Here is a 243793-nt window from a genome sequence, read left to right on the forward strand (position 1 = left end):
TCCTGTGAATTGGATAGTTGAATATCAGTACTTACTGTATTTAAATTTCTTGGGTGTGTATAAGACACACCCAAGAAATTTAATACAATTTTCTGGAAAAAACCTAAACTTTAAAGTATGATTTAAAAAAAAAAAATGGATAAAATAATAGGTAATTTTTAATAGTAAACTGACCTTTCAGAAACCTGCAAAACCCATGTCACTGTCATCTGACTCTTCTCTTTCTTCTTCCTCTTGTTCTTCATCATCTTCATATAAGAAATGATCTTCACTTCCATCAAAGGCATTGCTAATTCCACATTTCAAGAGAGATTTAGCAATAGTTTATTCATTCATTTTCGACCAAGATGTCTTAACTGACTCGCACACTTGAGAGATTGATGGCCATTTCAGGGCACCCTTTGGTGTTAGCTGATGTACACCGGCATTCGTCATCCACTCTTCGCTCATAAAGACTTTAAAGGGTTTGTTTAAAGATACGTCAAGTGGCTGCAGTTGTGATGTAAGTCCTTCTGGTATGACAGCCAATTCGGTATTGCACTCTTGGAATTTTGGTTTGATTGAATCCTTCAGATGAGCCCGGAACTGATCAAATACAAGAAGAGCTTTCTTCTTTAGTAGTGTGCCATTCCTTCTTTTCTATACTTTATCTATCCACACTTTCATCCATCCAACCTTTTTTTCATGCACATATACAATCAGTCCTGTTGGTAATTTTTCTTTAGGCAGTCTTCCGCTTAAAAATTATCATTGGCGGCAGCTCCGTACCATCAGCCCAACATGCAAGAACTACAGTGTAGTGTGATTTTTCATGTCCACTGGTTTTGATTGTAATGCTTTTCTCAGCTACAGTTCTATTTGAGGGAACATCAAAGGTTATGGGTGCTTCATCCGTATTGGCTATCTGTCCCATTTCAAAATTGTAATTTTTTCGATGTTGAATCACATATTTATGAAAAGAAATAATTTTGTCTTCATATTCTTTTGGCATTTTTTGACTGATTTTTGTTTTTGTACACATACAAAGTCCACTGCGTTTCATGAAACGGTAACACCATGATGCACCACCTTTAAAATCTTCAATGTTACGCTCACAGGCTACTTTGACTGCATGTGTATGAATCATTTTTGTTGAAATGGCTATGCCATTTTGCCGATTTTCTTGCACCTATTTCAAAACTTTGGTCTCTAGTTCTGGCCACTTTGCAATTTTTCCATGTTCCCCGCTTTTCATTACACAAATTGTACAAAATCTCCTTCTGACTACGCCAAGTTCTAATAATTTTTTTCTGTAGGCGGAGGTCCAAAATGTCTTTCAGCTTCTCTATTCCCGTGTTCTTCTGCATATTTTACAACCTGCAATTTGTAACTTGAAGTATACGAATGTCGCCTGTTTTTTTTCCATCACTAAAATCTACGGGGAAATATCAAACTAAACACAAAATATCTCAACACGTCAACTCAATACTGATAAACATCGGTAACTGATTACTCGGATAAGATATTATGAAACTTGAATAGGGACTCCCCGTTCTTAGCCAATGATGCGCTAGAAGTCGCGCATCAATTTGATTGCACCATTAACCGCCTACAAAGATCTTGGAACATAAAAGGGAGTGCGTATGACTTTGAAAAGAGGAAACAATCTTTACCTTCATTATATAAGACGCACCCCATTTTTAAGATGAATTTTTAAGGTAAAAAAGTGCGCCTTATACACCGGAAAATACGGGTAAGTATCGTTTCTCTCAGTTTTTGCTCTTGGAACAGAATGCTGATTACATATTCCCTTCAATTGCAAGAATTAACCAAAAGTTAATCTGAACTTAAGTGTGGTGAATATACCAATGAATATGTCTTGTAAAAACTAGAGCTATCTGAGGCTAGATCATAAACAATTTATTGTATATTTTATTAGTATTATTTCTAAGCCAGAATACCAAAAGGTTGGAAAAGTTGAAGCAGTTCAAATACTCTCATATAATGATGTTATTATAGATGTTCAGCATTAAAGCACTTGCCCTACAAAAACTCTTCCAGTTTACATGAGCTTTGAAAGATTTCCAATTGGTGTTCTCACCAGTTAGTGGAACTTTAATCTCTGTATGTTTTTTTTTTTTATAATACATCTCATTCCATCTTGTGGCCAAAATGCATAATTTTACATGTCAGCATTGAAATGATATTCTCACTCTTTAGTCAATTACCTATTCAGATTCTTCTGCAATATTGTCAGAGCTTCATAACATAGCTCTTGCTAATTTAGCCTCAACTCTATCACTGACATATGTATAAATTAAACAGATGTCCTAAACAACCCTGTGGTACTCAGCTTATCACCTTTCTTTGGGACTACACTTATACACAACTTGAGAGCTCCTGTCAGTTGCCCATCCCTGTAAACAAGCTACCGACTATCACTCCTGATCCTGATTCTGCTGCTCAATTTCAACAGTAGCTTGTCAAATGTGGTATTCTATCAAATATTTTACTTGTCATTTTCTTTTAAAAATTTCCTCTACACCTTTATATAACCGAGTTATTCAAGCAAGACTTCCTTTTAAACTCGTGCTGCTCTCAACGTTTCTATTGTTATCTGGGTTTCTATTCTCTCTGACCAGCCTTTCTAACACCTTCACACCTACCTTGATATACAAATTGTCTCATAGTTTGACACCACTGAACTGCAGTCTCCTTTTGTGTAGTAGCATTACCTAAGGTTTTTTCCAGACTTCTTGAACCAGGTCAAGGGTATTGCCAGCTGTTATGCACATTCCCCTAATATGTGGTGATATCACAGTTAGCAACATTCTAAACATTTCACATTTAACTGATTACAGACCAAGTCCCAAGCACTCATTTCTTTCCTTTTGAATTGCTCAAACCACAGCACATGACCAATCTGCTTCCTTAATTTATACTCTTGCTCTAAATCAACACAGCTTTGTTTCATGAAGGTTATTATACCTATATAGCCACTTCTCACATCTGAACTACATGATCCTTCCCCATTTTGTGGTGACATTTATCACTATACGAGATATTAAATCCTAATCCCAAACACTAAAACACACCCCAACTCAATATCACCAGAGTTTAAGATCAATATTATCAACATAAGATGCCTGAATGGCAAAGAAATGGAGTAGGCTGAGGAATTGGATGAGTACCAGATCGATATAATAGGGGTGACTGAAACAAAAAAAGGCAAAAAACTGGTCAGATCTTTCTGAATAATAAATGTTATATTCAGGCAATGACAATCAAGGAAAAGGAGTAAGCATAGCATAGCATTCAACACAAAATATGAGGCTAACCTTGAATGGCAGGCAGTCTCAAGTAGAGTGATGTGTGCAAATATCAGAATAGGAAACTGGACAATGAGACTTATTTGTGCCTATGGTCCCACAGAAGGTTCTGCTGAGGTCAGAAGTGGAGGAATTTTTTGAGGCTTTAGAGAAAGCAACTGAGACAATGAAAAAGGAAAAGTTGAGGATCTAAATAGCAGAGTAGGAAATGATTGCCAGACATACAAAAATATTTTGGGAAAATTTGGAGAAAAGGGCAAAGCAAATAATAATGGCAAATACTTGTTCGATTTCTGCTCAGGATATGGGCTAGTTATAACTACCACCATGTTCCAACATAAAAATTTACACAATGTAAAGGTTGGTCAGTAACTTTAGCAAACCATGTAGATTGTAGTGCAGCTTGTTTCTTTGTATATAGTGTATATGCTCCAGCTGTTTGTCTCTCTCTTCCACAATTTTTCGTAGTCCTTTCTCAAATATGTTTACATAACTTTTCTTGGAACACTAAGTAGGAAAATTCCTCTGTATTTCTTGCATTGTTTTATAGATGGAACCATAGCTTGAGAAATAAAACTTAAATCCTATTACCTTGATATGAAGGTCGAGTGTTGATTTTGGTTTATATTAAGCTAAAGTTTTTACTCAAACACAGGTAGCTGTCTCCATAATTTTCCAAACTGTATTATAAATTTAACTTTATCATAGGCATGTATAGGAAATTTCTTTTTTCTAAGGTATCCAAAAGGGATCTTGGAAAGCATCCCTCATGGATAAGGATGGGGCTACTGTATTCCATGATTTCTCAGCTATTGTGGTGAAGTGAAAATCATCCTGACAACCTCTAATTGGTTTGAAGCCAGCTGTTTGTCTCTCTTTTCCACAATTTTTCTTAGTCCTTTCTCAAATATGTTTACATAACTTTTCTTAGAACACTAAGTAAGAAAATTCCTCTGTATTTCTTGCATTGTTTTATAGATGGAACCATAGCTTGAGAAATAAAACTTAAATCCTATTAGCCACAAAAATAACTTACTTTTCTTGATGCACTAAGTGATGTAATTTGATCTTTAGATAATTATACTTTTTCAATAAGTTATTAAAAAGCATTTTCATAATGTAAAATTTCACTTTCAAGCATTTAATTATACTAAGTTAAATTCATGTTGTGAACTGTGAAAATAAGCTTAGAACAATACTATAATTATGATTACACACCTACCTAAGGGGATAAAGGTGTTGGAAAAATAGATATACTACTGTATTTAAATAGATGGTGCCAGTTTTCATTTTGTTTATAATTTCTGCTTTTAATTATATTGTGAGAAAAATAAAATTTATTTTTTCAAATAACAGATTTTCTATTATTATCATCATTTGAAACCTCCAGGGAGTCAAGGCGAGGGAGGCTGTAAATTACCCAACCCAGCTGTCATACCTACCCTTGAATTCATTCACGCTAGATGCACTCACTACCCGTAAGGGCAAATTATTCCATTCACTCACTGCTCTCTGGGAGAAAAACCTAGCTCTTATCCCCTTTCTTGATTGCAAATAAATTTAACTTCCATGGATGCCCCCCCCCTCTGTTCTCTCCCCACCTTCCATATAACGAAAAATCTCATCAGTTGAAATGCTATAACACCCATTCAAAAGTTTATAGACTTCTATCATATCACCCCTCTTTCTCCTGTTAACCAGAGTCTGTAATCCACATACTCGCAATATGTCCTATGTCTTCAATCTAAATCCCATACTCCAGATATAATCTTTGTAACTCTTCTTTGCATCCTTTCCACAGCTTCTTTATCCCCTTGGAACGCGGGAGAACAAATCTGTGCACAGTAATCCAAGTTTATAAAGAGGCAAAATTACTTCCTTATCCTTACGTGTCAAGGTTTGCCTCAACATAGCAATTATCCTCTGAGATGTATTTACAACTTTTGCTGTGTGACCTTTGAACTTTAAATTCTTATCCACCAATATACCAAGATCCTTTGCCTCTTCAGTTTCTTGTAGCATAACCCCGTTAATATAATATGCTGCTGGAACTCTAATCACGCCAAAGTGCACTTTACACTTACTAACATTAAACTGACAGCCATTATGCCTTGCATACTATATATACAGGGTGTTCGGGATAAATTTGACATATTTATAATTAATTATATTTTTCCGTAAGTTACATGTATTAACACACACTTCTCTTCATTTAAAAGTTTGGACCCTTCTTCATTCATATACAAGATGTCAGAAAGGATGGATAGCTGGAACCCACCTGAATCATGGAAGAGAATAACTTGTATCATGATGATTCGTGCCCGCCATCAAAATAAGGATATTACGACTGCTGCCCAATGCTCCCTGAATACAGTAAAAACAATCAGGCATGAACTAGAGACTTGCAATGGTGACTACGAGGATGTAGCAAGAAGAAAGATCCCTAGCAGACGATCTGATTGCGTTCGTACAGCAGAATTCCTCGCAAATCTGCAGGAACAGGTGTTGAAGAACCCTGGCATTGGAATTCGGGCTTTGTTCGTGGAGTTGCTAACTGTAGTCAAGCCCTGGATAACAAGGGTAGCCAATGGTAGGCCGTATGTATGGCAGCAGGATTCGGCCCCTTGCCACACCTCTGGGAAAAGTCAAAAATGGTTGTCTGAAAATTTCTACGACTTCACCAGTCCAAATGTTTGGCCTCCAAACTCCCCAGACCTTAACCCCATGGATTATTTTGTATGGGGCGCAGTTGAAAAAGACACCAATCGCACTTCCAGTAATACAAAAGCCCAGTTAATGGATAAAATTAAAACAGTTTTTGCGACCCTTCCCAGGGAGACTGTAGCATCAGCTTGTTCGAGGTTCCGAAGCAGAATTGAAGCTGTGATCGATGCTAGTGGTGGTTATTTTGAGTAAATCTTGTTGATAGTATTGTAATTAACTCTGCCTGTAATGTTTTTTTGTCAATTCATTAAATTTAATAGATACAAAGAAGATTTTCTTTTTCCTTACGAAACTGTCAAATTTATCCCGAACACCCTGTATATACAAGTAAGGTATTGGTTTGATTAAAAATTTATTTATTGGAAGAAATTGTAATTTTTAAATATATTCATATGATATGAAAAAACTTCTGTACAAGCTTTACTTTTTCAATTATAGTGCTGTAACTATGACAGATAATGGCAGCACATTTTTCTAGCTTCATGACAAATGGGAAAGACAGAAATATGATGGATAGTGAAGCTGTGGGAGAAATGAGGGGATTTTTAGAACTTGATAGCAGATCTTTAAGTCTGTTGCACTTCTTAAAGATTCTCTAAAAGGGAACACTACTGTTCAAATTAAGGATTTCAGCTCTAGAAGTTTTATTTTCAACTCCGGAAATAGAACTTCTTTAACAAATTCATTGGCAGTCGCCTTTGATTAAATATCTTGACAAAAAAATAATACATTTTGAACACAAATTTAGAAAGAATGAAAATTCACTCGTCCCTTGTCTTGCTAACGGCAAGTGGATTTCTAGAGCCTTACTTTCCCTGAAGGCAAGGAGATTTATTCTATTCTATGTGACTATATTACAAAAAATTCTAATTAGAATGACTCATTTCTTATTCCACTGTCAGGCTCCTGATTTGATTTTTTCACACACAAAAAAAAAAAATCTTAACTTGGGAGACTAAAGACAAAGTTCATATTTGGCTTTGCCATTATGAGCTGCACACTACTAGCTCACAATGATTGCAACTAGTTTCCTTTCCCAGGAAAACAGCTAGGAAAAAAGTGTCAAATTTCACAATAGTTTAATTTCAGTAAAATGAGTATTAACTATTTAACAACTGCAACATATGTTTGTTATATTTATATATTAATAACATTGATTGTAAATTGAGGGCAATGAAACAGCCATACATAATACATTTGTTATTACACTGATTTGTGGTCTTCAGGGTCTTTCCTACTAGTCTAGCTCGATAAGTCAAATGATCATTGCCAAACAACTTCAATACCTAGAGATCCATATGTCCATAACTGACTGTGGATACTCCCATTCTTGATTCCTGACAACATCATTGCCTACCTTCTTGGACAAGTTTCCTAGTCATTCAGTACTACTACATATCATGATGGATGGCTTTCTTTCAGATTTGCAGGGCTCATTATTGGGGTTATTAAAAGTTTTTGGCCATTTGCCTCTTCCTGTACATAAATTACTTCAATGACCACAAATTTTGGTGCATGGCTTTGTTGATGAGTATATCACCATTTTTCTTTGTTTAACAAACCTTGTGCACATTTATGTTTCGAGATCTTACTTTATGATAATGCCTAGATCTTCAGATAGGACCATGTTTGTCTTCTTGGGCTTGCATTCGCCCTCTGACATGGGTACATAACCACTGCCTCTAAGGAATTCTCTGTCTGATCCCTATCCAAATACCTATTCTTAGGATAACTGAAATAATTCTTACCTGAATTGAAGACATTCATCCCCCCCCCCACTCTACACAAACCTCCCCAAACTACCTGAACCTTTTTTTATTCCTAGAGATGTAAAAACTTGCAATTTTTGCCCATCTTTCTAGCTGATACCATCCAACTGTTCAAATGCTATTAAGATCTTTTTTTTCGTTTTATTACAAACACTATGAACAGAGGGGAATGGACTTGCAGCTTAACCTACAATTGGCAAGCGTATGTGGAATACTTTCATATAAGACTAAGAATTCCAGTCTGGCTTTGGCAGGTCTAAGAAACAACTAGAGCAGCGATTTTCAACCAGTGTGCTGTGAGATTTATAAAAACAAATTAATTTAAAGAAATAATGTCATAATTTGCGCATTTATTTATTAGTGTTTGGTCTTCCATCTCCTTGTGTGTAAATCAATCAAAATTATGCCTAATTTTTGCCAGATCATCAAAAAAATATATTTTTAGTGTGTCACAGAATTTTAATAATTAGTCTAGGTGTTTTGTGTTATAAAAAAGGTTGAAAATCACTGAACTAGAGGAATCTATAGCTACTTAATAGTCTACATTATAAAACATTAATATCAGAATCACTTATGTTTTAATATTTTTATTTGTAAAATTTTCGTCTACGTTTCATAATTTTGTTCATAGTAAGTTTTGATGTAATCTCATTCTTTACATATATCCCTCTGACAGATATGATTTGAATTGCTTTATAAAGACTTTCTCCTGATATTGTAAAATTGTTCAACTTTGTCATTAATGCAAGATACTTTAGATGCCAGAACAAACTGTATAAACAGAGGGAACAGCTATGGGGTCTCCCCTTTCTCCGACTCTAGCCAGTTATTTTATGGAACATTTTGAACACCATATTCTGGACGATTTTTTTTTCCCACCGAAATCCTTAGTTGACAGAGCTCATAAAATTTGTTCTACAGATTCTCTTGTAAACAACGAACTGTTTATTATCAGAACTTTCTTTATTGCTAATGGTTTTAATGAAAAAAAAACTATCAAAAAAATAATTAGCTAATGGTTCTAATGAAAAAAAAAACTATCAAAAAAATAATTATGGCTGTCGTGCTAATGCTCAAGAAGAAATTACCAGAATTTGTATTCCACATGTTAAGGGACTTTCAGAAAAAATAGCAAGATTACTTCGACAGATTAACGTACAAATTGCTTTCTGTCCAGTTCACAAACTTAATATATTCCTTATCTCACCAAATCCTGGGGTTTACAGAATCTCCTGCTCGTGTGGCTTATGTTATTATGGACAAACTGGTTGATCTGCATAAATTCGTCTTGAAGAACATCAAGAATACATTTCTCTTAAATAACCCAATAAATCCAGTTTAGTAAGCCATGCTTTATCTATAAAACACAAGATTCAGTGTAACAAACCAAATGTTACACAAAAGTTATGTTCTTCTGGAAAGACTACAAAGAAAGGTGTGAAGCACACATTAACAACCTGACCTTGAACAAAAACGATTGTCTAAAACTATTTTGGGAAGTTATGTTAATTAATACTCTCCATTCATGTGTTAATTGTAATTAAATTTTGTTTATATTTAAAAATTAAATAGGATTTAAATTAAACAAATAGGCAAAATAGTCATAAAAATTAATAACTAAATTAATTTAATTTGAATATGTTAATGAAGATAGAACTGTTCTCCTGCAGCCTATAGTGCACATATCATGTGCTTTCAATTAAATTCCTTTTTAGAGTTTTGTTATAACTGTATTGGCAATGACTATGACACTTAGCCAAAAATTTTACAAATAAAAATATTAAATGTGATTCTAGTATTAATATTTTATAAATTCTTCTGCTTGCATTTCAAATTTTAGACAAAAACTTAGTCTACATCCATGCATCTGCTTGGCTGTAATAGCAGATCTCTTCCCATTTCTGGATAATACTACTTGAAGGTGGTCTCTGACTAAGGCAAGCTCAAATAGTGATGTCCACATGTTACCTTCCATCAGTATCAGAGCACAAAAAAGTGATGATGAGAAGAGGGACCCAATTAATATCCTAATTATGAAACAAATTTCTGTTATAGCAGTTGGTATGTTTTTAATCAGTTTGGATTTTTTTTTTCTTCTCCTGAAAGTGTGTACCATAAAGAATATGAAACTAGACAAATAAAATTTTCTAATTTTTGTGTGGTTTATTCCATAATACCTTTTTAAATGAGTGAAACAACAGTCCATAAAGAATACATCAAATTTCATGTTTTGGAAGAGGCATTTTGTGGGAGGAGAGAGCTGGCTGATTATTTGGTAGCTTCTCTAGGGTTATAGAAATACTATACAAAATTAATGCTACAATGATATATTAAGAGCCATAAATACATAACTATGCCACACTTCAGTAATTACAGAACTTGGAGATTCACCTTTTTACATGGCATGAGTGATTTATGTGGCACAATAAGTTCATGGATTTGTTCAGAACAAATTGATCGTTTCTTTGGCACATGAGTTATTTCTTTCATTGCATGTTCATCTCCAATGAACTTTTTTGAATTGTATTACACAAAAATTCTTAACTTTTTAGATCAGCAATAATTGAATCTTTAAAGGATTAAAAGTTAAAAAAAATTCTTTATGGTTTATGAAAAGCTCTGATGTGTTGCATAAAATGGATTTAAGTTGTTGTGCAAGATAGTTTTAGAAAACTAATTTGATTATGAGATTAGAATTGTATTTCAATGGGGAGAATAATTTTAAGTAAGTGAAATATTAAAAAAAAAACTAATCATAAGATGCTGTTTAATTCAATTTGCTTATTCATATTTTGATAATCTTAAAAGTACTGAAAATTAAAATTTTGTAAAAAAGGAGTTAAATCACTCAAGAATTACTTTTTATAAACTGCTCTAAAATTGTAAACTATTTTTTTATGAATCCCATTAATGAGAAGTTGGTAACTTATAGTATGTTACTACAGTGAATAAGGGATAGCTGGACATATTACCCTGTGACCAAGCATGACTTTATCAAGTCATTAGTGAAATTAATATTTCACCTAAACTTAGCTGAAGACAAAGATGTGATATGTACATCTTGCTGGATAGAAACACTGAGATAAAATGGGGGGGGGGCTAAAGGGTCAAAGCTGTATAACTGAGAGGAGACACTCCACATAGCCTTTAAAGGAATATGGAGAACTTTTGAAATAAAGTCCAATCCTTACCTGTTCATGGTGCACCTACAGGGTGCACCATGAATACTGAACTAGGATACTGGACAAGGATGATCTGGCAATTTGAGATTTAGTGACCAAATTGAATTCTTATTGGGTTAAACCAAAATATAAAATGATGGTACACCAGTATGACAGAATTTCATGCTGGCTGGGGCGTTGTTTAGTTAAACAATGTCCCCATTACTTCCACCAGGCCAAACAGTGAAAATTCAGCTACTGCAATAAATCCTGAATTGGATAAGTACCAGATTGACATAATAGGGGGTGATTGAAACAAAAAAGACAAACTGGTGAGATACTTCTGAGCAATAAATACAAAATGTTATATATTCGAGCAATAACAATCAGGGAAAAGAAGATGTAGCTATAGGGGTGCTTGAAACAAAAAAGACAAACTGGTGCGATACTTCTGAGCAATAAATACAAAATGTTATATATTCGAGCAATAACAGTCAGGGAAAAGAAGATGTAGCTATAATGTTGAACACAAAATATGAGGCTAATCTTGAATGGCAAGCAATATCAAGTAGAGTAATGTGGACAAATATCAGAATGGGGAACTGGACAATGAGACTTATTTGTTCCTTTGGTCCCACAGAAGGTTCTACTAAGGTAGAAATGGGGGAATTTTTTGAGGCTTTAGAGAAAGCAACTGACAATGAAAAAGGAAAAGTTGGTCCTTGTTGGGGATCTAAATAGCATAGGAAGTGATTGTCAGATATACAAAAATACAAAAATATTTTTGGAATATTTGGAGAAAAAAGCAAAACTAACAATGGCAAATACCTGTTGGATTTCTGCTCAGGACACGAACTGGTTATTACTAACACAATGTTCCAACATAAAAATGTGCACAAATTCACATGGAGAGAAGAGGCAAGGAATAAGAAGTCATTGACTGCTATTGTTGATAGTGATGTTTTCTCCCTGGTGCAGGACACCAGAGTGTACAGAGGATTTGAAATTGGAAGTGATCACCGTTTAGTCTTGAGCAGGATAAAATTGAATTTCATATTGAAAAGAAGAACATGTAAGAAACTTTTCAAGTGAATAAAAGTTTAGCACTCTCAAATGTGAAGAGTAGACTAAAATAGACTAAAATACACAAACATCATTGAAGAAAAAAATTAAAAGTTTGAGAACAGGAACCAAACCTTGGAGATTCAGTGGCAAGGTCTGAAGAAAACATTAATTGATTCAGCCAGAGAGGCATATGGTGAGGTCTGCAAGGATATAAAAATCAGAACTCCATGGACACAGGAAGTTAAAGCGGCAGTGAAGGGAAAAGAAGAAAGCATATGGAAAGTAAGTCAGCTTATGCTCTTAGAGAACATAGAGACAAATGTAACAAAGCTTAACACTGTAAAACTAGCTAAACAAAAGTCATGGGAAGACTGGTAAGAACATAAGAAAATATTAAGAAGGTGGCAAAATATTCTGGAGGCTGTTGAAAATGCTCAGAAATGAAGGAAAGAGTGCTGTAAAAGGAATTTGATGATAAAGGTGACATGAAAACTGTTGAAAAGATATCTGATGTATGGAGTAATTACTTTGAAAAATTGCTAAAGAAAACAATCAGTGACAGTAATAATAAAAAAAAAACTCTCAACAGGCATGCAATCAAGAATACATATCCATACTTGAAGTAGAAAAAGCCTGAAATGTGGAAAGGCAGCAGGAATAGATGATATTCAACCAGAATGCTCAAGTGTGGAGGTATAAAAGTCTTACAGTGGCTGCACTGCATAGTTCAGAGGGACAAATTCCAAATGATTGGAGTAGAGCTCTCATAGTACCCATATATAAAAAGAGAAATAAAACTGAATGTGAGAATTAGAGGTATTTCTTTACGAATGTTTGTGGTAGAGATTTATGCCAATATACTTGAGCAACGGTTGAGAAAGATTGCGGAAGAGAAGCTTGGTGAAGAACATGGATTCAGGCCAAATAGAGGCTGTCAGGATCAGATTTTCACTTTACGACAAATAGTTAAGAAATCATGGGAATATAACAAAGATCTGTATTTAAGTTTTGTAGATCTGGACAAGGTACCAAAAGAAAAGATATTCAAAAACATTGCAGTTGTATGGTGTCAATGGAACATTATAACAAACAATACTTAGTCTTTATTTGAGTTGTAGTCAGCAGTTAGAATTGAAGTACAAGAAGGTGGTTTTATGTTAAATCTGGTGTCAGACAAGGATGTACATTATCCCCCCCCCCCTGTTATTATCTATATCGATCACATTATGAAGAAAAGTGGTATTAAACCTGATATCAAAATTGGAGATGTTAACGTCAGCTCTTTACTTTATGCAGATGTTATACTTCTAAATAAGTCCACAAGATTCCCTGACTAAATTGAATAACTGTTGTAATATATATGGTATGAAGGTCAGGAATAACAAGACAAAGGCAATGAAAATAAGCAGAAGCAGTGAAAATATCAACTAGAACAAGTAAAACATTTCAGCTACTTAGGCACGATTTTTAGTGAAGATGGTAAATTAAATATGGAAATAGACAACAGAATCAACAAAGCTGGCATGGTAGGAAGTCAACTGAATAAATGTATATGGAATAAGAGAGAAATTAGTCAAAACATTAAATTAGCTGTATACAAGACAGTGTTCAAACCAATTTTAACTTGCAGATCTGAGAGCTGGGTTGGAAATAAAGCACTTGACCAAATAAATATATGAGAGTCCTGAGAAAGATCAATGGCAATATTATATTAAAAATGAGGATATTACGAAAGAACTTAATGTTGTTAGTATCCAGGAATGTATTAGCAGAGCTAATCGCCTTTGGTATGGTCACTAAACAGAATGGGAAAGGAAGGATTAGCAAAACAAGTGTCTGGCAGGAAAAAGACCAAGATATACATATAAATAAAATATAGCAATGAACCGTATAAAATGATTTGCATTTCTTATCAAATCACACATTTTCCTGCTGGATTAGAATTATTAGCTCATTTAGTAATAATCTCTTCCCTATAGTTTTTACTGAGCTACCAAGGTAATTGCAATTTATCGTTGGTTAGTTATTTATATTTTGCAAACAAATCTGTCCCTGTTATTTTTTCTAATTACTTTTAGATTAGAAATATAAAAATTTCTTTGCATGCCTAGATTTTATAGAATCTCATGTAATTTACTCCAATCCAGCAAGTTACTGGACACAGATATAATAATACAGTTGGAAATGAATAATTCATTTGCCATCCTCATGGATTGTTAACGTTGGTTCACGTATTTACACCTCTTAGTAATTCAAATATAGCATTCTCCTCAACCATTTCCTAATTCCAATATATCCTGAAACAAACACATTCCTTCCCCTCCTCCATGCAGATTTTTTTTGTTACAATCCAAGAACCTTTGTGATATGTCGCATATTCACCAATATGTGACCAGTGGTAGGATAAGTATCCTCTCTCCATGTCCTAGTGTCAATAGTTTAAAGTTAAATTGGAGTTCAAGAGTACATCTTAGATAAGGATCCATTCAGGAGTGCCATTTTATAAACTGTTATGAACTTAAACTAAAGCTGAGGCCTTTGTAATAGGTCTGATAAGTGCATGTTTTTCTGCAGGAGGAAAACATTGCCTTTTCTATATGAGATTAGCTGACCCCCATCTTCAACTGAACTACTATTATAAAGGTTCTTTGCTTTGGAATCTGAACTGAGTCTAAATGGCAAATAATGTGATATTTTCCCACTGTTGCTGTAAAATCATGAAAATTTACTGATCACCAGACCTCTATTTTTAATGCTGTCTCTATTAAGTGTTTCTCAAAACAACTGCTTTCATGTTGCAATTACAATGCCCATTAGTTGTTTAATTATAGCATTCAATAAGGTAAAATATGTGAACGATCATTATTTTTTATTTATAGTTGAAGATTAAATTATGGCAGCTTTTCTATTTATAAACAAAATTTTCATGTAACATTTCTGTTTTCATTATTCAATGTACAGAAATACTAATATAAATAATGCTCTTCTCCCAATTTTAAGCTTTCATTTCCGTTTTCACACAAGATTTGAAAGCATCCCATCCTTCACTCTTGACTAGATGAGACTGAAAAAAAAATTAAACTTGTTATAAAGAATTGGTGCCCTTCAAAATAATAACATTAACTATCTCACTCAAGTTCATTACTGTCAATGCAAACAATTCAGAAAATACATAGTGAAATAAAAGTATTAAAATATAACTTAGATTCTTAATCCAAAACAATAAATTTTTCTACATACTTCCAATTTGTATTAGTTAAATGTTTAGGTTTACTTATGAACTGTAAAAATCAACTAATTCAATGGATCTCTTGCTAGTGTTTTCATTTTCTGATCAAAAACTAGCTGTGTATATTTCCAATTTGTATTAGTTGAATATTGAGGTTTACTTATGAACTGTAAAAATCGATTAATTCAATGGATCTCTTGCTAGTATTTTCATTTTCTGATCAAAAACTAGCTGTGTAATTAAAACTCTTTTTTTTTTTTTTAAATGCTTTCTCACAGTCTGCGGTGATTGTTGTAGAAAGTTTTATTCATTTGGTTACAAAGTAAACTTGCCAAGAAATTATATTGTTTAATTCTATATTCAAGTGTGAGCAAACAGTTTGCATGTTAAGTACCTTCGTGATTAGGCTACCTCTATGTAGAGGCTGATGACCTCGCATCACATTATTTCTGCATTCATTCAACCTTTCCCCCCCCCCAGATGAGACCTCAATAAAAATTGAAATAAGTCAGAGCAGTGCCCTTTCCCATGATGCATAGCATCATCACGTCCCAAAGGAAATCTGCTTTGCATTGAGAAATCATCAGACTATACACAAATAATTTAGTCACAAAGATACTTCATATACTGTTTGAATAAAGGATTAAACAGGAATATAGTTTCTTGGCAGATTTTTAGTGTACAGTAATGAGTTGGAAATTTAGTAAAAGTAGGTTTTTTTATTTATTTTTTTATTAAACTATTTAATAACTCCAACATATGTTGAACAGGTAAAATAACCTACAAGAAGGGAACTTATTGCATTTGAAAGAGACATTGTGATAGGATGCCATGTTGCTGGCCTATCTGATCACCAAATTGGGCCATCCCAGATCAACAATCAGTGATGCCATACTGAGATGGAAGCACAGGGTGTCAAGTGCTGTCTGCAGTGGACGACCCACCACTCTCACTAGACGTAACCGTAGAGTGCTACATGTAAAATTCTCCATTCATTGACCAGCATGCTAAATGCGGAATTCTGGGCATTGACTGGAATATGAATCTTCACAAAAACATTCAGAACTGAGGCACTCGACACGAATTTTTGCAGTATGCAAGTTCCACGTTACCTGAACCAACATGCAGTGTCATCTTCAGTGGTGCAAAGAGGGTATACAGTGGGACGTGGAAGCTTGGAAAGCTGTGTTATGGAGCAAGAAATCACGCTATACCCTCTACTGAGCAGATGGATGGGTGTAGTTGGATATCCAGTGAATGTTTCTTACCACAGTGCATAACCCCAACTATTCAATTTGGAGGTGGTGATGTAATGAGCTGACTGTATAAAGTGAGCATGGTTGTTGAAACACACAATGACCAACCATATATAACATAAGAAAAATATAGTTCCCTATACAGAGGCTGCGACAACGGATCAATGTATACAGTTGACCCTTGAAGAACTGCACGGGTCCACTTATACATACTGTATTTTTATTTTTGGAATAAATATATTGGAAATTTTTTTGGAGATTTGCGACAATTTAAAATAACTTGCTTTATTATGAACTGTGTAGCCTAGATATAGAAATATAGAAAAAAAAATTAAGAAAAAGTTAGGTATGTCATGAATGCATAATATATGTAGGTACTAGTCTATTTTATCATTACTACCATAAAGTATACATACACAAATTATTATAAAAAGTTAAAATTTATCAAAATGTATGCACACAAATACTTACAGACCATACATAGGCATTTGTAGTCCAGAGAAATGTAAATAAACAAAGATGCAGTATTAAATCATAGCTGCATAAAATAAAAATTTTATAGTGATTCATTCATTAGTGTAGTCTAGGCTACTGTGAAGCAATCTTATCAATTACATTAGGCTACCATATTGCTGCTTCTTTATTATCAATGCATGAATCATCATACTTGTAAATAAATATGAATTTCTTTTTCACGTTATCTTTGTTTTTGATGTCTAATATTAGTAATACATATAACATCTACAGTGTTTTGTATCATATAAGACAATACTGATGTAGATTCTGACAGACAGATGATGTAAATTTAAGTATCAATAAGTACAGTACTGTAAATGTATTTTCACTTCCTTATGATTTTCTTTTCTCTAGCTTATTTTATTGTAAGAATATAGTAATGTAAGTGAGGCTATTAGAGCACAGAAGTATAAGGTGAAAGAAATGATAGTAGTGGCCGGAACGAATGATTTAAAAGGTGAAAAATGTGTTATGAGAGAGGACTTGAAAGAATTACTAGCGGTAGCAAAAGAAAAGAGTGAGAGAGTTAAGATAATCTGTTGCCGCGGTATGACAGAGTAGAGTTGAGAAAGAGGGCCATAATTGCGAATAACTATGCATAGGTTATGCAGGAGGAGTGGTGTGGAGTGAGTTTGACGGGCGAAAGGACTTATACAAGAAGGATGGTTTGCATCTGAATGGATTTGGTGTTCAGAGACTGGAAAAACTGTTGCTGAATGAAGTGAAAATGGATGTGCAGAATCAGGGAAACCAGAGCTTTTAGGGAGGGTGGGGATGCTCTTAAGTGGACATGCAGACATCAGTGAGGCAGTTGAGTGTAACAATGTGTATAATATGCCTGAGATAGGACGAAGGATAACAAACCAAAATGGGATAGTTAGTATAAGGTGTCAAAATAGGGGTGGGGCTAGGGGACTTCTGCACTTTATGTACACTATGCCAGGAGTATTAGGAATAAGGAGAAGGAATTTTTGACCTTGGTTAGTTCTTCCTGGCTACAGGTTATTGGCATTAGTGAGACATGGCTAACAGAAGATGATATAGTTAGTGGTATAGAATGCGAGAGGTATATTCAGGAAAGACAGAGAGAAAAGAATTGGGGGGGGGGGGTTAGTGATGATAGCTGATGAACTGCAGCCCAAGAGAATAGAAGTTCAATTTCAGGATAGTGAAAATAGCACATTTGAGGCTATCTGGTGTGAGTTTGAGGTCAGCAGAACAAAATTTACAGTTGATGGAGACAATATGCATAGGCTCTAGACTCAATGAGTGGAGGACAAGTAATTATTATGGGGGATTTCAACTATAGTAACATTGATTGCAGGGACAGGGAGGAGAGGACAAATGGGAGGAAGGAAATGAATTTTATGCAGTTACTAAGGGATAACTACCTGAGACAGCATGTAATGGAATATACTAGGGGTTTGAGAGTGCTTGACCTAGTAATTGCATCTGAGAAATTGACTATTATGAATATGACCATTTTGTCACCAATTGGTGAGAGTGATCACCTTGGAAGTGCTAAATGTGTGAAATTTTCAATTAAGACAAAGTACATGTGGAATTACCGGGCTGTTAAGTATGACGAGCTTAGGAGATTGCTTGGATCAGTGCCGTGGCATGTTAAACTGTAAGGGCTGGATGTTGATAGTGCATGGGAAGTGGTTAAGGAGTGTTTGAGGGAGGTAATAGCTGACTGCATACCTAGAGTCCAGAGAGTAAATCAAGTGGGAGTTAAATGGATGAATAACACCTTAAGCTTGAGCTGCAAAAAAACAAAAAAATAAACAATTGTAGATGAAATTAAAGGAGAAAGGTGACTTGCAGGCACACAAACAGTACAAAGCACAGGCCAGAAGGTTAACTAGTGTGGTTAAGAAAAGCTAAAGCGATTATGAAAGTAAATTAGCAATGCAAGCTAAAGTGAATCCCAAACAGTTATTTTGATATGCTGCAAGTAAAAGAAAAAATGTATACAGCAAAATGATTCTAAGCAATGCCGATGGCAGGGAGGTAACTGAATGAGATGAAATAGTAGAATTACTAAGCGAACACTTTGCAAGAGTATATCATCCAGGCTGTGATACTGCAGGAATGAGAGAACAAATGGCTGATACAGGAATTGAAGTGAATGAAATGGAGGTGAATAGTATATTACAGAACCTTAATAAATACATCTGTGGGATTGGATGGTATACCAGCTCGAGTCCTACATGAAGTGGCAAAGGAATTGTCATTCCCTTGTCCATATTGTTTAATTTAGGTCTCAGTTCTGGGTTAGTCTTGAGGGGGTGGAAAGAGAGGAAAATAATTCCATTGTAATAAAGGAGGTTCCAAGAGTGCTTTTGCAAATTACCGACCGATCAGCATATCAGGAATTGACAAGGTTTTGGAGATATTAGTCAAGAGCAAAATACAGGAATGGATAGATGAAAATGGGATACCGTATGGAGGTCAGCATGGTTTTGTGAAGGGTAAATCATGCTTCAGTAACTTGCTCACGTTTTATAATACAGTGACGGCTGAACTGGATAAGGGTAATGGATTTACAGTGATACTGCTGGACTTTGACAGGATACCACATGGAATTCTTATCAGTAAACTGCAGCACATGGGGTTGGATATAATGTTGGTGAGATGGATAGGAGGGTGGTTGATGGAGAGATATCAGAGAGTAGTTTATTCAGGAGTGGATTCCAAAAGAAGGCCTGTTACTAGTGATGTGCTGCAGGGTTCTGTTCTTGGACCACTGCTATTTAATTTGTTCGTTAATGATATAGGAAAGGATCTGAGAGGAACTGATGACGCAAAGTTGGGTAGAGCAATAGTGAATGCACATAATGTCAAAATTTTGCAGGATGATTTGGACAGATTGGCAGTCTGGGCTAATGAGAATGGATGTCAATTTAAGGTAGCAAAGTGTAAGGTTATGCATTTTGGGGTGAAAAAATTAGCAGCAGTATATCACATTGGTGGAACTGCACTCCAGGAGGTTGATGAAGCCAGAGATTTGGGTGTGTTGGTGGATAGGGAATTGAAGTTTAGGGGGCACATAGCAAAGGTGGCTAAATCAGCTCATCAGATCACTTGGTTACCGAAGAATATTTTGACAAGCAGATATAAGCAAGTTATTGTTCTCTTTATCAAGCCTTGATAAGATCCCATCTTGACTACTGGGCCCTGGGTTTCTTCTTGATGGGGAGGAGGTAGAGAGGATCCAGAGGCAGGTTACCAAGATGATAGCAGGTCTATGGAATGAACCTTATGAGAACAGGTTGAAGATTTGTGGATTACAGAAATTGGTTGATAGGCGGAAAGAGACCAAGTTACTAAAGGGTTTTTACAAGATTAATTCAGATGAAATTTTTCAGAACAGTTCTGGTGATGGGAGAACTACGGGCCATCCATGGAAACTGAGCAAGAGTGTAGTTAGCAAGGTGTTAGAACTAGGTTTTTTACTTGGAGAGTGGTGAATGAGTGGAATAAGCTGCCAGAGTTTGTTGTGGGTGCCATGACTGTAAATGAGTTCACAGCAAAGTATGATAGGCACTGTGCGAATGCCGAATAGTTGTGTAAAATTCGATGCAGTAGAATTTTTTTTTCTTAACTTTGCATCGACTTTTACAGAGGTCACGAATATTGTAATCTAACACTGTGATTGTAATAATTTTGTGATTGAAAAACCATACAAGTCTATGTTGAAACTGTATGAATGTTGAACTTACATTTCAAGAGCAATCAAATGCCAGGCCGCCTTCTAAGGTGGCCTGGCATTTGATGTGGTTCAGATTTAAAAGAAATAGCTTAGAAACTTTGTTTGTACAATGTAAAGTGCTTTCAATTGTGTTCGAGCTTAACCAAATGTAAGTCTCAAGGACAGTGCAACAAAAGGCGGCAAACATCTAAGGATGTCCTGCATTTGGTAAATAAGATTGTTTTTGTGTGTTCTGTGGGAAACAGAAATAATCGACAACTTTGTAGGTCACATCCCCTTTTGCACGGGAATATTAGGGGTTCACAACCCTTAATCCAGGGACCGCAGGAGAAGTATAAGAAATCACTGGGAGCGAATCAAAGGCAGTCTCCTCTCGTAGTGTCTCGATTCAGTATCGTGGACGATGGTCCGGAGAGAAGCAGTAGGCACCGAAGGGAAAGAGAAGTCAGACCAGCATACCTTGCGAGTAAGATAGTCTGCCATGTGCATCGGACGTCGAAAGCTGTCGGCTGACCTAGAAAGCATCAATGTCAGATGCCTCCAGCCCCAGGAGTCCTCCACGATGCGACGGTGCTAAAGGATAGAAGCCCGCACAAATGTTGAGGCCCAGGATGGACAAGCAGTCAGTGGAACCAGTAATGAGATAAGAGAGCCAGTTAAGATATATGTGTCAGAGAAGAACTGTGAATAAAATTTTAAGTGTTTGTTTAACATTATGGAAGATAGACTGATAGTCCTGATAAACAATCACAATTAAACACTTACAAAATTTAATTTGCATAATTTAAATATGAGAAACTTGTTAATTGAAGTATATATTGCATGAACATATTAGTATTGGGATGAGAACATAGATTTTGTATGATAGTATTGATGCATGTTTTTTAATGTGTGTACAATTATTGAGATATTATAATTCTTAGCTTTAGATTTTTAGAAAGCCAATTCGTTTAAGATACTGTATAATTGCATCGTAGTTTAATAAATATGTCTGTTATGTAAAAAAAAAAAAACACGTATATTCACTAATCACTGTTTCTAAATAAATGCGAACCTGTAAGCAAAGGTAAATAAGAGTAGTCATGATTGTCAATAAAGCTTGAGATAGATCTAGAGAGATTCTGCAGGTAATCTTAACTATATTCAAGTCGAATCTTGGTGGTGCAGTCATAACATTAAATAAATTTTCCAAGGTTCTCAAGGTATTAGATAACCTGTAGTAATCTAAGGTAAAGAGTAAAAGCATGACAATAGAGTAAAGAGAACACAAAGTAAATATTAGAGTAATATTACAGAGGCGCCAACAGACAATACGTTTACAATGCCGCAGTAGTCGACAGGATTTCCACAATAATTGAGATAAATAAGAGTGGATTGAAACAGTTTTGGATAAGGATCAAGGATCAATTAAATTATTTTTAAGGCAAATATTTTACTTTAATTAAAGCCAATTGTTTATATATATATATATATATATATATATATATATATTACAGTTAAAGTGATAAATCCGGTTATTATTAATAATTACTGGTTAAAGTGAATAATTTATGAGAATTAATCACTTTAACCGTTAAAGTGAATAATTCCTAGAGGAGTCTGATAAATGTAATAAAAACATGTTTATAGGTTATATATATAGTTAGGTTAGATTATAATGAAAAAAGTAAGGAAAGTACTTCTTTTGCACTCAATGAAATCAGAAATCATTATAACCTAACCGATAAAGGTTAGGTTAGGTTAGTTTATAATGAAAAAAGTAAGGAAAATACTTTTGTACTCAATGAAATCAGAAATCATTATAAACTAACCTAACCGATAAAGGTTAGGTTAGTTTATAATAATTTCTGATTTCATTGAGTGCAAAAGAAGTACTTTCCTTACTTTTTTCATTATAAACTAACCTAACCTAAGCTGTTATAATTTCTGTTGAGAATGAAAACCTATATACAATACAAAACCTATAAACATGTTTTTATTACATTTACCAGACTCCTCTAGGAATTATTCACTTTAACTGGTTAAAGTGATTAATTCTAATTATTCACTTTAACTGGTAATTATTAAATAACTGGATTTATCACTTTAACCATAACATATAAATTGATAATTTTGCTATGTAATACACACACAAAAAAACTTGTATTTTGTCTTATGTACTTATAACTTTTAACTACTTGATATGCAACTTTGTTTAATTGGAGCAGCTGCTTAATTGAACCTAATTATGCTATTTCTGATATGGTCCGATTAACCAGAATCCACTATTTAAATAAAGGAGATCAAGATTAGTGCAAGATTACATCATTGATTACAGGTAAAGGGATAGGATGATATTAATAGCAAGTAACAACTGTTATTAACCACCTTAATGGGCCACATGCATAAAATATATAAAAAATATAAGCTTTGTATCCATATTATTTCTATAGTATCCAAAGAAGGTTATAATAACTTCAGTGGACACTTTGTATTCATGTAAGTACTGGCTTGTAAATGCATCAAGACAGGTTCAGTATGTTCACTGTGTACAATTAATATCCTGGAAGAGTGAATCAAATCACTGACATAGTGAAAAATGTTTTGTGGTCTGACAAAAATTAAAATTACCCAAAAGTTTTAATTAGCCTAAGTTTCATCAAAACCTGTTCATCCATTCTTGAGTTTTCTTGTGTGGCTGGATGAACAGACATGGCAAAGTTAATAGCCTGTTCACTTGCAAATTAATATAAATGTAATGTTTCTCTTATCTAGCTAAGACTACATTCTTCTTCTTGGGTGGGGGAGGGATTCACTTTTGAAGATTAAATTCTCTAATAAACAGTTATACTGATTTAAATTAATTCCATTCAATGTCTGCATCTAGTTTTGTTTGTTTAAAAATGCAATAAGGTTGGATGACAGAGGCTAAAACCTACATCCTTAGCTGACTCGCACATAACACTGATACTATATTATGTGAATTTAAGCCACTAATATGCTGGATGTTGGTCTTGCACTGCACAGTGAAATTTATGTACAACCTGAAGATGTTAAATATTTATGCTCAAGGTTTAATTGTTTAATTTGTTCTTAACACAACTTGGTGGTAAGAACAGAGACATTATCAAACTTGGCCTATTGTGATATTTGCATTCTTGTAAAATAGTACATAATATAAATTGAATAATCTCTAGAAAACATGGATAACAAATGATAATACAACAGATAATTAACCAAATATTTCTAATTGTTCTACTTTTGATTATCTACAGAAAGAACTTTCTACTATCCAACAACACATGAAACTCAATGGCTTTTCTGAAAAAAGTACTCAACATCTCAATTTTTATAATCCTCCACAAAACAACAAAGTTTCAATACATCGAGTGCCTATTCCTTATATCTCCGGTATTTCAGAACCTATCGCAAGAATTTTAAAGAAATATGATTTAACAACTACGTATTCACCTATTAACAAATTGTCTTCTCATTTTCCTTCTCCTAAAGACAAACACTCAACTTTATCTCTTCCTGGAGTTTATCAAATTCCTTGCAACTCTGATCTCTCCTATTTTGGACAGACTGGACATTCTCTTGAAAAAAGAATCCAAGAACATCAATCCTCCATTCTTCACAACAAACCTGAAAAGTCTGGATTGGCTTAACACAGGATTGAAACTGCCACAGCATCTTTTGGTCCAGGACTTGCCTCTTACATAGATCCTGTTATAGGTTCGAACGTTTGTTCAAGGAAAGTATGGAGGCCTTGCTCCATCGTCCCAACCTGAATCGTAATGACTGTATATCTATATCAAAAATCTGGGAATATGGTCTAATCAAGATTACTCATTAATTATTATTTATTTATTATTTTTTTTCATGTCTCTACTTCAGAATATTCCGTTTCATACTTAGTGATATAACATCACACTGCTGTTCTATTTTTAACGATCTATTGTTAGCATTCTAGCTTGCATTTTTTTAAAACCATTCTTGTAATACCACTGAGGATGGTCTGCTATTTCCAGACCGAAATATTTGGTTAATTAAATATCTTTCTCGTGTTTACGTGCATATATCATTCAGTCTTATGTCACAAGTATCCTTAAAACAGCAAATTACTAGAGCAATCATAGAGAAAATAGTAGATTCCCTGGTCCAGATAGCATCCTTCAATTGTGCTAAAAATTTGTACTTCAGAATTAACATCTATTCTGTACTACCTATTAAAGATGTCATACTTTTCTTGCATATACCCAGTAGCACAGAAGCATTTATCCAGCCTATCCTAAAATGGGAGACAAGTCAGCCATCAAACTATTGTCTTGCTACCTCATTTTTCAATACTCTTGATAGTGACAGATCATTAACATTCAGTTTCTTCACTACCTAGAGGATAACTGATCACTACCATGGATTCTGCTAAAACTTTGCTTCTATGCAGACTTTCTTGCTAACCTTGCTCATCTTTGGAAGAAACCATGGGAAAGTTGGGAGAAATGCACATGGTCATGGTTGCTCTTTATTTCCAAAGACATTTGATCAAGTCTAGCACTTAGACCTTTTCACCAAGCTTTCGTCTTATGGTCTCACTCCTGCTGTGTGATTGACTGCTATCATCCCTTTTTGGTTATTCATTGCATTCCATGTGAAATATAGGCATTGTAGATGCATACAGAACAGGAACCAACATTATGCTAAAATGAAATCTGTGATTCTGTCATTAAAGAATTCCACTTATATTTGGATGAGCAGCATTTTCAACTTTTTATGAGAGAAAACATACATACATACATCTTCAAGGCCCACCTTTCCTAATTGGATTGTGGGGGCAACAGATGCAAGAGGAACTTCCAATGGTCACGATCCTCTGCCACCAAGCTCAGGTGTTCTGGTGGGATTTCCAAACGTGTCCACCCAAGGTTTTGGATATAATCTATCCAGCGAGTCCTTGGCCTTCCATGTGGCCTCCCACCCTCTGGCTGGGCAAAGAGGGCCTGCTGAGGGAGACTCTCTTGTGGCATTCTGACCAGGTGCCCATACCAACGTAACTGTGATCTCTCAACACGGAGAAGCAGCGGTTGAGTATTGAGGGTTTCCCGAATTGCAGAGCTTCTGACTCTGTCAAGTCTTGTCAGCCCCACAAGCCCTCAAAGGAACCTCATTTCAGCCGCTTGGATTCATGTCCACATTCATTCGGTCATTACCCAACTCTCATGACCATAGGTGAGGATGGGGACATAGACTGTATTGAAGACAGCCAGCTTTGCCTTCTGGCTTAACTCCCTCTTCAATACTACCAAACGGCCAAGCTCCTGCAATATTGTGCTTGCTGAGTCAATCCGAGTATCTTGCTCTACATCCCACTTTCCATCACTCGTGAATATGGATCCAAGGTATTTAAACTTCTCTACCTGCCTCAGTGGGACTCCACTCACATGTAGAGTGCACTGAGATGGTGGTCTTGAAACCACAAATGTTTCAGTTTTGGTCACACTGTATGAATGCCCACAGTTTTGTGTTTCATACTTCATTCATACAGTGTATGAATGAAGTATGAAACTTGTGTGATCTTCATTCATACACTGTATGAATGAAGATCACACACACTGATCTTCATTCACTGTATGAATGAAGCAGACCCTCGATAGGTTTGTAGCTGTTCGTGCAGACACCAGAATGAAGATCAGTGTGTGTGATCTTCATTCATACACTGTATGAATGAAGATCACACACACTGATCTTCATTCTGGTGTCTGCACGAACAGCTACAAACCTATCGAGGGTCTGCTGGAGGTCATCTGTGGAAAAGCTAAGCAGAACTAGGTCATCTGCAAAAAGCAGACGTCCAATGCTACATCTTCCAATTCTGACACACTCACTGCCTCAGCTGTGCCTATCAATCCAGTCCATAAATATTATGAAAAGGAGGGGTGACAGAATACACCCTTGGCAGAGGCCAACAGAGACTGTGAAAGGTTCAGACTTTGTTCTGTTTACCCTGACACAAAACTGTGGGCATTCATACAGGGACTTGATGGCAGCTAATAGTTGGCCATCCATTCCATACTCCTGTACTACTTGCCAAAGCTTATCCCGAGGAACCTGGTCATATGCCTTCTCCAAGTCCACAAAACACGTGTAGACATTCTTGGCATATTCCCAAGATTTCTCAAAGACGTGCCTTAAAGTGAAGATGTGGTCAGTTGTGCTTCTACCAGGACGAAAGCCACAATGTTCTTCCTGGAACTTTGACTCAACTATGCTCCTGCACCGTCTTTCCAAGCACTTAGCATACACTTTCCCAGGCAGGCTGAGCAGAGATGCCACGATAGTTACTGCAATCCTTCTGGTCTCCCTTCTTGAAGACTAGTATTATTATGCCTGTCTGCCATTGCTTTGGTGCTCACCCAGATATCCAAGCAGCCTGACACATCGAGTCAGCCAGAGAACACCATCTCGATTTAAGGCTTTTAGCATTTTGGGCCGAATTTCATCATCGCCAGCAGCCTTGTCCGGTTTTAGCGATTTTATTGCTAAATGGACCTCTTCTGCTGTGAGACTAGTCATTGTCCCGATCTGCACCTCTTGGATGTCCACAACTGCTGGGCCACCTGGGTTAAGAAGGCTCGCAAAGTATTCCCTCCATCTGTGGAGGATATCCTTCTTGGTTGTTAAAAGTCAGAGGCCTTAATTGCCCTTGCTGTGCACGATTTCCTCCCTCGAAGGCAGTGGATGGTCTGCCAGAATACTTTGTTTGCATTTGCATAGGATGAGTCTAATCTTTCTCCAAAGGATTCCCAAGCCTTCTACTTTGCTGTCTTTACTGCCTCAGCATACCGCAAACACATCTCAGGTGACCTGATCCTAAGCCATGTTAGGTAGGACTCCTTTTTTGCCCAGACAGTTTTTTGGACTTCTTGGTTCCAATAAGGTGTCCTTTTCTCACTGCCTGTTGCCACGCCAAGCCGCTTTCTGCCACAGCATGAGAGTGCAGAGGCAGTGACAGCTGTTCTGAAAGCTTCCACTCCTCCTAAACATCTGCAGTATGCTTGGGAATCTCTTTGAACCTGGAGGAAATGTCATCTGCAAAATTCTTCCTCACAGCCTCATTTTCCAATGTCTCCCATTTCACGCGGTATAGCTGCTTAGGCCTACCAGCGTTGATGGTAGCATCTGGTTTCTGAAGCCGTAGAGTGCATACAACAAGGTGGTGGTCAGTTGACAGTTCTGCCCCTCTTCTCACACGAATGTCCTACACTGAGGAAAATAGGTCTGCTGAGACTATAAAGAAGTCAATCAGAGACCTTTGTTCTAGTGCCCTGTACCTTATGGACTTCTCGGTGCTGGAAGAAGGTATTCATTATGGACAAGCTATTAGTACAGCAGAAGTCCAATAATTTCAACCCATTCGCATTAAGGACAGGGGCGCCGTTCCTCCCAATCACACCCCTCCATGTCTGGTCATCTGTTCCAACATGTGCATTGAAGTCACCCATTAGCAGGACCTGATTCCATGTCTGCCACCCTGTCAAAAGCAGCATCCACTTCCTCTAGGAAGGCAGAGTATTCTGACTCCAGATTACGTGCATAGGCTTGCACCACAGCCAAATCATGGTTTTTCATCTGAAGCCTTAACACACATACCCGTCTCCCCCCCCCCCAATGGGATCCACTCAGCAACATTGTCTGACAGCTGGGGGATTGTGAGTATCCACACACCCACCTGAGAAGACATTGTCGGGCTCACACCCGAGTAGTAGAGCTTCCACCCCTTATCCAGTTTGACAGTTCCAGAGCATCTCCTCTTGGTCAAAGAAAGCCCGACTAAGTCTAGCCGGTAGCGCTTGGCTTCCTCGACCAGTTCCAACTCCTTCCCTGTCAGAGAGAAGATGTTCCAGTTGCCTAAAGCCATAGTCTGGTGCCGCTGTCGTTGCCATTTCCATCCTTTTTCAGAATCATTTCTTTGCGCTGCTCCTAAACATCTCCCCAAATGGATAGCGGGCCCATTCATGGAGTTTCCTCTAACAGAGTGCTGTCTAAGAGAGACAATGCTGAGAACAGCAGAGGGCAAGTGCGCAAAAGCTGTAACATTCAAACTGAAACCTACCAATCAGAAATAAGGACTCCCTAAACAATTCCTCCTTTCCCCAACACATCAGTAGTCCATGCCTCGTGCAGTGAGTTTAGTCACTTGTTTATCACCATTAGTGTTTGTTATTTACCCTTAAAATGGATTTGAAACGCAAAACCGAATGCGCTGGTAATAAATCTAAAAAACAAAGGTCTGCAATTACTTTAGAAGAAAAGTTGGAAATAATTCGTATGTATGAAGACGGGAAAATTATATCAACAATAGCTTGGGATATAAATCGACCTATTTTGACAGCGAAGGATAAAGTTCGCATTGTTGAAAGCATGAAAGGTGTAAAGTTGAAGGGCATTACCAAGAAAAGGCTGGGCCCGATTTCAGAGAGTTGAATTAGCTGTCACAAAACATTTTTTTATTTCAAAAGTGTTATTTCAGTTTGTTTTTATAGTCTTTTGTATATTTTTCATACTTTAATAGTTTATATCCAAGTAAATACTACTGCATGATGTTTCATTTATAAAATAATATTGTGTAAATAATATACATGATTTTTAGTGGAACCTGTGGCATAGTAATTAAATAATAAAGTAACACGTAAAAACCACAGTGAAATCTTTAATTAGTAAAAAGACAGATATTTCGTACTAAAAATAATAGTACATCTTCAGTGCCTGTAACAGTAATAGGAATGGAATACAGGCAAATGTTCGGTGGATCACCTATTAAAATACAATTGTTCAAGTCTCCCAGATCTTTGAGAGAGACATACAGTCATTTCTATTTAAATTCTGTTGGTGTAAGATAGTTTCACAACTTTCTTTGAATAAGCGTTCATATTTGAATCTAATGGAGATTCAAAAATCTTATGTAAAAAACCATTTATCTTAATAGATTAAATTTGTAATTTCTATTATTTCCTAGCACGCAGTAACAATTGTATTTTAATAGGTGATCCACCGAACGTTTGCCTGTATTCCATTCCTATCACTGTTACAGACACTGAAGATGTTGTTAGGTCGCTGTGTCTTTGTTATATATATTGTTATTCCTATATTATATCTTGTTCCACCTCTAAATAGCCCTCCTTCTAATCTACTGTCGTGCCCTTAAAATATTAATTCAGATTTATCACCTCTTTGGATATTGGCAAAATTTATATTATGCTGTGCCAGCCAACATCCTATAACAGAGGAGACTCTTGTTCAGGGAAATAATACTAAATTCAAAAGGGACACACACAATAATTTATCTCATGCTAGCACTGTGCAGATTCAGTTAGCAGTCGTGACTCGAATCTCACTTAAGCAATTATATCTAAATTCCTTCGAATCTCACTTAAGCAATTATATCTAAATTCCTTCCCGCCGTAAGGTTCTATTTCATAAGTGGTGGTTTGAATTCGTAATCAGGCATAAACTCAGGTATAAGGTACAAAACATGTTTACTGGAAAAACATAAAAACATTTACAGTTAAGAAAATTCAATGGATCAAAATTTACTCTAAGTTAAGGCTCATACTAAATCACAATGAATCTGAGTATGCTAAATCCTTCAATTACGAAAGGATAAGATTAAGTGTAAGCATAATACAACTAGGATATAATTCCTTTCACAAGTTATTCACAGAACATGCATTGAACACTTGCATTAATACTCTACCAATATCAATTTTATTTCTAAATTTCATTAAACAAGCCTAGCCATTCTCAATCAAAATACTGCCTATCAACAATTCTTGTTTGTTCCACAGGATCTTAGCTAATTCAATCAATTCTTACTTAAACGTTCTCTACTAGTGTCCTTTAATTTACAGTATACACAAACTTCTTATTCTTCTTTATGTTGGAGGTTTAATGGATTTTTTACAACACTCAAAAAGAATTAAATTAGAATTTAATACTTCCTATATTTCGTCCTAGTCACTAGGACATCTACAGGGATTACAAAAACAATTAATGTAACATGCACACAAAAACTTACAATACTAAGCCCAACCACGTGGGTGACACTAAAGTCCTATCTAGGTGGAGCGCCCTCTAAGGACGGTAGTAGGTGGCCTGGAATGTAAGATGGGACCTCTGGTGATGAGTGTTTCCCAAATCTTCAGAAGCTTAATGATACCATATTTGTTAAGATTTCGTTGGTTTCTGAGAGCTGCTGCTGCTTCTAAGAAAAGTCTCTCTTTCTTGAATTTGCTGTGGTGGAGCATGGTTGTTTTTTTCCATGATACTCTGTGGGTGGTGTCCAAAACATGGTCAGCCAAGCCTGAATGGCCATAGTTGTGTTTAACGATGTACGACTTGTGTTCCTCCAGACGGATGGATGCTGATCTGCCTGTCTGTCCAAAGTACGCAAGCTTACAGGAACAGGATACTTTGTAAACTCCAGGCAGAGAGAGAGGAGGGAGCTGATCTTTCGTAGAACGGATAAGGGTAGCAAGTTTGCGGTAGGGCTTATATGCTGTGTGTAGGTTATACTTTTTTTAGTATCTTGGCTATTTTTTCCGAAGTGCCTCGGATGTAGGGTATGATGATGGCATTTTTAAAATCTTGTTGACGAGAGGGACGGGGAATTGGGGAGGAATTGATTATTTTTTTGATACTGTGTTTGCTGTAGCCATTGGAGAGGAAAGTTCTGTGTATGTGGTTAAGCTCAGTAGTGAGGGCGGTTCCACTGGAACAAAGATTGTGGGCTCTCTTGGTAAGGGTTTTAATGATACCATATTGTTGTGAGGGGTGGTGGTGGTGGGAGAGTTTGTGAATGTATCTGCCTGTGTGTGTGGGTTTTCTGTATACAGTGAAGGCAAGTGTATCATTAGGCAGGCGCGTGACTAAGGTGTCTAGGAAGGGTAAACAATTGTTCTTTTCCTTTTCCATAGTAAACTGGATTCTTGGATGTAGGCTATTGAGATGACCGAGGAAGGAGTCTAATGTGTCTGGGCCATGAGGGCAAATGGAGAACACATCATCTACATATCTTAGCCAGATAGAAGGTTTGAGTGGGGCTGAGTCTATGGCTCGTTTTTCGAAATCTTCCATATAGAAATTGGTAAAAATTGGTAAGGGGGGGGGGGGTGAGAGGGGGGAACCCATGGCAGTTCCTTCTATCTGCTTGTAGATTTTGTTATTCCAAGAGAAATACCCAGAGTTGATGGCAAAGGAAAAGAGATCTAAGATGTCAGAGGGGAAAACGTTTTCTAAGAGAGATAAAGTGTCAGTTAAGGGAATATTGGTAAACAAAGAGGAGATATCAAAGCTTACTAATATGTCTGTATTGTTCAAGGTTAAATTTTCTGTGAGGGCTTTAAAGTGGGTCGAGTTTTTTATATAGGAAGCTGAATTTCCGGTGAGGGGGGACAGAGAGTTGGCCAGCTGTTTAGACAGTCTGTAACAAGGTGCATTGGTGGCATCTACTATAGGTCTGAGTGGGGAATTGGGTTTGTGGATTTTTGATAAACCGTATATTCGGGGGGGACGGGAGCGGAAAGGTTTAAGTTTTTTCGTGACGTCAGGGGGCCAGGAGGTTACTTTTTTAAGTAAGATTTTTAATTTCTTAACTTGTGTTTTTGTGGGGTCGTGTTCTAGCGGGATGTAGGTAGTGCGATCGCGGAGGATAATGTTCATTTTACGATTGTATTCGCTGGTATTAAGAACAACTGTGGCATTACCCTTATCCGCTCTGGTGATGACGATACTTTTTTCTTTGCATAGTTTCTGGAGAGCCATGCGTTGGGCATAAGATAAGTTACTTTTTGGAGGCAAAGAGTGAGCGAGGATGTTGGCTACCTCCAACGGTAAGCGACCGATCCCCCGTTCAACGTTAACCATTACATCAAGCACCGGCACTTCTTTCTGGGCGACGGCAAAATTACAGCCGAGGCCAAGGGCGCTGACGGCATCCTCGTTGATCCTTTTGGAAGAGAGGTTTATTACTGTCTGGAGCGATTGAATTTGTGGTTGTGGTTTGTCTTTAACCAGGTTGCTGTATTTCTTGACGTGTTTTTTTTTAATTTTTTTATTTTTTATTTTTTTGAAATTCTCTCTGTGCGGAAGTTTCCGAAATGTCAGAGAGAGAATCGACCAAAGTTCAGGGTTAAGAACGGTGGAGAGCTCTGAATGTAAGGCGCCAATGGCGGCGATCGTCACTGCGAGGGCAGCACGAGTAGAGGCGATTTGCTCGCGTAGTAATGCTAGGCTGGCACATTTATATATACGGAGTGCTTTTTTGGAATGGAAATTGGTCTTCATTTTAACACATTTCGGTATCACTCTTGTATCCCGACATCTTTTTAAAAAGGCCAGCCTATTTAGTTGTCTAGATAGTCGTAGTTTTGACTTACCATATTGCTTGCATTTACGTGCTAAATCTTCTCCATGGATGATTAGAATTCTTGTGTAGAGGCTTAAGTGCTGTGAGGACATTATGTTGGAGGTTTAATGGATTTTTTACAACACTCAAAAAGAATTAAATTAGAATTTAACACTTTCTATATTTCGACCTAGTCACTAGGACATCCACAGGGATTACAAAAACAATTAATGTAACATGCACACAAAAACTTACAATACTAAGCCCAACCACGTGGGTGACACTAAAGTCCTATCTAGGTGGAGCGCCCTATAAGGGCGGTAGTAGGTGGCCTGGAATGTAAGGTGGGACCTCTGGTGATGAGCGTTTCCCAAATCTTCGGAAGCTTAATGCAACCATATTTGTTAAGATTTGGTTGGTTTCTGAGAGCTGCTGCTGCTTCTAAGAAAAGTCTCTCTGATATTTTGGAAACTTCCGCACAGAGAGAATTTCAAAAAATAAAAAACAAACACGTCAAGAAATACAGCAATCTGGTTAAAGACAAACCACAACCACAAATTCAACCGCTCCAGACAGTAATAAACCTCTCTTCCAAAAGGCTCAACGAGGATGCCGTCAGCGCCCTTGGCCGTAATTTTGCCATCGCCAAGAAAGAAGTGCCGGTGCTTGATGTAATGGTTAACGTTGAACGGGGGATCGGTCGCTTAACGTCGGAGGTAGCCAACAACATCAGACTCGACGTAGCCAACATCCTCACTCACTCTTCGCCTCCAAAAAGTAACTTATCTTATGCCCAACGCATGGTTCTCCAGAAACTACGCAAAGAAAAAAGTATCGTCATCACCAGAGCGGATAAGGGTAATGCCACAGTTGTTCTTAATACCAGCGAATACAATTGTAAAATGAACATCATCCTCCACGATCGCGCTACCTACATCCCGCTAGAACACGACCCCACAAAAACACAAGTTAAGAAATTAAAAATCTTACTTAAAAAAGTAACCTCCTGGCCCCCTGACGTCACGAAAAAACTTAAACCTTTCCGCTCCCGTCCCCCCCGAATATACGGTTTATCAAAAATCCACAAACCCAATTCCCCACTCAGACCTATAGTAGATGCTACCAATGCACCTTGTTACAGACTGTCTAAACAGCTGGCCAACTCTCTGTCCCCCCCTCACCGGAAATTCAGCTTCCTATATAAAAAACTCGACCCACTTTAAAGCCCTCACAGAAAATTTAACCTTGAACAATAGACATATTAGTAAGCGTTGATATCTCCTCTTTGTTTACCAATATTCCCTTAACTGACACTTTATCTCTCTTAGAAAACGTTTTCCCCTCTGACATCTTAGATCTCTTTTCCTTTGCCATCAACTCTGGGTATTTCTCTTGGAATAACAAAATCTACAAGCAGATAGAAGGAACCGCCATGGGTTCCCCCCTCTCACCCCCCCTTGCCAATTTCTATATGGAAGATTTCGAAAAACGAGCCATAGACTCAGCCCCACTCAAACCTTCTATCTGGCTAAGATATGTAGATGATGTGTTCTCCATTTGCCCTCATGGCCCAGACACATTAGACTCCTTCCTCGGTCATCTCAATAGCCTACATCCAAGAATCCAGTTTACTATGGAAAAGGAAAAGAACAATTGTTTACCCTTCCTAGACACCTTAGTCACGCGCCTGCCTAATGATACACTTGCCTTCACTGTATACAGAAAACCCACACACACAGGCAGATACATTCACAAACTCTCCCACCACCACCACCCCTCACAACAATATGGTATCATTAAAACCCTTACCAAGAGAGCCCACAATCTTTGTTCCAGTGGAACCGCCCTCACTACTGAGCTTAACCACATACACAGAACTTTCCTCTCCAATGGCTACAGCAAACACAGTATCAAAAAAATAACCAATTCCTCCCCAATTCCCCGTCCCTCTCGTCAACAAGATTTTAAAAATGCCATCACCATACCCTACATCCGAGGCACTTCGGAAAAAATAGCCAAGATACTAAAAAAAGTATAACCTACACACAGCATATAAGCCCTACCGCAAACTTGCTACCCTTATCCGTTCTACGAAAGATCAGCTCCCTCCTCTCTCTCTGCCTGGAGTTTACAAAGTATCCTGTTCCTGTAAGCTTGCGTACTTTGGACAGACAGGCAGATCAGCATCCATCCGTCTGGAGGAACACAAGTCGTACATCGTTAAACACAACTATGGCCATTCAGGCTTGGCTGACCATGTTTTGGACACCACCCACAGAGTATCATGGAAAAAAACAACCATGCTCCACCACAGCAAATTCAAGAAAGAGAGACTTTTCTTAGAAGCAGCAGCAGCTCTCAGAAACCAACGAAATCTTAACAAATATGGTATCATTAAGCTTCTGAAGATTTGGGAAACACTCATCACCAGAGGTCCCATCTTACATTCCAGGCCACCTACTACCGTCCTTAGAGGGCGCTCCACCTAGATAGGACTTTAGTGTCACCCACGTGGTTGGGCTTAGTATTGTAAGTTTTTGTGTGCATGTTACATTAATTGTTTTTGTAATCCCCGTAGATGTCCTAGTGACTAGGATGAAATATAGGAAGTATTAAATTCTAATTTAATTCTTTTTGAGTGTTGTAAAAAATGCATTAAACCTCCAACATAATGTCCTCACAGCACTTAAGCCTCTACACATGAATTCTTATTCTTCTAAGTGATTTTTAACATAGAACGAAAATCTTTACGTTACCGGATCCTTTTCAGATTTCATGCTGCCATCTCATGTAAATCTGGGTTATCTTACTGTATATTCTTCGGCTGTCTTTGCGCCTGGCGATGCACTACGCTTTTCTTTTAATCGTTTCCGACTGTGGCGTGCTGTCTACTGCTCCACAGGAAACTATCTCCGATGGGACATTCTGCTAAGGCTCGATTCCGTATAGGCCATCATATCGCGATCAGCTCCGCTTGGAAATCTTCAAGCATTCTCAAGAAAAGAACCCACCGTCCGTCATCACCGTAGTCAATCTACCGCTCTCTCACGACACACCCCCCCACCCGACAAACCAACTAATACTTGAATCCAGGAACCGAAAGGAAAAAGTCCTGTAAAATTGTGTGCTTCATCTTTTATTCACCCTTTTCAGGCGCCCTCTATTTGATGTGGTTTTCACCCACGAACCCCATCGTTCATGCCTGTTGGGTGATCCTACACTCTCCCTAATCTGTTAGGTTACATTATTCCAGGTAGCCGTTCTGACGTCATTTTCTACATAGGTATAGCCTCCATCGCTATGCTCAACTCGTACAGATCACCCGCGATTATTCCAGATTACTACTTATAGTTTTTCTCGGAATTTCGTAATGTACTAGACAGCTTAAATGAGAATTACAAATAACTTAACAATTCCCTTACACAATTCTTACTATTTTGACACACAATTCTCTGCTTCTCATTTCAGTTATGCAGGAGTAAAATCTCACTATATGGCATACATGGACTACACATTATTACATAACATAAAATAATACTTCATAATTATTAGCTGATGTGCAGATATCTCCTTAATTAGTAGTAAATATCATGTTAAATCCTGAATAAAGAATTTACTTGGAAAGCTCTCCATTCAGGATCTAACAATGTACTATTATTTTTAGTATGAAATATCTGTCTTTTCACTAATTAAAGATTTCACTGTGGTTTTTACATGTTACTTTATTATTTAATTAGTATGCCACAGGTCCCACTAAAAATCAGAATCATCATCCTTCACGGGTTAGTTTACTAAACTAACAGGAAAATTAGGAAATTTATCGGTTCTACAAGGTAAGCTTCGAGCACAGATTGCTTTTCTCAAAAAGTGCAGTGATACTAAAGTTATTCCCACTTTTGCTAGATTTAAAGAAACAATTCGGTCTCCTGGAGCCCACTCTATTTATATATGCGCAAGTTTTTCCTTAATTCGTAACCAACTTCGTACTGCCAAAAATGAATTAGCTTCTAATATCAATTCTATATCAGTTCTCGACGAAGACATTTCAGCTGTTCTTAATGAAGAATTATTGGATATTGTTCTTTGCTTATCAAAACAATCCTTATCCTGGTCTTATGAGAGAAATCTTAAAAATCTTATGCAAAAATACAACTCTTCATATAACAAGCAAAAGAAAATCCTTACCTCTGACAGTACGTCTACAAATAAATGGATTGTAAACATTTCCGAACACCCATTATCCACCGCTGAAACCAGTGCTTTAGCAAAGGGCCTTGATTTTGCTGTTATTCCTTCGTGCATTCCTTATCTTGTTTTCTTACATAATATAGAACGCAATTTGTCAGGACTTCCTAGCGAAGATGCCAATAAACTACGTTTTGAAGTTGCGACTTCGTTATTCAAAAGCAAATTACCTCCATGCAATTTATCAAATGCCGAAATTAAAGGTCTAACTTCTTGAAGAAAAGATAATACAATATCCATTTCTAAGGCCGATAAAGAAAAAACTATTGTAATTATGAATAAGACTGACTATGAGACAAAAGTATCCAGCCTATTAGAAGACACCACGACCTACCAAGAGATCATACGTAATCCTACTAATTCGCAAATTAAACAGCTAAATAAATTACTTGATGAGGTTATAAGTTGGGATCCGAACTATGTGGATAAAATACATATCTACTTTGGAAGAACTCATCGTCTTTATGGACTCCCAAAAATCCATAAAGAAGGCTGTCCTGTAAGACCTATCGTAAATTGCATTGACTCTCCAACTTATCGGATTGTAAAAGTATTATCACGTTCCTTAAGTGCTCTCACTGGTTATTCCAGATCCTATATAAAAAACTCAACAGATTTTCTTGAAAAAATCAAGGATATAAAAATTACAGATTCTGAAATATTAGTCAGTTTTGATATCATTTCTCTGTTCACCAATATCCCATTAACCGACACAGTCAATTCATTATATGAAGCTTACCCTCCAGATATCGCAAGGATATTCGAATATGTCATACACTCAGGTTATTTCAGTTGGAAAAACAAAATCTACAAACAAATTGAAGGTACTGCCATAGGTAGCCCTCTGTCTCCACCTTTGGCAAACTACTATTTGAAACAATTCGAGGATACTATGTTCTCATCCATTCATCCTAAACCATCTCTTTGGTATTGTTAAGTCGATGATTTTTTTGCTATACACTGAAGATGAACTTTCCATTTTTCTACAACGGATAAATAACCTTCACCCACGCATCCAATTTACTATGGAAAAACAAAACTCTGGTACTTTACCATTTTTGGACATCCTCCTTACTAGAACGTCTTCTAGTACCTTATCTACAAGCGTCTTTCGAAAACCTACTTTTACTGGCAGATACATTCACAAAAAGTCTGCGCACCACATGTCTCAAAAATTTGGCATTCTTAAATCTCTAATTCATAGAGCACATAGCTTGCTCTTCCCCAATAATCTTACAACAAGAACTTTCCATCATTAAAAAGTTAATGGAATCAAATGATTACAACTCCAATCAAATCCAAGAGATACTTGACTCTTATGTTCCAACACCTACAGTTTCTTCAACAGTCCGCAGAGTTCCTATTCCAAACATTCCAGGAATCTCAGAACCTATAGGTAGAATTCTGAAAAAGTATCAACTGATTCCAACATATATTCCTATCAACAAAATTTCTTCTTTATTACCTTCTACAAAGGATAAAGTGTCTTCTCTATCTTTGGCTGGCATTTACCAAATACCTTGCGAATGCGATGTCTCTTATTTTGGACAAACTGGCCGTTTTTTGGAAAAAAGAATAAAAGAACATCAATATTATACTGATTATAACAAACCTCTGAAGTCTGATCTGGCGCAGCACAGTATTGACTCTACTCATAATGTCGAGTGGGATAAAGCAGTTCTCCTCCATAAATGCAGATTCAAATATGAACGCTTATTCAAAGAAAGTTGTGAAACAATCTTACACCGACCGAATTTAAATAGAAATGACTATGTCTCTCTCAAAGATCTGGGAGACTTTTATCTTATGTAAAAAACCACTTATCTTAATAATAGATTAAATTTGTTATTTCCTAGCACGTGGTAAATTGTATTTTAATAGGTGATCCACCGAACGTTTGCCTGTATTCCATTCCTATCACTGTTAAAGACATTGAAGATGTACTATTATTTTTAGTACGAAATATCTGTCTTTTTACTAATTAAAGATATTACTGTGGTTTTTATGTGTTACTTTATTATTTAATGTATATATACATACATATAATAATAATAAATATTGCAGTTTCTTATGAAGTTACACTTAAGCAATTTACAAATTCGACTTATGTAAAGGTTTAGGGAAGCATTACTTACGTAACTCGGGGGATGACTGTATATATATATATATATATATATTTTTTTTTTTTTGGTCTGCGCGGTTAGCCTAGTGGCTATGCACTTCACAACCATATGCTTGGGGAAGGAGTATCCAAGGTTCGATTTCTGTCGACAACGCGAGGAGTTTAAGGATCTTCCTCAGTCATAGCCAAGTTAGCCGGTCTTGGGCAGTAAGGTTTTTACCCCAGTTTATTCTGGGGTTTTTCATCCTACAAAGCAGGCAAATCGGTCTCGAGAACTCAACACCACGGACATAGGGCTGACCACCTTTGTGAATGGTTTGAGGTCCGATGATTAATAAGCCCTCGACACTGCAAGGCAAAAAGAGGGTAAAAGGAAGATGAGATGAGATGAGATTTTTTTTTTGAGAAGTTTTCCAAAGAGCTAAGCATTTTTAGTTTGAATTCGCTTGAAATCCAGATGTCAAGATATTCTACTAAGAAAATTTGAAATGTATATAATTTATTCACCACCTCATTGTGCGAAGCATGAATGAAAAACATCAGTCATCTTTAACTTTGTATCCATGTGATTTCAATGTAATATCATTCGTATTATTGAAATTTTAATGGACATTTCACACCCATGGCAACCTTGATGTGTATATGCATCAAAGTTTGATTGGGTTGTTAATGTTAATTCCACACATGACAGGCTGCATAACCAATGATTCTGCAGCTTTATCATGACACTAATGACTAGTTTAGTTGTAACCTGATAAGTTTAACATTAAGGAAATGGAAAGTTTTATTTTTGTTACTTGGTCCACCAAACTCAGCAAGTACACTGCTTGAAAAGAAGCAAATGAACACCATAATGTAAAGAACAAATAGCTATCGCACTCACCTTAATAAGATGTAGGGCTTCTTGTCACTACAATGACTGCAGTGATCCTAGGGGACATACACGTGTACAATAGTGTTCAATAGGAATTTTGGACCTTTCTTCCTGTAAGCATATAATGAGGTTCACCTAGCATCTGCCACAACCTCACCCATCCACTACTTGGTAGAGGGTGTACTGATTCATTACTCCATAACAAAGCTTTTCAAGCTACCACGGCTTACTGTACACCCGTTTTGCACCACTGAAGACGACACTGTATGTTGGTTGGATAATGTGGGACTTGCTATTGTGATACTACAATAGACACTCATGTTGTGAGCATTGGTTTCTGAATGTTTTTGTGTAGATTTGTGTTCCAGTCAATGCCCAGAACTCTCAATTCAATGTATTGGTCGACAAATGGTAGTTTTTAAATGTTTTGTAGTACCCTAATGTCATGTTTGGTGAGTATAATGCATTGTCCACTGCAGGTAGCACCTGCAATTGACTCCCTGCGCTTCCATCTCGGCATGGTATCACTGATTGTTGACTTGCAATGGTCCAATTTGCCACACAGAGAATCTGCAATATGGCATCCTATCATGATGTGTCTTTGCAGCCATTTCAACCAGACACAGTTGCACTGACTTGGGAGTATTTAATTCCCGCAATTTATATCAACTACAAACACGGCTTGTTACATGCCACGATGCACCTTACTTGTGGGAGTGTCTGTTGACTTTTTTCCAAACAATGCATGTATATATATATATATATAATGAAATGGTAGTGCAGAAGAGTATAACAAATATCAAGGAGTTAATTCTGTTAGGACTGAAAACATATCAAATTACCTCCAACATAAATTGTAAAATTTAGGTAGCTTTAGCAAAGTGTAGAACACACTAGTATTAGGGTGTGTAAAAATCGAATATAACAAAATAAAAATGGAGGAGAGACTTTAAGAAATGAGTAAATATTCACAAGTCAACTTTTATATGTGGTGCATGATGAAGCTTGTATTATATGTACTGGTTTTGCCAAAGTGGTAGTTACTCAGTATATTTTTCAACATGACTGGCTGAGTGAATAACATCTCCATTCATTGACCTGTGAGTTCACATGAATATTCATGGAATTGTCATTGGGTTGTGGATATTATATTGTGAGGCTAACATTCTGCTTAATGCAGGCTTGAAAAGGGTCTATCTTTGGTCTCTAGGAAAGGGTATCAAGTGCGTAATAAGTTTATTCATGACATAAATCTTACCATGTGCTGCTTTCCTCAGCACATTGAGTCATGCCGTGTGGCTCCATTTTTGCTTCATAAGCATAACTGAATTCATCCATCATGATCTTGAACCCATCAAGTAAGTTTAAGCAGAAAGTATGACTGGGATGGATTATTTCATGCTGCTGTTGCCAACCTATATAGGCTCTTTTCTAGTGGGCCAACAAATTATAATACATATAAATACATATGTATTTGAATATTCAAACACATAAAACTATCTTTTAATACTGACTTACCCTAAATCCACGATGAAGGCGATCCCTCATAATAGCAATAAATTCTTTATAAGAAAGTTGTCCATCACCATCCTCATCAAAAATCTGAAATACTGTATTTACAAGATGGATATCCAAAGTGTATCCTGTGCATAGTTTCACAGCTCTATGAAACTCATCTACAGAGTCAAAAAAAAAAGTCATCAATGATAAAGCAATTTTGTTTCTGATAAGAAGCTTCTTACTTAATTTCATGCAATACTAGCCTTCTTACAATTAATGTAGTGATGTGTTTAAAAAATACCACTGTTCTTAAATTCTAAAAAATATATTTGGCAAAGTAAGTATACAGGGATATAAAGGAGTATATACAATTATTCTAAATTTGCATCAATCAATGAACTCTGCTAAGTGCAGACATTGACCGAATCAGAAGAATGATATGACCCAGTGAATGAAAGGACGAGGATGGATGCGAGAAACATAAGGACATTTTTAGCTGAAAATGAGTTAGCTGGTATCATATTAATGTGCCAGAGTTCTCCTCCACAAAACTGTGGTCAGAGGAACACACATGCACTGACAGATAGTGCAGAGCATGGCAATAGGATTAAGTGTCCCATTTCAGCATAAATTATGCTTACAACATGAAAACACACTAAATACAGTAAAGATTTATTAAAAAACTAGCAACATATATTTCACACTGAAAATAACTACATCGTCAGTGTAGAATAAACAAGTAATTTAAATGAGATATAATATGAGGTAAATACATCAATCAATTAGTCAGTAAATGCAAGTGCCATGAGCTAGAAGGTTAATATCACAAATAATTATCCAACTTTGCTATTTGCTAAGAATGAGAATTTCCAATATTTTTGGGATTGAGGGGTAATCATTCCAGTTAAAATAACAACAGTGTAATAAAGTTGCTGACCTTTCCTTGAACAGATATTCATATTTAAATTGTCCATGAATGAAGTGGTTATTATTCCATATATGCTACATTCAGCTTCACACAACAAAATCTCATAGAAATGAATGTAGTACTGATGTTCACTACTACAGCAATCCCTCAATTAATGTGTTCTTTAAAACTGGTGCAGTAATCGAAAACGCACTAATCGAATATAATAACCTATAGGAAAAAGTATAATTCGTTCTTCAAATTTCTTTTTTGACCCTTAATTTTTTTTATAAAAGAATTAGAATATATCTCAGGACCTACTAAGGAAAACCATCAAGCTGAAAGATAATAAAAACATATTCAGAATATAAATTTAGTATTCTACTTCTTAACAAAGAATTGAGTTAACGTAGTTTGTCAGGCTTTCTGTTTCTTTTTTTTTTCCCCATACAACTGACGGTATGGCCCTATTGCCTCTTCTACTACTTCTGCAAATTTTACTGCTTCTCTCTTCGTCAGGATCAGGCTCTAAGCATTGCTGCTTAAAAACTTTGATTGTACGAAAAATATTTTCAAATTGTTTCTGTGAAATCTCTTTAGGCTTGTCAGTGATTAAATTTTCTTCATATTCTTCAGGATCTTCGATCTGTGCATCTAAAATTAGCAGGTCAGAATCACTCAATTTCTCAGAATGAGATGTAATTAACTTAGATTCATTTGAAAAGCCTCTGAAATCATTTGCACAATGTGGAAGATGTGATTCTAAAAGGCTCGGATGTTGCTAGCAGTAATTTCATTCAACTTTGCGACTTTCCAGGCTGTGATTTCTCTGATTTGACCAGAAAAGTATTGGATGGAATTCGCTTTCACAAAAAACGCCAGTTTCATCGATATTAAACATTTGTTGATAATACAATAGCCCCTTCTTCCACAATTTTCTTCAAAATCTCTGGATAATTTGTGGCCACCTCCTTATCTGCACTTGAAGCTTCACCTGTGATTAGAACATTATGTAGGTTCTCGTAGACAGGCTTATACGTTGGTTATGCATTACTAAATCACTTAAGGAATTGACAAAGTAGATACAAATATAAATTAAATTACACTTTAATAAATATTTCCGATATTTCGGCAGCGACACGTTGCCATCTTCAAAAGGAACTTACAAAAAAGGCATGTGCACGTAGGCACTACAATACAGTAACTGAGAATGAAGTGATGAAGCTATTGTTCTCCTAAAAGTCCTGATGGTGCCCCCAAGCAGGCTAAGTAGGTGGTCTTGGCTTTTAGGCTGAAGGTCTGCTGATATAAGCCTCCCAAATTTGGGGCAGTCTCATACAACCAAATTTGTTGAGGTTTGGAGAGTTTCTTAGGGCTAAGGCTGATTCCATAAATAGTCTTTCGAATTTGTATTTATTTGTATTTGTATTTAATATTTATTAAAGTGAGTGTAATTTAATTTCTATTTGTATCTATGTTGTCAATTCCTTAAGTGATTTAGTAATGTATAACCAACATATAAGCCTGTCTACGAGAATTATCATCATCCACGGAGATGCGATTGCACGGAAGGCCCACCAATACAATAAAATTAAGTTGAAGTTGTATAGACAATTAAATCATCTAACTTTCCTAAAATGCTGACGGGATAATCAGGTAATCCCGAATTGTGTAAAATTCAAGCACCGTTTTGTTTTACAAAAAACTCTCCGTATCTATAACCACGCCAGCTACGCTTTGCTTCGTGAACAAATTGCCGCCACGCGGTTTCTCTCAGCAGACATTAACAAAGCTATTCATGCTTTTGAAGAAGAGCTTTCGTGCACTTTAAATCATGAGCTTTGGTCAATTTTATATGATGTCTTGTACTGCAGCAGACAAAGAATTTGAAAATATATGAGGTCGACAGATGAAAAAATTCGAAAAATTAAAAAAGAACTCGACTGTCAATCCAAAACTTCCTATCAACACCGTAATCAACCTTTCTTCAGTCATCCTGAAGCCTGCAGCACTCAATGCGCTTTCACGTGGCCACAACTTCGCCATTGCTCCCAGAAAAATACCTAGTGAGGATATTATGATCCAGATCGAACGCAGAATCCGCCACCTTCCAAATCAAATCGCCAACAGTGTAAGACTGGATGTAGCTTGTATCCTCTCCAAAGCAAGACCATCAAAAACCAACATATCCAAAAAGGAATATAAAGCTCTGCAGGAAATGAGGAATAATAAAGAAATAGTTATCACCAAAGCAGATAAGGGAAATGACTACACAGGTAAGCTTAATGGTCTTCTATTAGATCGCGCTACTTAGCTCCCCATCGAATACAATCCCGCCAACTCACAAATCAGAAAATCTGTTAGTAACTACAATCTCGCCAACTCACAAATCTTTAATCTGTTGGTAACTTCTACAGGCCTGTGAAGGCCTGTAGAAGTTACCAACAGATTAAAGCCTTTTAACTCTATACCCCCCCCCCCCCCCGTATTTATGGACTCCCAAAAATACATAAAGAAAATGTGCCATTACGTCCCATAGCGGATGGCATTGATTCCCCCACATACAAATTAGCTAAACATTTGGCCAAAGCACTCACACACTATACTGGCAACACACCATCACACATAAAAAACTCAGCCCACTTCAAAGCCAGCATAGAAAACCTTACACTCCAACATACTGACATAATGATCAATTCATAAATGTCCCACTCAAGGAAACTTTAGAGCTAATCCAAGCTAAATTTTCTCCTGATATCTCAGCCCTATTTCAGTTCACAATGAACTCAGGCTATTTCGTTTGGCAGGGAAAATTCTACAAAGAAATAGAGGGGACAGACATGGGTTCACCACTCTCCCCACCCTTGGCCAATTTCTTTATGGAGACCTTTGAAAAAAAAGCCTTAGCCTCTGCTCCACAAAAACCAACCATATGGCTTCGCTACATTGATGATGTGTTCGCTATTTGGCCACATGGCTCTGATACACTCCTCTCCTCCTTAACACACGTAAACAACCAACACCCCAGAATCAAGTTCACCCTGGAAAAAGAGGAAAACAATAGTTTCCCTTTGCTAGACACACTAGTCACCTGCCAGCTGATGGAACCTTGGTTTTCTCAGTTTATAGAACCCCCCCCCCATACAGGCAGGTACATTCACCAACAATTCCCCCCCACAACAATATGGAGTAGTGAAAACACTATACAATAGGGCTAAACTAATCTGTTCTAATGACATGGCCCTAAACACTGAACTAAATCACATCCTCAACACTTTCTCAGCCAATGGCTACCCCCCCAAAAAATATTGAAACCTACAAACCACAACCCCCCCCCCCTCCACAACAAGGATTACTCTAAATCCATCACCATTCCCTACATCCGAGGCACCTCAGAAAACATTACCAAAAGCTTAAAAAAACATGACTTGACCACCTGTGACAGACCATACAAAAAATTGGCATCCCTTATCTGCTCCACTAAAGACCAACCACTTCCCCTAGACCTACCTAGTGTATACCAGGTCCCTTGCAGCCGTAAACTGTCTTACTTTAGCCAAACAGGCAGGACAGCGAATATCAGAATTTCGAAACACAAGGACTACATCCGTTTTCACGAGTACAGCCATTCTGGTCTTGCAGGCCATGCTCTGGATTCACGCCACAGAATACGGTGGAAGAAATCTACAGTAATACACCATAGCAAATACAAATTCGAAATACTATTTATGGAATCAGCCTCAGCTCTAAGAAACTCCCCAAACCTCAACAAATTTGTTTGTATGAGACTGCCCCAAATTTGGGAGGCTTACATCAGCAGACCTTCAGCCCAATGGCCAAGAACACCTACTTAGCCTGCTAGGGGGCACCATCAGGACTTTTAGGAGAACAATAGCTTCATCACTTCATTCTCAGTTTTCCTGTGTTGTAGTGCCTACGTGCACATGCCTTTTTTGTAAGTTCCTTTTGAAGATGGCAACATGATGTTGCCGAAATATCGGAAATATTTATTAAATTGTAATTTAATTTATATTCGTATCTACGTTCTCAATTCCTTAAGTGATTTAGTAACATTATGTAGGCTATTTCTCTTTTTGAAATGCTCAAAACCCAGCACTGGTGTGGAATTATTCTTTTCCATCACTGATAGCCCTTTCTTTCAAGGTTGCAAAGAGACTTAATGCTTTTGATTTAATAGTGCTCAGTGGGACCGTTTTTGGTTACAATCATTGATCTATGTAGAAAAAAGTCTCTCTAATTCAATGTTCATGCATGCACATTTCAAGTGCATGAATGATGAACATGAAGCAGCCTTAGCTTTCTCTTTGTATTCAGCAGCTTTTGTTTAAATTGCTCTTATAGTTGATTCACCGATTTTTGTGTTCTTGTCCTATCTTTGCCCTGGACTTGCCTTTCATTTTTCTTTATTATTATATCATGTTTTTCTTCCAATGAGATTACTTTTAAATCATTTTCAAACTTCCACTTTTCTACTCACTAATTCTTTTACTCATGATGAAAGGTTGGGAAAATACTTTAAAATAAAAAAAAAAGTAAGGAAAACAATTGCAAAGGAGGCACAAGATATGATCATCAAAATGCTATGTAATAAGCAGACAACATAAATTTTGGTGGTAAATTTGGAACATAGTGTACATGGAAACAGTGTAATATGCCATTAAAAAATAACTTTGTAAAATGTTTTAAATCGGTAACTAAATTATTTCATCCTGGAGAGTAATTTTTGAAAATTGATTTTAACATTGTAACCATAAAAAATATATAGATAGAAAATTTTTAAAATCTGTAACATTTATTTTTAAGATGTATATAGGTGCACTAGTCAAATTTGGGTATAGAAAAAAAAATGACATCCTAATTGAAAATGCATCAATCATCAAATTCCTGCCATGTACCCTCAAGGGATGTACAGGATATGATAGTACTACATGAAAAATTTATATCATTGCTAACTTCTATCTACAATTTTCCTCCAAATCAGTCTGTTAGTTGTCAAGACTCCAACATTATCAGATCTTATATTTCTATCATCTAAGGCACTTTTTATTTAATAAATTTAGTTTAATCCTTTATCCAAGTGTGAGCAACAAAGTTTGTGCCTGAAAGTATCTTCAAGACTGGGGTAAGGTAGTACAACACCGGGTGACTCGTTGCAAAGGTGGAGCAAGCTAACATCACTCCTATCTCAGGATCTCCCATAATGCAAAACACATCTCCTTGCAGATATGAATAATGATATGCATTAAGGGAAGGGCCACTATCCAGACTAGTTTCAACCTTCGATCGTCGAAGCAGAAAGCGTGGGAGAATGCCGAGGAGTCCTTGAGAGATCACTGGCTAAGGAATTGCCCAGCGGAGCTGATTTCCTGATTACCACAGAGACAGCTAAGCCGTGTCGAGGCAGATGACCAGTGAACAGCGAGCACCTGCCTTCGTCGCCGGAGATATGACCAGTCTGCACCATTCAGTGGGGTAATGCTGACCAAGCAGAACAGAAGGTGGACCTGGAGGTGATGTTATATCGTGATATGTGTGATGTTCCAATAGTTCCCCAGCAATTGGTAAAGTAGAAACTTTAATCTGTTTAGTGAATGTATAAAAGAAGAAAGACTGTGATTATTAGTTGGACATTAAGCTTAGAAGGTTGTGAATTTTATGCAATACCGAAAGCTCTCTCTTTGTCAGCTGTCAATCACTCATCAATCTCCTTGGCGAGCATGCACACTTCATGTGATATATAAATTTGAGAGATTACGTAATTTACTCTAAAGGAATATCAACTCAAATAACAGAAATAAGAATATCTACAATAGTATCAGATTAAAATTTTAGTTATCTATGCACTAATGCCAGATAAAATCTAAGAATTTTATGGCAGACCAGAAAATCACTAAATCATAGTTAAAAAAAAGAAAAACGTGTTACATATCTTTTCAGAGTAAACTGTGCTCTTTACTTTACACAGATATTACTGTACTCCTTAGTTTAAGAGGATAGTGTAACTCTGAGACATGAAAGAAGAAATTAGGGTTACTTTTAATGTCAATGAATGAATAACCTTTAGTATTGTGGAGTTTAAGCTCATGATTTACCTTTGATAGAATGTTTTAACAAAACTGATACTTACACTTGCTAAGAGAGAGTAAGAAGGGTTAGATAATTATGTTTTTCATTGAGATTGATATTGAAGCAAGCCTGTGTCAAAGTTTATTTTTGATATATAATCTGACTAGAGTGTAATTAAATGTTTTCTTTAGATTCAATAGTTGACTTGCCTGATTTTATTTTTTATTGCACTGCTCACAAATAATCAAACCACAGCGGGAGATAATTTATAGGGGAGGCTACGACTGCAAACTAAGTTAGAGATAGATAAGGCTTGAACTCCTTCATATAGTTCGAGAAATTAAAGATAGTGTGCTATGCTTAGTTCTGGTTCTTTGATTTTTCTTTGTTCAAAAATCTAGGATTCAGGGTGGTGCAGTATAATAGAAATTTTCCCTGAATCCGTAGATAGAACCAGCACTAGCAAAGAAACAAAGGAATTCCCACTGTCCATTGGAAATCTCTTTATCTTCTGCTCACGTGCAATATCCTTAAAGTTGTTAATGGCCCAAAGTAAAAGTTGAGACTGCATAAATTAGAGAGTTAATGAAGTATAATTAAGGTTCTAACAAAAAGGGATGAATTAAGGGATTAATAATGATACAGACATGAAGTAAATAATATAAGTAAGAAGATATATAAAGAAAGTGGGAACATAACACTACTCTGCTATTTAGATCCCCAACAAGGACCAACTTTTCTTTTTTCATTGTGTCAGTTGCTTTCTCTAAAGCGTCAAAAAATTCCTCCACTTCTGCCTTAGTAGAACCTTCTGTGGGACCATAGGCACAAATAAGTCTCATTGTCCAGTTCCCCATTCTGATATCTGCCCACATCACTCTACTTGAGACTGCTACCATTCAAGAATATTTAGCCTCATATTTAGTGTTGAATACTATGGCTACTCTTTCTTTTCCTTGATTGTCATTGCCTGAATATAACATTTTGTATTTATTGCTCAGAAAGATCTCACCACTTTTTGTCTTTTTTGTTTCAGTCACCCCTATTATGTCGATCTGGTACTTATCTATTCCTCAGCTAGCTCTATTTCTTTGCCATTCAGGCTTTTTATGTTGATAGTACCAATCTTTAACTCTGGTGATGTTGAGTTGGGATGTGTTTTCATATTTGTTCCAGTAGCTGACTTTTCGCTGTTCGCCCTGTTTCCCTGGTGAAAACAACGGGGGGACCTTGTTTAACCGGGCGATGCCCCAGCCGACATGGAATTCTGTCATGTTGTACCATCATTTTGTATTTTGGTTTAAGCCAATAAGAATACAATTTGGTTGGCTAAATCCCAAATTGCCAGCCCATCCTCGTTCATTCAGTATCCAGGTAGATACCTAACAGGATACACCACGAGAAGGTGAGGACTGCAAATTAGCTCAGAAGCCTTGGTCAGTTCTCAGCATTCCTATAAGGCTATGTGGAGATCTCCTCTCAGTTATACAGCTTGCTGTATTTTTTTTTCCACAAATGAATGTCTGCCCAAATTATACTAATTTACAGTTGCAAGGAATCTGATAAATGCTGGTTATATAATGGTGAAAGTTTGCATTTCAAGATTGGCAAAAAATTAGAAATCTTGTTGATGGGAAATATGCAGATATCAGGTGAAACTTCTTCACAATTCTTCAGCAGGTTCGCAGATGTCAGATATGTAGGGGATAGGAATTCTGTGTTCTATTGTGTTATACTTGAGTATTTACTGTAAGAGTCCAAAATCTGATGAATATGTCAGCAATTATAGCAGTTTGATTTCATTAAGGATTTGAATAAGAGAGAGAGAGATTCTTGCTGGAAATATAAAGATGAGGAACATGTGATCTATTAACTTAGGTTTTAACAACGCCAATCTTCTGGGAGGAAAGATGAACAGAAAAAGGAGGATGTTATGATAAACACTGCTAGAAAAGCTATCACAGGCTGTACAGATAAATAAGAATTTCCTTATCTAAGAACTGTTTTCAGAACTTCTTTAATGAATTGAGTTCATTGATGTTGACTTGTGTAAGAAATAGTCCGTTTTCAGAAAAGCAAATATATTATCTTAAAAGCAGACCCAGTAGGAAAGCTGAGGATGAATAGTGGAAAAAACAAAGTATCCTCCAGATAGTAATTAGCCAAGGGAGGGACAGGAGATTCCCCACGGCTGTGCCTTTGATTTGTTTGCATATCTTATTTTACCAGTGGAAGTAACCTGAATATATAACAAACAAATTCACCTCATCAGAAGAAAAGATAAAAACAATAGGCAAACAGTTTCTGACAAAGAAATGTTTGTAAATCATCATCATTGTCCATGGATCCAATGCTTGTTCACCATTTGTCTGGGTCCAAGCATCAAGATTTTGACCTTTCTACTGTTATCCATTCTACAGTTATAGTAGCAAACAAATTAATCTGAACAGCTGAATTTTCTTCAAGATTCTGGTTTTTGGTTTACTATTTTTAGTTTTTGTTTTAGTTTACTATTTGGTGAGTTGAGTGCTGCTGTTTTAACTGTCCCTACAATGTTCATTAATAGTGTTGTGCATTTTTAATAGTGTAAACAAGTTGACATTCATAGTGTTTTATTCATTTTATGCAGATATGGTATCTCAATGGAGTATGGAGACTCATCGCAGAGACCCAAATCAACCATCATACACACCAATTCTATCATACCTCTCCTTGAATCCATTCACCGTCAGGAAACTCACAACCAATTCTCGCAATCCATTCCACTCACTCAATATTCCATGCAAAAAATCTGGTCTGCACACTTCTACTAACCTAACCGTACTCTTACACAACTTCCAGAGATGGCCCCAGTCCTCTGACTAGTTGTCATATTGAAAATTTTCACTTGCATCAATTTTATAAAAACCTTTTAATATCTTAAAAGTTTCTACCATGTCCCCTCTTTTTCGCCTATCAATTAATAAACATTAGAACCCACAAACCTTCAACCTATCCTCATAGGGAATATTCTACAGAGGTTGCCATCTTGGTCACTTGTCTATGAATCTTTTAGACCACCTCCTGGTCCCCAAGAAACCCAGATGACTAAATCTGTGTGCAGTAGTCAAGATGATGTAGCCGAATCATAACCTTATAAAGAGGGACAATAATTTCCTTATCTTTACTTGTTAGCCTGTTTTTCAACATCCACATAATTCGTTGAGCTATTTTACCAACTTTTGCAATATTCCCTCTGAACTTTAACTCTTTGTCCGCCATTATCCCGAAGTCCCGCCTCATCAATTTCCTGTAAACCAATACCATTAATAGGATACACCATATGCAACCTTCTCAACCCTTATATTTTGCAACACTAAATTGACAATCATTATCATTTGCCCACAATGCGAATTTATTTAAATCAACTTGCAGGATGATTTAAATAAATCATCACCTTTATCAACTATTGCTCTTCACAATTTTGCATCATCATTGGCAAACAACTGAAATATTCCCTCTTAAATCTTTCCCTATGTCATTGATATACAAATTAAAGAGTAGTGGCCCTAGTAACAAACCCCGAGGTACTCCACTAGTCACTATCATTCTCCTAGACTCCACTCCACACTACTCCCTGGTGTCTGCCTGTCAGTCATCCAACTAACCTCATAACCATTTCCATCCTCTAAAGTTGTTGTAATATAAAATGGATACATCTCCAAGAAAGCATTCAAAAATATGTATTCTTCCTCAGCACACATCCATGACTCAAGATAAATTGCCAATGAGTATGATGTTGGTTTGGATACTGTTAATGCAATCTTAACCTGCGGAGGTCGCGGCTGATCTGACAGATACAAACAAATTCTTTTAATATAAATATTCTTACACATATCCAGTGTATAGCTTAGAGGTTATGACTAGCTGTGCATACGTATATTACAAGTGATATTCTGCACTGTTTATGCTGTCAGTTTGGTTTAACACGTTATGTAAAGGTGTATGATATTGGATAGTAAATTGTATCTGAGCGATACCACAAACTCAGATGTCAGTGTAGTATTGGTTTAGTTGTTTTTGTTTATTTATCATTGAAAATGACTGGAAAAATATATCAATTGGATAATCCATCAGATGTTGAAGAGATTCAGTGAATGTTACTCGAGTCCGATGATGAGAATGACAGAGTTGAATGCAAAGATGAAAGTGATTTAGAAGATGAGAATTATGTGAAAGTTCGTTCAGAAGATAGCCACAGAACATTTGGTGTCAACTTCAGTTAGTTCAGCCAAACACAAAAAATGCCAAGACAGAACTTGAAACTTGGAATTGCTTTATCCCAGATGATATTTTAGATCTAATCTTATTATTACTATTATGTAACACCTCCAGGGAGTCCAAAGACTCATCGAAGGAGACTGTGCCAACAGCATCAAACGATTGAATCTCTTCCAGCTACTAACCATGCTCAAACTTGCTTACCTTTTTTCGTGAGCCATTAGTAGCAGAGGCTCTACCAATCGACCAACCTTTGCTGGCAAAATAATATACAAATAAATATATTGATTCTATTTCGAACCAGTATTCAAGAGAAGGAGATGCTAAATGAATAGACAAAACACAATTGAAAGCATTTTTAGACCTCTTATATCTGGCTGGTTTACATCGCAACAACTGTCTAAATTTGCAGGATTTATGGGCTACAGATGGTAGTGGGACTGAACTCTTTAGACTTACAATATCTTTACAGAGATTTAGATTTTATCTAAATCTTTGCAAACTTGATATAATTGTTCACAATTGTATCAAGTTTGATCACAAACTTACTTGCTCAGACTGCCTGAAAGTTGACAAATTAGTGGCTGTGAGAGACATTTTCACACCATTTGTAGAAAATTGTAAATTATGCTACTCTATGGGACAGAATGTAACAATAGACGAAATGTTACCTGGGTTTAGAGGCAAATGTAGGTTTAGACAATATATTCCATCAAAGGCCAGTGAATATGGAATAAAAATTTTTGCTATGGTTGATTTGAAAGTATTTTACACAGGAAATCTTGAAATACATGCAGGTAAGCAGCCCAAAGGACCTTACTTGATTAGTAATAAACCAGTAGACATAATCAAGAGACTTGCAGAACCCATTTACTCTTCAGGATGTAATATTACAGCTGATAATTGGTTCACTGATATAAATCTTATCGCCGACTTGAAAAAGAAGCGACTTTCATATGTAGGTACTCTTCATACGAATAAACCCCAACTACCACCTGAATTGGTGTCTCCTAAAAACAAGTCCAAAAAATCCAGCACATTTGCTTTTGGTGCAGATTGCACACTTGTATCTCATATATCAAAAAAGGGAAAAAATGTAATTTTAGTTTCAAGTATGCACTTTAATAACCATGAATTTAGATTCCAAAAGCCTGACATAACAGAATAAATATTGTTTGGGATGACTTATCTAAATCCATTTAATTAATGTTAAATGCATTTGTTTAGTTTTATTTTCTTTCATTATCCATGTTTGTGTTATTTTGTAACAAACATTTTTATTATTTATATTTCTTTGTTCAATAATTTCTAGATTATAACTGATGAAAATAAATAAATCATCATGTATTATATTTGCAGTGTTTTTTTTTTTTTTTAAGTTTTATCACATTTCAGCACATACTAGTGCTTTTTCATAGCCTTTGTCAACTGTTGACAAAGGCTATGAAAAAAGGGGCTCCAGTGTGCAAAAGTTACAAAGACTGTGGAAGTTAAAAAAGTTAAAAGACTGTGGAGAAGTGAAAGGAGGTCATATTCTCAGATGAGAGCCATTTCTTTGTCCAATAAGACCGAGTACCTTATGTTTGCAAATCAGTGGCTGAGAAGATTTCTTCCACCTTCAACAAGCTCCTAAACACCCAGCTGAAAGATGTTCTAGGATTGTTTTACACATGAGGATCCAGGATCACACTTACCTTTTAATGGTATGATGAAAAGTAACCGATGCATGTATCCCTCGTTATACACAATCTCACTTTATGCATTTTTCACTATAATGTGATTTTAAAAAGTTGCGATTAACAAAATTGTTAATCGCAACCGGTAGCAATTTTGCAGTCACTCTGTGCGTGGTCACATGACTTAGTGTACACACCGCTTTGACAAAGTGGCATCGTGCTGCATGTCAGTCTCACAGAAGGTGTAGAACTAGTAAGCTCCATTGTTGGAGTCTTCTGCAATGCAAACATTATGGAAAAAAAAAAGAAGTGATTGTGATCAAAATACTTCCAAGACTAAAAAACAGAGAAAAGCTATAACACTGGAGGAAAACTTAGAAGTTATAAAGAGGTATGAATTATTATTATTATTATTATTGTTCTGGGCAACTCCAAGAAGTCGACAGACTCATCAAGGGAGGCCCTAACATCATGTCAAGAACAACTATTCGACATTGACACAGTATCTATCATATCTTGCCTTGAACTCATCACGGTCGTAGCACCCACAACAGACTCTGGAAGCTTATTCCACTCATTCACCACTCTCCAAGTAAAAAACCTAGCTCTAACACCCTTGTCAACCATGCTCTTGCCCAGCTTCCATGCATGGCCCCTAGTCCTCCCACCACCAGTCATATTTTCAAAAATATCTTCTGGATCAATCTTATAGAAACCCTTCAGTAATTTGAATGTCTCAATCATATCACCCCTCCTTCGCCTATCGTCCAATCTCTGCAACCCACAAATCTTCAACCTATTCTCATAAGGTTCATTCTACAGACCTGCTATCATCTTGGTCACTCGTCTCTGGATCCTCTCCACTTCCTCCCCATCACGAAGAAACCCTGGTGCCCATTACTGGGCACAGTAGTCCAGATGGGGTCTTATCAAGGCTTGATACAGAGGAACAACAACTTGTTTGTCTCTGCATGTTAAAGTATTTTTCAGAAGCCAAGTGATTTGATGAGCTGATTTAGTCACTTTTGCAATGTGCCCCCTAAACTTCAATTCCCTATCCACCAACACTCCCAAATCCTTGGCCTCATCAATCTCCTGGAGTACAGTTCCACCAATGCGATATACTGCTGCTATTCTTTTCACCCCAAAGTGCATAACCTTACACTTTGCCACATTAAACTGACATCCATTTTTCCTAGCCCAGTCCTCCAAACTATCCAAATCATCCTGTAAAATTTTGACATCCTGTGCACTCATAATTGCTCTACCAAACTTTGCATCATCAGCAAACAAGTGAACACTTCCTCTCAAATCCTTTCCTGAATGTAATGAGTGCACAGTTGACATAGTCAGAACTACAAGAATTTCAGAATCAACTTTAAGAACAATAAGAAATCAAGCAGAGAAAATAAAAGAAGGTTGTAAAAGTGTGACGAGAATGTCAACAACTAAGATAACACAGACAAGGGCACCAATTATGGAGAAATTGGAAAGGATGGATTGGACATGAAAATCAACATGCTGTTTTATCCCCCTTGATTATCCAGGCTAAAGCGAAAAGTTTGATGATTTTAATGCTATAGATCCTGATCCCAAAGTGCAATATTTTGCTGCAAGTGCTGGGTGGTTTGAATGTTTCAAGGTGCAATTTCATTTCATAGAATCAATTAATCACGTAAAGCAAAGGGACACCTGTACATAAAAATATTGGAGAAAAGAGTGGTCTCACAAATCTTGAAAGAAAAAGAACTCATCTTCCAACAGGATCTTGCTCCATGCCATACTTCAAAAAAAAGTGAAAGAGTTCCTCAAAAACCACAACATCCAATTGCTTCAGTGGCCAGGTAACTCTTCTAACATTAATCCAATAGAAAATTTATGGTCCATAGTGAAGAAGAAACTTGGAAAATTAAATTGTGATATAAAGGATAACTTACTACAATCCATTATAACATGGTTTTGAGATGCAGAAATAAGAAAAATGAGTTGTAGAGTCCATGCTTAAGCAAATTAATGAACTTATTAGGAACAGAGGAGTACATATAAATTATTTTCTAATTTTTACAAAAATTTACTAATTTTCTTGTGGAATTAAAATTTTTCTTTAACATGTGAGTGTTCAGATTAATTTGTTCGCTACTATATATACATATGCATAAATAAAGTTAAGAAAGATTAGCAGATTTAAAAAGTGCTATTTCCCACAAAGGGGATAGTGTAGTTTAAGTTAAGTAAGATAATGAAGTAAAGTTTCACACATTTCTTTATAAAGACACTATGAAGAACAACTTTTATGAAGGAGTTTTTTCTTGTTCCAGTAAATTATGTTTAGTGCAGACAGCATGCTCAGCAAGTCCACATTGTTCAGGCTCATGATATTTAACATAAGACTTGTGTTCTTCTAGATGAATAAAAACAGACCTTCAAGTTTATAGATGCCTGGAAAACCCTAGAGGTGGAAACTTGTCCTTAGGAGAGGTGAGAAAGGTGGAGAATTTTTTTGCTGAGGAGAATAGCAAATAAAATATTTAGTGGTTTTAAAACTTTCGTAATGTGTTCAGAAATGCCTTACTTCTGAATACACTTCTGAAGAAGTTATTTCTTCTGTTATGGTATCTCTACTTCTTCTAATCAGAAGAAATAGCTCACATTCCTATTCTTTATGTGCAAGGCATATCTGAATGTATAGTGAAAGGAGCCATTTTTGTTGCCTTTTGCCCCAACAGAGAAATCTCCATCTTTCTCACCACTCCTAGGATAAGCTTCCATCTCTAGGTTTTCTAGGCGTCTACCAGATTCCTTGCTCTCATGGGTTATGTTATTTTAATTTGGACAAACTGGAATATCTGCTTATTCAAATTCATTAGGATAGTTCATCACAAAGTAGAGTATTACAGACCAGTTAGATTGGATTCCAAAGATACTGGAAAAATTTATCAGGAAATGTATCCAGAATATTCTTCATAGAGATAACTTGTTGAACAAGGCACAGCATGGTTTTATTAAGGCTATGAGGTATATATATATAATTTTTTTTTGTCTGTTAACTGCATGTGTTAAATATAGACTAGGTAATAGCTATGATACGATTTATCTGCATTTTGGCAAAACCTCTGATAGCATTTCACTTGAGAACCTCATGATTAAAATGTGCTAAACAGGTACTGATAATTATGTATTTAGATGCATGATAATTTGGCTGACAGATAGATGGAAAGAGGTAGTGTTTAGCAGGAGTGAGGTACTATCCCATGGTAAGGTGTCGGGGGGGGGGGGGGGGCTTTGTTGCTTGTGATATTTATAATGACATAATGAAATCTTAAGAGTAAAATTTCTCTTTGCTGAAGCAAGATAGATGTGGTCACTTGTTTGGATAACCTCAGTTCTTTACAGGGGTGATCTTAAAAGATTGGAGAAGGAAACAAAGTTTAAAATTTAATCTGACTGAATGTATGTGCAATTTTGTATAAGAAATGGATATGAGTAGAATTGACAAACAAACAAAAAAGCATATAGATTTAATGTGCAGAAAGCATGTAAGTTTAAGCATAATATAAGCATAGAAAGTTTATGATACTGTTATATATTAAGCCACTCAATCAGGCTGGTTATCTCAGTAGATATTGTCCATTATCCAATCAACAGGCTCCGTGAGTTGAAATATCACTGTGGCAAGAAAGTGTTTGTCAAAGTCTAGATGGTAGACAATTTTCACTGCCCAACATGAAACTACCATCTAGTGTGGTCTCATACTAGGCAATGAAAATAAGAGAACCTTGAAGTGGTTTGAAAAAGGCTTCATATTTATTCTCCAGAGCAGGAAGAACTAAATTATCTAATCTTAACCTACAATATTAAATGTATGGAGGTTTATAATCTTTTGAGAATTAGATTTGAAACATAAAATCAATCATTCATTCAAAGAAGATTTACCAAGTGCATGTAGTGATTGTATCATGATATGTATGAGAATCAGTTTGCTTAGTAATAATTTGTTGAATTTATTTAACAGGAAAGGAGATTTAAAAATTTTTTAAGATGAGTCATACAGTGGTGCACCCTGCCCCCCCACCCAAATAAAAAGGAAAAAACACTAGAAAAATTGTAGTATTCTTTAACAGTCTGCATTAAATTATGTGTCATATAACGAAATATGCTTAAATACACACAAATACCTTCAATTGATAGCGAAAAAAATTGATTTTTTTTTAAGATGAGTTATACAGTGGCGCACCTTGCCCCCCCCCTCCAAAAATAAAGGAAAAAAACACTAGAAAAATTTCCAAAAATCTTTTCCTAATTAATAAAATTCGCTGGGATGCTTAAGGGTCAAAGCTGTATAAAACCGACCAGGGCTTCTGACCTAATGTCCAATCCTCACCTTCTCATGGTGCACCCTGTTGGGTATCTACCTGGATACTGAACGAACGAGGATGGGCTGGCAATTTGAGATTTAGCCGACCAAATTGTATTCTTATTGCTTAAACCAAAATAAAAAATGATGGTAACATGACAAAATTTCATGCCGGCTGGGGCATCGCCCGGTTAAAAAAGGACCCCATTGTTTTCGCCAGGGAACCAGGGCAAACAGCGAAAAGTCAGCTACTGGAACAAATCTGAAAACACACTCCAACTCAACATCACAAGAGTTAAAGATCGGTACTATCAATGTAAGAAGCCTGAATGGCAAAGAAATGGAGCTAGCTGAGGAATTAGATAAGTACCAGATCGACATAATAGGGGTGACTGAAACAAAAAAGATAAAAACTGGTGAGATCTTTCTGAGCAATAAATACAAAATGTTATATTCAGGCAATGACAATCAAGGAAAAGAAGGAGTAGCCATTAATTGACACTAAATATGAGGCTAATCTTGAATGGCAGGCAGTCTCAATTAGAGTGATGTGGGCAAATATGAGAATGGGGAACTGAACAATGAGACTTATTTATGCTTATGGTCCCACAGAAGCTTCTACTAAGGTAGAAGTGGAGGAATTTTTGATGCTTTAGAAACAGCAACTGACACCATCAAAAAGGAAAAGTTGGTCCTTGTTGGGGATCTGAATAGCAGAGTAGGAAATGATTATCAGACATACAAAAATATTTTGGGAAAATTTGGAGAAAAGAGCAAAGCTAATAATAATGGCAAATACCTGTTGGATTTCTGCTCAGGGCATGGACTGGTTATTACTAACACCATGTTCCAACATAAAAATGTGCACAAATTCACATGGAGAGAAGAGGAAAGAAATAAGAAAAGTCTCATCGACTATGTTATTGTTGATAGTGATGTTTTCTCCCTGGTGCAGGACACCAGAGTGTACAGAGGATTTGAAATAGGAAGCGATCACTATTTAGTCTTGAGCAGGATAAAATTGAATTTCATATTGAAAAGAATAACATGTAAGAAAGTTTTAAAGCGAATAAAAGTTGAGCAGCTCTCAGATGTGAACTATAGACTAAAATACACAAAGATTATTGAAGAAAAAATGAAAGAGTTTGAGAACAGGAACCAAACCTTGGAGATTCAGTGGCAAGCCTTGAAGAAAACTCTGATTGATTCAGCCAGAGAGGCATGTGGTGAGATTGTCTGCAAGGATAGAAAAATCAGAACTCCATGGTGGACACAGGAAGTTAAAGAAGCAGTGAAGGAAAAGAAGAAATCACATCAAAAGTTCCTGGCAAATAAGTCAGCTTTTGCTCTTAGAGAATTATTATTATTATTATTATTATTGTTCCGGGCAAATCCAAGGAGTCGACAGACTCATCGAGGGAGGCCCTAACATCATGTCAAGAACAACTATTCAACATTCACACAGTGTCTATCATACCTTGCCTTGAACTCATTCACGGTCGTAGCACCCACAACAGACTCTGGAAGCTTATTCCACTCATTCACTATTCTCCAAGTAAAAAACCTAGCTCTAACACTCTTGTCAACCATGCTCTTGCCCAGCTTCCATTCATGGCCCCTAGTCCTCCCACCATCAGTCATATTTTCAAAAATATCTTCTGGATCAATCTTATAGAAACCCTTCAGTAATTTGAATGTCTCAATCATATCACCCCTCCTTCGCCTATCGACCAATTTCTGCAACTCACAAATCTTCAACCTATTCTCATAAGGTTCATTCCACAGACCTGCTATCATCTTCGTCACTCGTCTCTGGATCCTCTCTACTTCCTCCCCATCACGAAGAAACCGTGGTGCCCATTACTGGGCACAGTAGTCCAGATGGGGTCTTATCAAGGCTCGATACAGAGGAACAACAACTTGTTTGTCTCTGCATGTTAAAGTATTTTTCAGAAGCCAAGTGATTTGATGAGCTGATTTAGTCACTTTTGCAATGTGCCCCCTAAACTTCAATTCCCTATCCACCAACACTCCCAAATCCCTGGCCTCATCAATCCCTGGAGTACAGTTCCACCAATGCGATATACTGCTGCTATTCTTTTCACCCCAAAGTGCATAACCTTACACTTTGCCACATTAAATTGACATCCATTTTTCCTAGCCCAGTCCTCCAAACTATCCAAATCATCCTGTAAAATTTTGACATCCTGTGCACTCATAATTGCTCTACCAAACTTTGCATCATCAGCAAACAAGTGAACACTTCCTCTCAAATCCTTTCCTATATCATTGATGAACAAATTGAAAACCAGTGGTCCAAGAACAGAGCCCTGTGGCACTCCACTAGTCACAAGCCGTCTTTTAGACTCCACTCCTGAATAAACCACTCTCTGGTATCTCTCCTTCAACCACCCTCCTATCCATCTAACCAACCCTATATCTATCCTCATCTGCTCCAGTTTACTGATTAGGGTTCTATGTGGTATCCTATCAAAAGCCTTGGCAAGGTCCAGCAGTATTACTGTAAACCCATTACCCCTATCCAGTTCAGCCATCACTGTGTTATAAAACGTGAGCAAGTTACTGAGGCATGATCTACCCTTCACAAAACCATGTTGTCCCCCATATAATATCCCATTTTCATCTATCCAATCCTATATTCTTTTCTTGACTAATTTCTCTAAGACCTTGACAATGATTCCTGATATGCTAATCGGTTGGTAATTTACAACAGCAGCCTTGGAACCACCTTTATGCAGTGGAACTATTTTTCCCTCTTTCCACTCCCTTGGGACTAACCCAGACCCGAGATTCAAATTAAACAAAATAGTCAAGGGTGCTGACAATTCTTTAGCTGCTTCTTGTACAACACGAGCTGGTATACCATCCGATCCCACAGATGTATTGACATTGAGGTTATGCAACAGACTACTCACCTCCACTTCATTCACCACAATTCCCGTATAATCTACTGGTACATTCGTTTCTGCACTGTCACCACCTGGATGATATATTCTTGCAAAGTGCTCACTCAGTAACTCAACTATATCAACTGATTCAGTTACCTCCCTACCATCGGCATTCTTTAAAATCATTCTGCCATGTACATTTTTCCTTTTACTTGCTACATTTCTAAAAAACTGTTTAGGATTCTCTTTAGCCTGCATGGCCAATGTTCTTTCGTAATCCTTTTTTGCTTTTCTTATCACACTTGTTACCCTTCTGGCCTGCGCTTTATACCATTCGTGTGCCTGCCAGTCATCTTTCTCCTTAAATTCCCTCCATAGTTGTTTCTTTTTTTGCAGCTCAAGCTTAACGGTGTTATTCATCCATTTAACCCCTAGTTGATTTATTATTCGGACTCTAGATATACAGTCAGCCATTGCTTCATGCAAACACTTCTTAACTACCTCCTATGCACTATCGACTTCTAGTCCTTGCAGTTGTACATGCCATGGCACTGAACCAATCAAACTCCTAAGCTTGTCATACTTTCCAGCCCAATAATTCCACATGTACTATCTTAATTGAAAATTCTACACCTTTAGCCACCTCCCAAGTCAAGACCCTAAGATCACTCTCACCGACTGGTGGCAATGTGGTCATATTTATTACAGCCAAATCCTCAGATGTAATTACTAGGTCAAGCACTCTCTGACCCCTAGTATTTTCCATTACATGCTATCGCAGATAGTTATCCCTTAATAACCGCATGAAATCCAATTCCTTCCTCCCGTGTGTCCTCTCCTCACTCCAATCAATGCGACCATAGTTGAAATCTCCCATAATAATCACCCTCCTTCCACTCATTTCTTCTATTTGCTTGTGCATACTGTCACCACCACCTTTTCCATCACCTGGTCTATAGAAGCACCCAATTGTATATTTAGTCCTGCCAGCCACAATCTCACACCAAATGGCCTCAAATGTGCTCTTTTCTCTATCCTGCAATTCAACTTCTATTCTCCTTGGCTGCAGCTATCATCAACAATACTCCTCCCCCCATTTTATTCTCCCTGTCATTCCTGAACACACTATACCCATCACATTCAATCCCACTAGCTATATCATCTACAGTCAGCCATGTTTCACTAATACCAATAACCTGTGGTCTGGAAGTGCCAACCATGGCCAAAAACTCTTCCTTCTTGTTCCTAATACTCCTAGCATTAGTGTACATGAATTCAAGACCCCCATTAGCCCCAACCCTATCTTGATGCCTTATATTAACTATCTCACTCTGATTTGTTGTCCTTATTTGCTCAGGCATATTATATTCATTCTTACATTCAACTGCCTCCCTAAGGACTGTATATCTACCCCCCCCTTAATAAATCTAGTTTCCCTGAATTTGCACATCCACCACATTCAGCAACACTTTCTCAAGTCTTCTTACACCGTAACCATTCAAATGCAAGCAATCCATCTTATATAGATCCTTTCGCCCATCGAACTCACTCCACATGTCCACAAATTCCACACCACTCGTCATACATAACCTACGCATAAAGTCATTTGCAATTATGGCCCTCCTTTTAAACATTTCACTGTCATACCGTAGCAAAAGACTAATCATTCTAACTCTCTCACTCTTTTTTTTTGCTACCTCAAACAATTCATTCAGGTCTTCTATTATTTCCATTTTGTCTCCTTTCAAATCATTCATACCTGCCACAACAATCATTTCTTTCACCCTTTCCTTTTGCTCTCTAATAGACTCAGTTACATCCTTTATGGTCACACCAGGTTGGTACGATTTTGTCAAATCTTCTACTATCACACCTCGTACTAACGAGTCTCCATACAGCACTCTATCCTTCATTTTGTTCATGTTCGCACTCATACGTCTATTTTTCCTGTCATACTTTTTATTATTGGCTGGTCCATTCAGTCGACTTTTGCTCATATGCTCTAGCTGCTGTTTTGCCCTTTGTATCGCACCATTCAACAACGCGATCTCACTCATTGCGTCTATCTCATCTTTTTTATTCTCAGTAAAACCATTAATACTATCATTCAAACTCTCACAATTCTCTGGTACAACCTCGCCGTTTCTTGTCATATCCCTATTTTCTTCATTCTGAAGTTTGACAAAAATATCACACTCACGATCCGAAATGCTCTTCAATTTCTCATTCTCCCTACATTTTCTACACACATTCACTCCTTTATCATCATCTAACCACACTCTGACCGCACTCTGCAAAGCGTACATTTCGCAGCTAGTACACTGAATCATCTCTTTTATACTACCGTTCTTTGATAAAGATGGCGAACCATCATTACTGGCCGCCATTTTCCTTCGTACTGAAGCCATACTTACTTGCAACGTATTTTATCAAATTATAAATTATAACACACCAAAAACACACAAAAAGATGCACTAAGAGACGCAAGGCAAACAAAACTAAGCAATATTAAATAAATTTATCAACGATAACTGAAAATAATACTTATCTTATCCGGAGCTTTCACGAACACTACACACTACGAATCCCTCTAGCGGCGACAGCCCCAATAAAATATGTTATAAAGACACACAAAATACTCTAAAAACACGAAAATCGTTCTAATATACTATAAAACCAATTTTCTAAGGAAAAACACACACAAAAAACACCAAAAATCACCAATTTTACACGAGCGCTAAATTACACCGACCACTCACCATATAACCAATACAGAATACAGAGACAAATGTAAGAAATTGAAACACTGTGCAAAACTAGCTAAACAAAAGTCATGGGAGGACTTTGGCAAGAACATAGAAAATAAATATCAAGAAGGTGGTAAGATATTCTGGAGGTTGTTGAAGGAGCTTAGAAATGGAGAAAAGAGTGCTGTAAAAGGAGTTAGAGATGATAAAGGTGACATGAAAACAGGAAAAAAAGATATCCTTGAAGTATGGAGTAATCACTTCGAAAAATTGCTAAATGAAACAAGCAGTGATAGCACAGTGGTAAAAAACACTCAACAGGCATACAGTCAGGAATACATATCCATATTTGAAGTAGAAAAAGCCATCAAAGGCTTGAAATATGGAAAGGCAGCAGGAGTAGATGATATTTGACCAGAAATGCTGAGGTATGGCAGTATGAAAGTTGTACAGTGGCTGCACTGCATAGTTCAGAAAGCCTGGACAGAGGGACAAATTCCCGATGATTGGAGTAGAGCTCTAATAGTGCCCATATATAAAAAAGAGAAATAAAACTGAATGTGATAATTACAGAGGTATTTCCCTACTGAGTGTTCCTGGTAAGATCTATGCAAGTATACTTGAGAAACGGTTGAGAAGAATTGTGGAAGAAAAGCTTGGTGAAGAATAAGCTGGATTCAGGCCAAATAGAGGCTGTCAGAATCAGATCTTCACTTTACGATAAATAGTCGAGAAAGCATGGGAATATAACAAAGATCTGTATTTAAGTTTTGTCGATCTGGAAAAGGCATATGACAATGTGCCAAGAGAGAAGCTATTCAATACACTATGGTTATATGATATCAATGGGGCATTATATCAAGCAACACTTAGTCTGTATTTGAGTTGTAAGTCGGCAGTTAGAATTGAAGGATGTACAGGAAGATGGTTTAATGTTAAATCCAGTGTGAGACAAGGATGTACATTATCCTCTCTGTTATTCATTATCTATATGGATCACATTATGAAGGAAAGTGGTATTAAATCTGATATCAAAATTGGAGGTGTTAATCTCAGCTCTTTGCTTTATGCAGACGATGTTATACTTCTGAATAAATCCGCTACAAATTTGCAAGATTCCCTGACTAAATTCAATAACTGTTGTAATAGATATTGTATGAAGGTCAGCATTAAAAAGACAAAGACAATGAAAATAGGTAGAATTGTTGAAAATGTCAACTATGTTGTGAACGGGGGAACCTGTGGAACAAGTAAAACATTTCAGCAACTTAGGCACGATTTTTAGTGAAGATGGTAAATTAAATATGGAAACAGACAACAGAATCAACAAAGCTGGTATGGTAGGAAGTCAATTGAATAAATTCATATGGAATAAGAGAGAAATTAGTCAAAACATTAAATAAGCTGTATACAAGACAGTGTTCAAACCAATTTTAACTTATGGATCTGAGAGTTGGGTCAGAAGTAAAACACTTGACCAAAGACTAGAGACCTGCAGATATGAGAGTCCTGAGAAAGATTAGCGGCATGAACAGATGGCATCAATGGCAATATTATATTAAAAAAATCAAGGATATTAGGAAAGAACTTGACAGTGTCGGCATCCAGGAATGCGTTAGCAGAGCTAATCTCAGGTGGTATGGTCACTTAAACAGAATGGGCGAGAAAAGATTAGCAAAACAAGTGTTCTCTGCCAGGTTGGCAGGAAAACGACCCAGAGGAAGACCAAGATATAGGTGGATTGATACGGTAGAATGTGCCTTAGCCGATAGAAATATAAGATCTGATAATGATAATATTGGAGTCTTGACAAGTAACAGATTGATTTGGAGGAAATTGTAGATAGGAAGTTAGTAATGATGTAAATTTTTCATGTAGTACTATCATATCCTGTATACCCCCTTGAGGGTACATGTCAGGAATTTGATGATGATGATGATGATGATAAAATTCATTTTTTTTAAATTTATGTTGTGATGTGTCTTCTATTTCTATACTACTTATGAATTAGTGATCATTGCAGATGCTCAGTCATAGATCGTATGAGATGCATAGTGTACATTCTCAAGTCGTCTACTCAACTTGCCCCCCCCCCCCAAAAAAAATAATTAAACCCTGAGTGCGCTACTGGCATCATACTTCAGATAATTAGATATAAAGCAGCAGCTTATTGTATTTGATAAACTACTAAAAGTTTATCTTATAAACCACTCTTTCTTGCTATATTTTTAATAACTGTTAAAAATATAGCAATAAAGAATGAAGAACAGATATACAAAGTTCATTTTCTTGTTAGGTTTTGAAAATAAGTGGAGTGACCATGAGCAACAGGTTACAGAATTGGTGACTTTATATAACTTTAAGAAAGAGTACACAGATGTTATAGCTTTAGGAGTTGTTAATTAAAACTGATGTATAATGATTATCTAATTTAGCATTACTAAACATGCTGGTATTACCAGTATATTAAAAAACACCATGTATACAGGATATGTAAGAGAATGAAGAAGAGATAGATCAATATGAATATACACAGTTTTCTCTCTCTCTAGATGAAGAATCTCTAGGTGGAGAATCTCATTTTATGTGTTTTGGTTTGACAGTGATGGTTATTTAGTGAACTCTCATTATAGCAAACATAAGTATTCATAGGAATGGCTTGTTTTAGTGGACAGGTTATCATCGTTTTTTGTTAGCATAACATTACCTGTGGAGCTTTGTTTAGAACTTTTCAGTAGTCTGTTATAGCAGCATATGCTATGATGACACAACTGTATATAGTTCACCTCCTTTTTGTTTTGTATGGTACTCAGTTCAAAGACTGAGGCTACAGAGTGTATTTTTTCCTCAAAGTATCCTGGTTTTCCTTTTACAAAAAAGAAATCAATCTTGAATCCAATTTGTGGTAGTAGTAATATCTACTATAAGAGTATAAATTATGAATTGGAGTAATCTGTCATTTTATGTCCTAACCATCTAGGTGGATTTAAATCTCCTGGTGAAAGGCTGATAATAATAATAACTCTTATTCTCAGCAGTACAAAACATAAAACTAGTTGGTATACTTCTGTCACTGTACCTTCCCTCCCTCAGGAAAGTTAATGGCATTCCAGCAGCTAGTATTAGTAGTAGTAACATCTACTACTGAGTAATTGATGTTGGCAGCCATAGACTTAATCCAAGCTGGCTTACGGCTTGCCAACATCAATTACTCATTAATGTGCAAGAAGGAGAACATAACAGAAGAAGGAAAATTGCTTATGGATTTATTTTTACTATTATGTAATTAGAATATAAGTTTATAACCCCAGATGTAGTGTTTATTAACAAAGTGTTCAATTTAGAGCAAACATGATTTTGTACATCTTTAGTGATATAAACAAAGATTCTGCTTCAAGATGTTTCTATGTGAAAAAATATTCAGACCGAAGAATTCTGTAATTATCAAAAAAGCTGAAGTTTAAGCAAAAGCCCTCCAGAAAGCAATATCTCTAATGGAGAAAATGCAGTCATGAAAAATTTAAAACAAAACGAAAATATAGTAAGAGTGAAAGCAGACAAGGGCAATTCTATAGTGATCATAAATGTATACAACTACAATAATAAACTGAAAGAAATGTTATCCAATACGTCAGCTTTTTTTTACCTACAGTATCAATAAAAAATAAAAATTAAACTCTGCTAGATAACTTCATCAAAAGGAAAGCCAGGCTCCTTTACAAATCCCAGTTTAAATCAGAGAGGGGGGGGACTGTTCCTGGAAGCAGCACAAGTTTTACAAATCTGGGTAAATGTAATGTAACAGAACTGACAGTATGATCTTGAATAGATTTTGGCACATTGCCTTATCTACCTGTCATCATTACAAAGAGTGCCGCTGCCTCCCTCCATGCATGTGACTGGGCCTTGTTATCCAGTAATTTGTTTTGTGTCTTAACTGTATATCATGTATTATTAGAGTGCCTCAGTTAATGCTAGATTGAGATAATGAAATGTCAGCTTCATCTAGTGTTCTGTTCCTGAAACTTCAACATCAATCATTAATTTTGATACCGCACATTTTGTCACGTTTGGTAGTCACTGTCTTTTAATTCAGTTTTGTAATGGAATTTGTGTTGTTGCTATTTTACAATTAAGTTGCTAACAATTCCCACATGGGGGTGCTTAAAGTCAAAGCTATATAACTGAGAGGAGACCTCGACATAGCCTTCAAAGGAATGCGGAGAACCGACCAGGGTTGGGCTTTTCTGACCTTCTCGTGGTGCACTCTGTTAAGATCTACCTGGATACTGAGCGAACGAAGACGAGGTAGCAATTTTGGATTTAGCCAACCAAATTGTATTCTTATTGGCTTAAACTAAAATACAAAATATGGTACAACATGACAAAATTTCATTTTACTCAGTTAAAAAAGGCCCCCGTTGTTTTCACCAGGGAACCAGGGCGAACAGCGAAAAGTCAGCTACTGGAACAAATCTGAAAACACACTCCAACTCAACATCACAAGAGTTAAAGATGGTATTATCAACATAAGCAGCCTGAATGGCAAAGAAATGGAGCTAGCTGAAGAATTAGAGTACCAGATCAACATAATAGGAGTGACTGAAACAAAAAAGACAAAAAGTGGTGAGATCTTTCTGAGCAATAAATACAAAATGTTATATTCAGGCAATGACAATCAAGGAAAAGAAGGAGTAGCCATAGTATTGAACACTAAATACGAGGCTAATCTTCTTGAATGCAGGCAGTCTCAAGTAGAGTGACATGGGCAAATATGAGACTTATTTGTGCCTATGGTCCCACAGAAGGTTCTACTAAGGTAGAAGTGGAGGAATTTTTTGAGGCTTTAGAGAAAGCAACAGACACAATGAAAAAGGAAAACTTGGTCCTTGCTGGGGATCTAAATAGCAGAATAGGGAAATGATTGTCAGACATCCAAAAATATTTTGGGAAAATTTGGAGAAAAGAGCAAAGCTAATAATAATGGCAAATATCTAGTAGAACCAAGTAGAACCTTTTGTGGGACCATAGGCACAAATAAGTCTCATATTTGCCCACACCTCTGTGATTACCAAATCAGGTAATAGTGCTGTTATAAGCAGTAAGTATGAATAGTAAAGCTGATAGCAATGTATAATAATCATTTCAATGTTAAAAAAGAAACAGGAATCCAGATGTTATGATATAGATGTGTGTGTATGTAATGATATGAAAACACTGAATAAGAAACAAACATCAGGCTTTCAGCTATACTATAATAACATGTTGAGAACCTGTCCACAGTTATAACAAAATTTATACAACCTGTTGTCTGAAGTGTGTTCACAACCTGTAACATGTTGGTTCTAATAAAATGATTATTTTTGGTCTGAAGGAGATGGTATAAATTATTTATAAAATAAACAAGAATTCATCAGGTTCCATCTTAAGTTTGCATGTTCGACTCTCCATTTGATGTGGATGCTATCATGATTTACTAAGTTTTCCCTTGCTTTTGTATAAGCTGCAATTTGTAATTTCTGTACAACTAAGTAGCAACATTTACAAATAAGGCCTGATTTCTATGATTTTCTATTAATAATTCTCATTATTTCTGTCAAAAAGAAAAAAATTTCCAGAAAACGTTTCTACAACAAATTGTATTTTACTGTTAGGCAAGTATCCATTTGTAATGTATAAACATTTCTATTCTTTCAGGAGTCAACATTATGAGCTAATCAATATAGCTGTGTATTAAAATGAAACAAATAATTGACTTGTCAACACAACGGAACCAACCACTTCTTTCTTTCATGTATGTGTACTGAAAATATTGCAAGAATTCACAATTCTCTTTCAAGTAATACATGTAAGGATAGCACCCCTCACCCATTGAAATCATTTTTAACACTGTCTGATCCAATGCCTGCACATGCAAAGAATGGAAAAAACACCTTCCATTACCTGCTTTGAAGTTAAGTATTTTGGTAAAATATAGTTCAGTTGTAGAATAATAGTTAACCATATGTCTGGTCATCAACGGTAGGTGCTAGTGATGATCATATGATGATACCATAGATAAAGGGACAACTGACAAGAATCAAACCAAGATTATCACCCTATATAATATGATCAAAATCAGTTTTGACTACAGGCATCAGCTCTGCCAAAAAATAATATGGCAAATATTCCCACAGCATTCTCTATATTTATGAGGCCAATCAAAAAATTATCGATAAGTAAAATGAGCATCTATAACCCATTTAGTGAAGATAACTAGAAAGATCTCAGTTCAAATCCTGGACAAGATGTGAGTTAACTGGTTGCATATGGTGGCAAAGTGTTTTCCAAAGTTTTCATTCTGCAAGACTAGATAGAGAGTATACAATTTACAGACATGGTAAACCAGGCAGGCAGGATTAATCACTCTTTCAGATTGCAACAATTAGTTTATATAAAGCCAAGCTACCTACTTGGCTGTGACAGGCCACCTGAGCCTAAGACTTAATAGGACGACAATGTCTTAATTCCTTAGAAGCCAGAGCGAGAGGGATTTCATTTATTTCAAAATTACTTGGATGGTTTTAGTGAGTTTTCACATCTGTTAATTTCTTTCTGTGACTGCATGAAATAAATTTAGGTAACTTTTTAAAACTTTCATTTATAGCAGACTAATTAGAAAACATACCATTATAGCAAATTCACTCACTATAACTAATTACTGAAAAGGTTTAACCAAATCTCCACAGGCATAATGTTATTATAAAGGAAATTCACTACAGTGGCAACCTATCCTTTACAACAAACTATGCCTGTAGTCCCTGAGTTTGTTATAATGAGGTTCAACTGTATTATGTTTTGTGAATTCTTGATGCAGATAAAAAGCATTTAAGCAATAAACAACCCACTGCTTCTTGGGAAACAGATGTGTTTGATTATTGCCTTCTGGAATAATTACCTCTTTGTTAATCATCAGAAAACATTTTCATGAAGCTTATTACTGTTATATTTGTTTGCAGAAGAACTTGTGCAGATGCAATGCTCTGGTATTAAAATTTCATTTACAGTGTAAGATGAAGACATTTGAACATCTAAGAGATTATGCTTCAATAATGTAGTTAAAGTAAATAATGTAGTAATGTAATGCAGCTTAAATAATGAGAGGGTATAGGGTTTTGGAAAAGTGCTAAATGGGGCAGGGGATATGTCTGGAATGATATAACAGCATGAAACGGAAACATTTTGATATAAAATTTTGCAAAGTAAACATTTCGTGAAATTTTGTAAGCCCTTGATCTTTCAAAACTGTAAAGTCTCAAAGTGTAAAATGTCTACCTGCTTTAAATAAAACAAATGAATATGTATAATATATTCCTTTTTTTTAATATGGTTACATGAAGTTGAAGTCTTTTAATTTTTTTTCTTTTTTAAGGAATAAGTAAATGAAAGTGCTATTTCTGTATTCTAAATGAAAAAAAAAATTACCTTGTGAAATAGGCTGATTAGCATAAGTAAACATCCTCATTGCAATAGCAAAATCATCAAGATTGTTCAGGAACTGACAAAAGGCTTTAAACTGAGCAAATGATATACCCTAAAGTTGGGGGGGGGGGGAGAAAGATTACCAAATTATTATTTTTTACAATGTGTATGCAAAATAAGCATTTAATTAATTCTTAAACTTAAAGAGTTATCCAAGTCTTTTGAACGTAAGTATTGTTTCAGTTGACTGAATCAACTGAAACAAGAAAACATAAAAATTCTCTTCTGTTTTTCATGGTAATTAGCATCACTGTAGAATTATGGAGACAAACTCCCATGTTAGAGCAATTGTTGTCGCTTTTTTTTTTTTTTTTTTTTTTGGGAGGCTTTCCGATCAAGTATTACCTCTCACAGTGCTCCCTGGTATGCAGGGAGTACTGTGAGAGGTATAAAATAAATAGAGAAAAAAACAAAAATAATGATGAATAAATATATTAACCATACAACTGTCAAAGTTGAAAACCATGAAATAGAACAAGTTACTTCATATGTATATTTGGGCCAATTGTTATCCTTTGAGGAGTGCCAAAGAAAAGAGATTGAATGAAGAATTCACCTTGGATGGATGGCTTATGGGAAAATGAGAGACATATTCAGAAGTGACATCCCTATGAGTCTAAAAAGGAAAGCTTTCGACCAGTGCATACTTCCTGTCCTAACATATGGAGGAGAAACATGAACTTTAACAGAAGCCCTAAACAAAAAGCTGAGAACAACACAACATCGCATGGAAAGAAGTATGCTAAAAATAACATTAAGAGATAGGAAGACAAATACCTGGATAAGATCTCAAATAGGTGTCATAGATATTGTAAAATACATTAAACAGGCTAAGTGGAGATGGGCTGGCCATATTGCCAGATGCAGTGATGGGAGATGGACTAGAAAAACAACAGAGTGGAGACTAATGGATGGAACAAGACAAAGAGGAAGACCGAGAAGAAGGTGGAGGGATGAACTGGAACAAATTGCAGGAGTGAGATGGATGGGAGAGGCAGAAAACTGAGTGATCAGGAAAATCATGGGGGAGACCTTTGTCCAGCAGTGGACAGAACCAAAAGGTTGAAGAAGAAGAAGACTACTATCCTTCTCTTGCAGTTTTTTTTTTTTTTGGAACAATGTACTACTTCAAGAGGCTTCCTGAGTTTGTCATAATCAATAATTCTTTAGTCTACATATCCCTTCTTAACTGAAACTTCCATATGCCTAGCCACCACCTGCTTAAGAGTGCATGATCATATATCATATTATAGGCAATATTCCAACTTGGTCAACTAAGCAAAATACTGGCTAATAGTAACTTTTTATTATTATTCCTAGGTATCTATTTCCTTCTGTTAAACAAAAATTGGACAAATCTCATTCATTGCATTCACTTATCTTAGCATCAGCAATAAGACAAAAGGAATGTAAAGCAAAAAACAATATCTGCTTAATTATGCCCTGCCCTCAAATATACAGAACATTATTTACATAGAATTTAGCTAAAAAAAATCACGGAAAAATTATGAGTCTGCTGACATTCCTACACACATGCAATTATCTTCAGAATTAAAAAAATAGTAAGTTCAAAATTTCATTTTGGTTTCTGTTGATGGCACTGGCTATATGACCCATCCTGCTGGCCTTGATAAAATAATAGATGCAGATGTAAAAAATATACCTTTACTATCTCTCCAGTTTGACCATAATAATGTAGATTATCATATTATCCCAGGCAGGGCAGGGAATAATAGAAGAATGTGATAAAAATAACTAACACTCAGTTTATAGGTCATAATAGTCATTTAATTAAACCTACTAGTTTCACCACAAATGCTAGTGGCTTTGTCTTGGGAAGAACAAACAAATATACAATAAGCAGTAAACATGAATCATTACTTAACTAAAAACTGAATATGTCGAACTGTTACACAAAAAATGATTTTTGTCATTTTGGGACCGTTGTTGTTCAATTTGTATATTAATGATATTGGGATGAGTTTAACTAGTGATATGCAGCTGTTAGCAGATGATGCAAAATTGTAAAGAGCAATGTCGAGTCAAGCAGATGTTATGGCTTTACAGGAGGACTTGAATAGATTGCATGAATGGGCAAGTAAGAGGAACTGTCAGTTCAATGTTACAAAGTGTAAGGTTTTGAAATTTGGTAAGATGGGATTCAAAGTATACACTTGGTGGGAAAATTTTAAAAGAGATAGAGGAGATGAGAGATCTGGGAGTAGTGGTAGACAAGGACCTGAAATTCAGGAGCCACATTGCACAAGTTATGAAGATGTCACATTGGATAATAGCAATGATGTAGAGGACCTTGACATGCAGAAACAAAGATGTTATGATGCCATTGTATAAGGTCTTGTTCAGGTTTCGTTGTTGTGCACAGATTTGGTCAATGGGTTGTCATGATAATGAGGATATGGTAGAAAGGGTCCAGAGAAGATACATGAAGGTAGTCAGTGGTCTTTGGAATGTGGAGTATGAGGACAGATTAAGAGAATGTAAATTGCAAAGCCTCATGAAGAGGAGTAGGAGGGGGGGGATATAATTGAGACATGTAAGCCAGTCAGGAGTTGTTATCAGGATGACATCGAGGAGATGTTTCATAGAATGGGAGAGGGGGGGGGGGGGAGTGTAGAACAAGAGGCCATTGCTGGAAATTTTATAAGGAGGTTGTGAGCAGAGGAGTCAGTTGAAGGTTCTCTGCATAGAGAGTGGTTGGTGAGTGGAATGCATTGCCTAAGTGTGTTGTGAATGTGGACACACTGAATCAGTTTTAAAGCATGGTTGGATGAGCATTGTGTGCAATAGTGTGTACTTCCCACGATGAGTCTCTGACTCCATGGAGGTCAGATGTTATTAATAATAATAATATGTTGTAATTCTTTCTGCAAAAAGTTCATTTGGAGAACATAAAGAATGAGCACAATGTACTCAAGTCTTAATAGTTACAGCCTTTTGAGTAGAATGATGGTGAGATTCAGTGTAGATATAATGGCATATATGCGTCTTCTTCCAAAAAACTGAAAACTGCAACCGCCATATGTTTGACAAAGAATTAGAAGATAATAAAAAGGCTAATTGGTTATTTACTTCTTTTTCTAAGGTGAATTGGATCTGGGATGAACAGCGTTTAATTTGGAAAGAAACTGCTTTTGAAATACTCACCTTTTCGTGGTACTTGGATACTGAACAAACGAGGATGGATTGAAAATTTGGAAATTAGTTGACCAACCTATAGACCAAAATTTTATATATTTTGGCTTAAACCAAAATACAAAATTATGATATAACATTACAGAATTTCATGCTGGCTTGGGCAATGCATAATTAAATAATTAAATTAAATAATATTTAATTAAATTTATAATTAAACAATGAAAAGTCAGCTACTGGCACAAACACCAGATCACTATCAGCAGAATTCAAGATTGGTACCATCAACATGTGAGGCATCAATGAAAAGAAGCACAACTCATATTCAATCAATACTTCAGGTAAAAATGTCACCATTAAAAACTTGAAATGTGGAAATGTAGCTGGAGTAGATTATATTATTATTATTATGCTAAGACCCCATGAAGTGAAAGACTCATCTAGGAGGTCCTTTTGTCATACACACACAGGCACAGCTTATCATACCGCACCTTAAACACTCAAATTCTCTGAGACACCACCTTCTCAGGGAAGGCATTCCAATCATTCACAACTCTGCATGCAAAAAAAACCTGCTTCTCACTCCCCCTCCTTATACAGCTTCCAGGGATGACCTCTGGTTCTCTCCCCCTGATCTCCCACCATTTTCTCTAAAACCTCTTCAACACTGATCCTATAACAACCCCTTACTAACTTGTAGGTCTCTATCATATTACTCCTCTTCCCGCTATCCATACACTCTGTAAATTGCATTTTCTCAACCTTTCTTCATATTCAACATTCCAGAGATCAGAAACTACCTTAGTAATTCGCCTCTGGACCCTTTCCAACATCTCTTCATCCTTTTGAAAACCAGGTGACCAAATCAGTGCACAGCAGTCCGTGTGTAGCATAATCAGAGCCTTATACAATGGAACAAGAATCTCCTTACTTCTACAAGTAAGGAGATTTTGTACAGTGTCTTCTGCATCATTCCCAGAATTTTTTGTGTTGTCCTCACAATTTTGGCAATGTGTCCGCTAAATTTCAGATTCTTATCCACTATCACCTCAAGAACTCTTTATTTCCTCCACCTCCAACAACATATCCCCACCAAGCATAAATTCTACATCCCATCTTTGTTTCCCAAATTTTAAAACCCTTACATTTTGCAACACTGAACTTGCATCCCCATTTCCGTGCCCATTCACTCAATTTTTTCAGATCTTCTTGTAAGGCCACAACATCTTCTCTACACTTCATAGTTCATCCCAACTTTGCATCATCTACAAACAACTGAATATCCCCATCCAAATCTTCACCAATATCATTAACATACAGGTTAAACAGCAAATGGCAATAAAACAGACTCCTGAGGCACACCAACTAGTGACTTTCCTCTTCCGGGATATTGCTCCCCCCTCCATGCACAACATGTGATACCTAACAGATAGCCAGTCTCAGATCCAATGCACTAATCTAATATCCAACCCCATCTACTCTACTCTGACTATTATCATGTGGTAATCTATGCAAAATCTAAGTATGCTACTGTGTATCCCTCTTCTCTGTTCAATGAAGCTGTCACCTTATTGTAATAAGTAAGTAGATTACTAAAACATGATCTCCCTTTAGCAAATCCATGCTTTTCTTCAAAGATAATACCATTGTTGTCAAACCAATTCTGAATGCTGGTTATCACCAGCTTCGCCAACACCTTAACCACAACACATGACACACAGATAGGCCTATAATCTGATGCTTGAGTTCTATCACTTCCCTTATGAAGTAGCACAATCTTGTCCTCGTTCCACTCCTTTGGAACTTGACCCAGTGCAAGACTTGTATTTAAAAAAAAAATGTCAAGGCAGATGCCAACTCCCTGGCACATTTCTTCAGAATACATGGTGATATATTATCAAGTCCCAGAACCTTATTAACATCAAGCTTGCTCAATTCCCCATATACCTTCCATGTGTAGAGGCTTAAGTGCTGTGAGGACATCATGTTGGAGGCTTAATGGATTTTTTACAACACTCAAAAAGAATTAAATTAGAATTTAATACTTCCTATATTTCATCCTAGTCACTAGGACATCTACGGGGATTACAAAAACAATTAATGTAACATGCACACAAAAACTTACAATACTAAGCCCAACCACGTGGGTGACACTAGAGTCCTATCTAGGTGGAGCGCCCTCTAAGGGTGGTAGCAGGTGGCCTGGAATGTAAGGTGGGACCTCTGGTGATGAGTGTTTCCCAAATCTTCGGAAGCTTATTAATGCAACCGTATTTATTAAGATTTGGTTGGTTTCTGAGAGCTGCTGCTGCTTCTAAGAAAAGTCTCTCTTTCTTGAATTTGCTGTGGTGGAGCATGGTGGTTTTCTTCCATGATACTCTGTGGGTGGTGTCCAGAACATGGTCAGCCAAGCCTGAATGGCCATAGTTGTGTTTAATGATGTAAGACTTGTGTTCCTCCAGGCAGATGGATGCTGATCTGCCTGTCTGTCCAAAGTACACCAGCTTACAGGAACAGGGTACTTTGTAAACTCCAGGCATAGAGAGAGGAGGGAGCTGATCTTTCGTAGAACGGATAAGGGTAGCAAGTTTTTATATGCTGTGTGTAGGTTGTACTTTTTTAGTATCTTGGCTATTTTTTCTGAAGTGCCACGGATGTAGGGTATGGTGATGGCATTTTTAAAATCTTGTTGACAAGAAGGACGGGGAATGGGGGAGGAACTGATTATTTTTTTGATACTGTGTTCGCTGTAGCCATTGGAGAGGAAAGTTCTGTGTATGTGGTTAAGCTCAGTAGTGAGGGCGGTTCCACTGGAACAAAGATTGTGGGCTCTCTTGGTAAGAGTTTTAATGATTCCATATTGTTGCGAGGGATGGTAGTGGGAGAGTTTGTGAATGTATCTGCCTGTTGTGTGGGTTTTCTGTATACAGTGAAGGCAAGTGTATCATTAGGCAGGCGCGTGACTAAGGTGTCTAGGAAGGGTAAACAATTGTTCTTTTCCTTTTCCATAGTAAACTGGATTCTTGTATGTAGGCTATTGAGATGACTGAGGAAGGAGTCCCGGTGTGGGGACACCTGTAACCCCCATCGGGCGCGTCCCCTGGTGGCGGATCGGGGAAGGCTCGTCATAGTTTACTATGAAGGGTAGGAGGGAAATAAAATACCTCCCGCGGACCAACAGGATAGCACTTCCCTCATAGGCCGGTCTGGGGGCCTCGAAGGTGGCAGCCCCACCACCAGACTCGGGTGCTGAAGGCTAATCCCCTGCACACTTTAAAATTTCACTCATTAAAAGAAATAACAAAGAGATAGCCGAACTGCCTAAATGGTTAACGACAAAGCGAGGAAAAAGGTACATGAGATACGGAACATGGAACGTTAAAAGCCTACATGGAAAGGAAAACGAATTAATAGATGAATTTAAAAAATCAAGATTGGATTTGCTAGCAGTCACAGAAACAAAAAAGAAAGGTCAAGGCTGCCAGAAAATGAAAGATGGGTATATACTTTTCTATTCAAGGGTAAACCCAAGAGAATGGGGAAAACAAGGGGTAGCTTGCATAATTAAACCAGATCTCAAAGAATATATTACTAAATGGCAACTAATAAACGAAAGGTTGTTGACAATTACTATAGATTTTAAATCAGACAACCAAGTATTCACTGTAATTGTTGCATATGGCCCAAACGATAATGCCAATAAAGAAATTAAAGATGAATTCTTCGAACTCTTACAAAAAACAATTGAAGAAGTTCAAGGGCATATCATACTACTAGGAGACCTTAATGGCTGGGTAGGGAATCAAGTAGATGAAGAAACGAAACCAGTGTTGGGATCACAAGGAGAAATAAACCGGAATAATAATGGAGAAAGAATAATAAATCTTTGCCTTACAAATAATTTAGTAATAGCGAATACTATGTTCAAGCATAAAGAAATCCATAAGTTTACCAGGGAAGAGCCCAATAGAAACGAAAAATCTATAATCGACTACGCCATCATAAGCAGATTGTACTGGAAGTATACAAAAAATGCAAGAGTCTACAGAGGTCCTGAAATAGGCAGTGACCACTACTTATTAGTATTGGAAACAATCCATAAAATAAAAGTTGAAAAATGTAGAAAAAGTAGCAAGGAAATAAATGTTAAGATAAAGAACTACAAACTAAAGAAAGAAGAAACAGCCATTGAGTATAAAAGTAAAATAGAAGAGAAGATGAAAGAAGTAGAAAAAGAGATATATGAAGACCAAGATGTAGAAAACCTATGGTACAGGTTCAAAACACTTCTTCTAGAAACAAGCAAAGAAATTTGTGGTGTATCATTAAATAATAAACAGAAGAAACATAAAACACCCTGGTGGACTGAAGAACTAAAAGAAGAAATTAAAAAGTAAAAGCAATTATGGAAGAGATATATAACATCAAAGCTGCAGGTTGATAGAGAACTATACAACAACCAAAGAAATAAAGTTAAAACCTTAGTGAAAGCAGAGAAAAGAAAATGCTGGGAAGACTTCAGACATACTTTAGAACAAAATTTTAAAGGAAACCAAAAACTCTTCTATAATGTTTTAAGAACAATGAGGTCAAAGAAAGAATGTCCATCAAAAATAAGGATGGAAAGTTACTCACAAATTCCGAAGACATCATGGAAAGATGGAAACGGTACTTTCAAGAATTATTGGAAGATGCAGGACACGGAAAAAATAGAACCCTAAGAGCAAGACACACAAGCAAAATAGAAGATCAGAATGAAGAAATTCATGCAAATGAACTGTTAGCAGCAATAAATAAAATAAAACTGGGCAAATCAGCAGGCCATGACCAAATAACACCAGAAATGATAAAGAATTTAGGAACGAAAGCCATAAAATTTCTTTTACACCTATTCAATGTTGTATGGAAAAAGAAAATTATTCCCAAAGACTGGGAAGTAGCTATAATAATCCCTATATTTAAGAAAGGAGACAACCGCAAATGTGAAAACCATAGAGGAATTTCACTTTTAAGCGTTCCAGGAAAATTATATATCCACATTTTAGAAGTGAGGCTTAGGAATCAAATAGAGGACACACTGGATGAAATGCAATATGGCTTTCGAAAAAATAGAAGCACACAGGATCTTATCTTCAGTCTTAGACAAATATCAGAGAAAACATTGGAATATGGAAAAGAACTACATTCATGTTTTATAGATTTTGAAAAGGCCTTTGACCGAGTTCCCAGACACTTAATATGGCAAACATTAAAGAAAAACAAGATACAAGATAACTTAATAGCAGCCATACAAAGCCTCTACAAAAGTAATAGAAATTATGTAAGAACCAGTAATAATAGATCAAAAGAATTTGAAACAAATGTAGGAGTGAGGCAAGGCTGTATCCTCAGCCCTCTTCTCTTCATCGTAGTAATGGATGAAATTTTAAAGGCATGCCAAACAAAAACAAAAAAATTCCAATTAGGATACAGGAAACTGAAAAAAACCAGGATTTCACATATGGCTTTTGCAGATGATGTAGTGATTCTAGCAAATACAGCTGAAGATCTGCAGTACAATATCAACATTTGGTGAAGAAACAAAGAAAAGGAATATGACCATAAATATAAACAAAACTAAAACAATGATCATATCTAGAAACCAACAAAAACACATAATAAAAATAGAGAATCACCAACTGGAGCAAGTCCACTCCTTTAAATACTTGGGATCATATATACAAGAAGATGGTAGACTAGACACAGAAATTAACAACAGGATAACCGGGGGGAACAAAGCTATTCTATGCAATGAAAGGCCCACTCCTAGATAAGAAAGAAGTCACCCAAAATACCAAAATGGCAGTGTACCGTTCAGTGTTTCTACCAACATTAACATACAGTTGTGAGTCTTGATGTTTAACAACAGGAAACAGAAATAAACTACAAACAATTGAAATGAAATATCTCAGGAAAGTGGCACAAAAAACAAGACTAGACCGAATAAGAAATCAAACCATAAGAGACAGCCTTCAAGTTGCACCTCTGAATCAATTCATGACTCAAGCCCAAATGAGATGGTTTGGACATCTCAATCGAATGGAAGAAGGAAGAATAGCAAAAACTGTATACGAAAGCCAGAAAATAGGAAAAAGAAACATAGGCAGGCCCAGGAAAGGTTGGCAAAAGGAAATTAAAGAAAAATTGGAAAAGAAGGGAATTAACTGGAAAGAAGCAAAACAACAAACCCTGCACAGGACGGCATGGAAATCTCTTTGGCAAAATCTCGACGCTTAAAAGCATAAGAGATCATAGACGAAGAAGAAGAAGAGGAAGGAGTCTAATGTGTCTGGGCCATGAGGCCAAATAGAGAACACATCATCTACATATCTTAGCCAGATAGAAGGTGTGAGGGGGGCTGAGTCTATGGCTCGTTTTTCGAAATCTTCCATATAGAAGATTTCGAAATGATTTCCATGGGTTCCCTCTATCTGCTTGTAGATTTTGTTCTTCCAAGAGAAATAACCAGAGTTGATGGCAAAGGAAAAGAGATCTAAGATGTCAGAGGGAAAAACGTTTTCTAAGAGAGATAAAGTGTCAGGTAAGGGAATATTGGTAAACAAAGAGGAGATATCAAAGCTTACCAATATGTCTGTATTATTCAAGGTTAACTTTTCTGTGAGGGCTTTAAAGTGGGTCGAGTTTTTTATACAGGAAGCGGACTTTCCGGTGAGGGGGGTCAGAGAGTTGGCCAGCTGTTTAGACAGTCTGTAACAAGGTGCATTAGTGGCATCTACTATAGGCCTGAGTGGGGAATTGGGTTTGTGGATTTTTGGTAAACCGTATATTCGGGGGGGGGGGGGAGAGCAGAAAGGTTTAAGTTTTTTCGTGATGTCAGGGGGCCAGGAGGTTACTTTTTTTAAGTAAGATTTTTAATTTCTTAACTTGTGTTTTTGTGGGGTCGTGTTCTAGCAGGATGTAGGTAGTGCGATCGCGGAGGATAATGTTCATTTTACGATTGTATTCACTGGTATTAAGAACGACTGCGGCATTACCCTTATCCACTCTGGTGAAACTCATTCCACACATTAACAAATTGTACTACTTTCTCCTCACACATTTCAGTTAACATATCATTCATAATTGAATGATATTCAATTGGGCTGAGGGAATGTGGACTGCAGAGTTTGGTGGATAGAAGGAGAGGTGATATGAGTGAGACTTTTAAACTGTTGAGAGATAGTTACAGGGTTAAAACTGGGGCATTATTTTGCTTGGTTGAACAGCGGGAAGGAGTCATGACAAAGGGCCATCCCTGTAAGTTACAAAAGGAAACTGTGAGAAAGAGGGTGAGGAGTGGTTTCTTTGCATGGAGGGTGCTTGAACCATGGAATGCATTGCCTGATAGAGTGGTGAGAGCAAGAACGGTCAATGCGTTTAAGGAGTGGTATGACAGACTTTGCGTTTCCTAGGAGGGACCTCTCTCGATGAGTCTTGATAGACTTGTGTTCCTTAGAAAGGACCTCCCACGATGAGTCTTTTGACTCCATGGAGGCCTGAATAATAATAATCCTTGCTCTCTTGTTTCATACCTGGGCAACACACTACCTTTCCTATCACACTATCTTTTATCATCTGAACAACCTCCTGATACCCAATTTGACGTGTTCTTTGTTGCAGTCAAGTCATTTGTCCCTATTACAACTACCAACTCTTTTGCTCGCTTACTTCTCATATCCAATGCCTCAATCACTCTACTCATTCTACCTCTAGTAAAACAAACTTTGTGCATCCTCTCATCAAGCACACCTTTAATAATTGAATCACCATGCAACACTACTTGCAGGTCTTTCATTACCTCTTTTATACCAATATTATTCATTTTCATCATATTCCCTCTTCCATACATATCTCAAATTCTCTTAACTTCATTCTGCATCCATTTCATCTCTTGCCTCATCTCAATCAACTCAACTTTTACATCTTACGTTACATTTTTGCTCTCATTTACTCTCTCAATTTTGTTGCCAGCCATACACACTTGTTCGCATTCAATGCCGCTCACCACCTTATCTTTAACTGCACTTTGTTTTTTAACTTCTGCTACATTCACATCACTTTCGTCCTTCTTACCATTGATTGTTAAGTTTCTCAGATCACTTGTTCTCTTTTTTTTAACTGTTTTACCATTTTTTCTCTGCTCTTTTACACTGTCCTTTTCTATCAGACGAGCACTCATTCTCTTTGCTGCATTCTCACTGCTAACACTTTCAGTTATCAACATATTAGAACTCATCAAATCCTCATTCAACTCACACTTCACACCCTCCTTAAATATTCACAATTTATCTATATAATCGAACGAGCACATATAACACATCTCACATTTCACAAAAGGACTAAAATCGAAATGAAATTCCTTAATGGACAAAGCTCCAACATCTTTCCTTCGCCAGTTATTATACTAATCTCTAATTTCAATGTATCTGTAAACAAACGTAAACAAAAAATCTGACAGACTAATAACACTGCAAGCACACAACTTTTACAGCAACTCTCACTCATGAACACACACACACACACCTATTTACCATTAATTATTTCAAAAAACTTATCTGAAATGGGAGTCTTCTTTACACACCACTACTTCTCTTGTGACACTAGCGATATTCAACCAGAAATGCTCAAATATGGAGGTATAAAAGTTTAACAGTAGTTACTTGCATAAATCAGATGGCCTGGTCACAGATCCAATTTGAGACAATTGTAGTAGAGCTCTCATAGTATTCATATATATATAAAAAAAAGGGAAATAAAATTGAATGTGAAAATATCGAGGAACTTCCTTACTAAGTATTCCAGCTAAAATTTATGCAGGCATACTTAAGAGGATAAGAAAAACTGCAGAAGAGAAACTTGGAGAAGAATTAAACTGGGTTCAGGTAAAACAGAGGTTGTCAGAATCACATTTTCACCTTAAGACAAAAAAGAGTTGAGAAATAATGGAAATATAATAAGAATCTGTATATTTCAGTTGTAGATCTGGAAAAGGGATATGACAAGGTACCGAGAGAAAAATTATCAAGATGCTACCATTATATGGTGTACAGTACATCAAGCAATACATAGTCTGCATTTGATTTGTAAGTTAATAGTTAGAATTGAAGGAGAATCAGATGTGAAACAAGGTTGCACATTATCTCTACTATTTGTGAAGGAAAGTGGCATTAGGCCTGCTCAAAATTGGAGGTGTTCACAACTGAGCTGTTCACTTTATGCAGATGATATTGTACTCCTAAATAAATCCAGTAGAAGTGTGCATATTCCCCAACTGAAATGAATAACAGCTACAATAAATTCAGTATGAAAATCAGCAATCAAAAGACAAAGGCTGTGAAAGTAGGCAAGAACACTGAAAACATTAACTGCATTCTGAATGAAGAACCTATATAACAAGTAAAACATTTCAGATATTTTTAAAGCACAATTTTTAGTGAAGATGCCAAATTAAATATGGAAATAGTGGACAGAATTAGCAAAGTTGGTGTAGAAGGGAGTCAACTGAATAAATTTATATTAAGAGAGAAATTAGTACAAGCACTAATCTAGCTGTATACAAGACAGTGTCAAGCCATTTTTAACTGAGAGAGCTTGGTTAGAAATAAAAGACTTGATCAAAGACTGAAGAACCACAGATAAGAGAGTTCTGAGAAAAATTAGAAGAGTCAACAGATGGAATTAATGGCAGACACAGATTAAAAATGAGGATATTGGGAAGAAATTTGACATTATTAGCTCTGCTCACACATTCCTGAATACTAATCTCAAGTGGTATAGTCACATGAACAGAATGGGGGAGGAAAGGTTAGTGAAATAGGTATTTGTTGCCTGGAAAAAAAAACCCTAGAAGAAGCCCAAGAATCTGGGTGGGTTGATACAGTAAAAATTGCCTGATAATGATAGTGGAGTCATGACAGATAACAGATTAATTTGGTGGTATCGACAGGAAGTTGGTAATAATGTGAACTTTTCATGTATTATCATCAAAATATTATGTACATCCCCTGACAGTACATATAAGGAATTTGATTATGTTCATGAGCTTCAGTTCATTTACATTTTTGGCAATGGTGACAATGGAGCATCTATTTTTTTTTTTTTTTTTTTTCATGTGCAAAAATCAATGTCCAGTGGTGTTCATATTGATTCAAACATCCCTGGCTACCTGTAAGATCCCTCTTCCTTCGGGCTGGTACTGATATGTAACATCAGTATCAACATTTTTCATCATAAAGAATAAAATCATCATTCACCTTTTTATCTGCATTAATACACTGCAAAAACATGGAAAGTTTCTTGCTTCTCAAAATGGGAAATGTTATTCATTCTTCCACTGAAAATATGTGCTCATCACTGAAATCATATGTCCAGTAATTTGTTATGTTCAAGGCATGTTAATGCTTGTATAGGTGTCAAATATTGTCAGTGACAACTTGCCACCTATCAGTTTTTATTTATTTATTTTAGGTTATAATATTTCCTCCATCTCTGCTTTCATGAGGAAAGCTCACAAATATTGTAGATAAATTACATCTTCTCATTTCAGGTGTTTACTGATTCAAAAAAGATACGGCTGAAAAAAATTTTTTTTGGTAATCTTTATGAAGAATGCCTGTTAAGAAACTAGACTGTGTACATAATTTTCACTTGCTGATTTTTTCCTTCATATCAAATTTGACACTGTTCTCTTTCTGCAAAACTAAAAATTTTTTCGTGGGTTAGCATAACTTGCTGCTATTTGTAAAAGCATCATTCAGTTCTCAGTTCAAATTAATGAAAATGAACAAAAGCTTTATAATCCAATTGAGATTTGTTACAATTTTCATGCAGCATAAAACTGCATATCTTGAACGAAATTTAGCATAAAATACTCACTAAAATTTAACTTGTGAATAATTCTGTACATTAAAATTTTAATGTACAGAATTATTCACATATAATTAACTCTACTATACTAAGAGGCTGTGATTAGGACTTTTATTAAGTAATTTGCTATATTGAGTGAGTTTGCTATACTAAGAACCAGCTGTAGTTTTTTGCAATATTACAAAATACTATTTCAAGAGCAATAATGCATTAACTTACCTTTTCATCTGGAATCCTTTCATTAACACGTTCAATATAGTTTTCATAGTGACTACTATGAACATAAGTATATCTTAGCAAGATACGAGCAAAATCAACTTCAGATATTGTTACCATACCTCTAGAAAATTCTGTAAATTCAAGCTCCAACACTTCTGTTTGCAAATTATCCATAAACCTATTTAATCAAAAAAAAAAAAAAGAAGTAAGATAATATCAGTTTGGTATCAGACACACCATACTAAGTAACAGAAGACTTAAACTTACAAGAATATGACAAAAAAAACTACTGAGATGAAAATAGTGTAAAAATTAGCTGCAAACAATAATAAAATTATGTGTTTTGTGATAACAGTAAATTTTGTGCTAATAAATGCAAAGTCATTTATTAGCATAACAAATGAACCCAGGGCCATTTTTTACATATGCACTATAGGTATATAATATTGTGCCTAAAATATTCATAAAATTAAAAATGATCAAATGAAATAAAAATTGAAGTGACTAGACAAGTTTTAGTGAGCATACTTAACATTAAATTTCATTAAATTCCAAGTTATTATTTTATATCATTTCAAAATGTCAAATTTTTATGGTTTCCTACATGTCATATTTCAATAAATTCATCCAGTCCAAGCAGAGGAATAATGAGTTTGGATGGAAGATCAGACCAATGAATCTAATGGGCACCTATGCATTCTGCAAAATGCACCTAATAAATAAATCAGGGTCAGACCATTTTCACATAAGAAATAAGAATTGTTGCAATATGCTAATCCATAATTTTTAAGCATAATGAAAGTAATAACCAGTTTTCTGCTGCATTACCAGGCATTTACTAAGAACTTCAGTGTCATAAACCATCTGACAGATCGTATAAATTAAATAAAAATGCCAAGAAATTATATTCTTGGTTTAATCCTTTATCCAAGTGTAAGCAAACAAAGTTTGTGTGTGAAGCCACTTCACAACAGAGCTACTTGTATATAGAGGCTAATGACTTCACATCAATTGCCTTAGTATGCAACACACACATATCTTTACGAACATGTATAATGCTATGCATTATGGGAAGGGCCACTACCTAGACCGATTTCGACCTTTATTGAGGTCTCATTGGTGGGAGCCAGACCCCCCCCCCCAGAAGTGATACCAAGGTTGAAGTAATGCAGAAGTCATATTTCCATAAACAAGTGGTTGAAAGGTATCGCACGTTTCTATTTAAATTATACATATTTGGTCATAAAATACGTACAAAACGAGACTTTTTGTGGTTATGAGACCATAGGTTCTTTAATTAATACATATATTAGTATAATACTGCCTACTAGTTTCGCTAGCGACTGTCTAGCTTTGTCAAGGCTCGAATGGTACATACAAAAAGATATGAGAAAATACAGAAACATTGCTAACTGTTAGGCAGTAAAGTTTGAACATATGTGTGACAAAGCGTGCATGTGTTGAGAAGCTTCAGTCAGTATCATGGATACGTGTTGTATGCACACACGTAACATGATTTTTTGCGTATTGTAGTTCCGTTAAACTGAGTGAGTTGATTAAGTTTTTCCATATATCCTTCAGTATGGCACTCTGATTTCTGTTGAGGTTGTTACCCGTTCTTAATACCACTGTGCTTCCTTGAAAATTCTGTAACCGTAATCATCATCTAAATACAGCATAGAGCTATTTTTCCGTCAATTACATGGTTGGAAGTAGAAAAGTGATGTGCTAAGCCTGAGGAGACTGTCCTGTTGTGATTGACATCTCCAACATGCCGCTTCTGTCTGATTTCCAGGCCTCTTGAAGTTTGGCCAATATATGAAAGACCACAAGTACATGGAATTCTATAAACACCTGGATATTTGAAAAATGGTACACTGTCTTTAAGAGATCTTAATATTTGTCTGATAGTAGTAGTTGGCTTAAATACCACCCTGATGTTGTGAGATTTTAACATTCTTGCTAATTTTGAAGAGACTGAATCAACATAAGGGATGACTACTGTTGAAGCGTACTGGGGGACTGTTCCTTGTTGTTGGAGGTTGTCTTTATAAAGGAATTTGTTGATGATGTTTGTAGGAAAACCATTCTGCGATACTGTTATAGCAATTTGAGAAAGTTCTGTCTGTACCTCTTCTTTGTCTGAAATAAACTTTCTGGCTCTGTTCCGTAACATGTGAATGATGCTATGTTTTTGTGATCTATGATGGTTAGAAGAATAATGTAAATAACATCTAGTATCTGTAGGTTTTCTGTATATGGAAAGTTTAAACTTATTCTCCTGCCTTTTCACCAGTATGTCTAGGAAGGGGAGTTGTCTTTTTTTTTCAACTTCTAGAGTAAATTTAATTTTGTTGTGCAGTGAGTTTATTCTCTCTAAAAACACCTGTAGGTTTTCCATGTTTTCATTCCAAATGATGAAAATGTCATCAACGCATCTCCACCGATACGGTGGAGATACGTTGATGACATTTTCATCATTTGGTTTAGGTATAATTTTGGTAAAAATTTCATTTTCCAACTTTTCCATGAATAGGTCTGCATAAGGTGGTGACAGTGGGATACCCATTGCTAGGCTTCCAATTGTTATTAAACACAGTTTACCAACAATTGGAAGGCAACAATATCTTACTTGGAAGAAATTTGATTTCAGGCAGTGATTGAACAACTGTGTAATGTCTGTAGGGAAGAGATCTTTAATAATGTTAATGACCTCCTCCACTGGAACATTCGTAAATAAGGAAACTACATCCAGGCTAGCCATTATGTCCATTTCTGATGCCTTAACGTACTTTAGTTTCTCTACAAATTGTTGAGAGTTCTTAATATATGACTCTGTTTGTCTAATTTTTCCTTTTAGTAAGTTGGCAAGGTGTTTAGCCAATAGGTATGTAGGGGAGGATCTGCCATCCACAATCGGACGCAGTGGAACACCCTCCTTATGCACTTTGGGTGCATCATAAAGGTGAGGAGTTATGGGATGTGCGGATTTGAGTTTTTTTTTAATTCCTCAGGCGAACCAGTTATATTTCTGATCAGCAAGTTTGTTTCGTGGTGGTTTGTCATGATAGGATTTTTCTTTAGTATTTTATACGTGGAACTGTCTGACAAGAGATTGTTTATCTTAGTGAAATAGTCTTTTGAGTTAAGAATGACTGTGGAGTTCCCCTTGTCAGTTTTAGTAATGATTATCTCTTTGTTGTTTCGTAAGTTACAAATGGCCTTCCTATCATATGGAGTGGTGTTCTGTTTGGGTTGTTTTGCTGTTGCAAGGATAATTGTGGTCTGAAATCTAATATCGTTAGCTGTAGCCTCTGTGAGAGGACAGAGGCCTTTTTCAATTCTACAAATGAAGTTCATTTTTGGAATGAAATTAGGGGTGATGGAGAAGTTGAAACCTTTCTTTAGGATGTCGGATTCCTGTTTGGTAAGGCCATGATCTGACATTTGAAAATCATTTTGCCATCTGGAAGGTTGTTATAAGAATGGCATTTTTTCTTATACAGTTCTTCAAATTTTTTAATTTGGTTCACCTTGCTTAACTGGAAAGTTTTCTCATAGCTAAATTGTAGCATGTGGTCTATACTGTTCCAAGTGGTGTAGTCTAAACTGTTTGAAATATCGTCAAAATGGTTCCGGCAATTAAGGTCAATAATATTCAGTTCATACCTTATGTGTTGTATCCTTTCTCGAATTAGCACCAAAGAAGCTTTGTTGTAGATACTTTTGGCTCATTTAGATTGAATATATCCTTTAATTATTAAGAACTTCGGGATGATTGAAAAATCTCTGCATCTCTTAAGAAATGTAAGGTGGTTCAAGAACTTACCGTATGTACCGTTCGAGCCTTGACAAAGCTAGATAGTTGCTAGCGAAACTAGTGGGTAGGATTATACTAATATATGTATTAATTAAAGAACCTATGGTCTCATAACCACAAAAAGTCTCGTTTTTTAGGTATCACACATTATTACTAAAATACTCTGGATTAGAGATAGAAAGTTTTTTCACTTGGTTATACTATAAATTAAAGATTCCAAGAAATTATATTCTTGGTTTCATCCTTTATCCAAGTGTAGGCAAACAAAGTTTGCCTACACTTGGATAAAGGATGAAAGTTTGCATGTGAAGTGCGCCTGATAGATAGTGCACCTTATACGTAGCTAATTATTATAAGAGAAAATAATACTTTTTATAATTAATTGTATATAGAGGCAGATGACTTCACATGAAACCACACTAGTATCCTAAATGCACAGCACACTGCCTTTCAGATGCATCTATTGTTATACATTATGGGAAGTTTCTCAGATCAGTTTGACCTTTACTGGGGGGGCTCATGAGTGGGAGCTAGACATGGTGATACTAAGAGTTAAATCAGTATTAGCAAATGGACTGTTGTTAGGATATATGCCGCCTAAAGGTAAGCACTGATTTTCCACTTCTAAATTCAAGGAAATATGTCCAATTAAAAAAATAAATAAATAAAATGAAAACTGATTTTAATGGTTGAGAGATTATAATTCTGCCAGTTTTTGCTGCCCTCCAAACTTGTCCTTCCTAGGCATTGCCTTATGACAGCCCCAATAGACTACCAATAGAAATGGTAGAAGTCACATTTTTCTACTCATAAATATAGACACCATTTTCCTGCTTGTATTTGGAAATATGACTATCACCTCTCAGTATTTCCATGGGTCTAGCTATCACTGATTAAGATTGTTATAAAGATTACTGCTTTATTGAGATCTCATCAGTGTGTAGTCATAACATATACACACAAAAGGAACATTTTTCTACTCATATATAGACACCATTTTCCTGCTTGTATATGGAAATATGACTTCTACCCCTCAGTATTTCCATGGGGTCTAGCTCTCACTGATAAGATCTTTATAAAGATTATTGCTTTATTGAGATCTCACCAGTGTGTAGTCACAACATATACATACAAAAGGAAGTGTGCTGTGCATTGAAGGATATCAGAGCAATCTGACATGAAATCAACTGCCTCCACATACAAATCGTCATGAAGTTACTTCATGACTACGTGTATTTGGAAGTTGATAACCATTTGTATATGAAGTTCATGTGCAAACTTTTGTTATCTTTTTTGCAAAAACATACTGAAACAGTTTGGAAAGTTGTGTAATTACTGTCTGACCACAGATAAGGGAACTTCAATTGGCGATGTACCAAGAAGAGTCAATTCATGTTGAAGGAGAGAAAGAAAGAAATAAGGCAATGTACGAATTTGTCACCAACACACAAAATCACGTAGCTTATACGTAAAATTTTCCAACTGTTGTACAAGAAATATAGAGTTTTTAAAGTTACCACTTCAAAAACCAGAATTTTCATAAAACAAAAGCTAATTTTCTGATGTATAATAATAAATACTCATTCCACAAAATGCATTAATTACCTTATCATTGGAATGAATGTGTTTTCTTCTGCCATGTCAAGGGGTCTCACATCTGTGGTTGCACAGCATGCTTTCTTACTTTATTGTTTATAATTAGATTATTAAAATTATACACATATGCATAAGTTTAGCCATACCATTATACTGCAAAACCAAAGATCAATTATCCACAATAAATTAAGAGTAACTTGAATCCACCTACATAATTAAGTAGGTAAGTGAACCAAAATTTTGCTTACTTATTTTTTTTGAATAACTTAACTGTTCCCTTCTATATGGAATAATTTTGTTAAAAGAACATTTGGGTTAACTTCAATAATTTGAAATATGTCTGAAAGGGATTATTTAAACTGAGTGATTACACAATTTTTGAATTAATACATTCAAGTTAACCATGGCCAGGCAAGGACAATTCCAGGACTAATAATATTGCTCTAATATGCTGAGATTAGTTGAGAGATTAAAGCTCACTTGTAAAAGTCATCGTAGCTTAGTTCTTCATTTCCCTTTTTACCAAAAAGGTGAATGAGCAATGTTGTATCTACAGTATCCAGTATATCTTCCGAGTCTTCCTAAAATCAAAACAGAAGTATATTCAAATACATCCAAGAATGGATACAGAATAATTTCATAATTAATTGTCTTGAAGTAATAATCCATTTTTTTTGCAAACTGAAGAAGACAAACTATTGTTTTTCTCTTACAGTCAGACAGTTACAGTCAATGCTCATCCAGCAAAAATCTCATAATTGCAATGCTACATTAAAGAAAATTCACAATCATGAACCTTCCACTATAATAACTATTTCTCTGGTCTCTATGAGTTTGCTATAGTGAGTGTGGACTGTAGTCACTTGACATAATTTGGACATTTCTTTTTTTTTTCTTATTTATTACTACTTATTATAAATAAGGATACTATATAAATAAAGAAAAACTTCAAATGTAAGCAACAATTTAAATAACTTTAACAAAGAATTATATAAAACTTATGGGTGGAAGGTACATTTATTAAAAATTAACTAATGTATAATGAATATATATAACTGAACACTGTTCAATTAAGTTGATATTTTATTATGTGTTTGTATAGAAATATGGCTTGGTTCAAATTCTTTGTCTAAATATGGACTATTTTATCCAAAGATGATGGGCATTGCAAGCAAGGTAAAGTTACATCTACATCTGCAAGTATGCAATGCAATAACTAAAGTGTTATAATGGTTGAAAGGAAGATCTGTTGATCATTTGGCATGGAAAGCTGCAATCAAAAGAGAATTCCAATTAGTGTCTATAATATCATGGCCAAAGCTCTAAGTCTCTTTTCAAGACTTAAAGAGACTATATATACAGAAGACAATTCAAAATTTTCAGGTAGCAAAGGCTGGCTTGAAAATTTTAAATCTAGGGCTGGACTAAAGAATGTGAAAATAACAGATGAAGCTACAAGTGCCGATGAAGATGCCGCATCTACATTTCCTGCTGAGCTGCAGAAAATGATTACGATTACCACCAAATATTCAATAGATGAAACTGGCCTCTATTAGAAAAAATTGCTGTCTAGAACTTTTATATCAAAAAAAGCAGCACAACCTGGCTATAAAGTATCAATAGATCGCTTAACTGTTATGCTTGGAAGGAATGCTAATGGAGATTTTAAACTGAAGCTGCTACTTGTCTATCAAACTCAGAACCCAAAGGATTTTAAAGGATGCAACAAGAACTCTTCACTTGTAATTTGGTGGGTGAATCAGAAAGCTTGGGTTACCCAAGGCCTATTCGAAGATTGGTTTAAGTCTTATTTTTGTCCAGCAGTTGAAGCTTATTGCAAGAGAAGTAACTTTTAGATAATGCACCTGGTCATCCAAATTCTCTTAATGATCTGTTGTGCAAGAATGTGAAAGTTTTATTTTTTCCACCAAATATGACATCATTGCTACAATCCATGGACACAGGCGTCATTGCAACTTTCAAAGCCTATTTTCTTAAAAAGACATTCTCAAAGATAGTAGAAACAACAACAGGAGAAAATGCAATTACGCTCCAAGAATTTTGGAAAACCACGCAAACATTCATGACTAGTGGGAGCAAGTATCTTCTACCTGCATGAGTTGTTTGGAAAAACCTTTTGCCAGAATGCGTTAATGACTTAGGTGGTTTTCAAAATCCTGTGAACAACGTGATTGAAGAAATCGTTGCATTTGGTGAAGACCTTGGTTTCGATGGTGTTGATGCAGAAGATGTTAAAGAATAATTGGATTCGAATTCAAAAGATTTCAGTGAAAATGATCTTCTTGAAATTGAACAACAACGTGCACATGAAGACAATGAACAAATGGAATGCGAAGATGAGGTTCCAAAGGAGATAACTATCAAAGAACTGGATGGAATGTTTCTCAGTTTGAATTGCTTAAGCAGCAAGGAATGGATATGGATCCAGATGTTAATCGAAGAACGCTTGTTTGCTGTGGTCTAGAGAGTCATTTTGCTTGTTATCGTAGAATTTATGCTGATAAGAAAAAAAACTAAAACTGTTCAAATGACTCTCGACTTTTTTGATAAAAAATTTCAATAACTAATGTAGGTACAAGCATTTATTAAACATTTAACTTTGCATTCATTTTTTATTTTACCTAAAAGAGTACCATATAAAACGAATTATTAATACAGTAATCAATCATGGATGAATTGTAATTTTTACCATTGATTATTATATTGATTAATGCGAGGTTGATATACACGGTCATTGAGGGATTAATTAATCACATTAATCAAGGGATACCAGTATATGTGCATTTAAGAAAGAATTTAACTTACGGTAGGCATAGTGTCCTAGCTAGTGTAGCTAAGACACACTGCAGTGAGTCTAAAGATTTATGGAAGATTCTGAATAATAACAAATTACTATTTTATTTTTAACATGTTGTTAATTTGATTCATTACACAATAAAGATCACTTTAAACATTTTCTCAGCTGTGTCCACATTTGATTTGACTCAAATAATTTCCGTATATTCTTCAAGCTTCCAGGTCACTATGAGTGCTGCTGATTATAAAGTATAATTATACCTCCTAATTCTGACTGCTGTTTGGAAACAGCACTTCTAGTGTGGAACTTTTATCACTTGGCAAAATACCACCATTTTGCTTATCAGAAGTCTGGTCTCATGAGTAGGAGTTCCAGCTTCTCTCTCTCCCCCCCCCACAGTGATACCATCTAAAGATAGGCAAAAGATATCAAGAGACCAAGAATCTTCTCTATTTAAAGATACCGATGAGTAAATAGTTCTGCAGGATAACTACTTGATAGTACATGCCCATCCTAATGGTGCATCAGAGAGCTTCCTGATTAGCTAGTACATAATCCTGCTGCCATTTACTCTGCCAGACAACAATGTCTAGAATAGTGTTTCTTAAACTGTGTTTTCCGTGGTAGAGCAGGGTTCCGTAAAAAAACTTGTTTCCAAAAGCATTATAGAAATTTATAACTTGCATTATATGTAGTTTCTGAAAAAACCTTCAGTGAATGGGAAAATTACTAATTTTTATTAATTTGACTTATTTCTAGAACAGTATGTTACTTTATTATTTGTAATATTATGTATCATATGTCATCATCATCATCCTTTCAGGGATTTAGGCCAAGTGGCCAGTTCTGGTCTCTTTCCATCTTTTCCTTGATTGTCCCTGATTTCTATATCCTCCAACTGGTTGATATTGGAGTACTTTTTGGGTAGTTTTGAACTGTCCATTCTTTCGATATGTTCACTCCACTTCTTTCGGTATTCATATACTTTGTCCAATACCAAGTCTATTTTTAGCTCTTTATGTATTTCTGTGCTTCTTCTTTTGTCCCAAAAAGAATAGCCTGCTGTCCTCAGGAATTTCATTTCTCCAGTTTATATTCTTTTTTTTTTTTCTTCTGTAGTTTTTATGGTTCATAATTCACTTCCATACAGTGTATCATATGTGAAATTAAAATATTTTGCAGTAACAGTTCATTGTCATAATTACTTTATTTGTTCTGAAAGTTTTCATGGGGTATAAGGGGCACTGTTGAGGCTAAGCTATTACCAAAAGACTAGGTATGCTCTGTGTGGTGACACATTGGAGAGGCTCTCTCTCTCACTGCATGGTACTTATTTTTCATTAACACTTCACCACCACCACCACCAACAAAAAAAATTACAGTACTACCAGTTATAACCAACCTTCAAAAGAATAACAAACAACCCTAAGAAATTTAATCAAAAAACTCACTTCCACATCACCAATATATGCAACATAACACTACTTACAGACATCAATACTGATCTCCTTTTTTAAATGAATTTCAACTTGCAACTACAATGATTACTCATTTTGACTGTCCACCACACTGCATTCTATATGATTCTATATGCATAATAAGGTGATATTTGTGCATTCATGCGATCCAATATCCTATGTCAGAGAATACCAACTCCAGAATCCTCTGTTTTTTGGCCATTCTCTGGCTCAAGGTTTCCTTGCCCTATTCTATAACATTCAATTTGCAGTCCCTTTCATTTTTCAAATTCTCAGATAACTCTGATCTTGAACTTTCTCTGAAGCTTTATTTTTTGCCATCCAAACAGGGACATCATTTTCTTGGTAAGTTCAATGTTTATTACTCCAGTTAACTTACTTTTTTTCAATTGTACTGATGCTAAGTATTTGCTCTGAGCATGCAGTAATTTAATGCAAATCAACCATTTACTTACCAGAACACCAAAATATTATTTTACATTCTTTGAGCTTTCATCTCTGGGTAATTTAACCCTGTGCAAGCTGTATGCCCTATGTATATCCTTAGCAATTCACTTCCCTCAGCCTTGTGTTCTTTAATACCACAGTGGTGCCAAGGGTCACATTTCAATTTGAGCAATGAAATCTAATGAACAGGAAAAAGGGCTGTCCTATTATCAGTCAAACTGTAGATAAGATATACAATTAGTGAGAGATCATTTATAAATAGGAAAAAGAAGATAAGAGAAAGAACAGACTTAGGGACAACCATGCATCTGAAGAGAGGATGCCATCTATAATGACATAGTGAATACTCAGGTAGGAAACTGACTAGCTAATTAAAAAGTGCATATAGCAATGTGTTGAAATGTCAAGAGCAAATGCACAAATTCCTCCAAACCTTTGCATGGCACAGAAATGAGTGATATAAGCTGGAGGTATCTCAAAGTTAACAAAGCTAACTGTTAACTATCTTTTCTGTTAATTTAAAGAGAGGACTGTAGTTAGGGAGCCAAATGGCAGACTTTTATCCTATTTCCCTCTGCCTTTTAATGGATTTGAAGATACTTATTTCCAAACTGTGAGGCGGATGATAGCTGACTTCAAAGAAGATACCAAATCATGGCGGTATAATCGTTACATCTGGTTGGAAGGAAATGTCCAACCCACCAAGCTGCATGGAAGGCAATGGAGAACCACCATGCATACTTTTTTCTTTCTTCAAGTAATGATGAACAAGTTAAGACAGAAGAATGAATTATGCATAAGAACAGATGGGACCCCTGGGTCTGATCTCGTGCAATATGTATCAGGGAGGAGGTTTGTACATCTGAGTTGGAGTCCCAGGAGGATAAGACCTCAAATGATGCTACAGGATCAAAGCCTTCTGGAAGTTCTGGAGCTGATGTAAGGGCACAGCATAAGAAGATGAATCTCAAATTCAACAACACAAGAGAGGACTGCATACTTGGAGAGCACCTGGACATGAGAAATCAGATTGATTACATTCTAATTAACTCAAGATATAGAAATGTAATAAAAAATGCAAAAACGTATCCTGGAGCAGACTGCAATAGTGACCATAACCTGCTCACAATTAAAGTAAAAATCAGATTAAAATGAATAAATAAAGAAAGAGATTGCAACTAGAAAAATAATAATTGATGGACTAAAAAGAAAAGATATCAGATACAAAATACAAATATGGGCACCTGGAATGTTAACTCAATGTATCAAACAGGGAAGATGGCCAATGTGATCAGAGAAATGAAAAGAATGAAGATATCAATTGTTGGAATTCTTGAAATCTCAGAGGTTAGATGGAAAGGGAAAGGAGATATAAGAACGATGGATTTAGATTTATTTACTCAGGAGGAGAACAACATCAAAGGGATATTGGAATAATGTCGGATAAAAGGAGAGCCAATATGGTGGAGGGATATTGGCAGAGATCTGAAAGAGTGATTGCTTTGAAAATAAAGGCCAAACCTAAAAATATCCTTATAATTCAAGTATACTTGCCTACAACATACCATACAGATGAAGAAGTCGAAGAGATCCATCAACAAATAGAGAAATGTTTACATTTGAAAAATAACAGAGGTATACTGATAGTAATGGGAGATATGAATGCAAAGATAGGGAAAGGAAGAGAGGATGGTCTGGTGGGCCCTTGGGGCTTGGAAGAAAGAAATGAAAGAGGAGACAGACTGGTGGAGTTTTGTAGAAGACATGAACTGATACTGACTAACACCTGGTTTCAACAACACAAGAGAGGACTGCATACTTGGAGAGCACCTGGACATGAGAAATCAGATTGATTACATTCTAATTAACTCAAGATATAGAAATGTAATAAAAAATGCAAAAACGTATCCTGGAGCAGACTGCAATAGTGACCATAACCTGCTCACAATTAAAGTAAAAATCAGATTAAAATGAATAAATAAAGAAAGAGATTGCAACTAGAAAAATAATAATTGATGGACTAAAAAGAAAAGATATCAGAGAGAAATATCAAGCTGAACTAGAAAATATGATCAGTAATATTGATACTGATAGACCTCTAGAAGTAATCTGGACTGATTTAAGAGAGAAAAATCAAGGAATGTGCTAAACGTCTTCTGGGTGAGGCAAAAGAGGAGAGGAAGGAAGCCCTGCATTACTGAGGAAGTGATAGAAAAAATGGACAAAAGAAGAAAATGGAAGAATAAGAACAACAACGAAGCTCAAGTCAGATATAAAGAGATCAATAAGTAAAAATTCTGGCTAAAAATGCAAAGGAAACTGGCTCAATCAAGTCTGCAAGGAAATAGAGGAAAATGATACAACAAAGGATATGAGAAAGGTCTATGAAGGTTTGAACTTGATTTCAGCAAAGAAGAGAAGGACAAAAAGCAGTGCTTTGAAAGATTTTGTTAGAAAAAAATGAAAAAAATTATATGGTGGAAGAATATGTAACACAGGACTTTATGGAGATGAAGGTAATCTGGAATGTGATCAGATAAAAAATGACGATACCTCAGAAATTAAGGAATGGGAAACTGAAGCAGCCATTAAAAGAATAAAGGATAGGAAAGTTCCAGGAGTGGATGATATTCAAGGAGAGCTGCTGAAGGCATTGGGAAAGGAAGGAAGGAATAAAACTTCTATCCATCATCTTTAATAGAAGTCTGGAGGAGGATAGAATACCTAAAGACTTTGTAAGATCTATTTTTATTCCTATTCCCAAGACTACAGGAACGATGGATTGCAATAAGCATAGAACTATCAGCTTGATTAGCCACATTGCAAAAGTCCTAATCAACATAATATATAGAAGAATGGAACAGATGATAGAGAGAGAGAATTAAATGAAGCACAGTTTGGTTTCAGGAGAAACAGGGAAGCTATTACAACACAATGGATATTGGGAGAAAGAACAATCAAGTGCAATAAAGATTTATATCTATGCTTTGTGGATTATGAAAAAGCTTTCGATAATGTTAATCACTCTGTTTTATTTGATATTTTGCATAAAATAGGAATAGATGAAAAAATTATCAGACTGTTGTTCAGAATATATAAAACTCAAGAAGCCAGGGTTAGATTTGAAGTTGAAGATACTGAATGGATCCCCATAAGAAAGAGTGTGAGGCAAGGGTGTGGGATGTCCCCACTCCTTTTTAATGTCTATACTGAATAGATTATGAGAGAGGCCTTGGAAGATCTGAAGGATGGAATAAAGATAAATGGACATCTGATAAATAATATAAGATATGCAAAAGATATTGTACTTATGAGTGAAACAGAGGAAGGTTTGCAAAGAATTTTGAATAGACTGAACAGGGTTGGAAATGAGAGAGATAAAATAAAAATAAACATTTAGAAGACAAAAGTGATGAAGATTTCAAGGAAAAGAAATGATGGGATAGAAATCACTTTGAATGGACAAAGAATAGAGAATGTAAAAAGTTTTGAATACCTTGGGAGTTGGATAGCAGATGACAATAGATCTAATTATGAAATTAAGAACAGAATTAAAAAAGCAAAAGCAGCATTTTTCCAAATAAACCACATATTAGGAAACAGAAATCTGAACAAACAGTTAAAAGTAAGAATTCTCAAGACAATGATCTGGAGTGTGGGGACGTATGGATGCGAGTCCATACGTCCCCACACTCCAGATCAATAAGGAGATAAGTGACCGATTGAATGCATTTGAAATGTGGTGCTTGAGAAAAATGGATCATATCAGCTGGACTGAAAGAGTGAGCAATGAAGAAGTTCTTAAAAGATTCAAGATGAAAAGAGACTATATTGCTAGTATCCAAAGAAGAAAATAGTGTTTGCAGGACATTTGATGAGGGGTTCTTCTGGAGAGCTCCCCAGAACAGTATTGCAGGGGATGGTGGAGGGAAGGAGAGGAAGACCCCGACTGCAATTGAAAGACAACATCAAGGATTGGACAGGCAAGCACCTTACAGAAGCAAAGATAGAAAGACATGGAAGTGGACTGTTCATCAGTTGCAACCTTCTTAAAAGAGGAGGCTACAGGATTAGATTAGATTAGAGATGATAAAATACTTGTTAATTCAGGAGCATAACTTTTGAGTATTAGTTGATGGATAACATCAGGACTTAGAAGGCTTTGGTACCTATGTTTAAAATTTCTTTTGATGTCTTTCTAGTGAAAGACCATAGGAGACATGCAGTGATATGATATGCCTATATGTAGGAATTAGAGGGGAAGAATGATGCCATCAGGTCAGCTTTGTATTTAAGCACTGCTATGATAGTGATATCAGTATGTGAGGGAACTACTGGATAAAAAACTTTTTGTCCAGCAGTTCTTTACAATGGACAGAAGGTATGGCTCCTATTTGTATACAAAACAAGAAAAGTTTTTCCTTTTCAATATTCTTAGACCTGCCTTATCATTTCTGCTGAAAATCCAAGGCTTGATTATTAGGCAGAAATATTAATGGACACTACTACTTAGAGGAATCAATACTGAACTCCTTTTTTAAATGAACCTCAACTTGCAGCTACAATGATTGATCATTTTGACTGTCCACCAAACTGTATTTTATGTGCAAGATAAGGTGATGTTGGTGCATTCACGTGATCCAATATTCCGTGTCTTCTATAAAAATATAAGCAACTGCCCAACATACAGCTATAGTCAGTCCAACTGCAAATGCATGGAACCAGCTCCTTTTCTTCTTCCTCTTTTTTTTTTTTATTCCATCTATTACTATTATCTGAAGCAGCTTCAAGTTCGTTTCTTAAGGACTACTTGTTATCTGCTCCTCTCTTAATCTACCCACAAATTGCAATAATATGCTACATGTTTTGTAAGCTAATATGCTACGTTTTCATGTGAGGGATAGATATAAAAAAAAATGATAGAAATGGAATTTTAGTATACTTTACTCATACTCCCGATAAACATGACATCTTAAATTTATTAGCCATGTATTCTATATATGGATTTTTTTTTTAATGTGATCACCAACCTTTCATGGGTAAGGGTAAACTTATAATACATTAGTACTATGGGGCAAGTTAAATTTTTATTTTTTATTTATTTATATTATCTGGAAACTCAGCTCTAGGCACCAAACGTGGAGCTTTTTTTTTTAAAGCCAATGCAGTCTTCCAGTAAATGAAACAGTGGTCTCATGCCAGTACTGATGAAATTGGTCTCCAAACTAAAGCCATTCACAAACATCCATGAGCATGGCAAGATTTGAACCTGCAGCCTGGTGGGTGGAGAAAAGATATCCTCAGCCAACCAGGCTGGCAGAATATGTAGAATTTTAACAATTCCCAAACAAACAGTTATCTTTCTCTTTCCAGAAGGTATGACAAGCTTCTACCAAGCACAGGAACAGCAAATGCTCAAATGCAACTCATTGCACTGTCTTTAAAACTTAAAGATGTGGTTCTTTAAACAGTGCACTAAAAATAATAAAATCATCCACTAACTAAAGATTTTCATAACAACCCATGTCATGTTGCACTTTGTATACACTGCATGTCAGAGGGGGGAGCACAGAAGCTTTGTCCACTTTTTACAAGCTGGCAGTTGATGGGAGTCTAGCCCCCAAGTGATTCCAATGTGTCCAATGTGTGCAGCACCTCCTCTAATGGCATGCATTACCTACTATAGAATAATAATTTCAGAACCACTTTGTCTTCAAGTATGTCTTTATCTTCTCTATTAATTTGTCTCAGTAGTTCTTTCATTACCAAATCAATATTATTTTCCTTGTCTATTAAAACAGTAAACTACTACAAAGAATTTAATGCAATACTCTTGATAAGGAACATGTGTATTTTATAAACTGTTTGCTTATGTAACTTGCAGGATATTATGACTATAATATCATCATTAATGCTGCAGGAACAGGATTACGAGTGGCAGAAAGAATCCAAATGCTTTTGTTATAGAGTGCCATTATACATATATTATCTTGCCAACATTACAAGATATTATATCACACTGTAGACTGTTGTGAATTAGTACCTTTTATGCATTACTTAGTCTTATAACACTAATGCTGTATTACAATCAGAGACATCTTGAGGAATTTTGGTGCTTATGGCCAGGAAAGAAAATTGTACCTTTCTAAAAAAAAAAAAAAAAAAAACTTTAAAAATCTCAATTTTTGCGCCTATGGCTGGGGCCACATAGACCATAACCTCACTATGCCTCTGATTACAATCAATCCTCACTACAGTGAATTAATACAGATCAAAGAAATAGTTGGTTACAGGAGAATGATTTGCTATAATGAATTTCTTTAGAATAGCATTAATGCTTTCAATGGGACTTTTAGGTAATTTGTTACAATGAGTCACTATAATAAATATAGTGACAGCTGACAATTTAATGTGTTTGTTAGTATTGTGTTATTATGTTTTGTGTGCATTCCACCCACGAAAGGATGTAAATCTATAGTACAATAATGTTAGTACTGTGGGTGGGCTAAGGATTAGATAATCCAAGAGCCCTACTCCAGAGATCAAACACAGAACTTTTCAAGTCACTTCAAGCCTCCAATAAATGGGGGGGGGGGGGGTAGTAGTGTCACTGGCTAATGAAATTCATCCACACTACCGAATATACATGAATGATGCTCACAATGGGATCAAAATTGATAGCCTGAATGTTAGAGAATGGTATTCCAACCAGGGCAGCAGTATCATTAATAAAATACAATGCAGTGATTGGTTAGTTGCCAAGTTTGCTGCTGATTTCAGGATGCAGAAACAAAGAGCAATGACAGAAGTGGATATTAGAAAATTTAAAAATGCAGGTGTATCGAAAGAGGGGAATCAGCATTTTTGACAGCTCACCAAACAATAAGTTTATCAAACAGAATGTGGATATAAACCCACCATGGGAATAAGTGTTTCAGTTCCAATGACAAATGAGCTTTCTTTTGAAAATAGGTATTCTTGAAGATGTAGTGCATTACATGACATCCAACTTCATAATATCTAAGCTTTTGGTTCTTCTAACCTTATTGAACTCTAACACATAAAAATTAACTGTACCAACCCTCATTATTTTAGTTTTACAAATTATCTGAACCCTATATAACACTGGATCTGAAAATTGAATTGTCACAATGTTATTATATGCAGTTTGAAATATTATCTTCTTCTTCTTCTTGGCTTCCCATATTAGGCAATTGTTTGCCAGTAACATTTTCAAAGGTTTAAAAAGTCTTCTGTCCATCTCCTCTTAGGTTTTCCTCTTGATCAGTGTCCCTTAGGTTTATATTTCCAACCAATATTTGGTCATCTGTTCTCATTCATTCTTTCCATGGTTTTTCCAGTTCTTTCTATAGTTTGTGATGTCTTCTGTTATGTTCATTATGGATAATTGTTTTCTTATTTCTTCATTTCTTATCTTGTCTATTCTTTTATAGCCTGCAAGTGATCTTAGGAACTTCGTTTCTGCAGCTTCCACTTATCTTTTATCTCGTTCTCCCCAAGTCCATGTTTCACTGCCACATTTCAGAACTGATTTGGCTATTATTTTATATAGTTTTATTTGGGTTGTTCTAGACATTTGTTTATTGAAGTGTCTGTTCAAAGTTCCAATGACTGCTAGGAATTTTTGCTTTTTATATATAATTTGAAGTATTATATGAACATCAAAACTCTCTATTTGGAAAAGTTCAAAAATTATCATTCTGATGTTATTTTGCAGTATTAATTATTTGAAATATCAATCTCTCGCCATCTTAACATGAATTGTTCCAACCCCCCCACTTCCCAAAATGATGCTGAGAGGGTCAGATGCCAGGTAACTCACTGCATTTAAAGAGTTTATAAGAACCTGCAGGGCAGATTTAGAATTTGTAAAAATTGCATAGAAGAAATGTTAAGGTTTCACTGGCCTGCCCAGCTGTTTTTGAACTGTTGGTTCTCATCAGAGACCAGGCAGAAACCATACAAGGGCAAAAACACGTTTCAAAATATTTAGTTCTGAAATAATAGGCATTTAATATCTTTTCATTTAACACTTTATAATACCAAATTTAAATCTTTTAGGCTCTTCTTTTGATAATCATAATTTTATAATTCATGGACTGACAAAGAATCCACTTATATAAAATATCTGACATAGGATTGTTATGTATTGAGAGAAGGCTTTTGTTCTCATAGTTCCAAGCAACAGTCAAATCAATGAAACCTTAATCAAAGTACTGAATAAAATGTGAACATCTCAGGCTCCTGAGCGGTTTGTATCTTTTGAGTAGTGCAATACCAGGACACTTCTGATACCAAAGGCTGTATTCTCATAAACTTTCTAGTCAGTTTCAAAATATTTGGAAATCAAAGAATAATGGATGTTTATTATCCTTTCATTCATTAGAAGTTACTTTTTTTTTCCCCATCAACAAATTCATGATATATATACACACACACACATCTACCTTCAGGGGATGTACAAGATATTAAGATTGTACTACACGATTAAGTTTACATTATCACTAATGGACAATTTTCATCCATATTAGTCTATTATCTATCAAGACTCAAATATGCCAGACTTATATTTCAGTCTGAAAGAAAAAGTCAGTCAGTCTAAATCTCTGTTTTGATAACCTTTTTTCTCCAGTTTGTTTATGTAACCATACCACATTAGATTAGCTTTGCTCACATTCTTGAATGTTAACAGTGTCAAATTATTTCCTAATACAATGCTTGGAAAGAAGTCAACGGACACCACAGTGTGAGGAAAACACAACCATAACACCTACCTTAATAAAATGTAGGATCTCCTTTTGCTACAATAACTACAGCAATCTTTTGGGGGTATACTTTCTACAAGCATACAATAACAATCAAATAGGAATTTTGGACCATTCTTCCTGTAAGCATGTCATGAGGTCTTGGAGTGCTGTGGAGCAGATGTCCCTTGATCTCACCCAATGTTCATCCCACAGATGCAATAGGGTTGAAATAAGGGGTGGAGGTCAGTCAAGTGTCGTGACATTCAAGTCCACAAACCACACAGCAACCTTATGACATGGTGCATTGTCTTGCTGAAAGAGACAATGGTTAATTCTGTAGAAATGTCATAGAGTAGGAAGAACTCTATGGCATTATGGTATACCAATATGTTCAGATACCTCTTGGAGTTCAATGTTCATGGCACCACAGATGTCCAAGGCCAAACCAGGAAAAACAAGATGATACCATCACACCATCACCTCCAAATTTCACAGTTGAGGTTATGCATCCTGGTAAAAGACTTTACCATGTATCCACGACACTTGCACCCATCATCTGTTTGGTATGAGGGTGTAGTGTGATTGTGTATGTAGTGTGTGCATGTTGGTTTGGGTAATGTAGGACTTAAATATTGCAGTCCTACCATGGAAACCCATGTTGTGAGCCTTGGTTCTGAATATTTTTGTGCAGATTCATGTTCCAGTTGATGCCCGAAACTCTGCATTCAATATGTTGGCCAAAAAATGGTGGTTTTTACATATCATTCTTTGTAGCACCCTGTAGCCATGTTTGGTGAGTGTAATGGGTCATCCACTGTGGGTAGCACTTGCAGTTGATTCCCTGTGCTTCTGATGCACTCCAATAACAGATGTTCACCAGGCATCTGCCACAACCTCACCCATCCACTGCTTGGCAGAGGGGGGGTGTACCCCCACCATTGCGGAGTTCCGTTGATGCTCGGAACTCCACATTAAACGTTTCAGCTGAAAAATGACGGTTTTTACATATTATCCTTTTTAGCACCCTATGGTCACGTTTGGTGATTCGTACACTGCGGGTAGCAGTGGGCTTTCTGCACTTTCATCTATGGTATCAGTGATTGTTGACCTGGGATGGTTCAATTTGTGATGCCAAATAGATAGGCCTACAACATCGCATAACACTTCCTTCCAACTCCATCATTTCCCTTCTCGCAACCATTTCACATGGACACAGTTAAACTGACTTGAGAGCATCGTATTCCTCCAATTTATACTAGCTACAAATATGTGTCTCATTACATGGCACAATGCACCTTGCCCAATGACTTCTTCCCAAGCAGTGTATATTTTAAACTTAAAAACTAGCAAATATGAGAAAGAAATGTGATTGATTTAAAAATCGCTGACATACTGAGTGCAAACCATGGGAAAGAACTTTCCTGTGGGGGTAGAGAGAGAGAATCTGACAGTGTATCTTCATTTTTTCATTTGGTTCTGCTATTGATGCCACTTGTTCCCAAGATTTTATTTTTCAGAACTCGCATCTTTTTTTTTTTCATTTCTAATCCTACTCTGAGATCCATAAGTTAAAATTAGTTTGAACATTGATTTATATGCTGCAAGTTTAGCATTTTAGCTAATTTCTCTTTTATTCAACATAAATTTATTCAAATGAATTCCCTATTATACTAGCTTTGCTTATTCCATTGTCTAACGTTTAATGTACCATCTTCACTAAAAACGTTTGCTTAAATAGTTGAAATATTTTACTTGTTCAGTAGGTTCTTCACTGCAGTTGAAAATGCAGTTGGTATTTTCCATGTTTCTGCCTATTTTCAGTTTTTGTCTTTTTATTTCTAATTTTCATACCAAGTTTGTTACAGCAGTTTAAATAATTCAATTAATGTGGGCTGAAGACTTGTACAAGAGTGGTGTGAAAAGTTCTCAACCTCGACCACAGATGGCAATGCTATCGGCAAGATTTTTTTTTTTTTCTAAGTTGGTACATCTGTCATAATCATCCATGTGAAATTGCAAGTCACTCTATCAAGTAATTTGTTTTATACAGCTGCCTGAAGCAAAAGTGTTGTCTGTATCCCTTGAAATGGATAAAATTGGGTATCGTGTGGTTATAAAATTCTTTGTAAAAGAAGGTTTAACCAAAAGAAATTCATTCGACGTTCATAAAAGTTTATGGACACTCTTCTCCTTTGTTTTCAACAATAGGCTGCTGAGTTTAAACATGGCCGTACCAGACTTGAAGATGATCTTTGTGAAGAACATCCAAAAAGTGTAACACCAGAAATCGTTGATCAAGTGCATGCCAGTATCTCAGTAATTTCATGCACTTTCACTTGCCAGTATTGGATGACCGGCGAGTCAAAGTGCTTGAAATTGCTGAGACAATAGGCATTTCAAAAGAACGTGTAGGATATATTTTGCATGAAGAAATGCAAATGAAAAAGCTTTGTGCAAGATGGGTGCTGCGCTCTCTCACAGAAAAATCTCTGAACAGTGCTTGGAGCATTTTAACAATAATAAAACTGACTTTTTTGCATCAATTTATTACTATGGATGACATGTGGATTCACCATAACACACCAGAATCCAAACAGCAGTCAAAACAGTGGACAGAAGCCAGTTGTTCAGCGCCAAAGAAGACAAAGTTGTTTCCATCAGTTTTGGAATGCTAAAGGCATTTTGTTTATTAATTATCTTGAAAAGGGTAAAACAATAACTGGGGAATATTATTCTGATCTTTTAACCAGACTAGATGAAAAAATTCTTGAGAAAAGAGCCGGTTTGCAGATGAAAAAAAAAAATTTTTTATCAGGACAATGTACCTGCCCACAAAAGTGTGGACAGACTTATGTGTTCGTCGAACATGTTGTTTATTATTTTAACGGTATATAATAGAACACAGAAACTAAGTAAATAATTAATTTATTAACTTATTGCTGATATTTCGAGGGCGCTAAAATCAGGACTCTAGTCTTTGTGTTGCTGCTACAATTTTGTTTAAGTACACCATGTTGTTATAGTCTCGCGTATTGTGACAAACAGTGTTTTTGTGCTCTGAAGATGCTGGTTATAACACCAGCGAAATATCAGCAATAAGTTAATAAATTAATTATTTACTTAGTTTCTGTGTTCTATTATATACCGTTAAAATAATAAACAACATGCCCACAAAAGGCAATGGGAAAATTAAGGGATCTGCACTATGAATTGTTGGAACATCCACCCTATTCCCCAGATTTGGCTCCCTCTGACTTCTATCTCTTCCCAAAACTAAAACTCTTCCCTGCTGGTCAGTGTTTTTCTTCGAATCAAGAGGTGATTGCAGCTGTAGAGGGATATTTTGCAGATCTTACTGAGAACCACTACAGGGACGGGATAATATAATGCTGCTGGAGCATTGCTGGAATAAATGTATTAGTCTTAAGGGAGATTATGTTGAAAAATAAAAATAATTCTGAAATTATAAATTCGTTTTTTCATTGTTAGGCTGAGAACTTTTTAGATCACCCTCGTGTTTAGGCTGCATAAAGAGCAGAGTTTAATATCTCCAATGTGATCTGTGTAGATGAACAGAAACTGAGAGAGAGTATACACTCTTGACTTACATCTGACTAATTCAACCATCTTCTGTATCTTCACTTCTAACTGCTAACTTACAGCAATACTTACTGCTGAATATAATGTCGCATATATACTATACAACTTGTCACGTACCTTTTCTACAAAACTTAAATAGATCCTTGTTATATTCCCATGACACCCTGAATAGATCCTGAAAATCGCTATTTAGAGTAAACCCAGTTTATTCTTTCTCTCATGCTTCTCTTAATTTTTCTCAGACTCTTCTCCAGTATGCCTGTATAAAACTTACCTAGAATATCAATAAAGGAAATTCCTTTGTCATTTTCACATTGTTTTAGTTTCCTTTTTTCAGATGGGGTACTATTAGAGCTCTACTCCAATCATCTCAAATTTGACTTGTAACTAGGCAATCTGATTTATGCAGGTAGCCACTGTATGACTTTTATACCTCCAGATTTGAGCATTTCTGGTTGAATGCCATCTACTCCAGTTGCCTTTCTGCATTTCAGATTGTTTCTCTTACTCAAGTACTAAACAGCCACCAGACTGTTCCCACCCCTTGAATTGCATTTCTTTAAATCAGATTGCATTACAACTGATTGTATTTCTCTTTGAATATTTTCTTCTGCTGCTCTGTCAGCATATCTTTCAAATAATTATTCCAGATATCCAGAATATCTTTATCACTGGTTTTTATGTTACCTGTATCATTTTTGATTACTTTGACAGTATGCACTTTCCTCTATTTCTATGATTTGTCAACATCCTCCAAAACATTTTGCCACTTTTTTGATGCTTATCTTCTATATTCTTTTCCAAAGTTCTAAATTCTCTTCCTAAGATCAACATTTAGCTATTTTTATGCATAGTATAGTACAGTTTATTTATTAATTTTTACTATGTACTAAGGGTATATGCCAACTTACCTGCCAGGCATTTTCAGGACTGAATTTAACTTCTTGGATCTACCATGAAGTTTGGATTTTTCCAACTCTGTGATCAACCTCACAACATACCATTATAGGTGAATCAATCAATCAATGCTTTCTTCAGAGTTTGCCAATGAATATCCAAGATTTAGTTCTGTTTTTAAACTGTAAATTTTTTTTTTTAAAATGACTATTTAAAAATGTTCTTACATATTTTTCTTTTCAATATGAAACTGATTTTTATCATACTCAAAACTAAATGGTGACTTCCTATTTGAAATCCCCTGTACTTTTGTATCCTGAACCATAGTGAAGTATCCACTAGAACTATCAACAATATCATAGTAAGCCTTTTCTGATTTCTTACCATATGAATTTGTGCACATCTTTATGTTGAAATGTGGTATAATGACAAAAATCTATGTGCTAAACAGAAATAAGTAAGTACTTACCATTATTATTGCTTTGCTGTTTTCCATTTTTTTTTTTTTTGTGTGTGTGTGTGTGTTGTTTCCACCCATGAAAGGTTTTTCTGTAAACCTATAGTACATTTTTAAAAATAGTCATAATTTACAATTATGAATCTTTTTATAATTGTTTCCCTATATTAGTATTTTATTAATTTTAGTTTTGTAACATGTATAATCAGCACTTGCGATGTCCCTGATATTAATATCTGATAATTGTAATAATTGCAATGCTCTATATGGTATTTTGCTTTGTTAAGTGTACTGTGATATGGCATATTTTTATCTTTTATTTTTAATTTTCAATTGTTCATTCTTCGTATGAACCCATTATGCCACCACTGTATGTATTCCTCTGTTTTTAATTTTCATATTTTTTTTATCTCTACTCTATCTCCTTATCTCTACCTATAGTACATTTTTAAAAATAGTAATAATTTACAATTATGAATCTTTTTATAATTGTTTCCCTATATTAGTATTTTATTACTTTAAGTTTTGTAACATGTATAATCAGCACTTGCGATGTCCCTGATATTAATATCTTCTTTCTTCTTCTTCCTATCATGGAATATAGGCCATGTGGCCTGTTCCGGTCTCATGCCATCTCTTTCTTGGTCTTCCGATTCTTCTTTTTCCACTTATTTTGTATCTGTATAATATTTTTGGTAGTCTGCTGTTGTCCATTCGATTTAAATGTTCTAGCCATTTTTGTTTATACTGTCTTATGTAGTAATTAATCGGTTTGATTTTTAGGGATTGTAAGATTTCTTCATTTGTTTTGTGGTCCCACTTGGTATATCCAGCTGTTTTTCTGAGGAACTTCATTTCTGCTGTTTGAATTCGTTTTTCATCTTTCCTTTTCATGGTCCATGTTTCGCTTCCGTATAGTAGAGTTGGTTTTGACAAGACATTATATAGTCTGATTCTAGTGTGTTTTTGTACCAGGGATGGCTTAAATATACTATTTATTATGCCATTTACTTTGACAAAGTTTGATATTTTAGTGTCTATGTCTTTTTCTTCTTCGTATGATAGATCACATCCCAAGTATCTGAAAGTGTTTACTTGTTCTAGTATTGTATTATCTATCACTATTTTACTTCTTATTGGGTTTTCTCCTTTGAATGCCATTATTTTTGTTTTTTCTTTGGATATTGTCATATTATATTGCTTTGAGATATCATTTAACGATTTTAATGATCTTTGTAAGTCATCTTCTGATGTAGCTAATACTATTTGATCATCTGCAAATAGTAGTGTATCTATCTTCATTTGCAGGGTCATTTGTATACCAAATGGGTTATGCTGTTTCCAGATTGTTAATATTTCATTTATATATATATTGAAATGCAGAGGTGAGAGGGTACATCCTTGTCGTACTCCTCTTGATATATCTTTCCATTCTGAGGTGTGTTCTAATTTAACTGCTATTTTATTTCCTGTATATATTTCTTGAATAGATTGTAAAAGTTGGTTTGGTATGTTTAAATTGGTTAATATTTTAAACAATTTTTGTCGACTAATTTTGTCAAATGCTTTTTCATAATCAATAAAAGCCACGTGTTTCTTTTTGAAATTCTCTTCTCTTTTCTATTAATAATTTTAAAGTAAAAATTGGATCTATGCAGGATCGGCCTTTTCGGAAGCCATTTTGTTCTTCTAGTAATTTGTTTTCTACAATGCTGCTTAGTTTCTCTTTTAATATTCCTGCATATATTTTATATCCTGTATTCAGCAGGCTAATTCCCCTATAATTATTGCAATTGTCTTTATTTCCTTTTTTATAGATTGGGATGACCAGTGCTTTTTTCCAAGAGTTTAGGGGTTTTTCCGGACATCCAAACTATATTAAAAAATTTCAAAAGTCTTTCATTAAATTTTTCACCTGCATTTTTGTATAGTTCTATATTTATATTGTCTTCTCCTGGCGTTTTCCTATTTTTCATCTTCTTTATTATATTTTTCAGTTCTAACATTGTGATATTTTCTATTAGGTCATTCTTTGTCTTATAAAATTTTAATTCATTGTTCTCATCTGTCCAGAGATTTTGGAAATAGGTCACCCATTTTTATAAATCTATTGTTTGTATTTTTATCTTTTCTTTTATTTCTTTATTCATGTATTTTATTACTTTATAGGTTTTGGATTGTGGCTTAAATAAATCCTTTTCTAGTTCTGTTACAAAATTGTTCCATCTTTCTCTATGTTTTTTCCTTACTTCTCGTTTTGCAATTGCACTATTTCTTTTATACTCTATTTCTGCTTCTATTGTTTTGGAATTTAGCCATTTCTGGTAACTGTCCTTTTTGGTTTTTATTATATTTTCTATTTCTTTGTTCCAGTCTCGTAGTCCTCTTTTTACCACTGAATTATCCTGAAATGTTCGCTTATCTCTACGCTCTCTTCATCTGCCACAACCTGGCAGATAGAGAGACCATAGAGATAAAAAAAATATGAAAATTAAAAACCGAGGAATACATACAGTGGTGGCATAATGGACTCATGTGAAGAATGAACAATTGAAAATTAAAAATAAAAGATAAAAATATGCCATATCACAGTACACTTAACAAAGCAAAATACCATATAGAACCATTGCAATTATCACAGTTATCAGATATTAATATCAGATAAAGGCAATGCAACAGTCATCCTCAACTCTGAAGATAACCAGAATAAAATACTCGAATTACTACAAAATGATACCTACTCAATACTCGAGAGAGAGAGAGAGATCCAACTCTTGAACTTCAAAATCGTACAAACAACTTATTAAAAACAACCACTGAATTATCCAGAAACGTTTGCTTATCTCTACGCTCTCTCCATCCGTTAATTCCTCGCATATATGGTGTTCCTAAAATCCATAAAGAGAACACCCCACTATGCCCCATTAGAAGGTATCAATTCTCCGATATACAACCTTTCAAAATATCTTGCCAAATACCTCAAACGTTTTTCAGGAAAGTCGTCATCCTTTATCAAGAACACTACACAATTTGTTTCATACATCAAGGATATAACAGTTCATGAAGATGAAATCATGGCTAGCTTGGACATAACTTCTTTGTTCACTAATGTCCCAACAGATGAAGTCCTAACATTACTCAGGGACAAGTTATCCAAAAAAATGTTAGCCTTGCTTACACACTGCATCAAGTCCGGTTACTTCAGATTTCAAGATACTATATACAAGCAAAATCATGGGCTGGCTATGGGTAATCCTTTATCCCCTGTACTCGCAAATATTTACTTAGAGGATTTTGAAACCAAGGCTATCTCTTCCTTTATTTTAACACCTAAAGTTTGGAAACACTATGTAGATGATGTCTTCATTATTTGGAGCCATGGACATGATTCCCTTATGGTTTCCCTCAAACATCTCAATAGCCGACATCAAAGTATTAAGTTTACTGCAGAGCTTGAAATGGATAATTCCCTGCCTTTTCTTGATGTCAAACTGACCAGCTCTTCTGGTAAACTCAAAATATCGATATATAGAAAGCCCACACATACCAACAGATATCTGCATAGTCAGTCCCATCACTTCCCTCCTCATAAGCTTGGAATAATTTCCACCTTGGGACATAGAGCCCGTTCTCTTCTGGATGACCCAAATGAACTTCTTACAGAAATAAACCATCTCAAAACTTCTTTCAAAGTTAATGGATATTCCAAGAAAATCATTGAAAGATTCCTTCTTAATGCTCCTAGACATCACTCAGAAGAAACAAATAGATTCAAAGGCAATATATCTATTCCTTACATAAGTACAGTTTCACATAAATTAGCAAAAGTTCTAAGAAAATACAATATCAGAACTTTGTTCACTCCACAAAAATCCATTTCTTAATAAGCCACCCAAAACCTTGTCGTCATCATCATCATCTTAAATACCCTGGTGTATATAAAATATTGTGTGATTGTGATATTCCTTATTTTGGGCAGAATTGCATATGGAAGAACACATGAGGGACATTACTTACAAGAGACAGAGAGCCAGTGCATTATCAAGTCATATCCTTTTCTTGGCTAATCCTAATGGATGAAAGCCAAAGTCACACAGTCTGCTGGGAAAAATCTACTAACATCTTCCATTGCAATGATGAACTAGAGAGAAAAATTGTGGAATCTAGGGAAATCATCTTCAATCCTGTTCATCTAAATAATAACTCGAGCTACAACCCCCCAGATAGTCATTCAGCTGTAATCATGTACTGGCATTCACGAGATGCTACTAGCACGCACTTTCCCAACAATACAGCCACAACATTTTAATGTCAATTATGTATAGAGATTCTCTATGTTGTTCATAGTTTATTTAAGCTTCAGTGTTTTAATGTTTTTTCTTTTTTTCTTTCTTTTATAATGTCACCTGATGAAGGCTGTTACAAGCCGAAACTAGTCGTGTTTTAATATTAAAAACTTTTTACTTAAATCTCGGTTTTAGTCATTCAATTCTTTTTAAAAAAATATGTATGTTAACCGAGTCAATGATCATTCTTTCATATATATATAAGTATGAACTATCTGCTTAATTTTCATTGGCACGCACTATTGTCGGAAGTGAGAAAGCAAGTGCAAATTGATTTCACAAAGATTAATTAAATTTATTACAACTATGTTTAGTCCTTGTCCGATCTACTGGTAGTACTTAAAAAATGCAAAACGATTACCATTATGAAATTGTTTATTATGCTTGTGGCTTTATTCAGTTTTGATAATAAAAAAAAACGTTAAACAGGATCCTTATAAACTTTTAATATTAAAATGGTGTATAATGGTGGGTCCATTAGATAATTAAGTATTGTTAATCTGTATAGAGTATTTATAAAACATAAAAAAGGAGAACTGCTATACACCATTATATTATTATTATTATTTATATGGGTATTCCATGAAGTCAAAAGACTCATTGCAAGAGATCCATTTTATACATTAACACAAAACTTATCATACATCTCCTTAAACCTTTTCCCTGTTGGAGAGCTCACACCACCTCTGTCAATTCATTCCGCTCATTCACCACTCTCCAAGTGAAGAACCCTAGTCTGCACACCCTTACTAACCACACTCATAGACAACTTCCAAGTGTCTCATTTTCTCTCTACTCGCCATGTATTGAAAAATTTCTTCTGTGTGAATCTTATAGAATCTCTTTAGTAACTTATAAGTTTCTATTATATCCCCTCCCCTGCCTATCAGCTAAACTCTGCAACCCACACATCCTCAATCTATCCTCACAGGGAACATTCCACAGGCCAGTCACCAGCTTGGTCACTCATCTCTGAATCCTCTCCACCACCTCTCGATCCCCTAGAAATGCAGGTGACCAAAATAACCTCTCTGCCAAGTAAAGAATAATGAGTTCTTCAGCATCTATCCAAGTAATCCTCTGACTTATTTTGTCAACTCTTGCAATATCTCCTCTGAATTTCAATTCTACCACCACCACCATCATCCGCAGATCACTAGTCTTATCAATTTCCTGTAAACTAGTACCATCAATATGATATGAAGTGTATAATCTTTTCATCCCGAAGTGCATTACCTTACATTTTATGACATTGAATTGACAATCATTGTCCTTTGCTTGCACTGCCAATTATTTAAATCATCTGTAAAGTATTTACATTATCTTTATCAGCTATTGCCCTCCCTAGTTTTGCATCATTAGCAAACAACTGAATGGATGGATGGATGGATGGTTTTCCCTTTTAGTCATTTTCGACCCGAGGTGACTTTGTAGCTGGGACATATTCATGACTGTAATCCATGTGTGTGTTCATGGGACTGGTTTGCCTATTCCGGAGGACGAAAAACTGGAGTTTCCGGGTGAAACCTCCCCTACCCCACCCCCACCTCTGTATGAGACCGGCTAACTCACCGTTCATCGAAAGAGACCAGATAAAGTTTCTCCCTTACTGACAGGAATTGAACCCAGGCTTTCTGACCAAAGGGGCTTCGTCTATACTGACCGAGCTACAGAGGCTCTAAACAACTGAATATCCCCCCTTCAAATCTTCTGCTATATCATTAATGTACAAATTAAAGAGTAGTGGTGGGGCACTCCACTAGTCACCCCCCTCATTCGCCTTGATTCCATTCCGCCATACACCACCCTCTGATGTCTGTCTATCAGACTCATATCCATTCCCATTTGCTCCAACTTATGTAATAATTTTCCATGTGGTATTCTGTTAAATGCCTTTGCAAAGTCCAGCAGTATCATGATGTAGCCATTTCCTTTTTTCTTTTTAATAGGAGATTTCTTTATATCCACAGTTAAAACACTAATATTATATGATTGTCTTTCATGTTAGAGTTATTGATTCAGAAAACACAAAGTGAGGAAATGCAGCTGTGGTGCATTTCCTCACTTATGTACCTAACTCACACACAGGGAGTGCCTAAACTCTCTGTGGCCTTCATTCAGACAGTGCCCCCTGCATACCAATAACTAGGTCTCCCTCCAGGCATGACCTGGCAGAGTAAGCAGCAGCAGGATTTTTTTGCCAGCTGATCAGAAAGTCTCTGACAGACATGTCACCATCAAGTTTGGTTCTATGCACTATCTGGGACCAGCCTGTGGAAAGCTGTTTTACTGCTGTAACCTCAAATGAAGGCAGAAACTGGTCCCTAGTTGTATAATAATAACAACAACGGTGTGTTAAACATGACCACCCATGCTGCATGTGGGAAGAGAGGACAGAAGCCCTACTCTGCAGATGAAGCATGGCAGTAACCACTTCATGCCTCCAAAAAAGCAGGGTGGTCATGTATCACTGGGTGATGAAAGACAAATACCACCTAGAGGAGTAGTTAGCATTTCTTCACAACTGGGAAGATATACATTTAAGGAGACAACACTCATCCTGCCAGAGTCCCATTTGTGAAAACAGGCCATACCACAGGAAGGTGGCAATGGCTTGGCTGGGAAAGGAGTTATATTGCATGATCACCAGCATATAATAGCCCAAGGGGATAGCATTTTGGATTTCCAACTAACAAGCTATGCCATGATTTTTTTTTTTTTTTTTTAGATGGAATGCAATTTTCATTGCCAGGCGTGAAACTTGCACCCTGCTTACTGAAAGCCTGAAAAGACTTGATAAAGTCATCTTTGGTTTCTTGAGTAGCATCCCAGATTATTTAAGCCTTTTCCCACTGAAAGCACTAAATGAAAGCACTTCACAACCTTTTCTGCAGAAGAAATGACAAAAAAATAAACACAAGGTAAGTGGACTCTTATAACTGCTTACATATGACATAATAGTTTGAGAAATTGTTCAGATTTGGAATTTAGTTTTAAATATTTTTGTTCAATTTCAAGAGACTTATCATGATATCTATAACAAATTCATATAATAATTTGAAGGCTTTATCAAGTTGTGGTACTGTTGTACCACTACTTGATAAAGTGTGTCAAAAATTATTGTGCTGAATGAAGTTACTCATTTTTGATTTTTGTATAGATTGACATATAATTTGTTTTTGCCTAATTTGCCACTACAGTCTGATTTAAATACCGTATTTGCCAGCGTATAAGACACATGCCCTTTTTTGTACACATTTTTTAAGAAAAAAAACTTTATCACTGAATATTATAATAAATTTACAGTATTTCAAATATAAAGTAATAAGCAGGTCTACTTTCAACAAATACCTAATCTAACTAGGTAGATTAGGTATTTATTTAAATAGCCAAAATGCTTCAGAAATTCAACATTAGAACTTGCTTCACTACGTTTCCTAAACTTCGATCCATACTAAGTAGACCTAAAATGAAACATCTTCCTACTCAGTATCCAGGAGTCTATAAGATTTTGTGTGATTGTGGCAAACCATACTATGGCCAGACAACTAAATCCATCCTTTTACGCATGGAAGAACACCCAAGAGACATTTTCCTACAACAGAACCAGGGCCAGCGCTCTCTCTAGCCATGTTCTCTTCTCTATCAACTTGGATGAAGGCTGCCAACACCTTGTAAACTGGCCACAAACTTCTAGCTATGATGAACTTGAAAGAAGAATGGTTGAATCTAGAGAAACATCACTTGATTCATCTCATATTAATAATAGCCTTGGCTACAATATTTTTGATGCACACATTGCCACTGTCCAATACTGGCGCACTCGTGTCAGCTCACGCACGAAGTCAACTTCATTTGGAACTCAAGCACGCATTCCTGTTTTTAAATGTACTTGTGTGTTTTATACTAGATCTGTTAATGTATTTTATCATGTCTGTTATTTTTTATTTAATTCTTTGCCTGTGATACCTGAAGAAGTTGCATTTTCAACGAAACTAGTCGTATCTTTACATTAAACTTTTCTTTCTTGATATAGTCATTTAAATTCATTTATATATATATATACATACATACTGGGTTATATAAAAAACTAAATGGTCATATATAAAACCATTTCAGTATATATATGAAATAGTTTTCCATTTTATGTATTTTTTCAGAGGGAGGTAGCCAGATAGTTGCATGTGAGTTGTTCTATGGTTCACAGACATAGAACCAATTCCATCAGTCACAAACAGCATCCAGGGGATACAGTGAAGAAAAGCCACAGGCTAAAATTGGAGTGGGTGACCAATATCTCTGATTATCTGCTCACTGAAACATGAATGCTACCCCAAATCAGCTATGATCTGACCTTGTGTTGGCTACAGAAATACTGATATCTCTTCTTGAACTGTGCACAGAAACTTTCATGAAAGTGTAGGTCTGTATGCTAGGCAACTGGTAGCATGCATACTCCTATCCCTCATGCCACAGGAGAGAACATTTCAAATAAGACAGGCTCCACATCAACTAGATCCAACCAGGGATATGTTATCATCTTGCATATCCACGAAAGGGACACTTATGGTGGAGGTAGTGTGATGTATGGTTTAGGCAGCTGGTTAGGTGGACACACACACTGAACTGTATATACAGCAGAACCATGAATGCTTCAACTTACAGAGAATTAGGTCCTGGATCCCATGTTCATTCATTATAAGGGTGCAGTTTTGAAGGCATTTATCCTATAAGACGATAATGCTTATCTTCATTGAGTGAAACTCCTGGATCAATAATCCTCAAGAAGAAACTATCATACATAAGGACTAGCTAGCCAGGTCTCCTGACCTTAATCTTATTAAGCATGTCTGGGATACTGTCTGAGGTTGATATGTTGCTGCACTCGATCCTCCCCCCAAAAAAACCCTTGTGGAACTAATGAGAACTTTGCAGAGCAATGGTTGTTATTACCAACTGAGCTCCTGGACACTGTTATAAACAGTGTGAAATATTACTGTGAGCACTGCACTGTATTGTTGTGAAGGTGGTCAAATTCTTTATTGAGGCACTTTGACAATCTCATTTTGAACTCTTGTTTTTGACCATTGTTTTCATGCACCCATTTGTTACTGAATTAAACTATTTATTTATAATTTTTGTGGGTTTTTCTTTCACATCTCATATCATACTGTTTTTCACTGAATTGCATAAAAATTCTTCACATAGTTTTTGAGTTATCCTGATTTTTCTCTTTGTTCCTTAATTTAGGGAAAGTGGTATAACTAGAAAATGTTAGTTTCTATAGCTAAATCTTTCTCTAGGAGTGCACAATGAATTCTTTATTTTTACTTTTGTCTCCCACCCATGAAAGGATGTAAACCAATAGTACAACAATACTGGGCAGGCTAAGGAATTCTATCATTATTTACTTATTTTATTTTTCAATAGTCCAGAAACCCTGCTCAAGAGATTAAACAAAGGGTAAATTCATATCCCACCTAAAGACAAGGATAAACATCCATTGCGTGTGGCAGAATTTGAACCTGCAGCTTGGATGGTTGGAGAGCAGATATGTTAACCACTTGGCCAACTAGGCCAGTGATGCTGTTAAAATGAATGCTATATATATATATATATATATATTTTTTTTTTTTTTTAAGTTACATGTTCCTAGTACAGGTGGGAGGTAGCAAAAAAGAATGGAGCGTGCTATAACACCTACACATAATAAACAACGTAAATGGCACCTGTGACACAGAAAAACACCTTATAAACATAAAGACACAAAGTTTAAAAAATTTCAAGAGATAGGAGCAGTGTGCTACAGCAGACATAAGGTTGATACTTATATATGCAAAGCTTGATTAAAAAAAAAAGTGCTCGTTTGGTATTTTTTTACCTTTGCATCTGATGAGTCATGCTGGACATGTCAAATTTCTATTTTGCCGATTATCATTGATTTTGTTATAATGAACATGATCAATAAAAGGATAGGATACACATGCATAATTTTATTTTTAGAGAGTACTCAAGCATGCCTCTTAGTAACCAACTAATCACAACATGCTAACCTAAAACAGGTATATACTTGGAGCGATAATGACCTCATTTTGTACCCAGTGATGGAAAGCTTGAAAAGTTGAAAAAGAAAGATTTATTACATAATGTTTTAAATAATGGCTTCATACATGTGAAAGAAAACTAAATAGAAGTTATTACTCCTATATATTTCACTTAATATGTCATGAGCTTCATTCATAGAGAAGGCAGAAGAACTGGTAACAACATTTAAATTATGAATGAAAACGAGAACAAGTCACACAGCATGCATATAACATCACGTGTCTTAGTTACTGCTGTACAGTAGAAGGAAACAAAGTTCAGAGAAGTGGGTATAGATGTATAATTAATTTAAAAATAAACAATTAACAGCAATCACTTCCCAAAACTTGGATATATCTAGACATACAGTCTTTCCGATTAAGATTAGGACGGTGGCATAGGCCAGTGATGGCAAACCTATGACACGCGTGTCAGCACTGACACACCTTGGATGTTGAAAAATATTGGTATTCTGATGAAAAAAACTAATTTCAATAATTTCAGTTTATTAAATTAATTGTATAATATGAATTCATAGATTGTATATCAATGTCCTATTAAATAAATAGCCTAATATGATACGTATAAGTCACCATCTATGATTAAGTAGCATATATGCAAGTGGCACATCAACGACGTCAATATTTAAAAAAAAAAAGATGTTTGACACACCTGGGTAAAAAGGTTCGTCATCACTGGCATAGGCCTTCACACAATTCAAAAATAGATGATCAAATTTGAACCTACTGTAGTGTAGCATCTTGATGTGGTTCTGTTATGTTTCCACTTCCTTATAATTCTTCTTACTTTGTTTATATTATTTACTTCATGTCTATATCGTTATTAATCCTTTAATTTAACACTTTCTGTTAGAACCTAAATTATACTTCATTAACTCTTTAATTTATGAAGTCTCAACATTTACTTTGGGCCATTAACAATTTTAAGGATATTGCACGTGTGTAGAAGACAAAGAGTTTTCCAATGGACAATGGGAATTCCTTTCTATCTTTGCTGGTTCTATCTTTGGATACAGGGAAAATTTCTATTATACTGCGCCACCCTGAATCCTAGATTTTTGAACAAAGAAAAATCAAAGAACCAGAACTAAGCATAGTACACTATCTTTAATTTCTTGAACTATATGAAGGAGTTCAAACCTCATCTATCTCTAACTTAGTTTGCAGTCTTAGCCTCCCCTATAAATTACCTCCCGCCATGGTTCGATTATTTGTGAGCGGTGCAATAGAAAACAAAATCAGGCAAGTCAACTATTGAATCTAAAGAAAACATTTAATTACACTTTAGTCATATTACATATCATAAATAAACTTTGGCACATGCTTGCTTCAATATCAATCTCAATAAAAAACATAATTATCTAACCCTTCTTACTCTGTCTTAGCATGTATAAGTATCAGTTCAGTTAAAACATTCTATCAAAGGTAAATCATGAGCTTAAACTCCACAATAATAAAGGTTATTCATTCATTGACATTAAAATTAACCCTAATTTCTTCATTCATGTCTCAGAGTTACACTGCCCTCTTAAACTATATCTCTAAGGTCCTTGCATAAAATTTACAACCTTCTAAGCTTAATGTCCAACTAATAATCACAGTCTTTCTTCTTTTATACATTCACTAAACAGATTAAAGTTTCTACTTTACCAATTGCTGGGGAACTATTAGAACATCACACATATCACGATATAACATCACCTCCAGGTCCACCTTCTGTTCTGCTTGGTCAGCATTACCCCACTGAATGGTCTGGACTGGATATATCTCCGGCGATGAAGGCAGGTGCTTGTCGTTCACTGGTCATCTGCCTCGGCACGGCTTAGCTGTCTCTGTGGTAATCAGGAACTCAGCTCTGCTGGGCAATTCCTTAGCTGGTGATCTCTCAAGGACTCCTCAGCATTCTCCACACTTTCTGCTTCGATGATCCTTCCACGGAACAGGGACGAACATTGGCAAGCAAAGAGGACGACAGAAAAAAAGCCCTGAGCTGATGCTGCTTCCCTTTTTAAATCCAGCACCCAACACTTCCTTACTATGTCTTTAAATTTCTCCCTCTTTGCTCACGTCACCTTACATCTCCCAGCACCTAGCGTCATAATCTCCCCTAGCATGCTCTTTGGTGGTGGTGGGGGGGGCGCTCTCCTTCCACCATGCACGTGTACTTGACGTACATGTTTTTCTCCTGACTATCGGTACTTAATCCGATTAGCCTTCTCCCAGCAACATACAAGTATTTATACAAATTTAGCAAAGTTTAAACAATGGATTATTTATAGTAAATGCATTACAACATGAAGTGTAGACAAATATATTCTTAGTTATTAATGTTTCTGGTAATCTACAAGTAACTTTATCCATCTGATATATCAGTATATGCCAAAATGTAAGATGCATGTTAAGTTCTGAAGAAAATATAAATTAATACTTAACAGTTCCAATGAACTCTAGTGTCGATGGCATGAGAAGCAAGGCCTGAACCTTCAGATTCCAAAAATCTTATATAATCTTGATGTTCTTGGATTCTGATCGTAGCAGAATAGCTAGTCTGTCTAAAGTAGCAAAGATAACGAGAACAGGGTATTTGATAAACACCAGGCAAGGATAGAGGTGATAATATATCTTTGATAGGTGGTAAGAAAGATGACAACTTCTGGGCTAGCTTGAAGGTGGTATATACAGATTATATCTGTGAAGGATCCTTATTATTTATTCAGATGTTCCTTTAAGGTAGGGTATGAAAATTCTTTTAACATCGGATTGCAATCTGAGAGAGGGATGATAATTATGAAATATTTTCTGTATCAAGATCTTGCTGTATCCATTAAGTGATAGAGTAAGTTTTATTTTAATATGTATAATTAAAGGTTGAAACCAGTCTGAGCCACTATTGAGAATGGTTTTGACCTTTACTGAGGTCTCATCAGTGGGAGCCAGATGCGGAAGTGATACCAATGTTGAATTAATGCAGAAGTTATATATTTCCCATATACAAACAAGTGAAAAGGTGTATCACCTTATTATTAAAATACTCTGGATCAGAGACAGATGCTGAAAGTTTTTTCAACATCTAACATCCGATTTCAACATTTCAACATCTGATCCAGATGGTCTAAATCACGCATGCCATAGGTGACAAACCTATGGCATGCGTGCCAGAGGTGACACACCTGAGAATTTTGCTGCCACCTCAACGATTTAAATATGGTATCCTTTTATATGCTTATAAATTATACAACCTTTTTTTTTAATTGTTACAATATGTACAAGTTAAATTTTGTTTTACAGGAGAGAGCAGCTATGAAGACATGAATTCTATTGGTTGGTATTAACAAAAGATCACGTGACCCTTTAAAGACAAATGGAACCGACAATTTTTGAGTTGAAATGCTAATTCTCTTCAACCGAATTCCATAGCATCTGTCATAACAACATCCACTATATATTTCTTAGTTTTAGGACATTCACAACGGGGTGTCGTTTATCGTTCCGACAGAACTTCTCATTACCAGTGGGCCTACTCACACAAAGTTTAAACCCTTGGTTGATTTTTATTGCCTTGTTTGCGTTTGAGCTGGAAGGGGAACTCACACAAGCATTATATGGCATGTTTCAATTCGTGGTAGAATTTTATTTGAAGTAAGTCTTTGTGATCTGTCATAATGACATTGAGAATTTCAAATGCAATCAAAAACACTTATTTCATGTAATTGAAAAAGTAGACAAGAGTTTTAGATACTGTGTTTCCAGGGCAATATATGGTTTTGCTTCCATCTATACAATGTAGTTTCTGTGAGAGGGGGTACATGTGATTCATTAGTTAGTGCCGTTTTTATTCCAGCTGTCTCTAATTGCACTATTTGTTGAGAAATATATTACACAGACTGCAAAAGCCTCTGTGCCTTATTCAGGGATACAATAAAACAAATTTTTTTTTTCTTGCATCTATAGTATATAATGGCTGTTGGGTAAGGCATGTTGCTTTTGTGTGGGAGGTATATATGCAAAACGTTTTAATGCCTTTTTTCGTAAAGTGAAATCAGAGGTGCCAGTTATACGCGAGGGCAAGTTATATTCGACGGCAAGTCGACATCCTTCTGCAGCTTCCCCTGCTCTGCTGACTTCTATGGTGAGTTATAATGCATAAATATTTTTCTCACTACCATTTTTTTTTTTTTTCAAACCAACATCATTAAAATCAATTTAATAATACAATAATCAATTTTATACTGAATAATATAAATTTTTGGTGATCAGAATGGGATATGTCAATGAAACTTACCACAAGTTAATTTAATGATGTTGGCCTGAGGAAACTACAATATTGTAGCATTAGTCCTGTGATTGATAACTAATTTAAATGCGTATTTTTATATTTCTCAACATGCTAAACCATATACATACGTGTACTAATACTCTTTATGATTATTCCATAATTAATTATTAATACTTATTTACTAAAATAAATAGCCACAAGGCTTCACATCGGCGATACAAAATTATATAAATAAGTGGATATTAAATCCAACATTAAACATTAGTTTAATGTATGAACTTTAAAAAAATGGGAATGGTATTTACGAGTAAGTTTGTTGGGACTGAGCCCTCTAATACAGTAAGAATAAATATAAATACAGTAAAAATACAGTCTTAAAGAAAAAGAATTGAGAACGACTGGTCCTTAGGATTCCCTGACTTTTTCCCTTTTCTAATCGCACGTGCGTCTATTATGCATTCCACACCAAGCATCCACCCAGTAGGTAGAAATAAGCAGCGGCAAGTGCATTATTGTTGCATATGATGTGCACTGTTTTGTTTTTGCTACTGTAAATGGGAATTATAAAGATAATTTAATTTAGGCATATAATAAAATGTTGATTTTTTGAAACTATAAAAAATGCATTTGATTTAAGTTTTAAGTTATTTTGTTACAGTTCTACTGAACATGGCTGGCGAAAATAGAAAACGAAAATTGTCACAGTCAAGCAGCAGAGTCTTCCAAAGCTGGTGGACTGAAGAGTATGGCATGATTAACAAAGACAATAAAGCAATATGTGTTTTATGTTCCAGGACAGTTGTGTGCAGAACGTCATCAGTAAAACGGCATTATGAGACAAATCATAAATCACTCCTTGAGAAAGCAAGGACAAACAGAAAGAATTTATTGCTCGGGCAATTAAAAATAGGAATATTCAGTCAATAACCGTAACGAAATTTATTGGCAGTCGTTCAAATATAACTGCTGCTAGTTTTTTTTTGCCTCAAATATAACTGCTAAACACGGGAAACCTTTTAGTGATGGAGAATATATAAAAGAAGCATGGTTAAAATGTGCACCAGTTCTCTTTGAAGATTTTGAAAACAAGGAAAAAATTATTCAAAGAATAAAAGATATGCCTTTGGCTAGAAACATAATCATAGAAATGGCTAAAAATATAATTCATCAGCAAAAAAAGATATAAAATCTTCTGATTTAATTTCTCTTTGTCTTGATGAGAGTACTGACATAACTTGATCAGCTCGTTTAGCAATTTTTATTCGTTATTCTGTTGGGAATAATATCAAAGAAGAATTGATAAGTTGAACATCATTAGCAACAACAACAAAAGGAAAGATATTTGCAATGCAGTTGTAAATGCACTTGCTGAAAGAGATATAAATCCTTTCAAAATTGTATCAGTAACTACTGATGGTGCTCGCAGTATGACTGGAGAGGAAAATGGATTTGTCAATTTATTTACCAAACGTATTGGACATTCAGTTCTGGGTTTTCATTGTATTATACATTGGCAGGTTTACATATGCAGTTCAGGCAATTTGCAGAGACATCAAAATTTATTTTGCATCCAGACACAACATCAGCAGATAAACTCAATTTGGAGATTTTCGAGTGGCTGAATTTGGAAGATATAGAAATGCAATTAATCGATTTTCAATCTAGTTCTATATGGAAACAAAAGTTTGTCGATTTGAGAAATGACTTAGAAATAATGGAAAATGATCGATTATTGGGCGCAATTAAAAAGAATACAGAAGAGGAAATATTGAAAACCTGGAATGCCATTCCTGAAACCTTTTGTTGTTTAAAAAAACTAGCGATGGCTATATTATCAATTTTCTCCTCTACATATGGTTGTGAGTCATTATTTTTCAAAATGAATATTATAAAAGACAGTTTAAGAATAGAATGACTGATGAATCTCATTCATCGTGTGTATTACTAAACAGTGACAAAATATGAACCTGATATAAAGCATTTGGCATCTAATGTACAACAGCAAAAATCTCATTAATAATTGATATATTGATATTGATAAATTAATAAATTGATAATAGGTTGATATTGATTTGTATACGACAATGTGTATTCCAAATTATAAGTTCATTTTTATGAAATTCTATGTTAATTTTTAAACTTGTCTCAATAAAATTCTGTAATCAATTTTGTATTAAATTTTCCCCTATTAAAAACTTCACGGCACGTCAGCAACTTGATTTGTAAATATTAATATTTGGCATGTGCCGGCATGTCAGCAACTTGATTTGTAAACTTTTGGCACACGCACATAAAAAGGTTCGCCACCACTGGTCTAGATGTTTAATATATAGTATAACCAAATGGGAAAAAACTTTCAACATCTCTGATCCAGACTATTTTAATAATAAGGTGATACAACTTTTCACTACCTGTATATGGAAAATATATAACTTCTGCATTATTTCAATCTTGGTATTTCTTCTGAATCTGGTCCCACTGATGAGATCACAATAAAGGTTGATACCTGTCTGGGTAATGGCCTTTCCCATAATGTATAGCATTATACATGTTTGAAAGGGAAGGTTGCTTTGCATTATGGGGTACTAGGGCAACTGATGTGAAGTCATTAGCTATATATATATATATATATATATATATATATATATATATATATATATATATATATATATAAAGTAGTCCAGTCATGAAGATATTTCATGTGCAAACTTTGTTTGCTTACACTTGGATAAAGTAATAAACCAAGAATATAATTTCTTGGCATCTTTAATTTATAATCCTATTTTGGAGACCAAACATGCAACTTTTTTCAAAATCACTTCATGCCTCCAATCAAAAGTGTGGTGCTCTCACACCTGGAAATCGAATTTCACATACCACATAAAGACATTCACAAAAAACATCCATGCCTCCAGCGAGAGATTCAAATCCACGGCCTGCTGGCTGGAGAGCAGATATGAGGTGTGGCTATTAAATAATGAGACAAGGTGCACTGTGAATCGTGTACTCGTAGCAGTGGGATGCACTTATGACGTGAATGACCTTGAAGGTTCTAGAAGCAGTTGAGATAAGCATTATTCGCTGTTGCTCATAGTTAGTCTGTAGGCAGTTATAAAAGAAACACGTGTGAAGTCACTTTGTTGGAATAATGTCTAACATTAAAATCACATTAATCTCAAATTCCTTGTGAAATGAAGAAATTGCTGACCAAGTATTTGAAACTGTTGCAAGAGGTGTATGGTGATAATGTAATGTCATATGAGCGAATGTTTGAATGGCACAAATGCTTTGCTGAAGGTTGAGAAAGCATCAAAGATGACGAACAACCGGGTAGCCCCGTCACGGCAGCACTGAACAAAACGTTGCAAAAATTAATGAAATTGTCTGCAACGATCGCCAATTAAGCATTCGGATGATAGCAGACATGGTGCACATTGATAAGGAGACTGTACGACAAATTTTGCATGAGAAATTGAACATGAACAAAGTCTACGCCAAAATGGTTCCCAAAAACTTGTGTCAGGAGCAGAAAGATGTCCGGAAACAACTTTCCACTGACATCATGGAATGGCTGACAGCAGAACCGGACTTGCAGAAGATCATCACATGTGATGAGATGTAGATTTTCCAGTATGATCCAGAAACAAAGAGATAATCGATGCACTGGAAAACTCCTGCATCACAGAGAATGAAAAAAGCAAGAATTAAGAAAGTCAAAACTGAAGGCAATGCTGATCATTTTTTTTTATATCAATGACATGCTAATGGTTGAATGGGCACCAGAGGGTCAGACAGTTAACCAACATTATTACCTTGAGGTTCTGGCCAAGCTGAGAGAACGAATGTGGAAGAAGAGACCCCGATCTGGAGCACTGTCCTGATTCTACATCAGGACAACGCTTCAGCCCACTGTCTATAAAGCAGTATCTGTCTGATAAGAAGATCCCAGTGTTGGACCATCCACCTTACTCACCAGACTTAGCTCCATGTGACTCTTACCTTTTTTCCAAATTTGAAATCCGCATTGAAGGATACCCATTTTCAGTCAGTGGATGAGGTAAAGGAGAAAATAGCAGCGCTACTGAAGCAGATAACACCTGATGACTTGCAGCACTGCTTCGAACAATGGAAAATTCGTATGCAACAGTATATAGATAGAGGAGGGGAGTATGTTGAAGAGGATAACAATTAAGTGGTACAATTGTAATAATAAACCACATTTTGCAGTCTCATTATTTAATAGTCACATCTCGTATGTTGGCGAACTAGACTGGTAAATTAATAGCAGTTCAAAGATTAGATGGAAGCAAAAGTATCATAATTGCAAAGGCTGATGAAAAAATAATGGGTTAACTGATGTTATGAGAAAGAGTGCTTTGAAGGTTATACAATGGCTAAATACGTATCATACCGCTCACTGATCTCTTCTCAATGTACACTAGTAGCTTGTTCCATGCACTCATTACATACTATGAGAGAAACCTAAGCCTCACATGCTTCCTGATAACATCCTGACTCATCTACTAAGTTCTCCTAGAACTTACAAGTTACAAAATTTCTCTTATATCTATACTGTTGTAACACACACACACACACACACACACTAACTTGTATGATTCTATCATAGCTTCTTTCCTCCTCATACTTCACAAATTTCACAGACGTTATATAGTACCTTCACATGCAAAATTTTAAACGTCATCTTGGTTACCTAATGCTGGATCTTTTCGATTATTTCCTCATGCCCATGGAAACCATTTGACCATACCTGAGATAATAGTCAAGATGTTGTTTTCTGAAGCCTTGTAAAATAGGAGAATACTTAAATACTTATTACAAAAAATTACCATATTCTCTTCATACTGCAGTCATCTAATGTAATAACTATTATTCTTTTCAGATAAGCAACGTAGCCTCTAAATCTTAGCACACTATCACGTGACCCCAAGTCTCTAGTTTCCTCAACCACTTGTAGCAAACTTACATTAATATAATACCCAGTCTGCAGTACATTTTAGTACACAATGCATAACCTTACATTTAATGCAATGTTAATCTTTTCAGATAACTCTGATTCAAACCCAGCAGCATCCAACTATGTATTTTGTCTCACAAATCCTTACTTTGTAAATCTCAAACCCATTGTTTGAGATATACATCATACTATCACCATCATCTCTCTCTATTCCAGTTGGATTCAATTCATCTGCAATCATTAGCAATACTCCTCCTTTTTATTCCTATAAGGAATAGAATTTTCTCTTCGATCAACCAGATCTCGCTAATGCCAATAATTTTTTATTTCTGTAATTTACCAATCCTAAAAATTCCTTGTTTCTAGTCCTGATACTTCTGGTATTAGTGAACATGCATGACAGATAACCAACCACTGTCCTGTCCTGTCAGGTGTCTTCTCTCTCCAGGAGAATGACTACCATGTGTCTCCACCATGTCCTATTCTGTGCCTCTCTACTGCATTCCTCATATGAGAAATAGGTCCAGTCTTCTATATTTTTCATCCACTCCAGCCTTTGTCTTCCTCTTTCTCCTCAACAGTTCCTTCGAGAAGTGTCCTTTGTAGGCAGTTATGTCTCAGAATATGTCCAAAATATCTGACTTTTCTCTTTTTAATTTCTTTCATCAGGCTCCTGTTTATGCCTGCCATCTCTAGTACCTCTTCATTTGTCTTTTTGTCTTTCCATGATATTCTTATAATTCTTCGCAGCATCCACATTTCAAAGGCCTCCAGTTTTTTCACACTCAGATTGGAGAGTGTCCATGTCTCTACTCCATATAATAATGTAGACCATATGTAGCATTTGCAGATTCTTAGTCTTGTTTTCAAATTTAATTCTCTAGATGTTAGTAGATTTTTCATACTGTTGAAAGTTGACCTTGCAATTTCAACCCTTTTTCTAATTTCATCTTCTGTCCTGCCATTCTCTGTGATCAAGTGTCCAAGGTATATGTATTTTTGCACCTGTTCTAATTTATTATTTATTTCCTTTTATATTGATGCATATTTTTGATATTTTCTTTTCTCTTGAAATTATCATGATTTCTGTCTTTTAAAGTTGAAAATGAGGCCATACAGTTCACTATACTTGAGGGTTTCATCTATAAGAGTTTTGAGGTCATATTTGTTTTCAGCTAGAAGAACCGTGTCATCTGCATATCTTAGGTTATTAATATTTCTGCCCCCTACAGTGATTCCTTTGAGGTTACTAATTTTATTAAATATTTCTTCTGTGTAGAGGTTAAAGAGAATCGGCAAAAAGACACAGCCTTGTCTCACACCTTTCTGAACTGGGAATTCTTCTGAGGTCTCTTATTTATTCTCTAAAATGCAGTCTGTTTCCAGTAAAGATTAGTTAATAGCCTAATGTCTTTTCCATCCATGCCTATTTTTGAAAGGATTTCAATTAATTGTTCATGTTGGACATTGTCAAATGCCTTTTTGTAATCTATGAAGCAGAGGTACACATCTTTTTGTTTATCTAGATATCTTTCTATGATGGTTCTGACATTGAAAATACCTTCTCTTATACCTACATTTTCCTTGAAGCCTCTTTGTGTATCATTTATTTCTATGTTTATTTTTCTTTTATTTCTTTCAAGAATAACGTATAGGAGGACTTTTGATACTTGACTGATGAGGCTGATTGTCCTGAACTCTTCACATCTTGTAGCTTTTGTTTTTTTGGGAATTGGAACGAAAATTGAGTGATTAATATCTTTGGGTGTCCGCGCGGTTAGCCTAGTGGCTTTACGCTTCGCAACCATATGCCTGGGAAAGGAGTGTCCTAGGTTCGATTCCCGTCGGAGACGTGAGGAGCTGAAGGATCTTCCTCAGCCATAGCCAAGTTAGCCGGTCTTGGGCGTGGGCAGTAGGGTTTTTTCCGCCAGTTTATCTGGTGTTTTTCATCCCGCAAGCAGGCAAACCAGCCCCGTGAACACACATGGATACAGCCAAGAATACCTTGAGGCATAGGAGTGACCATTCTATCCTCGTATTTCGGTTGCGAAATCCAAGCATGCTTGGAAGGTTGTGGGCCTTAAAGGCCTGTTAAAGCCATTAGGATAGATAGAATATCTTTGGGTAGAAATCCAGTCTCATATATTTTATTGCATAATTTCGTTAGAAATTTCAGTCCTCCTTCATCGAGAGCCCTCAACCATTCTGCTAAGATGTTATCTATTCCTGCAGCTTTATGTGGTTTTTAGTTTTCTGACAGCATTTTCAACTTCACAGAGTAAAATGGATGGTCCTTCTAAATCAGTCTGTTTCAGGAATATCATTTCTTTGTTGTTCATATAATTTCCTTGTGTATTCAATCCATCTTTCCATGATTTCTTTTTTATCCATTAGAATATGGTCTCTTGAGTCCTTGATAGAAAACACAGAAGCAGAGAAATGCATGAAAAGATCAGAGAAATGACAAGCAGGACAAATACAGCAAACCATGCAAGGTTTTCTATATCTATACATTTATATTTAATCCATTCCTCTTTGGCTTTACTGCATTCTTTTTTATTTCTTTATTCATGCTTTTATATTCAGGTTTGTTCTTTAACTTTTTTCTTTGTTCCATCAACGTCAGTATTTTTTCATTCATCCAAGTTTTATTCCTTTTCCTTTTTAATTGTGGGAGTGTATTTTTGGCTGCTTCATTGATGCTATTCTTGAATATTTGCCAGTTCATGTTAATTTCATCAATTGGTGTTCTATTTTCTGTGTGAGTTGTGGTGTCAGACTTGTTAAGGGATTTTGTGAATTCTTTTATAAAACAGTCTTTAACTTCTTGGTTGTTAAGCGAGTCTGAATTATAAGTTTCTCTTATGAATGGTTGGCTTGGTATCTTAAGTTTTACTTTGATTTTTGCAATCACTGGGTTGTGGTCCAATCCTATGTCTGCTCCAGGATATGTTTTTGTTTGTGTTATTGCATTTTGGAATCTTTTGCTTATTATGATATAGTCAATTTGGTTTCTATAGATGTTTCCAGGGCTTTTCTAGGTATATAGTCTTCTGGGAGGATGTTTAAACAGTGTGTTGGCAATTATTAGATCACTGGTTTCACAGAATTGAATTAATCTTTTCACATCTTTCATTTCTGATTCCAAGCCCTTGGTTTCCCATGCAAAATGAGATTTTTTCTGAGCCCACTTTTGCAAATAGGTCGCCCATCATTATAATAACATCATCTGACTTAGCACTGGAGATTGCAGTTTGGATGTCTTCATAAAATTGTTCTTCCAACTCTTCATCTGGGTGATCTTGGGTTGGTGCATATGCTTGGATAATATACAGGTCGAATGGTTGTGCAGTTATTTTGGCTGTTATGATTCTGTCATTTATGGGCCAATATCCCTGTAGAGATTTTGCAATTCTATTACTTAGGACAAGTGCTACTCCATTAAGGTATAAGTCACTGCCAGAGAAGATTATAGTGTGATTTTTTCTTCTTATTATGCCTGTATCTGTCCACCTAACTTCACTGACACCTGCAATATTGGCCTTCATCACTTCTAATTCCTGGAGTAGGTTATCTAATTTGCCTGCCTCGTAGAGTGTTCTGACGTTCCATGTTACTATTTTCAAGAGATTGCTCCTGGTTTTCAGACAAGAGACATCGGAAAATATCCTCCCTGGAGGGTTTGGGATATAATCTTCATACACTATCTTAGTAGTTCTTGTCTTACAATTCCCGGTTTCAAGCTCTTCTTCCCTGTAGCTATAAGAGCTGATGGTTGCAGGGGTCTCAACCACATCTCTAACTTCATGTTGTGACATGGTGTGTTTCATGGTTGACAATGGATAAATACGTGGTGAGGCTCCGATCTCTTCCACGACGGCTAGCCACAAGTCCCTTAGATGTCAGGAGTGTGCCCTCAATGTGTTGCACATCTTGCTGTCATGCCCTTGATCAGTCAGTGTTGATTCTTCTGCCATCTTGGCCATTCCAGACTGTGCACATAAAGGGTGACATTCCCTATTTACAGCATTCTATATTGCTGATACTCTCACTTAGTTTAGTCTGCCAGCCGAGGCAGTTTACCGGGGTGTGGCCGCTAGTGTGCACTACCAACTTCTTGGATCCATAAATGAGAGTTGAGTGTATGTGAGGACCAGAGCCTAACATCCTGACCCTGAGATCAGTGGCTGACATCAATATTAAGGTGCTACCTCTCCACACACCCCTTGTTTCTAGTCCTGATACTTCTGGTATTACTGAACATGCATGATAGATAACCAACCACTAGGCTGGTGGATATTTAAGCAACTCTTTAAATTCTAATCCATTCAAATAAGTAACAAGAGTTGATTCTTCAACAAACTTTCCTTCCTTTGTGCTGTACTCATCACAGCTTTTCCTGCATGGCAAAAATATTCCTACTGTTCTTCAGGTCACCCTAGTACTATCTTTTTGCACTATCATCATCACAATCACTATATTCTCTTCATGTTGCAGTCATCTAATGTGATGACTTAACCATTTTTCTTTTCAAGTAAGAAATGTAACTTCTAAATCTAAGCATTTTGCCCACTCATAAACCCATTTCATCCACATCTTGCTCAATGAATCACTCACAATCACAGCTCGCCTTCTTAGTTCAATCCCATCATACGCTGGCAATAAGCCCATCATCTTGACCATTTTGCTTTTCTTTTTACCTCTTCCAAATTCTTTCATTCCTTATTAAACTTATCTCATACTAAACTTACTGTCTTTCATTTGTTCTGCCAGCACAAACATCTTCCACTTGTTCTATTTGTTTATGTATAGTTTCAGTCACATCACAAACCTTCATGCCTAGAAAACATGCTTTCATTGCTTGATATGGTATTATACAATACCATATCGTTTTTTGTTTTTTTTATACCCTTTTATGTCATTTCTCACCATGCTTCTTTTCTTGTGTATGTTATTATTTCCCTGCTTACTTTCCTCAATACTTATACACTTTTCAAATCTCTGCAGCCTTCACATATTTATGAAATGCCTATCAAAGAATTGAAATTTATAACTTCTTATTGCAAACTTCATTCATTCTCTCTCTCTCTCTAACACACACACACACACACACACACACACACACACACACACACACACACACACACACACACACACACACACACACTCTCTCTCTCTCTCTCTCTCTCTTTCATGCAGGTATCATTGTGGACAAATGAAAATGGCTGTCAATTCAATGTTAGTAAGTGTAAAGTTATGAACTTGGCACGATGAGATTTCCAATGGCATATTATATTAGTGGGGTTGTGCCAAGAAACTGATAAGGCTAGGGATTTTAGCATAAATTCATGGTGGACATGAATTTGAAGTTCAAAGGTTACATAGCAAAAACTGCAAATATAACTCAAAGTTGTATCTGCAGTTGTATTGGACAATTGCAATGCTGAAGCTAACCATGACATGTAAGGATAAGGAAGTCATTTTGCTTCTTTTCAAAGCCTTGATAAGACTACACCTTGACTACAGTGAGCAGATTTGATCTCCTGGATTCCAAGAAAATAAAGAAGTTATGGAAAAGATGCAAAGAGAGTTATAAAGATATCAGAATTATGGAATTTAGATTATGAGGACAGATTGCAAGTATATGGACTATAGACTCTGGTTAAAAGAAGAAAGAGAGGTGATAATCGTATCACCTCTCTTTTTCCTGTTAACCAGAGTCTATAAACTTCTAAATGGGTGTTACAGGATATCATCTAATGAAATTTTTCGTTATATGGAAGATGGGGAGAGAACTTAGAGCATCCATGGAAGTTAAGTTTGTTCGTGGTTAAGAAAGGGGTAAGAGCTAGATAGAGCGGTGAGTGAGTAGAATAGTTTGCCTGTTGAAGTAGTGAATAAATCTAGTGTGAATGAGTTTAAGGGAATGTATGACAACTGGTTTGGGTGATGTACAGCCTCCATCAATGAGCCCTTGATTCCCTGGAGGTCTCAGATGATATAACAATGGTAATAATAATAAATTCTTTCATTCATACTCATTTTATTTCTTGTGTATGTCAGCTATGTCTGCTCATGTGTTCCTTCAATTGAAATTCTGCTGGCATTCAATTCAACCTCATTCCTGTATCTGCCTGATTAAAAATATTATTGACAAATTCTTACTGCATCATTCCCTTTTACCCACAAACTACTTGCATTTGCCAATGAATGCATCTCACTCACTCAAACACATACACACAACAGCATACAAATCCACATAGGAAATGTGTTTTGCATTATGGGAGATACTGGGTTAGAAGTGCCTGGTAGCTTGCTCCACCTTTGCCACGAGTTGCCTTGGTGTTGAACTACTTACTGGATAAGATAGTACAACACTATATTTAGTCCTGAAGATATTTTCAGGCGCAAACTTTGTTTGCTCTCACTGGGATAAAGGATTAAACTAAATCTATTATAGCATACAAAACTGTTCAGGCAAAGTTAAACAAAAGGCTTAGTGCCTCTATTGTTTTGCTAGTGCACATGAATTAATTTAACAATTAAATGTAAAGAGAATTAAAAGACATGCTCATCTATGCTATTTAATTAAAATACACTCAAAGTGAAGTCAATAAATATTTTAGATAAATATAAAGTTGAAGTAATAACTTATCATTGTTGCAGAAATTAAAAAAAAAAAACATCTTCTATATATATATATTGATCCCATATCAGAGAGGTTGAGGGACCTATAGGCACATCACTGCCATGTGTGGGATTGCAGAAGTGGACTGAGATAGAAGCTTATTGATGTCTTTTTTTTTTTTTTTTTTAAGAGCTTCAGGTTGTAGTTTTTGGAATACTTCTTGAGAAAGGCTGTTCTAGAGGACAGAATAAAAGAAAATGAATAGAAGCAGGTTTGGTGTGTTTCCAGTTGCACAGTAAAGGGGAGCTGAGCAGTTTCAGCTCTTGTATTAACAGATGCAACAGAAAGTGGAGGAATGATGGCAGCCAATTCACGTAAACAGTGACCATGGAAGTACCTATAGAATAGACAGAGTGCTGAAACACTATGCCTGTGAGACAGAGATTGAAGTGAGTCGTAAGAGAGGGATCATCTATGAGCCTAACTGCATGCCTTTGGATGGTAAGGATTTTAAGGTAAGTTTTAGGTGCACCACCCTAAATGCATGAGCAGCATTCTAAACATGGATTGATTTGGGATTTGTATATAGTAAAGAGTTGGATGGGTGTAAAACAGACTCCTGAATGAAAGAGAATGCCAAGTTTCTTGGATGCAGAGGAGGCTACTAATGTGATGTGTTTATGCCAGGAAAGACTGCAGGTAAACATTAGTCCAAGCAAAGAGATCTGATCTTGTCTGTGATTTGTGCATTACTGAGGGAAATGGTAAATGAGTTGGAATCTCTTCTGCACGAGAAAAGGCAAGCCTGTGTTTTGGTGGCATTGAACATAAGGTTGTTCTCGCTCCACTGAAGGACTGTATTTAGATCAATGTGTAAGGCACTATTTGTAGAGGATCTTGTAGCCTGGGATGTCAGAGTACTGCATGATTTGTCAAATGAGTGGGATGAGTGGAGAGTACGGTCATCTGCAAAGCTGTGGATGGGATTAGTGGTTGTTGTGAGTAGGTTAATTATGTACAGGAGAAAGTGATTAGGTGATAGGACACAACCTTGAGGCACTCCAACGTTCGTGGTGAAGCTTGAAATGGGGAGCCATCTACTATGACTTGCAGAGAGCAACCAGAGAGAAAGCTGGCTACCCAATTATAGAGGATGGCAATTTGTTTAGTAGGATTCGATGTCACCCACGGTTGAAAACTTCGGAAATGTCAAGGTGACAGCACAAGTTTCTCCAAATTTTTTTCCATAGTACATGTCCAGTGGTGGGTGATGTAAGCTACAAGTTCAGTTGTGGATATTGAATGGCAGAATCTGTACTGGTGGGTACTGATTAATTCATGGGCCTCTAAGTAACAGAGGAGTTGGTTATTGATGACTATCTTCATTACTTTGGAGAGGACAAAGGTGATAGCAATTGGTCAGTAGTTTGATGATAGACTTCTATCATCTATTTTTTTTGTAATAGGATGGATATGAGATTGCTTCCATGTATTGGGATAAGTACTAGATGTGTATAATAAATTATAGAGATGATGCAGGACAGGTGTTAGCACTGGAGCACAATATTTGAGAATAATTGGGGGGATGTCATCAGGATCAGAAGACTTTTTAGTATCCAAGCTATTGAGTAGTTTTCTAATGAGTTTTTGTCGAAAATCTATAGGAAGCATATGGTGCTTGAATTGTGGTATGATAGGATGTCATTTCCCTTGACCATCTATGTAGGAGGAAAAGAGTGATGTCAGGATTTCAGCTTTATCTTGAGATGAAGTAACAGTGAAGAAACTCTGCCATGGGATCCTTAGGATCTCATGCCAGTCCCAAGCCTGGATAAAAGAGCAAGAGGGTCGGTCAGATGAGTGTCGATGCTCTGACTGTAAAGAAAAAACACGATTGTTATCTAATGCCTATACAATCAACAGCCAAAACATGCCAGCTCGGACATCACCCAAATAAACAAGGCCCATGATACTAATCGAGTGATCGGGGGTTGGATTTAAATGTGGGATACCGAAAGGAAACAGAAACTGAAACGAACAGAACTACTATCAGTAGGAACATGGAATGCAGAGACACTTTGGATGTCAGGAAAACTAGAACTACTTCACAAGGAAATTAAGAGATATCGGTATGATATATTAGGACTGGCGGAGATGTGATGGACATCATCAAGAGATAAATGGATGCGAAGTCATATGGTAAGGGCATGACACCAAGCACGAAACAGGAGTTGGCTTCCTTCTTAACAAAAGAGCTAGAGAGCAACACTGTTAGGATACAAACCAGTCAATGAACGAATCATAGTAGCAAGATTTCAAGCAAAACCATTTAATATATCAATAGTCCAGATATATGCACCCACATTTGACAGCACAGATGAGGATATTGACTTATTTTACAAAGATCTGACAGCGACAACAGAAACAATACCAAAGCAAGGTATTAATCATTGAAGGAGATTGGAATGCTAAAGTCGGAATTGATAATGATGATTGGGAAAGCATCATGGGAAAATATGGTTTCAGAGAAAGAAATGAACTAGGCGAAAAAATGTTAGAATTTGATGTGGACCACGAGATGATTATCTGTAACACAAGATTCCAACAAAAGGACTGTAGGAAATGGACGTGACAAATGATGGGAAAACCAAGAACATGATCGATATGATTACGATTAAAAGAAGATGGATAACATCAGTACAGCAGTGTCAAACTTTTCAAGGAGCGGATATAGACTCGTATCATAGTTTAGTGATTGCAAACATCAAGTTGAAATTAATAAGAAAATATAAACCCCATCATCAGAAACGAAGAGATACAGCAAGAATAAGTGAAGCAGAAATAGGAAGAAGGTACAGAACAGTGTTAGAAGAGAAACTTAAAAGTGTGGACAAAGAAAAAAATTTGAATCTAAGAGTGAAAGAAGTAATAAAGACGATAGAAGATGCAGCTGAAGAAACAGTACCAGAAGAAGAGAAGATCAACACATGAATTAGACAAGAAACACTGAAGTTAGTACAGGAGAAAAGAATGTTGAAGGTAAGAAGGGATACATTAGAGCAAATAGAGGCACAATATAGAAGAATGTGTAATGAGGTAAATAAAGCAGTCAGAAAGGATACGATAAAATGATTAGAAGCCCAATGCAATAATATAGAACATATAGGAGAGCATAAAACTAGGGAGGTGAATAACCATTAATAGAAGGTGGCAACCAAAACAGACCAGAATTAAAGATGAAAAGGTAAAATATTGATGAGTAAAGATAAGATTGTACAGCAGTGGACAAAATAGTGTAGTGAGTTATAATAAGAAAAACTAGATTTAGATAGCGTTGGGAAACTGACTGAAGAATTGGAGCAGATATCACCACCATGTAATGATGATATAGACATTTTAAGAGGAGAGGTAGAAAAAGCAATAGGATGGCCAAAACACAACAAGAGTCCTGATAATGATAACATCACTGGAGAAACAATTAAATATGGTGGCAAAAGTATGGTTACAGAAATGCACCAACTATGTAATATGGTATGGAAAGAAGGGAAAATGGCAAAGGAATGGGTTAAATCAATATTAGTGACATTATACAAGAAAGGAAATAAGCTAGAATGTAAAAATTATAGAACAATAGCCTTGACAATTCATCTTGGTAAGGTTATGGTGATGATGATGATATTGACAGAAAATTGAGAACACAATTTGAAGCATACCTTGCAGACAAGCAAGCAGGATTTAGGAAAGATAGAACTTCAACAGATTTCGACAATGTCAGAATTCAACAGATTTTGACAATGCGGTTAATAGCAGAGAAAGCTAGGAGAAAAAACAAAAACATATATACTTGCTTTGTTGATTTTCAGAAGGCATTTGACAGTATTGACCAGAAAGTGACATTAGCTAGAATCCTATGGAATTGACAGAAAACTAATAGCTATATTAAAAGATGTTTATAAGAATGCAGCTGCAACAGTTAGAATAGGTGATGATTTGGGGAAATGGTTTAAAACAAGCAGAGATACTAGACAGGGGGACCCAATATCACCAAGCATTTTCATCGCACATTTAGAAAGAGCAATGGATAAAATGAAGGAAGATGCAAAAGGAACATTAGTGCATGGGATGAGAAATAACAATATGAGAATTGCAGATGACATTGCTATTATTGAAGAAGGTGAAAGAGAACTACAAAAAAACATTGAAACTGTTAAATGAGGTTAAAAAAACAAACACAATGGTATTTAGTGAGAAGAACATGAAACAAAAGATACGAGTGGATGGAATTGATATAGAAAATGTAGAACAATTCACATATTTGGGAAGTAAAATGACATGATTTAGACTGTAAAAAAGAAATAAAGTTCCGGATTGCAAAGGGAAGAACAAATCTGAAGACCATGGATAACATCTGGAAAAGTAAAGTGATCAGTCTGCAAACAAAACTAAGAGTACTGGAAACATGCATCTTTAGCAGTGGTCTGTATGGATCTGAAACATGGGTAATAATATGGAATCAAGAAAAAGGATTTTGGCATTGGAAAGAACGTGTTACAGGAATATTCTGAGAATAGGATGAATACAAAAAGTCACAAATGAAGAGCTCCGTTGGAGATACAACCAAAGGAGAATCTAATGCAAAAGATTATAAAATGGAAGCTGCAATTATTTGGACACATTTGCAGAATGAGTGAGGACTGGAAGATAAAGACATTCATGTTCGATATTATGGATGGTGTAAACAGAAGAGGTAGACCATACAGAGAATGGATAGATTAAAGGACTGTGTGGAATGGGTGTACAGAAACTGCGACACTGTGCACTGAACAAAGAACAGTGGAGGAGGCATCGGACACCAAAGGGCAGTGAGCCCATGGATGAAGTAACAGTGGTGCATTCAGGATGAGACAGAGGTGGAAGTGTGGGAGAGCAAAAGTTGCATCCAATGGCCTTAGCAATTATTCTCAACTATTCACCATCTGCTAGTCATCATCATCAACAACCATGGGTCCAATGCCCGTAGGTGTCTGATGCCATCTTGATATGATTCTCCCATTGCATTCTATTTTGTGCAAGATGACTCAGTTTGTGTATAGAGTTTCCGCACCATTTGACAATGTCATCTCCCCATTCTCTATTTGGTCTTCCTTTTTTGTTCTTTCCTTCAGTCATCCCAAACAGCAGCAATTTTATTTTCCTCTCATCGTTCATTCTACATATATGGCCAAACAGACATAGTTTCCTTTTGATTATTTTCTGGATGATCAGGTTTTCTTTTGGTTGCATTTGTCTATAGATTTCCTCATTGTTCACTTTCTGGATCCAGCTTATTCTCAAGATCTTTCTATAGCACTTCCTCTCAAATGCTAATATCCTCCTTTCAGATTCTCTCAGGAGTACCCAGGCCTCACATCCATAGAGCATGCTGCTGAAGATACAGGTTTCTACAATGTGCAGTTTAGTTTGCATCTATATAGCTCGGCTCTTCCATATTTTGTCCATGGCTTTTAAAATAGTTGTTGCTCTGGCTATTCTAATTTTTGATCTCTTTTTTTTTGAGGTCCAAGTCATACATCATGTGGCATCCAAGATATGTGAAGTGTTCTTCCACATTTTCCAGTTGAAATCTGTCTATCGTAACTCTGTTCAGTAACTCCTGTTGTCCAAATATCATTGTTTTAGTTTTTTCAAAGTTGACATTTAGTCCATATCTTTTTCCTTCTGTGTATAGTGTTTGCAATATCTGTTCCATCCTTGATGCATCTTCTTCAATCAGGACGATGTCATCTGCAAAGCAGAGGTAGTTTATTCTCATGCCATTTATTGAAATGCCTCCACCTTCTTCTTTAATCTTATCGAGCATTCTTCCTAGATGTGTGATCAAGATGATTGGTGATATTGGATCCACTTATCTTGTGCCTTGACTAGTGGCAAACCGATCTCCTGTCTGACCTGCTATTCTGATTTTTGCTTGTGCTTGGCTGTTTATATCTTTCAGCAGATGGATCAATTTATTGTCTACACCATAGGATTCAAACTGCTACAATGAAATACTGCTTCTTACTATCTGTGCACTGGTTTTTATGTTCTTAACAAACCTAGAATGTTCCATAACTTCAAATAATAACTAAAACCCAGTAAATGGAGTTCTTTTCATACAGTATTAGTGCTCACCATGGTGTTACTGGTGCTCTGGAACTCATCATGGATAGTCTGTGCCGATTGTAGCCGGTTTTTGTGTGTCATCTGTTTAACACTCTCCTGTCCCTGTCAGTCATTTTTGGTGGCTGCCTTGGGAAGATACCCAAGGCAGCCACCAAATAATAACCAAATAATATAACATGGCAAAAGTCCATGTTATATTTTGGTCAACATTATCAAATACTTTTTGGAAGTCTACAAAACAGCAGTATATCTTTTTGTTCTTTCTTCAAGCTTTCTCTGCTATTAGTCTTAGTGCGAGTATTTGTTGCACTGTACTTCGATCTTTTCGAAATCCAGCTTGCTCATCAAGAAGATGTGCCCCCATATGACCCTTCAGGCGTTCTGTTAGTATTTTCATCGGCACTTTGCCAAGATGACTCATTAATGCAATAGTTCTGTAATTGGTGCATTCTAGAGCACTGCCTTTCTTATGAAGAACAACCAAGAACAATTTTTTTCCACTCTTCGGGGGCATACCCTGATCTCCATATTTCATTGCATAGCTTATGCATTTCTTTTACGACTGATTCTCTCCCATATTTTATTATTTTTCACAACATAATATTAATTTAACAACATAATAGGTGAGATGGGAGATTCTCTCCCATCTCACCTATTATGTTGTTCTTGAGATGTTTTATAGCCTTATTCACCTCCTCTTCCAAGATGTCATTTTCAAAGATCTCTGCTGGTGGAAAGATTGCTTTTAGTTCTTTGATTACTGCTGTTGCGACCTGTGTAAATAAAATACCTGGTCTGGAAGACTGCAAGTGATGATGGACGTCATTTAATTTTATGTTAATGCCATGGATGTTTGTAAAGTGGATGTGAAAGTGAGTTTTTAGCGAAAAGATTCTGGTATAGTTTGTTTGTTGTGGCTGATTATGATGTGACTTCTATTTCATGGAATTAGTATATGAGGAGATTTGCTTTTGTTGCAGTGTCACTATTATTGTTTGAGTCTTCATAGGATTCATCATAGATCATAAGATTGATTAGATGGAAGAATATAGTAGGGACGTGCAGTGAGAGCAGATAGACTCTTGGACATGACTTCCATACAGAGAGGAACCAGTCTGTGTACCATGATGTGTCCTTGACAGTGCTCTCCCCCACATACCACTACTAAGACCCCCCCCCCATTCAGGCATGACCTGGTAGAGCATATAGCAGTGGGATTATGCACCAGTTGATTTAATTGAGGAGTTTATGGGTCTCTAAGTATGTTGAAGGGTATCACTTACACTGCACGGAGAAGAGGGGGGGGGGAATACTGAATCCCACTCTGAAGGCCAAGTGTGGGCCTCCAATTTGAATAAAGTATACTACATTCAAAATTAAATTATGTTTAATTTTGAATATAGTATAATGTAGTAAAATACCATACAATTACTTTTTTTTTATTACTTTTAAAGTGCATTAGCTTTATAACCAAGAGTTTGGAAAAATAATTTTAAATGGAAAGCTATTTTGATGGTGAAAGGAAGGAAATTTTAAAAGTAAAGATGTGCCAAAAAAGTAAGAAACACATAAGAAGCATGCAGCACCTGTATAATGCTAACAAAATATAGGACACTGATACTTTGATACTAATAGAATAATGATATTACCATATCTCCACTTGATCTGTCCTTTCTTCTTAGCATATTTCCTTTTCTAGCTACTGTACTAAATATTTTCTCCAGCTGTCAAGAATATTTACTTCATTAAAATTTTATTTCATCCATTTATATTACACTAAAGCTCAACAACACTATATTTTATTTTCTATGAATGGTAATAAATTTATATCAACTGCAACATAAAAATTGTAAATCACTGATATGCTTAATAAAAGAACAGAGGAGATAAAATTCCTTCAGAATAACAGTATTTTTTGAAGCTTGAAATGAAAGTTCATGTGTCATACATATATTCAATATTTTATCTTAATGCTTATAAATATTCTAGAGCTATTTCTCTTGTGTCCAAATATAAAATAGGTGCAGGTTCACATCTGGGTGACTCATAGTAAAGTTCCCTGTCCTAGTTTCTTTGAAAAGAAATTAAGAGAAAAAAAAAATTTTTTTTCTCCTATTATAATTCTTATTCATTCAAGAATATGCATCTTTTCATAATTTTATGTAGCTTTATTTAATTTTAACTTAACTTAGGCCTCATATCATAGCAGTATGGTTGAAATAGGTTTCTATAAAAACTGGGATTTTTTTTTTTATCACAATCACAGTTTTTATAAATTTTATAGATATTTGTAAAATTTATTATCATTATATTTTACAAATAGCTATTAATCTAACCAGCTAGTTTCACTGACTTGTAGATGGTGGCTTCTGCAGGATAAGTACATACACCATCTACCAATAATTGTCCATACACCTCTGTTATTTGAAGTTATGGAACATTCTAGGTTTGTTAAGAACATAAAAACCAGTGCAAAGATAGTAAGAAGCAGTTATTTCATTGTAGCAGTTTGAACACAGGTGGTATAGCAGCACAACGTGAACTCGGTGAACATGCCAACACATTGTTGGCATGTCCATACATACCATTACTGCTCAACTGGAGAATCCAAAATCAGCGGTTGACAACAAGATCAACAAATGGAGATGTTCTGGCATCACTGGTGTAGGAAGATACCCAAGGCAGCCATCAAAAATGACTGACAGGGACAGGAGAGTGTTAAACAGGTGACACACAAAAACCGGCTACAATCGGCACAGACTATCCATGATGAGTTCCAGAGCACCAGTAACACCATGGTGAGCACTAATACTGTATGAAAAGAACTCCATTTACTGGGTTTTAGTTATTATTTGAAGTTATGGAACATTCTAGGTTTGTTAAGAACATAAAAACCAGTGCACAGATAGTAAGAAGCAGTATTTCATTGTAGCAGTTTGAACACAGGTGGTATAGCAGCACAATGGTGAACATGCCAACACATTGTTGGCATGTCCATACATACCATTACTGCTCAACTGGAGAATCCAAAATCAGCGGTTGACAACATGATCAACAAATGGAGATGTTCTGGCATCACTGGTGTAGAAAGATACCCAAGGCAGCCACCAAATATGACTGACAGGGACAGGAGAGTGTTAAACAGGTGGCACACAAAAACCGGCTACAATCGGCACAGACTATTCATGATGAGTTCCAGAGCACCAGTAACACCATGGTGAGCATTAATACTGTATGAAAAGAACTCCATTTACTGGGTTTCCATGGAAGAGCAGCGGCACACAAGTCAAACATCACAACAACGAACAAGGCAGCAAATCTGGCCTGGTGCAAAGAGTGTGTGAACTGTACAACTGACCAGTGGAAAATGGTACTCTGGAGCAATGAATCAAGATTCACCTGTTTCCAGTCTGATTGCAGGGTGTGGAGGCAGCCTGGTGAACACTTGTAACCACAGTAAAGTTTAGTGGTGGTGGAGGAGTATTGGTGTGGGGTACATTCAGCTGGTTTCAAGTGGGACCACTGGTCATTGTCTGTGGTTCCATGAAGGCAGCTTAGTACCTTGAGATTCTGGATAATCAGATGCTGCCTACACTGTGGAGTTTTTATGGAACGGATCCATGCTACTATTAAGATGACAATGCTCCATGCCACAAAGTTGCAGCTGTTATGGAATGGTATGAAGAGATGTGTGTTAAATGACTGCCCTGGCCTGTGCAGAGTCCTGACCTCAATACCATTGAACACCTGTGGGACAAACTGGAGCAGCGACTGAGATCCGGAGCAGCACATCCTCAATGTGTTGCTGAACTCAGTGCTGCTTTGATGGAGCAATGAAGACAAATTCCATCTGATGTCTGCCACACATTGGTGGAAAGCCTCCCTCAAAGGGTGTAGGAAGTGATCAAAGCCAAAGGTAGACATACCCAATATTAGGGTTTGCCTGCTGGTTATCAATTGTAAATTACTAAAGTGTGCGAATAATTATTGGTAGACAGTGTATATATACTTATCCTACTCTTTATATGTAAAGAGCACAGAATGCAAGTGATTTGAAACCAAACTGTTATGGAAAAAATGAGACAAATTGTAAGCAGAGCATGTGTTATCTGTTCTCTTGGAGACTTTCCAAATGAATGTTGGCATAATTGAACTAGAGATTATATCAGATTTCCAGACATCATGCAAAATTAAACCTCGGTTTCTGATGAAGGAACCTGAATGAATTACTTTAGTGGATTCTTTGATATATTTGTTACAAGTTCTATTCTAAATAGGATACTGTGGTTGTATCCTGTGTATACTGTGGTAATAGCCTCCATAGCGCAATTGGAAGAACAGTGGAACATTGCACCCTTCAATTGGAAAGGTTTCGATTCTCAGCACGATGAGGGGGAATCCTTATAGGTTTTTTAATTCAAGATGAGTTAGCTGATCTCATACGGAGGTAGCAGGGAACTATTACATAAACAGTTCAGTGCCTTTGCAGAGTCCAGCATTTTCACTTCCTAGTCTCTAGTCCTAGAGCAAATGGAGATAAATATCAGGTAAAAATTTTATTTAATAAAATGCTCACTTAAGTCCCCCATTGTTAAATGTGTTTAATTATGTCCAACAGAAGATGGGTGACCAGTGATTGTGGCAGGACTCTGCAATTTTACTGATGCTATTTAATTAATGCATTATTGATCCAGAAAATGATTTGAGGGAGGAAATATCCAGTTATTTGCTGATGATGCAAAACTGGCAGTAGTTAATAATGATACAACAGTTAATAAGGATGATGTTGAGGTCCTATGGGATGATTTAAATAGACTGTGTCAGTGAAGGATAATGAATGCCACCTTAATGTAGCAAAGTGTAAGTATGCACTTTAGGATAAAGAGATTTATGAGCTAGAGCAAAACTAGACTACAGGAAATCGATGAGACCAGAGATTCAAGGGTGACCATGAACAGAGAATACTGCAAAAGTGGAAAATAGCTCAGAGGATCACTTGGATGTCGAAGAACACACTGACTAGTAGAGATAATGAAGTAATTATTCTTCTTTATAAGGTTTTGATATGGCAACATTGGGACTGCAGTGTACAGATTTAATTACCTGAATTTCTTGATATAAAGGAAGTAGTGGAGAGAATCCAGAGGTAAGTGACCAAGATGTGACAGTCTGTGGAATGCACACTATGAGGATAGACTAAAGTTCTTACAAAGGCTGGTTAATGCTATTTTTGAACTATATTTGCCTTAGGAAAAAGTGCATAAATAACAGAAAAATATCCTTTCTTTTAGTGTTACACGGTGATCAGCATTCATTTTCGAAATTCTGGATTCTACAACTGTTTTAAAATAACTCTTTTTATTATCCCGACGTTTCGATCTTCATATCAAGATCATCATCTGGAGCATACATAAATATACAAGACAAACTGCATTACATTTCAAACCGTAAGCTGGAGAAACAATGATTTGATCACATGCTACTTACTGGCATGACCTCTAGTGAAAAAAGAAAAAAAAAATTACATAAAGCTAGATTTAATTTATGATTACATGAATAAACATTCTTGCTTACAGATAGTTTTCCTTCCAGTAACAGTGATGTCCTATTTCTATTATTACAATTGTTATTTTTGATTTAAAAAATAAATAAATAAATACATAAATAAATACATTTAAAAAAATATATAAAAAATAATAATAAAAAAAAATTAAAAAAAAAAAAATATATATATATATATAAAATAAAATAAAATAAATAAATTATTTATAAATTATAACATGAATAAACATTCTTTCTTATAGATTTTTTCTTTAACAATGATGTCCTATTTTTTATTATTAAAGTTGTTATTTTAGATTTAGGATCCTGGATTTTCTATAGTCCTGTTTATTACAGAGGAAGGATTCGTGGGACGAATATATGCCTTCCATATGTATGGGATTTTTAGACCATCATTATTGTTTAGATTGGAGTGGTTGATAACGATCTCACAAGCTTCCTTAAATTTGCGTTCATACCATGTTTTGGTGTGAACAAGTGCTTTTCCAGTCAATTCTATGCAAGGTGTTCAAGGGCATGATCAGAAAGGCCATAATTATTATATTTGATGTGTCGTTTATGTTCTTTTTGTCTGATGGGAATTGTGCATCCTGTTTCTCCTATGTATGGTATGTTGTAGGTGCATTAAATACAGTATACTCCAGGGTGGGCCAGCAGAGGGAGTGGGTCTTTGGATGAGTTGAGTAAGCTTTTTAATTTTGCAGGCGGTTTAAAGGTGGCTTTGAGGTTGTATTTTTTGTAGTACTCTGTTTATTTTGTCTGATGTCCCTTTAATGTAGGGAATGGTTATAGTTTTATTGTAGACTGGTTTGTCTTTGTGTTTTATTGAGGTCTTGTAGAGAATTTTGTTAATAGTGTTTTGGCTGTATCCATTTTTTTGAAAAGTATTGCTGATCACTTTAAATTCGTTTTTCAGTGCCTGTTCATTGGAGCAGATCTTCAGAGACCTGTTTTTTAGGGTATTGATGACACCTGGTTTTTGTGTTGAGTGGTGGTAGGAGTTTATGTGTATATATTGGCCAGTATGTGTCAGTTTCCAGTAAACAGTGAAGGAAAGATTGCCCGAGGGAAGACGTGTGACAAGTGTATCTAGAAACAGCAGTGTGTTATGTTTTTCAATCTCAATTGTGAACTGTATGCATTTGTGTTGCTTGTTTAGGTGGCTAAGGAATATGTCTAGTGTTTGGTGGCAATGAGACCACATCGCGAAAACATCGTCAACGTATCTAAGCCAGGCTTTGGATTTTAAAGGGGAGGAACCTAGAGCAAGTTGTTCAAAGTGTTCCATATAAAAGTTAGCAATTGGGGAGGGGATAATGGCAAGCCCATGGCTGTGCCTTCTTTTGTAGGTAGAAAGCATTTTGCCATACAAAATAAGCAGAACGTAATACATGCACAAAGAGCGCCGTGATATCTGGAGGAAATTTGTTCTATAAAAGAAGAATTGTGTCTGGGGCAGAGACGTCAAAAACTGACTAATAGATCATCTTTTTCTAATGTAACGTCTTTGATGATGTTTATGAAGTGTTATGTGTTTTTGATATAGGAGGGGGAATGACCTACCAACTCCTTGAGTGTTGCTGCTAATTTTTTGGCTAAGTAATAAGTCGGGCTATCAATCCCTTCGAGCGGTGTGTTTTCTTTGTGAATTTTCAGTAGCCCGTAAATTCTCAGGGAACGAGCATAGTGTGGAAATAGTTTTTTGACCATATCTTCAGGCCATGTGGTAATTGACTTAAGTAGATTCTCTGTTTTCTTTTTTATTCTATTAGTTGGGTTATAGTTAACTAATTGATATGTGTTATTGTCCGAGACCAGCATTCATTTTTTCCGCATACGTGGTTCGGTTTAAGATAACGGTGGCACTTCCTTTATCTGCTCTGGTTATTAAGATGTTCGGATTTGACTTTAGTGATTTTATCACTGTTAATTCGTGTTGAGTTAGGTTGCTTGTTATTGTTTTGTTATGATTTAAAATGTTGGCAGTTTCTAAACGTATTTTTTCTGCTATGTTATTTGGGATGAATCTTAGGCCTCTTTAAATATTATAAATAAATTCATGTTTGTTTATCGATTTGGGTGCTATGGCATAATTTAAACCTTTGTTAAGTATCGAGATTTCGTCTTTGCTTAAAGCGTGGTTGGATAGGTTCACTATATTATTGTTACCTGTAGGTGATTGATGGCTCCTGTTGTTTCTTGCTTCTGGTTGGTTGTTATTGTTCATTATGGAGAAATTTGAATATGGCAGCTGGTTCTTTTGATCATTTAGTCTTTGGAATTTGGAAATTAGATTTTCTTACTTCGTTTGGAGGATGTGGTTCGCCGTGTTGTCAGTAATCTTTTCTAGGATCATCCAGATATCTGCATTTACATAGCTTGAAAGTTACGTTTTTTCCTTTTGTAGCTGGTTATGTGTAGCGGCTAAGTTCTTTCTGGAAGCTTGGATTTATTCTCTGAGAAGTACTTTCTCCATGCAGAAGTATATTCGTTGCGCTTTTGCTGAGGTGAATTTCCTTTTTTAGCCTGATGCAATTAGGAATGATATTGCTGTCCTTACACCGTTCTAAAAAAGCCAGTCGATTGATCGAATTAGAAACCTGATTCTTCAGCTTACCATTTTGATTGCATCGTTTGTGGGTCGAATCTTCATGAATTATCATAATCCTTTCTTTGAGTGTTACATGGTGATCAGCATTCATTTTTGAAATTATGGATTCTACAACCTGTAAAAATAATCTGGATGATCCTGGAAAAGATTACTGACATGGCGAACCACATCCTCCAAATGAAGAAAGAAAATCTAATTTCCAAATTCCAAAGACCAAAAGATCGAAAGAACCAGCCACCATATTCAAATTTCTCCATAATGAACAATAACAACCAACCAGAAGCAAGAAACAACAGGAGGTTGTTTCTTGCTTCTGGTTGGTTGGTTGTTTCTTGTTTCTTGCTTCATTGTTTCTCTAGCTTACAGTTTGAAATGTAATGCAGCTTGTCTTGTATATTTATGTATGCTCCAGATGATGATCTTGATATGAAGATCGAAACGTCGGGATAATAAAAAGAGTTATTTTAACATGGTTGTAGAATCCATAATTTCAAAAATGAACAGAAAAATATATTCTTAGAAACACAGTTTCTCCTACATCAATACTACAAAACCTTTTCAGTAGCTACTAAAAGAGTTTTATAGGACCTTAATTTCACTTTAGTAAAAGCAAGGACTAGGAATTTGCTTGGAGAATGAGCCATAGTGGACAGAGTGCTTTCTCAGTGGATGAGCTCAAGGAAATAATAGGCACCGTGTCATTAACAGTTAATGTGGAATTCTAATGATGAGTCATCAGGATTTATGGGGTATCACTGTCTCTTTAATAATAAACATCAGCTACAATGAGGTTTTCAGATATATGTTGAAGAAAATTATAAATACAAAGCAGAAAAAAAAATGGCACACAGTTTCCCTCACACATACACCCACCTACCTATCACATATATTTCTTATATACAAGTAGTAAAAAAGTGTTTCACCTTATTATTAAAATACTCTGGATCAGAGGTATATGATGAAAGTTTTTTCACTTGGTTACAAAATAAATTATATTTGCTAAGAAATTATATTATTCTTCAATCCTTTATCCAAGTGTAAGTAAACAAAACTGACATTTGAAGTATCTTCATGAATAGGGTATGCAGAAGCTGATGACCTCACAATTGCCTTAGCATCCCATAATGCAAAACTCACTTCCTCATGGACACTACCCAGATTAGTTTCAACTTTTACTGAGATCTCATCGGTGGATACTAAGGCAAATGATGTGAAGTCATCAGTTTCATTCACAAATTTTGTTTGCTTACACTTCATCAAGGATTAAACAATATAATTTCTTGACAAGTATAATCTACATTATAACCAGGTGAAAAAAAAAAATTTTTTACACTATCTCTCTATCTAGAATATTTTATTAATAAGATGATACACCTATTTATTGCTTGTATAAGGGAAATGTATGATTTCCACATTAATTTAATTTTTGTTATCTTCTTGGGTTTGGTTTCAACTGGTGAAACCTCAATAAAGATCAAAACCAATATGGATAGTGACCCTCTCATAATTATTGTTATTATTACGGGCAACTCCAAGGAGTCCTTAGACTCATCGAGGGAGTCTGTTGAATAGTTGTCAAGAACAACTATTCAACATTCACACAGTATCTATCATACTTTGCCTTGAACTCATTCACAGTCATAGCACCCACAACAGACTCTGGCAGCTTATTCCACTCATTTACCACTCTCCAAGTAATTTACCACTCTCCTAGCTCTAACACCCTTGCTAACCACACTCTTCCCCAGTTTCCATGGATGGACCCTAGTCCTCCCACCACCAGTCCTGTTCTCTTAATATAATATATAATGTATAGTATTATGCATGTCCTAAAGAAAGTGTGCTTTGCATTATGAATTACTAAGGCAACTGATGTTAAGTCATCACCCTTTATATACAAATAGTCTAGTCATGAATATACTTCACATGCAACATGCATTAGACTTGGTTGAAGGATTAAACAAGAAATTCTTGTCAAGTATAATTTACTTTGTAACCAAGCAAAAAAACTTTCAACATTTTACAGAAATGATACCAAAAACAAAATTATTTGGTTATTCAGATAACATTTCTGTGCCAATTTTCCTTCACGAAGTTTTAATTTGTGTAAAATATGAAACTACAGATCATAAAGTAACTAAAGGCATTTTCACAATATTAATAATTCTCAACTATTATAGCAAGAGTGGTTAAGGAGTTTACCTATGCATTTTACAAATATCTTCTATAGAAGATGAGTTCATATCTACACATATATCTGTAAATTTTGATAATTTGTAATACTGCTAAGTGGATATTTTTGAATTAACATTACATGACAGCTTTTCTTTTATTTTATAAAACTAGTTGCATATCTGCAGTGACTAACAAATGTTGGGTGTCATTAATGTTAGATAAAAAAGTCAAGATATTTTGGCAATGGAGCAGTAAATTCATAACTGACTGAAAGACTACCAGTTTTAAAACAACTCAGAATCATTTTTAAAACTTTCTTACTAGGTTAGTTTGAACTTGGCTAAAGCTGAAATTTCAATATTTTAAGTATAAAACTTACAACTTCAGGAGACACACCCGAATATAATCCATTACTATCAGATCTTTTCTTAAAAAAAGAACTTGTTAAGAGATGCAGAACCTATTTAAATGGCATTTAAAGAATCAAACAAAAATCATAAGCTTCAATAAAATATAGAAATTAAATATTTGAAAATAAAATTTAATAACAAACCAAATAAAGAAATAAATATTTTTGAGCAAAACAGGAAAATAAAACTGAGCAAAATAAATAAATAAATATAAATAAATAAATAAAGTAAATAAAATAAAATCAGTAAAACCTCTTTATAAGTTAAAATATATTCATCTAGTTCATGTCAATCACAGTTTCATAAAAGGTGGAACAAGATTCAATTATTAATGCTGTAATCTAATTATGATCAATGATTCATAGCTTATATAATCTTGCAACAGTGCTTCCTAAAACATGGTATATGTATCCCCAGGGGGATGTAAAACGCCTTTAACAGATATGAGGCACTTTATTTAAATTCTGTTTTTTTTTCTTTCATTATTTTTTTAATTTTTATATTTTAGGTGCTATATTATCGCATAGGATAATATGCATTATTTATAATGCATATTATCCTATAACAGCATTTCCCAAAGCATGTTACATGTATACCCAGGGGTATGTGAAAGGTCTTTAAGATACAGTGCATTTTATTTAATTTCTGGTAATGATTTTCTTTTTTTTTAATTCTGTTGCTATATTATTACAACAGATAAGCACATGTCTATTCTATAATTAATTTTTCGATTACTTAAGAATCTAAAGGATGTTTTAAATTAAATGTATCTCTTGACATGTATTGACTGACTTCTGTTAGGACCACATTGACAACACAAACCTCATGGTTTTAACTGTTTGCATTAAAATTTCAATTCAAATAAGTCAAAGCATGCAGCTGGAATTCCCCATTAAATTTTATTTGTTTACGAATTTTATTACAAATGAAAATTTAAATTTCATAATTTTGTTGATACTATATATCTTGGATTGATTACAGTATTATCTAATTTAAATAATTTAAAAAAAAAAAATTTACACATTTGTAATTTATCATTATCAAATTCCTAACATGTTATGAATTTGATAATTTTTAAGACATTATGACAGTACTATGTGAAAAAGTTACATCATTACTAAATTCCTATTGACAATTTTTATCAAAATTAATCTGTTATTTGTCAAGATTCCAATTTTATCATATATTATATTTCTCTCTTCTAAAGCACTTTTTACTGTATCAATCCACCTAGATTCTTGGGCTTCTTCTAGGTTTTTTTCCTGGCAACAAATACCTGTTTTGTTAACCTTTCCTCTCTCATTCTATTCTACTAATTTTTCTTGGAACTCTCATATCTGTGGTCTCCAGTCTTTGATCAAGTATTTTATTCCTACCCAGTTCTCAGATCCATAAGTTAAAAACAGTTTGATGATGGTCTTGAACATTTAAAGATGTGAACATGCACATGCTAATAGTAACATATTAGTAGTTCATTTCTCAAGTACACTTACAAGGAACACTCAGTAGGGAAATTAGTCTGTAATTCTGTCATTCAGTTTTATTTCCCTTTTTAGAGATGGGTACTATGAGAGCTCTGCTCTAATCGTCCAGAATTCGACCCTCTGACCAGGCTTATGAAATTCTTCCCATTACTTTTGTAAAGCTAGTTTTACACAGTGCTTTGCTTTCTTATATTTGTCTCTATATTATCTAAGATCACAAGTTGACTTACTTGCCAGGAACTTTTGATAAGCTTCCTTTTTTCTCCCCTTCATTCCTTCTGAATTATAAGATATCAAATATTTTACTGTAATACTTTTATATCTCCATATTTCAGCATTTCTGGTTGAATATCATCTACCACCTGGATTTCCACATTTCAATTTTTGATTACTTTTTCTACTTCAAGCATTAACATGCATTCCTGATTACATTCCTGTTGAGTGCTTTTTACCATCATGTTGTCACTGCTTGTTTCATTTAGCAATCTTTCAAAGGTTGTGATTTTAAAAATTTATGGAATTTCCAACCTTGTTAAAAAACTTTTTTATTATCCCGACGTTTTGATCTTCACAATCAAGATCATCATCTGGAGCATACATGTGATCAAAGCATTATTTCTTTAGCTTACAGTTAATAATGTAACTCAGCTTGTCTTGTATATTGATGTATGCTCCAGATGATCTTGATGTGAAGATCGAAATGTCGGGATAATAAAAAAAATTTTTTTAACACGGTTGTAAATTCCATAAATTTTTAAAATGAATGCTGATCACCCTGTAACTCTAAAAGAAAGAATTACTCCAGACATCTAAAATATCTTTATCTTCAGTTTTCATGCTACCTTTATCATCTCTGATCCTTTTATAGTATTCTTTCCTGCATTCCTAAGCTTTTTCAATGAATTTCCCCATTACTAAACAAAAGTAATGGGGAAATTCAAGAAAATTTCCCCATTACTTTTGTTTAGCTAGTTTTTAATAGTGCTTTGCTTTCTTACATTTGTCTCTGTATTATCTAAGATCACAAGTTGACTTACTTGCCTGGAACTTTTGATAAGCTTTCTTTTTTTCCTTCATTGCCTCTTTAACTTCCTCAGTCCACCATGAAGTTCTGATTTTTCTAGCCTTGTAGACAATGTTTTCTTCAGGGTTTGCCAATGAATCTTCAAGATTTGGTTCTTGTTTCCAATCTCTTTCATTTTTTCTTGAATAATGTTTTTGTATTTGAGTCTACAGTTTGCTCTTCTAACATGCTTTTCTTTTCAATATGAAATCATTCCTTTACAATTATTTGTGCTTGAATGAAATATTATAACTTCTCCCAAATCACTTTTGCCCAAGAGGTGGATATTCTCATATTATAAAAATTTTAAAAGGAGGTATGCTGGTACTGAAAGATAAACAATACTCTATAACTGGGGTGACCAACTACACGTCCTTTTGGAACCAAAATAATTCCGGTAAGATTTAGAAGAGCCGCAACCTTTGACTGATGTGATGATACAGGAGTAAGTGAGCGTGTGCATGGCGAGGTGGGTGGTGGGGATGCAGAAGCTATGCCTGACTGCCAGCCACAACATGTTAGTCACACTTCTGGCACCCATTTATTGGTATCGTTCAATACACTGCTGCGTGAGTCCTTTGCCAGTGCTTGTTATCGTGGAACTCTTTTTCGAGTGCTTAGAAATGTTGCATAAAAAACTTAAATATGAAAAGGAACTTTGAAATTTTAGGCCAGAGTGGGAAGAGGAGTTTCTTTTTGTGAAATGACAAAGTAGACCAATGTGTGTCATATGCCAAATAACACTTGCACAATTCAAAGCCAGCAATCTCAAGTGTCATCATGACATGCATCACAGTAATTTTAATAAAGAATTTTCTCTTGGCTCTGATCTAAGGCAAACTAAACTTGCAACTTTGAAAGAACAACTCCATGGTCAGAGTAAATTGAGTGGTTAGCGTATCTGCTCTCCAGCCAAAAGGCTGCGGATTGGATTACCACCGTGGGCATGGATGTTTGTGATTGTCTGCGAAAATACTAGTGATGGTGATGATGGTAGATGCCATTGGTAGTTGCGGTTTGTTGATGGATGGAGTGGTGAAGACAGAGAGTTGTAGAGTAGGTGCCCTCCCTTGATGAGTCTTTGGACTCCCTGGAGGTGTGATAATAATAATATTGCACAAGCGAAACATCTGTACACAGAAGGAGAATTTGTCAAGAAGAATATTGCACAAATAATTTCAGTTTTAGACCAGTATAATAAAAAAAACTACTCAAACTGATCGAACAGATGCCAGTCTCTAGGGATACAAATGAAAGGAGAATTTCTGTTATCAGTGCTGACATTGTAAATAACTTACACCATAACTTAAAAAACTGTGCTGTATTTAGTCTGGCTTTTGATGAATCTAGAGATATTCAGGACAAACCACAACTAGCTACATTTGTCCGCTTTGTATCTCACAGCCTGGAAGTCAAGGAAGGGCTACTGGACTTGATAGCATTGAAAGATACAACATGTAGCTCTAACATCAAAGAAGCTCTTGATGTTGCATTTACAAAGCTTCGGTACTGCACGAAAAAATCGTCAGCACTGCAACTGATGGTGTTCCAGCTATGAGGGGTAAAACTAAAGGGCTCATGGGGCTCCTTGAGAATTGATGAATCACATCCTACTTTCCTACCTGTACATTGCATTATTCACAGGGAACATCTGGTTGCCAAGTGTTTTAAATTTGAACATGTAATGGAAGTAGTTCTTTGAATTGTGTGTGTGTGTTTTAGCACTTGAACAAATAAAATTGACAATTCTTAGAACTACTTCCATTAAGTATGTTCAAATTTTAAACACTTGGTAATTAGATGTTCCCTGTGAATAATATAATGTACAGGTAGGAAAGCAGGATATGATTCATCATTCTCAAGGAGCCCCATGAGCCCTTTAGTTTTAAGTTTAGTTTCGATGAGTTGAATTGTGACGAGATTCCTAATGACGTATCATGGTTTTACTTAGTAAGGTGGCTCTCAGTCAGCAATGTACCAAACAATTTTTGTTGTTGTTACACCCAATCAAACAGTTTCTTAGAGAAAAGGAGAAATTTTTCCCCCATCTTGAAGACACTCACTGGTTGTTAGACATGACATTTTTTCACCAATGTTTTCCAGCATCTACAGATATTAAACATTTCACTTCAAGGGAAAGAAAAACTAATAACTGATCTCACACAGATAGTGCTAAACTTCCAAAGCAAACTGCAACTTTTCCAGAGAGAGTTGGAAAATAAAACTTTCAATCACTTCGTTTGTCTGATGAAAATACTGACAAATTTGCCAGGAGTGCAATTAGAAACGGGATCTTATGTTAGCAAATTAAATGATCTGGCCGAAGAACTCAACAATCGATTTTGCGACCTTCGAGAACTTAAGCCAACATTCACTTTTTTTGGAAAATCATTTCCTCATGAACATGCCTGAACACGGTTGTCCTTTTCAAAACCAGTTGTGATGGATGTTGCAGCTGCAGAACTGGAGCTTTTGGAACTTCAAGAGGACAAAAGACTGAAGCTAGTGAAGCAAAGTGGATGTTCCATAATTGAGTTTTGGAAGCAAGTTCCAGACCAATGTACCAGAAAACTGATCTCCATTTTTGGGACCACGTACTCCTGTGAAGTGCTATATTCGACTCTTAAATTTCTTAAATCTAAATATAGAAATGTTTTAAATGATGAACATTTGAACGAGCTTGTAAGAACTGCTTTGACTAATTACACACTAATTTTAAGGAGCTTACTAAAAAATGGATACAGGGCAGGCCTCTAATAGTAAATAAGTAACTAAAATTATTGTGTTTCGACTGTAAAATTATTCTAATTCTTCAAAGTAAACTTCATTTAATGTTTCAAATTAAACTTTTTTTTTTTTGTAATTTTTATTAATGTTGTTTTTCTCTTCCTCTTCTCTCTTTTATATTTTGTTCCTTTTTTTTTTTTGTTGTCTCCTTTTCTCTTTTTGTTTATTTTTTTCGAGGTAGAGTGTGAAGAGCTGCGTGATGTGCGGATACAAGTTGCATGCAGCTCGCAAGCCACGTTGCAGTCACCCCCCCCCACTCTATAAGAAACAGATACAAAACCAATGTAAAATTAACACTGATCAGTGTAAGGGCAAGGTTATTGTCCAATGTTGTTTCTTCTTCATCAGGGAGACTTAGCATGGTACTGTGGTCCTTTAAGTTATTTGAATTTCATTTACAATATTTCTGATTAGATAGCTTTTTTTTTCCCTTTACAGATGAAAATTTTGTTTCAGACAGATTTAATCGTATTCTGGATGTATCTAAAGAAGTATATAAAACAGTATACTGAATAATAATTAATTCTTTCCTCTAAAAGTAAAGCAATCACCAATTGTTTACTATGGTTTCACTGATGACAGCAGTAAAACTTTATGAAGGAGTAATTCAACAGTGCACTAGCTACTAAAAGAAAACGTGTATACTCTAAAGAAATTAACTACTAATATGTTACTATCAGCATGTGCATGTTCACATCTTCATATGCATACAATGCAAACATACATATGAAACAAGCTGAAGTCACATACTAGAATGAGTAATATTGCCACTTGGTAGGAGATAAATATTTTATGTTGCTGATGCAGGAGTTGGGAGTAAAGAAGAATGGTATCAAAAGCTCGATTGATGTAGTTAGGAATTCTTTGGAAGGTAGCAAAAAGGCTGACATAACATAACAGATCACTTTGGAAGAAAACTGTTGGTAGGAAACTAATATCGAAATCCTACATTGGATTACCATGCTATTTTGTATACCCCTTGAGAGAAAATTTCAGGGCAATGATATGACGATGATCATGATAAATGTCTGAGGTAGAAAGAAAAGTTTAATTAACCAAGATACTGATATATAAAAATTCCATTCCAGAGGTTTTAGTGTTTTGTATTCCAAATAATTTCAAAAGATAAATGTTGAAATCAAAATGCAAAATTTATTAGCATTAATTATGCTCTTAAGAATAAAGTAGTTTAGGGAAAACACAAATAATATAAATAACAAAAACTGCTACTGGAAAAAAAAAAAAAACACAATAATAATAAGTTTGAAAATTTAAGCTCTTAGAAAAATATGACCACGGGTACAAATATGTTTCTTTTCCTCTACTGAAAATGAAACTAGGTAAATCACAACAGTATAAGTATTAATGATTTGAAATAAGTAAGCTATGCTATAGCGAGAATTGATGGGAAACATTTTTTATAGTGAATTTCCTTTAGAATAACATCAATGTTTATGGCATTTTGGTAGTAATTTTTAGGAGTTTGTTATTGTGAATAAATTTAATGTGTTTACTATAGGGATAAATGACTGCATAATGAAATACATAGTCTGTTTAATGTTGGATTAAAAAATGTATCCATCTGTGGATGCCGTATGGTCACTCCAATGCTTGGTGATGTGCCACACCAGGCCTTGCCTTGTAGTCCTGTTGTATATTTGTCTGAAAGCTTCAACTCTCTGAAGATCAGTCACTCCACACACATACACAAACCATCCCTCCATCTCATTGACGGTCTATCTCTTCCTCTTTTTCTGAGAACTTTACCTTCTATTACTGTTCTGAGAAATCCTCCTTCCATCCTTTCAATGTGCCCAAAATATTTTAAATTTCTTCTGTCTATTTCCTTAAGGAGCCTTAAAGTTCTACTGATCTTTTCTAACAGACATTCCTTTGTATGCCTTTCAGTATATGACACTAATATGATATGATACAACAGCCTTCTGTAACACCACATCTCAAAAGTAGCTATTCTTTTCTTATCTGACTTCTTTAGATTCCAAGTCTTACATCCATAAGTCGCTGTTGGAAAAACAACTGCATCCAAAATCCTCAACTTTGTTCCCATGGAGATAAATCCATCCTTTCAGATTTTAGACAAGTCTCTGACTTCGTTTTAGCCATTCCTAATCTTCTGACATCTTTTGAACAACAATTCTTCACATTAATAATGGATCTCAGGTACTTAAACTTGCTGACTTTCTCAATTCTTTCTTCATTAAGGTACACTTGTTTCTCAAGAGCTTCCCTGCTTATTTCTTTAAGAACCATGATCTTTGCCATGCTAGGATTGAGTTGAAGTCCTCTGTTATTACTGATCTAGTTAACTTTATCAAGAATTTGTTCTAGTTCTTCCTTGTCATTACAGATGAGTATGGTATCATCAGCATACCTCATATTACCGATCAATCTGCCACCTATCCTTATTTATTTATTTAGCATATGGATCACACATGAAAAGTTACATTACAATAATCATTTATATATATATATAAACATAATACTTAATAGACATATGTACTATAATAATACATAATACAGTCATAAAAGAGACACTCAAGAATAGACTACAACTGTTTGTCTAGGTTGATTATCCAGTCAACTGCACTTGGTGTTTCCTGTCTTGAATTCATCCAATGCTTAACGCATGATGTCTTCAGCGTGTATACAAAAACAAGTGAGGAGAAAGTAAACACCCTTGCCTAACTCCCTCTCCAACCTGAAGCCAATCAGTTAATCCAACACCTGTTCTTAAAGTGGCCTCTTGCTCCCTGTACAAGTTGGCTATCAATGTGATAGTGTGCTGAGGAAAAACCCATTTTTTTCATTACTTCCCACAGTTTCACATGCTGAACACAGTAAAAGCTTTAGAGTAATCTAAGAAACACATTATCAGAGAAAGAGAGTCTAAATTCCTTATATTTTTCTATGATCTTTCTAAGGCAAAGGATCTGATCTCTGGTGCCTTTACCTTTCCTAAAACCTACTTGTTCCTCAGACATCTCTGCCTCAATCCTATTTAGCATGATCTTCAATAAAATTGCTTGCATGAGATATTAAACTAATAGTTCTATAGTTCTTGCAAGCCTTCATATCTCCCTTCTTATGTAGTGGTATGAAAACCGACTTCTTCCAGTCTCTAGGCCATGGTCCAGTCTCCTATATCCTTGTAATCGATCTATGAAACACTCTTATCCCTCCATCCCCTGTGGCCTTAATTAACTCAGCTGGGATTCCATCTACACCTGGTGCCTTATTGCTGTTAAACTGCTTGACTGCTTTTTTTAGCTTAATGCTTAAGTAGAGGAAGTTCCAATTCAGAATTTTTCTGGTGACAGGGTTCCTCCAAATTTTCTTTATCCACTCTATTGTACAGTTCCTCACAGTATTCTTTCCATCTGTTTTTGATTTCCAATTCTTCCCATTCCTATCTTTGATGACATTCAATTAAACTTGTGCTTTAGGTCACGAACTAAATAAAACATCCTTTTATAATTGCTTCCTCATCTGGAACTTTATCTCTTCACATTTATTAGTATTAAACTTTTCCTTATACTGCTTGATGGCTCTTTTGAATTCTCTACGTAATCTCTTATATTCTTCAGTCCCTGTGTCTCTTTGTTTTTCCAACTGCCTTCTTTTTATTAGTTCCCATGTTGAATCTGATATCCATGGGGCTTGTTAGCAGACCAAGATACTTCTTGGCTATATCCTGTATTATCACCTTGACTCCTTCCCAAAGCATTTCTGGTGCACTCTCCTCATTGGTCTCCAAAAAATCATCCAACTGAGTTGATGTTTCTTCCATGAATCCACTAGGAATTACTCTAACATCCAGTCTAGTGGGATGTGTCTGACTTGGAAGTCTTAGTCTTACTTTGGTTCTTACTAGCAAATGGTCTGTACCACAATCTGCTCCAGGACAAGTGTGAACATCAGAGATGCTTGTCTTCCACCGCTGGAGAGCCAGAATGTAATCAATCTGGTGACTTGACCTATCAATGTTAGATATCCACGTACAGGTCCATCATGGGCATTCTGGAAACAGGTATTGATAACAAGTAATATGTTAGCATGGGCAAATTACAACAGTCTTTCACCACAGGTGTTATGTTCACATAGACCAAACATGCCACACTCCAGCCTAACTCTCATAACTCTTTCCCACTTTTGCATTTAAGTCCCCCTATTATGCAAAGTATGTCTCTCCTTGGTAGACAGTTCAAAATAGTCTGTAAGTTTGCATAGAATTCCTCACTCTCTTCATCAGGCCTATCTATGTTGGGTACATAAACTACCATAATTGATACATTAGTAGGCTGAGCCTTAAGTCTAATAGAAAGTTATAACCAAGGTTATAACTTTCTATTAGCAAGGTTATAACCAAGGTTATAACTTTCTATTAGCAAGGTTATAACCAAGAACGCTTCTTGCCTGAGTTGTCTTCAGTATCACAGCTACCCATGATGCTTTAAGTCACCTCCTGAATAAACAACAAGCTTACCATCCTGTCTTTTGATGTGACCTTCTCCATTCCATCTGGTCTTTGTAATTCCCAGGATGTCAATTTTATACCTATCCATCTCTTTATAGACAATCTCAGGAGTATCCATCTGTAGACCCCGAACATTCCATGTGTCCATGTAAAATTTCCTTCTAAGATTAATTCTATACCTTCTGTGTTCCTCATTTACAATATCACTGCTTTTGTTGGAGACAGTAATATACTTCTCAAACAGGACCCTCTGCCTAAATATGGCTCTGATTATTCTGCGTGACAACTGATGCAGCATGAGATGTATTATAAGGCACAACTATATTAGCATTCTGGAGTGAAATCACTGCAAGAAAAAAGTGGTAGGGTTGAAGACTCCCACTGCATAATATGAAATGAAATAGCAAAAGAGGAAAAATTTACCCCTAGCCCTCAAATACTCTAATAGCATTTGTGGGAAGGAGCAAGAAGGAAAGAAAAAAGAGGAGGGGACCAGTCTACAGATAATATAACAGATGTATATTACATGAAGTAAGGCATGGTCCAGCATCAGGTACCTCGGGTTTGCCAAGCCTGTACTCACTAAAGTGAGCCCTTGAGGTAAAAAAAGGTATTACAAAATTCATTACATAATGTGCACTTTTAAATAAATTACATAAGAGAAAAATTATAATAAACAAAGAATAACTTTCTGATATAATAACCTTAATATAAATCCATGACATCTAATATAACAACATGATTCAAGTATTAGATTAAGATCTTCTTATCAAAAATATAAATCATATGTAAATGATATTTTCCTTTCTTTTAGTGTTACACAGTGATCAGCATTCATTTTAGAAATTATGGACTTTACAACTATGTTATAAATAACTATTTTAATTTCCCAAGTTTCAACCTTCATATGAAGGTCATCATCTGGAGTATATACAAAAATACAAGGACAAGCTGAGTTACATTTCACACAGTATGCTAAAATTAAAAATTAAAAAAAAAAAAAAAAATACAGATAAAATTAAAAATGAATTAATTATTTAGAAACTACATCAAAGCTAAATTCTATTTAAGATAACATAAGAGAAACATTCTTTCATATAGATAGTTTTCTCAACAGCGGTGAAATTACTAAAATCAAATCTGAACATCGTAATAACTAGAGCCAATAAAGGAAGTGCCACCGTTATTCTAAACTGAACCACATATTTAGAAAAAATGAATATGCTATCTCGAACAATAGTACATATCAACTTGTTAACTACAACCCAACCAATAGAATAAAAAAGAAAACAGAGAAACTACTTAAATCAATTACTACATGGCCTGAATATACAGTCAAAAAATTACTTCCGCACAACGCTCGTTCCCCAAGAATTTACGGTCTACCAAAGATACACAACGAAACACACCACTCCGGCTGATAATCGAAGGTACAGACAGCCCGAATTATCACCTAGCCAAGAAATTATCGGCAACACTCAAGGAGTTGGCAGGTCATTCCCCCTCCTATATCAGAAACATAGAACACTTCATAAACATAATCAAAGACATTACATTAGAAAAAGATGATTTATTAGTCAGTTTTGCAGTTTTGACATCTCTGCAATCTTTATGAATGTCCCAATCAATGACACAATCCTTCTTTTACAGAACAAATTCCCTCCAGAATTTGTTCTGTAAAAGATATCACATGGCGCTCTTTGCACATGTATTACATTCCGGTTATTTTGTATGGCAAAACGCTTTCTACCTACAAAAAGAAGGCACAGCAATACACTCGCCATTAAAAGTTAGAGCATTTTGCTCTAACTTTTATATGGAACATTTTGAGCAAAATGCTCTAGATTCCTCTCCATTAAAACCCAAAATCTGGCTTAGATACATTGATGATGTTTTCACGATCTAACCCCACGACTGCCAAACACTAGCCACTTAAACAAACAACACAAACGCATACAGTTCACAATTGACATTGACAAACAGAATACACTTCCGTTTCTAGATACACTTGTCACATGTCTTCTTTCTGGCAGTCTTTCCTTCACTGTTTATTGGAAACCAACACATACTGGCCAATATATATACACATAAACTCCTACCACCACCACCACCACCACTACCCAACACAAAAACTAGGTGTCATTAATACTCTAAAAAACAGGGCTTTAAAGATCTGAAATGAACAAGTGCTGAAAGACGAATTTAAAGTTATTAGCAATATTTTTCTAAAAAATGGTTACAGCCAAAACACTATTAACAAAATTCTCTACAAGACCTCAATAAAAAACAAAGACTACAATAAAACTATAACCATTCCTTACATTATAAAGGGAGGACATCAGATTAAATAAACAGAATACTACAGAAATACAACCTCAAAGCCACCTTTAAACTTCCTGCAAAATTAAAAAGCTTAATCAACTCATCCAAAAACCCACTCCTTCCGCTGGCCCACCCTGGAGTATACCGTATTTATTGCACCTGTAATCTACCATATATAGGGGAAACAGGATGCACAATTCCTATCAGACAAGAGGAACATAAACAACGCATTAAATATAATAACTATGGTGAAACTGGCCTTTGAAGTGTTCAGGGCATGATATACATGCCCTGAACAACTTTACATAGAATTGATTGGAAAAGCACCAGTTGTTTACATCACACCAAAAACATGAACACAAATTTAAGGAAGCCAGTGAGATTCTTATCAACCACCCCAATCTGACAATAATGATGGTCTAAAAATCCCAAGCATATGGAAGGCACATATTCTACCCACAGAACCTTTCTCCCTAAGAGTTAGCTATAAACGGGACTACAGATAATCCAGAATTTTAAATCTAATTTAACAATTGTCATGTTAAAAATAGGACATCATTGTTACTGTAAGAAAACAACTATCTATATGAAAGAATGTTTCTCTTATGTTATCTTAAATAGAATTTAGCTTTGATGTAGTTTCTAAATAATTAATTAATTTTTAATTTTATCTGTATTTTTTTTTTTTTTTTTCACTAGAGATCATGCTAGGAGAATAACCGTTGATCAAATCATTGTTTCTTTAGCATAACGTGTGAAATGTAACTCAGCTTGTCCTTGTATATTTGTATATACTCCAGTTGATGACCTTAATATGAAGGTCGAAACGTCAGGAAATTAAAATAGTTATTTATAACATGGTTGTAAAGTCCATCATTTCTAAAATAAATTATATTTTCATTTGATTTATAAATGTTTTTGTGAAACAAAAAAGTTGTACTGTTCAGAAATTAATATTTACTTGAACAATATTTACAGAGTAATCTACTGTTTACCAGACCTTCAACGAGCCTCAATTAACCAACCTTTACATGTCAGCCGACTTCTGGTAGAGCACCAGAAGTATATTTCACTGTAATTTCATAATTCACTATATACCATAATGTAAGTTAAGTTCAGGGAAAAGGAATAACTATGGCATTCAATGATAAATATGATAATTTTCTTCAATAGTAGGCAATATCAAGTAGAGTGATAGGGTCAAATATCAGAATAGAGAACTAGACAATGAGACTTATTTGTGCTTATAGTCCCACAAGAAGGTTCTACTTAGGAAGAAGTAGAGAAATTTTTGAGGCATGAGAGAAGGCAGTTGGAAAAAAAAATGGTCCTTGATAGATATCTAAAAAAGCAGAGTAGGAAATAATTAATACAAATATAAAAATGTTTCAGGAAAATTTTAAGAAAAGATCAAAGCTAATAATAATGGTAAGAACCTGCTAGATTTTAGTTTGGGACATGGACTAGTTATTACTACTGCCATGTTCCAGCATAAAAATGTGCACAAATTTGCATGAAGATGCTACAAAGAAAAGTCCCATTGACAATGTTATTGTTGATACCAATACCTTCAAGGGTCTGGTTCAGGACACAACAGAATACAGAGGATTTGAAATCAGAGGTGATCACTGTTCAGTTTTGGGGGATAACACTTGTGAAAGCTGCTCAACTTTTCAATATGAATATCATATTGAAAAGAAAATTGTGTAAGAAAGTTTTAAAGTAAATCAAAGTTGAGCAGCTTTCACAGATGAACTGTAGACTTAAATACACAAATATATTATTCAAGAAAAAAAATGAAAGAATTTGTAAACAAAAGCCAAAGTTGGAGATTCATTGGATATACCCTGAAGAAAATATTGATGATTCAACCAGAGAGGCATGTAGCAATCGAACAATTTTTTGCTACTTTGTTTATATGTACTAGATGGTAATGTTTACTAAAAATCTATTATAGATAACAGCTCAATAAATTCAGTTTCATTCTTCTCATGAGATTTTACTACTACCAATCAATGTTTGGATGATTAAAGTCCCCATTATGATTACTCTTTTCACACCCATCATATTTATTTGGTGATGAATTTCTTTGTCAATAGCAACCAATCCACTAGGTCTATAACAACACCCCCACTATGTATTTGATCTTGTTAACCTCCACCTCACACCAGACGGCTTTAAACTCACTGCCAGATGAATAAACTGTTACTAGTATTACACTCATAGGTCTCAACACTAACTGGGTTCAATTCATCCAATATCATTAGTAGCACATCCCCTTCCTCTCCTATCATGTCTATCCTTCCTAAAAATAGTGTACCCTTTACACTCAATACCAGTTAGTATAATCTGCTTCTGATAGCCAGGTGTCACTAATTCCTACAATCTGAGGTCCCAAGATATTGACCAAAGCAACAAACTCTATCCCTTTGTTTCTGATACTCCTAGCATTCATGAACATGCATAATAAGCTATCTACATGTTTTTTTGTATACTCTTGTCTGTAGTCCATGTGACACTGTTGGACAACCTTGCAGATCTCTGTTCTTATCTAGTGTCTTATTTATACAGGCATCTTTGCACATGCTTGATGGCCTGAACTGGACAAACAGAAAATTGAATTTGTCCTCTCCTCATAATCATTTCCATAATAATGCCCATTCCCATCATAATTTAGTTTCCCTGACTCTTTGTATTAGGTCTCATACGAATTAATTTTTCAAAATTCCTGATACCAAACACTTCAAGTGTAGGCCGTCCCTCTTATACAAATCTAATCTTCCCTTAAACTCACTCCACACATCCAAAAACTTGCATCTATTCCTTCTACACAGCCTATGTATGCATCAAATCATTGGCAATCATAGCCCTTCTTAACTCATTTATATCATATCTAGGAAATATACTTATGATTTTCATTTTCTTGCTCTTCACTCCCACTTCTTTCAACGACCTTTCCATATCCTCTCTCATGTTGAACTTATTGCTAGTTAAGTCATTAGTAATTACCTACTACAATTATGATCTCGTTTACTTTTCTTTTATGTTTTCCAATTGCATGTACTATATTTTTAATTTTTGCTCTGGGAAAACTTGAAGTTATAACCTGTTCACCAATAGCATGTTTTATGATAGAATCATCATGCCCAATAATATCCTTTTTGCACTCAATGTTACCTATCTGACTTTCGTTACTTTCTAACTTACCTGATTCCGTGTTTTGTTGTTTCTTATTTTGATTGATTGATCTTATCCATCCCTTTAGGATGGGTAGAGTCCCTAATGAGGGGTTCACGGCGAAATTAATGCTGCCGATTCATCACTCCTTGCTACATCCTCGTAAGGTAGCATTCATGACTGTAATCCATGTGTGTTCGTGGGGCCGGTTTGCAGGATGAAAAACCCCACATAAACTGGCGGTAAAAACTCTGCTGTCCATGCCCAAGACTGGCTAACTTGGCTATGGCTGGGGAAGATCCTTAAGTTCCTCATGTCATCAATGGGAATCAAACCTAGGACACTCCTTCCCCAGGCATATGGTTGCGAAGCGCAAAGCCACTAGGCTAATCGCGTGGATGTTTCTTATTTTGCAGCTTAATTTTCTTATCCTCCCTATGTTCATTTAAATGCTGCTCAACTTTCTGTAATTCCTGCATCATTTATCTAATAATTTGTTTTAACTCTGCAATTTTCGAGATTAAATATTTTCAATATGCTCCTCAATATCTTCAATAACCTTCACAGCAGGGAAAGCCTTCTCATTTCCAACTTCGCTGTTCTTAGCATTACGTTTCTTGTGCCATTTTAAACTATATTTAATATTGCAATATCTAAATAAAAATATGTTCTCACTAAATACTCTAAAATCAAAAATCTACACTAATATACTATAAAAGACTAATTTTCTAAGGGAAAAAAAACACAATAACAGATAAAAATCACCAATTTCAACCCAAGATCTATTTAAGCACTTTGTTATTCATGTTTCTTTAACTCCAACTTTTTCAGTTGTCTTTTACATTGCTTGTATATCAAGGTTTTGATAATGATATGATAATGAAAACTGTCATCTTCATAATTTAAATCTTCCAGCCGTGATGCACGATTCTATCTTCATCACTAAATTTTATTTCTTAAATTTATACTTGTAATCTTATTCATAATCCAATCAATAACTATGTTAATAAGAAATCCAGACATCATGCAACCCTTCATCTGAATTAAGAATTATATTTTATTAAACTAAAAAATGACAAGTTTCGTAAGTCATCAGACTCACGTCATCAAGGGTACAGGACTTGTATAAATAAACTTGTATTAAAAAAAGGTTGATCTTTTCAGTATACACAAAACCAAATAAAACTGGAAGATTCTTATATGCTGATTCACACCACCCATGACAAAAAACAGGCATGATAAAACATTAAAGAACAGTGGCTTCAATATCTCCAGTATGTCAGAAAAAAAAGGAATGAAGAACATTACATCAGGCATACTCTCTCTCTCTCCTTCAATCGGTAGGAACAGATGATTGACAAAATTTCAGATATGTCTCTGACAGTTCCTTCTAAACAAAAATTCAAAAATGCAATTACATTACCTTACATCAAAAATGTTAAGGACAAAGTTGCTGCATTGCTTCATAATTACAATGTTAATGTGGCTTTCCCAGTGTATAAGATTTCTAGGTTCTTACACCCACCAAAACTTTCATACCTCCCATAAATAAACCAGGAATATATAAAATTCATTGCTCTTGTGGCATTTGCTATGTAGGTCAGACAGAACGTCTGGGGCAGAGAGAGAGACCTGCATGTCTGATCAAATTAAGGATGTTGAGAAGAAAAGGAAGCACAGATTGGGATTAGCCTTTCACACAACAAATACAGGCCACTAAGTATTTTGGCAAAAAAACAGAAATAACGTATACTGATCATAATTGTTTTATAAGAAACATTAAAGAGGCCTCAGAAATGCTATGTACTCCCACACAGTGTAACAAAAACAAAAGTGTAATCTTACATCAACTTTGGTCTGCATTTATCAAAAAAAAAAAAAAAAAAAAAAAAAAAAAAAAGGGAAAAAACTAATAATCACGAATCTGGGATATGACACATTTTATACTACAGAACACAAAGCAACAACTAGCTTTGTTCGAACACTTGCACATAAGTTAATCCACCAGTTTTTTTGTCACTTTGTTTATATGTACTAGAGTGCTAATGTTTCTTAAAAATCTATTATGGGTAATTAATTATTTTTTTCTAGTTTTTTTTATACGTCTTGTACCCCTGATGATGACGTAAGTCCAATGATTTTTGGGTTACTTTAACAAAATCGAATTCTCATTAAGTCATTAATTCTCAACAAGCAGTCTCCATACCAGAAGTTAAATGACAATTTGCTAATCCACAGAAGTATCAGACATCATTATGCAACTGTGTCTCATACCAGCTGCAATTTCAAACCATTCTGATGTCGTTTACTATGCTACTACATACAGTTTTTGCTTATTATTCACACACAAATGATCAGGAATTCCATAGCTTCCACATCTTCTACATGTCTCTCTTATTGATGATATTGATGAAAGCAATTGGTAAAATCTATAAAATTTAGGTATATGTAAGTTCTGAATGCTATCCTATTATTCCTTAAGAGTAAAAATGTGATGTACAGTACTTCTACCTGCTCTTGCTCATGCCTTAATAACTTTTCTATTTCACTTACAATTCCATTTATCAAAATTCTGCAAAACATTTTTTGCAGGTTGAGACAGTAGACTAATTTTCCTGCAAATTTCACATTTAGTGATTTTTTTTTTTTTTTGGAAATTATGGTTATCATTACTTCTTTCAACTGTCTGGGTATTTTTTCACATTATGCACATTATGAATTATCAGCAGCAATTGCTTTAGCTATCTTAAGCATTTCTATTTGTCTTCTCTATTACATTCATTATTTCATTTTTAGATACCAGTACTAGTGTAACATTTAAATCCATACTTATAGGAGGTTCCTCCATTATTGTACTTCTTAATGCATAGCATCATATATCTCCTCAAGGAGATGGGCTTTGCATTAAGGGTAAATATTAAGAATAATGATTAGAGCTTATTTCACCTTTACCACGAGTTGCCTAGACTTGTACTACTTTATGGGTCACCTAGACTTGCAATACATGGAGGCGCAAACTTGACTTATTTGTCTGTTTGCTTACTTGGGAAATGGAGTAAAACCAGGTTTAAAATAGCTTGGCATCTTTAACATATATTATACCCAAGGTAAAATTCTGTCTAAAACTGTCTTTCTTTCTTTCTATAATTTCTCAGATGAATTTCTTGAATTCTCTTAGACTTGGCATTTTCAAACAATATTTTAATTTTTAACCTTTCTTCTATGCATTTCTATTAAAAACAAATTAATAGCAGCATGTTAATTCGTTTTTACTGCTAAATAAGTCAGATGAAACAGGAATCAGTTTATATTAACATATTGTGTCAATGTTGCCCTGATGGGAAAAAGAAGTGCTAATACACTGTATAGCACATACCAACAAAAAAAGGACTAGTTCTAAGTAAAAATGCATAAACATTTCCAAACTGGTATTTCGAATTTTTGATAGCAAACATTTCTTCAATTTCATCAGAGGGTGAAGAATAATCACATGGATCTTACCTTTTCATTAAAAGCTGATGAAACTTACCACTAAAAATTCTTTCTTATCTACTCGTTGATTACCATCTGTATCAAACATATTAAATGCTATTCGAAACCCTGACTGTGGTTCTGAAAATATAAATGCACATAAATTCTAACCAAACAAATGAATTCAGTTCACAAACATATCAGAGGAAAAAAATGTTTTCATTCATTCTGACTAACTGAAAATAAACTAATAATATTAAGTAAAATAATATAATAAACTAATAATAACTAATAATATTCAATTCATTAATGCATGTCCTGGTAGGGACAACATACTCTAATATTAAACCTTATTATTATAGCAACATGTTATTTCAGAGTGGTTTGTCAAAATACATTACTTAATTTTGGATATATATATATATATATATATATATATATATATAAATGAAATGCAACTCAGCTCTAGTTTTGGTCTTCTGGTGTAGAAGGACACCATTTCTGGCGGTCTAATTATCAGGACTGACAGCACATACAATTGAAACCAAACATCAAGTATTATTATGGCAAAAACCAAAATGCTGCATACAGATTACTCAAGCACATTCAAGGAATTGGCTGAAATGATCAAACATCCTCAATTGTGCAACAAAACACAAGGGATGCTTTTATATATAGTCTTTTGTTGTTATGTGCCATCCAGTCATTTTCGACTCTTGGTGAGCTTGTGAATAAAGGCTCTCCATCCTACTTGGCCTCTAATCCTTTCTTTCAGTAACTGTAAGTTCAAGTTGATAAGTTCTTTTATGTTGTCCATCCAACTCATTTGTGGTCTTCCTCTTCTTCTCATTCCCACAATACATAAAGTCTAGTCTTCTTTAATTCAACATGACAGGCACAAAGTTAAGTGGTTTACAACGGACCACGAACCAATACACAATTTTATAGAAAATATGACTTTCCAGTGCTATTCTGGTTTTCAAATAATTCATTATGTACTGTATATTACCTGTTATAATCATCATCATCATCAAATTCCTGCCATGTACCCTCAAGGGGTGTACAGGATATGACAGTACTACATGAAAAAATTACATCATTACTAACTTCCTATCTACAATTTTCCTCCAAATCAGTCTGTTACTTGTCAAGACTCCAACATTATCAGATCTTATATTTCTATCGTCTAAGGCACTTTGTACCGTATCAATCCACCTATTTCTTGGTCTTCCTCTGGGTCGTTTTCCTGCCAAACTGGCAGAGAACACTTGTTTTGCTAATCTTTCCTCTCCCATTCTATTTAAGTGACCATACCATCTGCGATTAGCTCTGCTAAAACATTCCTGGATGCTGACAATGTCAAGTTCTTTCCTAATATCCTCATTTTTAATATGATATTGCCATTGATGCCATCTGTTCACGCCTCTAATCTTTCTCAGGACTCTCATATCTGCGGTCTCTAGTCTTTGGTCAAGTGTTTTACTTCTGACCGAGCTCTCAGATCCATAAGTTAAAATTGGTTTGAACACAGTCTTGTATACAGCTAATTTAGTGTTCCGACTAATTTCTTTCTTATTCCATATGAATTTATTCAAATGACTTCCCACGATACCAGCTTTGCTGATTCTGTTGTCTATTTCTATATTTAGTTTACCATCTTCAGTAAAAATTGTGCCTAAGTAGCTGAAATGTTTTACTTGTTCCACAGGTTCTCCATTCACAACACAGTTGACATTTTCAATGATTCTGCCTATTTTCATTGTCTTTGTCTTTTTATTGCTGACCTTCATACCATATCTATTACAACAGCTATTCAATTTAGTCAGAGAATCTTGCAGACTTGTAGCGGATTTATTTAGAAGTATAACATCATCCGCATAAAGCAAAGAGCTGACATTAACATCTCCAATTCTGATATCATGTTTAATACCACTTTCCTTCATAATGTGATCCATATAGATAATGAATAACAGAGGGGATAATGTACATCCTTGTCTCACACCAGATTTAACATTAAACCATCTTCCTGTACTTCCTTCAATTCTAACTGCTGACTCACAACTCAAATAAAGACTAAGTATTGCTTGATATAATGCCCCATTGACACCATATAACTGCAGCGTATTGAATAGCTTCTCTCTTGGCACCTTGTCATATGCCTTTTCCAAATCGACAAAACTTAAATACAGATCTTTGTTATATTCCCATGCTTTCTCGACTATTTGTCGTAAAGTGAAGATCTGATCCTGACAGCCTCTATTTGGCCTGAATCCAGCTTGTTCTTCACCAAGCTTTTCTTCCACAATTCTTCTCAACCGTTTCTCAAGTATACTTGCATAGATCTTGCCAGGAACACTCAGTAGGGAAATACCTCTGTAATTCTCACATTCAGTTTTATTTCCCTTTTTATATATGGGTACTATGAGAGCTCTACTCCAATCATCGGGAATTCGTCCCTCTGTCCAGGCTTTCTGAACTATGTAGTGCAGCCACTGTAAGACTCTTATACCACCATACTTCAGCATTTCTGGTCGAATATCATCTACTCCTGCTGCCTTTCCACATTTCAAGCCTTTGATGGCTTTTTCTACTTCAAGTATGGATATGTATTCCTAACTGCATGCCTGGTCAGTGTTTTTTATCACTGTGCTGTCATCACTGCTTGTTTCATTTAGCAGTTTTTCAAAGTAATTACTCCATACTTTAAGGATATCTTTTTCTCCTGTTTTCATTTCACCTTTATCATCTCTAATTCCTTTTACAGCACTCTTTCCTCCATTCCTAAGCTTCTTCAACAACCTCCAGAATATTTTGCCACCTTCTTGATATTTATTTTCTATATTCTTGCCAAAGTCCTCCCATGACTTTTGTTTAGCTAGTTTTACACACTGTTTAGCTTTCTTACATTTGTCTCTGTATTCTGTAAGAGTAAAAGCTGACTTATTTGCCAGGAACTTTTGATATGCTTTCTTCTTTTCCTTCACTGCCTCTTTAACTTCCTGTGTCCACCAGGGAGTTCTGATTTTTTTATCTTTGCACACAACCTCACCACATGCCTCTCTGGCAGAATCAATCAATGTTTCCTTCAGAGTTTGCCACTGAATCTCCAAGGTTTGATTCCTGTTCTCAAACTCTTTCATTTTCTTTTCAATAATATTTCTGTATTTTAGTCTACAGTTTACATCTGAGAGCTGCTCAACTTTTATTCGCTTTAAAACTTTCTTACATGTTATTCTTTTCAATATGAAATTCAATTTTATCCTGCTCAAGACTAAATAGTGATCACTTCCAATTTCAAATCCTCTGTACACTCTGGTGTCCTGCACCAGGGAGAAAACATCACTATCAACAATAACATAGTCCTGAGCAGAAATCCAACAGATATTTGCCATTATTATTAGCTTTGCTCTTTTCTCCAAATTTTCCCAAAATATTTTTGTATGTCTCACAATCATTTCCTACTCTACTATTTAGATCCCCAACAAGGACCAACTTTTCCTTTTTCATTGTGTCAGTTGCTTTTTCTAAAGCCTCAAAAAATTCCTCCACTTCTACCTTAGTAGAACCTTCTGTGGGACCATAGGCACAAATAAGTCTCATTGTCCAGTTCCCCATTCTCATATTTGCCCACATTACTCTACTTGAGACTGACTGCCATTCAAGAAGATTAGCCTCGTATTTTGTGTTGAATACTATGGCTACTCCTTCTTTTCCTTGATTGTTATTGCCTGAATATAACATTTTGTATTTATTGCTCAGAAAGATCTCACCAATTTTGGTCTTTTTTGTTTCAGTCACCCCTATTATGTCGATCTGGTACTTATCTAATTCCTCAGCTAGCTCCATTTCTTTGCCATTCAGGCTTCTTACGTTGATAGTACCGATCTTTAACTCTGGTGATGTTGAGTTGGGGTTTGTTTTCAGATTTGTTCCAGTAGCTGACTTTTCGCCCTGGTTCCCTGGCGAAAACAACGGGGGCCTTGTTTAACTGGGCGACGCCCCAGCCGGCATAAAATTTTGTCATGTTGTACCATCATTTTTTATTTTTTATTTTGGTTTAACCAATAAGAATACAATTTGGTCGGCTAAATCCCAAATTGCCAGCCCATCCTCGTTCGTTCAGTATCAAAGTAGATACCCAACAGGGTGCACCACGAGAAGGTGAGGATTGGACATTAGGTCAGAAGCCCTGGTCGGTTCTCCGCATTCCTTTAAAGGCTATGTGGAGGTCTCCTCTCAGTTATACAGCTTTGACCCTTAAGCACCCCTGTTATAACCAGGTTTTTTTTATATATATATTTTTCCTAATGGTGATGAAGCACAAGAATTTTCACAAAACTAGTTGAGCAGTCAATAAACTATTCTATCCCATCATGCTCTTTCATATGGAAGAATACCAGTAAAACATTTTTTATATATCCTTTCTCCACAGAAGTCTATGCAAGGAAAATAGCATTTTGTTTTAGACCAAGATCAAACAAATGAAAGAACCATAGGAAATCATGCACTTAGTGTAAAACAAGCACTAAAATGTTTTGATGATGTCAGAGGAGAAAGAACTACAAAACCATAAGTACGGATATCTCTACACAAGAATAGACATATACATAAACATAAACACATATACACACCAACTATCATGCCTTCTCTTCAACTCATTCACACTGGATGCACTCATTACTTCAACAGGCAAACTGTTTCATCCACTTGCTGCTCTGTGATAGAAAAATCCAGCTCTCTTGCCCTGTTCTTAACCACACATAAACTTAGCTGTCATGGATGCCCTCTTGTCCTCTCCCCCACCTTCCATATAATGCAAACATTCATCAGACAATATCCTATAACACCCATTCAGAAGTTTATATACCTCTATCACATCTTCTTCTTCTGCAGCTTCTCCCACTTAAGTGGGGTCACTGTTTGTTATGAGTCTCCTCCACACCTTCCTGTCTTGGGCTGTCACCACATCCAAGTTCTTCATCTTCAAGTCCTCTTCTACCAGCTCCCTCCATCTCTTCTTTGGCCGCCCACGCTTCCGCCTTCCTTGCACATCCATCTGCATGACCCTTCTTCCCACATATTCGTCCTCCCTCCTCATCACATGACCAAACCATCTCAACCTTGCCTCCTGTATTTTCACTCCTAAGTTCGTAACTTTCACTGTTCCCCTGACATAGTCATTTCTCAGATGATCCTTTCTGGTCACACCGCACATCCACCTAAGCATTCTCATCTCTGCTACTTCCATCCTGCTAATGTTATTTTTCCTCAGGGCCACAGTTTCTATAGCATATGTCACAGCTGGCCTCACTACTGTCCTATAAATTTTGCCTTTCAGATTGATTGGCACCCTCTTATCGCATAACACTCCAGCCATCTCCCTCCAGTTCCTCCAACCTGCTTGTATCCTGCATCCCACTTCCTTCTCACCTCCTCCATCTTCTTCCACTGTCGAACCTAAGTATCTAAAGTCTCTCACCTTCCTGATGACATTTCCTTCCAGCTCCAGGTCTGTCTCCTGGCCACCGCCCACTGCGCAACACATATACTCTGTCTTACTTCTGCTCAGTCTCATACCTCTCTCTTCCAGTACTTTTCTCCATCTTTCCAGTTTAGTTTCCGCTTCTTCTCTTGAATCTACACACAGCAAGATGTCATCTGCATACAACATTGTCCAAGGTGCATCTTCTCTCACCTCCTCTGTTACCACCTCCATCACAATATTAAACAGAAACGGACTTAATGCTGACCCTTGATGCAAGCCAACTGTTACTTGAAAACTTTCTGTCTGTCCCAAACAGGTCCGAACACTTGTCTTCACATTTCTGTACATTTCCTGCACCAACCTGACATATTTCTCCGGCACCTTCTTCTCCCTCAGACACCTCCAGACTTCTTGCCTTGGCACTCTATCGTATGCTTTCTCCAGATCAATAAATACCAGATGCAGCTCCCTTTGTTTCTCTCGATATTTTTCCATCATCTGTCGTAACCCAAAGATAGCATCTGTTGTTGATCTACCAGGCATGAAGCCAAATTGTTCCTTTGCAATCTCCACCTCCTCCCTCAATCTACCATCAAGAACCCTTTCTAGGATCTTCATTGTGTGGGACATCAACTTTATTCCTCTGTAATTTTTACAGTCTTGTGCATCCCCTTTACCCTTGTAGATGGGAACAAGAATACTCTCCCTCCATTCCTCGGGTATATTTTCCTGTTGGCAAACTTTCATGAACAGGTCCCACAGCAGGTCAATTCCCTCTTCCCCCAGTGCCTTCCATGCCTCCACTGGAATTCTGTCGGGGCCCACCGCTTTTCCATTCCTCATCCTCTTCATGGCCTCCATCACTTCCATTCTACTGATGTTCTGCACCATCCCCTCAGAAGGCTGCCCATCTCCTCTGTGAGTCCTTGCATTTTCCTCATTCAGAAGTCCCTCAAAGTATATTTTCCATCTGTTTCTTATGTCCACATCCCTCCATAATACTCTTCCTTCAGCATCTTTGATCTGCCTCACATGTAAGATGTCCTTAGCTGCTTTATTTCTACATTTCGCTAGTTGGTAAATTTTTCTCTGTTCTTCCTTTGTTTCTAATTGATCATACCGATCTTGATATGCCATGGCCTTCGCCTGTGCCACAACTCTCTTGGCTTCTTGCTTTCTCTCTTTGTACACCTCTCTGTCCTCTTCCACTCTTGACTCATCCCACTTCTGCTTTGCCTTCCTCTTAGCTGTCACTGCCACTTGTACATCATTATTCCACCACCAACCCTCCTTCTGCTCTCTAATCTTTCCAGATGTCTCACCAAGCACCTCGATTGCACAGCTCAGGATTACTTTTGAATTATGTTTCCACCAATCTTGTACACTTTCCAGTCCATCCGAAATCCTCTCTAACACTCTCTCCCTAAAACGATTCCTCACACTCTCTTCTTTTAAGCGAAACCACTTAATTGTCTTCATCCCATGGCAACCAGAAGTTCTTATCTTCGATCTTATTTTAAAGTCTGCGCACAGCAGTCGGTGTTGTTGTGCTACTTGATCTGTTGGAATTACCTTACAATTTGTCACAACCTTAAGATGTTTTCTTCTAGTCAAAATGTAGTCAATTTGTGAGCTGTTGTTACCACTTCTAAATGTTATCAAATGTTCTTTCCTCTTGAAGAAAAACGAGTTCACAATTGCCAGATCAAATGCTACTGCAAAGTCCACAACCCTCTCTCCTTCCTGGTTCATCATTCCCACTCCGTGGCCACCATGCACCCTTTCACAGTCTCTATTCTGTCTTCCTATGTGCCCGTTCAAGTCTCCTCCGACAATCATCATCTCATTTTCTTCCAATTCCCTCATTTCTTCATCTAACACGTTCCAGAACTCATCTTTTTCCTCTGCTGTACAGCCAACTTGCGGGGCATATACACATAATACGACCACCCGCTCTTCTCCAAGACCCAATTTCATTCGCATGATCCTGTCGTTCCTTCTACCCACGTCCAGTACTTCACCCTTCATTCTGCCACACACCACAATTCCTACACCATTTCTTCCCTCGTTATTCGCTCCAGAGTAGAACAATTTATATCCATCTCCCAGTTCCTTTGCCTTTCCCCCTTTCCACCTTGTCTCCTGCACACATAAAATGTCCAACTTCCTCTTCCTCATCATGTCTGCCACCTCTCTTCCCCTTCCAGTCATGCTTCCAACATTCAGTGTTCCCACTCGCAACATCCTCTCCACCTGCTGGGCTCGCTTCTTTAACCGCATTTTTACCTCTATCACATCACCTCTCTTTATTCTATTTACCAGGGTCTGCTGTCCTCATAATCTGCATTCCATAATCCTGATATAATCTTTGTAATTGTACTTTGCACCTTTTCCACAGCATTTTTATCCACTATGAACCCAGGAGACCAAATCTGCACACAGTAGTCTGGATGTGGTCACATCAAGCCTTGTAAAGAGACAAAATGACTTCTTTGTCCTTGCATATCAATGTTCATTTCAACATTGCAGTTATCCTCCGAGTTGTATTTGCAATTTTTGCAATGCGACCTTTGAACTTGAGTTTCATATCCACCATAACTTCAAGATCCCTAGCCCCAAGCAATTTCTTGTAGCATAATCCCACCAATATCACATGCCACTGGAAATCTCATCATGCCAAAGTGCATAACTTTACACTTACTAACATGAACAGACAATCATTATCATTTGCCCACATTTCTAGGCTATTCAAATCATTCTGTAAGTGGCAGATATTAGTAACATTCCTGACTGTTCTGGTCTGCTATCTTTGCATCATCATCTTTGAAGACTCTTCTGAAAAAGAGTTTTAGCATCAACCAAGGCAAAAAGCTTTAGTCTGATGGAAATACAGTCATACCCCCGACTTACATGAATCCAGAGTTATGCGGTTTCTTATATGTACGTATTCCCGTCCCACTTCACGCCTCACCACTAGTCGTATCTTTCAGGCGCTGGCCACATTCGCCAGTGTCACACATGCTGTGAACAAGCACTGACGTGTTTTGCACGGTCTCCTTTCATACATGATTTTTATAGTCTACAAACCTTGTGATTGTTTAATGTTATGTTCTTGATAAAAAATTTATCACATAAAAAATAATAATGTCATTCAAAAGAAGCAAGTCCGATTCTTCTACAACTAGCAAGAAAAGAAAAACATTGACTTTGGAAACAAAACTCAACATTATTAAGGATTTTGAAGGCAGAATGAAAATTTGTGAGCTAGCAAAGAAGTTCGATCTACAGGAATCCACAGTAAGAACAATCATAAAAGAAGGGTTTACAGATTTTGGGGGATATAGATTCTAACGAGGAACGAAATTGCAGCCGCAAGGCAAGGAATAAAAAAAATCATTAGCTTGCTATTAAGAAATTTTGCGTGACAAGAAAAAGACATTATGCCGTCAGACGAATCTATTAGATTTTCTGAAACCATCAACATCGAAATAACTTTCTTTTTTTTTTTATGTATGAAAAACTACAATTATGATTATATTTCTTAAAAAATATAGGTGTTTTTGTAAACCTTTGGTCCCAATTGTATGTTTGTATGTATAAATTACATGCAAAATTATACCGAGTTACGAAATTCGATTTACGCACTTTTTGTTGGTCCCACCTACCGTGTAACTTCGGGGGTTTTACTGTACATCGATATCTTTACATCTGCAAACATAGCATTGCTGAATTAAACAACTTTCTTATCTCAATTAACTGATTCGCAAAAAATAAAACTGACTTTGAAAAAAGAAAGTGAAGAACTCATACTCTCAATGGGTAAGTTGGGAAGAAGATCTGAAAAAAAAAAACTGATCCAAAATTGCTTTTCTACAATCCTGCTCCACAGCAAAATATACACTACAAAACTGTTTCCATTCTTTACATCAGAAAACCTTCAAATAAAATTGCTAATTTCCTTAAATCTCATGATACAAGGATGGCTTTTAAACCTATTCTTACTATACAATATCTTCCCTGCTCTCCTAAAGACAATCCCTTCCACAAATATCCTGGGGTTTACACAATTCTCTACTCATGGCCTTTCATATACAGATCAGACTTTGGGACGTTTTGAGATAAGAAAAAAAAAAAAGAACATCTTGGAGATGTTGTCATAACAGAAAAGACAACTTGTCTAGCTGATTGCTTTCCCAAACACACAAACCATATTGACTGGATAAAAGAATCAACTATGGTCATATTTTCCATTGGCATCCTTACTAAGAACCCAGGATGATCCTGTGTGACAGTTGGAAATATCTCACTAGATCCTTTTAGACACTAAATTTCAATTTTTCAGCAAACCATCTGCAAACAATGATAGATAGCAGTTGACTGATAACACCTCCATCTTCAATGTGATTCCATTATATATACTGTGACAGTTCCTACAAGTTCACTTGGTAGTGTTTTTAGTTTACAATTGTTAACATTGCATTTATATGTTATGTGTTTACCCTGCAAAATCACACATTTTTTTTTTAGTTCTTCTACTAGTAAATTAATTTAATTCCTGCATTAAAAAACTTCACTTGTTTTACCTTGAAACATTTTTTTTTCACAAATGAAGTTTCTTAGTATAAATCCACTCAAAATTTAGTGCAAAGCAAAAGAAATATTTCCACTATAAAATTACAAACATTAATTCATCAATACTTGGCAAAAAATGTATTTTTTTTTTTTAGGAAGACTGATCACATAGAAATTGTACAAACTGTACAATTTCTATAAGATAAATAGAAAGATCAATTATTAATTTTAAAACAAAACACAGTTAAAAACACTAAACAAAATATACATGATAATCATCTCTTTGGTGAATGGCAGCAGCAGAACTTAATGTTAATAAAAATCAAAAATGATTTTTATTAACAGAATTCTGTATAGTAAGAATACATAAATGATAAAACTAAAATACCTACTTGTAAGAACTGACAACAGGAATAAATATTCTGTATATGAAATAATTCCTACAAAGAAAGAATATGAGAATATAGTATATTATTAAATGCATTAAATCTAGATCATATGTTAATCTAAGAAATTGAAAGTTTATTTTTCACTTGGTCAGACTATAATAAATTTAGTTTAATCCTTTATCCAAGTGTGTGCAAACAAAGTTTGCGCCTGAAAGTATCTTCAGGACTGGGGTAAAGTGGTACAACACCGGGCGACTCCTTGCAAAGGTGGAGTAAGCTACCAACACTCCTATCTCATTATCTCCCATAATGCAAAACACATCTCCTTGCAGATATGCATAATGTTATGCATTAAGGGAAGGGCCACTACCCAGACTAGTTTCGACCTTTATTGAGGTCTCTTCAGTGGGAGCCGGGCCGCCCAAGTGGAGATACCAAGGCAGAAGCATTAGCAAGGTCATCTCCTCCTATAGGAGCTGCCAAACAGTGTGCCACCTTTTTATTAAATTACTCTGGATTTAGAGAAAGATGTTGAAAGTTTATTTTTCACTTGGTCAGACCATAATAAATTTAGTTTAATCCTTTATCCAAAGTGTGTGCAAACAAAGTTTGCGCCTGAAAGTATCTTCAGGACTGGGGTAAAGTGGTACAACACCGGAGGAGATGACCTTGCTAAAGCTTCTGCCTTGGTATCTCCACTTGGGCCTGGCTCCCACTGAAGAGACCTCAATAAAGGTCGAAACTAGTCTGGGTAGGGGCCCTTCCCTTAATGCATAACATTATACATATCTGCAAGGAGATGTGTTTTGCATTATGGGAGATAATGAGATAGGAGTGTTGGTAGCTTACTCCACCTTTGCAAGGAGTCGCCTGGTGTTGTACCACTTTACCCCAGTCCTGAAGATACTTTCAGGCACAAACTTTGTTTGCACACACTTAGATAAAGGATTAAACTAAATTTATTTTAATCTAAGAAAGGTAACTGTAACTTGAAATTGAAACAATGTGAAAATGGGAAACGGAGGATAAACTCACTGAACTATTAACGAATTAATCAGCTACTACTGACTTCCAAAACTCATTCATGAAATAACTGAACATCAAAATAACTATTAATTCAGACCAAATATATAAAAAAACTGAAATTCCAAAATTAAATAAAAATACATTTTTTAAAACAAAGGAATTTTATGAAAAATAAATTTACAAATAACATTTGTTACAAAAATTACAAACCTTGCATTGGAGGGGACGGGGTAAATTCCACAAAGTAAATTAATACCACTGTTAAATTGTGAATGAAGAATTTTATGATTATTAATACTTCATTCATGATTTAACATGAATTGCATTTCCTGAGCTAAGTTTGCACCTAAGTAAATTGTAATTTAAACACTTACTGTTTTTTGTTCATTGAAATAATAATTGTAATTTTTTTTTAGTTATTTATCTTATATATATTCTTTATATTAACTTGAAAATGTATCCTATACAAACTGTAATATATGCATTTTATTTGTTGTTACTGAAAGTGAAAGTATTTCTAAGGGACTCTGCTAATGTGATTTGATTGGCTGCTGTCAGAAAACTAAGTTATTTTGAGATAGCGCGTGCCTTAGTATTGGGAACTGTACAATGATCACGTGGGAATTTCATTGTAAACTGAAAGAGCGGAAAAAAATAAGTTTGGGCGGGAAAAAGAGAGAGGATTTATGAAATAGAGGAAGAAAGAACCAAAAAGAAAATGGAGAGTGTAGGAAGGTCGTGAGATGTGATCTAACCTGGGATCGTACGACGTAAAAAAGATTTGGAAACTTGTTCCGATTTTAATGAATCTTACTTCAAACTCATATTTATTTATAGTTTCCTGTCACCTTGTAAAAGAATTTACCCAAGTGAAAAGATAATAATATGATCGAGATTTATTGTAAGATAAGTTATTACGAACAAGAAAACCCATTTTCCAGTTTTAACAAATAAGTTATTGAACTCAGGGATACTATAAGTTTTGTGTTGCCTATAGTGGAAGATTATCGAGTGCCTACAAGTGTTGTAATAGTTTTCCATAATGTGCAAGCTATGATGATCATGCCGGTAAGAAGATCTATTCTATAACTAACGTATGATAGTGTCTGGAGAACTTGGTCAAATTTCGTGTTGCTGGAACCAGCTAGTCAAGCTTGAATGAGTGATATTATAAAACATTTCCTTGTGAAACCAATGTGAGAAACTTCATTGAAGAATTAGTTCATGTCTGAATGTGTTATATCATAATGTATATGCAAATTCAAGACTGAACCTTTTAAGAACTATTTTAATCCTCTGATAGATATTGATGATGTAAGCTAAGTGTTTGATAAAATTGAAGTTTATGATTATTCTATGAGACTAAAAAGAATTAATTTTTAAGTGTTTTTGCTGAATATTGATGTTGTTTAAGGTGAAACTAAGTTGAAATCCTAATGGATGAGAATTGTGAAAGCCTTATATGTAAGTTCTAGCAGTAAATGATGCAGTCAGCTGAGTAGAATCTTAATACTTTATTGAATGCATAAATTATTTTCTAATTGTATTGATCTTAATAGAGTTCTTATTTCTTATGTAAGAATAATTTTGTGAGAGAATTAAATTATCTTGTTTAACTTGATTCTTGTGCTTGCCTAATTTCAGTTTCATTGCACCGCTCATTAAAATACGAATCTTGCGGGAAACCCTACATATAAGTAAGAAAATTTCGGCCTGTAGTAAGTTCACGTTGCTGTTGTGCTATTTGATGCTTAATTCCTTCACAATAATTGTGTAATTTCAAACATAGAGTGGCGCAGTATGATAAAAATTTTCTTTATGTTTGAAAGTGGGGTCAACCAACAGCTGGCAAATATAAGGTTGGATGAAAGACAAAGCCAACACCACAAATGGACTAACAGCTGGGAAATCAGCTTCAGTAATATCTAGATCATATATTAATCTTAAAAGGTAACTGTAACTGGAAACTGAAACAATGTGAAAATGGGAAACAGAGGATACCTATATGTGCCTCAACTACCCATTTTGATATTAATTTGCACACCTTCAGTACAATTGAAGTGAATAAAAGTCAATGAGACTTTTCTTATTCCTTGCATCTTCTCTCCATGTTAATTTGTGCATATTTTTATGTTGGAACATGGTGTTAATCATAACTAGTCCAGGTCCTGAGTAGAAACCTAGCAGGTACTTATAATTATTATTAGCTTTGCTCTTTTCTCCAAATTTTCCCCAAACATTCCAATATGTCTGGTAATAATAATTTCCTACTCTGCTGTTAAGATCTCCAACAAGGGACCAATTTTTCTTTTTTTGTTGTATCAGCTGCCCTTCTCTAATACTTGGAAAAAATTCCTCCATTTCTTCCTTAGTAGAACCTTCTGTGGGACTATAAAGCACAAATAAGTCTCATTGTCCATTTCCCCATTGTGATATCAGCCCACATCATCTACTTGATATTGCCTGCCAGTTAAAAAGATTATCCACATATTTAGTATTCAATATCATAGCCGCTATTTCTTTTCCCTGATTATTATTGCTTGAATACAATATATTATTATATATATATATATATATATATATATATATGTGTGTGTGTGTGTGTGTGTGTGTGTGTGTGTGTGTGTGTGTGTGTGTGTATGCAGATTGATTTACTCGATTGTTATATATTTTTATAAAAAGATAGAATGACTAAAACCAAGAGAAATGAAAACAAAGTTTATTAGTACCACACAACTAGTTTCAGCTTGTATCAACCTTTGTCAGGTGCACATTAAAAAGAAATAACCTGTAAACAACATAGAGGAAATAACTGTAAACAACACGGAAAGTTAGTATACATATATTTCAATGATGAAACGTTGAAGTCTGCTCTTTTAAAACTGTTCGCTTGTTGGCTTCATTGTTGGGCGCATGCATGTGTATAGCATCTCGTGAACACCAGTATTTGACTGCAGCACAGTGACAGTCTGAAAGGGTGTAGCTCAGGTTGTTGTTGAGATGTAGGGGGGGGGGGGTTCAAAATGATTTCCTTTGATTCTATTATCTTCCTTTCCAGTTCATCATGGCAACGGAAAATGTTACTAGACTTGTCCCATAGGACTAAATGGCTAGGGTTTTCTTCATTTGAATTGGCTGAGAAAAGAACATGACTAGACAAAGCACTGGCTCGCATTCTCTTGTAAGTGACGTCTCTCTTGTGCTCCTCAATAGATAGCTCGATAGACCTCTGTCTGGCCAAAGTAAGGAATATCACAGTTGCACCAGGTTTGGGATGTCTCTCTCCTATTCCATACAAATTTATCTGATGGCCTCTTGCATACCAGCTTAACTAATTCTATTACTCTTTTCATATTTAATTCATCATCTTCATTTAAACAGTATATCAACATAATGAAATTATATAGTTTTTTTAACAGGCTGTATGATAGGTTGTATGATAGCTGTGATTGGTAGGCATAGTTAAAGTTCTGTATTTATAAAATGTCTTTGTGTTTCTTTCCTGCAGCTTTGAGTGTGAGTAAAATGTCCGTGAAATGTAGGATATGCAAAAGGCGAATGCAAATGACATGGATTTTTCGAAAATGGTGAGATGCCATGAATGCAGTATGTATGCCTGGAGAGAGAGACTGGAGAGGATTAGCAAAAAAGATGAGAGTTTAGATGTGTAAGGAGTATAGAATGTGTAAGGAGTATAGAATATGGATTATGAGATATCATTGAATGTGAGCAGTAGTAGGCAAAAGATTGTGGATTTAGTTATAGGAGTTGACAGCACGACTGGCTTGAACAATAACAGTTCACCTTCTGTCCAAAAAGAAACCGAACTTTTGATAGAAAATAAAACACAGGCCAATTATAATTATTCAAATCATTTATTTTAATCAATACACCCTCCCTCAGCTTCGATACAGTGTTTGGCACAGTCAATTAATTCGTTAAATGAGTTTTTTATATCGATTTTTGGGATACTGTTGAGGGTCGTGGTTACTGTCACTTGAACGTTATCAATGGTGTCCTATCGCTTTCCTTTTATCAGCAAATGAAGTCGGGGGAAGAAAGAGAAGTCACAGGGTGCTAAATCAGGTGAATACAGCGAGTGATCCAACACACAAACTTGGTTTTTGCTCAAAAACTGTCTCACAATGTTCAAACGATGATATAGTGCATTATCGTGCAAAAGTCATGATTTATGACTTTTGCACGCCATGACTTATCACGTGCAAAAGTCATGTCGTATGCGATGAATTCTCACTATCAATCACTTCAAAACTTCAAGATAAAACTCACCATTGACTTTTGGCCAGGCGGAACAAATTCCTTGTGGATAATGCCCTTGGAATCATAGAAACAAATCAGCATTGTCTTTACTTTTGACTTCTCCAAGCGACTTTTTTTCGGATGACCCTCTTCTGGTGGTCTCCACTCAGCACTCTGGCGCTTTGTTTTGGGGCTCATACTCAAACATTTCATGAGACCACATTTTGTCACCAGTAACAATCATTTCAAGGAAGTTTGAGTCCTTACGAGCGGTTTTAATGAGGTCCTTGCAGTGTTCAATTCAATACTTCTTTGCTCATAGGTCAACTTGTGGGGAACAAATCGCGAATTCAATTTACGAAGGCCCAAACTCTCAGTAAAAATGTTTGCACAGTTGATTTTGGAATCCCCAATTCATCTTCAATCAATTTCAATGGACAATTTTGGGTTTTCTTTGATGAAATCACACACTTTTTGGATGTTAACTTCACTCAGTCCAGTTTTTGGATGGCCAGGCCTTTCGTCATCCTCAAGTGTCTCACGACCACTTTGAAATCACTTAAACCACTCGTAAACTTGAGTATGGGATAAGCATTCATCATCATATGCTTTTTGAAGCATTCGATGCACTTTGGTAAAACATTTACCAAGTTTAACACAAAAGTCAATCACAGCTCTCTGTTTGAAACTCATTTTCCGACAGTTCGTCAAAACATACTGTCACTCTTGGCACTATAACTCGGCTTCTAATGAAACAAATGTCATAAACAGTTGACACAAAACTAATGAAGGTTGCCGCTTTCGACAACAAAAAGATAACAGGTGGTGCCACTAGTTTCTTCTATTTTTGAAAAGTTCAGTTTCCTTTTGGACAGAGGGTGGAAGACAGCATGCACAGATGGTGGTGAGTTAGTGATGATGAGCAGTAAGAGAGTGGGTGTAGGTGGTGCTGAGTGTTAAGACAGCAGATGTGCAAGGCAGTGAAAATGTGATTTACATAAATAGCACTGAGAAAGTAATTGAGATGAAAGCAGAGTTGGTAAAGATGAGTTAAGAGATTAAATGTAATAGGAATGAACTGAAGAGGATTACATATTTGAGTGGGAATGTGAAAAAGAATGGAATGAATGATTTGAGAGTGGCAATGTACAGGGATTCTATGATAAGAAGTGTGGTGAGTGAAAAGGGTGCACAAGGTCTGTTTTCTGGGAGGTAGAATGAGCAGGGTGATTGAAGCATTGGATAAGAGGAGTATGTGAGCAAAAGAGTTGGTAGTGATAATTGGCATGAATAATTTGACTGGTAACAAGAAGAATGTAAAGAGGGATGTCATGGGCCTATTAAAGAGAAGGAAAGATAACAGTGCAGCAGGTAAGGTAGTCAGTGTGTTGCCCAGGTATGATAATGATGAGTTGAGAAGAATAAAGATTACGAATAGTATGCTAGCAGAGTTGTGTGAGGAGAAAGGAGTTCATTATCCTATGGCAGGTTTGGATGTCTGTAGGTGATAGTGGTGCACATCACCAAAAGGATATCTATCAGGAATTTGATGATAATATATACACATATATTCCCCCCACCAAAAAAAAAAAAAAATCAACAAAAAACATCAGAATACTATGTAATAAAAAAATTTCCATATTTACTTGACCAACATTTGAGGCCTTCTTGATTTTTTTGGGGGGGGGGAGAATGTATGTGTACATATTATCATCAAATTCCTGACATATATCCTTGGGGAAGGGGTACAGAATCTTATGATAGTATTACATGAAAAGTTATATCATTACAAACGCCTTATCAACAATTTTCCTCCAGATTAGTCTGTTTTCTAATATTCCAATAATATTGGAATGTTCAACATTCCAATATTATCAGATCTTGTATTTCTGTCTTCTAAAGCACCTTTTACTGTATCAATCCACCAACATCTTGGTCTTGCTCTGGATCTTTTTCCTGCCATCCTGGCAAAGATGGCAGGAAAAATTTGCTAATCTTTCCTCTCTCATTCTGTTTAAGTAACCATGCCACCTGAGATTAGCTCTGCTAACACATTCCTGGATGCTAACAATATCAAGTTCTTTCCTGATATCCTTATTTTTTTTTCTTATTCCTTCCCTCCTCTTTTACCTTGCGGTATCAAGGATTTCTATTCATTTAACCACAATGGTATCTCGAGAATAAAGTGGTTAGCCCTATGCCTCCCCGGTGTATCTACGTCTGTAGATGCATGTGTTCATAGGTCGGTTTGCCTGTTCTGGGGAACGAAAAACCCGAGTTTCCGGGTGGAGAAAACCTCTACCTCCAAATATGACCAGCTAACTCACCTTTAGTCGAAAGAGACCAGATAATGGTTCCTCACATCACTGACGGGAATCAAACCCAGGTTTTTCCAGCGAAAGGGCTTCATCTATACTGACTGAGCTATGGAGACTCTTCCTAATATCCTCATTTTTAATATGATACTGCCATTGATGTCATCTGTTCAGTCACATAATCTTTCTCAGGACTCTCATATCTGTGGTCTCCAGTCTTTGATCAAGAGTTTTATTTCTAACCTGGCTCTCAGATCCATAAATTAAAATTGGTTTGAACACTGTCTTGTATACAACTAGTTTAGTGTTTTAACTAATCTCGCTCTTATTCCATATAAATATATCCAATTGGATATATTTATTCCATATAAATATATCCAATTGATTTCCTACCATATCAGCTTTGATAAGTCTGCTGTCTCAATAGAAATATTCCAGTTTTGTGACCACATGTTTATTAGAGAACTGTTTTTAAAAAACTAAACTAGTACTAAAAATAACCTGACAAGTTTTGTTAGTCGTAAGACTAATGAAACTTGTAAAGAGAACTAACAGTTTAAAGCACAAACTATAAGAAATTATGAAAAAACAAGTTCATTTGTTGGTATTATGAACATCAAAAAGTCAGTTAAAAAAACCAAATAACAGATCTATATAACCGTTAATGCGTGTTAGTTGGAGACAACGCTATTTGCTGTTGCGTTCTGTGGTCCACGTTCACTCTGTCCGAGGTCTGAAGTGGGTACATTTTTAATAAAAGATGACCTAACTTGATTTAAAATCAAACCTTGGTTTTTTTGTTGCATTGTGTAGGAATTTTAATTATATTTGTCACCTCTTTGAATACTATAAAGTCTGCTGTCTATTTCCAAATTTAATTTGCCATCTTCACTAAAAAGTGTGCCTAAATAGCTGAAAATGTTTTACCTGTTCTATAGGTTTACTTGTTCTATAGGATGTGTGTGTGTATTTTTTTTTTTTAATTTTTTATTGTATTCTCGATATTTTTTTGGTTTCTGTGGGAGATTTCTTTCCAACTGCAGTGATTCTAGAATTTTTTTATGCTTTCATAAATTCAAGTAAAATAATGGGAAATTTACAGAGCAGGGCTATGCAGCCACAGGTGAAGGATTTGTGGTTACCACTCCCATATAGGAGATGCACCAACTCTAATCTAATCTTGGCCTCAGACATGTCTTATACAAGCTTCTAAATGAGGGTTGTTTGAAAAGTTAGATAGAAAAATAAGTTAAACACATTTTTTTGGGAAAAATCACCTTTATTTCTCAACATAGTCTCCATTGAGGTCTATACATTTGGTTCAGTGAGTTTCCAATTTTTTCATCCCATCTAAAAAGTAGGATTTGCCAAATTGTTCAAACTAGTCATTGACAGCCTTGATGACATCCTTGTTCGAAGAAAGTTTTTTCCCACCGAGTCAAATTTTTAAGTTTGAGAACAACAAGAAGTCACATAGGGCCAAGTCCGAAGAATACGGTGGATGTGGAACCAATTCAAACCTCAATTCTTGCAATTTTGCCAGTGTGACGGCTGATGTGTGGGATGGTGCATTGTCTTGATGAAAGAGCACTTTTTTGTGTGCCAATCTGGCCATTTTTATTTCAGTTCTTCTTTTAAACAGTCCAACAATATCGCATAACACACTCCTCTTACCCTTTTCCAAATAGTCTATCATAATAATTCCTTGGGAATCCCAAAAAACTGTGGCCATCACCTTCCCATCTGACTAAATGGTCTTTGCTTTTTTCGGTGCTCTTTCACCAGGCATTGTCCACTGTTTTGACTGCTGCTTGAACTCAGTTGTGTAGCAGTGGTTCCAAGTTTCGTCTACAGTCACAAATCGATGCAAAAAATCCTGCGAATTGAGATTAAACATTGCCAAAACACTGCAGTGAAATGTTTTCTCGCATGCATTTTTGATCAACAGTCAACAATCGTGGCACCCATCACGCACACAGCTTTTTCATACAATTTCATACAATTTTTCGTGCAGGATACTATATAAGATACCATTCAGTTGAGATGCCTACATCAGCAATCTCATACACTTTCACTCAACAGTCTTCCATAACGATACAATGGATTTTGTCAATCATTTCCTTCGTGGTGACCTCGGTTGGGTGTCAGGAGTGTGCTTCATCTTCGATGGCCTTTTGAACATGTTTAAACTCATTTATCCAAAAATAAATAGTCTTTAATGCTGGTGCAGAGTCCTCATGAACTGCATCAAATTTGGCTTTGATCTGTGTAGCTGTCCACTTCTTCAAATAAAAGTGTTTTATCACTGCACGAAACTCATTTTTCTCCATTTTTATGATAAATGCAAACATGATCATTTTAAATGTTTGCCAAATGAGAACTACGCGTCACACGTGGCTAAAATTTTGCCAGGGATCATGAAAAAGACGATACGTGCCGACACTGGTATGAATGAACAAATTGTGTCACTGTCAATTGGAAATTTACCAAACTTTTCAAATAACTCTCATACTTGGACTCTCTCCTGGCTCAAAATGAAAAAAAAAAAAAAGTAAGCAGGAGAACAATTATTTGTGAGTTGATCAGGCAGCCTCCTGAAGTGTTACCATTAACAAAAGTTCTGGTCCTCTGTACTATCTTTTGGCAGATCTGCAGGAACCACTATACTGCTGAAGAATGGAAGAAATAGTGGCTCTTGTTAAATAATTAAAGTGTGAATATGGGAGAGCACAAACACAGAGACCTCGACTTTCACTGCATATTAAAGGAAGCGCGGGGGGGGGGGGAATTAAACTACAGTGAATAAAATTGAAGAGTAATAAAGAGTATAACCTACTGTTTAATAAAAAAATACAGCAAAAAGACTTCATTTTGTTTTTCTTTTCTAACAGTTCTATGTCTATAAAATTTTTGATGGTATTCCACACAGACTATCTAAGAAATGCTTAAATGCACATTTTTATCCACATGGATATCCCCCCCCACACAAACTGCTTCATTTAACTGCCTTTTTATAAGACTATAAAAATGCAGCAGCTCTATAAATTCCTCTTTACAACGTTCTGATGGCCACACCTAGACTACTGTGTACAGATGTAGTCAACTGGACCTCTTAGGACTGGAAATGTTGAAGAGGATCCAAAGGCAAGTGCCAAAATGGTAGGGTATATGAAGACTAACCAAAGGTTTGTGGATTACAAAGCTTAGTTGGTAGGTGGAAAAAAGGGGATATGATGGAAACATTCAAGTTACTGAATTCAAGTTACAAAATTTCTTCAACATGTTGAAGAAATTTTCCAATACATGACAGGAGAAGAGAGAGGAACCACTCTCTTATATAACTAACAGTGGAAGTCATGTAAAAGTGTTATTAATAGGAAATAAAGACTACAATTTTTTCTTGCAGAGTGGTGAATGAAGTGGAATGTGTTGTCAGAGACGGCCATGAGTGTTTTGTCAGTGAATGAGTTTAAGGAAAGGCATGATAAGTATTATGTGAATAATGATTAGTGTGTGTGTGTGTGTGTGTGTGTGTGTGTGTGTGTGTGTGTGTGTGTGCATGCACAAGTACCTCTAATAAAATGCATGCAGCTTAGTTCACCTTGCTATATGGAATTGTTTCAGAAAAAAAAAAAAATGTTTAATAAAAAATATAGAAGAATTACTGCACAGCACATCCAAAACTTTTCAGGGCTCCCCTTCTCGCACACACATATTTTATGCTATGGTATGCTTTGATTTTATTTATTCTTTTTTTCTGGTGGCAGGTGTGTGGGGAGGTGAAAGTGTTAACCGTGGCATTTGAAAGATTCAGAGCAAGAAAAAAGTGGTATTTTACCTTTTACTTGGAAAAACATAGGTCAGAATCCCATCTAAGATGTGATAAACTTTCATAAAACTGAAGTTGAGTTAGCCAGTTTCATGAGTGCCTCCCCCCCCCCAAAAAAAAACCTCAAGTTTTTTTTATTCTGTAAGAATGACAAGCCAAAGAATATATGCAATTGACAGACTTTGCATGTGCATCTATTGGCTTTATCATCCTAACAGAGCATTAATTAGGTTTCTATGAATTCAAGTGAAGTTATCTAGCCATAACAAGGTTAGATTCTGGCACAATAAGTGATAACACTCAATGGGAATAGAGTTTTTCAATTATTGTACATAAAAGGAGATCTAGTTCAAGGCTTTTCAGGCATGTGTAGTTTGAAGCACCTGTAAAATAGGTGACTTTTATTTATTGAGCTTTTTTTTTTTTTTAGATTTTTTGATGTATTTTTAATATATTATTGGTTTTTACTATATTTTATTGTATTCGGTACACTTGCTAATGTCTTTTAAGGCATATTTTTAAATTAAGATAGTTTGCACAAGTTTATTAAAGGGAAATCATATTTTACTAACTTATTTATGCACTATAAAAAGGTGACAAATACCTAGTAAAGGGGAGATGCATATACAGTGGTGTACTTGGATTTTGCAAAAGCTTTTGACAGAATGACATATGACAAACTGTTAAATAAACTGAAACAGATGGGATTGGAGAACGGACGTCTGAGTTGGATCAGTGACTGGCTGTCAGATAGGTATCAGAAAGTTGTGTAAGGGGTGCAGTATCCTGAAAGAGGAAGGTCACTAGCGGTGTACCAAAGGGGTCAGTTTTAGGACCAATGTTGTTCACATTGTATGTTAATGATATTAGGATGGTTTGGGATTGGGATGATAGTGAGAAGCTGCATATCACTAGGTTTAACTAGTGATATGCAGCTGTTTGCAGATGATGCAAAAATTGAGGAGAGCAATGCAGAGTCAAGCAGATGTTATGGCCATACAGGAGGACTTGAACAGATTGCATGAATGGGCAGGTAAGTAGAACTCGGTTCAATGTTGCAAAGTGTAAGTTTTGAGATTTGGTAAGCAACAATAGGATGCAAAGTATGCATTTGGCTGGGGAAACTTTAAAGGAAGTAGAGGAGATGAGAAATCTAGGAGTGATGGTGGACAAGGACTTGAAATTCAGGGGCTACATTGCATAAGTTGTGGAGACGTCACATCGGATAATGGCAATGATGCAGAGGACCCTGACATGTAGAAATAAAGAGGTAATGATGCCATTGTATAAGGCCTCATATGGATTACTGTAAACAGATTTGGTTGCTGGGATTTTCATGGTGATGAGGATATGTTGGAAAGGGTCCAGAGAAGATTCACAAAAGTGGTCAGTGGATTTTGGAATGTGGAGTACGAGGACAGATTGGGAGAATGTAAGTTGCAAAGCCTCGTGAATAGGAGGAAGAGGGAGGGGGGGGATATGATTGAGACATATAAGCCAGTCAGGGGTTGTTATCAGGCCAACAGAGCCTCCATAGCTCAATCAGCATAGACAAAGCCCTTTGGTCAGAAAGACCTAGGTTCGATTCCCATCCACGACGTGAGAAACCTTTATCTGGTCTCTTTCAACTAAAGGTGAGTTAGTCAGTGTCATACAGAGGTAGAAGGTTTTTTCACCTGGAAATTTCAGTTTTTCGTACCTCAGAATAGGCAAATCAAGCCGTATAAAGAGGGTGTGAGCATAGGAGTGAGGAGAAGGTTCTTTGCATGGAGAGTGGTTGGTGAGTGGAATGCATTGCCTGAGTGCAATGTGAATGTAGACACAAACTCGGTTTAAGGCACTGGATGAGCATTGTGTGTAATAGTGTGTACCTCCCACGATGAGTCTCTGACTCCATAGCATGAAACCCAATAAAGAAAACCTTTAGATTGTTGATATAAACAAAAAAAACTTAACAATGAAATTTCAAAATTAAAAGGAAGAATTCAAAAAAATGACCAGGGAGCTGGAGAAAGCAAAAAAACATTTACAAGAACTAAGACAGGAAAAGAGAACAGAGGAGAACATAACAGAAAGAAAAGCAAATTAGTAGATTATCAATGAATAATAATGATAATAATAATAGTGATGATGATAGTAATAACAATAAAGAAATTCAATTAAAATATAGAAAAAAAAGAAGTCATATGGCTTAGTGATTCGATAATTAAATTTGTGCTTGATGAAAGAGTCACTACATTGAGCTTTGTGGGATCTAAAATAAAAGATGTAACAAAGGCAGCAGTAAAACAGAAAATAAAATAAATTAAATAATATTAGTTGGTCTTAATGATTTAAGATGTGACAAATATAATATGAGAGAGAGGATGTGAATGGCTTAATGAAAACAGAAAAAAAGAAAGGTGAAAAAGTAAAAAATGGTTACTTTATTACTGAGATACAATAGCAATAAGTTAAAAAGGAGGGTAATGATAGCAAATGATTCAATGCACGGGCTATGTAGAAAAGAGCAGGTGTGTGGATTTGGATGGATTTGGAATTAGGAGCCTAGAAAAATTATTTATTGGGATGAGACTTCAGAATTTTCTGACGTCTAACAATTTACATTTCTAAGTATCTAACAATTTACATAAAATCAAAATTACATACTTATCTTTTAGCAGTAAAAATGTGTTTTTGTTTGTTTACTACTTTCTGTATAATAACTTTGTGAATTTTGAAACTTATACCTGAGTGTCTAGCATAAATATAGCTCTGAAAAAAGGGCAGAATAAGAGGTGAATTATTAACAAAATAATGCAAAGAAAGAATGCGAACTATATGATGACACAGCGCAAAGATCACCCTAAATGCAGTAAGATCAGAGAAATACCTGAGGGCACTATATCTTAGAAAGCACGCTGACGCATACGTTCCCCGAACCAAGAAGTCCCGTATGTAAATCGGAGTCACCCGAACGGAGACCAATGGGTGAAACGATGGGAAATTTCAAACACGAAAAGGTGGCGCTCTTGGAGAAGGTATATAACCCGTAACACGGAAGGAAATGACCCCCCCCGGTTTTTTTCTTGTTCCTGAAATTTCTCTCCGTGTGTTTCGAGAAGTCTTCACGGCTCAGCTCTCATATTTGAGGGCTGACTTACGACAGAGTTCAGTATGTCACCGTAGTAGAGTCAGCAAGATAAAATTGCAGGCCATAGTAAGACGTCCAACTACGTAAAATCTAGGCAGAAGAATAGCATCCAGCCCAACGAGCGCGTGTAACCCACGTGGCATTGACATCGAGAAATCCAGATTTGAAAACAAAGGACGGCGGGAAACCGAAGATAAAATTAGATAAGTACTCTCACTTATTCTAGCCTTTTTTGAGATTGACTTACATTTAAGAGAGTGGGATTTAAAATTGTATTAGAAGAAAGAGTGAAAAGTTTAGATCTGAATATAAATGACTATGTTTTCTTGAGATGAATTTTGGAACTTTCAACCCGATAAGGATTCTGTTATGTTTGTTCTGAGAGAGTTCAAAGAGTCTGTTAAAGTACCTTAATGAGAAAAATGAATTGTAAATTTAAGTGTAACGTATACTGAGTTAATGAAGTATTGAGTTTTACTAATACTCTGAGTTTAATGTATAAAGTGAATTGTAAACCTTAAATGTAACATGTTCTGAGTTATTGAGATTTTGCTTATATTCTGAACGTAGTGTTAAAAATGAATTGTAATCATAAGTGTATTATGTGTTGAGATATTGAATTGCTGATACTTTGAGATAGAATACTAAAATTTATTTAAGACTGAAAGAGTGAATGAGAGGTAATGATTTAACTTTAGAATTTGATAATCAATTTAATTTGTGTAGCTTCATTAATTGGATTTAATAAATGTTTGATTCTTTAAATGCATGTATATCTGATCATGTTGACTGACTCTGACCCTTCATAAAAATTGAACCTGAGTACGTGTGAGTGTGCAGGAATATCCCAAGTGAAAGTAAGGGCACGACTGCAAACAAGAATAAGATTATGCCAGAGAATCCAAGTTTCTAGGAATTTAATTATATCGCTAGTAACACCTGAGATTCTATAGTTAACCTAAAGGTAGTCTGTCCCTAACTTTAAGGCTCAAGCTGGCGCAGTAAAAAAATAAATTTGCTTGAGTAATAAGGATAATACATAGGATTCAGGGAACGGGTAATCTTCTGGTGGCCCATAAAGATTAAGTTAAGAAAATCATAGAAGAAACGCAATATAAGGCTTAGTTTATTATTATCAATGTGGAACGCATAACAATAACGCAAGTCTATTCAACATAGAGACATACGCGATTGCGACTGTAATAATAAAAGTAATAACAAAATAGAGTAATAATAATAATAATAGAAGGACACACCACACTTTATAACAGTAGACATAATAGTGATACGAATGTCAATGAACATGGTTATGAATCTGCTGAATGGAGGGGACTACACTTTCGATTAGAACATTTTGAGTGTTGGGGGGGGGGGGGGGGAGAGAAAGGTGCTGAATAAAGCCAAGCACTGTAGATATGAGTATAAGGAAAAGTGAGGTTGAGTTTGTTCCTTTGGACTTGGATCTCAGAGTTGAATGTCGTAACTGGAATCGAGTGTAAAGGGTATAGTGTTTTTAGGAATGATAGAATGACAGAGATAAGGGAGGAAGGGGAGCATTACTAATGATATCAAATAACTTGGGATTTGTGACCAGTTCGGAGAGAAACTCATGAAAGTAATGATAATAATGCCCATATATCAGGGGACAACAAAATATATTGCCAATTTTCTCTGATCAGTAATAAAAGAGTAATCATTATAATTATAAGTGACTTAAACTATTGAAATATTGACTGGGTAGCAGAGAATACTTATGATAAGAAAAGGAGAATTTATTGAGCTGTTCCGAGACAATTTCTCAAGCAGCATGTGAAAGAAGCAACTTGAGGATAAAGTGTGTTAGATCTAATCATAGCATCAGAAAGTGTCTCAGTTAAGGATGTGACTGTTTTGCCACCAGTTAGTGACAATGATAATGCTGTACAGATCTAGGAAATAATCAACCATATAGATGTCTGAATTAGGACAGATTACATGTTGAACTATAAATCTGGAAATTATGATGAACTCAGGAGAATACTATCTTTGGTTCCATGATATCAGTTGTTGAATGAGAAGGGTATCAGCAGTACAGGGGAAGCTTTGAAAACATGCTTAAATGATGCAGTATCTGGATGTGTCCCTAGAGTTCAAAGAACAAATAGAATGGGAATCGCAAATCGATGTGCAATCTCATTGAACAAGAGATCTGTAAGAAGATAGTTTTGGAAGGAATATCATGAGAATAAGAGTGAGAGGAGTTATGAAATATATAAAGCTCATGCCAGAAAAGTTACAAGTATTGTACAGAAAGCTAAGTTGGAGTATGAAAAGAAATTGGCTGCACAGACTAAGTAAATCCAAAAGCATGTATAAGAAAAAAATGAATGTGGAAGAATAACTTTACTGATTGCAGACAGTACCTTAGTATCAGAACCAGATGAGGTAGATCAAATAATGAGTGCTCACTTCACCAAGCTCTATCAATGTGGTGTATGTAACATAGCATACAGTGTTACCACTGCCATCAGATGAAGAGATAGAGGTGCATGAGAAAGAGATTCTAGAGCTGTTGCATAACTTGGATAAGAAATTGGGACAGGTGGGATGTTCAGCACATCTACTAAAGGAATGTTCTGAACTGACTAGGCCCTTGACATGTTTGTATAATTTGAGTCTTAGCTCGGGAAAGATCCCACAGGAATGGAAAGAATGTATGATAATCCCATTGTACAAGTATGGTGCTGCAAAGACTGATGCATCTGACTATTGACCAATCAGTATCTCTGGAGTAATTGTAAAGATTTTAGAGAAGCTGGTAAGAACCTGTATACATTAATGGGTGAATAAATAGGATATATTTTGCATGGAACAACATGGGTTTACTCAAGGGAGGCCATGTCTGAGAAATCTGCTCATATTTTATGTTATAGCAGAACAAAGGAAATGGATACATTATGATACTGTTGTACATTGCTAAAACATTTGATAGATACCACATAAAAGTGGTTAGTATATCCACTCTCCAGCCAAGAGGCTGTGGGTTCAAATCCTGCCAAGGAGATGGATGTTTGTGATTGTCCTACTAACCAATTACCATATGAACTGCTGTGACCTATGTCCTGGTGCAGTATGACCCTTGATGTCTTTGTGCCATAAAAAATCAAATTAAAAAAAAAACAAAACATAAAAGACAGTTGCATAAATTAGAGAATATGGAATTGGAATATAAGCTATTAACTTGTATAAGTGATGGCTAATAGATCAGTATCAGAACGTGGTATATGGGGAATGTGAATCTGCCAGATTTAAGGTGACCAGTGGTGTGCTGCAGGAATCAGTCCTTGGACCATCGTCATTTAATCTATTCATTCATGATATTGGAAAGGGATTGAGGGGAGATCTTTAGTTATTTGCTGATGATGAATATCATGCATTCTTGCAAGAAAGGCAAGGCAATCAGAGATGCTACTGAATTGAATTGAATAGGCTGGAAGTGTGGTAAAATGATAATGGTTATCAATTCAATGTTAGTAAATGTAAAATTATGCACTTTGATGTGATGCAATATCCAAAAGCATATTTCATTGGTGGGCTGACAGTAACTGAAGAGGCTAGAAATCTTGGAGTTATGGTTAATAGAAAGTTGAATTTCAAAAGTCACAACAAATTGCAAGTACAACCCAGAAGATAATTGCGATGTTGAAATGAACATTGACATGTAAGGATATTAAAATCATTTTGCCTCTTTACAAGGCTTTGATACAACCATGCTGGACTACTGTGCACCAATTGTTAGCTCTAGCTGAAATGTGGTCTCCTTTCCTGATTCAGAAAGGCTGCAAAGGAGAGTTACAAAAACGACATCAGGATTATGAAATGTAGTTTAAGGATAGACTGAAAGTATGTGGACTGCAAACACTGGTAGACAGAAGAATGAGGGGTGACATGATACAGGTCTGCAAACTTTTGAGAATGTGTTATAGGATATCAGTTGATAACATTTTTCATTATATAGAAGGTGGAGAGAGGACAAGGGGCATCTGTGGAAGTTAAGTTTGTGTGAAACTAAGAAAGTAGTGACAGTTGGATTTTTCTCTTGTAGAACCATGAGTGAGTGGACCAGTTTGCCTGTTGAAGTATTGAGTGCACTTAGTGTGAATGAGTTTAAGGGAAAGTATGACAACTGATGTGGATGATGTATGGCCTCCTTCGATGGATCTTTGACTCCCTGGAGGTCTAATAATAATAAATTAGATAATTAAAGGAAACTTGGTGATGAAGTCAATTCTTCTAGGAAAAGCTGAAATTCATCCTGTTCATATAAAATATAATTTTCCACTTCTGAGGAAAATTTTATTTCTTTTATATATATATATATATATATATATACAGGGTGTTCGGGATAAATTTGACATATTTATAATTAATTATATTTTTCCGTAAGTTACATGTATTAACACACACTTCTCTTCATTTAAAAGTTTGGACCCTTCTTCATTCATATACAAGATGTCAGAAAGGATGGATAGCTGGAACCCACCTGAATCATGGAAGAGAATAACTTGTATCATGATGATTCGTGCCCGCCATCAAAATAAGGATATTACGACTGCTGCCCAATGCTCCCTGAATACAGTAAAAACAATCAGGCATGAACTAGAGACTTGCAATGGTGACTACGAGGATGTAGCAAGAAGAAAGATCCCTAGCAGACGATCTGATTGCGTTCGTACAGCAGAATTCCTCGCAAATCTGCAGGAACAGGTGTTGAAGAACCCTGGCATTGGAATTCGGGCTTTGTTCGTGGAGTTGCTAACTGTAGTCAAGCCCTGGATAACAAGGGTAGCCAATGGTAGGCCGTATGTATGGCAGCAGGATTCGGCCCCTTGCCACACCTCTGGGAAAAGTCAAAAATGGTTGTCTGAAAATTTCTACGACTTCACCAGTCCAAATGTTTGGCCTCCAAACTCCCCAGACCTTAACCCCATGGATTATTTTGTATGGGGCGCAGTTGAAAAAGACACCAATCGCACTTCCAGTAATACAAAAGCCCAGTTAATGGATAAAATTAAAACAGTTTTTGCGGCCCTTCCCAGGGAGACTGTAGCATCAGCTTGTTCGAGGTTCCGAAGCAGAATTGAAGCTGTGATCGATGCTAATGGTGGTTATTTTGAGTAAATCTTGTTGATAGTATTGTAATTAACTTTGCCTGTAATGTTTTTTTGTCAATTCATTAAATTTAATAGATACAAAGAAGATTTTCTTTTTCCTTACGAAACTGTCAAATTTATCCCGAACATCCTGTATATATATATATATATTTCTTACATTTCATATGAGCCTTTTGTTAACTCTAGCCGAAATTTATGAAAAAAAGGACATAGATCCTTTTATCACTATATTACTACATCAAGAGGAAACAAAAATCTTTCCTAAATCTCTAAAACCTGTCTTCTCATAGTGATAATAACAAATAAAGCATTACAAAATTATAAAATAAGTTCAGCCAGTAGGATTTACCATAGGGTAACATATTACCTCTATCATGAAGAGAGCGAAATAGTTTTGTACTTCCTTTGTATCGTAGAGGTGTAATGTCATATAGTTCTTCTAGATCCTTCTTTGTTAATTTTCTTCTTTTCAAGCGAGCTAAAAATTAAAAATTATTAACAGCAGTTTGTGTTCATATATGTATACATGATTGGAACATTCAAATAAATGACTGTTGTAATCAATATAATCAGGTGAGTAATTTCACCTTATTGAAATATAAAAATACATCCATCCACAGAAATATATTTTAAGGAGTATAAAACTATTAAAACATAAATACATGTCAATATTATGCATTATATAAATATTTACCCAAAGGCAGAAGTTTGCAGACTGAAATGATCTATAATTTTTATATGAATCCTACCCATAAAAGACTGTAAACTTAAAGTATATTAGTAGCATGCCAGCTAAAGATTAGATAATCTGGAAACCCTGCTACAGACATGGAACTTTTTCAAGTCACTTAATTTCACCAATAAGCAAAGTGTTTTTTTCATACTGGGTATTGAAATTCATCTACTTCCAACAATATATTCTCACCAAGCATAAATTCTGCATCCCATCTTTGTTTTCCAAATTTTAAAACCTTACATTTTGCAACATTGAACTCACATCCCCATTTGCTTGCCCAATCACTCAATTTATTCAAGTCTTCTTGCAAGGCTACAACATCTTCACTACTCTTTATGGTTCGTCCCAACTTTGCATTATCTGCAAACAACTGAATATCTCCATCCAAATCTTCGTCAATATCATTAATATACAAGTTAAATAGTAATGGCCCTAAAACAGACCCCTGAGGCACTCCACTAGTGACTTTCCTTTTCCTGGATATTGCACCCCCATACACAACTTGTTGATACCTATCAGATAGCCAGTCTCCAATCCAATGCACTAATCTAATATCCAACCCCATCTGCTCTAGTTTGACTGTCAACTTATCATGAGGTACTCTATCAAAAGCTTTTGCGAAATCCAAGTATATTACTGTGTATCCTTCTCCTCTTTCCAAGGAAGCAGTCACTTTATTGTAATAAGTAAGTAGATTACTAAAACATGACCTCCCTTTAGCAAATCCATGCTGTCCATCAAAGATTATACTATTGTTGTCAACCCAACTCTGGATCCTAGTTCTCACAAGCTTCTCCAACAACTTAACCACAACACTTGACACACAGATAGGCCTATAGTTTGATGCTTGAGTTCGATCACCTCCTTTATGAAGTGGCACAATCTTGCCCTCCTTCCACTCTTTAGGAACTTGACCAAGGGCAAGACTCGTATTAAAAAATTATGTCAAGACAGGTGTCAACCCACTGGCACACTCCTTCAGAATACGCGGTGATATATTATCAAGTCCCACAGCCTTATTTACATCTAGTTTACTCAACTCCCCAAATACCTCTTGCTCACTTACAGTCAGTCTCTTCTCCCCATCATCAGCTGCTCTTAATCTCTCCATGAAGTCACATTCACAAGATTGAAAGATCTTTATGAACTGCTCATTAAGTATCTCCACCACACATTCTGCAACAGCTGTCTTTATACCATTTCCTCCAATCAATGTCATCCTTCCATAATCATTCTTTCTTTTGCTGGCTACATATCAAAAGAACTCCCTAGGATTCTTTTTGGCTTCATTAGCTAACTGCTGTTCATACCGCTCTTTAGCTTCTCTCACCAACCAAGTCACCCTCCTTGCCTGGTCTTTGTAGACCTCATGAAATTGGTTACTTCCACTTCTCTTATGCTGCCTCCACAATGCCCTTTTTTTCTGTATTGCATGCTTAATCTCTCTATTCATCTATCTCACACCTACCTTATTTAACCTTCTCACCCGTGGTATACATTTAGACATTGCATCTACTAAATAGTTTTTGAAAATCCCCCAAGCTGCATTGATCTCTTTTCCAGCTAACTCCTCATTCCATGCTTCTCATTCCATACATCTGCAAGCCGTCTCCTGAGCTATTCATAATCACCCCCCTGTAGTTCCACATATACCCTTTTTTCACAGGGGTCCTTGCACTGCTGGCAACCACCCAGGTAATCACCTCATGGTCACTTTCACCAATTGGTGGATGATTTGACACCTCATTTATAATTACATCCTCCGATGAGATGACCAAATCCAAGACCCTTAATCCTCGTGTGCCCTCTGTACATACTGTCTGAGGTAGTTATCCCTCAAAAACTCAAGAAACTCATTTTCTTTACTTCCAGTCGTTATCTCTTCATTCCAGTCTATATTGCCATAATTAAAATCACCCATAATGATCACCCTTTTCTTATTTGCTTGGCTTATTTGACTATACATTTCACTATCACCACCATCCACATTACCAGGTCTATAACAACATCCCACCAAGTATTTGATTCTATTCACCTCTATCTCACACCATACTGCCTCAAAACCACTGGCCCTATTTCCCTCTTGCATCTCTACCTTGTATGGACATAATTCTTTCTCTACCATCAATAGCACTCCCCCTCCCTTTTTATCCCTTCTATCCTCACGAAACACATCATAACTTTCCATCTCTATTCCTGTCAGGATGTCGTCCTCATCTAACCATGTCTCACTTATTCCAACAATCTCTGGGTGCACAGATGCAATTAGTGCAACCATTTCATCCGCCTTGTTTCTTATACTTCTAGCATTGGTATACAAACACAACAACTCATTCCTGGATCTACAGCTAGTTCCACTGATACCATTCATTCGATGTGATCTCTCCATGCTGGACTGGGGCCATTTCCCTTTCTGCCTCTTCATTTTAGAACCCTTTGCAATAACATCTGTTTCCTCTTGATCCCTGGTCATCCCATTACTTTCCTGCCTACACATGCTCTCACCTCCTCTTGGAGCATCCACCTTTCTCACGCTGTGTACCCCTGTCCATCCTAAGCCTCCCCGTTTCCCTGCTCCTCTTACACACTCATTCTCTCATTTTCTATACTCATGCCACTCACATCCCCATTCATTTCCACTTTTTCAATCTCTCCTGTCTTACTCTCCTGCTCTTCCACATCACTCTCCTCTCGATCTGATTCATTCTCTCTATTCACTTCTCTACCTTCCAGCAGCAGTCTCTCCAAGCGACTCACACCATAACCACTCAAATGCAGTCCATCGCTCCCATACAGCTCACTTTGTCCCTCAAACTCATTCCACACATTAACAAACTGTACTCCCATCTCCTCACACATTTCAGCCAGAATACCATTCATAATCCTTGCTCTCCACCTCATTTCACCACAATCATACCTAGGCAACACACTGACCACCCTTCCTGTCACACTATTCTTTTTTATCTTTCCAAGCAGTCTCCTGACATTCATTTTGACATGCTCTTTGTTCTCTCTCAAATCATTTGTACCAATTAACACAATTAACTCTTTTGCTCGCTCCCGCCTCATATTCAATGCCTTGATCACTCTACTCATTTTACCGCCTGGAAAACATACCTTGTGGATATATGTGAAATAATATATCATACTACTGCAATTCCAAGTTATGTGATTTTGTTGAATATTATGATTAGCCAAATATTAAAACCTCATTATGTATCTATTTCTTCTCTCCTCAACCTTATGGTTGGTGGGAAAGTAATGTTACTTTACTAGGGAATAATGATTAAGGAACAAAGTGGTTTCCTGTTGCCTTCCTTGTCCTACAGTAAGTATTTATGTCTGTAGATGTGTGTTCATGGGACTGGTTTGCCTGTTTTGAGGGAAAAACCAGTTTCTGGAAGGAAAAAACCCTCAACCTCCATATGAGACTGGCTGACTCACCTTCAGTTGAAAAAACCTGATAAAAGTTTCTCATGTGATGGAGGGAAATTGAACTCAGGTCTTTCCATCCATCACATGAGAAATTGGTATGACTGAGCTATGGTCAGAAAGACCATAGCTCAGTCATACCGATTGAGCTATGGAGGTTCTTATTATGCATGTAGATCACAATTAAGATTCAGTACCATTTAGTATAATAAAAAGCATAATGCTTATATCAATATAATGCACAGTCAATGCTCACTATTACAAACTCATAAACTAATGGGAATAGTTTGTGAATTCCTTTTTAGTATGGTACCTATGGGCTTTTGGCTAGGATTTTTAAGCAGTTTGTTAAAGTGACTGAATTTCTGCTATAGTAAAAATTGACTGTCACCATTATCTATCTATATGAAGTTTTTATTTCGGTTGAGCAGTTAACAAGAAATATTCCTAATTTTATTTGTATTGTATCCTAGTGCAAGCAAATAATAAAGTACACCCACTGAATAAATAACCAGTTTAACATAATATTAGACACTTATTAGCCATATCCTGACTTTACTATTTCATTTATCAAAAACAACAATCAAAAAAGACTTAATATTCCATTCCTTAAGATCGTTAAGAATATACTACACAGGTATAAAAGTTAAGCACTACAAAAGCAATAAGGAGACTGCCATGAATATGCTATACTGTAATCTCAATATACATGTTATTAATTGGTGATAATTTCTTGGTACACAGGTAACTAAAATGTTTCAACAGTTGCTTGTATTTAACACAGATCTGTCAAATGCACAGAGAAGGCTACTCATTCATTCATTTGTGTACTATATCCAAGCTGGTAGTTGGCAGCCTTGATTATCCACTCCCTTCCTTTTTTTATTTGTATGATACTTTTCCTGTCCTGTACTCTATGTCCTTCATATAACGATATCTCAGTTGGCCCATTCTTCCTTATAGTCTTCCTGTGATGACCACATTTGTCAGTCCTCCTTCTCTTAGCATATGTCCCAATAATTTCATTTACCTCTACCCAATCTCATTTGGTCTTCTTTTTTTTTTTTTTTGGTTTACACTTTTAAGTACTTGTGGATAACTTTTTTTCTATGCAGCTAATTCACATGATTCTTCTTAGTAACCACATCAACAGGACTATCAGCCTTTTTTTTCCAATATTCCACATTTGTGATATGTATATTAATGTAGAACTGACATAACGAGTCATGTCGTCATGTCACATTTTGTATATACTGACTTTTCTTTTCATGTTGATAAAGGCTGTACCACTAATTGTATTCTTTTTATTACTTGTTAACATTTATTCATCATAAATGATTAGACTTTCCAGACATAATTCCATTTACCTGCTTTATGGGATGACCCTCTAAAGTTACATTTGGATTTTTATTTATTCCTTTAAGTTTTTTTTTTTTTTTTTTTTGGGGGGGGGGGGGGACTTTATTTTTAGACTAAATTTATCATAGCATTCTGTTAATTTATTAACTAACAGAAAAAAAAAGTTTCTAATTCTTGTATCACCCCTTTCTGAGAATATCTGAAATCACAATAGTCATAATACACATCCATGTTGGATGCGTATTATCATCACTGTAAGTATTAATATCATGTATACAAGAAGGCAAGAAATGTTTTTTTTTTATCATTCAACGTGAAACTACCACCACTATGCTTACTGGTGGCCTGAAACAATACCATGTCTGGTCTCTAGAGAAAGGATTTCTTGATTATCTATATCTAAGTTCATTCACAGTTTTGCGGATTCTTTAAAAATTCTTTCAAACTTGAATTTCATTTAAAGAATAATTTAGTCTATTTCCATAGTCTGTGGATGCTATTAATCCATGTACCAGATTTGCAGCTTAGAATTATATATTCTAAAATTATAATTAGAATTATAATAAAGTTATATATATATATATATATATATATATAACTTTTATATAACTATTATGCTATTCTGAGCCTGTGTAGCTCAGTAGAAGTGACGTTTGCACTCTACAGCACTTGACTGCACGAAGAAAGGATTTGGTGGTTAAAATCTAGTCGCCGACTAGAGGAACTTTTTCTAAGCCTTTTTTCGGCCGGTTCCTGAGTTAGTCGATCTCTGGCACGGGCTAGCGGGTTTTTCGTCCCGTAAACTCAAGAAAATCGACCGTAGAACCCACACTATTTTCAGACATTAAAAAAAATATTGTGTTAGGGTTAGAGACCACGAGATGGCGGCACTAGCTTGCCGCCTTCTTCACTGCGTACCGATGAATCAGTGATAGCCTTGGGCCAGCTATCTCTCTGATTGGCTACCAGTGGAGATTGAACTGCCCACTCAGTCTCCAAAAGTTAGTAGGGTAAACGGCCCCGCCTACTCCCTATACAGGAACAACATAGGCGTTAGCTGATTTTTTTTTTTTTTTTTTTTTTTTGATTATGCTATTCCTATTTAACAAATGTTGAAACCAATCTGCCCATTATAACATGTTTTACAAAAGCATTTAATATCCTGCTGGATGGGACCATAAGTTTGGAGTGGCTTGTGGCTCTTCACATATTGTGTCCTCTCTTGCTGTAGAAATTTTTTTTTAAGAATTCAGCATAGATGGACATCTGAGAATTTCCCTGTGTGAGGTAGGATAGGGTACACAATGTAGTAGAGACAACAGTTGGAAAATGGTAGAATAAACACTGTACTGGGATAACTAGGGATAATAAAAATGCTTGTTTACTAATACCAACATCAAAAATAAAATTGCAGCATTGGTCAGCACAACCTAGCAAAGAATTTTTTTTTTATTATTTTTTTATGTCTCCTACTTATGAGAAATAAGCCTATAATACATTAATAAGATGACTGGACTAAAGATTTTTTTTTTCAATTTTTATTTAAGTTTTTACACAGTCCAGAAACTATGCTCTAGAAACCAGACATGGAATTATTTCATACCACTCAACCCTCCAAATAAGTGGGGTGATATAGGAAGGTTTTATCACTTGGCAAGAAATTATAAAATTTCTTGCTTACCCTACTGTAAGCAAACAATACAGGATGCTTCAAAAGGGTGTATACAACTTTGCAGAACAGAGAATAACTTGGAAGATGTACAAAAGCTGAATGAGTGTCATAATGTAATGAAAAACACATCAATTTTTGGTGACATAACTTTATTACCAAATGACAACACTAGATGGCATGATACATCACACCATTTGAAAATGGTGACTTTCAATGGTGCAGAGTGAGCACATTGTGTGTTTTGGTTTGAGAAAATGAAGTCTGCACACAAATTCAGAGGAATTTTCACATGTAATACAACAAAGAACTTCCTAGTAGGTGCATGATCTACACGTGGCACAAGAAGTTTGTGGAAACAGGCTGTTCTGTGCATCATCCAAGGTCAACAGGAAGGCCACCTGCTGCTGATGCTGTTGTGGAAGAAGCTTGAGAAAGTTTCCAGAGAAGTCCTGAAAAGTCAACCAGATGGGCATCAAATTGGGATTTGATGCCCATCTGGCAAATTGGAAATTGCCCATCTTGTCAAATTGGAATTCCACATGTGACTATGTGGCATGTTTTATGACAGCGTCTATATTTAAGGCTCTACAAATTTGCCCTCATACAACATTTGAAGAAAGAAAGATGATAAGAAGATATGCCAGGATTTCTGTACGGAAATTATCAGTAGAACAGAACAAAATGAGGACTTTTTTGGACACGATTTTAACATGATGAGTGCACTTTTCAAGTAAGTGGGCAAGAAAACACTCACAACTGCAAAATTGGGGAAGCAAAAATCCACACTCATCATAGAAAATGTTCGTGGCACTCCAAAGGCTAACGTTTTTTTTTGCACCATAAGCAAGAAGAAAGTGTATGGACTCTTCTTTTTTTTGGAGTCTACCATTACTAGTGATGTGTATCTGAACATTGTACAAGGGTATGTAATACCACAAGAGACAATGATGACCACGATGGACGCTTACATTTCCAGCAAGACGGAGCACCTCTCATTACCTGACAGACGTAAGGCCATACCTTGACACCTGTTTTCCAGGCAGATTGACTGGAACCTGTTGCATGGCCACCATGTTCCTCCAACCTGTGGGACTTTGTGAAAGATTGCATGTTTGTATCACCACTACCAGCCAATCTGGATGAGCTGCAGTCCAGAATTACTGTCACCATTTCTGAAGTTACGGCAGATATGCTTTGCTGCGTGTGGCAGGAAAATGATTACAGATGGAATGTCTGAAGAACTACTAGAGGCAGTCATATTAAATTTGAACTGTCTGTGTTGAAACATCAAGTGTTACACTACATTTGCACAGTAATAAAAATTGTTCATTTTTTTTTTTACTGTGCTATTTACCTTCTACAGTCATTCAAAGTTGTATACCCCCTTTTGAAACATCTTGTATTTGTACATGAAGTATCCTCACAACTAGTCTGCTTGTATACAGAGGCTGTTGACTTCATATCAATTGCCTTAGTATCCCATAATGCAAAGCACACTTCCTTATGTGTTATATTAGATATGCAGACTTTAGGGAGGCAGTTGAGTGTATGAATGAGTATAATATGCCAGAGCAAGTACGAAGGACAACAAATCAGAATGGGATAGTTAGTATAAGGCATCAAAGTAGGGATGGGATCAATGAGCTTCTGCAATTCATGTACACTAATGCCAGGAGTATTAGGAACAAGAAGGAAGAGTTTTTGGCCTTGGTTGGCACTTCCAGGCCACAGGTTGTTGGTATTAGTGAAACATGGCTGACAGAAGATGATAAAGCTAGTGGGATTGAATGCGACGGGTATAGCATGTTCAGGAGTGACAGGGAGAATAAAAAGGGGGAGGAGTGTTATTGATGACAGCTGATGAGTTGCAGCCAAGGAGTATAAGAAGATGAACTGCAGGATAGAGAAAAGAGCACATTTGAGGCTGTTTGGTATGAGATAGAGTCTAGCAGAACAAAATATACAATTGGGTGCTGCTATAGACCAGGTGATGGAATAGATGGTGAGGATAGTATGCATACGCAAATAGAAGAAATGAGTGGAAGGAGGGTAATTATTATGGGTGTTTTCAATTATGGTAACATTGACTAGAAAGAGGAGAGGGCACATGGAAGGAAGGATTTGGATTTTATGCGGTTATTAAGGGACAACTATCTGCGACAGCATGTAGTAGAAAATACCAAGGGACAGAGAGAGAGAGTGCTTGACCTAGTAATTGCATCTGAGAATGTGGCTGTAACGAACGTGACCATGTTGCCACCAATTGATGAGAGTGATCATAATGTCATGACTTGGGAGGTGGCTAAAGGAGTGGAATTTACAATTAAGACAGGGTACATGTGGAATTACCGGGCTGGCAAGTATGACAAGCTTAGGAGTGTGCTTGGCTCAGTGTCATGGCATGTAAGACTGCAAGGGCTGGATGTTGATAGTGTATGGGAAGTGGTTAAGAAGTGTTTGCAGGAGGCAATGGTTGACTGTATACCAAGAGTCCGAATAATAAATCAAGTAGGGGTTAAATGGATGAATAACACTATTAAGCTTGAGCTGCAAAAAAAGAAACAATTGTGGAGGGAATTTAAGGAGAAAGGTGACCGGCAAGTGCAGGAACAGTATAAAGCTCAGGCCAGGATGGTAACAAGCATGGTAAGAAAAGCAAAAGCGGATTACGAAAGAAAATTGGCCAGGCTAAAGAGAATCCCAAACAGTTTTTTCAATATGTTGCAAGTAAAAGGAAAAATGTTCATGGCAGAATGAATTTAAAAAATGCTGAGGGTAGGGAGGTAACCGAATTAGTCGATGTAGTGGAATTACTGAGCGAGCACTTTGCAAGAGTACATCATCCAGGTGGTGACATTGCAGGAATGGAAGAATCAACAGCTTATACTGGAATTGTGATGAATGAAGTAGAGGTAACTAGTCTATTACAGAACCTCAATGTCAATATTGTGGGATTGGATGGTATTACAGAACCTCAGTGTCAATACTGTGGGATTGGATGGTATAAGAACAGATCCAAGGATCTGTTCTTGGACCACCACTTTTCAATTTGTTCATTAACGATATAGGAAAGGATATGAGAGGAACAGTTCATCTGTTTGCGGATGATACAAAGTTGGGTAGGGCAATAGCGAATGCAGATGATGTCAAAATTTTGCAAGATGATTTGGATAGATTGGAGGTCTGGGCTAAGGAGAATGGATGTCAATTTAATGTGGCAAAATGTAAGGTTATACATTTTGGGATGAAAAGATTAGCAGCAGTTTATTACATTGGTGAAACTGTACTCCAGGAAATTGATGAGGCACGAGATTTAGCAGTGTTGGTAGATAAGGTTGAAGTTTTTAGGGGGCACATTGCAAAAGTGGCCAAATCAGCTCATCAAATCACTTGGTTGCTGAAGAATACGTTGACAAGCAGAGACAAGCAGGTTATTGTTCCTCTGTATCGAGCCTTGATAAGACCCCATCTCGACTACTGTGCCCAGATTTGGTCACCTAGGTTTCTTCTTGATGGAGAGAAGGTTGAGAGGATCCAGAGGCAAGTGACCAAGATGATAGCAGGTCTGTGGAATGAACCTTATGAGAACAGGTTGAGGATTTGTGGGTTGCAAAAATTGGTTGATAGGCGGAGGAGGGGAGATATGATTGAGCCATTCAAATTACTGAAGGGTTTCTATAAAATTAATTCAGAAGATATTTTTGAGAACAGGGCTGGTTGTGAGAGGACTAGGAGACATCCATGGAAACTGGGCAAAAGTGTGGTTAGTAAGGGTGTTAGAGCTGGGTTCTTTACTTTTAGAGTGGTGATGAGTTTAAGGCGAGGTATGAGAGATACTGTATGAATGTCGAATAGTTGTGATGAATATGATTTGGGGCCTCCCTCGATGAGTCTAAGGACTCCCCTGGAGTTGCCCGTAATAATAATAATAATAATAATAATAATAATAATAATATTGCTATGCATTATGGGAAGGATTACTACCCAAACCAGTCCCACTGGTTAGACCTTTATTGAGGTCTAACCAGTGGGAGCCAGATCCAGAAGATGCTAAGATTGAATCAATGTATATGTGACATCTATATTTTCCATCTAAGGCAAATGATGTGGTGAATGAATGAGTGAATGAATTACGAAGCAGACTAGATGTGAAGAAGCTTCAAGCAACAACATTTTTTTCTTACACTTTGGTAAGGATTAAAACAAAAATATAATTTCTTGTCAATTATAATATAAATTTTGTTGACAGTCTCACACTGAGTGATGAAATTCATCCACTACCTAAAGGCATGACAAACATCCATGCTCATGGTTGGAGATCTGCAACCAAATACTTAGTTTGTGCTATGATAGGCCTAAGGATGCTGACAGAATTGAAAATGAAATATATAGATGAGTTAGTTCAATGAATGCAAGGCAAGAAAGCATTATAGTGAATTTTAATTATGAAGTTATTGATAAATTAGGTGGGCATAATTTATAGTTTCTGAGAAACGATTCCCTAAAAAAAAATATGTACACAAGGATTTAAGAGTGTTAGCTTTGGTGACAGTATCAGAAAATGTGCCCCTAACTCCAGTGACTGTTTTGACTACATGATCAATTTTGGCAGAGTGATCAGCTTCACCCAAGAGGTGCCAAGGCATATAGAATTTTCAATTACGAAGAGGGGGGGGGGTGTATGTAACCAGTGGTGAGCTATGGAAATTTTAACAAAGGGCTCATATCGTCAAGCAAAAAAAAAAAAGAAAGAAAAAAAAGGCCAAACTTAGCCTTTATAATACTTATATTGCAACTTTGTACAGCTTCTGACAGATATGATAATTCCTGCAGGATATCAATCATTAATGCTAGAGCTTTTAAAAATTCCAAATTGAGAAGTCGGTTTAAAAAGCCCCTATATTTATTGTTCGATGCAAAATGCTTGCATAAAGCTGGGTAATTTCTCCACAAAGCAAGAGCTGTTCGTAAACTGCAAGCTGCCTATCGTGGTCCAAACACACGGCCGATCTTTAAAATTTCAATACCACGGTCTTTTGCAATCGTTTTTAATTCTCGTTGATTTTTTTGTGAGTGATGATAAAACGCATATAATTTATCCATAAATATTTCAAAATGATTTATTTCTTTAATGTTTTTTATCGAATCATCTAATGCTAATTGTAAATGATGAGCGCAATGCCAAATCACAACATTGGAAAATTTTTGTAGAAGTTTGATTGCAACACCTGATTTGTTTCCTAATATTACACTAGCTCCATCAGAACAAAATGCAATGAAATGATTTTTTATATAGTTATCAGAAAATTCATATGAATTTAAAGTAGCAATTATAGTAGCATGTATACATTCCACAGTGATATTTTCTAGTTCTATAAGATTATTAAACAAGAAGAACAAGGGACTCGCAAATTTGAGAAAAATTCAACAAAGGGCCCCCGCCCTTTTGTTAAATTTATACCAATTACAAACACGTGACTCACTGCACAATGCATCTTACCCATGGGGAGGGGATGGGGTTCCACTGATTTCTTTCTAAGTGTGTAATACATAAAGTTAAGATTATCAGATTTAAAAATTACTAACTTTATTTGGAAGATTCTGAAGAAAAGCATAATTACTGCTACAGAATTACATTTAGCAAAAAAAGAAGAGGAAAGAGATAAAAGAATGAAACCATGGATGATGGAAAATATTTAGAGGAAATAACACAAAGAAGAAAGTTAGTTAATAGTAAAACAGAGGAGAAAAAAAAAGCAGTATAAAGACTTCAGTAGGGAAATACAAAGAGAGATAAGAAGGAAAAAGGAACAGTGGTTAGATGAAATAAGTAAAGATACACCAGCAAAGGCAGAAAGAAATGACATAAAAGGTGTTTATAAAAACATTAATATGATGACAGGAAGGAGAAAGATGCAAAGCATTGGAGCAGTCAAGAATGAAAGAGGTGAAATTCTAATAGAAAAAGAGAAGATATTACAGAGATGGGAAGAATATGTAAGTAAACTTTATGAAGATAGAGAAAGAGGAGAAAATCAAATGAAAGAGCATGGTTCGCAGAGGCTGTACATCATGAGGGAGGAATTGAATCTAGCAATTCAAAAAATGAAAGAAGGAAAATCCCCTGGAATAGATGGTATACAGATGGAACTTATACGGAATATAGGTGAAAAAGGTATGGCAAATTATTATCTCCCGCCAATGCTAACTTTTATATGGAACATTTTCAGCAAAATGCTCTAGATTCCTCCCCCTTTAAAACCCAAAGTCTGGCTTCGATACATTGATGATCTGGTCTCACGGCCACCAGACACTACACAATTTCCTTAACCACCTAAACAAACAAAACAAATGTATACAGTTCTCAATTGAGATTGAAAACACAGAACACACTTCCGTTTCTAGATACACTCGTCACACATCTTCCCTCGGGCAATCTTTCCTTCACTGTTTACTGGAAACCGACACATACTGGCCAATATATACACATAAACTCCCACCACCACCCAACACAAAAACTAGGTGTCATTAATACCCTAAAAAACTGAGCTTTAAAGATCTGCTCCAATGAACAAGCGCTGAAAGACGAATTTAAAGTTATTAGCAATATTTTTCTAAAAAATGGTTACATCCAAAACACTATTAACAAAATTCTCTACAAGACTTCAATAAATATGAACAAAGATAAACCAGACTACAAGAAAACTATAACCATTTCTTACATTAAAGGGACATCAGATAAAATAAACAGAATACTACAGAAATACAATCTCAAAGCCACCTTTAAACCTCCTGCAAAATAAAAAAGCTTACTGAATTCATCCAAAGAACCACTCCCCCTGCTGGCCCACCCTGGAGAATACCATATTTATTGCACCTGTAATCTACCATATATAGGGGAAACAGGATGCACAATTCCCATCAGACAAGAGGAACATAAACAACACATTAAATATAATAACTATGGCGAAGCGCCTTTCTGATCATGCCCTGAACACTTTACATAGAATTGACTGGAAAAGCACCAGTTGTTTACATCACACCAAAACATGGTACAAACGTAAATTTAAAGAAGCCTGTGAGATTCTTATCGACCACCCCAATCTGAACAATAATGATGGTCTAAAAATCCCAAGCATATAGAAGTCACATATTCTACCCATAGAACCTTTCTCCCTAAGAGTTAACTATAAACAGGACTGTAGATAATCCAGAATCCTAAATCTAATATAACAATTATCATGTTAAATAAACAGTTACAATCATGGACATGATTGTTACTGTAAGAAAACTGTCTATATGAAAGAATGTTTCTCTCATGTAATCCTAAATAGAATTTAGCTTTGATGTGGTTTCTGAATAATTAATTAATTTTGAATTTTATCAGTATTTTTTTTTCACTAGAGGTCATTCCAATAGAATAACCGGTGATCAAATTATTGTTTCTTTAGCTTACTGTGTGAGTAACTCAGCTTGTCCTTGTATATTTGTATATGCTCCAGATGATGACCTTAATATGAAGGTCGAAACGCCTGGAAATTAAAATAGTTATTTATAACACGGTTGTAAAGTTCATAATTTCTAAAATGAATGCTGATCAAGTGCAACACTAAAAGAAAGGATCATTCAATACCCTTTCTTTTTTCCTATCAATGCCTCTTTAACTTCATGAGTCCACTATACAGTTCTTATTTTTCTATCCTTGCAAACAACCTCATTACATGCCTCTTCAGCTGGATTAATCAATGTTTTCTTCAGGATTTGCCACTGAATCTTCAAGGTTTGGTTCTTTTTAAACTCTCATATATTCTTGAAAAATCTGAAAACTGCTAAATTTTTATTTGTTTTAAAACTACAAACTCTTGCACTCTCTTCTTTTCATATGAAATTCAATTTTATCCTGCTCAAAACTAAATGGTGATCACTTCCAATTTCAAATCCTTTGTATACTGTTATGTTCTCAACTAGTGAGAAAATTTTGCTAGTAACAAAGCAAACTCAATGAAACTTTCCTTATTTCTTGCAACTTCTCTCCATGTAAATTTGTGCACATTTTTATGTTGGAACATGGTGTTAGTAATAACTAGTCTATGTTCTAAACAGAAATCCAGCAGGTACTTACCATTATTATTATTAGCTTTGCTCTTTTTTCTCCAGTTTCCCTAAATAATTCTATATATCTGGTAATCATTTCCTACTATGCTGTTTAGATCTCTGACAAGGATCAACTTTTCCTTTTTTTACTGTGCTAGCTGCCTTGTCTAATGTCTCACAAAATTCCTCAATTTCTTCCTTGGTAGAACCTTCTGTGGGACCATAAGCACAAAGTAAGTCTCATTGTCCAGTTCCCCATTCTGATATTTGCCCACATCACTCTACTTGATATTGCCTACCATTCAAGAAGATTATCCTCATATTAAGCATTGAGTACTATAGCTACTTCTTCTTTTCCCTGATTGTTATTAATGCCTGAATATAACATCTTGTATTTGTTGCTCAGAAAAGATCTCACCTGTTTCTGTCTTCTTGGTTTCAGTAACACCTATTATGTCGATCTGGTACGTATCCAATTCTTCTGTTAATTGCATTTTTTTTTTTTTTCTGGTGCTTCTTATGTTGATAGTATCAATCTCGAACTTTGTTGATGCTGAGTTAGGAATTGTTCCAGTAGTTGACTTTGTGCTGTTTACCCTGGTTCCCTGACAAAGCCTTATTGGCTTAAACTACAATGTAAAATTATGGTACAACATGACAGAATTTCATGCTGGATGGGGTATCACTGGTTAAACAAGGCGATGCCCCATCCAGCATGAAATTCAGTCAAGTTGTACCATAATTTTACATTGTGGTTTAAGCCAATAAGAATACAATTTTGGTCAGCTAAATCTCAAAATGCTAGCCAATCCTCATTTGTTCAGTATCTCAGTAGATACCCAACAGGAAGCACCACAAGAAAGTGAGGATTGGACATTAGGTCAGAAGCCCAGATCAGTTCTCTACAGCCCTTAAAAGGATACATGGAATTCTCCTTCCAGTTATTTATTCAGCTTTGATCCTTAAGCATCCCTTATTCAATAACTTAGATGCTCCTTTCTTCAGTTCTTTAGAGGAATTGTAATACCAGAAACAAAATGAGAAAACACAGCTTTATGGATGGGATGCATTTATGCTAAGAAAAACTGGAGGTTGAGTTATCCCAAAGAAACTTTGTTTTATCCAGAGATCTCAGTATTATCAATGGTAAAAGAAATGGAAGACCATTATTTGTAAAAAATAGGACAGAACATGTTTAACAGGTATGAGTTCAGTGATAAAAGGGACTAAGTTTAAAAACAGAAATGAGTTTCTACTAGTAAATGAAGCCAACAAGATTGTCATATCTCTATCTTTTCTAAAGAATTGTTTGCAGCCTAGTATTCAAAACTGAAGAAGTTATTCTACAAGTTTTGTTAATCTGCACACAGCAAAGATGTAAAAATATGAAAGAGATGTGCTTAGTACTATCATTAGCAATATTATACGCTGAGTTTACAGTAAACTAAAGAGAAGAAGAACAGAGGATGAGATGAATTTCACAAATGAGTTGACAAAACTGGCAACCTGATTGCAAATAAAGGAAACTGCAGGAAGTTTAGTTATTGCAACTCATGTCAAACTTCACCCAAGATCTCAGGCAATATCAAGAACAGCTATTTCTAAACTTGTGATGGCATTTGTGTCAAAGTTGGTGATATAAGCAAGAACCCATATGAATGGGATAAAATATTCAGTGAAGGAATAAGATGCACGGGAGCAATGATTTGTTGAGAGCTTCCAGGTGCAGAAGTTGACTATAAATGGTACAGATTTGTAAAGATGGTAGAGATTTGTTTTTCATTTAAGGGATAGGTTGAATATGAGGTAACTTCAAAAACTACATGAGTCAAGTGAAAAGAGTAGGAAAGGAATGTGAAAAGGGAACTCTAAACAGAAGTTAACTCTGCAGCAAACACTAGCGAAGTCCAGCCCAAAGTCCAATGCTATAATGCTATGCTGAAAGAAATACACTAGAATTATCCATTATAACTATTTCTGCAGTTGCTAGTAATTTGCTATAGGGGCACTGCACTGTACCAGCAATCAAGAGGAATGTAAGATAAGGAGTGAAAAGATTCTGTTTACAAAAAAAAAAAAAAAAAGTAATTATCTCATTATAAAAACATATTTTTGCTTATATCATATACATTTCACGATAAAGAAACTACTGAAAATAAAAAGAGATAATGCAACTAATTTTAAACTGACTTTATTTAAAACTTTTGCAATTTATATATATAGAAGCAAATGGTAACATAAATAGAAGTATAAACAGAAGTCACTTGAAAAATTTTTCACACCTGGTCTCTAGAAAGGCTTCCAGATTATGTTGATTTTTTTTTAATATATACAAAAAAAAAAAAAAAAAAAAAAAAAAAAACACTTGAAAGAAAAAAAAAAAAAAAAGTAAGATCTTCAGACAAGTGAAGCATTTCTTATCCATTTCTACAATTAGCAAATACAGCTCTCTTGATCATTTAGTGGACAGTAAAGTGGTAATAAATCTGGGTAGATAGCACATCCACTCCCCAACCAATAGGCTGTAAATTCAAATCTTACGGCATGGATGTTTGTGAATATCTTTCAGTAGAAGGAAAATTTCACTGCTGAGTGATGGTTTCATGGTGTGAAGCCCACACCATGAAACCATCACCCAGCAGTGAAATCCCCCCACCCCAAAAAAAACACACGCACACACACCTAAAGATATTCACAAACATCAATGCCCACAGTAGGATTTGGACCCACAGTCTATTGGTAGGGGGAGTGGGTATGCTATCTATCCATGCTTATTACCACTTTACTATCCACTAAATGATTGGGAGAGCTGTATTTGACCTTATGCCAAGAGAGCAAATCAAATCTCAGAAGAAATATTCATCAAATGTAACTACATATTTTTAATCCATAAGTAATTTTTTTTTAACGCACTGGTTGTGAAAGCATCCAAATAAATAATAATTCCAATGAATCTCTGATAATGAGATGTTCCAGGATTCACCAAATACTGAGTAGTTTCAGTACCTTCACATGGAAAAGACCTCAGTATGATTTTCATTATAGGATGATAAATCTTTAAAACCCATAGAAAAATTCTACATGGCATGAAAAATTTTTTATCTGAACTTTTTCTCAGTTTTAAACAAGTTAGCTAGTTATACATGGAGGTAGCAGGGTTTCCTCCTCCCTGCAACTTGAATATTCCTCCAGCAAAAAGCAAACAGACCAGAAAAAAATATGGAATTAACAAACCAATGTATGGGGCGCAGCACATAGCAGTTTCAAAAACTGTTCTTTCTATACAATCAACTCATTATCTTGTCAAATATGATTTGGTTGTATAGGAAGAACATTTGGATTATGGATAAATTTAAAAAGTAAATAAATAAATAACAATAATAAATAAATTTATTCACTTACGACGAGGATCACTTTCTGTAACAGAATCTAAGAAATCCTGTGGTGTCATATATAACTGGCCTTCATATTCTACAGAAGCAAACTTGATGTACCTTCTTTCCCTTTGGGTCAGCTGTGTGGTTTGTGGTTCTTCTTCTCCCTTCTAAAATTTTATAGGTAAAAACTAAATATTCAATAAAACAAGATATAAACTCTGTGAAATATTCTTCATTTGATTCACTGTGTGAATTACACAGTAAAAAAAAAAAAACTTCTGCACTATTTATTTATAATTAGCAATTTTCTAAACAAGAATCTATGGTTAGTATGGAAGTAATAATAATATGTATAAAAGAGGGAAGAAGATGAAAATGAATGATGCCAGTATGAAAGAGGTAATGAAAGAACTGTGAATGGCATTGTATGGCCATTCGATTATTAGAGGTGGCAAATGAGAAGATACACAAGGTTTGTTTTCCTGGAAGTCAAATGAACAGAGTGATTGAGGCATTGGATATCAGGAGTAAGCAAGCAAAACTGCTGGTAGTGGTAATAGGGACAAATGACTTGAATGGGAACAAGGAAACCGCAAGATTGGTAATTTACCTTGGATATCAGGATGCTGTTGAGAAGGATAAAAGATAATAGTGCCATAGGAAAGGTAGTCAGTGTATTGTCCAGGTATGACAGTGATGAGATGAGGTGGAGAGCAAGAATTATGAATGAGCAGAAATATGTGAAGAGAAAGGAGTGCAGTATGTTAATGTGTGGAATGAGTCTGAAGAAAGAAATAAACTGCATAAGAGTGATTTACCCCCACTTCCCCCCCCTTCCTTTAACAGCTTAACAGCAGATGAATGCATATCGCCGGGATAAGGAGACAGTAACACTTCAGCAATGCCCTAAGATTTGAGTAAAGGGCCAATGACATTGTAAAAAAAAAAGGGGGGGGGCACTCAAACTAAAGTAGGCTATATTAGCCATTAAAATAATACTTTATTTTAGAGGAGTAACATGGGAATTTTCCCAGAATAATACTCATAATATATTAAACAACTGTGGTACACAACACCCAGGCTGACTTTCTAACTAGTTAAGATATTTGCTTTACTAGTGAGCTAGCACAAATCTTTCAAGCCTGCCCACGTTGCATAAAACAGTTCGGCACCACTTTAACAAATGTAATGACACTCCCCAAGACCACAAAGTGGACAATTATTATTGTGGCCCAATTTTTTTCAGCCATACCAGATAAACATTTGCATTTTAATACCAAATTATCTATTTTTGCACTATCACTTATGAGTGTTTTTCTTTGTAATTGCAATCCACCTATGAAATTTATAAACCATATTAGCACCATCTTTAGGTAAAGTTAGCTAGGGCTGGAGCCTTCTCTGCCCTAGCTAACTTTGGAAAATGGGTGTGTATATGGGCGGGGGTGGGAGGAACAGCCAATCTTCACCTTAGTCAATCACAGATAGTTCAGTTCAAGGCCATCAATAATTTTAACGGTCAAATCTGAGGAGGAGAGCATGGCAGACAATTGCCACCATCTAGTGGTTCCTAACTGTAATAATATATATTTTCTGAAACAGTGCAAGATCTATGGTTGATTTTCTTGAGTTATGGGATTAAAAATCTGAGTTTGTGGAAGGGAAAACCCTACTTGCCTGTGCCAGAGATTGACTAACTTGGGGAACTGGTTGAAGAAAGGCCTGGAAAAAAATCCTCTGGTCAGTGACTAGAATCAAACTTACAGCACTTTCTTTTTTCTTGGGGGGGGGGGGTAGAGCTAAGGAAAATGCCATCTCCACAGAGTTACACAGGCCCATCTGTAAATAAGGATTAGATATTCTGGGAATCCTGCTCTATAAACACACATGGTACTTTTATAAGTCACTTCAGGCGTCCATAAACATGGTAATTTACCTTACACCAAACAATAAAATCAATGAAACTACCTATCCATGACTACAACCTGCAGATTGGTGAATAAAGATGCTATCCACTTGACTTTAGCTTTGCTCAAAAAAAAAAAAAAAAAAAAGGCCTAAAAATTCCTCTGATCACAGACAGGTTTTGAGGCCATAATTTTATCATGTAACAAAACCACTGTGGTAAACAGTTTTGCAGCATTGTTTAGCTTCACAGAATTTCCTCCCCTTTAGCATCACCCTTTATCTTTTCTGCTCTTATTTCTTAATTGAATGACAATGGCATTCTTGAGCCCATAATTTTCTTATTTCTCTTTCTAAGGTGCTATATGTAGAAAATGGATACACAGATCCCACAAAAAAGAGAAGAAATGCCACCTACGTGACAATTTCAAGAGCAACAGATTTTAGATGTACTGTAAAATTACATTTCCCAGATAGAATCACATTGGGAATATTTATTAGACTATGTAAGCCTGTATACTGTAGCCACTGAACATTAAAATAATTCCTTAATGTGCAGTGCTGGCACCCTGATGCAATTTGAGTGCCCCTTACTTTTTTTTTTTTTAAACATAGTACAAATTTAAAGGTTAAACACTCAAAACACATATTTTTATGTAAAATTATGTACTTTGAAAAATACATATTAACAACACAGCAAAAATCGCACATAGACTAGAATCAGAGATACATAAGTTGCCGATTACTGGTTATGAGGTATTATAACTAGAGATGTACAAACTTCTCTAGAAGTTTGTACATCTCTAGAAACAAAGAAAAATTGCACAATGACAAGAACGTTTAATTTTTAATGGAAAAAGAAATGTAATAAAAGATTAAATGATTTAAAAGTTTACTTTCTTGATTTTAAGGAAGCAAATTCATCCAAAATTTCACTTGTTTCTAGTTTCTTCCAGATAACATCTTCTCTTGCAATCATTGACAGTCCAACCAGTCTTTCCTGTGAAATACTAAATCTCAGATATGTTTTAATGAGTCTGAGTCTTGAAAATGATTGTTTGCCACTTGCTACTGAAACTGAAAGTGTAAAAAACATTCGAAGAGAATTTGTTAAATTAATAAAAACACTTTCTAAATCATTTATGTATATACATTGCAATATTTTCAATAGGTCTAAAGCTGTCACTGTCCTGTATGATGTCCTTTAGAATTTGTATTTCATTATATAATTCTGTGGCACAAATATCCTTTTCTTCACCATCAAGTCAGAGCAACTTGTAAATCATCAGTGTTTTCATAAAGTGTCCTCACCAATATTAGAAACTGAATAAAAACTCAAATATGTTAAAATGACTTGTCAACAGATCAAACCTTTCAGCCAAAGAAATAATAATAATGTCCACAACTGGAAGAAAAAATATAACTTAAAAGTTATATTGCAAATCAACTGCCGCTTCATCTGAACATTCATAACAGAAAAATCTTTTCTCATGTCTGCGTAATGTACTGCTTTTGAACTCAAGAGAACTTTCTAAATCTAATGCTAACACTTTTGTCAATTCAAGTATAGCATTAAAATTTTCATCCGATCTAAATTCTTTAGTAAAATCGATTACATTTAATGCATTTATAGATTTACTTAAATTTGTGTTTGGATTTCAAAGTATTTTACTCACTACATTGCTCCTGCACAAAATTCATACCAGTGAACACAAAAATCCATAATCTTTAATTTTCAAAGCTAATGTTTTTGCTTCATATTTTGTACTATTGTTAATTTGAATATTATCATAACTTTCCACAAAAGAATCTCAAACTTCTCCAATATTATATCTAAGCAAACAAAGAGCATCAATCCCCACTTTCCATCTAGTATCCGATAAAGTTTTAAGTGCAATTTTGGTGTACTTTTTCAGTACATCCCATCCTTTAGTCAAAGCACTAAAGAAATAAATTTCTTGTATAGTGCTAAACAAATTCACTGTTTCAGTATTAACTTGAGCAGCATCAGCGATAACCAAATTTAACGTACGTGCTGCAAATGGGACAAAGAGTGATCAAGGGTTAATATTCGATGTGTGTGTCTAAACGCCACTATGTTTTACTCGCATGTTCGCCCCATTATCATATCCTTGTCTCCGCAAATTTTTAATATCTAAATTTAAATCTTTTAATTTATCTAAGAGGTATATGGATAAACCTTCAGACTTTTTTTGAGAAATTTAGTTAGCTGCCTTTTCTGTTTCTCAAGTTCTTTTTCCGCTTTTCTTTTTTTATTTGCAGCTCTGGATAATTTTTTTCATCTCCATTATGCTCAAATTTATTCTGTTTCTTCTTCTGCAGCTTATCCCACTTAAGTAGGGTTGCTGTTTCTAATGATGGTGGGTTGACCATATCCAAGTTCTTCATCCTCAGGTCCTGCTCCACCAGCTCCCCTCTTTGGCCGCTCAAGCTTCCTCCTCCCCTGCACATCCATCTGCATGACCTTTCTTCCCACATATTTGTCCTCCCTCCTTGTCACATGACCAAACCATCTCAACCTTGCCTCCTAAGTTTGTAACTTCCACCATTCCCCTTAAATAGTCATTTCTCAGATGATCCTTTCCAGTCACACCACACATCCACCTAAGCATTCTCATCTCTGCTACCTCCATCCTGCTGATGAAGTTTCCATAGCATACATCATAGCTGGTTTCACAACTGTCCTGGTTCTCAGCCTTCTCAGCCTCTCCATCCTCTTTCACTGTTGAATCTAAGTATCTAAAGTCACTAACCTTCCAGCTCCAGATCTGTCTCTTGGCTGCCATCCACTTCGCAACAAATGTACTCTGTCTTACTTCTGCTCAGTCTCATACCTCTCTCTTTTCCAGTACTTTCCTCCATCTTTCCAGTTTACCTGTCACTTCTTCTCTTGATTCTGCACATAGCATGATGTCATCCACATACAACATTGTCCAAGGCATGTCTTCTCTCACCACCTCCATCACAATATTAAACAGGAACGAACTTAATGCTGGCCCTTGATGCAAACCAACTGTCACTTGAAAGCTTTCTGTCTCTCCCAGGCAAGTCCGAACTCTTGTCTTCACATTTCTGTACATCTCCTGCACCAACCTGATATATTTCTCCGGTACCTTTTTTCTCTCTCAGATACCTTAAAGACTTCTTGCTTTGGCACTCTGTCATACACTTTCTCCAGATTTTCCTTCACTGTACACAGAAACCTACTCACACAGGCAGATACATTCACAAACTCCCCACTACCACCCCTCTCAACAATATGACATTATTAAAACTCTAACCAATAGATCCCATAATCTTTGTTCCAGAGGAACATCCCTTTCAACTGAACTCAACCACATACATAACACCTTCCTTTCCAATGGCTACAGTGATTACTGAATTAAGTAATCACTGTAGCCATTGAAAAGATCCAGTTCCTCTCCCATTCCCTGGCCATCTCTTCAGAAGGATTTCAGAAATGTCATCACCATACCCTACATCCATGGCACATCAGAAAAAATAGCCAGGCCATTAAAAAAGTACAACCTCCACAGAGCTTTTAAGCCCCACCATAAACTTGCCACCATATCTGTTCTACCAAAGATCAGCTTCCTCCTCTCTCAGTGCCTGGAGTATATAAAGTACCCTGTTCCTGCAAGTTGGCTTACTTCGCACAGAGAGGTAGATCAGCAACCATCCAGTTAGAAGAACACAAATCATAGATCTGTAATCACGACTATTTGCAATCTGAACTTGCAGACTATGCATTGAATAAAACCACAGGATCTCCTGGAAAAAAAAACCCACCATGCTCCACCATAGTAAATTCAAAAAAGAAAGACTGTTTTTAGAATCTGCGGTGGCCCTCAGAAATCAACCGAATATAAATAAATACGGTTGAATAAACCTTCCCAAAATTTGGGAAACATTAATTATCAGAGATCCCACTTTACATCCTAGGCCACCTACAAATGCCCACAGAGGGTGCACCACCTAAATAGGACTTTAGAGTCACCTACGTATTTCAATTAGTATTGTGTTGTATTTGAATGTGTGTTACAAGAGTTATTTGTAATCCCTGAAGATGTCTCAGTGACTAAGATGAAATATAGGAAGCATTAAAATTAGTTTTTAATTTTTTCCTAGTGCTGTAAATATTCCATTAAAACTCCAACATCATAGTTCCTTCCTGATAAACTAATACCCTTGTTGGTCAGGTCAAGTTTCCTGAACACATACTCAAGTGCAGTAAAAAATATAGAAGCTAATGGGTCACTTTATTTAATACCTTTATTAATTGGGAGGTAAACTCCTTTCTTTCTTTCTGTAAGATAAAGACACCTTTATGATAAATAGTCTGCATTAGTTTATGATATATGTAACATTTATACCTTGTTCCACTATAACATCTAAATGAGCAGCATGGACCATGGGGTCAAATGCTTTATCACACTCAATAAAAACAAACTGTAGAGGTTTGTTATATTCATTATATTTTTTCAATTTGATTTATTGTAAGCAAGTGCCCTGTTGTAGAAGTGTTCCTAAATCTTGCTTGCTCATATACCTAGTTTGCTTCTAGATGGCCAGAGATTCTGTCTTGAATAATTCTGATGAACAATTTGCAGTTGTAGGAAATAAGACCGATTGGTTTATAGTTGTTCAGATATGACTGACAATTTTTCTCATGAAAATGGATTATCTTGGATTTCAGCCACTGGTCTGGGATGGATTCACCAATAACAATAACAACACTATTGTAGAGTTTCACCAGAATAGCTAAAATTCTTCTAATTCAAACTTTAACAGTTCAGCATTTATCTTTTCTTTATCTGGAGATTTAGCATTTTTCACCATTATCAACATCAGACCTCCAAGGAGTTAGAGATTCATCACAGGAGGTACACATTATCACACAATGCTCATCGAATCTTGCCTTAAACTTATTCAATGTATCTGCATTCACAACACACTCAGTCAATGCATTCCACTCATCAACCACTCTCCATGCAAAGAACATGCTTCTCCTTTGCTCACGTCCTCCTTATACAGTTTCTAGAGATGGCTTGTTCTATGAAATTGGTAGAGTAGAACCTTTCCATTCTATGAAAATTTCCAATATTTCCTATAAACAATAATCCACATAAGACCTGATCAAAGACTTGCACAATGGAATCATAAACACTTTATTTCTGCATCCTGTGCTGAAATATTTCTGTGTTGCTGATCTCTGGATGGTTTTGTATTATTTGGTATCAGGGCAGTTGTATAGAAAAAAGCTGGATGGAGTTGGAATACAGTTTTTATAGAAATTACTTACAATATTTAAGATCTTTTCTGTTATTTATGGGTCCTTCCATTTTGTTTGTTAGTTGGTTTACCCATGTCTTTCTAAGAGACATTTCTGAATTTGCTATTTTTAAACTGGTATTTATTTTCCAATGTATTCCTTATTAATGTAGTGTTTGGCATTCTTCCAAGTCCATTCTGTTGTCTCTTTTTACAAGTCTGTTCAGTTCAGCATATTCAATGTGATTTCTTGATGAGTCATTCCTACTTGTGAACCATAATTCTAATTTTCTTACTAGTTCTTCAGTGTATTGGGTGAGTACCTGTCTTTCTACATGAGGTAATTGCTCGTGATTGGTTTACTTGATGTTTTAAATGTTGTTTTCTTTTGGCTGTATCTATTTCATCAGATATATGTTTAGTTTGTTGTTATGATTATTTTTGTATAAATTAATATTATTCTCAATTACTTTCTGATCAAAATTTTTCCTGAACAATTATTTGTTTTTCTTAAGGCAGGGTTAAATGGTGCAACTAACTAATCTGTGTATTAAAGTTAATATTAAATTTATTCTTTTATTATTCATGACACCTCCAAGGAGTCCAAAGACTCATCACGGGAGAACAACTACTGTACAACTCTCCGTCTCCACCACTACACTGAACTTCTACTACTAATCATCTACAGCCCACCACAACTAGTATTTTTTGTCTGTAAAATGCGTGTGTTCTGAAGGGCCGATTTGTCTGTATGCGGGATGAAAAACTCAAGTTTCCGTGAGGAAAAAACCCTGCTACCTCCGTATGAGATCCGCTAACTCACCTTTGATTGAAAAAGTCCATATAAAGATTCCTCCCATCATGACGAGAGAATCAAACTTAGGCATTTTCTAAGTGAAGGGTGCAACGTACCATCATTCTTCCAACTGTGCTACGGAGATGCAAATTCCTGATGTGTAAGCTCAGGGATTGCACAGGATATTGTATTAGCACTACATGAAAAGTTACATTACAAACTTCCTATCAGCAATTTTCCTCCAGATTAGCCTGTTTTCTGTCAACATTCCAATATTATCAGATCATATAAAAGATGCCAAGAAATTATATTCTTGGTTTCATCCTTTATCCAAGTGTAAACAAACAAGGTTTGCACATAAAGTAACTTCATGACAGGGAAACTCGTAAATAGAGGCTAATAACTTCATATCAATTGCCTTAATATCCCATAATGCAATGCACATATCTTTACAGATATGTATAATGCAATGCTCTCATTAATGGCAGCCAGACTGAGGTAATTTATAATAATTTATAATTATTAATTTATAATAATACTAAGTGGAAAAACTTGAAACATTAATATCTAATCCACAGTATTTTAATAATATAACCAAGTGGAAAAACTTTCACCATCTCTAATCTACAATATTTTAATAATAAGGTATGACACCTTTTGGCTACTTGTATATGGAAACATGGCTTCTCCATTACTTCAACCTTGGTATCACTTCTGGGTTTGGCTCCCACTGACGAGGCCTCTATAAAGATCGAAACCGGTCTGGGTAGTGTCCCTTCCCATAATACATAATATTATACATGCCTGTAAGGATATGTGCATTGCATTATGGAATACTAAGGCAAATGATATGAAGTCATTAGCCTCTATATACGAGTTTCCCTGACATGAAGTTACTTCATGCGCAAACTTTGTTTGCTTACACTTGGATAAAGAATGAAACGAAGAATATAATTTCTTGGCATGTTTAATTTATAATGTAACCAAGTGGAAAAACTTTCGACATTATCAGATCTTATATTTCTGTCTTCTAAGGTACTTTTTACTGTATCAATCTACCTACATCTTGGTCTTCCTCTGGGTCTTTTTCCTGCTGAATACTTGTTTAGCTAACCTTCCCTCTCCCATTCTTTTTAAGTAACCATCCCACCTGAAATTATCTGTGCTAACTCACTCCTGAATGTCAACATGTCAAGTTTTTCCTAATATCCTCATTTTTAATATGATACTGCCACTGATGCCATCTGTTCACTCTTCTAATATTTTGAAGAATTCTCATGTCTATAGTCTCTAGTTCTGGATCAAGTGTTTTTTTTCTAACTCAGTTCTCAGATCCAGTTAAAACTGGTTTGAACACTGTTTTGTATACAGCTAGTTTAGTGTTTTGACTAATTTCTCTATTACTCCATATATCACTTATATAATATACATCATCATATATATTATTATTCACTTGACTCCCTACAAAACCAGCTTTGCTAATTCTGGGTCTGGTTCTCATTGATGAGACCTCAATAAAGATCGAAACCAGTCTGGATAGAGGCCCTTCCCATAATGCACAGTATTATACATGCCTGTAAGGATATGCAAGTTGCATTATAATAGCTGAAATGTTTTATTTATTTACAGCTTCTCCATTCAGGATGCAGTTGATGTTTTCAATGTTTCTGCCTTTTATTTTTTTATTGATGATTTTTCATACAAAATTTATTACAGCAGTTATTCATGTAGAAAGTATTTTACCTTGGGTATAATAAATGTTAAAGATACCAAGCTATTTTAAACCTGGTTTTACTCCATTTCCCAAGTAAGCAAACAGACAAATAAGTCAAGTTTGCACCTGCACGTAATGCAAGTCTAGCTGACCCTGCAGGTAGTGCAAGACCAAGGTAACTCATGGTAAAAGTAGAATAAGCTCTGATCACTAATCTTAATATTTACCCATAATGCAAAGAACATCTCCTGGAGGAGATGTATGATGCTTTGTATTAAAGGCAAGGGGCCACTACCCAGGCAGGTTTCGACCTTAATTGAGGTCTCATCAGTGGGAGCCAGGCTAGAAATATCATATCAAGATTTTAGTAATACAGAGCTTATAAGTATTTTACCAGAACAAGTTACCATAAGGTGTTTTAACCTTATTAAATAAAAATCTCAGGAGGAGATATAAATGTAGAAAATATTTTACCTTGGGTATAATAAATGTTAAAGATACCGAGCTATTTTAAACCTGGTTTTACTCCATTTCCCAAGTAAGCAAACAGACAAATAAGTCAAGTTTGCGCCTGCACGTAATGCAAGCCTAGCTGACCCTGCAGGTAGTGCAAGACAATTGGTATCTTTAACATTTATTATACCCAAGGTAAAATACTGACAGAAATAGGTACTATAATGGATACAAGTTCTGTGAACAATGGACATGGAAATATCTGTAGAAGAGACACAATGCAGAAATTGATCTTCTATGGAAGTGGCTGAAAAGAGTCTGTAAGAGAAGTATCATTTATCAACCAGACTGCCCTTTTTTTGAACAGCATTAAGAATTTTTAGTGAGGTTTTAGGTGCACCACCCTATACATGAGAGCAGTATTCCAATGTTGGTCGGATTTGAGATTTATGCAGAGGAAGTAACTATTAAGCAGAGAGGTACCATCTTGACCAGAAAAGGATGTCAAATTTTTTAGAAGTATGAATATGCCAGGAAAGGTTTGGAGTAAGTCAGTCTGAGAAGAGAGATTTGGTCTTGACTGTTAGGCTTAGCATTATCAAAAGTAAGTGGAGAAGATATGAGGATCTTTTTTATATAAAAAGATCAAAACTTTGTTTTGAAAGAATTGCAGTTGACCAGGTTGCTTCCACCCCAATCAAAGGTATAGTGAGGATAAGTGTTCAGGGCATTTATTGTAGATGATGTTGAAGCACGAGATGTTTGGGCACTGCAATGCTTGTGATATGAGTAGAATGAGTGGAGTATACTATCATCAGCAAAACTATGAATAGGGTTTTCATTCAATGAGAGCAGGTCACTTATATAAATCAGGAAGTGGGTAGGTGAAATGACAGAGTCCTGAGGGACACGGGCATTACCAGGAAAGTCTGAGGAGAGAACACCCATCCACCATGCCTATCAAAATCATCGGAGATATCATTCATTTTCGAAATTATGGATTTTACAACCATGTTATAACTAACTCTTTTTATTATCCAGACATTTCGATCTTCATATCAAGATCATCGTCTGGAGCATACACAAATATACAAGACAAGCTGAGTTACATTACAAACCATAAGCTAGAGAAACAATGATTGGATCACATGTTATTTTACTGGTATGACCTCTAGTGAAAAAAAAAAAAAAAATTATAAATTACATCAAGCTAGATTTAATTTAAGATAACATAAAATTTGGGGGACCATCTAGTCACCCCAAATTTTATCCGGGCTCTGGAACCGGCATAGGCTGACAAATCAGAGCTTGCGGGATGAAAAACACCAGAAAAACTGGCAGAAAAAACCCTGCAGTCCATGCCCAAGACCAGCTGGCTATTGCTGAGGAAGATCCTTGAGCTCCTCACGTCATTGACGGGAATCGAACCTAGGACACTCCTTCCCCAGGCATATGGTTGCGAAGTGCAACGCCACTAGGCTAACCGTGCGGACTCAGTAACAATGATGTCCTAATTTTAGTATTACAATTGTTATTTTTGATTTAGGATCATGGATTTACTACAGTCCTGTTTACATGTTCTTAGAGAGGAAGGTTCCGTGGGTCGAATATATGCCTTCCATATGTATGGGATTTTCAGACCTTCATTATTGTTCAGATTGGGGTAGTGACTTATAACTCAAATAAAGACTAAGTATTGCATGATATAATGCCCCACTGACACCATATAACTGCAGCGTATTGAATAGCTTCTCTCTTGGCACCTTGTCATATGCCTTTTCCAAATTGACAAAACTTAAATACAGATATTTGTTATATTCCCATGCTTTCTCGACTATTTGTCATAAAGTAAAGATCTGATCCTGACAGCCTCTATTTGGCCTGAATCCAGCTTGTTCTTCACCAAGCTTTTCTTCCACAATTCTTCTCAACCGTTTCTCAAGTATACTTGCATAGATCTTGCCAGGAACACTCAGTAGGGAAATACCTCTGTAATTCTCACATTCAGTTTTATTTCCCTTTTTATATATGGGTACTATGAGAGCTCTACTCCAATCATCGGAAATTCGTCCCTCTGTCCAGGCTTTCTGAACTATGCAGTGCAGCCACTGTAAGACTTTCATATCACCATACTTCAGCATTTCTGGTCGAATATCATCTACTCCTGCTGCCTTTCCACATTTCAAGTATGGATATGTATTCCTGACTGCATGCCTAGTCAGTGTTTTTTATCACTGTGCTGTCATCACTGCTTGTTTCATTTAGCAGTTTTTCAAAGTAATTACTCCATACTTCAAGGATATCTTTTTCTCCTGTTTTCATGTCACCTTTATCATCTCTAACTCCTTTTACAGCACTCTTTCCTCCATTCCTAAGCTTCTTCAACAACCTACAGAATATTTTGCCACTTTCTTGATATTTATTTTCTATGTTCTTGCCAAAGTCCTCCCATGACTTTTGTTTAGCTAGTTTTACACACTGTTTAGCTTTCTTACATTTGTCTCTGTATTCTGTAAGAGTAAAAGCTGACTTATTTGCCAGGAAATTTTGATATGCTTACTTCTTTTCCTTCACTGCCTCTTTAACTTCCTGTGTCCACCAAGGAGTTCTGATTTTTTTATCCTTGTACACAACCTCACCACATGCCTCTCTGGCAGAATCAATCAATGTTTTCTTCAGAGTTTGCTACTGAATCTCCAAGGTTTGATTCCTGTTCTCAAACTCTTTCATTTTCTTTTCAATAATCTTTGTGTATTTTAGTCTACAGTTCACATCTGAGAGCTGCTCAACTTTTATTCGCTTTAAAACTTTCTTACATGTCATTCTTTTCAATATGAAATTCAATTTTATCCTGCTCAAGACTAAATAGTGATCACTTCCAATTTCAAATCCTCTGTACACTCTGGTGTCCTGTACCAGGGAGAAAACAACACTATCAACAATAACATAGTCAATGAGACTTTTCTTATTCCTAGCCTCTTCTCTCCATGTGAATTTGTGCACATTTTTATGTTGGAACATGGTGTTAGTAATAACTAGTCCATGTCCTGAGCAGAAATCCAACAGATATTTGCCATTATTATTAGCTTTGCTCTTTTCTCCAAATTTTCCCAAAATATTTTTATATGTCTCACAATCATTTCCTACTCTTCTATTTAGACCCCCAACAAGGACCAACTTTTCCTTTTTCATTGTCAGTTGCTTTTTCTAAAGCGTCAAAAAATTCCTCCACTTCTGCCTTAGTAGAACCTTCTGTGGGACCATAGGCACAAATAAGTCTCATTGTCCAGTTCCCCATTCTCATATTTGTCCACATTACTCTACTTGAGACTGACTGCCATTCAAGAAGATTAGCCTCGTATTTTGTGTTGAATACTATGGCTACTCCTTCTTTTCCTTGATTGTCATTGCCTGAATATAACATTTTGTATTTATTGCTCAGAAAGATCTCACCAGTTTTGGTCTTTTTTGTTTCAGTCACCCCTATTATGTCGATCTGGTACTTATCTAATTCCTCAGCTAGCTCCATTTCTTTGCAATTCAGCCTTCTTACGTTGATAGTACCGATCTTTAACTCTGGTGATGTTGAGTTAGGGTTTGTTTTCAGATTTGTTCCAGTAGCTGACTTTTCGCTGTTCGCCCTGGTTCCCTGGCGAAAACAACGGGGGCCTTGTTTAACCGGGCGACGCCCCAGCCGGCATGAAATTTTGTTATGTTGTACTGTCATTTTTTATTTTGGTTTAACCAATAAGAATACAATTTGGTCGGCTAAATCCCAAATTGCCAGCCCTTCCTTGTTTGTTCAGTATCAAAGTAGATACCCAACAGGGTGCACCACGAGAAGGTGAGGATTGGACATTAGGTCAGAAGCCCTGGTTGGTTCTCTGCATTCCTTTAAAGGCTATGTGGAGGGCTCCTCTCAATTATACAGCTTTGACCCTTAAGCACCCCAAACTATATAGTTTAGCATCTAATTATTCATTATAATATAATCATTATTATATTATTATTATAATGTAATCATTATTATATTATTATTATAATATAATCATTATTATAAGATTACAAATAAAACAAGTATTTTTCAAACTCAATACTTGTTTTATGAGTAATGTTATAATTATTATATTCGTGACCTCCATGGAGTCACAAGACTCATCACGAGAGGTCAACACTAGTCAATACAAAGTTTATTTTATCATTCCACAATTTTACCTCATTTTGAGACAATGCATTCCATGTTCCTACCAATCTCCATGCAAAAGTCTTACCATGAAGAGATTTTTCATACATTAGTATGAAAAATCTATTCATGGTAATTGATAATAACCATTCAACAGCTTAAATGTCTCAATCATGTTCCTCCCCCCCTTCTGCATTCTATCTACAAAACTCTGCCCTGATAACATTTTTGTTTTTCTGCACTCCCCTCTCTAAGACAGCTTCATCCCTTCATATCCTGGTGACTTTGATCAGATCTGGTCTGATCAAAGCTTTATATAATGGGACCACCACCCTTTCATCTCTTGAACTTCAAATTTCTATCAACAATTACCCCAAGATCCATTGCTTCCTCCACTTCTTCCAGTATAAGTCTAGCAAGTGAGTATGAAGCATCCCATCTGTGGATCCCTAATTTCAAAACCTTATGTTTAGTTGCATTAAAATACTATCCCATTCATTTTCCCAGCTTATTCAAATCCTCTTCAAGAACCAAAACATTGGCCCTATTATTAATAACTCTCCCTTGCTCACATCTTCTGCAAACAACTAAGTATCTCACTTGTAGTTCTGAAATTGTTGACAGTTGAACAATGATGGTCCCATTGCTGAACCCTGTGGAACTCCACTTGTAACCTTCCTACTCCCTGATATTGCTCCCCCAGATACAACTCTGATATATATATATATATATATCAGAAAGTCAGTTACCAATCCAATCCACTACCCGTATATCCAAACCCATATGTTCCCACTCATATTCTTGCCATAAAAAAAGAATGAGCAAAAATCAGAAATGCACAGGAATATATTGGACCAACATATCACGCAAGGAGTTATTTAAGTGTGTGTGTGAGAGAGAGATGTATTTCTATTGCTGCCCAATAACAAATGAAAGCAGATGCATTTACTACAAAATGTCGGTTTTAACTTTGTCTACCTTAAAATTGGTAAAATGCAAGGTACAATTATACAGTATCAGTATTTACAACCAATTTTCTCCCGTTTCATTCATCCTCTCTACTCCACAAAACAGCTTCCTTTTAGTTTTACATAATTCTACTTCACAAATATTGGAATCAAATTTAAAAAACTTTCTCCTCTCTTTCAAATTTACCATACTGGTGTATTTTATGCAAGATTTCTATAAAGAGAAATAACTAATAACTTAAAATATGATGCAATAATTATTTTAAAAAGGAAAGAAAAAGAAAAAATGGGAATGAAGCAGCCACCAGATGCTGCACATCCTATGTCAATGTGAGTATGAAACATGGAAACACACAAAAGGTAAAAGAAGCATACCAGACCCAAGAAATCTCATGCATACCTAAGGTGTCAATATGTTCCGATGTTTAGGACTGTTCCAGCTTTTCTCAGAAAAGCTTGAGGGACTTACTCAATATATTTTCTGTTCATAAAAATACTGTTTACAAAACTCCTGTTGAGAATTTTCTCCCAGATGAATAAAGAGTAGATAGTAGAAAAATACAACTATCAGTGTCATTTCTGAAAGCAATTGTCAAATTAATAGCTTTAATGGAACATGTGCACTAGACATACCGAAGTAAGTTTCATGGCTTACATTATGTAACAAAAATTACACTCAATATCTCAAAACATTAGAGATAGGAGTGATGGGAAGTTGACACTGGCATCGCCTGTGCAGAGTGAAACACACCCAAACAAAGCAGATGGTAAATAGACAGATATCAGGGCTTCCCAACAGTGTATTGCACTCAACGAACATGGATAAATGTGGCGATCTCAGCAACTTTGATTATGGAAGTATTATTGGTGGAAGACAGACGAGTCATTCTATCGCCAAAGTGGTAAGAACCGTACAGTTCTTGATGGGAACTGTATCAAGGGTCTACCACAAGTATACCATCAATGGATGTACCAGCATCTAGCAACGTGATGGCTAACCACATGCCATTGATGACCAGGGTCAATGTAGACTGTGGCTCATGCAGACGAACTGCAGGGCAACGGCAGCACAAATTACATCCAGTTTCAATGTCAAAGATCCAAGCAGTGTCAGCAAGCAAATGGTATGGTGTACCCTGCATACCATGGGCTATGGAAGCGAATGCCCTAATCATGTACCACTGTTGACAGTTCATATGGGGAATTGCTCCTTGCCTGGTGTCGAGACCATCAAAACTGGACCTCTGCAGAGTGGACCAGAGTTGTGTGGGCTGATGAATCGCATTATCAGTTGTACAGAGCTGAGAGGAAGGTAGCTCTGTTCATGGAGGTGATGATTTGGGGAGCCATGTGATGACACATTAGTGTATCTGGAGAGGTCCTTGAATGCTGTGAGCTACCAGAATGTGCTGGTTGGTCACTTTCATGGCCTTCGAGCTTCCTGCAGCTGATGGTCTGTTTCAGCAGGAAAATGCACCACCCCCACTGGGCAGGCAACCATCCAGTGGCCCCATGGACCCCGGATTTAAATCCAATCGAATCTCTCTGGGATGCTATAGAGCAATACATCATATCCATGTATCCAGGACTGATGTCTAAGGCACAGTTGTGGATAATGCTGTAACAGGCATGGCTGGAATTACCTTCGGCAACCCTAGGGCATCTTGTGGAGTCAATATCTTGAAGAATACAGGGATACAGGCTGTTATTCACACTAGAGAAGGCCCAGCATGCCATTGGGTGGGTATCTCTAATGTTTTGTCCATTGAGGGTATATAAAATTTACTCAAAAACTCCGATATATTTCATCCAACGTTATGTGGACATCGGCAGGGATATAGACCATTAACTACATTCAAAAGATGAATCAAAATAATGAGTCGTATATCATGTTTATATTAGCTGTATCTTGGTCGCAGCTGAGATACATATATTGTATTACATTATTCAAGTTCAAAGGAACAATCCAAACCTGAACAGATCAAATTGTATGCAAATATCCGTTTTGGAAAGGGATCGCTATTAATTGTTCATAAGCTCTTTTGATTTTTTTTTATTAATAATTATTTTAAATAATATTTTTAATCTACGCAATATACTATAATTGTTCCTTTGGACTCTAATTTTCATATTTTTGATATGAAATTAAATTGCCTTGTTAAATAAATATTATTGCACAACCACAAAATGTAGTATAGTTTTGTTGTTGTTTTTTTATTGCAAACTATGAAAAATATCCTGGGGCAGGGGACGGTATTCACGTGTAAAGCATCCAGCTTTTGTGGCAAAATACATCAAGCAACTAACCTGATCGCGTTGACGTGCATGAACAACGTTTAACTTTTGACTTGAATTTAAATATCCATAGTACAGAATTCCGAGTACAGTCCCTGCTGCGCCAATACCACCAGCACCCAGAAAGAAAGGCACGATATTTCTATTTCGATGTTGCTTTAATTTCAGAAATTCCTTTTCATTTCCTGTTGGCCTAAGAAAATATTGGCACCTACGAATTAACTTCCAGACTTCCTTTCTGCTAGAAGCCATCTTTGCACGTGTATATCGCATGCGTCAAAACATCATCTTGTTGTTAAATTTAGTACGTGAAAAAAAACAAAAACAAATAAGTAACCTGATTTGTTTTCGAAATATACAAAATCATCTGCACACCGACAACATGAATAGCGCTTGTAAGAGAAAATAATACTTATTGATTACTGTATTCCGTCGCATGTTATAGAACATCTGAGATAATGAAGGTAGTTGCGGCTGGTGGATTGCTGGAGTATTGGAGATGGAAAGTTGTAGAGTAGATACCCTCCCTCGATGAGTCTTTGGACTCCCTGGAGGTGTAATGTAATAATAATAATAATAATAATAATTAATTATTATTATGTTGAGTATGAAACCAACATTATTTCAAAGCAGGAAAGTTGTAGAGTAGATACCCTCCCTCGATGAATCTTCGGACTCCTTGGAGGAGGTATTATTTTAACGGTGTCTCCATGGAGTCAAAAGACTCATCGCGGGAGACCCGACGTTGACACACTAACCATTACTTACACAATATCTGTCATACCTCTCCTTAAATTCATTCACAGTTGAAGCATTCACAACCACCTCTGACAAAGCATTCCACCCATTCACAACCCTCCAAGTAAAAAATCTAGTCCTAACACCCTTGTTAACCACACTATTACACAATCTCCAGGGAAGGCCCCTCGTTTTCTCACATCCTGCACTGGTCTTAAAAATATCATCAGTATCAATCCTGTAAAATCCCTTCAACAATTTAAATACCTGAATGATATATGCACGTAAATGGAACCAAGAAAGATATTTACTTAACCAAATATTTCGGTCTGGAAATAGCAGACCATCCTCAGTGGTATTACAAGAACAGTTTTTAAAAAAATCAAGCTAGAATACTAACAATAGATCGTTAAAAATAGAACACGCCGCGTGATGTTATATCACTAAGTATTAAGTATAAAACGGAATATTTTGAAGTAGAGACATGATTGAAAAAAAAAAAATTAACGAGTAATCTTGATTAGACTTTCCCAGATTTTTGATATAGATATACAGTCATTACGATTCAGGTTGGGACGATGGAGCAAGGCCTCCACGCTTTCCTTGAACAAACGTTCGAACCTATAACGGGATCTATGTAAGAGGCGAGTCCTGGACCAAAAGATGCTGTGGTCAGTGTTTTTTTTTTTTTGGTTAATTAAATATCTTTCTTGTGTTTACGTGCATATATCATTCACTCTTATGTCACAAGTATCCTTAAAACAGCAAATTTAAATACCTCTATCATATCTCCTCTCCTACGTCTATCAGCTAGTTTTTGGAGCCCACAGATCATCAATCTATCCTCACAGGAAACATCCCACAGACCTGCAACAATCTTTGTAACCCACCTCTGAATCCTCTCCACCACTTCCGCATCACCAAGAAATCCTGGCGGCCAGATCTGTGCACAATAGTCCAAATGCGGCTTTATTAATGCCTTATAGAGTGGAACAATAACCTCCCTATCCCTGCTTGTTAGTGTGTTCCTCAACAACCATGTAATTTGATGTGATCTCTTGGCAATCTTTGCAATATGCCTTTTAAACCTAAGTTCTCTGTCCACAATAACTCCCAAGTCTCTTGTCTCATCAACTTCTTGCAGTTCAGTTCCGTTAATATAGTAAACAGCATGAGATGTCATCCTCCCGAAGTGCATCACCTTACACTATGCCATATTGAACTGACAGCCATTTATCTTAGTCCATACCGTCAGCCTATTTAAGTCGTCATGTAATAATAATAATAATAATAATCAGCTCAGCTAACGCCTTTTTATTCCCGTATATACGGGAGTAGGCGAGGCCATTTAGCCCTATCTAACTTTTGGAGACTGAGTGGGCAGTTCAATCTCCACTGGTACCCAATCAGAGACAGATGGCCCAAGGCTATCACTAATTAAGCGGTACGCAGTGAAGAGAGACGGCTCAAATGTGCCGCCATCTCGTGGTCTCTAACCCTAACACAATATATTTATGTCTGAAATAATGTGGGTTCTACGGTCGATTTTCTTGAGTTTACAGGACGAAAAACCCGAGTTTCCGGGAGGAAAAACCTGCTTGCCCGTGCCAGAGATCGACTAACTCGGGAACCGGTCGAAAAAAGGCTTAGAAAAATTTCCTCTAGTCGCCGACTAGACTCGAAACCAAGACTTCCTTCGTGCGGCCTAGCGCGGTGGTGTGCAAACGCCACATCCACTGAACTACACAGGCTCTCTGTGTAGCTCAGATTAATAATAATAATAATAATAATAATAATAATAATAATAATAATAATTATTATTATTATTATTATTATTATTATTTATAATTAATTAATTATTATTATTATTATATTGAGGGTTTTTTCTCCCAGAAACTCGGGTGTTTTATCCCGTGAGCTCAAGAAAATTGACCGTAGTACCCACATTATTTAAGACAGTAACATATCTTACGATAAAGAGCCAAGAGGCTATTTTTCCGGCGGCGTAAATTAAGTTAAGGGGATAATAAATCCCTCATTATTTTAAAGCCGGATGCGAAACTCGGAAATCGAAATCTAACAGTTTCATGCCGAAGAGCTATCAGCGGGTTCAAGCGTAAGTCACCACCTGGGTAGTACAACACTAGGGCAACTCGTAGCAAAGGTGGGGAAAGCTCCGTCACTATCCTTAATATTTTCTCATCATGTAAAACGCAGCTCCTAGGAGATGTATAATAATAATAATATATGGGTACACCGGTCTGGCGATTCGTTTAGGGGATGTTTGTAAGTTCGGTTCACTTAATTCATTAATAATAATCATTAATAATGATAATAATCAGTGAGTAGGTAGACCTGGAAAACCTTGGTATTCCAGGTCTACCTACTCAGTGATGAGACCACAATAAGGATCGAAGCCAGTCTGCGTATTGACCTCTCCTCATAATGTTAAACAGTAATATATCTACTAGGAGCTGTGTTTTACATGATGAGAAAATGTTAAGGATATTGAAGGAGCTTGCTCCACCTTTGCTACCAGTTGCCCTAGTGTTGTACTACCCAGGTGTTGACTTAGGCTTGGACTCGCCGATAGTTCTTGGGCATGAAACTCGTATATTTCGATCTCCGATTTTCGCATCCGGCTTTAACATAATGAGGGACTTATTATCCCCTTAACTTAAGTAACATATCTTGTTAGGGTTAGGCACCAAGAAATGTCCGCACTTGTTTGCCAACCTCTTCATCGCTGGCTGCTATAATTAGTGATAGACATGGGCCATCTATCTCTGATTCGATATGGGTGGAGATAGCCGATCTCCACCGATAGCCCACTCAGTCTCCAAAATTGAAACGCCCACTCAGTCTCCAAAAGCTAGATAGGGTATAAAGGCCTTGCCTACTCCCTATAAGGGGAATCTTTTGTCAAAAGCATCTGTGCATCCTAATAATCTAATTCAACTAGCGGCAAATTACGACTCAACAGACTGCTCCAAGCTCAAACGACCAAAAGCTATTTTAAACCAAAATTCCAATGACTAATCCTCAGACCCACTCAGGGCGATCTACAGACTCATAAATCTTTTCCCATTCACAGTTTTCCACATCAGATAGCAGGGAATATGAAAAGCATCTGCTTCACCCTTTAGGCCAGTAATGTTGACAGTTGACAATATAACGAGAATGTTTTTTGGGACAGTCTGTTGCTTCAAGTGTTTCAATGAATTTTAAGGATTGTGTAAAGTGTTAATTAAATATGTGAAACTCTGGTTTTGTATGGCTGCTAGATTAACTAGCAGAGACGCGATTATAGTTATTAAATTATATACAAGAACAGCAAATTAACAACATAGGTGAGTGGACTGTAATTGGGCGATTCGATAGGCCTAACCGCCGTTGGAATCGCCATTGTTGATTAATTACTAAAAGCAAATGAATCGTAGGCTTACTGCCCTACTTTGTTGAAGAGTTTTTCGCAGCCCTTACATAACTCCAGGAGACTCCCGGTTGCTATGGAGAGCATCAAGGAACAGATTAAGACTCTAAACAAGGGAGATTCATTAGATGTTTTAAAACTTATCATGGCAAAGTTTGAGACTTACTGGTCGGGTTATTTAAACCTGTACGCCCAATCAAATAATCCAGAAGTAGAGGACGAAGAACCCTAAGGGGAATTCATAACTATTCCACCATCTAAAAACCCCGGTTATAACAACTCACAAGAAGAGCATTCAAACAAACGGAGAAGAAAAGCAGACGGTCTTATGTAGGATGACTCACCCACATAGGACGCCCCAAATAACTCGGAGAAGGTTCCACCAGTTGTTCTAAGGGACAAGGAGAAATGGATTTCTGTCATATCAGCCCTCAGGGAGCAAAACATCACATATTTCTGGGAATAAAACACAGATGAGGGAGTCAAAATCCAACCAGCCACCGTCACTGACTACAGACAGATGACAAGGCTACTGGACACCAAAAATCTTCCTTACCATACATTCGCTTTACCGAGAATACCCTAAAGGTGGTAATACGTGGAGTCACAGAAGGAATCACTCCAGAAGAAATCTCAGCTGATTTAAGCAAC

The 243793-nt window shown here is 36.0% G+C and overlaps 1 protein-coding gene and 1 long non-coding RNA gene across 3 annotated transcripts in view; one reads left to right on the top strand and one right to left on the bottom strand.

The window, feature by feature from the left end:
- LOC150104830 (uncharacterized) overlaps positions 1–9932 on the top strand; it is a 16896-nt gene extending 6964 nt beyond the window's left edge. Inside the window, exon 3 of the long non-coding RNA XR_016548552.1 lies at positions 9642–9932. This is a non-coding gene — a long non-coding RNA (uncharacterized LOC150104830). The remainder of the gene's footprint in view (positions 1–9641) is intronic.
- A 4947-nt stretch (positions 9933–14879) lies between these two features.
- On the bottom strand, positions 14880–239440 carry MICU3 (Mitochondrial calcium uptake 3). 2 transcript variants are annotated; one of them, XM_090395373.1, is made up of 12 exons: positions 239395–239440; positions 221391–221532; positions 203063–203173; positions 182983–183030; positions 172592–172674; positions 153704–153784; positions 144626–144700; positions 92501–92601; positions 86605–86782; positions 72271–72379; positions 41885–42042; positions 14880–15091 (listed from the first exon to the last, which is right to left on the bottom strand). In XM_090395373.1, exons 1-12 carry the CDS (start codon positions 239419–239421, stop codon positions 15023–15025), a joined length of 1182 nt encoding a protein of 393 aa, XP_090251499.1. In that variant the 5' UTR covers positions 239422–239440; the 3' UTR covers positions 14880–15022. The 2 variants fall into 2 exon arrangements, with proteins under 2 accessions (XP_090251499.1, XP_090251498.1); XM_090395372.1 differs by lacking the exon at positions 239395–239440 and adding an exon at positions 238984–239388.
- Positions 239441–243793: the final 4353 nt, after the last annotated feature.

The sequence above is a fragment of the Typopeltis vanoorti genome, chromosome 7 (genome assembly GCF_054136105.1).
Source record: "Typopeltis vanoorti isolate ZY-2024b chromosome 7, IOZ_Tvanoo_1.0, whole genome shotgun sequence".
NCBI lineage: Eukaryota > Metazoa > Arthropoda > Arachnida > Uropygi > Thelyphonidae > Typopeltis > Typopeltis vanoorti.

Excerpts from the sequence above, each read along its gene's own strand:
- MICU3 (XM_090395372.1), bottom strand. The coding sequence starts at position 239,244 with ATGCGATATACACGTGCAAAGATGGCTTCTAGCAGAAAGGAAGTCTGG. Across the intron at positions 221,533-238,983 it reads ATGCACGTCAACGCGATCAG|AAGGGAGAAGAAGAACCACA; the intron begins GTTAGTTGCTTG and ends ATAAAATTTTAG. Across the intron at positions 172,675-182,982 it reads CCTGTTGTCAGTTCTTACAA|AACCACAGTCAGGGTTTCGA; the intron begins GTAGGTATTTTA and ends TTATATTTTCAG.